Genomic DNA, 288,358 nt, shown 5'->3' with positions numbered 1-288,358 from the left:
TAAATTAAAAAAATCCATGAATCCACATGGTAGGATTTGTAAAGAATTTATTCGTAAATCAGGGTGGAAAATAAGTATTTGGTCAATAACAAAAATACAACTCAATAATTTGTAACATAACCTTTGTTGGCAATAACAGAGGTCAAACGTTTACTATAGGTCTTTACCAGGTTTGCACACACAGTAGCTGGTATTTTGGCCCATTCCTCCATGCAGATCTTCTCGAGAGCAGTGATGTTTTGGGGCTGTCGCCGAGCAACACGGACTTTCAACTCCCGCCACAGATTTTCTATGGGGTTGAGGTCTGGAGACTGGCTAGGCCACTCCAGGACTTTCAAATGCTTCTTACGGAGCCGCTCCTTTGTTGCCCGGGCGGTGTGTTTTGGATCATTGTCATGTTGGAAGACCCAGCCTCGTTTCATCTTCAAAGTTCTCACTGATGGAAGGAGGTTTTGGCTCAAAATCTCACGATACATGGCCCCATTCATTCTGTCCTTAACACGGATCAGTCGTCCTGTCCCCTTGGCAGAAAAACAGCCCCATAGCATGATGTTTCCACCCCCATGCTTCACAGTAGGTATGGTGTTCTTGGGATGCAACTCAGTATTCTTCTTCCTCCAAACACGACGAGTTGAGTTTATACCAAAAAGTTCTACTTTGGTTTCATCTGACCACATGACATTCTCCCAATCCTCTGCTGTATCATCCATGTGCTCTCTGGCAAACTTCAGACGGGCCTGGACATGCACTGGCTTCAGCAGCGGAACACGTCTGGCACTGCGGGATTTGATTCCCTGCCGTTGAAGTGTGTTACTGATGGTGACCTTTGTTACTTTGGTCCCAGCTCTCTGCAGGTCATTCACCAGGTCCCCCCGTGTGGTTCTGGGATCTTTGCTCACCGTTCTCATGATCATTTTGACCCCACGGGATGAGATCTTGCGTGGAGCCCCAGATCGAGGGAGATTATCAGTGGTCTTGTATGTCTTCCATTTTCTGATGATTGCTCCCACAGTTGATTTTTTCACACCAAGCTGCTTGCCTATTGTAGATTCACTCTTGCCAGTCTGGTGCAGGTCTACAATACTTTTCCTGGTGTCCTTCGAAAGCTCTTTGGTCTTGGCCATGGCGGAGTTTGGAGTCTGGCTGTTTGAGGCTGTGGACAGGTGTCTTTTATACAGATGATGAGTTCAAACAGGTGCCATTCATACAGGTAACGAGTGGGGGACAGAAAAGCTTCTTACAGAAGATGTTACAGGTCTGTGAGAGCCAGAGATTTTCCTTGTTTGAGGTGACCAAATACTTATTTTCCACCCTAATTTACGAATAAATTCTTTACAAATCCTACCATGTGGATTCATGGATTTTTTTTTTTTCACATTCTGTCTCTCACAGTTGAAGTGTACCTCTGGTGCAAATTACTGACCTCTGTCATCATTTTAAGTGGGAGAACTTGCACAATCGGTGGCTGACTAAATACTTTTTTGCCCCACTGTATGTGCCGCTCAGGTTTTCAAACCCGGTCCCTGACTAACCTGCCAGGAGAATGAATGCACTGATGAATGTCATCAGTGAGATGGGAGGGAGAGACACTGTGGCCCTTCCATAAATGAAAGAAAACCACTTTTGTGATGTAAAGTGTGAGAATGTGTTTTCGGAAGACATTCAGTGAATCAGCATCCACAAATGGGCTCCTAATGAGAGGCTCCTAAAAGCTGTTAAACTTCATCGCTTATTGTCCAATTACAGTTCATAGATGAAACAGGATTATTTTTGCTGGATTATTGTCTCGTGTATCAGGATTTAGGATTTTAGGACCGGGCTCAGATCAGAGTCTTTGTTAGGGGATTTGTTTTAAGTCTGTCCAGCTTTCTGGTTTTACACTCTGGATTTAGTTTTGGCCGTGTCCAGTCCTCCTCATCCTCCCCCTCGCCCTCCTCCTCCTCACAAGTGCTGTGGTGTTCAGGGTTTAACAACTCGTGCTTCAGGTCAAAGTCTGATCAGAGCCTGCAAATCCGGGAGCTCAGCTTTTCACTCTGTCCTCCTAATAGACACCTCTCCCACTCCCTTATTCTCTGCTCTTCTTCACCTCTGTGTTTATCTGCAGCCTGCAGATTTGTTAGCCCCCTCCGCTCCTCTCCCTCAGGATTTGTCCCTTCCCTCATTTCATCGGAGGAAAACGTCTCTACTCTCTCCATGGTAACGCTGGCTGTTTTCATCAGGTTGAATTTCATTACCTTGTGTGTTTGTGCATCTTAATAAACCAAGTGTGTGTGTGTGAATGTTTGGAGTGTGTGTTGACAACCTATTAGTGTGAGAGCTGCGCTATGCGGCGCTCTGCACATCGATGTGTGTGACTTTACAGCTGTGTGTGCTGCAGAATAAAAAGGTCAGTGTTCTTTTGAAGCCTGAATTCCTCCATCAGCTAAGAAACAGAGCTGGAGGGGTGAGAGGGAGAGGGGAGGAGCGGGGAGGAGAGGGGGGTGCTAAAGGAGAGTTAAAAACAAAATGCTTCTAAAACAAGAAAGAGCAGGTGAGGACAGGAGAGGAGGCAAGAAGAGGAGAAGAGGGGAGTGTTCATCTGAATCATGGATGTCTGAGTCAAATGCAAGTGTTTGATTATAAATGGGCTAAACCAGTAAACTCACATCCATCCATTCATTTATTCATTTATCCATCCATCCATCCATCCATCATCTTCCACTTCTCCAAAGGTGGGTTGCAGTAGCAGCAGGAGAAATGTGGTATTCTACACATTTTGCCTCCTTCCTCGTGGGGGATCTGGAGGCATTCCCAGGCAGGATAAGATATAGGTCTGCCCTGAGGTCTCCTCCCCGTTGGCATACCTGAGAAAACCTTACCTTAAGCACCTCAACTGTCACAAACTCAGCTGAGATCTCTCTGAAAGTATAAACCCAGCTATCCTGTGGAGGAAACTCATTCAAGCCTAATATTCCTGACCTGACTCTTTCAGTCTTATGACCATAAGGCAGAACCTATGACCATAGGTGAGGGTTGGAACAAGTCTCAGTGCTCAGTGCTTCCTTAATTTCTCGAGTCTGTTACTGCTGACTCCTTACCAATCCGCTGGTCCTGGTGACTGTAGCGTCGTTGTCTGGGGCAACTGTGCCACGTAGGGAACGTCTGGTAGCCAGGCCTTAATCTGTGGGGCTTTTTAAAGTGCTGCCTCCCTAAAATAATATGATTCTGCCACATGTGGCCCACTACACACCAGGGCAGGCATAAGGTTCGGGGCGGTTCTCAGGGAGCAGGACCAGTAAACAACTGCCTGCAAAGTTTTACCTATAAAATAATTCAGTTGGTTGATTTATGAATCAGTTTACATTCTGAAAATTTCACTTTCATTAAAGTGATTAACACCCAAAAATGTCTTAAGTAATTTCAACATTACACTGCATTACATTATCACATTATAAAGAAATTCTGCTTTAGTAAAACAAAGAAAGCAGTCAGCATAGCTTAACCATGCTTTCAGAAATAAATCAGTAAAATTACACTGGCAGCTCATTATTTGCTTTTTGTCCCATAATTAAACGAGAAATTTTCTGTTAATCTGCAGAAAATCCTTTTTTACTGTGGACATACTTAAAAACATGAAGTTCTGATATTTGATGGTTCACAGTGAAAGGAACTTTCCTGTTTTCTAGTGGACCCTCAGTTTTAAACGCTGGGGTAGTATTGTACTGTGGGTGAGTCTGTTAGTGACAATGTTGTAAAACTGTGAAAATGATCAGAAAAATGAACATCCACGGGGCTGGTTTGAATCCTGTGTTTGACCTCCCTGAAATAATAATAAGAACATGAGTGTTACAAACTTCGTGCGACTCACTGCCTACCACAGCCTGCTAATAGTTGAACGCTACCATCATGATAATGTCATAACAATAATAATAATAACGTTTCATGCTTTGGAAATGTAATTTTTACAAACTGCCAATCATTTTCTCTAACATGTTAAATTTGCCCTCCACAACAGCAAGGGGTGCTGCTGTGAGCATATAAAATGATTTTTAAGTGTGATTCATGTAAAGCTACTTTTAAAAACTATGACGTCTTTGTTCAGTTGATCTGTGACCTCAATGATCGCTTCTGTTGTGAAGGCTCACCTTTTAGCACACTCACTTCACCATATGCACCTTGTTTCTCTTCCTCACCTTTGATTGGGTGTGGTGCTTGCCTGTCACTCGTTATATAAGGACTGCACTCACCTACACCTCACTCTTTCTTCACACATGGGGCAGCAGCTGAGGTGAGTTTCTATTTGAGTTTCCTGAGTTCATGTATTATTTTGAGTTACTTAAATCATACTTTATTTCCTGTCAGAGATGGCAGTCCATGTGTCTTTCCTTTTGCTCATTATTCAATAAAATGGAAAAACCTGCAAGTGATTGCTGACTGTTCATTCTCATCCTGACCGGATGAGCCTATGATGGTAACAATCTCCAACCTCCTCTGAACCTTCCTCCAAAACCTCTTCACTTCGCTTTTCCAGATGTTTTCACATCTATTAATATTTATGTTCATAGAATGTTCCTAGTTTATAAATGTGCATTATTTGGACAGACACTAGATACCAGAAACCTCACCAATTCCATCTGGCTCAAGTAAGACAACATAAGGCTGGAAACTGGAAACTCGTTGGTGTATGAAGAGAAAGCCAGTGCTCCGATCTCGGAGTTCTGACGTTGGGATTTCTTTGGACTCTGCGCTCTTTGTTGCTATGCATTCAGCAGCTCTTCCTCCTCAGGTGATCTATAAATACTTAAAGTCTGCAGCCAACTCGTTATTTTACCTTCAGCTTCTGAAGCGTCACCTCTTTAACTCACTCCTTCTCTTAAATTTAGATTCCTTCTGTCCTCCCTTTCCTTTCTCTTCCTCCCTCCCACTTCCACTGTTGTTCCAGATCAATATAGCATTAACCTTTACTCTCCCCTCTTTCACCTTTTCTTGGGGGTTGTGCAGGTGTATAATGTGATTACTCCCAGCGGGGCTCTGTGTGCGATGAACATGGATTCTGATCAGACTTATCTTGCTATGGAGCGGGTGGATGTTCATGGTGGAAGTAGACATAAGCATTTTCCCTGCTGCTGTTTAAGTGGATCACACCGATGCCTTTTGAAGTTCAGAGACGAAAACGTAAATTAACAGTGCAGTGAGAGGAAGCACAAATTCCACTGAATTTGAGTCTTCATATTCTCAGGCATTTTCACCATTAAACCTCAAAGAATGAGCACAGGGATCAGGAAACTCCCACTATCAACATGGAGAGCTGAAATTATCCAGTAACACATCAGCATCATCATTTGCACACCTGTGTTGTGCAGTCTAATACCAAACGGCAGCGCCAGCATTCAGGCTGCATGAAAACCCAGTGTCGAGGGGCGATTTACTCTCTCATTTCCTCTTTATCATTGAAGTTTTTGGATATGAACATTTATGTCTGGCTGGTTTCAGTAATATTCTGGGAACTCTTGCATGAGATACCTTTGGTAGATTCACAGCAGATATCATGTTGATACCGACCCTGTCAGAGCTCCAGTTCAGCAGCATCTTACATTCAGCTGTGGCGAATCCCACAGATTCAAAATGTAATCATGTACAAAGGGTAATACATTATATGTATCTATTCAATTTACAGGGGTTGATCATGTTGGAGTGTGAAGGCCATATACTTTATTGTGATTGCTGCATATTCAGCATTAGCTTAGCCAACAACAGTCCAGAGGTTGTTCATGCTACACTGAGAGGAGGGCAAACAGTGGCTGGAGATCAAAGCAGGAGCAACATTATCTGAACTCTTTAAAGCAACTTTGGTACACCAAGAGAGCAGTAAGATGGAGTTTCATGCAATCTATAAAAATGCAAAGATTAACTATATGAGTCACAATCATGGATCAGCTACTAGAAATTCCTCCGCAAACAGGGACATAGTTTCTGCAGGACTGCAATTTTACTACAAAATGACAGACACAACTGTTGTTCAATAAATTTAACCTCATAACAAAACATCAAGCAGTAGAGGAAAACCTTTCAGCCCTCCAGCTGGATGTGGGGATGTGAAGCCAAACACTGAGTTGTACAAGGAAATTATCTCTTTAATTTGCAGCACACTGAAATTTTAAATGGGGTATACGTGCAGGCCTTCCTGCGCTGAAGCACTGGTACAAATGTACTGGAAGTCGGCCAGTAATGACTGGTGTGCCAGATTATTGGCTGATGGATTATTGGTGGAAGTTAGTAATGAGTTTGAAAAATAAATAAGTTGGAGGCCGGATAACTGTAAAGAAACAGATTTGAACATGGGAAATGTGCCACCATTAACTGACTGTGCTTGTGCAATTCCTATTGCTGCCAGAAGGGGGAGACGGACATTTCACACAGCTGCTTTAATCATTTTTAGATTCAAAGAAAAACAGAACTAGATTTAGTAAACATGAGAATTTCTGTTCTTTTAAATTCATTTTGTTTTTTCAAAATAAGAAAGCGTGGTCCCCATTTGGGGACCGATGCCCTACAGTCCACTGTTTACAAATATATAAGAGTGTGTGTGTGCGTGTGTGTGTGTGTGTGTGTGTGTGTGTGTGTGTGTGTGTGTGTGTGTGTGTGTACATAAAGGACTGTGTGTGTATAATCACTGATAGTAAATCCAATGAATTGTGTTTTGTAGAGCATGAGAAAGCTCTGCTGATTTGGCCAATTATACGTGCGCTATCAAAAGGTCACCATTTCATTACACACAACACAGCCGAAGTCCTCCTGTCGCTAAGAAAGGGAAACAAAAAGAAAGAAAAATGTCACCAGAAACAGAACAACAGTGAACATGTTTGTACTGCTGGGTGTCACAAACTCTGTGGAGCAGGTGTTGCATTCAGAGGAAGTGTGTCTGCAGGATCGTCTTTGGAGATGTGATTTTAATCATAGACTCGTCTTAAATTCACTTGGAAAGCAGAAAGAGAAAAAGAGCAAGAAACATCCAATGCAAAAGTATTTACATTATTCACCTAATTTATTTCTGTTAGTTTCAGCTCAGTGTGAGAGTCTTTGCTGCTGCTTACACTGTGGTTGAGCTCCTTTCCTTTCTGTCACGTGAGTTCCCCTCCTCACACAGACAAGTAAAGGGAAAAGTTAAAAACACTAAAAGTTTTCTTACTACAAGTGTTAACCTGAACATGAGGAGAGGATGAGAGAGAGAGAGCCAAGCTGACAGTGAACACATCGTTGTTGTCTGTGGCGTAATTAAAGCTACTACTGTTTGGCTGTCATGATACGTTGTGTGGCAGGCAGGAGAAGGACCCAAGATGCAGATTCACAGACACGGGGATAAACTCAAAAACACAGCTTTATTGCTGGCCACGAGAAGCAATACAAAATAAACTAAAACTGGGAAAACTAAAGCATGAGATGTACAAGGAACCGAACCACGGGGAGAATAACACACAACATGAGGGAGAACGCGACGCCGAACAGAGGGAGACTCAGACAGAAATACACAGAGGGTAAACGAGGAAAGTGGGCACACACGGGGAACACAGGTGATACTGATAATCATAACGAGACAGGGCGGGGTGAACTGAACATGACATGTACAGGCACAGAGGTTCAGACAGGAGGAGAGAGAGCACGGGGAAAACACAGACATAACGGGCTGGGGAAACATGAAACAACCACAAAGGGAGACGAGGGCTCATAAATACATAGAGGGCACACAGGGGGGAGAGAGAGCACGGGGATAACTTAGACATAAAGGGCAGGGGAAACATGGAATAAAAAATAAGGAGAGACGAGGGCTCACAGATACACAGAGGGGCACACAGGGGGTAAAAGCCATGAAGGGAAAACACTTAGGGAACAACACAACAGGGCAACTCAGAAAACATGGCCTAAATAAGGAACGAAATACAAAAATACAAGGAACTAAGAATACTGGGCCCACATGGCCCAGGACCATGACATCACCCCCCCCCTAAAGGGCTGGCACCCGACAGCCCAAACCCGAGAAACAAAACCAAAGAGAAAACAACCCACCCAGGGCGGGAGGCGGGGGACCAGGACGGAGGGACCAGAATGGGAAACAAAACAAACAACAGAAAACACAGGAGCACATGACCGTAGTCCAAATAAGGTTCAGGGGGCCGACCCAGAGCCCACAGGCACAAGAGTTCACGGGTCACACGGTCGGGGGGCCGACCAGGCGGGTGGCACAGGTGGCAGAGCTGGTCCGGAGGCCGGCCGTGCGGAAGGCAATGGCGGCGGCGACGAAGGAGACGACGGAGCAGTTCAGGAGGCCGGCCGCGCGGAAGGCAGCGGCGGCGGCGAGGGAGACGACGGAGCAGTTCAGGAGGCCGGCCGCGCGGAAGGCAGCGGCGGCGGCGAGGGAGACGACGGAGCAGTTCAGGAGGCCGGCCGCGCGGAAGGCAGCGGCGGCTCTCCAGTGTCAGGCGTGCTGGCCATGGCCCGGTGGGCACAGGACCAGACGAAGCACAGGCTGAGGCTGGACCAGACGAAGCACAGGCTGAAGACTCAGAGGCTGGACCAGACGAAGCACAGGCTGAAGACTCAGAGGCTGGACCAGACGAAGCACAGGCTGAAGACTCAGAGGCTGGACCAGACGAAGCACAGGCTGAAGACTCAGAAGCTGGACCAGACGAAGCACAGGCTGAAGACTCTGAGGCTGGACCAGAGGAGGAGCAGAAGCAGAAGGTGGCTGGATGGGCTCCTCGGGCCCTCCAGCTGAGGTGGCATGGTGCTGGACGGGCGGCTCGGGCCCCCCAGCAGACGTGGCATGAGGCTGGTGCGGTTCTCCTGAACCCCCAGCTGACGAGGAAGGTTGCTGAACGGGCCCCTCGGACCCTCCAGCGGAGACAGGAGGCTGAACGGGCCCCTCGGACCCTCCAGCGGAGACAGGAGGCTGAACGGGCCCCTCTGACCCTCCAGCGGAGACAGGAGGCTGAACGGGCCCCTCGGACCCTCCAGCGGAGACAGGAGGCTGAACGGGCCCCTCGGACCCTCCAGCGGAGACAGGAGGCTGAACGGGCCCCTCGGACCCTCCAACGGAGACAGGAGGCTGAACGGGCCCCTCGGACCCTCCAGCTGACGAGGTAGATGGCGGCGTGGGAGCCGCGGAGTCCTGGATGAGCTCATCCGAGCTCCCAGCAGGAGCTGATGCAGAGCCAGAGAGATTTGAGACCCCTGGCTGAATGTTAAGCTGACCAGCGGACCGTACTGCTATCGGGGACTGGGCTACTGGAGACGCGGGGAGCTGAGCTACTGGGGCCTGCGCTACAGGCGGCACTGGAGCTACTGGGGCCTGCAATGCAGGCGGCACTGGAGCTACTGGGGCCTGCGCTGCAGGCGGCACTGGAGCTACTGGGGCCTGCAATGCAGGCGGCACTGGAGCTACTGGGGCCTGCGCTGCAGGCGGCACTGGAGCTACTGGGGCCTGCGCTACAAGCGGCACTGGAGCTACTGGGGCCTGCGCTACAGGCGGCACTGGAGCTACTGGGGCCTGAACTGAAAGGGACACGGGGGACACTGGAAACTGAACTGAGGGGGACACTGGAAACTGGACTGAGGGTGGCTGCGAGGGAGCTAACTGAGCTGTGAAGGGCTGCGAGGGAGCTGACTGAGCTGTGAAGGGCTGCGAGGGAGCTGACTGAGCTGTGAAGGGCTGCGAGGGAGCTGACTGAGCTGTGAAGGGCTGCGAGGGAGCTGACTGAGCTGTGAAGGGCTGCGAGGGAGCTAACTGAGTTGTGAGGGGCTGCGAGGGAGCTGACTGAGCTGGCCTGGGAGGAGAAACACGAGCAGGAAAAGGAGCAGGCTCAGAAAAAACTGTCCGAGAAATGGCAGGCTCAGGGTCGACAAAAATAGCTCTATCAAAAATGAACCCGCCGTCCACTTCATGTTTTGTAGTTTTAGCATTGTCTGGTTTATGGCGGCGGGCGCGCCGCCTCCTTCGAGCAGAGGAAGCTGGCGCGATGGGCGCTGATGGCGCCAACACAGAGGGTGACGTAGTGGTGAGTTCCCCGTCGTCCGCCCCCATCCTTGCCAGAAATGAGACAGGCGAAAAATAGCCTAAGCGGATCGGAGACGGCGAGCGGCTGGTAGGCTGTGCAGCAGGTGAGAGGTCCTCCTCCGGGATGAGCCAGGGTTTCCGCCGGAGCTCGTCCTCCCGATAAGCCCATAACACCTGCTGCCGCTCTTCCTCGCCAAAGTCTATGGCTTCCGTTGTCTCCGTGCGCCACGCCGTGCAGCCAGACCGCGGTGAAGACGCGGAAGCTGGCGGGGTGCGGGCGGAAGGTGTGTCTGTGGCGAGCCTCACCGTTCCAACTCTGACCGCTACTGTCTCATGAGACAGCGGGGAAATGGCGCAACGGCACGGCTCTGGTGAAGGTGCACGCCCACCGGGCCGCTGCTCCTGCGGACGGAGTTGGAGGGTGGAGACGAGAAAGTCGCTGACGAGGGGGTGCAGCGTCTCCCATAACCAGGGGAACACAGATACGCACACCCCTACTTGGCGGGCGAACTCCTCTCGTTCCTCCTCACTGGAACAGTGCAGCCACTTGTCGCATAGAGACTCCACTGTCCGGACGATCCCCCTCCTCTGTGTCGCTGGGTCCGACATGTTCGCGTCGTCCTGGAGGTCCGCGGAGGGGTTGTGAACTGCTGGGTCCATGTTGCGGTCGCGTTCTTCTGTCATGATACGTTGTGTGGCAGGCAGGAGAAGGACCCAAGATGCAGATTCACAGACACGGGGATAAACTCAAAAACACAGCTTTATTGCTGGCCACGAGAAGCAATACAAAATAAACTAAAACTGGGAAAACTAAAGCATGAGATGTACAAGGAACCGAACCACGGGGAGAATAACACACAACATGAGGGAGAACGCGACGCCGAACAGAGGGAGACTCAGACAGAAATACACAGAGGGTAAACGAGGAAAGTGGGCACACACGGGGAACACAGGTGATACTGATAATCATAACGAGACAGGGCGGGGTGAACTGAACATGACATGTACAGGCACAGAGGTTCAGACAGGAGGAGAGAGAGCACGGGGAAAACACAGACATAACGGGCTGGGGAAACATGAAACAACCACAAAGGGAGACGAGGGCTCATAAATACATAGAGGGCACACAGGGGGGAGAGAGAGCACGGGGATAACTTAGACATAAAGGGCAGGGGAAACATGGAATAAAACATAAGGAGAGACGAGGGCTCACAGATACACAGAGGGGCACACAGGGGGTAAAAGCCATGAAGGGAAAACACTTAGGGAACAACACAACAGGGCAACTCAGAAAACATGGCCTAAATAAGGAACGAAATACAAAAATACAAGGAACTAAGAATACTGGGCCCACATGGCCCAGGACCATGACATTGGCGCACTTTTTGCTCATACCTTCCTCCACGCTGTGCTCGGACCGTGCACCGATGCTCTTAGACAGTAGTGTTTCTGAGTGCAGTTCAGTCTGTGAGTCCCTCCTGGTAGTTAGTGCATGACCACAGGTGGCAGAAAAGATCCACGTAGATGCAGGGTCTGAAAAATTAAGCCAGTGTGGATTTGCCTTACACTTAAATATTTTTATAGGCCACCAGGGGGTGATAGCTGTGGTCGCAGACTTCCTGTCCTAAACAAGCCTGTGGGGAAATGGCGCTCTGCAAGAACCTCAGTAAACACTGAGTTTACAGGCTCAGCCAATCTGAAGGTCTTCAGTACCAGACCACACAAACCAGTGGGTGACATCACTGGAGCACCGCCCATTTTTTTATGGGCACTGTCACCTTCAGGCATCATTTCTGACTGATGCCCACTCACACTAATGCCTCCCCGTGAAACCGAGCCACTGCTCTTAATTAGCTCGTAATACATTTGTTTTTAATGGAGACAGTAACCAACCAATGGTGTGATACACTTCCAGACTCACTGACACTGAAAGCGATCCACTGACCTCCATAGCACGTCTGCAAACCGTCATGGCGTCACCATGAACAGCAGCTCGCAGGCTGAATGCAGCAACTATACATCACACCCATCTGACAGCTGACTGCTCGAGCATCTGCTGTTGGAAACATATAAGTGTGTGTCTTGTATAAATAACCTGTGTGTGTGTGTGTGTGTGTGTGTGTGTGTGTGTGTGTGTGTGTGTGTGTGTGTGTGTGTGTGTGTGAGGAAAGTGCCTGTGTGAACAGACTGTGTGTATTAGCCATTCGGGTATTAGTCCACAGAGACTCAGATCAGGTCAGAGGCAACATTCATCTCTCAGCCATTTTTCTGCTGAGCAGGAACATATTACACACACACACACACACACACACACACACACACACACACACACACACACACACACACACACACACACACACACACACACATTACACTCTGAAATCTGGTGTAAAACTGCGAAAGGCTGCATGAATGCTTGGTGTCATCCAAGAGGGAACAAAGAGAGGATCCAAACAAAAAGCGGTACAGCTGACCTTCAGTTCACTTCAGAAAGCCTGAAAAAGCAGACTAATAACAGCTTACACTCTGCTATTTTACTTCATTCAGCTCACAGTTTAGTGCGGAGACTGGAGAAAAGAAAGTGCTATTTCAATTTCTGCTTCCTGCTGTGCACATTAAAAGTTTTCAGTCGTAGTTTCAGGTCAGATCATCACCAAGCAGAACTTCTTTCAAAGTTTCCAGTGAATGAAAATTAAATCAAAGAATTTCAGTTCAGTGTTTGTAAAATTATTCACTCCTAACCTCTCGACTCTCGCCTGGTTCACATCTGTTCCTGTGTGCAGTGCTAACCTAAGCAGGTAGAAAAAGCTGGAAAGTGAGAGTTCAAGTAGGACACCAGGACCAAGCTTCTTTGTTTAGCATGCAGCTACAGTGCAGCCTAACCTTGTTCCTGCCCCTGAGGATGTTAAGAGGTTAAGCTCATGTACTGAGCTCTCTCCTGGGGATGAATTCACTTTCATAATTTATCAGCACCGTTTGGTTGTGCTGTGGTTAAAGTAGAGCCAGAGGTCCATGCCCGCAGGATGCGCCACATGTGAGTCTTTTGTTTCAGTGTTTTTCATTTTGAATGGCACACCTGTAATCATATCTGCACAGCTTCTTTCTTCTGATGAAGGTTGCAGACAATGTCACGCAGCACAGCACTTCACATTAATAATTATTGAGTTTGTTTGGGTTAAAATATATAAAATAAAAATAACTTCCACACAGATCAAAGCGATAAAAGGTGCAGGAAGAAGAAACTCTAATGAACTTGCAAAAAAAGGGGGGTTTACAAAAGCAAAATGCCTCTATTCATACCTGTAAATGTAGCTATGCTCATCAACACACAAGCAAAGCAAAGCCACGAGACCTGCAGTGATGACATCAGGACCTCATAAATGTTTGTAAAGGTGAGTCTTGAGCTTTGAATAAGCTCACAGGTCATAGACTGCAGGGTGTGTGGGGTGGGGTTGCACGGCTGTGAGACCTGTGTCACCTTCAAGGTTCAAGGTTCAAGGTTCAAGGTTCTTTATTTGTCACATGCATAGTTATACAAGTATAACACACAGTGAAATGTAGCCTGACACGCTCCTCGACATGTGCAAAAATTGGGGGGGGGGGGTGTAGAGGAAGAACATTATATATATTAGGGGTGCAACGATATTCGTATCGATATTGAACCGTTCGATACAGTGCTTTCGGTTCGGTACGCATATGTATCGAACAATACAACATTTGTAATTTATTTTATCAATTTTCCTTCTGACGATGCTGTCTGTGTTGAGCGCTCAGTGAATCTGTGTTCGACTACTCCGCCTAGGCTGCACTGTCGAGCGCAGATCCACTGAGCGCTCAACACTGTTCAATGTTCAGAAACAGAAACAATGTTCAATGTTCAATGTTCAGAAACAGCTCCGACGATGACGTCAACGTGTTTACGGAAGCGGTTGTGGGATTCATCGGGAAACTAGCGGATGATACCGTGGAGACAAAGACTATCACAACGTTTCCCAACCAGAAGCCGTGGGTGGATAAAACCATCCGCGACGCTCTGAGATCCCGCACCGCTGCCTACAACACGGGACTCATGACGGGGGACATGGACCCGTACAAAGCCGCGTCATATAACGTGGGGAGGGCGGTGAAAGAGGCGAAGCAGCGCTACGGGAGGAAACTAGAGTCACAACTCCAACAGAGTGACTCTAGGAGCCTGTGGCGGGGACTAAGGACAATAACGAACTATAAAGCACCAAAAACCGGTATGACGAACGCGGCCGTGACTCTGGCAGACGAGCTGAACACTTTCTATGCTCGCTTCGAGGCTGCAGCTAAGGTCTCCAACAATGCTAGTGTTAGCGGCGCTAACGGCTGCAGACAGGAAGATACTGCCAGCACCGGAAACGTGCTCGTCATCTCCGAGCATGAAGTAAGGAGAGCCTTCAAGAGAGTGAACACCAGGAAAGCAGCAGGACCAGACGGCATCCCAGGTCGTATCCTCAGAGACTGCGCATACCAGCTAGCTCCTGTGTTCACTGAGATATTCAACATCTCTTTATCTCAGTCGGTGATCCCCACATGCTTCAAAGAGTCCATCATTGTTCCTGTCCCGAAGAAACCCCACCCTGCTTCTCTCAATGACTATCGCCCTGTAGCCCTCACCTCAGTAGTGATGAAGTGCTTTGAACGCCTGGTCAGAGACTTCATCATTTCTTCACTACCAGACACACTGGACCCACTACAGTTCGCTTACCGTCCAAATCGTTCCACAGACGATGCCATCTCTCATCTCCTCCACACATCACTCACTCACTTGGACACTAGAAGGGGGAATTATGTTAAAATGCTCTTCATAGACTACAGCTCTGCATTTACCATAATTCCCTCCACACTCACCACCAAGCTGGAGCATCTAGGACTCAGCTCATCTATGTGTCTGTGGATCTCCAACTTCCTAACTGGCAGACCACAGGCAGTAAGGATGGGCGGACATGTCTCAGCCTCCACCACTCTCAGCACTGGAGCCCCCCAGGGGTGTGTTCTGAGCCCCCTGCTGTACTCTTTGTACACATATGACTGTGTGGCCACTACCAGCTCCACCACCATCATCAAGTTTGCTGACGACACCGTCGTGGTGGGCCTGATCTCTGATAACAACGAGACGGCCTACCTGAAGGAGATTAGGAATCTGGAGAATTGGTGCCAGAGGAACAACCTCCTTCTAAACGTCAGTAAGACAAAGGAGCTGATAGTGGACTTCAGCACTAAGCAGGAGAGGAACTACCAGACCCCCGTCATCAACGAGTGCCCAGTGGAGAGAGTGGACAGCTTCAAATACCTCGGAGTTCACATCACGCAGGACCTGTCATGGTCCTGTCACATCAACACCGTGGTGAAAAAGGCCCGACAGCGTCTCTACCACCTCAGACGCTTGAGAGACTTCCAACTGCCCTCCAAGGTGCTCAGGAACTTTTACTCGTGCACCATAGAGAGCATCCTGGCGGGAAACATCTTAACCTGGTTCGGGAACAGCACCATGCAGGACAGACGAGCTCTACAGAGGGTTGTGCGGTCAGCTGAGCGCACCATCCGCTCCGAGCTCCCTGACCTGCACTCAATCTACAGCAGGCGGTGCTGGACCAAGGCCAGGAAGATCGTGAAGGACCTCAGCCATCCCAACAACAGACTGTTCTCTCTGTTGAGGTCAGGAAAGCGATTCCGCTCCCTGAAGACCAACACAGAGAGACTGAGGAGGAGCTTCTTCCCGCAGGCGATACGGTCTCTCAATCACACCACCACACAGTACTGACCCACACATATGGTTCTTACACACACACTGGACTTTCTGGACTTTGGTTTTGCACAACACTGGTCACTATATTCTTCATTTCCGGTTAATACTTGTACAGCTGCTGTTATTGTGTATATATTTATTTATATTTAGATTTCTTCATACATTCTTATATAGTTCTATATTGTGTATTGTGTATTTTGTTGTACAGTTATTTTATTTTCAACTTTAATTTATATATTTTATCTTATTCTTCCCAGTTAAATTTACCCTTCATTCTAATTTGTGTTGTACAGTTATTTCATTTTTAACCTTAATTTATATTTTATTCCTTCCTAGTTATATTTACCCTTTTTAATTTTTCATATTTATTTCCTATCTTATTCATAGCCTTTCCTTTTTTTGTTTTCTTTAGGTCACGAGCAGTTGTCCAAGCATTTCACTACATATCGTACTGTGTATGACTGTGTACGTGACAAATAAAATTTGAATTTGAATTTGAATTTGAACACAGACAGCATAGTCAGAAGGAAGAGCACAGGGCAAGCTAGCGAGACAGAAGTTAAGCTCTCCTTGCAACAGGCAAATTGAACCTCATTCAGATCTGGCGTTTGGAATTATTTTGGTTTTCATGTGACGTATGACCCTGAAGGTAAGCGAGTCATGGACTAAAGTAAAACAGTATGTTGGATGTGCCATGCAATGCTCAATTACATTGGTGTGAACTAGTGTGTTAGCGCAGTTAGCTTGTTAACGTGTTGGCCGTCTAGCCCCATGCACGGAGCGATCGGCGGTAGCTCGTTAACGGAGATTTGCCGTGTTGTGGCGTTAAGGTCATTTCAACGAGATTAACCTGAAAGCACTAGTGGGAACACAACGAATATGACTGCACATTTACGCCGACATCATCCTAGTGCAAAGACAAGTGGAAGCAGACAAAAAAAAAGCAAGCATGCTACTAACTTAAGCCGAGTTATTTAGACAGCTGTTAGCACATGATTCTCCTTATGCTGCTGAGAATATAGCCCAGAAGAAGCGGATATTATAGCTTTTATTTTGGAAAGAGCCATTTCTCTGTAATAAACTCTCTTTTCCAAAGATGAGTGATTCCTCAATCAGATACAGGGCTTGCAATATCGCTAGCCCGACGTCCCGGAGCTAGCGATTTTTTCAGTCGGGCTACCAAAATCTATCTCTTCCCTGCCCGTCGGGCTATTGTAGGAAAAATATATGTCAATGCTTTTGCATTCTTTCGGAAATGTAGCTGGGTAATTATGTCATTGGCATCGGTGAGCCACTGTCAATATGTGACATATTGAATTTGCGCTTGTTTTTTTGCTTTCACTTTGCAATCGTGCGAACTGTGTATAGAGAGCGACAGCACTGATCTGTGAGTGATGATAATTTGCGCACCAATTCCTCTGACATCGTCTTATTAATCGTTAGCTTACTATGCAAACATGACAAGTGAAATCTCCCGCAGCTTAAACATGTGAGAGGTTGATCGCGCAGAGAATCGCTGAGCTTATGTGAGTGCGTGTGTAAAAGCATTTCAGTTCTGCTGAGCCAAATAAGACAGGTCAGGGTGAAGAAGTGACAGCCAAAGAAAAGAAAAGCTTACCACAAAACGGAGAAGTTATGACAAATCAGACTATAAGGCAAAAAAGAAAGTGCAGCTTTATGGTTTCATGGACAAAAGAATTTCTGTGGCTGCAATATGATGAGCTAAATAACCAGGGCTGCACATAAGTGGTCCGCAGGTGCGCATTCGCTGTCAAAATAAAAAACACGCACAAGGGTTAGGGTTAAATTTAAAAACTGTACTTTTGAGTTAAAATATATATTTATAATTTTAATAAATGACAAATTAAAAATGCATGAACATTTTTTTGTATCGAAAAAATATCGAACCGTGACACCAAAGTATCGAACCGAACCGAACCGTGAATTTTGTGTATCGTTGCACCCCTAATATATATATATATATATACAGGCGGTAGGAGCCAAAAAGGGTGTAGTTTGTGGGTGTGATCACCCATGTGTACACCTGTGTTTTTAAAAGGTTCATGTAATGATCTGCTAGAGGGTGTGGGGGGGCCACAGCCCCGTCCTCCAGGGCATGAAGCAGGTATGGAGGAGATCAAAACTCCAGACATCCAGAGGCCCCCAGAACACAAGAGACCAAGGAAGACCAACAGAGGGGCAGCCGCGCCACTGTCCCAGAAAGAGCTGAGGAGAGTCCCAGATGAGGGCTCACTCAGCAGCCGCGGAGCAGAAGCCAGGGGGAGTTGCAGTGACGCGCCCGTGAGCTCCGCCGGCAGCCAGCCGTGCCTGAGTGACCGAGCCCCAGGCCGAGAGGCCGGGGGCCCCCACCTCCGAAGTGGCCAGAGCGAGCCCCAGGCTCCAGGCCCCGATAAGCGGCCGCCAAGGAGTGAGCCGGTGTGTACCTGGACGCCCATCCCCAGACACAAAGAACCACCAACGCACCGATGTCTGAGGGAGTCCGCCACTGGCAGGGGAAGTGGTGGTAGGTGGAGATAGGCCTCCAAACCTTGGAGGGCCTGAGATGTCCCCAGAGAGGTGGCGCCTGACACCCAACCTGACATATAGACACAGAAATACAGGCACACACATATACAAACATCCATTCCCACCCTCATGCTCTCATATGCACTTACTCCACACTCAACCAACGTGGAGACAGACATAAAGAGACGCTGTACACACGATCACACTCCCCAAGCGTACTCTACGAACCGGGTCTAGGTACCCTTGCCCCTGGAGGGGGGAACCGCACCCAGACCCAGGTGGTGTTACCCTTTTCCCTGCGGTGGGGGGAGGCAGACCGCCCCGACTCCGCAGCAGCAGGGAGGCCCCACACTCCAGACCGCAGTCGGACGGCCAACTCCTCCTCCTAGCCCCCCCGCTCCTGCAGGCCGCAGAGAATGGGGGTGGGAGAAGACTCCAAACCTCCCTCCACCCACTCATTGTAGTGTTGATGCATGTGTGTTCTAAGGTGCATTTAAAACCCAGGAGGGCATGGAGCTACCTGCCAGAGAGCAGCAGGTAAGCGCATGGTCCCTCCTGCTAGCCCTCAATGTCTACGTGTATTTAAAATTGTGAGGTGGGCAACGACGCCAGGGGTGAGGTGTACACCCTGATGGTACTTTGGATTCCGTGTATCTTGCCCACCCCCAAGATCCTATATGTATGTGTAATGAGAGTGTGAGTAATGTGAATGTCTAAGTTGTGGGATAAAATTGAGGCAGAGGCAGCCAGAAGGGGACAGAGGGGGAGTGCCTACCCTGCACCCTGGTGACATACCTGCACCCCAAACCCTGCGTGTGTGGGTGGGTGTGGGTGTGGGTGCCCCACAGAGCCTGGGACAGTCCACCCAACCCCACCACAGAGAAAACTGCACCCACCCCACCATCCACACATCTTCCAGACTACATAAGACAATAAACACCCAGGCTGAGATCTTCCTCCACCTCTCCTGTATCTCCCCCTCCTGCAGAGAGAGTTCCTGAAGAGAGGAAAGTTCCTGCAAGATGTGACAATCTCCCCCACCAGTTGAAGAGCCCCCCAGGTGGCTCAATGCACCGGCGACACCCTGCTCCAGGGCTGGGCCCCATGCACCCACCCGCCCACAACCCCGGCAACACACCAACCAGGACCCAAGCCCCCGAGGCCTGGCCTGTGCCCCAGCCCAGAGACGGAGCGCCCCCAGAACCCCACGCCCATCCCGGACCCACCCAGGGGCAGCCAGGCTACCAGGTCAGTAACCCACGTCCGTCAGCACAGACCCTCCCCTAGCCCCGCTGCACGCAGCCGCGAGGAAACAGTCACCTGAGAGCCAACAGAGCCCCTAACCGGACATGACCGCTACCCCGGGTTGAGCCCCCCAAGGAAGATGCCTCCGGGGAACCCCCCGTGAAAACCATATGGGCGATATTCTTTTCTGAAGTGACATTATCTAAGCTGCCCAACAAACACACTAAGGGGGAAGTTGGAATGTTACATTTCAGACACTTCGATAAGTCTTCACATATCTCGCGCCAGGTAACTTACTTACTGGCATGGGGGGTCTTGGTTTGCTTGGTTTGTCTTGTTCCTTTTTCTTTGGCTGGTGTCATACCGATGATTAGTTGCAGTTGCAGTCACACATTTTCACCCCTTTAAACTTTGTTTTCATCCTCACTATTAATCACAGTCTTAGGTGTCATGCTGTAGACTTTATATGGTTTAATGAACAGTCTTAGGCCATTAAATGGGACTCAGTATGCACTCACTTACCAATTTCAAGTATTTTACCTGGCCATGAGTCCACCTACCTGTAAGTGGTGTGTGTAGAGTATGATCCATGACGAAGTACAGCAGGCTGAAATAAAGCAGAATTATCCTTTAAATGACACCATTTCTCCTCCAGCTGTTCCATAGCACCAGCTATAGAATGAATAGATTAAAAGTCTCTCAAACATTGTGCCTGATTTGGATGAAAATTTGACCGTAGCAGCTGATGTATTTCCCAGAGTGTTGTAGTTCACGCAATTAAACCTAGTACAGTCTTTTTTACCTAAAAGTGAAAAGGATGTGCTAACTCCAAATCTGACCACTTGATTGCGGCCACTTTAACAAACATCCAGTTTTATCCTGCTAGTGGAAATTCATGGAACTGATAGACTAACTGAGAGACTAACTCACAATAACACACATCTTGGCTTCATGTGATTCTTTGTGTTTAAAATGAGTTGGGGTGGGTGTGACTCAAGCAGAAGGCTGACAGCAGCACAGAGTTTAAAAAGGCACCAGGAAGAATTTCCTTATGTGGGAATGAGATGTCACAGTGGTGCCAGCATGATGGGTCAGGATGGATGGTCATGTCATCATCTGCACAGGGAGCAGTGTCACAGGGTATTTCTACATTATGGAGAAGAAGATGAACAAAATAAAAAGTCATAAAATGATATGTGACCTGGCAAAATGCTGTAATGGAGCCAGTCTATCTGCTTGCATGTTGAAGTCATAAAAATGGGGCTGTTGGTCCAAACCTCATTCGATGGTCATCTAACTTACTTCTGCACCATTTGCATTCAATATGTCGGGCCAGGGAATCTATTTTCTGATAAAGGCATCAGCATTTAGGGCAGTGTGGAGGAAAAGTGTGAGGAAATGGAGACAGACAATTATTTTCATCAGGATCGGAGTTATTTAGCGAATGAAATCATTTCCATAAACACATTAAATCCATCTTTTCATGAGCTTGCTTAGTGGTGTGCTGGCTGATACTGTAGCTAGTACTACGGCTGAAGGTTTGTCTTCCTTCCAGCTGCTCTGTGGTTAGTGCGGTTCTCAGTGCACTTTGGGTCGGTGCTGATTTCTCTGGTTAATTAGGGAGTGATCATAAATGACATAACTGACTGATGTAGATTTTGTTGCTATGCAGATGATACCCCAGTATATTTGTCTAAAAGAAGTAATTCAGATTATCTGGTGAAAGTACAGGCATGTGTCAGAGACATAAATGTCCTGATGGCCTGTGCCTCTGCTTGTAAAACCAGATAAAACTGAAGTCATGATGAAATGAATGTCATGTGGTTGGAGCTTACAGAGATTACGGCCTCAGTCACACTGTCCTCTAATTTACTTGAAAAAATTGAGAATTTTTACCTTCAAACTAAAACTTTGTTGGTTGCAGTAAAAAGGCACAACTTATATTTTGAAGGCAAACTATCTTCATTTCCAGGTTGTATCTTCAGTTACTGCCAATCAGAGAAAAGTTTGCAAGAGTTTAGAAAAGATGGCCTCTTCCATGCAAATTAAAGGTAACTGTTGCAACCTGCTAGCAACCAAAGCAACTGCAAAGTTTCAGTGCAGCACTGTTTACCTCTTTCCAATGAATTCCACGCTAAAGAGTGGCAGCATCCTCATAAACCACTCATCAACTGGTTGTTGAATTCATGCTTTTTACCTAGCAATTAGTGGTTACCCATTGATTACCATGTGGTCTCTAGGCCCGTGTAACTAGCCGGTTCCCATTTGCCATTATAACCTCTTAAAAAGATATGAAATAGCACATTCCTGAAAATTTGCCATATTATCTTTTCCAGATGTGTATTTTTAAACGGAAGTGTCTCTTGTTCAGTGTTGCTTGAGCTCAGTGTCGCTCTTCTGGTACCGGCCTTAGTTACAGTTTCTCTTTTTATGCCATACTGAATACATAACTAGATTTATTTTTTTAAGTCTTAGTGGAGGATTATCTGTAGTATGAAATCATCCACTCATCATCAGTCATAAGTCATTAGCCAATGAGCGTGCAGTTTCAGTCAGACCATCTGTTCCTCATCGCATCCATTTCTTTGTAATCAAGATGGCGACAGCTCATTTCACCAGCAGGTGATGTAGCTACATCCACCTTTTATACTGTCTGTGGTTCCAGCACTTAGATTAGATGTTGGTACTTGCTTACTCCTTGGTTCAAAAGTGGGAGAGTGGGCTGGTTTATTTCTCATTTCCAACATGAAGAGAAAGTCGTGTAGGCTCCAAAACTCGTCAAACATGAGTGAGTTAATCAGCAGTAATTCAGGCCGATATCAGGCACACAGAAAGCACAGTGTCCTGTTTTTCAAATTTAAGGAAAGTGAACTGGATCTTCTCCTCTGCTTCAGACATGCCTGTTTTCCCCTCCATGTGCTGACTGCCAGTGTTTTGGGTTAAATGTAGATTCTGCTGTGATTGGCCCTGTGAAACTCTGCCTCCTGGCTGCACCTGCTGCTCATTCGTTAGGAGCCCAGTGTAGTCCACTTGTTGGTGGATCCACCTGAAAGAGGCCCTGTTTAAGCCCGGCTGAGTGTGAGTAATCCTCAGCTTTGACTGTGTGAAAGTCTAGTTTTAGTTTGTAAATGCAGCAGCGGACGGTTAGGGCACCCAGTGTGCTGAAGCCGCCTGTAAGGCTGAGCTCAGGTAGCAGGCAGGGTTAATCCTGTGCTCGAGGTGCTGGTTCCTGCCTGGGGTTGAGCCTGGTGTACACACACATCCAAATGCACTCGTGCATACACACAAGCTGTTGTGTTGATTCACATCAGCTGTGGGGTGCTGCTGCTGCTCTGGATTTGGCTGATTTCTGTTAGCTCGGCGCTCTCTCAGGTCCTGCTGTCCCTGCGGTTTCTCGCCACGTCTTCGAAGTCATCTCTTGATTCCTTTTCCTGTGTTTGACATTAAACATCCTCACCAATCCCTACAACCTCCACCTTCCCTTCCCTCTACCCTTGCTGAGCTGGGAGCTGACCTCCACCTTTATATCAAGGTTCATGGGACAGATATAATTCCACCTCTAACACAATCTGTAACTGAAGAGTGAACCTTTTTAATATTACAGAAATTGTGAGTGTGTGCAGGTAGACATAAGTGACTGCCTGTGGGTATTTACATTTCTAAAACATGAAGCATATTTCAAAGTGGGCGTGTTTCTGGATAAACTGAACACATACGGGAAAGCTGGTCGTTAGCTGGTCACATGCATGTGATGTACTCTCAGTTTCAGGCCTGACTGTTTATCTATCCACAGTATGGAGCCTTTCCAACACAGCCTGCAGTGATTTGTCTGTGAGAAGTGCAGCTCAGAGAGTAAAAGGATAACCTGAACCAGCCAAAACCTTCCTACCATCTTCCACTTTCACCTAACAACATGGAGTCCTGTCTCTGACTCGCTCCTCATGACGTAAGGATCCTGCAGCAGTTATCACATGAGTGTGTTGTCTTCTTCTGTGTTTTCCACAATGGAAGATGGCAGGAAGCACAGACAAGTCTGTGTACTTGTCTTCCTCTAATTAACAGTGTTTGCTCATTTAATTTCCCAGGGTGCTGCGCTGCAGATGGTCAGCATAAACTGTTCAATAAGCTCAGCTGTTCAGCCATCACGGGCTCAGTGTGTGTGCACACACTCATCCACAGGTCACTATGCTTCTGCCTGGATGCAGAGCACAGTGCTCTCCTCCTGGAAGACTTTTCAGCTTTCACACACACCTGTGAGGCAGTGCAGAGGTTTGTCGGGTGACTTTTTAGCAGCTTGGTGTCATTTGCATGTGATTTAATGAGAGCAAAGTCAGAAAACGGCTGCAACATCACTGCTGGAAGACACAGTGCTGTTAGGAGATGTGGATTTACAGTGTAGTCCTGCCTTTGGACAGCAGACGGATTTCTACACATTCCTGCTGAACTTGCACATACGGCCACCAGAACGTCACCCGGTGATTGATTCGTCCTGCTCTGAAACCTTGAGCAATTTTTTCTGTGAGGAGTGAGCGGTGGACATGCCTGAGACTGAGGGAGGTGCTCATCACTTCAGTCACACTATAGCTCCACCCCAGCTCAACATCCCCATTTCCTGCGACTTTATTACTTTAATAATTAATAACCCCCTGAGCCGGCGACTGTGGCTCAGGGGGTTGGGAAGCGCATCTGTAACCGGAAGGTCGCCGGTTTGATCCCTGGCCTCTCTGTCCTGGTTGTTGTGTCCTTGGGCAAGACACTTTACCCTACCGCCTACTGGTGTTGGCCAGAGGGGCCGATGGTGCGATATGGCAGCCTCGCTTCTGTCAATCTGCCCCAGGGCAGCTGTGGCTACAACCGTAGCTTGCCTCCACCAGTGTGTGAATGTGAGAGTGAATGAATAGTGGCATTGTCATGTGCTTTGGGTGCCTTGAAAAGCGCTATATAAATCCAATCCATTATTAATTTCATGTTTTATACAAGCAGACCAGGAACCAGTGACTGAGACCACAAACTCATCACGAAAGAGTTTTTTGAGCTCAGATCAGTTGAGCGGGAGGCCCATTTTCTATACATTCAGACCTGTTACAACCAGAGGAACCACTCCCTGCTGGACATTAGAGAGAATGCTGTTACCAGTTACCTCAGTTAGTGTTTAAGGATAGCACTGAAGGGAGGGGTTACCTGCCCCTCCCTTCCTTCCCTCCCCATCTCCAGCTGCCTCTCTCTTCCCGCTCCACCACAACCACCCACACATGCAGGGCCTTGGAGTAGGTGTGATCGTGTGTACAGCGTCTCTTTATGTCTGTCTCCACGTTGGTTGAGTGTGGAGTGAGTGCATATGAGAGCATGAGGGTGGGAAGAATCATTGAATCATTCAACTCCCCAAGCGTACTCTACAAACCGGGTCTAGGTACCCTTGCCCCTGGAGGGGGGAACTGCACCCAGACCCAGGTGATGTTACCCTTTTCCCTGCGGTGGGGAGAGGCAGACCACCCCGACTCCGTAGCAGCAGGGAGGCCCCACACTCCAGACCGCAGTCGGACGGCCAACTCCACCTAGCCCTCCCGCTCCAGCAGGCCGCAGAGAATGGGGGTGGGAGAAGACTCCAAACCTCCCTCCACCCGCTCATTGTAGTGTTGATGCATGTGTGTTCTAAGGTGCAATTAAAACCCAGGAGGGCATGGAGCTACCTGCCAAGGAGCAGCAGGTAAGCGCATAGTCCCTCCTGATAGTGAGAGTGTAGAGAGTGTAGGAAAGCTGAGCGCAGATGGAGAAAAACAAACCTCCAGGTTCATTATGACATTTATAAAGAGAAACTTCACAATTATAATTTACAACTGAGGAATGCAAGGAGGTCCTACTTCTCTGACATCATCACTAAAAACAGCCATAATGCTCGGGTCTTATTTTCTACAGTTGACAGGGATGTTTGTGTCTGTGTGTGCCTGTATGTCTGTGTCTATATGTCAGGTTGGGTATCAGACGCCACCTCTCTGGGGACACCTCAGGCCCTCCAAGGTTTGGAGGCCTATCTCCACCTACCACCACTTCCCCTGCCGGTGGCGGACTCCCTCAGGTGTCGGTGCGTTGGTGGTTCCTTGTGTGTGGGGGTGGGTGTCCAGGTACACACCGGCTCACTCCTTGGCGGCCGCTTATCGGGGCCTGGAGCCTGGGGCTCGCTCGGGCCCCTTCGGGGGTGGGGTGCCCCCGGCCTCTCGGCCTGGGGCTCGGTCACTCAGGCACAGCTGGCGGCCGGCGGAGCTCACGGGCGCGTCACTGCAACTCCCCCTGGCTTCTGCTCCGCGGCTGCTGAGTGAACCCTCATCTGGGACTCTCCTCAGCTCTTACTGGAACAGTGGCGCGGCTGCCCCTCTGTTGGTCTTCCATGGTTTCTTGTGTTCTGGGGGCCTCTGGATGTCTGGAGTTTTGATCTCCTCCATACCTGCTTCACACCCTGGAGGACGGGGCTGTGGCCCCCCCACACTCCCTAGCAGATCGTTACATGGAGAAACCTTTGGAATACAAGCGCGCTGATCCACACAGGTATGCACACGGGTGTTCACTGCTCGTAGACCCAAATTACACCTTTCTTGGCTGCTACTTCGAAGCACATCTGTCCTGCATGCTGCACAACAACATTGAATATTTAGTATTTACTGCTGTTTACACTTAGCTAGATTAATGCGATGGTGTTGTGTTTAGTATGTTTCTTTGTTTTGTTGTTTTGTTGTTTTTTTGTCTTTTTTTGCTTGTTTTCTATTCTTCTCTCAACAGGTGATCCAGGAGATTTTTATTTTTTTTCTCCCCCCCTTTCTCACTGTCCCTCTCCCCTTCTGTTTTTCCTTTCCTTCCTCTTTCTTTTTCCCTTTCCTATCTCTCACTCATGTCTGTCCCGTCTGTAACATCTGTAAATAAAATATAATAAATAATAAAAACAAAGATCGACCAAATGGACCAATACGGCAATGCCACGATGATCCATTTGGCAAAGTAAATCCATTGGGTATCCTTGTTGGTCTTCAGACAACAATTCTGATGGCTAAAGAACCAAATGGGACAGGCCAAAAAAAAAAAAAAAAAAAGGATAGCACTGAAACTTCAAAACTCTGCAGTTCCTCTGATGTCCAGCAGAGGCGGCTGTGAGTCAGTCCCCATAGACTCCCATGTTTTTACAGCAGAAAAATGTTTACAGGCTGACACACAAACCGTTTGATGTCTGTGGATAATTTCCTTCTTTATCATCAACACCTGTACAGGAGGATGTTTTTAAAAATCATCTGGATTAATGTTTACATTATTAAGGGCGTGGCCTCTTTGACTGAGAGGTGGATGGTGACCAAGCAGCTGTAGCTGCTAGCTTCACCTGCGCTGGACCTCTGAACTGTGTGTGCTGTTGGAGACTTTTGAAGCATTTTTTAATGACATCATTTGACCAGGAATATGGCTGCTGTGAGGTTACTGTTCTAACAGACTGTCCAATAAGGTGGAGCTCCAGCTTTGCTGAGTGAAATTTGATTATTTTAATTAGATATTGTTGATTAGGAGGTACACAGCAAATTCAAAAGTGTTAAATTTTTTGGTGTTAATAGTCTCCTTGCAAAAGTAGAGTTAATTTTACTCTAAGCAGAGTCACATTCTTTTAATGTAACTCTGAGGTGTAAAATGATAGTAGTTAAAATCGAGTGTTAAAAATGAGTGTTTCTATTTCAAATCTGGAGGTGTTACAATGGAAACATTAACTCTTGACCTCTTAACTCTGAACTCCTAGAGGGGCTATGACACCAACAGAGTAAATTCACAGACTCCGCCCCCAGCACGGCTCCAATCGAAGCTGAAGTGAAGCCATTTCAGAACATTTTGCTCTACATATTTGAGTTGTTTGCCATGCTTGGTAAGTCATTTTTTCAAAGATTGTTTCAATTATTATGAGCTTTTACTTCTGTGGCTCTTTGGAGTTGAGACAAAGCTGTGTGAAAGGCATTAGCCATGTTGCTCGGTGATAGCATAATATTCTGTTTTAGCTAGCTGAAAGGTATTGTTTGCGGGCAAATGCCACAGCCTTGAAAAAAAGCTTGCATGTGAATTTTCAGTCAAACTTTTGGTCAAATACACCTAAAACAATGTCTAGAATGTGAAATGTTGGTATAATGGTGCTACTTGAAGCCTGAAAACGATCGCCCATAAAAAAAAATAAAAAAAACGAGCAAACAGCAGTAGCAGACGTCCTGACTGGATTCTACGTTAGCATTTAGATCCCTCCAGAGTTTTGTGCACACGGTTTAGGTAAAAATGAAAAAAGTTGAGGTTTTACATTTAGTTCAGTATTACCTGTTGCCTGTGTCCTTGTCTTTTGGGAAAATACTTTACACAAGTAATGGCTCAAAGAGGATTCCTTTTTTTTTTTACTGTGCTGCAATTGTTTACTGGATTATTTGTGCCGTTAATTAGTGTCAACTAATTTTTATTCAATCTCCACACAGGATATGCTTGTGAAGATGGAATATGGGGGAGAGCAGAAGTGCGTTGAAGTTCCACAAAGGGATGAATGAAGGACATGCATATTGTATTGAAGAAATAAGTGATGAGAATGCTGTTATTTGCATTTACCATGTCAGACCTTTTGATAAACAAAATTCTAATGAAAGTGAGAACATGTATGCTGTTACATCTTTCAGAAGATGTTTTGAAATTGTGGTGCACAGTTCAGAATAAATGTTTTTCAAAAACCATTGCATCTTTTTAGTAAATGTTTATTTCCAAAAGAAATTTCTAGAAGTTCAGAACAGTAAAATTCCCGCTTTTTAGAATGAATTAGAAGATAACTCTTACGTAGTTAAACTAAAATACTCTTTGAGAGTTAATATATAAACTCTTAACACCAAGTGTTAAATTATCAACTCCAGACAGATTTGGTGTTTAACACTAAATCAGAGTTAACGTACCAACTCTCCAAAAAGAGTTAAATTAACACTCTCTGGTGTGGACCCATATAGACACTTTAATAGTGTTGAAATCAAATCCGACAGTGTTAATTTGGACATGCTGGATTTGCTGTGTACTTGTGTCTGAGTGAGGCTCACATACACACTGTGGATGCAGACTGTAAACTGCTTGGCTGCTGGGATTTACTCTATGTGACTTGTCAGTGTTGTAACTGAGAGGTAACACACTCTTTCCCATAGAGACTGATAATTCATTTTGATTTATTATGGTTGTTACTTGTTTATAATGAATCTCGTGGCGTTTTCAGGGTTGAGTATTTTTGGAGAACGTATGAAGATCATTTATGATTTATACGATTTGATTTGGATTCCATATTAAAGTTTTCTGTTGCTGCTGTGATGCTTGACAGTCAGTCTTAATAAAGTTTTCCTGAGTGAGTCTGATTTTGTATTCAGTGTAACTTTATTGTCAGTGCAAAGTAAGACCCATCCATAACATACAGCCTCCCGAACATGCTCCATCAGGCAGCTTCAGTCTCTTTTTTGAGGATGAAATCACATTTCAGCTGCAGCGCCTGTCAGAGTGTGCGAGGTGCACTCGGTTGAAGATGAGCGTCTGCATTTGCATTAGCATGCCACGTCAACAGCTTCTGAACAAAAATAAAACACCCGAGTGAACAACGTGTCATTTCTGTGATTACTTTAGTCAGAACACTGAGTTACCTGATAAAAAAAAAATGTTATTCAATCCTCTTGGTCTTCTTTCCTCTGCATCAAGCTACTCTCTGCAGGCATCAGACCCCCAGCCCGCTGTGTCCATGTGGAGCCAGGGCTGAAGCCTGTACTTCAACATCACCTCAGCTGCCACGATGATCTCTACAGATCCTGTCAGAGCAGGTGGAGTTAGGCAGGCAAATGTATCAGCAGTTAGAGGTCGATGCAGAGTTTTTTAGCAGATCAGGGAGAAGCATCAGGATTACTGTTCAGCTGTCTCACCACAGAAGTTTAAACTTTAAAAAAGAGCTTCGGTATCCACAGGTAGGAGATATTTAAAGAGCCTGAAGTGATGCTGTGATTACAAACTCATGCTAAAATGCATGCGAATGTTGTTTGGAGAGGTTAGAAAGTGAATAATGCCACCGACACATTATTTTTGCTGGTTTAACAGAATTACAGCAGACAGAGTGTGAATATGAAGCACAGCAGAATCATGGCATCAATATTCAAAAGTACTGAAAGTCTCCAAAGTGAAGATGAAAACAAGCTAAATGTGCTCTTGCTTCTGGTTCCAGTAATGAACTGGAAAAGCCCCAAATTATGATGATATTAACTGATCTTAAATATGATCAACCTGTCTCTAATAATCGTCTCTGGACCCTTCAAGCTGGCATCACAGCACAGAAACAGCTTTAGTGAAGGTTACAAATGATCTTCTTATGGCCTCTGACAGCGGACTCATCTCTGTGCTTGTCCTGCTAGACCTCAGTGCAGTGTTTGATACTGTCGACCATCATATCCTATTAGAGCGAATATTGCTTCATTGGCTTCCTGTTAAATCGACACTTTAAAATCCTGCTCCTTATTAAATAAGTTTAACTGAAGCAACCTGAAATGTTCTGTCACACTGTCTGCACTCAGTCTGAAAAACTGGGTTTTTTACTAGTAAATATCTGACTTTATAATCTTGGTGATTGCAGGCTCTGTTATTTATTTCTTACTCATCGCTGCCCTAATACAGCACTGTTAGTGATCACAGTATAAATCATGCCTACGTTGAACAGAAACTCTTAAATTAAACAGCGTATTTTTAGCTCCTACAGTATCTGAAGACTGAGAGATGACAGCAGGCTGTTGGGGTCCTATAACTGACTAAACCTTGTGCATGTGCAGCAGGAAACACGAGTACGACACTTCCTTCACCGTCGTTTCTAAGTGAAGTTGAAACCGTGCCAGGGAGTTTGTGCCAGAACACGAGCAGCACGCTGAGTTCCTAATGTACCAGCAGCCGTATGCCGAGGCCACATCTGAGTGTAAATACTGTACATCCCCACATGTGATGATGTCCTCGGAGCCTCAGGGAGACGGAGTGTGTGGAAAATGAGTCTGAAGAGCCTGAAGTGAGCATTCATGACATACTGAAGGCTGGTGATTATAAATCTGTCTTCCCTTTGTGAAGTCCTCTCCAAGCATAACAGAAGAGCTGAAGACATTCATCATGTGGCTCACAGTGAAACATCGTCATCATCGGAGGAAAAGGCAGGAATATAGAGCTGGCTTTCCTCCACACAGCAGGATTTCTTAAAGGAAAGGTTCACTCTTCTCTCACGGCCCCTTGCATTCGGTCTTCCTCACGTTCAAACCCTCCAGCACAGGAGGTTCATGGATGCAGTGAAGGAGGACGTGCAGAGGGCTGGCGTGACAGAGGAGGTGGATGCAGATTATTCACTTAAAGCAGGAACATCAAACTCATTTACATCATACAGAGCATTTTTTAATCAGTGTCACAAACTTTAACTACACATTTAATCCCTGAGATATTCGACAGTTCAGCAGCACATCTCAGGTTTTCTACATGATACAGAAATTCGGCTGCATGTCATAAAAAATAAAATACATTTCAAATTACATAAATAATAAAACAATATTTAAAAAGACTGAAAAGCTTCTTCAGTGAATGAAAGAAATCTGTCAGCATGTCTGAGGGTAAGAAATAAATGTGTAAAATCACAAAGAAAGAAATCGTTTTTCTACTCCTGTGTCATCTTTGTGACATCATTTTAACATTTCTTTATCCTCTCATGTTATCTTTTAGATTTTTTTTTCAGTATTTGGTTCAAATTTTCATTCTTTGGATGTTATTATTAAGAAACACAGATTTGTGTAATTTGGACTCAGAGTCAGAGTACTTCCATATAAAACCCTCATAAGGGCTGCAGACTGTGCCCTTCACTGCTTGCACTGGAGCCATTGTGGATCTTGACTGTTAACAGGAGGAGCGGTTGGAGCGAGCGAGTGCCGGCAGGCTGAAAATGGTGTCAGCCCTTCAGTAGATTAAAGTCTCTGCTTCCTGAAGCTTTAAACCTAACATGCAGAACGCTCGCTGTCCTAATTGTTCTCCGAGGACTCTTTAGGTTGTGCAGAAGAAAGAACATGAAGACTCGAGCTGAAACGTGCATTCCTGTTTCCTGTAATGGGGACGTGATCATCCCTCGCCCACCACGTCTTTACTTTGAGTCTATCAGAGGGTATTTTTCAAAGACAAGTTGTACAAAGGCTTTCTCACTTCTATTATAAAAACCACCAGTCAGCCAATTATGCCGCACCTCTGCTCGGCCATCTCCCCAGACTTCCCTCATTTCCTCCTTCAGACAGCGAGCGGCGGGACACAGCGCTGCCTTCCTTCAGGGCCCGCTAGTTTTAGAGCAACCTACTTACCAATGTCAGGCGGTCTCATATTTAGGTGAAGACACGACCAATTTATTTTGTGCACATTACAGTCTGCCTCAGCTCCCTCTTTACCTGCTGTCTGATTTCCTGCTGCTGGTCATTTGTTTTCCTCTCTGAAAGCGACTCTGCTGCTATTTGTGGCACAAACCGGCTCCGCCTCAGATCCGTCAGGAGCTTTTTTTTCAGCCCAGCTGAGCAAATAAAACCAAATTATTTCCATCATCGATTAGGCTTCCAATTATTTCTTTGAACTGTTTTGCGTATGAAACGAAGGTAATCAGTGAGAAATCAAACCGTCTTTGATGAACACTTCAAAACTCCAGGATGCTCAGTCATGAGGAGAGAGCTCTGAAGATGAGAACCCAGGAGGGGCAAAACACTGTGTGATTATGAAAACACAAGCAGATTCATTTTGGGTTTATTAACTGAGTTTTACTTTTTTGTTTTGCTAGTTGTGTGTTCATAACCAAACGTGGCTCGAGTAATTCATACCCCGGGGGAGGAGCCCTGACTATCTCCTGTTTAGCTTTGTTCTTGTACTTGGTGAAGTACAGCACCAGGCTGCTGCTGCTGAGTATTTCCCTGTAACACCGCAGTGATTTTACTTAAAGTGCCTCGAGCTGACGCTGTAGGGTCACATTAAGAGCGTTAATTCAGCAGTTTGTGTTGGAACTAATGACACAGAGTTACTAAGTGGAGCTGTGAGTGTAATCTGCTAACAGCGCACATGAAGAATGAGTGACTGATCAAACAACATCCACATGAAACTCAAGTTTCAGGTGTGTTATCCAAAATCGAGCCAAGGCAAATCAAACCAGTGAGAGGCAGCTGACAGCTGATATGAGGTGAAGTTGATGGGGGCTGTGTGGAGGTCAGGGTGGCCCCTCCCAGGATAACACCGTCATCTCTGAAGCCTTAAATATGAAATTATTGCTAGGAAATTCAAAGATTTTAAAATTTGAGTGTTTATTGAACCTTCTGGAAAATGTAAAAAAGAAAGAGAAATTAAATATCAGGAGTTTTCATTTGTATCATATTTGCTACAGCTGCATTTTTGTGTAATTTATATAATTTATCTTATAAAGGATGTATTGTGTATTTTGTTTAGGTTTTCCAGAGTAAAATAAATCACACAGGTGATGTAGAGGTCTGAGAAACTCATGCATCAAATGTGATCCACTTGACTTTACAGGGTAAATACATGTATTTACAGGTATATATGTATGTATATACAGGTATTAATACATGTGTGCTGCATGCTTGCTCTGGGAAGTTTCTGCATGCTGTGGGAGGCTGCAGGTATTAAAGTCAAAGGAAAGAATCTGACTGACAGCCAAAGTTTCTGCAAAATCCAGAAATACATCAAGTAATTCACTTTCATTTTTCATTTACCAAATCACAAAAGTAATGCATGACAGACAGACACACTGAAAAATCTGATGAAAAAATAGATGAAAACCTAGATTGTGATGTTGCAGAGCCCTTTGTGCACACTGAGTGAAGCCACACAGAGACTTTACACTGTGCCTTGATTTGAGTAACTCTTCCTCTCCTTCCATGAGCACTCCATTTAAAGTCCATGAGATCCCCAAATGAATTAAAGCTCCCTGCAGAAACTAACACAGCCACATCAGGCACCAAACCATGCGAACTTTGTTTGGGTCTAATGGAGGAGGCTGTCGTGTTGGCACAAACCAATGGTGAGAATAAAGAGCCGGAGTTGATGGCAGTCTCTGATCATCGGATGGTTCACACTAATGGAAAGTCTTGAATGGGCTTCATTTAAATGAGGAACTGCACCATTAGGGATGCAGTCCAGTCTCTGACTTCTAATCACGTATCTGCAAACCTGGGACTTTGCTGCTGGATGAGTAAATGTTGGAGAAGCTGTGAACATGGTGAACATTATGAGCTTCAGGAGATTTTCTCAGCTTCTAAGTCTGCGTCAGTTCAATGTGGTGTGGCGTAGCGGTTTGGGGGGGGGGGGGGGGGGGGGGGGGGTCATCCAATAAAATACTTCTGAATGATGGGAATAAATGCGAGCCATTCTTCATTTCATCACTGAAAAACATGAAGTGGCATTAATGATGGGACTCATGTGGCTTCGTGTGAATAATTAAATGTTCAGCTCTTCCTGCATGGCTTCACGTTCAGTGCTCAGTTTCAGGATTTTATTTTTCTTTCTCGTAGAAATGTGCTGTCTCCCAGCTCAGCTCGAGCGGCTGACCTCCCCTCTCCGTGCTCGTCACGCTTCAGTTCAGCTCATTGAGCAGCAGCGCCCGTAAACGAGCTGTTTGCACATATGCGCTGTTGTTCCTGCTCTTTGTTCCACAGACCGAGGCCGCCAGGCAATAAATGAAAGACACTCTGTCCCTCTGACACTCTGAGCATCTTTGTAAATGGAAATGTAGCTGAAATTAAAGAATATGTGCTCAGACCCTCCAAATGAAGCTCGACAGGCAGAAAGGAATGAATCTTTGGACCAATCGTGGTCCACACCTGCACACCTACAGGTTTCTACTGGTCACATTTGGCTCTGACTCAGGTAGTCTGGATGCTGCAGGTACTGACCACATTTCAGGTGTTTTCTGACATTTGTGCCACATCTGGTCCATATGTGCTGTAACTCCTGGCTCACATCTGGCTTGCACAGCTTTAGCCAGTGCAGTGCCTGAGAAATACAGTTCCAGCTGTTACGTAGGTAGATGTCTGTTAGCTGGCTTTTAACCAGATTCCATAAATCTTCAATAGGTTTGAGGTCTGAGCTTTGGGAAGGCTATTCCAGAAGCTCATGTTATCCTGCTTTATCCAAAACCAGTTCTCTGTTTGGGGTCACTGTCCTGTTGGAGAACCTGACTGAGTCCAAGGTTCACCCAGATAGCTCATGATTTCAGGTGAAGTTGAAGGATTTGGAGGTAGTCCTTCTTCTTTATTATCCCGTCTACTTTCTGCAGCTACAGCCCAGGGCATGATGCTACCACCACCGTGCTTGACAGCCTCACCTTTACTCACATAAACATGTCTACGGTCATTCAATTCAGTTTTATTTTAGTTATTATTTTATATATTTTATATATTATTTTTACATGTGAATAACTTGTACTTCAGTACAGTTGTTGAACTGATGACCTTGGAATCTGCCCGTGATCAGCAGGTTTACACTGGAAGCTCTTTAAGTCTTACAGTTAAAATGCTCCTTTATAAAAGTGAGATAGGTGTGTGTGTGTGTGTGTGTGTGTGTGTATGATGTTGTTGTTTTGGAGGCTGTGAAATAAAACTAACATGATTTCAATTTTCTGTGTTCAGCACAATAAACTGAACTTACTCATGACAGAGCGTGAATTTAATCATACGACTCTGTTAGTGTGTGTGTGTGTGTTTACTGTGGAGTGTGTTGTTTAAAACACAGCTCGATGATAATCACTGTGAAATTAAACTCCAAGCTGTGTTAAAGACTTCTGACGTGGTGTCTGTGCTGCTGAGCAGCCTGTGAGGACAGCTGCAGATATCGGTGTGATCTGAGCCGGGTGATGCCGCCGCGGGGCCAGATTACCAGCCCGCTGTGCCCGGTGTCCTATTAAGCGCTCAGTGTGCCTCAAATAAAGCATGTGTCCTGTTGAAGGCTGCTGCTGGGAAATAAAAGTGCAGTAACATGACGCTGCTGCTCCTGAAATAGCCCAGAAACAGAGCTATGATGCGGCGTGCTGCCCGAGGATGGAGAGGGGAGGGAGGAGAAGAGCGTAAAGCCCCACACAGCAGTGGATTTTGGTGCAGACCCCCCTCAGTAAATATAAGTTGTTGTGTTGTACCTCAGAGGCGCTGCGTCAAAGAGTCGTTTGCCAGGAAAGGGGACGTAAGAGGCATTAAAGGTCTGCGGGAAACGTGAGTGCCCCACAGCAGATTTTAATGTTAGCGTTCTGCTCGGCAGAAAACATCCCGCGGCTTCAGTAACAGGAAGTTCAGGCACATACACGTGAGCCCGAACAGGATAAGGCGGGGCCAAGCATCAACCGCGGAGGCTGAGAAATGAAGCCGAAACCAGCAGAGCCTGAAAGATAACAGAGCAGAGATGTAACAACACGTTTTGCAGGCTCTCTGCTGAGGTTAGCATGCCTGTCCACCCTCATTATAACACTTCATCACTGAAGAGGCGACAATAACCACCGTGACCTCCAATCTGCCCTCAGTACACACTTTCTGTTGTGTGGCTTGGATGAAACTAACAGTAGAGAGCCGCTGAGGTTTGCTTTAGCCTAGCCAGACCTCCACTTCCACAGTGTTATCATGCAGTGCAGATGTAGCCAGGATCCACTCTGAATCAATGTCTGATCATCAGTGGAGCAGCTCACACACTAATGACGAGGTCGAAGGTGTGATCATCAGCTCTACGTGTCCAAGGACGCGAAGCCCTGAATTACTGCTATCAGTGTGTGTGGATGGAGGACTGGATCAGAGAGGCAGATCTCTGATAAACAAAGAACCAGAATGACAGAGTTATCATCGGGCTCCACGTGTGTGTCACTTCAGGTTCAGTCTCCACCTCTTCATCTCACTGTGCAAAGACATGCTGATGTGATCTAAGGTGTGTGTTTTCTGTGTATAATTCTGGCTACTGATTGGCCAGTGGATTTATTATAATCCCCGACTGCCAGCAGAGTCGCCCAGGTGGATCTGACCGGTGGGTTTAACAAGCTGACCGTGAACCGTAACCTCAGTCTCCTAAATCCACCAAGGGATTACAGATGCATCTCATTATCTTCACTTCCTGTCTTCTCTCCACTATAAAAGCATCAGTTTCTCAGGATTATTGAACCACCAAGTGCGAATGAGGCAGCAGCTCATCTTCCGGCTGCAGAGGTGAAAAGTTTGTGTGCAGAATGTGGTAGATATCATCATTATTACAAAATAAATGCTTAATTTGGAGCTCGTGTCTGTCCTGCTGCTAATTGTCTGTCAAGACATTAAGAACAGGTGTCATTTTGATGTGAGTTTTATTTCTTAGTCTGACGTGGCCCTGACAAATTCATTATTCTATATTTAATCATGCGTATTCATTCTGTTGGTAATTTTAGTTTATTTAGTAGGAACTGAATATTAGGCTGAGTACTCATATTCAGACATTAGAGCTATAAGGCAGTTTCAGTCTCAGTGTAGTCCACCGTCCATGAGCCTCTGATGTTTTTGCTTTATTAACAAGCAGATCTCATGTTTCTGATTATTTCCAATTAATTTCTAACATGAGGATGTCAATCTGTCTGTCCTTTGAATTTTTGTGGTTTAGTAACAATGCAGATGGATAAATACTCACGAGTAACATGTTCGTAAAGATTCCAGGTTACTCCAGGTACTACAAAGAGTAGCTCAGTCACGAGCCACACAGCGTCATGGGCACAGGCTAAAGAGTTAGAAGTCTCCAGCATCAAACAGGTGGATTTCATTGGCTGACGTGAGAGATCACAGCCCCGGGTGAGTGAGTGAAGCAAAAAAAACTTCCTTATATCCATTATGAACCTGGCTGTCTCTCTGTACACACACACATACACACACACACACACACACACACACACACACACACACACACACACACAACAGTTATAAGTTATAAGGTTAATGGGCATCCAGCCAGCTAGCTAGTTAGTACCTTGGGTTCAATATCGGTACATGTACATAGGACAAAATAACCAGTTTCTCTCATTACATTTCAAACAGGACAGTGGTAACAACAGCAGGCTACGGACAATGTTAAGTTTTAGATTTTAAATAGGCTGTATACATTTAAATGGGAGCAACAGGACAGTCAAATGTCGCTGATTTTACTACAGAGTAGGACGGATTGTAGGGTAGCAAACATAGTCGGGAAACATGTTTTCAACACAGCAGGTTACCTGGTGTAATGTTTTTCAGCTAAAAAGAAACATGGTCTGACTCCTACCTAACTTTATAAAGAGTAACTGAAGGTTAAATGCAGCTAATATGTCCTGTTTTAAGCCTGGCTCTAACACCTCCGCTCCGCTGCATCTCAGCCACCAGCGTTCTGGCAGCAACGGCGCTAGAGCCAGAGCAGGGGAGAGCTGGAACAAACCACTTTGTTTGTCAGTCGGTCGTGTTTTTGTAACGTAAACGCTGGCCCTCCTCTCAGAGCCTACTCTCTATCTGCTATTCCCGAACAGAGATACACAAGTTTCTCCGTGACTGCAGCTGCCAGTCAAAGCTGCTATGATGACGTTTCACCTCAATTTAACATCGCCCCGTTAGGAATTAGAATCAAACTTATGGGGAAGGAGACCCCTTGGACATCAATCAGCGTGATGAGAACTATTGATAATAAAAGAAGGAATCTTTGGAAAAAATGTATCTGAGGAGAATTTATTTACCCCAGTCCCATCTGCTAACATGGAGGAGGCGGGGTTTATGACCTATACTGCAGCCAGACACCAGGGCGGGATAGTGACGTTTTGGCTTCGTTTTTGGGGAGCTGTCGTGTCATCCATGTTTTCTACAGTCATTGGTTACAACATTCATATTTTACTAACATATGGACGGGGTTAGTGCCGGCTCCAATATCCCACACCTCTGTCTTTGAGACAGAAAGCTGTCAACATGGTGGACGAACTGTGGCTAACTCACCTGCAGCAACACAGGTGAGTTAGCCTAACTCACCTGCTGCTCTTAGCAATGTTAACGTTAGCTCTGCGAATGAGACTGAGACACTGGGAGTCACGAGCCACACTCTGAATATGTTAACGTCATGCCCACCGCATGTTTGTGCATCGGTAAATTGCGTTTTTAATCAGAGAACACGAGTCACGCCCTGGCTTTGCCTGTCATATGACTTCCTGTCGCTGCATGAGTCTGAAGCAGATGAACCACTGTTCACACTGCTCACATTCAGCGGCTTCTACTACATCGAGTGTATGTGTCTGTGTGTTGCGTGTGTGTGTGTGTGTGTGTGTGTGCGCGCATGGATGTACCAGATCCCCCTCTATTGATACAGACACACTGGGCTGATCTCCACCTTTATTCATGGGAAACGAGGAAGTTTGGAAGCTGTAGTGGTGTTGGTGGGGGCTGTACTTATTGTTATTAGCCAAGTGGATAAATGTGTGGAACAACCATGCTCTCCTTTCATTTCTATTCTTTGTTCTGCTCCATGTTTTTTCTGCCTGCAGACTTCAAGGCTGGCGTTCTGTAGCGCTGCATTTGCTCGACAGGTAAACATCTCCGCTGTCTTTAAAGGTGACATTTTCTACAAAGGACGAGAAATTAAAAGAAGAAAAAGACCTCCATGGCTTTGTCGACTCTAATTTTGTGGAGGTGTAATCTGTTTCCCCTAGATTTTTTTGTACATTCAAAGCGCTGCCTGCTGCTCTCAGAGCAGCATTATCTCTGTGATAAGGGCCTGTGTTTAAAGGTGCCAGTATCAGCTAAATCTGCAGTCGTGGAAGAAAGAATAAGAGCATCCGTCACCCATGCGATGCATATCTGCTGGATAAGAGCTGAGCAAAGGGAAGCAATCAAGTGGGAGGAGCAGGAGAGTTGGAAGCGCTGCGCTCCAACAAGCCAAGCGCACTAACTGCTCCGTTTGTCCAAATTAAGACCTGATTTGTCCACGACGGCCCGTCCCGCCTCATCCCTGGACCTCCAACCAGATTTTGTTCCACATGTTTATTTTCTCTTTGCGTCACTGAACGTAATGAAAATGCTCAGAGACTGAACTATATTCAGTGAGAGCGGAGGAGCGTTCTTCTTTTTTATGCTGTGTGAAGTGCAGCTGTGAACATGATCAGTGACGACTCCTTTAAACCTATGTCACATTTAAAAACATGAACGCTGTTATTAAAATTCATATTTAGAGCAGCTCTGGTTCCCATTCATATTTAAAAACAGAGAGGCAGAAGTGAGGGGAGCAAAATCAGAGCAACCAAGTACAGATGTTTAGGACAGGATCGTCCTAAACATTGAAGACTGCACACGAGATGAGAGAGTAGAGGCTCCAGGCTCAGCCCCCCCCCCCAAAAAAAAATATATGGAGATGGTCAGCTGTCCATTTGTCTCTGTGCATCTTCAGTTTGGTTTCTTTCTTCTCTCTCGCAGTCTGCAGAAAAAAAGGAAAGCCTCGGGCAACGTAAACCCTGCAGAAATGCACCTGTGGATGTTCAAAAAACATAACTCTGTTATTTTCTGCACCATTTAGCTGCTATGGCCACTTACGTTTAGCAGCTCCTGTAAACTTGCGGTAGACCACACAGCTCGCTACTGTTTTCCTGGGGTTCGATACGAAGACATTTCAGCAGCGCATTAAGGATTAAATATGTTTGCTTGGAGGCGCCGAGTTGCACCACTTATCAGTGTCACCTTCAGGCCCGATCCCTGACACAGGAACAATGAGGCCAGTACGTCCTCCTGTGCCAGAGGATGTTTGTGTCAGAGACGTTGCCCGGCGTGCATGTTCACGCTGCTGCTGATGAGCTCTCTGCCAGTGTTCACGATTTACATAAATGATTATATCAGCGCATGTCCCTGCCTCAGCTCACAGGATGAGTTTGTTTAAATCACATGTCCATGGGGGGTCGTGGACCTGAAGCAACCCTGAAGTTTGACTGAGAGTGCGTCATTGCACACAAACAGTGCACAGCCCCCGGCACACAAATCCGTCCCTAAATCAGTCAGAGGAAAATATGTCTCCATCATTTTTAATGCAGATATAAGGGAAGCTTATAGGGCAGACTCTGCATCAACAGCATGTTAAACATAAACATGTTGGTGATGAAGATACACTGTTTAACATAGGAGTCTATCAGCTTTGCAAAGGAAAGGTTGCTGGTTCAATTCCAACTGGAGATGATCATGTCCTTCATTTGGAAGGATATCCAACAGAAATCTATGCCAAGGTCAAACATGCGGAGCGAGCCGCTGTGGTGCCCCCAAGAGGGAAACTAGCCTTAGCCTCTGCAGCAGTGTTGCCAACTCCTCAGTAAGGAAAATCGCTATTGGTTGTCCTCAAAGTCGCTAGAAGTCGCTAAATGACGTCATCGCCTAATTTGCATAATTGGTCATGCTAATCTAATTGTAACCTATGTTGTTGGAGAGAGAAATAACATCGTGGAAGAGACATAAAGTGAGTAAAAAACATCCTAAATGCATTTAGAGTTTATTTAGAACTACAAATTAAATTTCTTTTAGCAATTATTGTTTTTTTTAATGTCACAATTCCAACCCTGCTCCTTTACCCGGGCTTGGACCGGCAAAAGTGACCCGAAATAGGCACTCTGGTGGAGTTACTTTGTGTGTGTTTATAAGTAGTTTTAAACCTTGTGATCCACAAAACAGCATAAGAGTAAAAGAGTAAAAGAAGAACTGACTGCGTTACAGCACCCGCTGCTTGTTGAGAGTAAAAGCGATATGCGCTTTCATGTCTTTTTTTAGCAAAAAAGTCACTAAGGGGTCTGAAAACCCGTTAAATATAGCGACAAAGTCGCTAAGTTGGCAACACTGCTCTGCAGGGACTGACCAATGACTGTAGAAAACATGGAAGATGCGACAGCTCCCCAAAAATGAAGCTAAAATGTCTCTATTGCCCCCTGGTGTCTGGCTGCAGTATAGGTCATAAACCGCACATCCTCAATGTTAGTTGATGGGACTGGGGTCAGACTAAAATAAATAAATTCTCCCCAGATACATTTTTTCCAAAGATTCTTTCTTTTATTATCAATAGTTCTCATCACGCTGATTTATGTCCGAGGGGTCTCCTCTCCCATAAGTTTGATTCTAATTCCTACCGCGATGATATTAAATTGGGGTGAAACTTGTGTATCTCTGTTCGGGAATAGCAGATAGAGCGTAGGCTCTGAGAGGAGGGCCAGCATTTACGTTACAAAAACACGACCGACTGTTTAAACTAGTGATGTGCGATACCACTGATTTCCTTTCCGATCCGATACCAAGTAAAATTCAGGGTGGTATCGATGATACCGATCCAATACCAATAAAATAAATAAAGTTTTTCTGCAAAGTATCTTTTATTGTATCTCAAATTATAGCATCATAATGATTACAGGACATCTGATTACTTGTTCTTATCACTTAATAATGCAGAATTCATCATATAGAAATAAAAAACCTGAAGTTGTGCGCTATTTGAGCATGTTGCCTGCCTGCAGCACTAAAGGACTCCGTGAGAGACGTTTGTCTTGCCCTAGCAGCACCTGTCCCTGTCCACTCCTCCTCTTCAGTTCACCTCAACATACGCTCATCATTTTTCTGTGATATGATTTACTCTGAGATGTTTGACAAATTTGTGGTGTTGCCACAACACACGCCAAGGGGTTGCGACACATTTATACAGCTGTATTTCGCACATGACTATGAAAGGTGGAAGAGGAAGTAGTTCCTTCCAATGTAGACAATTCGAATGATATAGTTTCTTTCCACTGTGTTCTTGTTAATGATAAACTACAAATTTACCCTAAATTACTAAAATATCGATATTTTAATGTGAGAATCGATTCTAGAACATAAATGACTGGTATCGGAGGAATCGATATTTCAGTATTGATCCGCACATCACTAGTTTTAACCTGACAGCCTGAGGTGTCCTTCAGTAAACTGGACTACCTGACAGAAGACAAGGCAAGTTTATTTATATAGCACAATTCAACAACAAGGTGATTCAAAGTGCTTTACAGAGACATTAAAAAACAAAAACAATAAAAAGCATGATTTAAAATTGATTAAAAAAACAGTAGATAAAATCAGTAGTTAAAATATAAGTTTTGAAATTTAAGCTTAAAAGTGTGGATTTGGTGCTTTATTCAAATGCAGCTGAGAATAGGTGAGTCTTCAACCTGGATTTAAATAAACTGAGTGTTTCAGCTGATCTGAGGCTTTCTGGGAGTTTGTTCCAGATATATGGAGCATAAAAGCTGAATGCAGCTTCTCCGTGTCTGGTTCTGACTGGGAACTGATAAAAAACCGGATCCAGATGACCTGAGGGATCTGGAAGGTTCATACTGGGTCAGGAGGTCACTGATGTATTTTGGTCCTAAACCATTCAGAGCTTTATAGACCAGCATCAGAACTTTAAAGTCTATCCTCAAGGACCCGAGGCCCCGCTGCACTTTTTCGGTAAGTTAAACTTGTTTGTAAGCTAATCCGTAACTACCGTCCTTAGCTAGTTCCTGAGACCTAGCTAGCTAAGATGAGCACTCGGCTGTCGGGGAAACTTGCTTCCATTCGTTCTTTAGCTAATCCTTGCAGGTGAATGAATTTACCCCGACTAAAGAAATCAAGAGAAACGTCCGGGCTGCTCAGTCAATAATTACCGTTACTGTACTTTTATTATAAGTATTATACTGTAAATGCAACAGGCTGCACCCTGCTGCAGCTCCTGTGCAGAGCTGATTATTACATATGTGCAAACAACAGCATGTTTTCAGTCTCCACATGTGTAAAGACAGTAACACCATTTTTTTCAAGCTTGTACTTCAGTAATTCCTCATTAATCAGTAACTGTGGATTAAACTGTAGAACTGAAAAAAAAATGTAAGAGAAGAACTTCAGATCCTGAGCGTGTGGGACAGAGAAGGATCAGCTTTATTTCAGATTTGAGAGATAAACTTTATATTTCAGTTTGTGATGGTTCTGTTCTCTTTGTGATTACAGGAGCTGCCCTCAGATTCAGACCTCAGCACCACCCAGTGACAGCAGACAGATCATCCAACATTTTCACATGTTAACTGCAAGATTAACTGATGAAAACAGTACAAAGGTTAAAGTACCCCATGTGCTGTTAGTGAAAGCTGCTGCTGTTTTATTGATAAAGTTAAAGACAAAAAAAACAAAAGGATTAATCACCCGTGTATCTGTGTCACTATATATCAGCATTAACAGGACCTCAGTTTGGTGTTTCACAGAGCTGCTGATCTCAGACCTGCACAGCTTCCATTTTAAACACTTGATGTACTCAGCTGCATGAAGAGCACATGAGATTTTCTCTGACACAATTAAATAAAACCTGATGAAGGTCAAAGGTCGTCACTTGTATGTTGAACTACAGACTTGTGATCTGGAATTCTTTCACAGTTTTTTGCACTTTATGGTTATTTACCATAAAGTGATTCAGAGTTATTCATACCAGAGTAAACAGAGAGGATCATATATTTTTAAATATATAACTTTCTACAGGACTGAATATATTATCTTTATGTAAAAGTCCAGTGCCTCTGGGGAGTATCCGAGTATTTATAACATTACACAAACCAAAGGTCTCCATCACAGTGTTCATGAAATGCTGGGTTTATCCATCTTCTGAGATGGGCCTACAGAGGAGCTCTGAAGATTTCCCTGTGAGGGAGCTGCTGGTGAAGATCATGAGTCCTCATTGATCAATGCAATAAGCTTTAGTCTTCCTGGTGTTTCTTAAATGAAGCCTCTCTCAGTGGGTCAACGGAACTTCTGGCACAGGACAGCTGTGATGAAAGAAAGGGAAGAAGTGTCTCCAAACCTCTGGACCCAGAAACCCAGCTTGATCCTGATGGTCTCCCTCACTAGTTTCTCCCCAGAGTGAATGTAGACTCTACTATTAAATGAAAAGAACCAATTAGACTACACTGCTGAAACCTTATGCTGCTGTTTTTAAAGTTTCCATGTTACCAGGCTGTAGAGATTTCAACAGTTTTAGATCCATTACACTCACAGTCTTAAATGTTAAAATCTCCAAGGACAGCATTACATTTTGATATTAACAGTAACTCTGGGACTCTGTGGAGTGTGTAGCTGATCTCATCGCTGTCTAAAAATGGATAAAAAAAAACATAAGGAGTGCTGAATCATTCAGTAACACAGACTATTAGAGTAGCAGGTGTGTAGCATTGCTAGCAACAAGCCCCCAACACAGTGCGTATGCTAGCGGCTAATCTAGCAAACGAATTAACAACAGAGTGATTTTAGAACTATAAGATGATAAGCTGTGTGTCTTTTTTTATAACAGTGACATGGTTGTATTTACCTTAATTAAACGAGTCACCAGTCGCGGTAAACCAGCTTAAAACTGGAGCAGCCAGACTACGTAAAAGTGTAAAGGGGTGTGTTTGCAGTCACGTCCAGCGGGTGTGTGGGCGGGAGCATTACACAGTCGCTCCACCTCAAGTCACTACTGCGCAGACTCTGGCTCCAAAAATGCAAGATGGCAGCCTCCACAAGTGGGATATTTTGGCTTCATTTTTGCACAATGGGAGGAGGCGGTGTCGCGTCGTCTATGTTTTCTACAGTCATTGATTGTAACTGGTGTTATCGAAGGCACCAGTGCTGATGTCTCTTCAATAAATGGTAAATGGTAAATGGCCTGTATTTATATAGCGCTTTACTAGTCCCTAAGGACCCCAAAGCGCTTTACATATCCAGTCATCCACCCATTCACACACTGGTGATGGCAAGCTACATTGTAGCCACAGCCACCCTGGGGCGCACTGACAGAGGCGAGGCTGCCGGACACTGGCGCCACCGGGCCCTCTGACCACCACCAGTAGGCAACGGGTGAAGTGTCTTGCCCAAGGACACAACGACCGAGACTGTCCAAGCCGGGGCTCGAACCGGCAACCTTCCGATTGCAAGGCAAACTCCAAACTCTTGAGCCACGATCGCCCAATAAGACACTAAAACGTTGCTCATCAACACCAGAAGTACAATTATTTTCCCCAGGACACACCTGAAACCCACTGCTGCCCCTTGGTAGGCTTCCAGATGAGGGGTATCCATACAGAGACAGAACTGAGGATGAACTGAGGGAGTGCACTGAGGGTGCCCTGGATATTAACAGGTGGATGATTTTCATTCCTCCATTTCTTTCTTAACACAGACAGAAGGAGTTAAAAGCTTTCATTTATGAGCTGCTCCACAAACACTCTTTGAAATCAGTTGCTTTTATGGAGCGCTTGGCTGCTAAAGCTCACAGGAGTGGTGTTTCTGAGCTGGTGGAGACCAAAACCAGAGCTAAAAACATCTTAGACATAAACTCAGTTACTGCAGATCTAAAGCTGTAAAGAATACCCACAGCATGTGCTTTCACCCTGTTTGTGCCGGCACAGGTCTGTGGCTCACAGCGCTGGCTTCAGACAGGGAAGGCAGGTGACCTCCTGAGGCTCGCGGCCTGTCTCATTAACACCTGAGTGATTCCACTGGCCTTGGACTCTGAGAGGCACAGAGACGGAACGCTGAGCAGTGATCACAGCTCCCCTCCAGGCTCTGCATCGTCTCCTGGCTCCTGCTTTTATTACGTTTCAGCACGGAGCATTTTATTTTTAGCTGCTCCTACCATAGACATCTCACGCGCACACACACACACACACACACACACACACACACACACACACACACACACACACACACATATACAAATGTACATATACAAACTTGCACGCACACATATATACACACATGCACGTACACACCCACACACGCACAATCACACACAGACACACATACACACACGCTGCATACATTACAGATGCCGAGTCTGCAGGGCTGTCCAGGGTTTCATGTTGTTCAAAGCTTCCCTGCAGGGTGCTCTGTGTGACATGGGAGGAAGTTTAATTAAAAGCTTTAAGCTTTAAGGATCCTGACAAACTAGTAAAGACAGTTCAGCTGCGTTTACATTTACAGCGATCAGACATGTGGATGGCGAGGTTTCTTAGTTTTTCTTTTTTTCTTCTTCTGCATTTTGAAACCAGCATCCTCTGCGTTTCCTGCTCTATCAGGGACACTCCAGTGATCTGTACAAACTTTGAACTTCATTATGAATATTTTACTACATGCAATTTTTTGTTTAGTGTTACCCAAGTTACTAGGTCGTCAACAAAACACACACAATTTGAACCAATCTGTCTCCACAACCTGGCAAGCCAGACCCCAATTCAGTCTCAGACAGAATGAAAGATGGCGGCCCTGAGCTGAGTGTTTTTCATCATCACCATCTTAGTGTTCTTAAACCTGATGTGAGGAACAACGCTGGATCTGACTGTGAAACACACAGTCATTGGTTAACTCCACAGATCATGATAGATTATGGATTACTTTCTTCAAGATGGCAGGCATAACAGCTTCATGGGTTACAATCTTTCAATCTGAGGTAAATTTTCTGCCACTTTCCTTATTTGCTCTCGGAGGAGGCGGACGCACTTTTTCTCCTCTCCTCTCCCTTATCTTCCCTGCTTAGTTCTTATGTCCTTGTCTAGTCTCGTGTTTTTTGTATTACTTTCCCTAGAACAGTCTCTCACAGCCTGTTTCTAAAACCTAAAGAGAATTATGGATTTGATCAACTGGTCTCTGAATGCTATTGACACCCTTTTCTCAACGAGAAGTCTGGGCTCGGGAGAGCCCGAGTGCCCTGGAGGGACTTTCCCTGCCGGATACACGATGGATGGGTGGCAGGAATGGAGGGTCGTGTGCCTGGCGAGACTGTCAATTGAGGACGCTGAAGATATCTACCTATTCGGAACCATGATAACAGGGTACTTGCTGATTGGAGCTGGCTTCGCCCTGGCTTATCGGAGAATTAATAAAGCGGAACCGGCTGTTCAAACCCCCCAAGGCTGCCCGCTGGGATTGAAACGATGGGACGAGGCGCGACTTCTCAGAATGGGCTCATTGAGAGCAGCATGGTTAAGACCTTGGAGATGCTTACAGCTGCCGTGAATACTCAGAATAATACCTCTAGCGTATATTGGGTTACATCAAGAAGAGGCCTGCTCAGAATAACACCTTTGAGCAAAAGTTGGATTACATTGTGGAACAGCTGACTGCAGTCGTGAGTTCTCAGAATCAGCTCTCTGAGCAAAAGAATGAAAACACCAGCAAGTTTGATACCATCATGGGCAAGCTCGCGGTTCTTCAACGGGAGTTTGAGAGACCAGTGTCGGAGTGTTAAAGAACAGCTTTGAAATTTTCATGAGTTGTTGCAAAAGACAAATTACCATCATTCAGCGCCAGCTGTGGGCTCAAGGCTGGAGCTGAACAAAAACTCCCTGATAACGACTGTGTTTAGTCTGTTCCTTCCCATTCCATGCAAGGCCACCTGGGTTGGCTGGAAGACTTAGCCTGGCAGGGCGAAGGACACTGTCTCAGCTGAACTATGGACACGCACACACATACATATACTGATACTGATAAGCACTCACTGACGCATCACCCTCCCTACCCCAGATCCCACGCCACCTCCAACGCTTACCTCCCCTCTGATGTGGACATCGGGTCAGCTGGAGGCGCAGTCGAAGATTGTAGCGGTCCCAGATCAGATGTACACACTGGAACTCTTTCCCATGTTGCTGTCTGTGTTTATTGTGCTATGGTGTGTTGATATCTGTGCATTCCTGTATTATCCTTTTGTGTTACACATTTCAATGTTTTCCTCGCTACCTAGCCTGACCTGTCTCTCCAATGTGATGTTTGTGTGTTGTATGTACGGTCGGCAAGGTCTGTCATCTCGGTTGTGGGCAAAAGACCTGCAACTGGCAAAAAAAGGCTATCTCATCTCATCTCTCATCTCATTTACAGTTAAAGCAGTTTTTATCTGATAAAATTTCAAGTTAGAACTGGGCACAGTACCATTACTACAGCTGTGATAGTTGGCCCTGGACAGGAAACAGCATTGCACTGCTTTACCTGTGTATTAACATAGGAATTTTATATCGAAATGAATTGAAACAGCTGTCAAAGGCATTTTACTCAGTAGATCATATGTTTAAAAAAAAGTATTTATGCAGATTTTTGTGTTAAATGGTTTTGAAATTATCTGGTAAATCAAAATCAGTGTGTTCATGCAGAGGAATATAAATCTGCAGCGTTTCTATTTTACTTTCTATTTTTCTGAGTGATTTCAGTAAAAATCACTTTATGCTGATGATACTGTCATATACACACATGCTTGAACTTGACACTGCATTTCACTCATTGCTAACTGCTTTCCTGTGTTTAAAGTTTTATTTTTATTATTATTATTGTTGTTGTTGTGGTTATGATGATGATGATGATGATGATGATGATGATGATGATGATGATGATGATGATTATTATTATTGACAGTCACACCTCATTTTTCCATGAGGATCCCCTGGATCATCTTTCTTTGACCAGAACAGGATCCAGGGGTCAGGGGTCAAGGGTCAGGATTTCTTTACTACTCAGACTGTTTTTGCAACCACAGCTGTCGCCCCCTGCTGGTCACTAAACAGACTGCAGGTTTCATGCTGGGGCTTCCCTGTTCCTTGTCGACCTACACACGCCCATGTAAATCATCGAAGCCCCCTACGTGCTGTTGTGTTTTTCAGGATTCTTCCTCTTTGAGCTTTTCGGTGCTTAACTAGACCTGCAGCTTTGAGAGAGCCTGTATCGAGGCATCATTCATCCAGTGTTGTCTCACAGTTGTTATAACTCAGCTCCATAAGTTCAGCTGAAATGTGTTTTGGTTTGGCCTTTTCTGCACCTCCCGGCGCCACTAAAACATATAATAAAGAAGGACGAGTGGAGCTGTAGGTGCACGTTAGAAAATCTGTTTTCTGGACTTTAATTCCCAAAATGAGCTTCATGTTTTATTCAGTGAGACTTGAAACCAGCAACTGAACCATAAACTCATCAGGAAGGTGAGCAGTGGGCTCATTTCTCACACTTGGATCCAATCAGACTTTGAAATGCAGGTTTGTCTCTGTGCTGCTTTCATCTGTTTTATTGGATTGCGCCTCTTTGTAGTCATCTGAGATTCATCTTAATTGTCTTTGAGTCTCTTTTCAGCCTTTGCATCGTTTTCTGTTTATTTTCCTTCTGATTTGTGGGTTTGCATCTCTGTGGTCCTGCAGCTCTTTCTGGCTTCAGTCAATCTACAGGAAGTTTTTGTAGTCGGAGGCTCTGGGCCTCACGTCAGTGTGTGCCGTGTTTTCAGCATCGAGCTTCTTCCTAAATCACCAAACCTCATCACCTCTCTGATCGTCATCGTTCAGTGTGAGAAAGCACTGCCTCAGAGCCTGTTGTGGAGTTTCTCTCCTTTCGGGTCGACGGCTGATAGAAACATGCCTGACAGCAGGCGTGATGTAAATAATTACAGGGTGTCGGAGGGGAGTGGGTATGTATGGGTAGTTAGAGCCATGTTAATGCATTCATGTTTGCTTTCTGTGTTCTCTCGACTCTCAAACTAGTTAATCACCAACCCCAAACTCTAAATCCTTAACGCGGACTTTATTCTGCTCATCTCTATCTGTTTTTAACTCTGGACTCTCCTCACACAGCTTCTTATGATTCACAGCCGAAACACGCAACTTTCTTCTGACTGGCTGCCCTTCCTGATCAAGAGTAGGTGGGGCCAGTGTGTTATATCCCTCTCTGTGATGTCACAATGAGGTAACAGTAGAAAAAACTGTGTGAAGCCAAGTGGAGGATTTTCACGAAGAAACACAAAGTAAGTAAAGGGCTGCATGTGTCTGAATCCAAATTAGTGTTTAGGAGGAAAATGTTACTGAAAAATCATAGAAATGTTCTCAGTGTTTAAATGAACTCACATTTTGCCAGCTGTATGATGTCAAACTATGTTTTTAAACACTTAATATCTGAAATTTTATATTTTTAGACTTTGGTGATGATGTGACAAATGACAACAAGGCTTAAAATCCTCTGCAGATCATCTCTCCCCCGCCTCCCGCTCTAGCACTCATCCTGTCCCAGCGGGGCTTAAATTGTGATGTAAATGAAGCAGGAGCTGAACACGTGGCATCTGATTTATCATATTTAATGTTTCAGAGGTTTCATTTATTACGGTTATTTTTAGGCTTTGCTCCCACATCACATTTCACAGCGCCGAGTTCTTCGCGGGAAACACGACCCTCACACATCTACGTCGGTATTTCTCAGACAAATAACGACAACCTTCCTCCAGCCACACGTCGCCGTCGGAGTGGTGAGCGGCCTGATGACTAGTGTGTGCATCGCAGCGGCCGCGATGATTGTTGCTGACATCTACGAGTTATCTCTCACTCTGAAGCACGATTTCCTTTTTCTGACCCTTGCTCAGGTCATCAATCCCTCTGATGTTTGTGTTCCTGTATGTGTGTCTGTGTGTGTCCCGGTGTGTGTGTGTGTGTGTGTGTGTGTGTGTGTGTGTGTGTGTGTGTGTGTGTGTGTGTGTGTGTTTTGATGTTACTGCTGTATTTAGGAATTCTTCCACCTCCTATTGCTCCTTCCTGTCTAGTTTCTATTTCCAACCGTTTAATCCCCTCTGCCTCCTCTCACTTCCTCCTTTCCAATTTCACTGTGTCAACAGCAGCTTGTGGTTGCCGTGTGTGGTTGCTGTGCACGAGCAGCCACTGGATGCTCTTAAAGGTAAAACATGTGGTGAGTTGTTGTAAATGTTAAGTTTAGAGTTTGTTTGGTGGGTGTGACCTGAAACATCACCTGCTTTGCCACACTGCCAGCGTCAGTCACTGTGGGTCAGCTATGTCCATGTGATGCCCACCAGTGGAATGAAAAGTTTCAAAACAGTAAAGTGAACATAAGCCAACATGTTACTGCTCTGAAGGTCACCTGCTCCAGGTCCACTTCATCTGCATAGTGGAAATCTCACAAAAACATGTCAGACCTGTGAGACTCAGAGGTGTGCGATTTGGAGGTAACGTCTGATAAAGTCTGATGTACAGCTGTACCTGTGAACCACAGCTCCTTCGCCTACCCCTGATTGGATAGCTTCCAAACTCACCCTGCCTTTTTTACACTGCTTTACTGTCCTTGTGCGTTTGTTTTTATTTAGTTAGTTATTTATTTAGGGAACACAGCTGAACTCTGTGATGAAAATGACCCCTGCTGTGCTGGTGACCTGCTGGATGTTCAGTTTAATTTGAACTTTGTTGCTCTTGATTCAGATTTGACTTCTTGTAAGAGCCAGAGATGGAGACAGCTGCAGAGATATTTCTGCTGAAGCTGGAAAGATGTGGATCCAGCTCAGTGGAGACACAGGTCTCCACAGACCTCCGTTAGAGCCCTCTGAGACTTCTGTTTCCATTTCAAGAGGTCTCTGAGTTTCAGTGGAGACCTCAGAGGTTGGTGGAGGACCTCTGTCTCCACTGGAGACCTCTCAGTGGAGACAGAGGTCCTCACTGTGGTTGCCTGTGTTCACATTTGAAGTTTCTCCTAATTGGCAGTCTCATAGCAGAAGAACTCTAAGGTCAAATTAAGCCTCAGAGGTTCTTCTGCAGTTCCGTGATGGTTGAGAGGTCAACCAAAATCTTCTGTAGGTTTAAACAGTCTCTGGCGAGTCCCAGAGCTCAGCTCCATGATCTGTTTCTTATCTTGCTGTGTTAGCAGAGAAGACTTTCTCTAATTTGAGTTGTGCACAAACCTCTCAGAACTCGTTGGTCTGATAGCCAAAGGGATGCTGGATGAAAGAACGAATCTTCTTTTTAAGAGCCTGAAAACGATTCAGCAGACCTGCAGCTCCTATATGTTTATGTCTGTGCCGTCCAATAGGATATCTTCATCTCCTTTCTTCATTTGCATTCAAGTGTTTGATTGGCTGTCTGATTGGCACATCACACCGAGAAGAACAGAAGATGCTGCAGACAGATGGACGAGCTGAACCGCTGGGCTCAGACTTAATGAGGCAGGAGCGAGAAAGCCGGCCCTTTAAATATGCTCACACACGTTGCTATAGTGACAGCAAAAACAGTGTGTTTACTCCCAGATATTTCAGACATACCAAACCTCACACACAGACACACACTTGCACTCGCACACACACTTGCACTCGCACACACACACTCGCACACACACACTCGCACGTGCGCACACACACACACACACACACACACACACACACACCCTTGTACACACACAGGCACACATTACTATACATGCCGTCTGAGTCTCTGGATCTGAAGCAGCTCTGATTTTTATTACAGGTCAGACACTTTCTTTCAGCGTCAGTGACAGATTTCAGTTTTTGTTTCACTGTTTTAACAAAGAAAAAATTAAAATATATAATATGCTATAACTTATCTGGGCTCACAGTCTCTGAGGTGCACACACTTGCATAAAAGATGGATGTCGCCTGCTGGTCAGTCAGGTCTCCAGCTTAGTGTTACACTTTGTGATACAGCCCTTACTGTATGTGCCTGTATTACAGTTTTTTACAGCCGCTCGGACACATTTCACAATACTTAGGTCACTTTTGCAAAACTCTTCACACAATCCTCCTAACTGACCGTCAGCTTGGCAAAGCAGCTCGTTTCACATTCAAAATGCACTACAACTACCAAAACACTTCATTCAGGTCTCAAATAAACTCATTCTTCCAGAACACTAGCAAAAGTTGACAGCGGACAAACACACTTTGTCACCCACAAAACAATGACCTAAAAAACACTAACAACATGTAGCATTACACAGTGTTTTCTTGTGTAAAACAAGGACACATCTCTGTTTATAATTTCAATATATGTTACTGGAATGAATCAGACATCATGCAGAATTCGTTAATATTTGTTTATGTATTTTTAATTTTTTGCACTAAGTAATCCCAAAATACAAGAATTTGTATACACACCATCCACTGATACACATACAATAGTAATGCTAATCTACTCGGCCTTCTCCATTTGGCCACAGGTTCTCATCCACATCACATCTTATGCCATCTAGGGCAACACACCTAGGAAATAATCTTCTGGCTGCCAGAATTGAAGGAGTTGAAAAATTGAAGGAGTAACACCTGTGTAGATGTTCATCTACAATGAGAATCAGCTGTGGCTGGTTAAACTGCATTTTTAGATTTAAAATATGTTTCAATAAAATATTGCTGTTGCATTTTGCTGTCTTTTTAAGTTTTGCATTGTGTTATTGTTTTGGCCACAAGTTTAACAGTTTTGAAAACAGTATGTAAGCACATGCAAAATGTCCTGTACGTACAAAGATTTTTGGCAGTTGTTGTGTCTGAGTGAGAAAATAATTCATGAAATTTGAGAGATGTAGTCATTGAATGCATTTTGTGCCAAAACAATGATAACTGGTCCTCAGTTTAGCCCACATAGACTTCTGTTGTGCTCAACGTGTGAGGAGTTTTGCAAAAGTGACCTAAGTATTGAGAAATGTGTCCTAGCGTCTGTAAAAAACTGTAAAGTGGAATTTAATGTATTTTATTTGAAATTCCAAATAATGATGCTGTAACTGAATGGAAGACATTTGTTAGTAACTTTATGTAGTGCATGAGTAATTTCTGTGTAGTTTCTTGGTAATTTTGTGGAAAAACAAACAATATTTCTTCATCTTACATTTAAATAAGTTGTTCTTTTTGGGGCTGAATTATGGAGTGGCTTCACCTTCAAGCTGTTGGACAGGGATGGAGTCACAATGAAACTGTATAAAAAAACTGGCTCGATTATGAACATAAAACCTCTTGAAATTAGGCAAAGTTCAGACGCTCCATAATACAGCCTGGCTGAGCCCCAGAAAGTACCGCGTTGCTGTAAATGTTCCAGATGTGATGTGAAACCTGGTGGGCACTGCACACTCAGCCACAGTTCCCATATGTTTACCTGGTTCTTTCAGGGAGTCCACCTTTAACAGGAGGTGTAGTGCATTACAGGTCCGAGGTAATGCTGTGGGGGGGGGGGGGTTGCATTACTGTGGCACGTTTCATTACAATATAAAGCATTGGAGGGGACTCTTGTTGTGATATAAAAATAAAACTGTGAGGCAGCCAGTGGTGGGCCAATCACAGTGTCTGATTATGAACAGAGCTGGGTCACATGGATCTGACCTCATTTTTATGTGAACATGGCTCTCGGCTCTGCTTCTGATTTGAACCTGGATCCCTCATCGTTCAGGCCCAGTCTGTTGAGTTCACTGCTATACAAAAGCGCGGTAAGATCCACCACAGGCACCCCACCAGCACCTCAACTTATTAATGAAAGCAGGTCTAATGAACATTGTAATCAGCCCTCATGCATAATTTGTATGCAAATGTAAACCTGAGAACATGGCTTCCTGTCCGTGGTGGAAGCTGCAGCCCCCGACGGCATATCAAAGTTTCACGTTCAGCGTGTAACAATGTGGACAAATATTTGATTATTTCTGATATAATTAGAGGTTTTCTCAGGCTGACTGGGCACCACTTTTCTTCTGTCTTGAAAGTGCACAATAGTATCATAAGGACCTTTGCTCGTTTATGAGCACGAGTCTAATTAAAATTGTAATCAGCCTTCAGAATCACGCATAATTTCCCAGTAAATGTGGGATGTAAACCTGAGAACATGACTTCCTGTCCTCAGTGGCACCTCCTGAATATTAGCATGATATTAAAGTTTCACACTCAGCTTTTTACCTTGTGAAAATTATTTTATTATTAATGTGATTATATATTTTTCTCAGGATATTGTTCTGCTTCCTTTCCTGTTCTTCTGCCTCAGATTGTTTAGTTTTGCTTTGAGCCTTTCAGACTTGGACTCAGCTTTGTCTCAGTTAATGAGGGGAAGAGGGAAGCTGTCCTTCCAGTCTCTTCACTTCACTTCACTCGCAGGACTACAAAGCCATACACAAATCTTTTATCCTGGTTCTTCCTGGAAGATCCTTTTATACTAAATGAGATTTATAGTATCTCCAGAAAGATCTGTTCCTGCGTCAGAATGCCATCCAGGTAGTCATCCATGGAAAGCTACTGAAGGACCCCAGCTCCTGGAGGAGGAACACACCATCTTATTTGTCTGTTTCATAGATGGTGGCGTCCACACAGTTACCATAGAAACAGGAGCACATAAAACCTTCGCATCAGCTTCATAAATCACAGATCCTGAGAGAAGTCCACAAACAAACACACACACATGATTGGATGTGTGAAGGCTGAAGGCGGGTTGTCGGGCTGAGAGGCACACTGTGTGTCTCAGGAAGCTCTTCACTGTTTTCACACTGATTTAAATGTGTTTATTCTGGGTGGAGGTGGGCTGTTTGTGGGTGTGTTGGCTCTCCTTCAACCCGGACTTCTTCTCCCTGAGCTTACCTGACCTTGTCTGGTGGCTGATGATGGCTGCTCCATCAGGAGCTTGGAGCTCAGCTGACATTAATCGTTAGAGTGAATGTCCACACGGTTAAACTCCTACCTCACCCGCCACCAACCTGCCGCAGCAGGGTGGAGCAGCGAGGACGCTGCGCAGCAGCTACAGATGATTGATCTGCAGCTCTTTGGATTCAGGATGAAATATTTCAGTCATTTAGTGTAAAAGACTGAAAAGATCCTGCTGTCCTAGCGTGATGGTTTGAGGCTTTTAATGAAAAGCACAGCCTGACGTAAACCTGGAGGATCTCTGAGTAACTTCGTCTCACCTTGTTGTGTGTAATTGCTTTAATCAGCCAAAACCAGCAACACACACACACACAGACACACACATACACACAGAGCATGTTCTGGTTGTCACGTATGACTTGATGCCCACTGTCACCGGTTTCGATCCCGGCTAGTCCACAGAGTGTTTCACAGCTCCATGCTTAGTTTGACTTTGTTCCTAACTAGATCCACCTGAGACAGACCTGAACACTCTGCAGTGGAAACACAAACTCTGAGTGTCTGCTTCATCTAACAGAGCCAGATATTTTCCTGGTTAGGTATGGCTGAAGGAGGCAGTAAAGCACAGCCAGCGATGAGAGGATAATGAGAGGGAAAGACAAAGTGATGAGGAAAGGGCCGGCAGATGGATCTCAGGAATGAAGACACAAAGGAGGCTGAAGCAGACGTGACAGGCGGATTCGGTGTGGAAATGGAGGGAATGGAGATGGATGGAAGGATGATGATTTCACACAACCGGCTATCAGTGTCGTCTGAATCAAAGTGAGAGAATCAGGATTAGCCGGGAGAGAGGAGGAGATGTGACAGAGCTGAGAGTAAGGCAGAGATAAGAGCAGAGAAGCAAAGACACAAACTCTCACGTGCACATCGTTTCTTTTTATTCTCCCGTCTGCTCACTAATCTGTCTCACGGTGTTTCAATCAGCAGATTCCTCACGCTCAGCTAAAAATACGGAACAGCAAGAGTCAGGTCAAAGTTCACATTTAAAAAGCCTCTTGTGAGTACATCGGGGGAAGGGTGCCTCTCACTCTATTCCTGAGAGCTGAACAACGCAGAGAGGTTCAGCTAAACTGGGAAAGGGTTTCTGATGAGCTGCAGCTCCAAACGAGCGAAACACGTTACATAAAGTCTGCATCACCTCCTCAGACTGTGACCTTCAGACGCATCAGCACAGAAACACTTCATTTACCTCCTGCTAATGCTCAAGTTAAACTGACAGTGTCTAATAAAGAGCGTGGTCAGTAAACACTGTGAGCCTGAAGCTCCAAACACTCCGGCTATCACAGTTTCTTCTGCTTGCACATTTTTATGATGTTAGTGAGGGCGGCTATCCTTATATGACTATGTCAGGGACACAGCATCCCCGTGTGAGCACTGAAACTTTCAAGCCTTGCGTTTATGGGGGACAGCCAATCAGACTAAGGTTGGTTAAAGGGGGAAGAACTAAAACAGCTCATTTCAGGCAGAGGATGAAATAAGGAGCTGCAGGTTCAGGATCACACACCGGGACTAAAAAGTACAGGAAATTAAAAAAACTAAAATAAAATCAAGCTTGATGTCCATCTATAGCTCGTAATCAGGATCATGCAGTAGATGTTAGTGCTAACGTTCGACACTAACATTACAGGTACAAACTGTGAGGCTTTAGTGCAGCTTCACAGCCACAGACACATCAGATCTGCAGAGCTGTGCTCGAGTCAGAGACCTGAAGAGTTTCCAAAGCTTTCAAATGTTGTTAACAGAGCAACAATTTACAAAATGAGCCACCCCATATGGAAAAGATATATATAAATCCTATAAAGTTTGTATCTGTCTTGTGTGAAACTTGTATTTCTTTTTCATATGGGACAGAAAGCCTAAATGTGTAGATTAAAGCCATGTTGACTGTTTCTGAAGAGAGAGTGGTTTTTGAATGAGTCAACAGAAGCCTGAAGAGATGTGTTTGGAGCCAACAGCATGGCTTCACTCTGATTTCAGCCTCCAGCCACCATAGTTCCCTCTCGGCTGCACACATGTAGGTTAGTTTGATGCAGAGGAAAACTTCACCAAACTGTAAGACCACACAGAGGGATTTCATCAGGCTAGGGGCAGCACTTTACTGAACACCTGTGTGACGTGTTTGTGGCCTTAACTCAGCACCCACAAAGACAAATGTAGACTGTGTCAGGTACTCAGGCAGAGGTCATCATTCAGAGAGGCTTCAGGAAGACGAAGAACTTGAAGAAGAAATGTTTGTGGACAGCTGTTGTTACAGATGTTACTTTTATTTCCAGACACATATTTCATTACACTGCTGAGCGCTGTTAAGTTTACAAATAGATCAGCAAATTTACAACCTTCCTCACCGTCACCTTTGTCCTCATTTTACTCTGTCCCAACACACGGTCGTACCAGCACAAAGCCCTGTTCAGTCATCCTCAACACCAATGTAAAATCAGACATCCATCCTGAACAAACAGTTCTTTGTTTTCAAATACAATTAGTAATGAATGAATTGTTATGAATCAAATATCATGGTGTTCCACAGGGATCGATTGTTGGACTTAAATTTAAAAAACTTAAATTTTACACTTGCGTCAGTGATTTGTTTTAATTTTAGTTTTTGCTGACGATACCATCCTATTCCTTGGAGATAACCACATTTATACAGGAAGGAAATTAAGTACAAATGTGAAAGATAAACTTGCCTGCCAACATTAACAGAAGTTACTGTAAATATTGCATTGTGACATTTCTGCCATTCATTTCAAATATTTTTCTCCCAAAATTTGAATTCTTCTACCATTCAACAGATAATTTTGTGATTTGTGTGCTGCTGAAATCGAATGTTTTCATGTTGATGGTGCTTGTAAAACAGGGGAACATCAAGCCTGCCAGAGATCATCTTCTGGGGATCATGAAAAGTTACAGTAAAGTTATGGAAATCGATTTTAATATTTTGTTATTTATAAAGTTCTGCACTATCTCAACACTAGCACTTTAATTCTGAAATAAAACCTGAAGCTTCAGCAGCACTAAGGCAGTGGAGGGATGAACTGCCCCTCTGGGGACCATGGATTATCACACTGCTAATGAAACACTCAGGATCCCGATGTGCAGGGCATCATGAACAGTCAGCGTTACGTTAACACTGAGTTAATGAAAATCACATTTTAATTCACATTTTAAGCGAAAAAAGGTGTCTGGATGATGCCGATGAGAAACTCCAGGGAAAAATGCTCCTGGAATAAAAGTAGATGAAAAAAGCAACATGATTACGGGACAAGAGGAAGGCCGAGGTGATTAGAAATATATGACTTCATCGTCCAATTTCAGACACAAAAACAAATCTGTCCTAATAATGATACTGCTGAAAGCCCAAGGGGAAATATCACAATGTTTACAACAAATTTAATAGCAATCTCACTGATTTGGACAATTGTGTAATGACCCTTCACAGACACGGTAATACGTTTTCCTGACCGCTAGCAGGGATGACAGTAATAATCACACTAAAGTAAGGACGCACCAGCGCCTCTGGAACTGATCTCAGGTCTTCCAGCCCACGGATGGCACAAAGTGACGACTACCTCGAGCTTCAACTGGTGACAACCTTGCAGCACAACAGTTCATTTTCTGCATCCTGGTAGCTTCTATGAAACATAAAAAATACCCCACAGAGTGGCCAGAGGTACTGTACACACTGAGAACCCCACACACACTCACATATTAAACACATTAAGGGAAGCAAACGCAGGAGGAAGTGATCCAAATGTTACAAACAGCTGTTTGCCATCCACCTGTCAGTCAGAAGCCACGCCCCTAATAATGTAAACTTTAATACAATTTAAACAGGTGAATCATAAAGAGTGATTATGAAGGGGAAATTATCTATAGAGACCAAACAGTTTGTGTATCAGGCTGTACATGTGTTTTTTTGGGCTGACTGCAGAAGAACCTGAGCCAGTCTGCTGGAAACAGTGACCCTGCCCTTTAACACGCTAACACTAGTGACAAATCCTTTCCTTGAATTATTGATGTTTTCAGTCACCTAGTTCTCTTGGAACTTTCATTTTCTCAGAAGGGAGTTTTTCTTCCCCACTGTTGCCGAGAGCTTCTGTCTAATTGCAGGGTCTTACAGTATAAACACCCCTGAGGCGACTGCTCTTGGATAGTTGAAGCAGTTTTACATGTTTTTTGTGTTATTAGGCTTAAAAGAGAAAGCCTAAAACCTACAGTGAAATGAAATCAACCAACTTGTAGGGACAATAGAGGAAAAAGCTCCTCGAGGTGAGCTAGTGATAAGTTTAGCTTTTCTCCATTCTAAGTGACTGAAGCCGCTACCAGAGGAAGTGACGACAGCCTGATAGCATCGCCTGCTAACATGGTGCCAAAGAAGTGCACTCGATGTCTGGAAGCTAAACATAGATCCAAAAGAAATGTGGTCTACTTAGAAACACGGTGGCTCTGAAGCAGGTACCACTTCATATGATCGTATTTGAACCGCTGATGATAAGAAGCAGCGTAAGAACACAAACAACTTTTATGCTCTGAACTGAAGAGTCTTTGTCAACAGCCCCAAGAGCTGCCAGGACAGAGGATGGTTTCATACAGGTATGAATATAGTTGAGTCTTTGGTGCATCTTGGAGACGGTACATTTGAAACCAGAAACTCCGCAGACATAAAGCTGCTGTGAATATGTCAGGTGTCAGCTGCCACCCAGCTGCCTGAGACTCTGCAGCTGTAACGGGTGGTGGGAGTCACTTTTTCTGATAGTGCGAGCATAGCTGGTGATCATCCAGAAACTGTGTGAGGAAGCTCAGTAGCTATAAAACAGAGACTCTGGGAGTAAGCAGGGAGTAAACATTTTCCCTGCCCATTCTGCTCTTAATCACCTATTTTAACCGCCCGCTGCGTGTGTGAAGAAGTACAACTCAAATCTCCAAATCTTCTAATGAGCAAGTGAATGTAGGTCCGACTTTCACCACAAAGGACAGACTTTTATTTGTTCCCCTAACCCAAACCAACGGGATCCAAAAACCCATTGGTTTGGGTTCGAAAAAATGCAGTGAAGTGGCGAGCACTGACAAGAAGTCTGGTGGGACACAACCCAACAACTGTGCTTCACCCCAGACTGCAGTCACTCTCACTGTCATTTCTAACCTGAGTCCGTCTGTGCTGAACAGAGTGGCTCGTCTTTGCGTAGCAGACATGACTCGATGGGCAGGTCTCTGGTTCTATCCTTATAGAAAAACCAGTTCTGCAGATTTATCGCTGTTGTGCAGAAATGATGTCACTCTTTATTGAGGAATTTCTGTTTTAGGCCGCTGAGGTTCAGGCTGGACTGTGTGACTGAAGACACCAACATGTTTTTTTGCCGTATTATTAGGAACAGCTTGCATTTAATTGCCAACCTGACCTGTTCAGTCACAGAAGGACAGCAGGCTGTATTGCTGTGTTGGTGCTCCAAAGTTGCTCCAAAGTTGGATCTGATTGTGAGCGGTCACAGCATTGTTCCCCGTCTCAGCGCGCTGATCTCTACAACTTTGGTGGGTCTGTGTCCACCACCACTGTCTGCCCTGCTGTAACTGCAGCACCAGCAGCACCCATTTAAACTGAGACTGTGTTAAACTGACAGGGGCTTGGTGGTCTAATACCATGATAACAGCTGTAGCTTTGTTAGCAATACACCTACAACCAATCAAGACAAGAGGAGGAAAAAACCTAAAACTCCCAAATTTTGTTTGGTTGAGAGTACACACACATCGCTGTGTGTCCTGCAGCTGAGTCCTTCTTCCTTTGTTTGCTTCCACATGTCTGTACATCCACATTCAGCCACCGACACTCATGCACAAACACACACACACACACACTCGCACAATTTTACACTTACATTTGTGAAATATACACTCTTTTTTCATATTCCACATTAAATGAAGTTTTTACAGAATGTTGACAACAAAATGAAGAGAAAGACCTGCGAAAAGCACACTGGTGTACAGCATGAGTGTTTGTGTCCTTGTGGGGACCCTGTTTGCCCGCTAACGAGGTCTAAGGGGAGGGTTACAGCGTGTGCGTTTGAATGTATGCAGTATAGCTTTCTTGCCACCAGAGAGGTCCAGGGAAGTGATAAATTGAGCTGACAAACACAGAGGAATGATCCGTCCCATCTGTCCAGCTCTGTCGTCTCTCTCACCATCGCGCTGCCAACTTTAAGACTTGTTCTCCGTGTTTGTGTGTGTGTTTGTGTGCGTGTGTGTGCAGTTCCAAGCTTGAGCCAAAGTCCCTGTGTTTCTGAGCCCAGCTGTCTCGGATCCCAGAAAGCTGGAGGCAGTGAGTCTGAGTGAGTCTGCACACAAACTCTGCAGACACCGAGCTTTGGAAACGAAGTCAATGTGATCGAAAATCCCAGGAGTCTCTCTGTGTCTGCCTCTCTCATTCTCACCCTCGCTCAAACACACAACACACCCTCTCACGGTGTGTGTGCACTGTGTGTGTGGTGCAGAGAGCTGGCTAATCCGAACGTCCTCCAGAATAACTTCCCTCCTCCTCTGAAAGGCAGTTGTTGATGCTGGACGTCTGCTGGCTGACATTTAGTGTGTGTGTGTGTGTGTGTGTGTGTGTGTATGTGTGTTTGTAAATGTCTGTGTGTGTGTGTGTGTGTGTGTGTGTGTGTGTGTGTGTGTGTGTGTGTGTGTGTGTGTGTGTGTGTGTGTGTAAATCTGTGTGTGGGCATGTATGTGTGTATGCTAGTTCACATTTATGAGACGTGGAACAGGAACGCTGGCAGGATGGACACACACACAGTCACAGGGAGGAGGTGGAGGAGTGGGGCTGATGGCCGGCTGCTGCTTCTTGGCCCTGCAGAGTCCTGAGAGTCTATCGAGCCCTGGGCCAACAGAGCCTGAGCACAGAGGGGGGACAAAGGCACGAGCATTAGTGCACAAGTGTTTGTAATGCCTCATTCTGTGGTGTCCTGAAAATCTTACAAATGATGAAGCTGCTTGTTAGCTGGAAATCAATATACCTGTAAATCTATCCATGAAAATTTGTATAAAGTCCCTCTGACCAGCTCCCGTTCTAATTACAGACAGCCACATTTCATTCTTCAGTACTAATATTATAAATCCAAAATTCGTGTGTCACTGGTGACTGCAGATTTCTGAAACAAAGCTTTTCTATCGAGCGGGTTCAGTTGTGGGCGGTGTTAGAACGCCTCATACCTCATATCTGGCTTCAGATAAAGTTTTCTGCAATTAAATATTAATTCTTCATCAATATATAATTTCCTACTTTTTCAGATGTGTACCGTTTAATCTTGTCCTGCTATAATAATATAATAATAAATCTACGTACGGCTGTGTTAAAGTCTCTCACCACTGACTGCATGTCAAACTCTCAGATATCCAAAATTGAATTTTGCTATCAATAATTGATTTATTTCTTTTGTAACTGTCAGCTGTAGATGGCGGCGTCACTTAACTAGAGCAAGCAACTCGGAGCGTGAACCTCTGAAAATGAAGCTGAAGAGGAAACATAAAGCGTAAAATCTGTGGTATTGCACATTTGTAACACCGCTTCACTTTTATTCTTTATGTTTATTTTGTTGCAGGAGGAGCAGTATCCTACTGTGGTCGCCGCCCTCAGCACAGATGGTGTGTGGAGGCCGAGCAGGAGAGGTGTCTGCAGGAAGGTAAAGTGAGTCACAGAGCTGAGCTTTTATGGGCTGCTAAATATCTGAGTCTAACTCTCTTGCTTGAGTTTCAGCAGGTAATTCATTTTGTGTCTCTCTGTTTTACAGACAGATCTCCACCGAGGCGCAGCCGCTCCTTTTCTTTGCCGCCACACTCTCTGCAGCTTCTTATTCGTGCATATTTCATGTTGGAAGTTCATCTCCAGCTTCAGGTTTGGCAATAATATATCAATAAATTCAAACAAAGTGCTCCCATGTTCTCCATCTGTCACGTGACTCTCCTCTCCAACCTGGGGTGGTAACAGCTGCTGATGAAGATATTAGTGTGGTGATCAAGTGTTAATACAGAGCAGCTTATTGGAGGGAGCCTCACTTTGTTTCCTCACACTACACTTTACAGTTCAGCTGTGGATCTTTAACCCGAAAACAGATGGAGGACACTCAGTGAACCGGCCACAGGGAGGCTTACACAGGAAGTCTAGCAGCGAACTCTTAGAAATGAGAGTGGGCGAAAACACTGCTCGCTTTTTAATGTGCCAGCTGTGAAACTGAGAGCTGAGTACACACAGCATCCCATCATACACCATTTCTAAAAGACTACAGACACTACACTCATACGGTCAGTCACAGGTAGCCCCGCCCTAAACCCTTTTCTGGTCCTTTCTGAGTAACAGGACCTGAAACTCCAAAATGGACATGGTGCTTAAATCAGGCCTGAAAGCAGCGACTGACACCATAAGCTCATTGGGAAAGAGTTTCCTGAGCTCAGAGCCAGAGGCAGTTTCACCCATCCTTTAACAGTCTTTCCTGAAGATCACATCTCACCTCAGAATGATCTCCTCATAATCTCACTCGACCAAAAAGCCCATGCTGTAATAAAACACCACTTAAGTTTACTTTTTTCCATTATGTTGACCAATAATAAAAGCTTTCTCTGTGCCCTCTCAGACACACAATCAGAAGACGTCTAGCAAACAGGTGTCAAACTTCAGTTCTTGGGGGCTGGTGAGGTGGCAATTCAGCCATTTGATTCATGTTACAGCAGCTCATGAGTGAAAGCACAAGGTGCAATAAAAGTACTTTTAGAAGTAAAAATTTCCAAACACTTACATTTACTTACATTTATTTAAAATTACTTGAGAAGGGATAGGGGTTGCCACCTCAGCATGGAGTCAAGTTCTATTGAGTCTCGCTAATGACCTAATTTTATAAAAGGTTGCAGCAGGGACACATTTAAAAGTTTCAGGACACTGGCCATTGAGGACTGGCGTTTGACACCCCTGGTTTAGTATAATCAAGAACTTCCATTGTCTGGACTTGACTTCCTGTTCCATAAGGGGCGCTCTCAGGTCTGTCCAGAATGAACTTGCTCAGATGATTTTAGTGAAAGGGCTCTAAGCTGTCTGTCTCTGATAAAAATCATCTGTTCATTTTTCATCTCATCGTCTGATCTGATGATGCACGTCAGCGTCATATAAACAACCTGAACACCACATCAGCTGGTCCAAGTGATGGGGGAGATGGAGACCCCTCCACCCATTACTTCAACCATCGTTTTTAAAGTTTTGATCAGAGCTGCTCACCTCCTCGCACTCGAAGTCATCAGAGGGGATGCACTTCTGTCCTCCATCCTGTAAAACAAGAGCTCACTGTGAGAAAGTATCAGGCTGAGTATTGAATAAGATCCATCCATCCATCCATTCAGATCAGTAATAAAATGTGTGAGTGAACAAGGTGCTTTCTGATGAGTTTCAATAGAAAAATCAAGCCATGGTGCTGGACTGAGATCTGCAGGAATTTGAAGTGTGATCTCCCTCTGCTGAGAGTCTTCATCTGTAATATTGTGCAGAAGCTTGTCAGCGAAAGCTGAAGGCTTTAGTTGATCTGTAAAAACTCTCAGATTCTCTCATGGTGCATGCAAAGACCTCCACAATATTTTCAATAAATGATGGCGCCATTTTCCACAGAACTGACTGGCCAGTGCATGGGCTTAATCATGCTGTAACCACTGTGAACCCAGAGTTAAACCTCCCTAAATTCCAAACCCTGTATCACAGTACAGACCACAGACTAATAATCATAATGATTTTTGTACTTATACTGAGGTTTTGATGCATATGCTCAATAATCCAGGTAAGTAAATCCCCAAAAGTTGATTCTGTTCATGTGGACGTAGCGCTTTCAGTGGGAGAAACATTTCGTCACTCATCCGAGTGACTTCTTCAGTCTCAGCTGACTACAGGTTTCCCCAATCTTATAATGATTCACTTGCTTAAATCAAAAGGATTTAGTTCCAAAAAATACTCAGAGTCAGGTCCATAAATACCTGGACCCCACAGAGGTTTGAAATGCAGCATGCACACTTCAGCTTTAATTCAGAGGTAAAAATTACAGTCAGTGTTTTCAAAGGCTCTCGGGTTCTCTGCAGATGTCTGTCAAACTGAGTGGAAACAACAGATTCCTCAGAAACAGATCATCAATAATTAAAGCAGATGGTCAAAACCTGAAGTAAAATGTGGTGTTTGGACCACTGCTTCTGTGAGACCGTTAAAGGAAGCAGCTCCTCCACGTTTCAGCCTCCTCGGGTTTTTAAATCGAGCTCCACCTTCATTAAAATGCAGTGCTGATGATGACAAGGATGCACACTTATTTGTCCTCAAACACACACATGCCAGCATTTATCTCCGGCCTCCATCAGCTTCTTTGTCAGTGCTTCATTAGCATATCTCCTCCCGCTGCCTGGGTGGGTGAGTCAATCAGATCTTATCGCTCAGCGAGGAGGAAGAAAATTCTTTTCAGCGTCGGGGAAATCATCGCAAGTGGCCAGATCATTATCATTTCCCTGAAATATACATGCGCAGAGCCACAAATAGGCATCCATGTGCACGCGCACAGGCTTATTTAACCTGATCATTAAAGTGTGCAGATGATTTGCTATCATATGGACATCTTCTGACGCCGGACGCCTCTGCATGTCTGCTTCCTTTAAAAGAGCTGAAAATGATCGCTGTATTCACGAGCTTTGGGGAAAAGACACCATTATACAGTATGCATGAGGTGATATACAGCATCAACAGAGACGCAGCGCACAGCAGTATCACATTCCTGCCGATCCCTTTCTCTCTTTATCTGCCTGTTTTTCAGATGTAACTCCATCTGCACTGCCGGCTGTCCACAGAGCATTCAGACCCACTCCAAACATGCACGCTGACATCGCAGGTCTTTAGAAAGAGGCTTTGAAAGTGCTGACAGGTAGCCGTCTGCAGCTCTCTGCACTTGATGGAGGGCTGCAGGGTGAATTCATACTGTCACACTATGTTAAACGTGCAGTACAGGTGCTGTGAAATTGGATCATCTGACTGAGGGTTGGTCTCCTGTGCATTTACAGGTGCTCAGAATGCTTCTGCAGGCACTCTGGCATAAAAGGGTTGGTTGAAGAATGGAGACAGGAAAATAAACCATCCATCCATCGTTCTTCAGCAGTAGCCTTCAGCAGATCGCTGAACTAGAATTTAGTTACAGGTTACAGGAAGCCAGAGGTCACGTCCCATTTGGACCTCTGTGATTTGAACATTGTTCCACTTTTTTAAAAAACAAAACAAAAACCCTGTTTCCTCTCACTTCTGCTCAGTGGTTCTCCTTACTGTCAGCTAGTGGGTTAGGTTTAGGTGGGACTCTGCACCTCATGAAACTTGATGAAAACTTGGGTCTGAGCAGACCATCACTGTGACCTGATGTAGTGTTTTCCAACTGAGGTCCAGGGGTTGTGGGAAACACTGAACAGAAATTCAGAAAGACAGATTTTTGATCATGATCTTTGTTTGTGTTGTCGTTTTTAAGTTTGGTTTTCTGACTTTTAGAAGAACTCATCCTTCCTGCGATGATCTGCTTTCACCTCGGCTCTTTATCCTTCCAGCCGGTTTCTCAAAGCCACATTTAACACGCCAGAGTTTACTTTCCATCTGTTTGCCTTCTTAACGCTTCCATCTTGGCAGTCTGTGAACTTCAAATGAAAACACTAAGCTCAGAACACACACATCTTCATAAAGATGATCCACTGCAGCACTCTGCACCCACTCAGACATTACAGCTGAAATGCTGGCCACGATGTGCTGTGCTGTATGTGGACTGGATGCAGACTCATATCTGTGCTACAAGGATGTCTGCAGGCTGGACATAAAGGGAAGCACCATTGACCCTGAGGCCCGGTTGAGTTCAGACGACCATCACAGTGATCAACGCTGCAGCTGGACTGAGAGATGGGAAAACAGACACATGAGCTCCAATTCATCCGAACACTGTGCTCTGTGCAGCAAAAGAATTAAACAGAAAGAAATAAAAATGAATAGAAATGGTCCAAAAAGCAGGGACAATCCTCACGAGGAGGAACAAACTGAGTCATCTGCTCTTTATCTTAAGCCGAACAAATCCAACCCGTAAAGGTCCCAGAATCGCAAACCCTGGTCTTCATTCTTGCTGCACTGAAGAATGAGAATTACAGAAACTGTTTCCATTCCAGGAAAAGAGGACCAGAACTTTGTGCACTTCCTGTCACAGGGACCACCCTAGTGGGACCTTTTTTACCTCACTGTCACCATAAAGCTGCTGATCCTAAAGTTGGAACCACAGTCATCAGAGGCCATGTGAGAAGTAACTGCAACAAATGCAATAACTGGCAGATGCAGCCTTCAATTTCTAACACCAAAATTTATAAACAGTATCATAGGTGGGCGGAGCTTCTGGGTCTGAAGACTGCAGCCACAGGGGGTGATATATGTGGCTGCAAAACAAATCTACACCCTCTGCAAACACTTCTCTGATTTTATGCTCAATACATTATTTTAGGTGATACTGAATAAAACAAAAAGTCACTTTTGTAAATTTTGGTCGTTTGATGTTTCAGAACGGTTTATCTGGGATACACGCACTGGTTAACTGTCAGTCCTAAATCATTAGCCAATGAGAGTTCCCTTTCATAGTCTCCCCCACCCCGTTCTCGTCACATGTCGTTTGAAAACACCAACATGTCAACAGTGGAAACTTTCATCTCGAGCCTTCAAACTGGAACCTCACAAACGAGTAGGTCAACTGAGTACATGATAATGATATGTAATCTCAAATCTGCTAAAAGGGCCTCTGGTTAAACGTCACTAAAGCACGCAGTGCACAGGGAAAAAAAGAGGGTACTCCAGGGTCAGAACTTCTAAGAAACTCTATAAAACTGCAAGGCAGGGTTTCTCCTCTCAAACCAATCACCACCAGTTATTTGACAACAATCAGCAACCACCTGGAAACCACAGTTACTGTCACTAACAGGACAAATCATCCTTCAGTTTCAAAGATATGTAATAGAGGTAGTAGTAGAGGTATATACTTGCTTGTAGACACTGTGGATGGGCACATTGGTTGGCATGAAGCCATGCTATTCTGACATGGTAGCTGGTACATTGTAGTCTCGGTGAAGTTTGGTAGAAGCTGGAGGCCACATGTCACTCGAAGGTGAACTCACCTTCCAATGACAAAGCTCCAAGCTCACCCAGCCGTAACCAGAACTTCAAAACTTAGCATGGCTTAACTTGCTTCTGCTTCTGTTGTTGGGATTATGTGTGGAATTTACAGTGTGACTGAAGCTGTTACCAGTTATCAGAGCCTTTGAGTCCAGTGCAGTGGAAACAGGCTGAAGAAGTGTCACCTTTACAGGCCTGATCACTATGCTGTACACCGGCCTTTGGTTAGGGTTAACAGACACTGATTATTACAGTCAGGGATGCATGGCTTTGTAATTGGAAGATGGAACAACACTGCTAATTAAAGGTTCGTGGAGCCACCCGTCAACCTGAACCTCCACCTTAGGTGTTCTTTTTTTTACTAAAATATCAGCTGATTTCCTGTTTTTGTCCCATCATGAGAATTCTGACCACTGGAAAGCTGCTGGTGTTTAAGCACAATTTCCAGAAATGCCTGAGATATCTGCACAAAATAGAGCTATTGCTACTTTCAGCTGCTCCCTCCTTCCCAGCGGGGACCTCCATATGTTTGATTTGGCAGAATTTCATATTGGATGCTCTTCCTTCAACCCCAGAGGGATTAGTGTCTCCTCCGCACAAAATATTAACTGTAAAACTCTTTCTCTACTACAAAGACAAAGAGAATAAAAAAAACCCATATGTTTAGGTGTACGAGTGCACCAAAATAAATGAAAGTCTTCACATATTCAAGGCTTACGATCTAAAACAGAATGCCAAAATCCACAAACTGCTCCACAGCAGACAAATAGGAAGAAGACCCCAGTCTGCAGTTCTGCAGACTGGAGTTTATTACAGACACATCAGCTTCAGCTCCAGTTTCAGTGATACTAACTCAGTATTTTGTGACTCCAAAACTGAAATGTATTAGAGGTGTTCCGGGATGGCATGAATGCTGGCAATGTGCTTAAAAAATAAGAACATTGCAGCTTTGGCTCAACCTTTAATTTTCCACATTGGCACAAGACTGCCAACACAGAGCTCAGACAGACCGAAAGAAAAAAATCTGTTAGACATTTGGCTGCATGTGAGGAAACCATCACATAGAAACAGCTGAAGCCAAAACCCTCCAACAGAGGATGGCTGGACTTCAAGACTCAACATAAACTCTATAAAAAATCCAGCATTTACATTATAATTATAAATAAACTAATAAAGTAGCCTTCATGTCTGTTTCAAACTAAAGAGAGGTATCAGCTTCTGCAGCTAGTTGAAATCATGGCCCTGGAAATGTGTTGAGGACATTCTGCGGTACCAGTCAGTGTATGCTGGGTTCACTGGTCCACTTGTGTCTCCTGCTTTGCCTCTCCAGTCTAACACAGATAGTTTTACACATTACACGTTTCTGTGTGTACGTGTGTATATGGTTTTAAATATGCATTGCATGTTTTTTAGAGTATTTTTGGAATGGTAAAGTATATGATACCATGTCATAATTGAGAACCAACAGCAGGAAGTGACATTTATGGACTGGTCATTTAGTTCAGTCCTGAGGGTGGTGCAGTCTTTGAGCATGCTGATGTTGTTTAGCTGTCCAGGTTTAAATAAGAAGATTCACTGATTCATTGAGGTGTGTAAATTGTTACACATCTCAGAAACTCATTAAACTCATTGGTTTGTTGCAGAATTCTCTCTTTTCTGTATTTGAGCCCACATTAAATGAAGCTACAAACTCAGTACACACTGACTTGGATAACGTGCACACTCATGATCAGCAAAACTAATGTTGGGTATTTTTTGTAGAGTTTTCATTTCTTTCATCATTAAAAGTTATATGTGTATGCAAGTGGGTTAAAAATGTAAAAGTTCAGTAAAATGTCACATCCATCCCATTATATGATGAAGTTTTCTATAATTCATGCTTTAAATCTCTTTCATAATGCATAGCAATTTAGTTTGGCCTATATAACCTCCAGCCTTGCACCTCTTCTCTGTACATAATGGATGGAATTCCACTTTCCCACAATGCAGGCAGGATGACGCTAATGTGTGTGAAGGTGAAGAAGAGCGACGCACATAAAGCTGCAGTGCTCAGACCTCCTCAGTCATACCTGCTGTCTGCATTTCTCTTTCTATAACCACCCGTTTTTATTATACTGCTATAAAAAAATTAGCTTTTTCAGATTTATCCCTTTAGAACCAAATATTCATATTTTATTTTTTGAGGCGATCCACACAGTTTGACTTTAGTCACAGTGCTCCAAAGGTACGCGTTCTCCTGCTTTCGTGGTTTAATCGTGGCTATGAAACATCTTCAAAAGGAGAAACAAAATGAGGGCAAACATATATTTTTATGTGTTTTTTTATTGCTAATAATGAACAGACTAACTTAAAGAAAGAAAATAACACAAGACCTTCCACGATTCTTGCTTCCTACTAATAGCTGGTTTAATTTTCCAAAAACTGAAAGTTATCTCAAAGATAAAAATATGCTACTGTGGATGGATGAGGTCAGTTAATTCATCCAAACTCGTGGGGCTGATATGAATACTTAGCCAGGAATCTTCATTTGCTTCTTTATCAGCTTTCCTCGCTTAACCACCACCTGATTTACAGATTTATAATCCGCGGTGTGCCAGCAAAACACCTGTGACTGAGCTCCAGATCTCCTCTCCACACAGGAATGTAAGATGCACTGTTTGCCTACCTGCTAGAGTTCTGAGACTGAGCTGAAAACACACAGACAGAGCTATCATGTCCTAAGCTTAAACACATTTTTACTGAGCCCCGGCATGGGAAGTATGAGAGGCATGCTCCTGTGGATTATACTGGACTGAATACAACCTAATATTTGTTTTTAAAGAGAAACTAGATAGTTATATGCTCCTTATATTTGATATAGATTTAAAATGAACAGTAGTGAGCTACCTGGCATGGATTTAGACTACCAGCATGGTACAGCCAACAGGTCTGTAAGAATCACACTACTGAGGTGAAGGTCCACTGGGGTTGGATGGATGGGTGTAAATTTCAGTATCAGAAAGTAAGTTTGAAGCAGGAACTATGCATGCATTCTTGGAGTGGACTGAAAAATACCGTAATGAGAACGGTTTGTCTGTGGTGTCTCAGTCAGCTCTGGAAGTGTTTGGTTAGCTGAGGGTAAACTGCACTAAGCTTTCAATTATTGAAAACTCAAACCAAGTTCACCATGTCCTCTCAGCAGAAACACAACCATTAATAGCACAGCTTCTATAATACATTTGACCACCTCAGCCTCTATACCCCTGCATCCTTCTGTAATTAATAATCCAGCTGAAAAAAAAGGTTAGGTCCTTTGGACTTAAATTTTCAAACATCTGGCAAACATGGTGGCATAATCTCTGCCACCTAAAACTGCACATACATTTTTATGCAGATTACACTGTTTTATATGCCACTGGCCGTTCCTCTGATCAGGCCACTGCAAATGTACAGTCTGCTTTTGGTACATTTCAAAATTCTCTGATCACACATAATCTTATTTTAAACTCTGATAAAACAAAATGCATGAGTGCATTTAAGGTCAACTAAAAATATCCAGCATACAGTCCATACTAAAACTCATCATGGTCATTAAAATTGTTCTCTGTTATAAATATTTAGGACTCTGGCTGGAAGTTAGACTCACTTTTAAAAACCACTATTGAGGAAAATTAAAGATGAAGATTAGAGTTTCACATAGAAACAAATCTTGTTTCTCATTCACAAGCACATTGCCAGTCTTGGTAAATGGACTGCTTCTTACAAAGCGCTTTTCTACTGTACCTGAGCACTCAAGGCACTTTATACAACTTGACTCATTCACCCGTTCACACAAGCACTTTTTCTATGTAAGTGCTTTCTATCTGACATTCACACTCCGATGGATGCATCAAACAGCAACTTGGGTTTAGTACTCTCCACGCAGACTGGAGCACCAGGGCTTGAACCACCAACCTTCCAGTTGGCAGATGACCTGCACTACAGCCATGCCAAAAGGTTTGTGCCTTGGATGGTAATGTGATTGATTTGGTAGATTTTCCATTCCTTCCTGCCCTGTGTCTGTAGAGAACCAGTGACCTTTTGCTTGCCATGCAAATGTGTCAACCATCACATTATAAGCAGAACACTAACGATGATATTGTTCATATGCATGCTTCTATATCCACCTCGACGCCTCTTGATTTTGTGTATTCTGTGCACTGAATCATGTGTCTTTCCAGGCTCTGCTGCTTACCTCTGCGCCTTTGCTGAATTTAAACACAGTACTTACAATGTCAGTTTGCAGGACATTTTATCAATAGCTGTGCCTCTTGAAAACTGCATTTAAATACTTCGCTGCCTATAAATGGAATAAGCTAAAAACAAACCCAAGAATGGTGTTGTCTGATTTCACAGGAACATTTTAAAGGGTTGCATTTGTTTATATGCAACTACTTGAGTAGGTTTTTCTTCATCTGTGATCATGTGTAATGGCTTGTTCTATTGTGTAGCCGACTGTCTAAATTTTTGAATTTTTTTTGTACTGACATTTCTCTTGAAAAAAGATCTCGTTCTCACTGAGCTTACCTGTTGTAAAGAATATAATAAATAAGGCAGCAGCCATGTACTGTAGCTCAGACAGAAACCACAAAAAAACTATATCCAGACCAAGCCTCTCATATATTCATCGAGTAATTTAAATAACTCAATGATAAAAAAATCGTCACAGCAAATTTTTTTCTTCAATGCTTCGTTCCATCATTACCATGTAAATACGAGCGACACATAAACAGGCCAGAGATTTATTCAGGAGTAGTGAGTGAATAAACCACATTAAGAACACACAGGCCCCAGTCTTCAACAAAAACACTGGTAACAGAAGAGCAGCAGAGATGAGGTTTGTTTCACACAGAGAAATCTGCAGTGAGTCTCTTGAAGTTTATTAAAATCTGCAGATGAAATGTTAACTTAGTCTGATACATGTTTAAATTATACAGCTCGCTGAAAGCTGACGGCAGCCGTCCTATTTTACATGGAATTGATACCTGCAGCAAGCAGGGGTGAGTCTAAAGAGGGACATTGGGTGTACTAGTATTGTATTAATATTTCAAAATATAAATATTTTAAAAAATGTAAAAATATATAAATGCAAGACCATTAAAAATGTACATGGGCCAATAAAACTGAGGATTGTTAGGTTGGACAGTGAATTATTATTAATATTAATTAAGGTCTACACCATAATAACATCTTGTTTTCAGCAGCACAGAAAGGCACAGCACACACTTCACAATGCTGATACATTTCTCTTCATCGCAGCCACCACATTTTATTTGTAAGCCTTTTCTTTAAAGGCTTACAGATACAATCTCACTCACTCTCGTGCATAGTAAAACATGCAGACACACGCGCACAAAAACTCATAAACATAAACACACAGCAAATCCACCTCATCCAGGAGATAAAATGCCGTCACAACTCTTTCTGCCTCCTGTTTTTATTATTGCTCAACAATAAGACAAAAGTACTTCTTATCCAATTGCTTGATTAATCAATGAAATAATCACTAGAATACTCGATTACTAAGGCCTAATCCAAACTCACCTGCAGGTTCGCACAAGTGGAAAACATACAAGCACTGTCCAGGGGTTTGATTGCATTTCCGTGCAGAGAGGGAGCAGGTTTGGCGATGACTGGAGGCCCGGCAGGGGGCAGGAAAGTGGATGACGGCTCGGTTACGAAAAGAGTCCCTCCCTCCGAGCTGTAACCAAACGACTGGATGGCATTTTCTGTGTGGAGATAGAGACGGGCGGTCAGAGAAAGAGCGAGAACTTTCTACACCTGCTGAGAACCACACTGACCTGACAACCAATTACTGTTTTCTCATCAAGAGGCAGCTGCCACCTGGCCTTCCTCCAGGTAGGTAACAAGAATCTGACGCTGGTCTGTATCCTAAATTTAGATCAGCACACATGGTTCACTGTTGGGTCCTAAATTCCCCCCAAAACAAGCCAAACCCTCCAAGCTCAATCAAACTGGTAATTATTAGCGAGTATGTCTGTGAATGTTCTAAGTCAACCAGGTCATCGTAGTCTAAGGAGCTTGGAGAGAAAAGTGTCTGGACTTCTTTAAGTTGCTTGAAGATGTTTCACCTCTCATCCGAGAAGCTTCTTCAGTTCTAGGGTCACATGGTGGAGAGTCCCAGATTTAAACCCTGTGGGAGTTTCCCCCCAAAGAGGGACAAAAGAACCCCCTGATGATCCTCTACCTAATCACATGAGCCAAGGTGTGAAAACTGGTGTGGGTCACAATCAGCCAGGGTTTTGGGTGAGCTCATTGTGAAACCTGGCCCCACCCTATCATGTGATTTCCTGAGGTCAGATGGCCCAGGATGTGAGTGGGCGTTAAGGCGTCTGGGAAGGGATCTCAAAACTGGATTATAGATGGCAGACAGTTGGTGTCGTAGGCCACCACCTCTGTTCAAAGATGGTCGCTCACAGTGGACATAGATGGCTTCTTTCACTCCTCTTTCAAACCATCTGTCCAAAATGTGAACATTGGCATCCTCGAAAGAGTGACCTTTGTCATTTAGATGCAGATGGACTGCTGAGTCTTGTCCTGTCGGTGGTGGCTCTTCTATGTTGTGCCATGCGCTTGTGAAGTGGCTGTTTGGTCTCTCCAATGTAGCTATAATCTGGTATGTTTACATTCATGTAATTTTTTTTACATTTATGTTCATTAACATGCACTGTCCTAAATAAATAAATAAATTTATGTCCACTGTGAGCGACCATCTTTGAACAGAGGCGGTGGCTTACGACACCAACTGTGACCCACACCAGTTTTCACACCTTGGCTCATGTGATTAGGTAGAGGATCATCAGGGGGTCCTTTTGTCCCTCTTTGGGGGGAAACTCCCACGGGGTTTAAATCTGGGACTCTCCACCATTTGACCCTAGAACTGAAGAAGCTTCTCGGATGAGAGGTGAAACGTCTTCAAGCAACTTAAAGAAGTCCAGACGCTTTTCTTTCCAAGCTTCTTAGACAATTATTACTGAGGCACACCTGTCAGAATCCAGCCCAAGTGTGCCCAAGTCTAGCCTGAAGTGACCTAATTCAGCTGGTCACCTTGGTGTCTGGAAACCTTTGCTATATTATATATAATACTTACCTAAAGTCATATTCATAACCAATGAACCCGTTTCTTCCTGCTATCTAATCTAATGCTCAGTTCGAAGAACTACAAATCTAAATAGCTGAAATAACTTTTTATCAACAGAAACAAAAGTCATTGGATTTGTGTCACACTGGAGGATGTGTAGTGTTTCCAGTGTGTGCCATCTTTGTGCCATTGTTTCATCTGAGCATATTGTGAGAGTCTTTGCAGATTCTGCAATCATTTATGGTCATGCTACACTCTTAGCTTATCACCTCTACTGTCTGCAGACGTCAGGCAAACATAGACACAGGTGTGGTGACTGGGAGAAGATTATGATTATGTTGATTATGTTGCTGCTGCTTTGTGAAAGTCTGCAGAAGATCTTCTTCTTCCAGCTGATTCATTTAAGGGTCGCCACAATGGATCATCTGCCTCCATCTATCCCACCATCCTTCTCTGTTACACCAACCTTCCGAATGTCCTCCTTTACAACATCCATGGGCGTTCTCTGAGGTCTTTTCTCTCTGTTTACCATCGTAGTCCCACATTTAGCATCCCTACTCTCACCTCCTCACTCCCGCCTTTCCTTCTCTCTCACTGCCTTCTAATATGCCTTCCCCCTCTGCTCTATGGCCAACAGGAGCACAGTTTCCACCAGCAACCTGTTAGCTAACAGAGGCCGAGGTGGTCATTGTTAACCTGGTATTTGGTATGGGTACAGTTTAGCCAGATACTGGGGCATACTGGGGGATACTGAGGCGGAGCAGCCTCGAATAAAGTCATCTGTCTACCAGTTAGATGTTGACTCACTCCACCTCTCCTTCATTCACAGCCTCCTCCAAATACCTCAGTATCTCACCATCAATTAGAAGGACAGCCATGGCATTTAATGTAGATACCCATGGTTGATGGAGGATGGGGAATTTTGTTGAGCTAACATTTACAGTTTTGGGTGAACTGTTAACTCTGTGTCCACCCAGGATCCCCTGAGGATGATTTGGGATCACTTGGTTATTATCTGCTGTTTCTTCATTTGAAGGAGTCCAAATACTTTGATGTTTACTGCACTGAATAATGGGATTTTTGAGTACTGAACCTGAAAAACCTTCACAGTAATAAGTGACGCTATGGCTTCAGACCAGATTCAGATTCGATGTAAGACTTTTAAGGGTTAAAAATGCAACTCATGATGAAATTCAAGGCCAGCATGACAACTATAAAACTAAAGAAACAAACAGACACAGGGTTGGAGACACAGGTGTTTTCTTTCACTGCAAAGACTTTTAAAAGATTGATTTAACCCCAGTTATGTCATTTTTGGTTTAATTAATTAAAGACCTTTTATGGATTGCAGGAATCCTGGTTTATACATATGAATAATGCACATTGAAAATCAAATTTTAACCTTCTTTTATGGCTTTGAGTGTTTTTTCTGGTCTTTTTTACATTCTGGGGATCCACTGGCCTTGGAGATGAAAATATAACCTAACAAACTGAAGACGAATGACTATCGACCATTTTCACGAGGGCTGAATACAGAATAAAGAATATACAAGTTAGTATTTACACCACAGAACTGTGTGTGTTTATGGGAATTCATACTGAGACCAGCACAGAGATACACCAACAACTTTTTAAGCCCAACACACTGGTCTGTGGAGTCTGTTGGTAGGATCCATGGTGGTCTGTTTGGAGAATGATTAATGAACACAGTGGTGCAATGCAACCCACTCAACACAAGGCAGAGGTTGCTGCTGCCTCAGTGCAGCAAATCACGTTCAGATAACTGAAGGTTATTCTTGCATCTGAACACAAAACGTGTTTGTCCAGGTCTGACTACACCTCGACTGCAGAGAGCATTCTCCGCCCCTGTTAAACGTTAACGTGCCGCCGCGTCTTCTGACAGACCGGGAGATCATGGAGAGGGTACTCGAGCCCTGACGCTGTGCTCAGGTATCTGCACCAACATGCAGGTGCTTTCAGGCCGTAACCTGGGAGGTGGACCTCCATGGATTGGAATGTGGGTCCGAAGTTCACCTGATCCATGATAACTCCCGCACACTAACAGGAGCCGTGATGAAGAGATAATCAGTGTTATTCCCGTCACCTGACAGAGCTCACAGTTTTGAGCCTGATCAGAGCACAGTCCAGTAATCTGAGTACTTTTGGGTTTGAACATTTGGAGACATGTACATCATAAACAGGCTTCATCCTTCATTAACTGACTGACTTTCACATATACATGAATGCATGAAGTTCAATGTAACGGCATGGTTGTGTTCTTCGCTGCCTGCAGCACATGGATATGTATGTTTGCATCCACAGGAGGAGGAGGAGCGGATGTGTGATGGAGGAGGCGCAGCGGTGATGTTGGAGCTGGGTCAGTGTTATTTAAAGAAGGTATCTGGGGATCTTCAATACATCGGCTCGTACTTCTCTGTTTTTCCTCCTCCACTAACCTTTCCCCTCAATTATCCGCCTCACTCACACCTCTGTTTCTTTAACCATGCCAACGTTTTCAGCATTTCATGTGCTGAGACGACACATTTAACAGTAACATGTATCATGATTTTATTCATTGATTTAACCTCATACTGCAGTTCCACACCTCTGCACAGCTTGGGTTAGAGTTTGATAACATTTCTACATTAAAGTCTGAAAGTCTCATTATTTATGAACTATTTAATGGTTTCCCAAAATGAAGCCTACTTTTAAATGTAATAATTTCTACAATCAATAATTAAGACATTTAAAAATAAGAAATTATTCAGTGTGAATATTTTCTGCTTTTCTATGCTTCATATTTGTAAACTAAATTATAGTGCCCAAATCACTCTCCTTTTATGGAATAATCAATTAACAGTTTTTGGAAAATGCATAACCTAAACAGGCAACATCATTGATAAGCAACATAGAAATGAAAAATTCTGTTCTGAGTTCTGTAATATGATAGAGCTGAAATTTTGAATTTCCATGAATTTCCACCCTTTCAGTGTAAAGGGGTAAGATACATTTCTGTTAGCAGCAGCTTCATAAACTCAGATCCATAAATGACTGAATCCATCAGACAACAAACAGAAAACATGGCATAAAACTACCTGCAGGTATGTTCACATGTTGTTACAGCAGTGTGAAGGCTGATTGGCTTATAACCTGTTTGATTAATAATTTTGTTTTCTGGATTATTTAGGTAAATATTCTCCAGACTAACTGGAGAGGATCAGCACTTTACAGCTCCGACTCTCCTGATCAGGCATGCAGCACTCACTGAGGCAGGTGTTGTGTGTGAAATCGCGGTGGAAAGCTTCACACTCGTGCTCCTGGTGGCCGGTGCCCCTGCAGGTGCACCACAGGCTCATAGTGATGTTGGATGGGCTGCTGTCGCTGTAGTTTGGCGTTACATCCGAGCCTGAGGCAGGGAGGGGGGAGGAGGAGAGGAATAAGAATTAGGGTGGAGATTAGCCGGGAAGAAAGGTAAAGAGGATTTTTGCAAATTGGGAATTGAATCATTGAAAGATTTCCAGAGAAGAAATGAGTCACCAGTAGAATGTTTCTCTGCTCTTAATTCTCAACTGAAAGATTTAAATAACGGTCAAGTGGCTGCTGATCACAGCCAGAAACGAACAGGCTGGCTTCACTAAACAGGTCATGTGGTAAAGTTAGAGGAAGGCACAGTTACCTGAACTCATTAGATCTAAACAACTAACTCTGTGCTGGAGGATCTCTGTACCAAACACCTGTCACAGGTTAGGTCAGGTTCTACTATAAACAGGAAGATATTTTGAGAAAGCAGAATTAATTACTAATCTACGGTGGCCCTGAGAGGCCAAACAGACTGCAACTTAAGAAAACACCAGCAATTAGTAAAACGCACTTCCCTTGTGCTTTTGGAAATCTGTTTTTTCCTATTTCTGTTTTTGTTCTTCCTATTTCTGTTTTGTTTTTTCCTATTTCCGTTGTGTTTTGTGTGCTTTTGCAGCGTTTTTCTTATTGCTGGTGTTTTCTTAAGTTGCAGTCCGTTTGGCCTCTCAGGGCCACCGTACTAATGAAGTCATTCAGATGTCAGTTTTCAGCATGTGTGACCCAAACTGTGATAAAAGGCAAGCAGTATTGTAACGACAGTCTAACCGACTCCATCAAACACTTTAATTCTGTTTCCAGTATTTGGGTTAGGGTTGGGGCCATCACCACTGATGATGTACACATCAGAAGGTTAGCCGAGTTTAGGCTAGACTTACCAATGAGGCCGACATAGGACATGAGGCAGCCGTGGTAGTTATCGTGAGGGCAGGTGGTGACGGTGTGTGGTGTCACCTGGCAGTTCATGTGGAAATCAGCGAGCCGAGACCTGCAACAGGAAGCAACACAACAAAAAACATCAGTAACATGATGTAATTTGGCCAACAGCTACCAGCTGTGTGTGTGTGTGTGTGTGTGTGTGTGTGTGTGTGTGTGTGTGTGTGTGTGTGTGTGTGTGTGTGTGTGTGTCGGGGGGGGGGGTGCTGTCAAGCTTGCCTAGAGTGAATGGGGTTCTTTGCCTCTGGAGAATAAACCTCCCCCAAAGGGCTTGAGACAATCGAAACACTTCTATTTTTAGATGTTCATGAAAGACCTTTCTGTCAGTTTACGGAAACGGCGTCCCCCATCTTGAATTGGGGTGTAAAGCAAGCAGCAGCCCCCTGTTAGCATCACCTTCAACCACCACAATCAGCTGCTGCTTCTACACACATGGTAGCTTCTGCTGGGCTTTAACGACGCTGCTAACATCTGCTAGAGTCATCGCTTCGAAACGGACACCATTGAGGGAGGAAGACCTGCCCTAAATCCTGAACCAGCTAATCAGCACACATTAGCAGAGTGCTAGCATTTTATGGCAATCGCTGTGAGAAAAACTAAAGGACAGAAGAGTAGTTTTCCTTCATGCTGGACTTATGGAAGCAAAAATGAAACAGACTTTTGTGTACAATCAGCTGGAAATAACATTTTGTTCTATTCACTCCATCGAGCGCCTCCTGGTGTGCCCCAGCTGAACAGGCACAAGGGACAGGCAGTGTAATGCTGTGGGTGGTTCAATGAGAGTGTGTTTTTAAATCCTGCATGCTGCTCGTCACGTCTGCAGAATCATTCCCGTGAACATTGAAAGCAAACACGTGTCATTTTGGGGGGTTTTGCAGGAAGGACTGATGGTCACATGACACTGAGTGGTCCTTAGTAATTAAGCCTAACAATGGACTGTAATAAGCAGCAGCTGCACAAACAACCTCTGGGGTTGACTTTTTTTTTTATGGGATTTATCATCGGTTGATGGAGCACAACAGCTGGTGGAGGTGATTTAGCAGGTGTCATTAAACCACAGAAGAAGAAAAGAGTGTGGCGAGGTGACGTCAAAGCCCCAGTCAAAGCGCCAACAATGGAGGCGTGTGGGAAACATGACGTTCAGCTCTGTGTAACAGTTTCGATGCTGAGGACACGCCCTGATTATCGCTGAGCTTCACCCTGCATCTCGCTCAGATCAGCAAACTTTTAAAACAGATGGATTTACAGAGTGACTAACATAAAGAAAGTAAGAAAAGAGCAATTTTATTTAGCTGAAAATGATTCACAGATGGCATCATACGCTGTAACAGCTACAGAAATGGAAATGAATGGGAGCCGACTCTCGCAGATGTGAAGGGGACAGTTTTTCCTCTCTACATTTATCATACAGACCTGTCCCACACTCACAGACGAGTGGAAGTAAATCCAACAGATTATGTTTGAAGTCTTTCACACCAAAATTTCCAAAGACAAAAAGTGGCTGATTTGGACTCTTTGGAAAGAAGACGGGTTGTTTTGGCAGCAGCGTGGATGCTAATGAGACACTGGGGGAAAAATATCCTCCCCTCATGAAAGATGGGCGACGGCAGTGCCACAGTTGGCTGCTTATGAGAGATGAACAAACTGTGTTTAATAAGCTTCATGGGCTTGCCTCTCATTGCCTTGCAGTCTGGACCTCACGCTGAGTCCGGTTCGGCCCTCAAAACAAACTGATGAGTCAGCTTTTGTGCATGTGTAAAAAATTCAGACCTGACTGAAGAAAGAGAGAGAAGGGCCAGACTCTGATGGACTCTTTGCAGTAAGTGATGTCACTGTCCATGCATGCATCCACTTCCTGCTATTTATGAGGGCCAAATTAATGTTAAACCACAGTCCACGGCCTCGCCCACAAACCAACCAGTAATTCTCAGTTAAAGGTGCAGTTTATCAACACATGTTTAGTCAAGAGGAAGGGCGGCACACCAAAGATGCATTAAACATGCATCCCTACATGACACCAAACTCCATAACTGACTGAACACAGGGGAAAACAACCGCGGTGAGAGAGCAGCCATTTAAACTACACAATTTAGGTAACGAGCAGGGAGCAGAGCTACTGTTTCTCCATGTAAAACATTGAATTATCAGAGGTTTGGAGATCAGGGACAGGACCAAAACACTGCTGCTGGGAGCAGGCTTTTTAAAATGGCCGGATGTAGACAGGAACCATTTAGCAGCTGACATGTGGACAGACTAGCCCATGGGTTTAACCAATCAGGTGGAGAACACATTCTATCTGTTTTGTCCTCGGTCTGTTCCAGGATCCCATCCCGCTGTTTGGATAGGTGATGAGCCACCTCGGCTGACTCCTTTCGATGTGGAGGAGCCTGCCTCTCAGGCCGAGCACAGACAGCTTTGAAGGAAGCTTTATTTCTTTTGTTTGGATCATCTGATAATGCCACCATCAGGAAAACTGGACCAGACTGTGAATCGAACAAAGGCAGAGGGTCTCCCCAGACAGATGGGCTTATGGCTGAGACTCTGCCTGAAAGAGCCTGCCCTGCAGTGTTCCCACCACCCGGCTGAGGTGCTATAGGGGTCTGATGATTTGTCACTGGGAAGGTAACCAAAACAGCTTGTAAGGACATAATTTACTTTATTTCGATGACAGATTAATCTGCTGATATGCTTCCAGTATTTTCTGATAACAGGGAGAGGATAGAGTCCTGTTTCAAAGAGTCTGCTCTTCTGGATTTAGTTCTTCTTGAGGTAAAAACACAGACATTTCCCAGTCAACCAGTTCAAATCATTCACGCCATGCCCAGTTTATCCACTGAGCAGAGAGATTTCAACACAACGCCTGTGTTAATGCTGTTTAAGTGCTGTGAATGGAGTATAAAGTGGGTATGTAGCACTCAGACTGCCGTTATTTGCACTGTCGAAGTGTAAAGTCCTTCAGAAATGCAAACATTGTTAAAAACAGATCGAACAGATGCCCAGCAAACTCTCCTGAGAGCTGAAAATCCTTGTGGAAATATCCGCCTGATTCATGCAGTAGTTTGGGAGATTATCTGCTGTTCCTGCGTGCATGTCCTGCAGTATCCACTACATCATGCATATGTTAATGCACAAGAAACTGTCACAGGCAATAAGAGTAAAGCTGCTGAGCTTAATCTACTGCCTGTCCTACTTTTGTGTTTCACATCCCGTCTCTCCTCTTGGTTTCCTTTGTCTCGCTCTCCTCTTAAAGCCTCTCACCTGCTTCGTCTCTTTAACGTCGCTCTTCTTCTTCTCTCTTGAAAATTTTTGACAGACAGGTGAGGTGAAAGGTGGCGTGTGGTGACGGAGACGTGTGATCTTGTCGCTGTTTGAGACAGCGTGATGGGCTTTGTGTTTACGCCGAGCTTTAGCTGGCTGCCATCGCAGGACTGCATCATGTCCTCAGAGAGGACACGAGAGCGTGACACGGAAGACATGACTGTGTGGTGGCTGTAGAGAGTGATCGGGTGTGACAGGCCGACTGCAGAGTGACTTTCAAACAGAGGCCACTGAGTGTGTGTCTGTGTGTGGGTCTGCGTGTCTGTGTGTGCGTGTGTGTTTACACAGGCACATTATGACAAAACTCACTCACTTGAACACATCCTCTAAGCATCTCCAAGGAAGGCTGTCACTGATGAAGGTCAAGTGATCTCAGCTTTCTCAGACCTGCTGCTAAACTTCACAAGTTCCCGGGCCTCAGCAGAACCAGACCCTCCAGAACTTGGTGGAGGCTGGACCAAAAAAATAAAACTCACAGGAATGCAGTGCTTCATCCGTCCATCCACTGCAGGCCTGTCTCTGTGAGTGTGTGATGATGTTGCTGTATTTCTGTATTTTGAGTCCCATGTGCTCGTGTCCCGGCCAGTCCAGCTCATAGAAACTATGCGGGGACGTTATACTCTCCAGGAAACTGCTGACATCTGTGAGTCCTTCTGTTGATGATTATGATTATTTTTCTTTATGCTAAGACGATGACCGTTTCTCTCTAACTGATAGAGTTACAGGAGGAACTGTTGGTGCTGAACAGACCAATGACAGTAGCTGTAGATCTCTAAAAAAGTGAAAGGTCAGATTACACCGCTGGTTATGGCGCAGATTTCCAGCTGAAGCATAAATCCTCAGTAAGCTTGGAGCCTGTATTACAGCTTTATGCTGAAATACAGGCAGAGATCGGTGATGATGGTGCGGACTGGTTAGTGTGTGTCTGTGAGTAACTGCACAAACATGAGACCTTACTGAGACTCAGACTAGTTTATAAGCTTATTTTTGTGTCTTTGTTAAATCTGATCTTTGTGTTTGAATCGCCTGCACATACCAGCACACACACCTGCTCTCACATGAGAAACCAGAGCTGTGTTTATGAGAGGACCATCCTGACCTAAACCAGCCTGCCAGTGACCTGCGGCTAAACTGAGTCTGCACCCTCAAACCTCACCTAACCTTCAAACTGCTCATTCCAGAGACAGAAGTACCATCACTCACACACACACCGTACCATCGCACACACTCACACACACCTGCCCCTTCGCCCTTTGCTGCCTCGTCGTGGCAGATGCCATGTGAGGCATGAGCCAACTGCCGTCGAGCTCTTTGTTAGTTTTAAGGATGCATGAGGAGAGGGTTTACCACACGAGGCTGGTTTTTAAAGGACATCACCACCATCAGCCCATGACCTTCCTGCAGTTTTCCTACTAATAATTACTTCGAGTGACCTGAGGATCAGCTCCATCTGTCTGACTTCAAACCTTCACCTTCACGTGAAAACTTAAAAAGTAGGTCTGCACCTCTATAGTGCCTTTTGCTTTGGGTTTTATGAAGGGCTTTCATTTATGCCTCCTTCTGTCATCACACAGTCACAAACGTGCATGCATGTACGAGGCTTTGGTCGTACATGCACGGGTACAATCGTGTTCTGGAGGCTTAGGAGACCTGGCTGTTGTCAGCTCTGTTACCTGCTCAGTTTTCAGCTCAGTCTTCAGCTCAGGCATCAGCTCTGTTTCCAGTTCACCCATTAGCTCTGTCACCAGCTCAGTCAGTTGCTCAGCCATCTTTTCAGCCACTTCCATCCTCTGCTGGAAGCTCCGGTGAGCTCATTCAGCCAGCAGGGGACTGCATCTCTGGTGTTGGCCAGAGGGGCCGATGGCGCGATATGGCAGCCTTGCTTCTGTCAGTCTGCCCCAGGGCAGCTGTGGCTACAACCGTAGCATGCCTCCACCAGTGTGTGAATGTGAGAGTGAATGAATAGTGGCATTGTAAAGCGCTTTGGGTGCCTTGAAAAGCGCTATATAAATCCAATCCAATAATAATAATAATTATTATTATTATTATTAATAAATCCCGGACAGACTGTTTGCACTGCACTGCCCCAGCCGTTGCATCCTGTGCCGGCTGTGTGCCCCATGCAGCTACAGTTAGCGTCCCTTCTGCTGGAGGTCTCCATACCTGCTGGCCTTGCCTTTGTTCCTGCTGGAGGCCCAGGAGAGCCCCTTTGTTCACCTGGAGTCAGGGTCAGCTCCTGAAATGTTTATTAACTGTTTCCTGGGCTCCTGTGCCTTTCGTGGGCCTTTTGTTTCGGACTGTTTGAGTTCCAGGTTTTCTTGTGAACATTTTTGTTTTATTGATCAGTTTCAGGGTCAGTTTTAGGTTGTTTATTTAGTCTCCTCTTGTTTGCCTTAGTATTTTTCTATCAGTTCATTCGTGTCTGCATTTTGAGTCCACTCCTTACTACATACAGTCTGCCTCAGCCAGACTGTGACAGAATATTTGCTGAAGTTTAGGATGCTCAGTCAAATTAATCAGCTCTTCAAACTTAATACAACACGCATGGAAGCCATGACCCAGAAAAGTGGATTCACATCAAATTTTAAACCTGGCTTTAAACACTGAACATCTTATTAATCTCTTAATTAATATTTTACTCATGAACAGAAAGACTGAGCAGGCACAGGTTTGGTTTTGACTCATCTTTGAGACCGGATGTTTCAGACTCTTTCCTCCACTCTGTGAAACCTGAGAAGACTGATGACAGGAACCTGAGGGCATCAGTAAAGGCATTGACGGGTTCATATCCAGACTCATATCCACCACCACTAAAATAATCAGAGTATTTTACCCTGAAACAAAGCGCTTTACCCGTGCAGGAAGTAGTTAGCATGGTGACAAATGAAGGTCAGAGAGCGATGATGGCAGAGCCAAAGACAGCAGAGGAGTTGGGGCAGATTTAGCTGAGGAGTGCAGTCTGCTGCCTCAGAAACCACTTGATCAAATCCTGCCGAGCACTCATCTCCCTGCAGGGCTCGTTAAAGTTTCATCTCCACTAATCATCAACCGGCAGAGAGATGGAGCAGATGTACTGTACGCTGCCTGACCTAAGATGTTTCCTCTGAATTAGACTCAGACCCTCGTAATACCAGGACTCTGGAACAGCATGCATGAAAAAATATGTTTGAAAAAGTCATGCCTGCAGGTTACCGCGCGGAGGTGTTCGTGTGACAGCGGCAGGAAGTTCCCGAGCGTTCAAGTCTTTCTTTGATTTGATGTGTTTCCATCGTCTCGTGTTCAGACATGTTTGTATGAACTTCTTCTTACGGTCATTACATTTAGCACGCTCTTTGAATTTTGGTTTAAAGGTACCGGCTTTACAGCCACCGCTCAGACGCTCCAGGCAGCAGCCATCATAGAAGTCCTGGACTCAGCCATCTACATCAGATGACAACCGAGGCCTCGGTTTGCTGCTCCACTTCGTGGAGATTTATTCCATTAAGGGACCATTTTCAACTCATTAGCCTCTGTTTAGATAACACTTTTATTTGTAACATTAGCTAAAATATTTTTCCATATTTTCTTTAATAAACGTTAATATTTTTATTAGAATTTTAGACAGCAAGTGTTCATGAGTCACGTCTGCCCTGCAATATCTTTAGCTGCACTTGTAGCTAGCCTTTCATACCATCTGTTCAGATTTGTGTTCGATCATTTTATTGTATTACATTGAATTTTTACAGGCTGTGTCCACAGGCAGGGTTTTCTCTTCAACTTCAACTTCATGAACATGAAGCCAATTTTTTGAGTACAATGCAACTGAAGTATATAAAATCAAAGATTTATTTATTTATTCAAACAATTAATCTTTAATTAAAATGTGCTCAGTGAGAATTGAATGTGTAACAGTTGAGTAAATTTAATTAGAGCAGAACATTTTATATTTTACAAAATTATATGGAAAATTTCAAATTAAAAAGTGAGAATTTCAATGTGAAGTTGAAATTCAGAGTCTTTTCAGCACAGAGTTTTTTCCTTGCTAAGGTCACGACACAAACACAAAATATAACCAATCAGGATCGAGAGTGTGCAGACATGACAACATCAACACTGTAAATACCCACGGAGCACGAATGCATCACTTGTTCCCAACTAATAAATAACACATTCACACAGGACACACTATTACACACACACACACATGCACACAAACTCACACATTAATATTTAGTGTTTCTCCGATAAATCAGATCGTCTGTTTTCCTGCTCTCATTTATCGCTGTGCAGTGTGTTTGTGTCTGTGTGTGCATGTGTGTCTGCGGTGGTGTGTGTGTGCAAGTGAAGGTGAAGAATATTAAAATGAAATTACAGCGAGGCTGAGTGAGTCTAAATGCCCTCATTACTGACTGTCAGGCAGCACGATGTATTCGCAGTGACAGACACACACACTCAAGCCCTGCTGGAACGAATGAATCCAATTAGCTCTGCTGTACATCCTGACAAACACACATTAAAAGTGTATATGGTGATTTATAAGAGCTTCCATCAGCCGTCCATGCAGAATGTATGTTCCCTTATCCTCCCACTCTGACCCTGACTTGTCAGTCATGGTGTAACAGACTCACAGATCCCTCAAGAGTTATTCAATTATCAGGTCTGCATTAACGGGGATAAACAAAGCACAAACACACACACACAGACACACCTATGTGAATACTCAGCGCACATTAATGCTCACTAAACAGAACTGTGTGGCGTGGCAGAAAAACAGGATACCAGTGGAAATAAACTTCCTCAAACCTGGAGAAGCTTTCGTGAGTGGGGGAACAGAATGTGTATTTCAGCTTTAGGGGGCTCACACTCTTCTACAGTGAGGTGGGTCCATCCTTCAAGAACCCAAGAGGAGCAGTGCAGATCATTGAACCAGCTCCTTGCAGCCTCGAGGGCGTGTGAGTTTTTCCAGACAGTCTGCTTGTGTTTTCTGGACCTGGAGAAGAAATCTGACTGCAGCCCCTGTAGACGTGCTTGGTTTGCATCACCATAATGGACAGACGGGTGGGCCTCACAGCCTGTTTGATGTGTTTCTGTGGGTGTTACCAAGCAATGACTCCACTGCGGCACTTTTGCCGGGGTGAAAATCAGCACCTCCAAGTCTGAGGCCAGGGTTCAGAGAAGCAGAGCGCTGGGGTGAAGACTGAGGAGAGTGTGAAGGATGTTCTGCCCTCACCTGCTGTACCGAGGTGTGGGCGGTGACTGAGGTGGAAATGGGCTTCCACTGAAGGAGTGTGAGGGCTGTCCATAGGAGAAGAGCCATTGCTCCTTCACATCAACAGCCGACCACAGCTGGGCTGGTTTGACAGCTGGGCTGCATGGCGCCTGGGTGACCAGCACCGGGACATTACGTCGCTCTGCTGACTTGGGAACGTCTGGAGAAGGAGTACAGTTTATGACCTTCAGATGAAACTGCTAAGCTGCTGCTAACTTTATAACTCAGCTGAACCTGAATCCTCTCGTTCAGGGACGCCTCGATTGGCTGTGCTAATCCTGTTATTGGAGCCTTTCAGTGTTTTTAACTCAGCCATGTCTCAGACTGATTTTGTGTGCAGAACTGTTTGTTATCAGTTAGAGGATAATCAATGTGACATGTCATAAGCAAGCGATCATGAAGTGATCACAAATCCATGGGTGATGAATATGAAATGCAGATTTTGTGATGGGCCATTTAATTATGATTAGTCATCTACGGTGTGTAAATGCTCCACATGTCGTCATGAGTTAGGCACGGAGTTTGAAACCTGCGAGTGAGTTCATTCATTCACTCATGTGTAATAAATGATTTATGATTTGAGTACTTGTTGGTGCACATGCCTCGACAAACTTTTGATCTGATTATGAGATTTATTGTGCATGAAAAATTAAAGTGCAGACACTCCAAGGAAAATAGACAGGTTAACACGGCGGAGTCACACCTGTTTAAAGAACCACCCCATCAACTCATCAGCACAGAGAAAACACAGGAATAAAAGTTCCACACAACAACAAGACGCAGTGAAGCTCATCGCTCCATCAAGAGCACTGCAATCGCATCATCACACCCATCACTGCTGACATTATAACGAGTTCAGCTTTCAGCAGCTCAACATTACACGTGTGAATACTTCAGGGTCCCTGGACCACTGCAGAACCCCCACATGTTCACTGATGAGAGGATATAAAACTTGAATAAAAGTCTGTGGATGCAGAGTAGTGAAGCTCAACATCAGGTTCCATGTTCAGAAGCAATCAGTAGCGCAATTAGTGCTCACATCAGAAATGTCTGACAGCAGGATGGACTGTCCCTTTAATCCTTCCAGCTGCAGCGTGCTCCTAAATCCAGAAATAATCCAGGACCAACAGAGAGCTCTCGTGTGCACGTTTCCTGTCCCTGCCCTTGTAAAGACCTCAGGACACGAATGCGACACCGCCGGGCGCTGCACGTACGTAGATATAATTAGAAAAAGATTTAGTGCATGAGAAAGTGCAGAGAAAAGCCCCGCAGCATGAGGGTAACTGAAATCAGATAACTATAAAACAAGCAGGATGCTCACATCAGTAACACTGAGCTGTAACAGTGGATCATAAATCCATATATATTATATAAATGCTTGAGTATATGAGTATCACTTTGCTTTCTACTCATTTAGATGAATAGAGCACCTGAACAGCAGTGTGGTGCTTTGAGCAGAGTCTATTTCACATGAATCTGAGGACGTATATGAGGTAAAGTGTTGTGGGGTTCCACAGGGATCCATTTTGGGTCCCGTGTTAATCACCATGCTAGCCCTAGGGCTAATCGTGCAGAGCGATGGCCTTGGCTGCCTAGTCTCTGTGTCCTGTTAAAGCCCATCAGCTCTGATGACTCACACACTCGCTCTGCTTCATGGTGCAAAATAATCCCACCCAGCATAAGCACCGCCATTGGACCTTTGACTCAGAGCAGGTCATCCACGCTGTCCTTTGTCCTCCACATCAGTCATCCTCTCACACAGTTGAGCTTCACCTGAAATCTGAAGAGCTCAGACAGACGAACTCTGCAGCCTCTTCCTCTTCCTCTCTTCTTCTCTCCTTAAATTTTTTAAAATAATGAAAGCCTTCTAAAAGTTTGACCTCCTTTTTTTCATGTGTGTGATTGTAAGAATACTTGCTTTCTCTCATTTCCACTGAGTTAATAGTGATAACAACTGAAATAGTCACTTAAGGTAACTAAAGGTAAAGTAATGAAGGTCCCGTCTTTGTAAAGTTCCTGCTGATGATTAACTGTGCAGTTCTCTGCAACTCCAACACTACTCAAATTTCATTAGGAGCCATTACTCTGACATTACCATTTGTAAGGCGAGTAACTACAGACTGGGGCAAGGAGGTTCATAAATGATTGGGAGGGTAAGTTAGCTCATGATGTCAGTGTGTTTCCTTCCTGTCCTCCTCAGTATTTGGAGCTGTTATGGGTCTAAAAGCAGAAGAATTCCTTTTTCTAAATTCTGTGAACTGATCCTTTAATAACTTCTAACTTAACTTGTGATAGACTTGTTGGAGCTTTCCGCCGGGACACATCTGGCAAATGTGAGGATTTATGTGCATCAGATTCCTTGTGACCCCCATCAGACTGAGAATGCTCGCTGTAATGACAGCGGGGCGTATGCAAACACATACACACACTCATTTGCCGAGGTGCATGGCACTAAACTGCTTCCCCAAACCCACCAGCAGCGACGGAGGCGGCGGCTCAGTGCTGCTTTAAGGCGAGCGAGCCAATCTAGCAGCGGCAGCGCTCCATTACACGGTCAGTGAGGTGGGGTGGTGCCGTGATGGAAATAGCTGCCTCTTTTCTGTAGGTCACAGAGGACGCCGGTACACGCACCAGGCCCGTCCGCTCGCGCCGACGTGCTTGTGATTCATCTCATTTCCTCTGCACTCGTCTGAAGCCTGCTTTCCAGGTTGGGGGGGGGGGCAGTAAGACGAGCTCACCCTGTGAAGATGGTGCAGAAAGCAATATAACCATGAGTGTGACCGAGGGCGAGCCATCCTGATGCAGACGCTGGCTCGTCAGCTATGCTAATATGTAAATATGCAAATGAGCATTTCCACTCAGGGACTCTTAATTAAAGAAACAGCGAGAGAAAACAAAGCAGCAAGATCACCAGACACAGACAGGAAATTGTGTGCACCCAGGTTAAACATTCAGGAGGAGCGCCACGGTGATGCCACCAATCAGAGAGCAGCCCCTACCTGCCGCTCGCCCTCATATTCAGAACAAACAGCGCCATGTTTGCTCATCGTAATGAGATCCAAACCAGGATCTAAATCACTCCAGAGTGCTGTTTGCAGTTCAGAGCAGCTTCAGTGCCTTGCTTTGTTCTCAGCCCCAGAACCACAGCCGGAACCACAGGCCCAACTAAATACTCACGCCCGAGCCCTCGGACCAAACCGCCACCATGGCCGCCTCAGAGAGACCACACCTCTGATACCGGACGCAAACACCACCTCTGTGGAAGCACTGAAGAGAGAACATCCACCAGGTCACTGCAGCCACGTGCTAAACAAGTTTCTAAAACCCAGTCACGTCAAGTTATTCATGAGCATGGTGGACCAACGTGCCACACAACTAGCTGGAAAAAAGCAAAGCAAGAAAATACTGAAGACTAGAAGAAAGAAAAGTGTCAGAAACTAAAGATGTAAAGACTTCAAACAAAGATTTTAAAGATGAGTGTTGGAGAGGTCATAATTTGAAGAGCCAGACCACTGAGCTGCTGACCTTAACGAGCTGTTAGCACTGTGCTTAGTTAAAGTTCAGAAAGGTAAGAGTGCTGATCCATGTACTCACTTCAAAACAAACAATAAAATGTTAAAATCAATTCTAAAGCGCACTAAAGTGAAAAAGAGGGAAACACAATCTCGTTTACGAGCGCCTGTCCGGAGAAGAGCTGCAGATGCTGGAATCAATGAGCAGATGAGAGAATGTTTTTAGTCTCTGCAAGTCTAAAAGATGATTCCCTTTCAAGTCAGGTGTTATAAGTACAGTTATGTATACCAGGCATGAACAGGTCCACACCTGTATATGGACAAACCCTCAGCAGCCATGATGGACACAAGGACAGCAAATCATGTAAATTAACAGGTGGTGTATACCAGCGGTCCTCAAACCCCGGGCCTCGGACCGGTACTGGTCCGTGAGTCGTTTGGTACCGGGCCGCGAGAGTTGAGGCTCCGGTGTGAAATGTATGGTTTTCAGGGTTTTTATCGGTTTTCAGCGTTATTTTGTTATCGTTTTTATTGTTAACTCGGTTTTCCTGGGTCTTTTCACGTGTGTTATGAATAAATCTTCTTTTTTTCGGTGCCGGTACTAGTTTTATTTTGTTGTATTTATCCGCGACACATTAAAGGCCGGTCCGTGAAAATATTGTCGGGCATAAACCGGCCCGTGGCGCAAAAAAGGTTGGAGACCGCTGGTGTATACCATGACTCCGTGCAGAGATCTGCAGGTGAAGCCTGAGTGCACACAGGTGAGTGTGTGCACTCAGCGGGAGCTCTGAGAGGTGCCGCCGTCTTTGGCTCAGTGAAAATGAACAGTAGGTCTGACTGTGCTCTTATTTGAAATGCAAATAAAGTCCAAAAACCTTTTAGAGCACCCCGTAGGTTTCTCCTACATTACCTGTGGCAAAGGCCAAATTTAATTACTCCTTCTGTCACTCAGAGTCCCTCTCCCAGCAGTCGTTTCATCCCAGCTGCTTTTCAGCCTCAGTGGGAGGCAAGCCACCCTCCGAGGCCGCCGAGACCCGGAGGACCTGCGGGATTCCCATGATTATGCAGCTCTCCGCTCTCCATCCGGGGTTAATGGAGGCTAAAAGGAAAAGAACGAGCCTGCTCCGGATTCTTTTTACAGGCAATCAAACACGATTCATGCTCCATGTGTGATACCGGCCGTCACCTGCAGTGCACTCTGAGGGGAGGGAGGGGACTCGTTGGGGGGGTCGTGGGGACATTTATTTGGATTTTTGCCTTCTGGCTTTCAGGTTCTTTTGGTGGTCTTACTCCAACTCCCACTCACTGATGTATCTGCTGCTTCTCCATAGGTCACACTTAGACACCGAAACCACAGAAACCTCCTGCTGCTGTCACCGAGAGGAGCTTGTAAAAACCTGGGAGCTGTCTGCAGGGGCAAAGGATCATCTAAATACTCCACCAATAACCACGTCATGACTTTCGGGCCATGCCGCGCCCACCCAACAGCTGACATAACCTCTCCATATGTGGGCAACCCAACATGAGCCACTGCCCGAACTGGACTCCGGACTTCTCTGCCAGGTTTCTCAGTGAGTCCTAAAAGCAGCCCAGGTTAGGTCCCGAGGAGTCATCGAGGAGTTGAGTTGCTGAATCAGCTGATTGAAGAGTGGAGGAGCTTTCCTGCATCATATGTTGGAAATACACATTCTTAAAAACAACCTTTGCACATGTGGGAGCAATAAGAGCATCAATCTATCACCTTCACAGGTTCTTCACAGTGAAGAGATCCAGCCTGCTGTGGAGGAGCATTGCTGCTGCTGAAGCAACAAGCAACTTTTGATGGGAAGAGAGCTCAGCCCAGCAGGCAGGTCAGCTGTTTACATGCTTCTCTCTAAGCATGCTCAACCCGCTGAACTGATACCCACATGGAGGACAGAATATGTGACTGAAAGCTGACAGCAGGACGGATAGAGACGGTAAACCCCGGAAAACTGGCAGAACAACCTCGGGATGAGTTCTCTCCGGCCACCGTGTGAGAATTAAATATGCCACTGGTGCACTAACAAAGGATCTCAGTTCAACCTTCAGGTGTTAGCACCTTTCCTCGAGATTACCAAACCGTCCCACCCGCATCGCTGTTTGTTTCATCCAGATGGTTTGAGGTCTGGATTCTGGGAATACCTTTAGCTTGGAGCCCCTTCTGGGGATTTTAAAGGTTGCCTGACATTTACATGTAAACAGCCAAGTGACTTCAATGTGAGTCACTGTGATTCTTACACCTGCTTCAGAGGTTTTCCTCTGTATTTCTATATTTCCTGTATTTTTCAGACTATAAGGCACTTAAAATTCTTTAATTTTCTCAAAAATCGACAGTGCGCCTTATGTATGAATTCTGGTTGAGCTTACTGACCTCAAACCGATTTTTTGTGGTACACGACACTCAAAAATCTGCTTCAACATAATATTATGGTGTGATTATAAGGACCCCAAAATGGCACCTTTTAAGAGACATGCTTACGGGCCGAAATCGGCCACCTGTCAAACTCAGACACTGAAGATCGAGAATTTGATGGATTTCTGGACGAAGAATGAACTGAAAAAGTGAGTGTTTTGTTCTGTATTTTATGTGTTACAACTGAACAATGTTGAGAGTTATCGTGAATGAGTTGATTAAAGTTTGAATTATGTAACAGTTTTGTTTTGCTTAATGCACCTTATAATCCGGTGCGCCTTCTGTAACAAAATAGACCCGTTCATTGATATTGTGCCTTATAATCCGGTACGCCGTATAGTCCAAAAACTACGGTACATTATCAGTTGTAATCACACATAAATAAATCCAGGACCAGGACAAGAGTGGGAGAAGATCCACACAAGGACCCTCTGGCTGTTTGCTGACCACTGTTTCATTATCAGCTCATTTTAAAAAAAGACCTGATCTCCTCTTTAAAGGCTGAAACTGAAGTCCACATGAAGAGGTGGTTGCATGAATCTTATCTGGACCAAAGCTTCACTTTGTTCACTTTACTGTTTCACCATAGGCACCAAGTGTACTAGGGCTGGCATCTGGAACAATACACAGCTAAAAATGTCATATTAAATTAAAATGTAATATATTTCCAAAGCATAAAGAGTACTTTATGAAATGTACCTGTACATAACGTTAACATTCATGTCACAGAGCTTGAATTTCCACCAAACCGCACCAGCGGAGCTCAGGCTGCACTCCCGGTCATCAGATACATGCACGAAACAAATGTTTGACCTTTGAACTGCACCCCGACACTAACACAGAACCAGTGAAAGGACGCTAGCAGTCACAGTGATTGAATGGTTCTGTCTGCTCGAGCAAGTAAGCAGCCTTGGTATTAGCATTCAGAACTACCTGAAAACAATCCAGGGCAGATTTACTAGTTGAGGAAAACAGCGATCGACAGAAATCCATACAGGACAAGACTGAGTACATCAACTTACACCATCTTACACCCCAAAAATCCCTCCATAAGCTTCAACTGGTTCAAAACTCTGCTGTTCGCATTATTATCAGAATCCCCTCCTACCAGCACATCACCCCTGTTCTTCAGGAACTTCACTGGCTCCCAGTGAAATTCAGGATAATATACAAACTTCTTCTGCTCACCTTCAAGACCCTTCATAACCTTGCTCCTCCTTACCTTTTTGACCTGTTAAGCACTACCTACCCGCTACTACTGCCCACTCACTTTGATCTTCTTCTTCTTCTTCTATCTCGTGCCTTCTTTCCACCTCACCACAGTGGGAAGGAGAGCTTTCAGCTGCTCTACTCCCAGGCTGTGGAGCTCTCTACCCCCAGATTTAAGAAACATTGATTCCCTCCCCCTGTTTAAATCTTTAACTCAAAACCTATCTGTTCAAATCTGAATATTCACTGTGAACCCACTGTTTGTTTTTGTTTTTATTGTCCTTCATTTTGTCATCTCTATTATATGTTTTATTCTATTGTTAAGTGTCCTTGGGTGTCTTGAAAGGCGCTTTTAAAATAATTTAAATAATAATAATAATAATAATAATAATAATAATAATAATAATAATTATTATTATTATTATTATTATTATTATTTTATACTTATTATTTTATACTTATTATTATTAATAATTATTATTATTATCATTATTGTTAATATCTATAGAAACTATATACCCTGGCAGCAGTCAGGGGGCCCGTTAGCATCAATAATAACCCGATCGATATATCAATGACTGATAAACATGTGTCAGAGTTGACTGTATGTCCACTGTGTTCGCTCATTATCTTCGTGCCGCTGTGACGGCTCGCCCTACTCTAACTTCAAGTTCCTCTTCATGTTGTAAGCCTGACTCATGCAGGTAATCAGTCCTTGTTACAGATGTCTGTGTTTATTTGTATGAAACATCTGGAAACACGGCCTCACTGTGTGACTGCACATCTGATATTTCTGTTTCTCTGCTGAAGCAGCTTCATCACTCAAAACCACGAAGAGACAGCATGTGCTCACTTTAATCAGACAAGTCCATCAAGTGCTTAACCTCCACCGTCAAGGCTGAGTGCGCACACACACATACACACTAACACACACATACACACTAACACACACATTCCCCACTCATACATGAATAAGCTTGATGAGATGAGTCTGACCTCAACTCTGTGCTGAATGTATGAAGGTGCTGGAAGGAAACAGTTTGAATCATTAAATGATGGCAGTGAGCTCTGTGAGCTCAGCCTCAACGGCCAGGCTGAACCAATGAAAATGCTGAAAATGTGTAGCAGGAAATAAAAAACCAAACAGGGACTGACGGACTGAAGGTGGCGATAAAACTGACCTACAGGAACAGGAGGCCTGATTCCAGCCTGAGATCTTCTCCCAGAGCTCGACTAACAGGTTCAGGTTCAAATGGTCATCAATCCAAACAAAGCTCTCGGATATTAATAAAATGACTGACCTGTAGTCTATGAAGAACATCCTCACGTAGCTCTTCCTGTTCTCCAGATGGCTCAGCACTCTCTGTGAAGGGCGATGGACCGATTTGCTCTGTAAGCAAACTACTACCCCTCCATGGAGGGAGGGGGGTAAAGAGTCTCTGATGTACAGTTTTCGTCATATTTTCTCACCACTCTGGCTCTTTTCTTCTCACATTTTCATATTTGGAACTTTATTATATTAAGATAAACTTGATTTTTCTAACTGAGGGACAGGAACATATGCACTGTGAGTGCTTTTGAGGTGATGATGAGATTAAGCTTGACTGTCTTCAGATGCAGCTACTTCAATGGAGAAGCATAAATCCAGATGTTTAGAAGACCCGACCTGCACATGTGGAAAAATAGAGATTTCTTCTGTTTCAGAGTGTAAATATTTCCTGCAGCTGTGGGTTTGAAACTGTGCATAGCGTTATTTCTGATGATTCCTCTAAGTGTGTGGCACCTTTGCAGTATCAGTCACATGACCTAGCAGCTCTGTCTCAGGTCAGGTGCTGCCTCCATCAGTGGATTCAGCTCATACTCACGCAGATAAAAAAAAAAAACATCCAATCATGTGTGAGCATTTTCCCGGCAGTGCTTCCTTCTCAAGGACGCCTGGCCTGTAGTCGCTAAAGGGGGCAGGTGTGTGCGTGTGTGTGTGTGTGTGTGTGTGTGTGTGAAATCCTGACTGGCCCACTTTGAGCCTCTCTCACCTTTAAAGCCGGTGCTTACCAATCAAATGTGTAATTTGCACCTGTGCGTCTATGAGATTTCTCCCCATTAAGCTCTTGAGCTGCTGATTTCATTGATTAGCTCCTCCTCTGGCTTGGCGGAAATCATGCTGAGGAGCCCTAACGAGGCCTAACAAGGGTGGCTCACCTGCACAGGGCGTCCGAGCGGCAGGTGCGCCGCAGCTCCAGACAGCTGGCTTTGTGCCTCTCCTGGTGTGAGCAGGACGGGACAATGGTGCGACGGCGACGCTCAGCACACGCCTGGTCCGGGCACGAGCAGAACAGCAGGGGGTAGCTCAGCTCCCATGACACCCGCTCGAAAAACTGTCGCAGGGCCTGAAACACACGACGCGAAGAAAAAGGTAAACAAGACGAGGAATGTGGTACAGGTGATTGAGTGCAGCGAAAAAGCTAAAAGCACTAAACTATTATTCCTTAATATGAGAAAAGAAGCCTGCATTAACAGTATAGCACAGCCTGTTAAATAATAATATCACTTTCCTAAGTGCCGAGGGAGACAACCGCCTGGCCGGGACTGGTGTCTGCATTTATCTGGAATATAAACTAGGAATTCCCAAATTAGGAAAAATATCTGGAAAGAGAAAAGTGGCAAAGTGGTCTGTTTCACTGAGGAGGGATCTGCAGCATCACTGGTCCCTTTGATTTAATACTCACTAGCTTTACAACAAATCAGTGAGACTGGTGTCCACAGGTATCCACATGGTCGGGATGCTGAGTAAAATGTTAAAAAGAAATCTGAATGATTCAAAATGAGCTTAGATTTTTATTAAAACTGAATTTCCTCAGTTTAAACACGTGACAGGTTTTCTGTTTTATACTGAGAATAAATTCTAGATTTCTGAGATCACTGCATTCTCTATTTATTCACGTTTAATTCAGCATGAAAACTTTGTCAGGATTGGGGTTGTACACGGATAAAAGTTGTTCATGTCACACCTGCAGGAGGCCCTCAGCGTGAACCTCCTGGCACACAGCTTCTGTGCTGATGTTAATGCTGAAGGAGATCTGGAGCGCCGCAGTGACCCCAGTACTAACATAGCGTTCCACACATCTCACGGGTCTGAAACATCTGGGCTCAAAGATCAATAGGTCTAAATGTTTTTGTTAGAATCCCGGTGAAGGCCTAAACTTCTTTGGATGCAGCTCATTTGTTTTGCTTGTTAGACTTGTCAGAATTGTTTGCGGCTAGGGATGGGTACCGGTTCTGACATAAACGGTAGTAACCAGACCGAAAAGCAGCGCACATTTCGGTGCTTTTTTTCCCCTGAGATGTCATACACTTCAGATTCTAGCCAATCATTTTACCTTTGCAAGCGTAGTAGGCAGGCCCAGGTACGTACGTTCTTTTAGAGCAGAGCTACAGATTAAAAATGCCCAAGGTAGGGTTTTTTTTTTTTTTTTATACAGCTTGTGAACTCACTGTCTGACCCATACTCCGGAACAGTAGGAGGCGGTAATGCTCCTTTACGTTGGTTGCCAACCGCCGTTAAACACAAAGAAGAAGAAGAAGAAGAAGAAAATGCCCAAGGCGAAGCGGTCAAAAGTCTGGCTGTACTTCACAGCAAAAGATGCAAACTCAGCAGCCTGCAACAAGTGCTTTAAGGTGATACTGTGCAAAGGAGGTAACTCCTCGAATCTGATGAAACACCTGGCGACGTATAGCATTTTGTTAAAAGCAGAGAAATGCACCGTATTTGATAGCTTGCTGCGAGACCTCACATCGAGCACATCTACTGCTCCCTAGCCCTGCACATCTACTGGCCCCTAGCCCTGCCAGTGTAGCAGAAATCATGACGGATGATGATGCAGCAGCAGCTGTTCTTCTCTGCGTGAGTAGCTTAATGTTGTTCGTGTGCAAGCTAACCACGTTATTAAATTAATGCATGTAAGGTGAACTAGCAAACACCGTTGTAGTTCCATGCGGCTGTCTTCTTGTTTGATGGCAGATACTCCCTTCACCCTGGCCAAAAAGGCTAAAATGACCAAAGGAAAAGTGGGAAACAGCTAAACATGAGAGGTTTTTGGACAAAGTTTGTGTTTTTTTTCCATTGTTTAAGCACTGCTTGCAACCAAGAATGATACCCTATAGCTGCAGAAAAGGCTAACATTGTTATCTTTTTACAAAAAAAACTGCTAAACATGAGAGATTTTTGGACAAAGTCTGTGTTCTCCATTCTTTAAGCACCGGTTCGAGCACTGTTTAAGCACCGTCACCGTTTCAAAAGTACCGGTTTGGTACTGGTATCGGATAAAACCTAAACGATACCCATCCTTAATTGCGGCATCATTTGAAGACATAAACTGTAGATAAAAGATGGACTTTGCCTGCAGTCTTTCTCATGTCCATCAGGGGGTGATTCCTCAGGTCTGATTGGATAGAAGTCTGTTCGAGAAGTCTGAGCGTCCTGTTCAACTGGTCTCTGAGCTCAGTTAACTGTTTCCTGTCAGGTGTGACTGAATCAAACAGGATGTTACCTTTTGCATTATTATAATTGCAGGGTCGTGACCTTACAATATAAAACGCCCTGAGGCAATACTGAAGCCGAAACCTGACGAGTCTAGAATTACTTCAGCTGTGATGTTTCCTGACACGCTCAGAGAGGCTGCTCTGGATCCTCACAGTAAAATCTGCTGCACTGAATCTGTGTTTGAGCATCTTCAGTGTCACTGACTCACAGTTGGTAAAAACTCCTCACTACTCTGAGCCGGGAGCAAAACTGGCAGTTTTTCTGCAGGTGTTTGGCTGTGGCCCGGTGATGAGGACACACAGACTTATTGGATTTTCCCAGGAGTCTGTGATCCATGGAGCCCAGGGGTGTTCATCTCAGCCTCGGAGCTGTGGAGCTGAATTTAGATGCTTTCTCAGGTGAAATATAACCGTATTAAAAAAGCATTTTAAATGCTGCACTTTTACTTGACTATTTTTAAAGATTTTATTCCAACAAACAGTTTGTGTAATTCTGCCACTGACGTAAAAGTGAAACCGAGGAGGAGGAACTTGAAACGTTAATAACCTTTTAGCCTTTAGAAAGCTTTTAGCATCACAGCCTGCGCAGCGCTGATACCATAACACCAGCTCTGCAGTCCAGGCGCTGTCACATCATCACCATCATCAGAGAGACCCTCGGACGGTTTAAACATGGAGGCCGTGAGGTTTGAGCCTCAGGTGCCACAAATGCTGTAAATGATGCTCAATCACTCTGAAGGGCGCTGAGACACGGGCAGCTGTCAGTGCTAGCTGTGTGCTTACTGCACACGTGCATATGTTTGTGCTGGTGGAGCATTTTTTTTAATGACATCATCTGACCAATAATATGGCTGCTATGAGGTTACTGTACTAAAAGATCATCTGAGAATAATTACATAATTTACACCTGCAGGTATTATGACCTGGTAAACAGATCAGTCTGTGAGTGAGTGCTGCATGCTCTCAATTTACATGAACTAGTTTCAGTCAGAGGCTCAGAAGGAAAAACGGTTATTTATTTAATTTTTATGTTGGCCTTATTGACAGATACAGTGAAGAACTGGCAGGAAAGCAGAGAGAGAGAGGGGAAAACATGCAGCAAAGGGCCGCGGGTCAGATTTGAACCTGGGCCGGCCGCTCTCAGCCGTACAGCACATGGGTGCCTGCTCAACGCACTGAGCTCAACTGCCACCCTGAGCAGTTATTGACGAATCAGAAAGTTGGAGGTTTGACCCCCTGCTACTGCAGTCTGTATGTTGAAGTACCGTTGGGCAAGATACTAAAGCCTGGTGCATCCATCCGAGTGAGTGTGAGTTAAACCACTTGTTTCAATACAGAAAACTGTGCCTGTGTGACCAGGAGGATGAGGCCTGAAGGACCTTCAGCATAAAACAGGGCTTATACTGTTTTATGCTGCCTATACTGAAAAAGGACAATTTTGACAAGACACAAATGAACAACTACAGGCCGATCTCAAATCTCCCATTTTTAAGTAAGATCATTGAAAAAGCAGTTTCTCAACAGCTCAATTACTTCTTAAAACAGAATAACTGCTATGATGCCTTCCAGTCGGGTTTTAGACAGAACCACAGCACTGAAACCGCTCTGATCAAAGTGTTTAATGACAAATGTCTGAATACAGACAGTGGAAAAATGTCAGTCTTAGTTTTACTGGAGCTCAGTGCAGCATTTGACACAGTTGACCACAACATATTACTCAAACGACTGGAGAACTGGGCAGGTCTTTCAGGAACTGTACTAAACTGGTTCAAAACATACTTAGAAAACAGGAAATACTTTGTATCAATAGGTAACTTCACATCTGAGCAGACAAGTATCACATGTGGAGTTCCCCAAGGTTCCATCTTGGGACCCCTTCTGTTTAACATTTACATGCTCCCACTGGCACAGATTATAAAGAACAACAAAATAAACTACCACAGCTATGCAGATGACACACAATGTCACCAGGAGACCGAGACCCTGTACAGGCTCTTGGTAAATGCATTGAGGAAATTAATGACTGGTTGTGTCACAATTTTCTTCAGCTAAACAAAAACAAAACTGAGGTAATAGTCTTTGGCGCCAAAGAAAAACGATTACAGGTCACCAGAGAACTTCAATCTATACATCTAAAAACCACAAACCAGGCGAGAAATTTGGGTGTAGTGATGGATGCAGACCTAAACTTAGAAAAACACATTAAGACAATAACAAAATCAGCTTACTATCACCTCAAGAATACAGTGGGGCAAAAAAGTATTTAGTCAGCCACCGATTGTGCAAGTTCCCCCACTTAAAATGATGACAGAGGTCAGTAATTTGCACCAGAGGTACACGTCAACTGTGAGAGACAGAATGTGAAAAAAAAAAAATCCATGAATTCACATGGTAGGATTTGTAAAGAATTTATTCGTAAATCAGGGTGGAAAATAAGTATTTGGTCAATAACAAAAATACAACTCAATACTTTGTAACATAACCTTTGTTGGCAATAACAGAGGTCAAACGTTTACTATAGGTCTTTACCAGGTTTGCACACACAGTAGCTGGTATTTTGGCCCATTCCTCCATGCAGATCTTCTCGAGAGCAGTGATGTTTTGGGGCTGTCGCCGAGCAACACGGACTTTCAACTCACTTTCAACAGATTTTCTATGGGGTTGAGGTCTGGAGACTGGCTAGGCCACTCCAGGACTTTCAAATGCTTCTTACGGAGCCACTCCTTTGTTGCCCGGGCGGTGTGTTTTGGATCATTGTCATGTTGGAAGACCCAGCCTCGTTTCATCTTCAAAGTTCTCACTGATGGAAGGAGGTTTTGGCTCAAAATCTCACGATACATGGCCCCATTCATTCTGTCCTTAACACGGATCAGTCGTCCTGTCCCCTTGGCAGAAAAACAGCCCCATAGCATGATGTTTCCACCCCCATGCTTCACAGTAGGTATGGTGTTCTTGGGATGCAACTCAGTATTCGTCTTCCTCCAAACACGACAAGTTGAGTTTATACCAAAAAGTTCTACTTTGGTTTCATCTGACCACATGACATTCTCCCAATCCTCTGCTGTATCATCCATGTGCTCTCTGGCAAACTTCAGACGGGCCTGGACATGCACTGGCTTCAGCAGCGGAACACGTCTGGCACTGCGGGATTTGATTCCCTGCCGTTGTAGTGTGTTACTGATGGTGACCTTTGTTACTTTGGTCCCAGCTCTCTGCAGGTCATTCACCAGGTCCCCCCGTGTGGTTCTGGGATCTTTGCTCACCGTTCTCATGATCATTTTGACCCCACGGGATGAGATCTTGCGTGGAGCCCCAGATCGAGGGAGATTATCAGTGGTCTTGTATGTCTTCCATTTTCTGATGATTGCTCCCACAGTTGATTTTTTCACACCAAGCTGCTTGCCTATTGTAGATTCACTCTTCCCAGTCTGGTGCAGGTCTACAATACTTTTCCTGGTGTCCTTCGAAAGCTCTTTGGTCTTGGCCATGGCGGCGTTTGGAGTCTGACTGTTTGAGGCTGTGGACAGGTGTCTTTTATACAGATGATGAGTTCAAACAGGTGCCATTCATACAGGTAACGAGTGGGGGACAGAAAAGCTTCTTAAAGAGGACGTTACAGGTCTGTGAGAGCCAGAGATTTTCCTTGTTTGAGGTGACCAAATACTTATTTTCCACACTAATTTACGAATAAATTCTTTACAAATCCTACCATGTGAATTCATGGATTTTTTTTTCACATTCTGTCTCTCACAGTTGAAGTGTACCTCTGGTGCAAATTACTGACCTCTGTCATCATTTTAAGTGGGGGAACTTGCACAATCGGTGGCTGACTAAATACTTTTTTGCCCCACTGTATATCAAGGATAAAAGATCTGATGTCTCAACAGGACCTGGAAAAACTAGTCCATGCATTCATCTTTAGTAGGCTTGATTACTGTAACAGCATCTTTACAGGTCTACCTAAAAAATCAGTCAGACAACTACAGCTCATTCAGAACGCTGCTGTTCGAGTCCTCACTAAGACCAAAAAAGTGGACCACATCAGTCCAGCACTGAGGTCTTTACACTGGCTGCCTGTCCATCAGAGGATAGACTTTAAAGTTCTGATGCTGGTCTATGAAGCTCTGAATGGTTTAGGATCAAAATACATCAGTGACCTCCTGACCCAGTATGAACCTTCCAGATCCCTCAGGTCATCTGGATCCGGTCTTTTATCAGTTCCCAGAGTCAGAACCAGACACGGAGAAGCTGCATTCAGCTTTTATGCTCCTTATATCAGGAACAAACTCCCAGAAAGCCTCAGATCAGCTGAAACACTCAATTTATTTAAATCCAGGTTGAAGACTCACCTATTCTCAGCTGCATTTGAATAAAGCACCAAATCCACACTTTTAAGCTTAAATTTCAAAACTAACATTTTAACTACTGATTTTATCTACTGTTCTGATTTTATCTGTTTTGATTTTATATACTGTTTTGTTTGTTTGTTTGTTAATTAGTTAGTTTGTTTGTTTGCTTGTTTTAATCAATTTTAAATCATGCTTTTCATTTGTTTTTGTTTCTAATGTCTCTGTAAAGCACTTTGAATCACCTTGTTGTTGAATTGTGCTATACAAATAAACTTGCCTTGCCTTGCCTTATTAAGCATCCCCTGCCTGTGACCTGCAGCATGTACCTGCAGTCTGGGTCAGAGCTATGTTCCTTGTCTTTAAACCACCTCCCTGCTACATTTCCCACATTCCCTGCCTTTGACGCTGGAGCAGGATGCTGTTGTGGAGAGGTTCGGAGTTTGTTTTTTTTTATCTACGCTTTGTGAAAGTGTGAAATTAAGCTGAGCTTCGTGCAGCTGAGCTGAACGCTGGGCAGTTTTCTCACTGCTTCAGGATTTCCCCTCAAACTTGAGGCGCTGCACCCACCTTCTGACATCGCTTCCTGCTACACGGCTCCTGATAGCCCGCAGAGGGCTGCGGGGGCGTGGTCTTGCTGCAGATGGAGTTATAGGCAGATCGGAGACGTTTACACGTCTCGTTAAGGTTACAAGCCTTCGCCGCATCCAGACAGGGGTTACAGGGTTTCCCTGCCTCGGAGCAGGGGCTCATCTTGGTCAGAGATGAATCTGCAGAGAGAGAAGAGATAAAAGATAAATTAAAGAGACTCACACACGTCTTTGTGCCCCAGCTTGCACTAATTTGTGCACTTAATGAAATAATCTGCTGAAAGATAATTGAACGTTTTCAGAGAGCGACTTGACTTCAGCAAGGCTCCAATCAGCAAGGCTGTAATCACTCCACTCGCGGCACTCTCGCGTCTCCCAAAAGACACTTTTAGACTGAAAGCTTCGATTTCTGTTTTTATGATTAACCGTGTTTTTCTGCTTCTCCACTTACTTTGAAAAGTCCGAAGGCCGGAGGTCAAAGAAAAACAAAAACAAAGAGAAACTCAGAGGAGGAACAGAAAGTCACCTTCGACAAAATAATAAGAACACTACTACAGCATGCACCATTAAACAGGTGAATTTGAATAATAACTACAGAGAAGCTTCGCTTGTTGTAGAAAAGTGAACATTTCGCCTCCTGTCTATTCTGGCCGGGCTTGTCCTCCAGAGAGGAGGTTAGCCTGGGAACGCCTTGATGGTTCTGGATAAGCTGGAGGACGTGGTGAGGAGGAGGTCTGGGCTTCCCTGCTGCTGCCCCCGAGACCCAACTTCAGATCAGCAGAAGAAAATAAATGAATGATTTAATGTGTTATTTTAGATTTGAACTTTTATTGAAGTGGATGAACTAGCTTCAATAATGCACGGCGCATTGCTCAGTCACAGTTTTAATAACACGTGAACTTTTGTACTAACATGTTTTCATACAATATTTAACATTAGTTTATTTAAAGTGTTTTTCTGCCTTGCTGTCTGGAGTATAACATGTAATGTTGATAATGAAGCGGCATGGTTCATTGTTGAAGAATCTTTTTTTAGTAGACGAAGAAATTGGTCGCCAGGAACATCTCTGATTTATCTAACCTGCGATCTTTGTGTAAACCCAGTGACATGTTTGCACTGAATAACATATTAAAATCACACGAACGATGTGTGACTGATTGCTCCGTCAGCCCTCTAGTCTGCACCCGCATGCCCAATAATCACAGGATGAGAGCAGAGTGATCACAGATCACGTCCATCAACGTGATTGGACAGGTTAAAGGTCATCATTGTAACTGTGTTTCTTCCTAAAACAGAAAACTCTAAATACAAAGCTGAGATTTTATAAATGATATTTTTATCAGGATGTCTGAGTTGTTGTGATGAATTCAGATAAACTTAAATGAAGAAGAGCTGTCTTTGGTACGCTGTACGAGCTCATGTGACTAATCCTCTGTAATCCTGCGTAAACCACTTACTGCTTAAGTTTGCTCCATGAGTCAATCAGTCTGCATCCTTCTTCAAATATATAAAACTACTTTTATATATTGGACGTGTTTAATAGAGAGACTCAACATCCACACAGAAACATTTTAACAACTCAGACTGTGAAGAAAGAAAACCACACAAAACAGCAATCAGCGCCGCACACAGACCCACAAACAGACACAGAACATGCCTCCGTCAGTCAGGGCTCCCTGCTCTCAGAGCCAGCTCACTGTGACACAATCCTAAACAGCACAGCTGTCACGGTACTGGGTCATGTGACCCAGTGTTTGAGTTTTTATGTATTTTTTTGTATTTATTTTCAGTCTAGTTAAATTCTAGGTTGCTGTTCAGGCCTTATTTCTTAGTTATTTCTGTCATCTCCGCCTGTACTCAGTCTCCCTGGTTCCTGCGTCTATGTTTCATGTCTATGCGGTTAAGTTCATGTCATGTTTTATCTCCATGTCTATGTCTCCGTGTTTCCTGTTTTATTTTGTAAGAGTCTGGTGTTCTTTGTTCATTGTAGTTAGTGTTTCTCTCCCCTGTATTGTCATTATGTTTCATTCGAGTCAGCTGTGTTCTCATGTGTCTCCACTTCCCCTGATCACCTCATGTGTGTATTTAAGTCCTCAGTCTTCCTTTGTTCGTTGTCGCGTTGTCTGTGTACTTCCCCTCTGGTCAAGTTAAGTGTTTTTCAGGATTCTGTGCAGTTCAGGTTTGCCATTTGGTTTCTGTTGTTTTTCATGCAGCCGCACGATGAGGTTCTGTGCAGGTCATGTCTGTTTCGTCATGCCATTTGGTTCACAGTTTCCATGCATCTGCACAGCATTCTGTTCACAGTGATCATAGTTATTCCTTACAGTCAGGTTAGTATTTTTCCAGTTTAAGTTTTTGGTTAGTTGCAGTCTGTCCCTGTTATGTTTTGTCTACTCCCTCCTGCATCAGCCCAAATAAAGGCTCTCTTTCAGTTTAAGTTCACTCCTGTCTCCTCGCCTGTGTTCGCGCCTGGGTCCACCACACACTCTCCACACGGTCTGCCCCCGCTGGCCGTGACAACAGCATCCACCTGCTCACATCCACCCAACAAACAGCAGCACAGAAGTCTGTTTTTCCTCCATCAACAACTTCAGCTCCATCAGTGCACTCACCATGTGACCTAATTAGGACTGTAACAGGAGGCAGTGTTTGTGGTTCTGTGTCCTGCAGCTGTGTTAGGGTTTAACAGTGAGCACGCTGCAGGAGCAGTGAAAGTGCTGTAGTCGTGTCCATGTCAGGTCTGAGTGCTGCAATCACATGTACCCACATGTGATTACATGTAATCACCTGCATTCACATGTACAGCGGTGCTGATTAGCATCTCCTGCCTGTGAGGCAGACTGCTCTGACCACCTTCGCTGTGCAGGACGTTTCTGATGAGCGCATGATACACAGGGACACGCCCAGACTGGCTGACCCTGGGTCAGCTGCTAACAGGCAAATAGTCTTAAGTGGAGCAGAAGCAGGCCGAAGGACTGGCGGCATGTCTGACAGGTCTCTGCTCACTGGCTACAGAACATTACAGGGAGAGGGGGTCAGCTGACGGCCTGTGAGGTGCTGATTAAACGATATCATCAGCAACGTGGTAAGACACCATCAGCATCAGTGCAGCTTCTTTGTTAACGAGCTGAGTTTCATTGAGTCTGATCTGTTTTACCTGAGTGCTGATTAAATGTGACTGACAGGCTGAGGTTTCTTCTCATGAGCGGCTTCATCCAAATACTGAACATCCTGAGTTTAATGGGTTTAAATGAAGTGCTCCCTGATCATGACCTGCTCCGTTTTTCACTCATGGAATTTATCAGAGTGGCTTTGCATGATTCACAGTTAAGAATCATCCTTCTGTATCATCCTGTTTCCTGATGGCCAACGTCTGGAAGCCTACTGAGGGACAGGACACAGTGTGTGTGTTCATTTCTTTACATTTACTTTATGCCGCCAATGTGTTCTTAGACTTTAATTAAACACTGGCCACTTTATTAGTTACTCCTTGTTAGGATGTGGATGGGCTCTTTTCATTCAGAGCTGCTTTAACTCAACAAGCTGCTGGAAATGTTCCTCAGACTTTGTTCCATGGTATGACATCATCATGACATCATCACACAGTTTCTGCAGGTGTGTTGCTGCCTTTGTGATGAAGGTGAAGGTGCTCTGTTGGACTGAGTGCAGCGAACTTGTCATGTTCAGAAACCAGACTGTGTTGTAAGTCTGAGTTTCTTGTTCTTACTGACAGGAATGACACAATGTGGTCTCCTGCTGCTGCAGCCCATCTGCTTGAAGGTTCTTCTGTAGACGTTGGTTGTAATGAGTACCTTTCTATCAGCAGTCTGCTGTTTCTCTTCTGACCTCTGAGCTCAGCAGGGCGTTTCCTCCCAGAGAGCTGATGTCTGTGATGGTGGTTGGTGGTAAAATCGCAGCAGATTAGCAGATTGTGCAACACTCAGACCAACAACCACGCCGCCCTCAGGCCCTTAAAGCAACTTTCTTATCATTCTGATGCTCAGTTTGAACTCGTGCTGCGCCACTCTGCAGATTGGTGTATATCCAACGCCAGGTAAATACAGGGCCAGTACCACTGATACCGATGCCAATAGTGATATTTTTAACTATTTCTACAGGCAGCTGCTGTTGAGGAGCGCAGTGTGTCCTGATTTATGAGATGAACCATCATCAGGTTGCAAATTCTGAAGGCATTTTAAGTATCACTAAATCACTGTGACTTTTACTTTTAAAATAAGGAGTTAACACAGTAAAACACACCTTCCAGCTTTTATTTTGAAACTGAGGTGAATGTAGAGTTGTCTGGCTCAGCGTCTGTAGTTTAACTGTGCTGCAGGCTGTAAATAAAGCAGACAGTCAGCACAGACATGTTTCATAGCTCATGTTCGGGGTGTAGAATTTTATTTAAAAAATTACTTATTTAACACGCTTCAGTGAGCTGCACATAGAGGATAGAAACAAAGCATCGATCTGATACTATCGATACCTGGACGAGACCACCTCTAGTTTGAATTTCAGCATGTTTGCACACCTAAAGGCTCTGAGCTGCTGCCGTGCGATTGGCTGATTAGACATCAGTGTTAACGAGGGGTTGAACAGGTGTACCTAATAAAATGGGCGGTGATTATGTATTTAATGGTGTGCTCAGAGACTGGGTGGGTGGGTCGTGATGTTTGCGGCTCTACCTGCAGCAGCAGAGCTGAGCACATGTCTGTTGCCCTCCAACATGATCAGGATCTACAGAACAACGACACCTTCTCGTCTCCAGGGCTACGGTGAGATCCAATCAAGCGTGTGAATGTCACACCAGCATGTCGAGTGTGAACACACACGTGTGGACACCATTAAGTCTCAGCCTAACACATCCAATCACACAACTCCAATGGAAAAGACAGCTGTATCTGCGGCTCAGGGACAGATCATGAAGCGTGGCATCATGACATTTCCCTCAGTGTTTTAGCAAATTTACATCAGTGACTGACAACGCCTCCAGTGCTGAGCAGAGAAATCAAAGGCTTCCTGTGAGGCAGAAAACTGGGCACGATCAATGAAACCCCAGAAAAAATAATCTCATGCAGAGAATCCTCGAAGGAGCGGAGCCTCCAAACCTCAGAAATATGACTTAAATTGGCTTTTCCTCGGTGGAGGTATGAGCTCAGTGCGCCAGTTTCTTTGTTTACACAAAAACCATCAAGCTGAACCTCCTCAGGTTGAGAGCAGCACGGGACACCGGATGCAGATTCATCCACTCTGGAAGAGTGGGGGATGATGTCAATACTGCAATCTCAAATACCTAACATGCTGTGCGCTAAACCGAAACCTTTTAAAAGTCACTTCTTTTAAGATGATTCAAATTCATTAGGAAAAGGTGGAGGTGGTGGATTTTTAGGTAACAAATGGTCCCTGCAGGTCTTCAGCCTCAAAGCTGGGAACATTTATCTATATTACACCTTCAGACAACTTCACCTCCAACTCTGTCAGAGGTCCAGTTCCAGAAGGAAGTGACCTTGGATTTTCATATTTATGCCATCTAGCAAAAACCACTGTCAGTATTTTATACAGCAACAACATGCTTCTGCTTATCGCTGATGTCATTTGCTTCCATGAAGACCCTCAACCTGTGATTGCTGCTCAGATCTGCAGCTATGCAGCAGCATCGTTTCACCCTTTGAACTTCTGCACCGCGTCTGTGTCGATACGGCCGGAGTGAGCCGAGGTGATGGAGAGGACACCGCTGTGAGCTGCCATCACCTCTGACTGACACCTCACTAATTAAATATGAATGTGGTCACCATCAATGCACCTCTGCAGGGTCCTATCAGCATCTTCACACTGCATAAAACACACGCACACAGACGCAAACACACATACACAGACATACACACACGAACACACACACATAGTTACACGCACAGACAAACAGACACACTCAGGCTCTCCGTGTGCTACACATGTAGAAGTTTACAGGATGGGATGCTCTCTGGTGGTTTAAAACATTTTATTATCAGTGACAGAGTCGGCCCTCATGGAACATGCTCTTCTTTGAGCTCAAACATCTACTGACAGAGTACAATACACACACACACACACACACACACACACACACACACACACACACACACACACACACACACAGACACACAGACAGACACACACACACTAGCCGTTGTGTGTTTCCAAGAAAGCTCGAGCTGTTGAGGTGTTGCTTTGTGGCTCCATGAAAGCAGAAAGTCGAGCCATCGTGAAGACGTCTTCACCACCCACACGTCTTTCAGGAAACATCACTCATACTTTGAGTTTTTTCTCACACTTGTTAAATCTGATGCAGAAAAATAAAAACCAGAAGAAAGGTTAAGCCCAGATCTGTTCCAGGTGCTTCCCTAACTCTCCTGTCAAGCCCTAAAGACTTGAATCATTCACATGTGAAGGAGTCAGGATGAGTTATTTGGAGCGAGTTGTCGGTTACTTATAAAGACCAATCAAGTTGCATGGGGAAACTGGACATGTTATCCTGCGGGAGTATTGTTTTTTAATTGTTCTCATTGTTCTCTACTCTGCTTCTATTTTGTGCTTTTACTTGCTGGTCAGCTTGTGGTTTTGGTTCTAAGGGTCTTAGCTGAATATTTACCCCGACACCTCCACAGCAGCATGTCAGGCAAACCCAAACCCACAGCAGGCTGTTGCTGGTTTGGGTTTGCAGAGGCTTTAAGGTTTGGGCATTGCCCACCCACAGATGTACTGAAAACTGACTTCTGATGAGGAAAAGAATCAATGATAAGGTCCTTCGACAGAAACTGATAATGTTTGAGAGGGTGAAGAGGCAGAGATGCTGTGACTGAGTGATGCTGCTTCATGCATAAACTGCACAACAGCCAGCGTCCTACATTCCCAGCAGATGTCTCGCTCATGCTAATGATCTGCAGAAAGTTTTTGTTTTAAGCACTTTCCCCAAAAACTTTGTCTGCCCATCATCTGAGTGCAGAGAGTGAGTCGTCTGGAAATGATGGAGCCGTCCACCGTCGAGCACATCCAAACTTTTCACTTTATCTAACTGAGCAGAAAACGTTTGACAGGCAGAGAGAGGAGGTGGAGGTGGAAGAGAAGTACGCTGAATGCAGAGCGATGAGCTGTAACTCTGTTTGTCTCCAACAGCAAACTTTGATCATACTTTTGGGTTGGTAGATCTTTCTACCAGATCAATCATGAATGAGCTGACCGGGCTGGCAGAGCTGATGATGAGGATGTTTCAGAGCCTCCTGAAGGGATCAACGATGTTGGAGAGGGCTGCTGATTCACTCGAAGGCAATTGGGTAGGATGTTGTTGACTGTAGTAGATGATGTTGTGCACGGCCTCAGTGTCTCCAACTCTGTAAATGTCTTACCTCGGAGCAACTCCCTGAGACTCGTTCCTATTCTCATTAAAAATTAACACTTTAATTATCTGGCTGCCCAGTTATTCACACAGCTACATGTCTGACTTATTTTGGAAGGTTGCTGCTTTGCCTGCTGATGGCGCTGAGCTGCAGATGTGACATGAAGTTGCTCTGATGCAAAAATAAACATTTGTATAAATTTGACTTTAATTTTCTCAAAATATTAAACTATACTATATCAATTGCTTTGATTTTGTTATTCATGCAAGTTTTTTGTTTTTTTATTCCATTAGATTCATTTCCTCATGAGGGGGCTTTGTGCTGTTGATAAAATTAGTCTGTCTTTGTCAGACGACATCTGTTCTCTGTTCTCTGTCACTGGTTCTCTTGTGGAAGACATACAGAACTTTTTGCAGTAAAGCAGAAGAAGAGCTGAAAGTTGATTGAAGTTCAGATAAAGGCAGTTAAAGGTACTGGGAGGTGCATGTTATGCAAAAAAACCTCTAAAATAAGTCTTTGTCCTTGAGCTGACAGCCACTTAAGGCCTAAAAGCCACTTCATCAGCGCGACATCAGCACCATTTAATAAGGTGAAAACAGATGACTGAGCCTACAACCAGGTGTTGGTCACACCTACTAGAGATATCCACACCAGTGATGCTGGGCAGCTAATGAGCTGATGAGGTAATCAGGTGCATTAAAGCCAGTATGCAAATATAACTGAGGACAGCGAGGCTGTTTGAACCTTTTTGACTTGCAGCTCATTTTCCAGCTTGAAGTTGCTTCATCACCCTGATCGGCCTGATATCACCTCTGCCTCCACAGCAGCTTTAGCAGCTAAACGCTTGCTGGCCTGGTTGGTTTCATTAAAGTTCAGCAGTTTGGAGTCGTTCTTGCTGAGCTGAATGTGGCGGAAACTCGACATCTTCATCCTTGACAGACAGCACAGATAAAGCCACAATGTGCTTATATTCCTGCAGGACAGCCGGAACATTCTCATTCTCCACATCCAAACAGCGCCGGCTTTGAAGTGGGACAAAACAGCAAGAGAACATGCACGAAGATTTAACAGCTTATGTCCAGAAATCGAAATGAAGGTAGCTCAGCGTCGCTGAGGTTTGTGCTGCGCTCGTTATGCACACTGTTTCACGGCACGTTCAGGGACATACAGAAAACTTGTGCTTCCAGCCCATGAATAATTTCTGAATTTATGCAGCCTTCTCAGTGTTTCCATAGCGCACTTAGTTAAATGGGCGTGTTTGGTCTCTGAGGGGCAGCTAACACCTCCTCACACCCGATTATATTGATTCTGTGAAATGAAGCAGGCTTCCTCCGCTCCACACGCACTCGTCTTAATTTTGTGGCTCTGCACAGCAGAGGCAGCTGCTCCCTCTGTCCAGATTAGAAACAGTCCATCACCTGGTTAGGCTGTCACTGTTAATATGACACTAAATTCTACATCAGCCTGAGGGAATGCATTATTATCAATTTAGAATCAGAATCCTCTTTAATGCTCTATAACTGAAGAAACAGTTTGGAAGCACAGAAAAGCTGCATAAAACCAAAAAAAGGCCACATTTGTTTTCAAAGGATGGCACAAAACAGCATAAAGTTGAGCAGAAGTTTTAATGATTAATGACATCACAAATCACTAATCATTAGTGATCTTAATGGGACATCTACGCAGGTGTACAGGAGGATGTTTCCATTTCTTCTCACAAGAACGTCATTATGAGAAAAAAATCATAAAGATCCTTGTTAATGCCTTCGCTGTACTTTTTATGCACTCCCTCTTCATGCTGCTCATTTGTTAAATAAAAGTTTGAAAGAAACTTTTCTGGGTCCCCTCAAACTTTTGAGGCATAAAAATAAAAGTTATTTAAAATGAGTAGTATGCACTATTAAAATATAAATTATGAGACTACAGCAGGGTGCCAGATTTCCACTGACTGTTGTGTAAAAGTGCTTCACATTGTGCATGTTGCACTTGGATGTGATAAAAATAGCTGCTGGGATATTTTCATTAACTGTGAAATAACAGCTGCACATTTCAACAGAAACTCTGAGAGCTGCTTTTTTATGACTGACAACAGTTTTTGTTTTTAGGGACTTTTTTTTCTTTTCTTTTCTTTTTAACATGGAAGCTGCAGACACCAGTATTCACAGACTGGGGAGAGGACATGAATATGATGAAAAGCTGTGCATGTGATTTATTATGGAGCAATAACAAAGAAGAAAAACAGAAAAGCAGCAGAGGCAGCAGTGAGCCAGCCCCCATAGACTCCCATGTTAAATCTTTACAGTAACAATAAACATGTTTACAGCCTGATACACAAACTTCTTGGTCTCTGTGGATAATTCTAACACCTTCATATCACTTGTACAGTGGGAGGATGTTTTTATAACTCACCTGTTAACTTGCACTGTGGTATAATTGCATGAATTTTGGTAAATTATCCAAATATTTGACATGGTGTCAGTGTCAAATACTGAAGGCATCCTTCAGTGTCACACAGAGAAGCAGAAAAGCTGTGGTTAAATGAGCACTAGACCTGCCATATGTATTAAGAGACTGAAGACTTCAAATAGCAGCATTTTTTGTTTTAGGAAACATGAGTCCACATATAAATGAGGGTTTTCTGGAAGCAGTAACCATCAGAGATCACCGTGAGTCACAAGAAAAGGGAACAGGGCATCACAGAGTGTTTTCTTGGGGCCGTGGCGTTCCACGGGGCTCTATTATTGATCCTCTACTTTTTACACATTTAAATCATGTTCTTGTTTGTCACAGCCCAAAACGTTTCCTCCTTTGTAACAATGTTATGGGGCAGAGTGTTTTTATAACTCACCTGTTTTAAGGCTTAAAGTTTGCATTATTAGGGGCGTGGCCTCTTTAACTAACAGGTGGATGGTGACAAAGGTGGCTGTAGCTGCTAGCTGTCTGCTAGGCTTTACCTAAACTGGACCTCTGGACCGTGTTTGTGCTGCTGGAGCCTTTTGGAGTTTTTTTTTAATGACATCATGTGACCAATAGTATGACTGCTATGAGGTTACTGTGCTAACAGACCATGCAAGAAGAGCTCCAATTTAGGGGGGTGAGGCTTTAATTAGTAGGTATTAGCAGGTGACCACCATGCAAATGTTGAGCATTTAGAACAGATCATCATACACTAGTGTGCAGCAACAGTTCAGTTATGTCTGTCTTTTATATACCATCCATACCATCCACATATACCAGTCAGCAAAGCCTGCCTCCACGTGTCATTCATGAACTGGACTTTCTTGTTAAACTTAACTTTAACATCAGCTTTGAACTAAGAGTAGAGAAAAGCTCCATGAATTAAAGATGTACAGGAAAGCACTTTTCCCACTACTGCAGGCGAAAAGATTTCCAAACCTGACTCAGGTACAACGTTTAAATCCTTCCTCACTTCAAACTGCTTCACACCACAGCGCTGCAGAGCACTGATTGTGTGCTAGCACAAGCTGAATACATAACAGAGCCGCTTCCTCCTCCTTCAGAGTGACTGTTTCATTAGAGTCTGTCTCGCTGTTTAACCCTCTCGACCCACGGTGTCTTCCTCCCTCTACCCGGCTCTCTCTACCTTCCAGCAGAGAAGAAGAAGAAGAAGGAATGATATGAGCGCAATGTTTGAAGAGGAGCAGATATATATAGAGAGAAAGAGAGCGAGTATCCAGGGCAGGAGTGCGGGCCAATTAGAGAGTTGCCCTAGGTTGTCCTGTTATCTTCCTCACACACAGTCTCAACAGGATATACACACAGAGCCCCGCTCAGGGCTATACGCGCGCGCGTGCACGCACGCACGCACACACACACACACACACACACACACACACACATAATGTTTTATTAAAACACTGCTCCAGTGTCCGTTATAGATATATACACACCACGGAGACACGATCTAACGAGGTCAGAAACAGAACTGGAGGGAGGATGTGGGCGTAGGAGAGAGCGAACAAGCGGGGAGATGAAGGGGAAAAGGAAAAGAGGTCGAGCTGTGACAGAGTGAGAAGATGAAGACAAGAAGGGAAGACGTGACTGCAGCAGGATGGAGCACACCCACACCACCTGCAGCTCTGTCAGCTCCACCTTTCACAGGTGACCCCAAACAGCCTGAGGAGCATTTCTGTGGTACACCGGGAGGTTCGCACCTGCATTCAGCTTCATGTGGTGGAAGAATGATCCACCACCCACACAAACAACCTGCAGTCACAGCTACTGAGTCTGACTGGCTTAGCTCTTTGACTTTCTAAACTCGACATGTGACAAGTCTGTACCCCTAATGAAGAGTTCTGACACCTCCACATGTATGAGTGAAGATGTGTTCTGAGCACCATTTGAAGAGTTGCCGGGTTTTTGTGAGTGTAGCTACACTAATTTCTGAACAAACCCAGGCATGTGGTTCTTTAAGCACCCTGAAATACAACAGAAACCTCGCAGCTCAGCAAACAGCTTCAAGGGTTCCTGCTAGCAGGCTCTCAAGACTTAATGAGTTAATCATTTTACATGTGACAGAATATCATACCACAACAAGTTCTCCAAACTTCATACGGACACTACTTACCATGTCCGAGTCTAAATCCTCCTTCACTCCCTAAAAATAACTCCGAGTTAAAAAATAAAATGATGAGTGTCTGTGCTTCCAGCTGTTTCAGTAAAGTTCATTCTGACTGAACTAACAAACAACATACAGCACTGCTGTGCCTAAACTAGATTATATAAGAATGGATTAACTGCTGGCTAGCTACCTGCAAAATGGAGGATGAGGGTTACTCAGTAAAGGGTTAGGGTTCCTGATGGGCAGAGACGAACACCGCCACATGACAGGAAGACAATGCCGAAAACAGAGAAACCAGGTGAGAGAACATACGAGATGATCCATCCACAGCAAAAGGTCTGTCATTAATCTGCTGGATTACTTGCTTTGCAAACGTCCTGATTTTGAGCTGGGCACAGGTGGCAACACGTGGCAGCTGTTAGAGTACAGTCACATGATCATCAGCCAGAGCAGAGTGAAGACACGACAGCAACACACTGGGTCCCCGGTTCAAAGGCAACGGTTGCTATAACTGTGGTCTCCAACCGGTGTTCATATGAGCCTCTCATCTCTCACAGCGAGCATCACTTTGGAGCTGACAGCTCCAAACTGGTTGCCTTGGTGTTCAGTCAGCCTCTCTGAGGCTCTGTGTGACATAACGGGCGACCGTGGCTCAGGGGGTTGGGAAGCGTATCTGTAACCGGAAGGTCGCCGGTTCGATCCCTGGGCTCTCTGTCCTGGTCGTTGTGTCCTTGGGCAAGACACTTTACCCTACTTACCTACTGGTGCTGGCCAGAGGGGCCGATGGCGCGAAATGGCAGCCTCGCTTCTGTCAGTCTGCCCCAGGGCAGCTGTGGCTACAACCGTAGCTTGCCTCCACCAGTGTATGGATGCGAGAGTGAATGAATAGTGGCATTGTAAAGCACTTTGGGTGCCTTGAAAAGCGCTATATAAATCCAATCCATTATTATTATTATAACTATGACCAGCAAACTACGAATCACAGAGAATTTCAACAACCATATTTTCGTTGTAAGCCAATGAGTAAAAATTATGTGTGGTTCATTACATAACACTCAGAAAGTCTGTTTTAATTATGGAAGTGTTGAACTCTTAAATGAAGAACACTTTAATTTTGTCTTGTAAATATTTAAATATCACATGTTGTATTTGGGCTGCTGGTCTCCAAAGAGTAGCTGTGCTGCATCGTGTAGCACCGGGCTAATCCTCATCCTAATCCAAATCCTAATGCCAGTGCTAATCCTAATGTCCCCATTAAAGTCAGAATCAAACGGCTTTCTGTAACTATCGTGCTTTTCACACATTTTTCATTAGTTCATGCTGTTGTTGTGTCGACCTGACGGCGGCATGTCCAGCTGCCTGCTGCTGCTACACAGAACGTTCAGTGAGATTAAACCTAATCTGCTAATTTCATTATGACTGTGAAAGAGCAAAACACAGGAAATATGCTTACTCTGGCAAGTTTTTACTAAAAAAAAAAAAAACGAAGGGGGTTGAAAAATGCACATTAACAGAGTTTTTCTGGTGTGTTGGTTTGACAGATGACTGACAAGGTGTGATGCGTCAAACAGGGACGAGTCAGGCAAATTCAACAAAGGGAAGGAAGCTGAAAGAAGCCATTTCATCTCTTTTCCTTAAAAACAACCTGAAGGGGTTTGAAGTGTCAAATGATGTTGGAAATAAACTGAAATGTAACCTCTGAAAGCAGATAAACAACACAGGAGGATAAAAGTTTAGCTGTTAAAGCACTGTGACAGCCAGAAAACTGCTCTTGAATCGAAATGAACTCTAAAACAAACTGTTAAAGACAAGTTTTCTTTCTTCTTAAAAACAGAGGCCGGGGAGGGTGCGAGCACTTAATCACTTAAAGCAGAGGAACTCACAGATTAAAGGACTTAGTGAAAAAGTTGAAATGAAGGTTCAGTTCAGTTCAGTTCAGTTCATTTTTATTTCAAACATTTCAAACATGTGCCTTCACAATCATTACAAAATATCATTCCATTATTTGTTTGAAAAGGAGTAGGCTGAAGTATTTACTTATTTGTCCCTACCCCCTCAAGTTTTACCTCTCATTCATTAAATTTTTTTTTGTCTTAAATTAAACAAACAACATATGAAACATATGAAACATATGAAGTAAAACAAAACATAACATACATAAATCAAAACAAGAAATTAGCAAGCCCCACCACAGTATAGTTTCTTTCATATGAAAAATACAGAATGTGTATATTTGCAGATACACAAGTTATGGAAAAACAACAACCAAAACAAAACAAAAAAAACAAAAAAGAACCGCAACACCATTTCCAGCAAGGTCAAAACAGGGATTCAGAGATAAGTTTAGGTGGAGCAGAAACTAGAAACTGAAACTTAGGCTGAAGTGGAAGAAGAAATCCAGACGCAGTGGAGCGGGAGTCAGCTCATGTCCCAGAGCTGAGGAAGTGATGGTGAAAGGTACAGGTGCAGGTGAGATGTAGCATGCTGCAGGGACTTCAGCGGATAAGCTGTGTGCTGATGGAGTAAGCAGCTTCCGGTTGCGCCGTAAGATGGCTGCACCGACGAGAGCTCCCAGTCATCTCAGCAAAAATGTTATTATTTATTTTGTACTGCTTTCAATTTCTGTGGGCACAGCGCGATCATACACTCGGTATGACAGACAAACGCTTCTGGAGCTACATTCGTCAGCCAGTTCGGACTTTACAGCAAATCTCCAGTCTCTGGACAAGAAACTTGACGAGCTGCGTGCACGGATTAAACACCAACAAGACATCAGCAACTGCTGCGTTCTGGCCTTCACAGAGACATGGCTGGAGCCCAGCGTCCCCAACTGCGCCATCACGCCGGATGGATTCACTTTTTACCGGGGAGACCGAACGAAGGACTCAGGCAAGAAAAGGGGAGGAGGGGTGTGCTTTATGGTTAACTCCTTGTGGGCTAGAGATGTGTGTATCTTAAAAACTTACTGCTCTCAGAGCCTCGAGCTGCTGACCAAAAAAAAAATTAAAGTCAGGCCTTTTTGCCTCCCAAGGGAGTTCAGCTCAGTTCTCCTCTCAGCTGTTTACATTCCCCCACATGCTGATAAAGCTGCTGCTATGGACGAACTGTATGACATCATTACTGGACTTGAGAACAAAAATCCAGAAGCTGCCTTTATTGTGCTGGGAGACTTCAACAGAGCCAACATGAAGAAGGTTCTCCCCAAATACTATCAGCACATCTCCTTCCCCACAAGAGGTGATCAAAAATTGGACCACTGTTACACTCCATTCAAAGAGTGCTACAAACCCCTCCCCCGCCCAGCTTTTGGTAAGGCAGACCATTGTTCCATACTGCTGCTGCCTGCATACAGACAAAGACTGAAACAGGAAAAACCAGCTTCCAGGGTTATTTACAAATGGGACAGTGAGGCTGAGGAGGTCCTGCAGGACTGCTTTGACACAACTGACTGGCAGATATTTGTGGATGCAGCTGATGGCAACATCAATGAACTCACAGACTCTGTCATTGGATATATTGGAAAATGCATGGATGATACCATCACAAAAACCACTGTCCGCATATATCCAAATCAGAAACCCTGGGTAAATAAAGACGTTCGCGCCAAGCTAAAAGTGCGGACCTCTGCCTTTAACTCCGGGGATGCTGATGCATATAAAGCAGCCAGGTACGACCTCTAAAAGTCCATAAAAAAGGCCAGAAAGGACTACAGGGACAAAATGGAGTCCAGCTACCACAGCTTTGACACCAGGCGACTGTGGAATGGACTGCGCAGCATCACTGACTACAAGAAGGTCAACACAGTCAGTGTTCAGCCCACTGCATCTCTTGCAGACGAGCTTAACAACTTCTATGCTCGTTTTGACACGGACAACAGAGAGCAGATCCTCTACCCTCAGGAGGACAGTGAGGCTGCAACTTTAACTCTGAAAACAGAAGCTGTGAGGTGGACCTTTAAAAAGGTAAATCCTCACAAAGCTCCAGGACCAGACGGCATCCCAGACCGGCTACTCAGAGTGTGTGCAGGCGAGCTGGCAGAGGTGTTCACCAACATCTTCAACCTCTCCCTGAGGCAGTCAGTGGTCCCCACGTCCCTCAAAGCATCCACCCGTTCCCAAAAAATCAGTGGTCTCCTGTCTGAATGACTACCGTCCTGTTGCACTGACATCCGTCATCATGAAGTGCCTGGAGCGCTTGGTCAAAGGTCACATCTGCTCCTCCCTCCCTGACACACTGGACCCTCTTCAGTTTGCCTATCGGACAAACAGAGCCACAGAGGATGCCATCGCCCTGGCAACGCACACCACCCTCACTCACCTGGAGAAAGGGAATACATATGCAAGGATGCTCTTCATCGACTACAGCTCGGCATTTAACACCATCATCCCCCAAAACTTGCCACGAAGCTCGTCGACCTTGGGCTGGGAACACCGATCTGCAGATGGATTCTAAACTTCCTCACAAACAGGCCCCAGGTGGTGAGAGTTGGTAAACACACCTCCTCATTACTCATCCTAAACACAGGTACGCCACAGGGTTGTGTGCTTAGCCCCCTCCTATATTCCCTGTTCACACACGACTGTGTTGCTAAACACGTGTCCAACATTATCATCAAGTTTGCGGATGACACAACCATCGTAGGCCTCATCACAGGCAATGATGAGACGACCTATAGAGAGGAGGTGATGGCGCTAGACGAGTGGTGTCTGGAAAATAACCTGACTCTCAACATCAGCAAAACTAGAGAGATTTTAGTGGACTACCGGAAACGACCAGTCAGGGAACACCAGCCCAGCCACATCAACGGTGTCAAGGTCGAAAGGGTCAGCAGCTTCAAGTTCCTTGGAGTCAACATCACAGAGGACTTCTCCTGGACCCTTCACACAGACACTGCTATCAGGAAAGCTCGCCAGCGACTTTACTTACTGAGGAGGCTGAGGAAGTTTAGCATGAACGCCAACATCACCTACATTTTTACAGGTGTGCAATTGAGAGCTTGCTGACGAGCTGCATCACAGTTTGGTACGGAAGCTGCTCTGCCAGCAGCCGTAAATCACTACAGAGGGTGGTGAAGGCAGCAGAGCACATCACTGGCACGAGGCTTCCTGCCATTCAGGACATTTATCTCCAGCGATGCCTCCGTAAAGCACACAGCAAGGACCACAGCCACCTCAGCTCTTCTCCTTGTTACCATCTGGCAGACGTTACAGGAGCCTGTCTGCTCGGACTACAAGACTCAAAAACAGTTTTTACCACCAAGCCATACGACACCTCAACCACAACACTTAAACACACACAACACAGTCCACAGGACGCACTCAGAAGCTACCCTGCAGCTTCACAAGTACTCTGTTTAATCTGCACTGGTCACTCCACTTCATTGTTATTGATATTTATGTTTAAAAAGTGCAATACTGTAATTTTCTGCTGCTCATTCCTGTGCAATATCCCATCTGCCCCCCGTCATATTTCTTTTCAAGATTTTCTTATTTAATCACTAGTGTACATATATTAATATTTATAGATACATATATATTTAGTCATCTTTTCTCTTTTACCATGTCGCTCTAATATTTTGCTCCTTACTATTTTTCTATTTTCTTTATTATTTTCTTTTATTATATTTTCTCCTACCGTACCATGCTGCTGAGTTACTGCTGCTGTCAAACACATTTCATTGCAATGTTGACCCTGTGCTAACTTGCATATGACAAATAAAACTGAAACTGAACTGAACTGAGATCATGAGTCAGGTGACAGCGATCAGACTCCACTCGAGACTCCACTGGTCTCCATCCAGTGCTGTGGTGCAGACGAGCTCTGTGATCTGGGTCACAGTTGGAGCTTTCAGACGTAGACAGGGGTCAGAGGTGATGCTCTGTGCATCCTATCAGAGTCTGCATAAACGTTTGAGGTCCAACAGCTCGTCTGTTGGATCGGACCACACAGCCAGCCTTCACTCCCTATGTGCATCAGTGAGACGCCCGTGACCCTGGGTCACCGCTGTTCCTTCCTTGAGTCATTCTGATAGATCTCGCCCCTGCAGACCAGGAACGCCAACAGTGCTGCAGGTTTGGAGATGTTCTGACCCAAACTGCACCCAAAATCTTCTTCTAATATCAACTCTGAGGACAACATGTTCACCTGCTCTCTGCTAGATCCCGCCCACTACCAATAGCCATGATGGAGAGCAGTCGCAGCGCTAGGCCTGAGGATCCTGCATGCTGACATCCCTGCAGCACCTTACCTGGCTGTCCTCTGACCTCAGCACCGTTCAGTTATATGTTCGGCTAACAGTGAGTGACCCCCTCTATATTAAACATAATTTCTCACTTTACTGTGATGATGAAGTGAACAGCTGCAGGGAAGTGTCTGAAGTCAGAGTGAATCTCAGAAAAACCCACTTACCTCCTCTGAACGTGGAGGACGCTGGGCGGACGCTGGGCGGACGGTGTCCTGCGCGAGCGCACAGACGACGCTGCGTCAGAGGAAACGTCTTCCTCCCCTGTGGTTAAATTATCTGCCCCGCTCTCCATTCTGCTGCCATCAACTCTCCTCACTTTCTGCTTTTCCAAGCTCTCGTCTCACATTTCTCCTCCTCTCTTATCATCTCCACTCCTCTCGGTTTTCTTTCCTCCCGTTGCTCCCTCCGGACCTCTGGCGTCACTGTTTCCATGTCCTTTCCTCTATCTATCCTTTCATATTCTCTTGTCTCACCTCCTTTGTCTTTCTTTCTGTCCCTCTCATATCTCTTCCAGATATAATTGAGCCCAAGCTGAAGTTGAAGTGAGGACAGCTGCATCTTTGCTGTGTCTTTGTATTGTTGTTTCAGATGTAAACGTGGACTCTGAACAGGCTCAGACCTTGATCAGGTCAGACAGCTGAATAAGGGGAAACATCTGGAGCTGTAGAGTCTCTGAAAACATGCAGAGGGGTGTAATGAATGCAGATTAGGGGCTTTAGAGATGAAGATGAAGAAGATGAAGAGCCCTTTATATGGGTGAGTGGTGATGATGAGCCTGGCCATCAGCTGCAGCGTGATTGTGTCTGATTAAGTGAATCATGCAGTCTCTGAATCATCAGCACAAAGAGGAAACAAACAAGCTGTATTTAAACCACACGACCGTATACGGATGCTTTTCAAAGTAAAACATTACAATAAATCCAACATTAAAGTGACCACACAGAGACTCTAACTGCTGCTTTTTAGATTCCACAGTAAGTGCATCTAAACACCATTAAAAGTTGAATACATGCAACACTTTATTTACAACTACAGTATTTCATTTTAAGCTAATTAAAAGAGTTAACTTGAGCTAAAATGTTATCCATGACGCTGAGCTGCAGATGTTCAGATGTTCACTGGGAGTTCATCAGAGTCCCAGAGGCTGAGATGGTTTGAAGATGTGCAGAGGAGGGAGGGTAGAGGATTAAGGTGGAGCTGCAGGGAGGAGGAAGGAGTGAAGGAGGACATGAAGAGGGCTGGTGAGACAGAGGAGGATGCTGGGATAGCTAAAGTAGAAGAACTGAAATTTTATAACAGGATGTTATAAAGTTATAAATGTTATAATTTTTAACAGAGTGTTATAAGTTAGTGAAATGCACCCTGGGAGTTGTAGTTGTTCACAGGATTTTTAATTAGAGATTTTCTAAAACACTGAGCTTCGTGCTTGTCTGGTGAGGTGATGTAACGTACAAGTTAAAGGAAGTTTCATTGTTTGAGGGTCAAAGCAAGTTTTGGTAAACTTAAATTCTGCCCTGGGTCCCAACCTGATCAGCCTAACACCAAACTCCTCCATCAGAGTGAACCTAACAGAGTTTGACTCAGACAAACTCTCAAGTTGCTTCTGTTGCATTATAATCACAGCTGCTGCTTCTGTGGGCTTTGCTCTGCACATTTCCATCTATGGGAGGATGAACTCTCAGCTCAGTGGCTGCTGTGTAAACTGAGTCTGACAGCAGCCTCTGGGTCTTTCTGCAGGTCTCTGTCCAGCATCAGCTTCACTTACAACACCTGACAGTGTAACACTACCGGCTGCTCACTAAAGTATTCTCTCATATCAGATCACATACCTGTTACAGCGCCGCCTCTCTTGCTGCTTAATGACTGCCTTACTTTGTAAGACACCAGAGCTGCTGTCAGTTTATCACTTTTTGTGTCTGTGAACACAACATTTCATCCAAACTCAAAGTTTACCAACCCATCTATCCACCCACCCACCCGCCCATCCATCTGCACATCCATCTACAAATTAGGGTTGTGCGATATGACCAAAATCTCATATCCCGATATAAGACATTTATTATCCCGACAACAATACATATCACAAAAACTTTACATTTTCTGTAAAGTTTGTGAATCTCGGGTTATTTACCGTAATTGTCGGGCTATAAGCCGCTACTTTTTGCACAAGCTTTGAACCCTGCGGCTTTTAGTCAGGTGCGGCTTTTCTATGGATTGTCCATGATTTTTGTCATATCGTAAGACGATTTGTTTTGTTTGTCCCGCTGTCGTACGGCACTACGTTGCCTGGCGGAAGGGCATGTGATCAGACACACAGCATCGGGGTTCAAGAGTGGTATGTTGGTCACATGTCCATCCGCCAGGCAACATAGTGCCGTACAAAGTAGCGCAAAAAACAAACTTCAAAGTAGCGCTACGCGCTCAGCGGGAGGCGTGGATGATGAGCGGCGATAATCTTGCGAAAAGTACTTATTTAACTCTGTTACTTTTTCTGTCTCAGTAACTTTACCTTACTGGGTTACTTTGTCAGATTCTGTGTTGCTGAGTTTGACCTAAATATTCTGTTATAGGTTGCACATGAATTTTGCAACTTTTAGGAATAAAGTATATCATCACTGCATTGCTAACACACCCCTCCACCCTGACCTCCACTCTGTGCTGATTTTGTGATTCTGGGGAGCTTTGCTGTCCCATGTTTCAAATGTGATGAATGATGACTGACTGAGGGACACCGCCCTATCGTGCCTCTTTGACTCTCCAGATCTTCAAAATAAGCTTCATGCTTTATTCAGTGAGACCTGAAAGCAGTGACTGAGACCATGAACTCATCAGGATGATGTTCACTGAGCTCAGAGATCAGGGGAGTGGGAGGCTCAATCGCTCAAAGACTTCTATACAATCAGACAGCCAGAGGAGTCGCCCCCTGCTGGCCATCAGAGAAATTGCCACTATAAGACAACTGTGCAGTGGATGGCTACCTACATGCATGTTTCATGTGTTCAGGTTATGGCTGCACTGGACTGATGTAGTGCAGACAGAGGAAAAGGTAGCAGGTAAAGTGGGCTTGGCCTTTATTGGAGGTGACCTCAGGTTGGCCCGAGAACTTGATGGATGGACCACATATCTACATTTGCTGTGGACTGCTGCAAGTACATCAGTTGCTCGCAAAGGACAATTTGACTTCATTCATGTTTCTACTGACATGACAGGAGCTGCCCCGTGCTGGGCATCAGGAGGAACGCAGGTTTAAGGCGCTTCAGTCTGCAGACCCACAAGCTTTGCCCATTTTTTCCGCCTCTGGTGGCGGCGCTCCGAGAATGCAAACAGAGAGTTTGTTTAGAGGAGATAACAATATTTAAATTTTATAATCAGGTTTGCAGCTGCTTGTATGAGCTGAATCATTACAGCTCTAATTCGCTGCACACGCTAAAGTATTCTCACTGCGCCTCGAGTCTGCAAACAGTTAACAAGTTCTCGAGTACACACACTCACACACACACCGTATTCACAAAAACTCTGTCACGCTTAGCCTTTCCCTCCAATCAATTTGCGACACTCTTGTCTGAAACGTACTTTAATGTTCCAGGGCTCTTTCTTCTTGCCACTGCTGTTTAACACACTTCTATATGATCCTCTTATCCCCCCACCCCCGTCGTCTTTTATCAGCATGGAGCATTCGAGCTTCTCTCGCTGCACATCTTCACATCATGCAGTCAGACTCCTGATGACAGGTGATTGGACTGCAAGCCGGCCCCTCCCCCCACGCGCCTGTCCTGCACGCGTGCAAAGGAGCGGCCACAGATTAATGTTGTGTTTGGTGACGTCGTGTTAGAGGAAATAAGGGAAACTTTACACAACACCTGCACCAGTGTCCTCTGTGTGTCTGTGTGTGTGCACCGTGTTTACATGACTTTGTGAGGACCAAAAATTGCTACTATAGTTGCAACTTATGGGGACAAAGTGTTCGTCCTCACGAGTCTGAAGACATTTTTGAGACTCAAAATGTGGTTTCAGTGTCAGGGTTACAGGTAGGTTAGGATTATGGTTAGGGTTAGACATTCATTTTTGATGTTTAGGGTAAGCAGCTAAGGAAAGGGTTATGTCATTTAGATGTCCTCACTAAGATATGAAGACAAGTGTGTGTGTGTGTGTGTGTGTGCGTGCGTGCGTGCGTGCGTGTGTGTGTGTGTGTGTGTGTGTGTGTGTGTGTGAAAGAGAGTTTGTGAAAGAGAGTGTGAGTGTGTTAGGAACAGAAAGTGCTTTTGAAGCTGTGTTGGTTGCAGCACTCCTGCGTTGACCGTGTTGTTTGGACTCGTGTTAATCTGAGAGAGCAGAAGCCAATTTACAGAGCCGTGAGTCTATTTCACAGATGTTTGACCACACACACACACTAACATACACACACACACACACAGAAAGAAAGTGTAAATGACGCTGTATCGCTCAGGGCGTCTGACATTTAAACACTCCTCAGAAACGTGTGAGACCGAGACGGAGAGCCATGCACAGCTTTAATGGAGTCCTGCTAACATGCTGACAGAGAGTGAAAAACACATTTTTAATACATCGATTCATTTAAGTGCATCTTTTCATGAAATCCTTCATCGATGGCATCCAAAAACATCCTTTCCATGTTTTATTTTTTGGTGCTGGCTCATTGCATGAGGATAAAGAAGATAACTCTGCAGGGATCCTGTGGTGATGATAACTGAGTCATCAGCAGCCGTGATATCAACAGCGAGGAGGTTCTTTGGAACGTATGAAGGAGAAGACTGAACACACACATCCAACAGTTTCACTCAGTGACTGCAGGGCGTCTGAACCTCACAAGCAGCTTTCAGCACCTTACATGACCCTGGTAGATTTAGTGCCTGAGCCTAACCGCTTCGCTGTTCTCATTTCATCCTTCAAACATTCCTGATGAGCAACTATGCGTTACATATGCCTCAAGAAAAACCAATACTTTACCAAAATCAGTTTATTGAAACTCATTTAAAATTTTTGCCATTTGCACTTCAGGGCATCTGAGAAGCCCAGGTGGTACCAACAGTCATGTGACACATGATACAAAACTAGGATAGGTCCTAAAAACTCCCTGAAAAGCCTTTCAGTTATTCAAAATGCTGCAGCAAGAGCAGATTTCTCCTATATTGGCTTCCCTTCATTGGCTCCCTGTTAAATCCAGAATTCAAAATCCTGCTCCTCACATACAAGGTGCTGAATAATCAGGCTCCGTTTTATTTTAATGACCTTATAGTACCACATAACCCCATTAGAGCGCTTTGCTTTGCTCTCACACTGCAGGCCTACTTGTTGTTCCTAGAATTTTTAAAAGTAGAATGGAACCAGCTTGCAGTTTGGATTCAGGAGACAGACACTATCTCTACTTTTAAGATTAGGCTTCAAACTTTCCTTTTTAATAAAGCATATAGTTAGGACAGGATCAGGTGACCCTGAATCCTCCCTTAGTTATGTTGCAATAGGTGTAGGCTGCTGGGGGATTCCCATGATGCATTGAGTGTTTCTTCTTCACTCAGTATGTGTTTATACATCTCTGCATTTAATCATTAGTTATTATTAATCTCTGGCTCTCTTCCACAGTGTGTCTTTGTCCTGTCTTCCTTCTCTCTCCCCAATCGGTCGCAGCAGATGGCCGCCCCTCCCTGAGCCTGGTACTGCTGAAGGTTTCTTCCTGTTAAATGGAAGTTTTTCCTTCTCAATGTCACCAAAGTGCTTGCTCAGAGTCTGATTGTTGGGTTTTCTCTGTATTATTATAGTGTCTTTATCTCACAACAGAAAGCATCTAGAGGTGACTGCTGTTGTGATTTGGTGCTGTATAAATAAAGTTTAATTATGTTAATAGAGGTGAGGATAAGTGAGATTCATATACCAGGACATGTGAGTGTATTTCATTATCCTGCCATGGTCTCACTCTGGATGTTTTATAGTTAGAAACAACACGTAACTCTGCCACTGATCTCACATAACACTATGATTACACACACACAGCAGCACTCTCCACAAAGAGATGTGCTAATCAGAGCTTTTTATTGGCCACTAAACGAGCCACACCACCCACACCTGTGTGCTTTAATAAACAAAAGACTGCATGACGTTCCAAATCTGTGAATACTTTAAACTTTCCACGGCAGACGTTTCCACAGAGGTGCAGTGAAAAGCAACAGAAACGTAACAGCGGGAAAAAACTTGAAACTCTCCAAAAAATACTTATGAGCAATTTTGCAGCATTTTTTCTGCATTTAATAAACTTAATATTTCATAATTTCATTAAGAGTAATCTGCAGGTTAATCAATAATGAAAATATAATAATTAGCTGCAGCCCTGAGCACATTTCCACCTCCACACTGATCCATGTGGGATGTCAACGATATGTGACAGCCTGTAATGAAAAGGAGCAGAGGTTATCTCTCTGCCCTCTGAATAATGAGCGCAGTATGTAGAGGCACAAACGCATTTTGGACGGAAAATAGGTTTTTATGAAAGAGCTGCTTCAGCTGCACGCTCTCTCACACGTCTGTAATTACAAAGACGCATTCATTCACGCACTCACAGATGGAGCGAGTGGCCTGAGTTTAATCAGCCCCTCCTCCACCCACACCAACCTAGATGAGTGTGTGTCCGTTGCTTCAGTCTGCTCCCACAAACATACACACACACACACACACACACACACACACAAACACACACACACAGTGGCGTTACCTGAGATGATGGAGGCATGTCTGAATTCCTCAGAGAAGTGGATCGGCTCGTATGGAGACGTCTCGTAAAACTCCTCCCCTGAGGAACAGAAAACAGAAACATGTTCAATGTACAGTCCCAACCGTCTGTATCTACTCGCGCACGACCTTCAAAGGTCTCCTGTCTGTGCATGAAAACGTTTCTCAACCTCCAGAGCCAAAAACCCAAACCTGCAGTTCCTCTAACGACCAGCGCAGGCAGCAGTGAGTCCTCATGGACTCCCATGTTAACTCACCTGTTTAAATTGTATTGTGGTAACTTTGGTAAATCATCTGAACATTTGACCTGGTGTCAGTGTCAGACAAAATACTCACGATAGCCTTTAGTTTCACACAGAGAAGCAGAAGTGCTGTGGGGGCAGGGATAGCTCAGTAGGTAAAGTGGTCGCCCCATGATCGGAAGGTCGGCGGTTCGAATCCACTTAACGGCTACCCTGAGGTACCCCTGAGCAAGGTACCGTCCCTACACACTGCTCCCCGGGCGCCTGCTTAGTGGGCTGCCCACTGCTTCACTGAGTGAATGGGTCAAATGCAGAGAAAAAACAAGTAAATTCCCCATGGGGATCAATAAAGTATCCATTATTATTATTATTTAATGATACTGTATATATATTAAAAATACACAATAAACTTAACAGAAATGTTTGTATTAAGAAACATAAGTCCGCATGTATGATGAGCCTCTGAAGGTCTGACCTGAAGTATTTTACATTCAAACCAGAGTTTTACTGGAAGCAGTAACCATCAGAAATCACTGTGAGCAACAAAAACCACCACAGAGTGCCTTCTTACAGCTCATGGTGTTCCACAGGGCTCTGTCATTGATGTCAGTTAAAGGGGCGTAGCCTCTTTGACTGACAGGTGGATGGTGACACAAGCAGCTGTAGCTGCTAGCTGTCTACTAGGACTCACCTGAACTCGACCTCTGGTCTGTGTTTGTGCTTTTGGAGCCTTTTGGAGCCTTTTTAATGACATCATGTGACCAATAATATGGCTGCTGTGAAGTTACTGTACTAACTTCACAGGCAGGGATAGCTCAGTAGGTAGAGTGGTAGCCCCATGATCAGAAGGTCGGGGGTTCGATTCCCCTGAACAGCTACCCTAAGGTACCCCTGAGCAAGGTACCGTACCCTACACACTGCTCCCCGGGCGCCCAATGGCTGCCCACTGCTTCACTGAGTGAATGGGTTAAATGCAGAGAGGAATTTTCCCTACGGGGATCAATAAAGTTCTCCTTCTAACAGAGCATCCACAAAGGCAGAGCTTCAATTTAGATGTTTGTTTTTTTTATACAATTAGGGGATGCAGACTATTAACCACACAAATATAGTCCAAAAAACCCAAAATGGCAACGGCTGAAACACTAAAACCTATGTGCAAAATTGCATGCCTTTTTTTTTAACACTGAGCCTGTTAAACATAAAAAAAGCATGATCATTTGTCTCCTTTTTGAACATTGTGTTGTTTCAAGAATGAAAGAGAAATTTAATGTGAGAATTTGTTGTGGGAACAGTAAAAAAAGCTCCTATATGACAGTTATTTTCTCTTCTCGATCTTATCCCCAGTAATTTTTTCCTTTATGGGACTTCCACGCTGAGCCGAACCCGACTGTCATCCTTTCTCATGTTTCTAATTTTATTGGAGCTTTACCGCCAAAGGTTTCTGTTTGTCAGAGAACGCCGTGTTCACACGTCTAAAATGAAGCGAGGACGACAGACAAAAGAAACAGAGCGCTACAGAGAAGCCAGGCCTGCAGCACTGAGTCACACACTCAAACAGGAAAAGAGCTGGATCCAGATCATTCTGGAAACTTATCATCACTGCAGCTCATTTAAATCAGACAGAAAACAAACATGGCTGATTACAAAGCAATCTACGTATCACGCTTCCGAGAACATTCAGAGCAATTCAGCAGCAGTTTCAGTCCACAGGAGCACAGAAAACAACTGTTGACAGCAGCTTTGGTGTACCTGATCTTCTGGAATATAAACAATTTAAGGCTTAAACAAGCTACTGTGACATCATTCCACTTCTTGTTTCAGCTCTACAGCCGTTCACACAGTCATCGTGCAATGAAGCATGTGTGGAGCGTAGAGAAGCTTACAAGAATAAAAATAAATTATGTAAAAATAAAGTTGTGACTGATGTGACTCACACTGAAGTTTCTGAATTCAAAAATAAAGAATGAAGATGATGGACATCTTTGCTTTTTCTTCAGATGGTTTGAGCCGTCTTTTGGGAATACCCACAGAATTGGTAACCTGACAGCAGATGGACCGCTTGACAGAGGCACATCTGAACTCTTTCTTGGAAACTGACTGAAAACTACTGAGCACTGCGTCACTATGGTCAGCAGGTAATTGGATGAAACATCTGTCTCTCACAAATCAGTCACCTGGAACTGTTGAAAAGTTTTTTCTGGAGAAAACTATTTGCTGCTGTTCTCTACTCTCAGAAATCTGAAGGAACAGATGTAGTCGATACTGTCATGGTCCGCGGCCCGGCGTCCGAGGTGTTGATGGGATGCCCACTCCCGTGGGCGTGGCTGCTAACTCCACACCTGCATCCCATCCCGGGCGATCACCAGGTGGACTATTTAATCCTGCCCAGCCTGCTGCTCCACGCCAGTCCGTAGTCGTCCTTCTGCGGTAACGTACACCTGCGGGAAAGCCCTTATGTAAACCTATCCGTGTGAACTAACACTAACTCTGCCTTGTATACTCAGATCACAGCTCGGCGTGTTTGAGCCACCAGCCTGTCCACCTGCCTGTCCGGAATTTGGATCAAAATCAGCCCCAGCCGCCTCGACCTTTCTGAAGCTTCTCCCCACGGACCCTCACCCCTCCCTCCGGTTCCCTCGGCCCCGCTATCATCGTAAGACGCGTACTCTACTTCCCTTCGTATGCTGCCGTTTTCCCACACCCCAATAATCCTTTTTTCCTTTTTCTGTTTCAGCCTCCCACAGTCCCGCTCTCGGCGTTCCTGCGCGATTCACCTCCCGGTCCCTCGGTTTTTCTGGTTCCGTGCGTTTTTTCCCTTCTACCCTCCCGGGACACCCTCAGTTATAATAAAGTTTATTTTTTGTTCTCTCGTACCGCTGTGTGTGTGTGTTCTGCTCCTGGGTCCAGCTTGTGCCTGGAACTTCGGTTCATGACAGATACATATGCAAGGATGCTCTTCAACGACTACAGCTCGGCATTTAACACCATCATCCCCTCAAAACTTGCCACGAAGCTCGTCGACCTTGGGCTGGGAACACCGATCTGCAGATGGATTCTAAACTTCCTCACAAACAGGCCCCAGGTGGTGAGAGTTGGTAAACACACCTCCTCATCACTCATCCTAAACACAGGTACGCCACAGGGTTGTGTGCTTAGCCCCCTCCTATATTCCCTGTTCACACATGACTGTGTTGCTAAACACGTGTCCAACATCATCATCAAGTTTGCAGATGACACAACCATCGTAGGCCTCATCACAGGCAATGATGAGACGACCTATAGAGAGGAGGTGATGGCGCTGTACGAGTGGTGTCTGGAAAATAACCTGACTCTCAACATCAGCAAAACTAGAGAGATTTTAGTGGACTACCGGAAACGACCAGTCAGGGAACACCAGCCCAGCCACATCAATGGTGTCAAGGTCGAAAGGGTCAGCAGCTTCAAGTTCCTTGGAGTCAACATCACTGAGGACTTCTCCTGGACCCTTCACACAGACACTGCTATCAGGAAAGCTCGCCAGCGGCTTTACTTACTGAGGAGGCTGAGGAAGTTTAGCATGAACGCCAACATCACCTACATTTTTACAGGTGTGCAATTGAGAGCTTGCTGACGAGCTGCATCACAGTTTGGTACGGAAGCTGCTCTGCCAGCAGCCATAAATCACTACAGAGGGTGTTGAAGGCAGCAGAGCACATCACTGGCACGAGGCTTCCTGCCATTCAGGACATTTATCTCCAGCGATGCCTCCGTAAAGCACACAGCAAGGACCACAGCCACCTCAGCTCTTCTCCTTGTTACCATCTGGCAGACGTTACAGGAGCCTGTCTGCTCGGACTACAAGACTCAAAAACAGTTTTTACCACCAAGCCATACGACACCTCAACCACAACACTTAAACACACACAACACAGTCCACAGGACGCACTCAGAAGCTACCCTGCAGCTTCACAAGTACTCTGTTTAATCTGCACTGGTCACTCCACTTCATTGTTATTGATATTTATGTTTAAAAAGTGCAATACTGTAATTTTCTGCTGCTCATTCCTGTGCAATATCCCATCTGCCCCCCGTCATATTTCTTTTCAAGATTTTCTTATTTAATCACTAGTGTACATATATTAATATTTATAGATACATATATATTTAGTCATCTTTTCTCTTTTACCACGTCTCTCTAATATTTTGCTCTTTATTATTTTTCTATTTATTTATTTTTTATTACTTTATTTTATTTTATTTTATTATATTTTATTATATTTTCTTCTACTGTACCATGCTGCTGAGTGACTGCTGCTCGTCAAACACATTTCATTGCAATGTTGACCCTGTGCTAACTTGCATATGACAAATAAAACTGAAAACTGAACAAAAACCTGTAGGTGTTCCTCAAGGGTCCGTTCTCGGGCCTCTTTATCTCCATGCTTGTTGCTTCATAAAGTCTCCTAACATCAGAGCTGAAGATATCACTGATATGGTATATGATATGGTGAAAATCTATATATGTGTTGTATATACATGGACAAACTAAAACACAACAATAAGATTCTGTACTCTCTACATCACAAAACTCTGTTTAACCCTTACATACTGTTCAGGTCAGACACATTTTGACCTTTGACAGCAGTAAAATACCCTAAATTTTATTATTTCAACCTGAAGTTTGATCACCTTTCTCATAGTGATCTAAAGGTCATATACATATATAGAGGTTATATACATTGAGCCTGTTCCGAATTGAAATTGACCAGTGTTTACCGAGACGTATTTTAGATCCACCCGTCTGAGTCAAATCAAGGAAAACAGTGATTTGGAATCTTTAATCTTGAGACCGGCACCAGCTGGACACGACCATGGTTACATTCTGCTGCGATATGAAACCCATTACTTCCTGTGGCTTGTGCTTCATATGAAAGGTTTACAGCTGCAGTGCAGATGGACACTCGTATGCCGTGACCATGGCGTGTTGTGGCAGACATTTTTGAGTGTAAAAGCACGCAGTACCCATAAAGACCACGGCTAAGGAAATGACAGAGCAGAGCGTTACAGGCCGCATTCGTCCCCTGTGCACCTGCAAACACAAGCACCGTGAGGAGTCACCTGAGCTGCCATTTCAGTGAGTGCAGGAAACACCAGTCAATCTCCCATCACTGCTCTGAGTGCTCAGGAAGCAGTTCGCAGCCAGTGTAAGTGAAAAGTGTTGATTAATGTTAAAGGAATATTGGTAATTATAGCTGGTGGTCATTAGGGTGTTTTGATAATGTAACAGTGAGGATATATATCTATTTATATCTACTGCTATGCTATGCTGATGATATTCAAATCTACCTCCACCTGACTGGGGATGTTTCATCTTCACTACATCCTCTGTTTGATTGTCTGAGCGATGTCAAAGACTGGTTATCACGTAACTTTCTTACTTTAAATGAAAAGAAGACAGAAATTATTGTTTTTGATAGAAATATGCCTCTGGGACAACTGACTGGCACATTCGGGCCTGTTGCTAACCACCTCACTGATGCTGCTAGGAATCTTGGAGTTTTCATGGATAGTTCCTTCAAACTAGATAAACAGGTCTCTACTGTGGTAAAAACCAGCTTTCACCAACTACGCCTAATTTCTAAGGCTAAACCTTACATACCACACAAAGATCTGGAGAAACTCATTCATGCTTTCATCACTTCAAGACTGGATTATTGTAATTCTCTCTACTTGGGCCTACAATCTTCTCTTCTTCAGCGTTTGCAGCTGGTTCAAAATGCCGCAGCACGTCTCTTGACCGGCACTAGAAAGTACGATTCTATCACCCCTGTTCTGGCAAATTTACACTGGCTTCCTATTAAATACCGAATTGATTTTAAAATTTTATTGTCTACTTATAAAATTCTAAACAATATGGCACCTGACTACCTAGCTGATCTCCTCTGTCTGTATAGCCCTCAGAGAGCACTAAGATCATTGGGCCAACTGCTCTTAGTGCAACCTAGGTCTCGGCTGAAGACCAGAGGAGACCGTGCCTTTGCCGCTGCTGCACCCAGGTTATGGAATACTCTTCCTCTTCATATTCGCGCATCAGATTCCATTCAGTCTTTTAAATCACGTTTAAAAACGTATTTGTTTAACCTGGCATTCAAGGCGAATTAGGGTAATTTACATCTGGCTTTGCATTTAGATTATGTAATTATTTTATATTTTATTTATATCTGTAATTTATATTTTATATTGTGATTTTTATCTGTATCATGATTTTACTGGAAAGCACTTTGGTGTACTTCGGTCTTTAAAAATGTGCTATATAAAAAAATCTTGATTGATTGATTTTGATATTTTGTAACAATGCTTTTAATGGTTATATAATAAATCCCAGCAGATCCAGGGTGTTGTTGCAACTATCAGTGAAATATGCTGAAGTGATTTTTGCTAACACAGGACCTGATATTGTTATTGAAACATGAATCATCAGTTAAAAAAGCCAGGCCTTCGTCAGGAACTGGAATTATTGTTTTTTTTATCACTAAACAACAAATTAGAATCAAAAGGTCACTCACTCAAAGTCCAATACACAAAAATCTACACATCAGAGCTGCAGGTGAGCCGATTCATTTAACATCTACTTGAAGTGAAACGGTCCTCCTTCCCCCTTTAGAGCAGAGCAGGAGTGACAGGATTCCTGTCTCAGCCACATATGGAAATAATTTGTGGAATCGTTTATTTTCAGCAGGCGAGACGGTTTTAATTGTGTCTTCACAGGTCTGAGGAAAAAATCACTCAGACAGCTGCAGCTCGTCCACACGGCTGCTGCCAAAGTCATCAAACACACCAAGAAATTGGATCTATCCTTAAATAACTGCGTGTCACAGCACACATTCAAAATCCCTTCACCTCTTCATGCAGAGGCCCCCTCCTCTGCATGAAGAAGCAGGTCGCCCAGGAGAGGTCCGCTCAAGGTGAAGTGAATTTTATCTGCTGAAGCTCTCAGCTCCATTAACCTCTTCAGGCCCAGCAATGAAGTGGCCGTCTACGAGCACCGTCTCAGAAAATGATCGAAGATTTTTTTTTTTTAAATAAGTTTGGCAGATTCCTCAATAATATCACTGAGAATATTTTAGGCCTTTTTAGGCTGAAAGGTGCTGTCTGAGTAGGTGCAGGTACAGCTAACAGCTGATCATGGAGTCTGTCGACCAGCAAAAACCAAAGGAGACTTTCTTGTTTCCACTAAAGCTGATAAAGTTTTTATTGTTTTTTATGGAATGAGCTTTCCCCACCTCACTCCTCTCTCAGTAGTGTCTATACAACCTTCTCAAACTGTCATTTAGATTTTTGTGTGACTCATCCTCCTAGGACACTGTGCACCACTGCACAGCCGGATCCTGGAAAGACAGAGTTTCCCACAGAGATCATCGAGTTTTACATCTGTTTTCATTCCTGAGTTTCTGCATTTGTGAGAATGCTCGGTCTCTCCTGACACGTCACTCCCATGTGCCATGTTTCAGCTGCTGTGAGAGCTTTGAGCAAAACCAGTATCTTTTCCTAAAACTAACGGAGCCATTTTTCATGCCTAACCCTTACTTGCAACAGAACATCCAAAACATGAATGGCACAAACAACCATGTGTGAAGGCTAACCCAGCGATGATCTACGTAAAATTATACTCTCACAGTTACTTTGCATAACTTTCAGATAAATTTACTTCCTGCCATAACTCTGCATCTGCCGCATCTTTAATTTGCTGTAATGTTGGATAAAAAAATTGGAATTACAGAAAAAACTTGAGACTTTCTCTGAAGGGACTCCTGTTTCCTTTACAACATCATGACCAGTGCTGTGGTTGTGCTGTGCAGGGTCCATCAGAGATTCCCGTCATACTGTTGGTACAAACGCAGCACGGGAAACACTGAACGTTACGTCACGATGATCTGCAACACCATCAGCATCACTTTCTGCTGCAGAAATGCTCACAGAGCAGAGAACGAAACCCACAGACATTGAGAGTCTGAGAGTCCATACTGTTGGATCAGCAGGGAGGTTTGAGGGCCAGACCAACTCCTACTAAACTTCTTCACCTGAACTTTACACCTGTTAACAACCAGCTGTGACCAGCATCATTGAGACTGAATGACTTAACTCTGAAAACCTGTTCAGCTCCTGTTTCTGCCTCACAAGAACAAACAGCCTGCTACATCCTGGAGGGTTTTGGGGTTACTGAGTTCGGGGCTTTCCAGTTTGATCTTCCATCAGAGTCTGCTGCGCTGCTGCTGTTTCTCCATGGCTATGAAGCCCGCTAACTCAGGTCAGTGTTCTGCTAGCACACATTAACACTGACTCCACATTTTAATCGAATACATAGCTGCAGAGCACATTTTTCAGGTGTCAGGCCGCTGTGGAGGGAAACCTTAAGAAACAGTAACAAACAACTCCATCGACTCTCAGCGTGACTTTGAAACAGCGTGTTTGAATAGGAAGTAGAATCTGTCTGCTGCTTGTTGGAGGGTCTTTAGAGGAGGAAAGCAGAACAGCAGAAGCTCGATTTTCTAATCCTCAAATCAAATCAAATCAAATCACTTTTATTGTCACGTCACATGTGCAGGTACATTGGTACAGCACATGTGAGTGAAATTCTTGTGTGCGAGCTTCACAAGCAACAGATTTGTGCAAAATACAATAATGGCTACATCTGAAACTAATAAATATATGTACAATATATAATAGTATATGCATTTCTGGATGTGTATACTAAATATTTTTCTGTGTGTGTGTGTGTGTGTGTGTGTGTTTGTGTGTGTGTACACATATTTTACAAATTAAATAGAGTAAACAATAAATAAATATATAAAATAAAATATACAGAGTGAGACATGTGCAAAACAGTGGCGTTACTGTCCTGACCCACTTTTAGCTTTTAATGCCTAAACCTAACCAAAGAAGACAAGTAAGGCTTCGCAGGGTCACACAGGCCTACAGGCGACTGAAGACGCCACGCCAACCTCACTTGACTAGGTAAAAGAAGCCTTTTCTAGCCAATGTGCGAGTCCTGCTGGATGTCACTGGGTAAACTGTTTATAAAGAGGACGCTGCATCGGAGGTTCATGGAGCTGGGATGACAGGAAGGACTACAAAGCAGAATGGTGGGTTCCTGGAACGTGTATTCCAGTTTGATCGAATTAAGTGGAACAAATTTCCTCTCAGTGTGAATCTGGTATTCTCATAAAAGATGGAAGAGGATTGCTGACTCCCCGTTTGAAGAATGTGGAGCGTTGCATGCTGCTGCGTGCATTAGCACATCCTATATATTTATACCTGAGCTTTAAGCTGCATGCTCTCTCCCACACAAAACATACAACATGACAGGCAATGAGGCGGGTGGGTTGTAATTATGCAAGCGCCTTTGTTTCCATCTGAACGTGTTGGGCTGTCAGCAAGTCTCCAGCAGCTGTTCCTTCACTGCAGCATAGACATAACACTGTGCACTAACACCTCACAGACCGACCACCGCATGTGTCCTCAGTCAGGACAATCCAAACAGGAAGCTGGATCTCTGCTGCATCACAGCGCTGTTCTCCTCACTGCACACCTGTCTTTGTTAAAGAGACGTGTCCACATCAACCGGTGCTCGAAAGCTGAGCTGATTTCTTTATTAATGAGTTAATGATGGAAACGTAATCGGCAACAGAAGCCGTGGTTTCAGGCCTCTGCTAGCAGCTCTCACAGGTTCTTGTCACAGAAATGCTAACTGAAACCAAGAGGAAACAGCTTAAACACGTGTGTGTGTGTGTGTGTGTGTGTGTGTGTGTGTGTGTGTGTGTGTGTGTGTGTGCGCGATATCAGTGTGCTGCCTTTGACATATTACGTGATGTTTACATCCTGATGTTCCGCTGCTCAGCCTGCAGCAGCTGATATGAGCTCACCGGTGCCTGCAGCACACGGAGGCTAGAAGTCTGAGTGGAACCTGCTGAATTTAGTTATTTCTGTAGCTCAGAGTTGATTCTGAGCTACATAGAGCAGCACCAGCTCCACCTGTGCAGGTTCACACTCTGTTAACCTTAAAGTTGCCCATTCACTTCATACAGGAATCCTTAGGGATGGGAATTAATAACAGTGTAGCAAATCTGATTCTGTTATCAATATCAGTTATCAGTTCAATATCTTATTAAAAATTAATCACATGCCACATGCTCAAATGCACGCATGCTGGAGGTATTTCTCCTCTTTTTTATGATCAGTTTTAGGGTCATTACTCAAAAAAGTAATTATTGCACATATTATACGGAATACTTTTCTTAAAAGTAATGCAGTACATTACTTAATTACACCCAGGATAAAGACATTTGTTACACTACTTGTTACGTTACTTTCATGTTACTCTGTAAAATAATCTGAAACACACTGTCTCATTATCACCAATCAACAATATAAACCTACAGACTACAGCCCCACACACCAACACAAATCCCTGACCTAATGAGGACACACGTGATCTTTCTCTTAGTGTTTAGGTATGAACACAAAGCCGATAACACAAAACAAAGATGAAAAGGCTAAACTCAGCTTCACCATCACTCTGGGTTCTTGGCTAGCTTAGCATTACCATGCTGTCTGTGCAGGTGCTTGCGAAGAGCCGAAGTTGTGCTAACAGTATAATGCAGTCTCCACTTTACAACTGCGCTCTCATTCTTTTGTGCAATAAAAATAAAAGTAATGTTCACTATTTTCCTCACACACGAACTGAAATCAGCTGACCGTAGTGAGAGTGCAAGAACGGATAAGTGGGAAAACTGATGATTGCAAGGAATTGGACTACTGGGAACCGTTCGCTACAAGAACCGGTTCTCGATTCCCATCCCTAGGAATTCTTTTACAGACTTAACTGTTCCAGTTTTCACCATCGTCCTCGTTATCATACAAATCAAACTACTTCTATTTAGACTACTCTAAAACAATAAGCATGTCGCAAACTTTGAACTTTAATTGCATTGTGTGGTGGTCCTGATGAGGGAAACTCTGCTTTTTTAATGATGCATGTGTGTTTGAGCAACATTGTCTCAGGACCAACCCTAATCAGGAACCGGTGCCCAGGGCAGCTCCTGATCTCGCCAGGACCTCATCTGGCAGGTGGGCTTAACGAGACTTCCAGTGAGTGACTCATGTGAGGCTGTGTCAGGTGCATCATCCCCTCTTCTACATACAGCAGGTATGATACTCCTCGCATCATGTCGCTTGGGTCACGTGTGCACGTTCTCAGTCCGCAGCAGGACGGTGCTTCCTGCCCTATGATCATTCCTGAAACACTGACCTAACCGCTGCTCGCCACAAACACTGAGTGTGATGTTGACATGCGAGCTTAGCAACACAGCCGCCGATCAAAGAGCTTTCATCCTGCAGTTGAAGCGGACAGCGGCTGATTCCGTGAAATGTCATATTCAGCCAGCCCTCAGATGCAGGGCTGGGTGAACCAGGACCTCCAAACCACCGGCTCCCGTTCTTCTTCTGCTGCTGTTTTGTTTACAGGTCTGCACTGAGCCCGGAAACCTCAGCGGCTGATTTACTGCCGCATTAATGCTGAATCCCCCCCACAATTGTTTTCCACCCGCGAGCATTCGTCTGGCATTTAGCAGCACCGCGCCCTCCTGCCATGCCGCTGGCACCGCTCCTGCCTGTAGTTACAGAGCTGAGATCATCACATCCCGCCGAGTTTCAACTAATTTACTCTCACAGAGTAAAATGATAGTTTGAGAGAGACAAACCGAGCTGCTGCAACAATAAACAGAGGGAAACACTCCCGCGCCTCACCTGCCCATCTGATCTCGTTTCATGTGCCGAGGCTTTGACACCAGATGCTCGCTGTGTTCATGAGGAAATAAGAGAAATGCTGACTCCCGTACGGGAAGGATTTCTGATCCGGCAGCCTCTGTAAATAAATGCTGCCTATTTCTGTCCACAGATTGGTACTGAGAGCAGATGAAAGGAGAGAGTGCCGCTGTGTGTCTGCAATTACTGCCACGAGCGGCTTTTGCATCCTAAAAATGCATTTTTACAAAGAAACAGCAGAGAAAAGGTCACTGTGACCGGATAACCAACTCTGTTAATGATGTGAGGAAGAGAAGCTGGAAACGTAGGGCAAAACCAAAAAATATTCCCATATTTAAATCAACCACCACAAAACTCCAGTTACTCCACCATTGTGGTGTAGCTCACCTCCATCAGGGTGTTGTCATTCTAGAGTAGCTTTGCATGATTCTGGGAGGGGCTGCAGTTCCTCAGAAGCCTCTGTGACATCACACAGACCCGAGCAGAAAAAAAACTTAATAAACGGAGTGTTTAGAGCATTTACATGGATCACTGCACACACACTGAAAACAATTAACTGAATCAATGAAACAAAAAACTCGTTAAACAGTAAAAATATGAGTCTGAATAATTATATTTGGTTTTATGAGCATATCTAAAGCATCACTGAGTTAGCTGATATAATCTCAGAGTGTGCACGGCTCGGTTTGATGTCTTAATGACTCTTTACCAGGTCATAGCTATTGCTCACCTTTAATAAAAGAGGAAAGGAGTTGAGCTCAGGTTTGGACCTTGTAAACAATTTGTCTGTCCTTGCTCTCACACAGCTTTATATATTCTAATTGTCATTCTTCCCATTTTTCACTGGACCTGCTGCAAACAGAGCAACGTACACTGAAATAAAAAGCGAGCTTCCGAGCAAACAGATGCGCAGCAGCCTTAAAGCAAGCCAACAAATACATGCAGTGACCTTAAGATTAAAAAGGCGGCGTAATGAGCGGTTACAGAGCGCTGACATCATTTTAATGCACGTCCTCATTTAAATTTTCCGCTCAGCCATACGGTTAATGATAACACAGCGACTGTCTCCACCTGAAGGTTAATTATCAGCAACATGTTCCTGAATGATGAGCCACCTCGAAACCAGGAGAGTGTGTCAGGAGCAGAGGAAGTGGAATCATATTCTAATGAAGACAGTGTGTGTGTGTGTGTGTGTGTGTGTGTGTGTGTGTGTGTGTGTGTGTGTGTGTGTGTGTGTGTGTAAACAGAGCAGCCCACAGGCACACACACCTGCAGTGGCATGCACGTGTCCAATGACTGCCTGTACAGATTATGAATACCTGGTGTGAGCTGCAGTACGTCGTACTGACTAATGTAAATACTCTCATAGGATCAACACCTTGTAGTTTCAAGCAGACGAGACTTTTCGTTTGTGTTACGCTCAGCAGAACTTCCACACGTTTCCTGTGAGTCTTTGTTTCTGCTCGGGTTCTACACAATTCAAATGTCTGTTTTCTTCACTTCAACAAACTGTCAGGATTCCTTGGTCATTGACCCAGTATTTTCAGTTCATGTTGGCTGTTTATCTTCTGTATGTTCCACTTCCTGTAGTATTGTGTTAGCCTTACTCTGTGTGCATTATGTTCTAGTTCTCTTCCCATTTATCATTAGTTCATTATGTTCAGCTGTTCACTCACCTGTCTCTAATCACTCATCATTCAGCCTGTGTACTTAAGTCCCTCAGTTTCATCAGTTCAGTGTCGTGTCACTGATGCTGTCACTGCTGTCTATTCCACGTGTTTGCCTTTCAGTTCAGTCATTCAGTCAGTCAGCCAGCCAGCCTGCCTGCCTTCTTCCCCGTTCTGTTCATCCTGACACTCCAATAAACACCTTAATTCTCACCACGAGTCCAGCGTTTGGGTCCCTCTTCTCCACATCCACACAGCAACTCCTGACACAAACTACTGCAAAAATGAAGCACGGATTCCTCAAACTACAGCTGTATAATTAAACTCACTGCATAAAAACAGTACTTTTACAATTAGAACAGATATCGCTTGACTGACTCCGCCCCTAATTCCTTAGAGCAACCTAAGATTGCATCAACTCCCTGTTGCTTTACCATTTAATGCTGGAAGGCAACCCGTCTCCCTTAAAGCAGATGACTTGTAAGCTGGAGAGGAAATGGCAAAAAGTCAGAGCTCTGTTGAGCCAACCATTCCTTTATCGTTAACTAGTAAAGACTTCATGAACTTCTTCACAAGTAAAATTGTAACCATTAGAGAACAAATTACAGATGTAACATTATCTAATGATATTCATTTAGTCTTTTTCTCCAACTGATCTTTCTAAGTTTTTTTCAGTAATTAGTTCCTCAAAACCATCAATGTGTCTTTTAGACTAGGGTTGGGGGATTGGACGAATATATCGACTATCGTTTTTACAAGGGCGATTTATTTATTTATTTGCCCATCAGTAAGTTTGCTAACAATGATGGAGCTAATAGAAGCAGTCAACAGAAAAAAAAAATAGCGCTGTTTTAACAGCACCCTCTTTCATCTGTGAGCAAATGCACCCTCCTCAGAGTGCGCCCAAATGCTTGTTGATGGAGCTGCAGAAGCTAGTGATCGCCGCATACTCAGCCGGATGGTGGACACGTACATGCTCATGCAAATTAGTTGCGTTTGAGTACTTTGCTCGCACTATACGTCTGGACAAGTGACACAACGCTTTGGTTACATCCTTAGGTTTACCTCTTTCATCTGGTTTAGAGCCAAAGAAATCCCAAAATGGTGACTTCATATTGTTTAGTCAGCGTTAACACGCCGTCATCACGACTAGCACGTTTAACAATTAACCCATCTGGAGCGCAGACTGAGTCAAAATCCTTGAAATGTCTCTGTCAACGCATTTCAGGCAGTTTGTCCAAAGTTTGTTCATTCTGCGCTCCAGATGAGATTATTGTACTGACGATTTTCAGTTGGAAAATGTTTACATATCGCCCAACCCTATTTCAGACACCATTCCTACAAGACTGCTCAAAGAAGTCCTACCATTAATTAATGCTTCAATCTTAAATATGATCAATCTATCTCTAATAATCGTACCACAGGCCTTCAAGCTGGCAATAGTACTGGGCGATATGAGGAAAATCTAATATCATGATATGACAGACAAATGTTATTTTCAACCATATAGTGCCTAAAGTTGCACTTATTCAAATTGACCATTCAATGTTTTCGACTTTGTATACTAAAAATCTGAATGAATTGAAATGTTTTATTGAACCATCAGCTGCACACAGAGGTTTTCCACGAATGACAATACTGTGACAGTGAGTCTCTGTCTGTGGTCAACATTAGACCTTCAACAAACACAATATCACAGCGACAAAAAAGGACATTAAGCAAGAATTCACGAGACAAAATAAAACAACTGAAATTGAAAAGGTGCTCTTTGTGCTTATAACATATAAAAATTGTAATATAAAAAATGTGATGACCAAGAACAGTAGAATGGGAGGGAGAGCCTTCAGTTTTCAGGCCCCTCTTCTGTGGAACCAGCTTCCAGTTTGGATTCAGGAGACAGACACTATCTCTACTTTCAAGATTAGGCTTCAAACTTTCCTTTTTAATAAAGCATATAGTTAGGGCTGGATCAGGTGACCGTGAATCCTCCCTTAGTTATGCTGCAATAGGTGTAGGCTGCCGGGGGATACCCATGATGCACTGAGTGTTTCGTTTTCACTCACTATGTGTTTATACATCTCTGCATGTAATTATAAGTTATTATTAATCTCTGGCTCTCTTCCACAGCGTGTCTTTGTCCTGTCTTCTTCCCCCAACTGTCTGCCCCTCCTGAGCCTGGCACTGCTGGAGGTTTCTTGCTGTTAAAAGGGAGTTTTTCCTTCCTACTGTCACCAAAGCGCTTATTCTGTTTGTTGTGGTATCTCTGTATTGGGTATAATGTAAGGGTATTTACCTTACAATATAAAGCATCTTGAGGCAACTGCTGCTGTGATTTGGTGCGATATAAATAAAATTGAATTGAAGTAATGGATGTTTGGATGCAGATGTTTTGAATCACTCTGAGTGCTGAAAGGCTCTAGTGCAGGGGTCACCAACCTTTTTGAAAGTGAGAGCTACTTCTTGGGTACCGATTAATGTGAAGGGCTACCAGTTTGACACACACTTCTCAAATAACAAATTTCCTCAGTTTAACTTAATTATGTGTTATCATTAATAATTAATGATATTCATCTATGTACGGACACTAATTATGTTAATTATTTTTCACCATAATTATAAAGAATGCAATTAGGAAACAAGGTAGGAAACATAAATATCAATATGCAATGCTTTATTTCTATATATCTCTGCAAGTATTTACATTTTGAAGTGATCACTTCTACAACATTTTCACTTACCACTAACAAATTTTAACAAATCATGCACTGTGACATACATTATTTTTGTATGTATGTAACATACAAAAAATCAACTTTCAAATTTTACAGAACTTTTCACCAAATTGGCAGCATTTTAAAGCAAATTGCCACTGAGAACATCTAATATGGCTTTCTTTGTCTGTTAGTGGGAAACCTGGCATTGCATGCTGTTCACCAGTGTGTTGTAATCTGGGGTATAACTTGACACTGCAACTCTGAGTGAGTCTTGCAGATGTGCATCGGAGAGGCGTGTTCTGTGTTTGTTCTTGATGAAGTTCATGTCAGAAAAGGCTGATTCACAAAGATAGGTTGAACCAAACAGGCTGGCAACCTTCATAGCTGCTGTGCAAACACCACTGTACTTTTCTGTGTCAACAAGGCACCAAAAGTTTGGTGCACCCAGATAAGCTTTGAGGTGGACGTCATTTTGCAATGTTACAATTTCGATTTCCACCTGTCCAGCATCCAAGCTGAACATTGAACTTAGTTGCTCAGCAATGCATGTTGTGTCCACATTCATGAAAGGATTGGAAACAAATGAGACACATGGCTCAAGCTGATCAAGGTCACAAAACCTGTTCTCAAACTCTTGACCAAGTCGGTTTATGACTTGAGTGTACTTTTCTGCAACTTTGTCAAAAGTCTCAGATGCAGAAGCATTGTCTTTCAGCACCATCTGCACAGAGGGAAAGTGCAGCACCTTTTTTCTCTGTAAATGCACAGAGAAAATGTTCATCTGGGCTTTAAATCCATTTAAAGCACTTATCATGTCAGCAACAGTCTTACCTTTGCCTTGCAGCTCACAGTTCAAATGGTTCAGTTTCCCAGTAATGTCTGTTAAAAACGCAAGGTCAAGTGTCCACTCAGTGTCCTCCAGCAGAGATGTGTCTTCCCCTTTGGATTGCATGAACTCCTTGATTTCACCCAAAAGTGACAAAAAACGAAGCAAAATCTGTCCCCTGCTGAGCCATCGGATTTCCGTATGTAGTAGCAGGTCACCATATTCAGCTGACAGCTCCTCCAATAGCACCTTGAATGTTCTGTGCTGTTTAGCTCTGGAGCGGATGCTGTTTATGATCTTCACGACGGGAGTCATGACGTGCTCGAAGCCGATCACGTTTGGGCATAACGCCTGCTGGTGAATGATGCAGTGGTAATGCATGAAGTTTGGGAACTCTGTGTCACCTTTACAGTGAGCGATGAATCCCGTATGTCGGCCGATCATAGCAGGAGCCCCGTCGGTAGTCACTGATACCAGCTTTTCCAACGGTACCTTTTTCTTCGCGAAAAACTCCTTCACCGCGTTATAGATGTCAACTCCCTTCGTTGTTGTCTTTAGCGGCAGTAGTGTCAGAAGTTCTTCTTTTGTGGAGAAACCATCAAATACCATCCGGATAAAGACCATCAGCTGTGCTGTACTGCTGCTGTCGACGGACTCGTCACACTGGATGCTAAACCAACTGCACTTTGCCAGATCCTGATCCAACTGATCGGCCAAGTTCCCGGACATAGCCGACACTCTTCTAACAATTGTAGTTGCCCCCAGCTGGACATCAGAGAGAGTGGAGATTACATCGTTTCCATATTTCTCGTCTTTAAGCACAGTTTTTGCAATTATCATCATTGCTTCTTTGAAATACTCCCCGTCTAAAAATGCCTTCTTTTTCTTAATCATGAAATGTGTAGCTCTAAATGAGGCTTCGGTTGCTTTTTGAGAGTTTTTCACCGGTCTCGTGAAAAAAGACTGCTGTTTGCTCAAACCTGCCTTTAATTCGCGGGCCTTTTCCGCTCACAGTGTGCTGCCCTTTGGGTAGTTAGCATGGTAGCTTGTGTGACACGTTCGGAAATGTCTCTCCACGTTGTGCCGCTTTGCCGTTGCCACAGTTGCCCCGCAAATGAGACACACGCATGAATCTTTCACAGTGGTAAAAAAAAACTCTTCCTCCCATTCACTGTGAAAATTATATGTTTTCTTCCTTTTTTCCGCCATGTTTTCCTCATCTCCTCACCTTTGCCTTTGCTGGTCTTCACGGCAACTGTTTCCGTGGAGACCAGCTAGCACTAAATATTAGATCATGATCTAATATTTAATAATAAACTTTTTTTTTAATATATTATCTCTAACAAATTAACGCCAATGCAATTGTGATTAAAAAAAATAGCAAGAAAAAATAAAAATAGATGCAGCTTACTGGTAAGTTGTTATGGTGAGCTATTTTTAGAACAGGCCCGCGGGCGACTCATGTGGTCCTTGCTGGCGACCTGGTGCCCGCGGGCACCGTGTTGGTGACCCCTGCTCTAGTGTGAACTGCACTGCTGTTTTCAGATGCATGCGTGTCTAACCCCGCCCCCATAACTTACTTAGTGACAGCCTGATGATGATGAGGAGTGATGGCGGTACAAGGACTCTGTCAGCAGCTGGTCTGATGAGCTGTGGCTCCTGTGTGAAGCTGCACGCCTGCTTCTTGTCCAGCCTGTGCGTGTGTGTATGTAATACGCTGATTTTGAAGAATCTCAAAGTGCTTAGTTGCACTCCTCCCTGCTACTCCTCTCTCCTTTCACTCCCCCTGTTTAATTATTCTTGACAAGAGGGAGAGCGTGTCCACCCTCTGCAGCTACCATCGCCGCCACACATCTTCTACTTTCTGTCAAACGCTTCATCTATAGTACTCCGGCATCAACTCGCTGCCTCTTCATTGTGGGTCCTGTCATCAGCTGCTGCATGAAAACCCGAATAATTACTATCATTCACAGCTAACGGCCATCTAAACAGCCGCTGGACTCTCAACCCTCAGACTAAACTCTGAGCCTGAAGCTGGAGGGCCCTCACCCTCAGCAGCTGGCGGATGCCCCCTGTCAGTCCGTAAGGTACAGTGGGGCAAAAAAGTATTTAGTCAGCCACTGATTGTGCAAGTTCCCCCACTTAAAATGATGACAGAGGTCAGTAATTTGCACCAGAGGTACACGTCAACTGTGAGAGACAGAATGTGAAAAAAAAGAAATCCATGAATCCACATGGTAGGATTTGTAAAGAATTTATTCGTAAATCAGGGTGGAAAATAAGTATTTGGTCAATAACAAAAATACAACTCAATACTTTGTAACATAACCTTTGTTGGCAATAACAGAGGTCAAACGTTTACTATAGGTCTTTACCAGGTTTGCACACACAGTAGCTGGTATTTTGGCCCATTCCTCCATGCAGATCTTCTCGAGAGCAGTGATGTTTTGGGGCTGTCGCCGAGCAACACGGACTTTCAACTCCCGCCACAGATTTTCTATGGGGTTGAGGTCTGGAGACTGGCTAGGCCACTCCAGGACTTTCAAATGCTTCTTACGGAGCCGCTCCTTTGTTGCCCGGGCGGTGTGTTTTGGATCATTGTCATGTTGGAAGACCCAGCCTCGTTTCATCTTCAAAGTTCTCACTGATGGAAGGAGGTTTCGGCTCAAAATCTCACGATACATGGCCCCATTCATTCTGTCCTTAACACGGATCAGTCGTCCTGTCCCCTTGGCAGAAAAACAGCCCCATAGCATGATGTTTCCACCCCCATGCTTCACAGTAGGTATGGTGTTCTTGGGATGCAACTCAGTATTCGTCTTCCTCCAAACACGACGAGTTGAGTTTATACCAAAAAGTTCTACTTTGGTTTCATCTGACCACATGACATTCTCCCAATCCTCTGCTGTATCATCCATGTGCTCTCTGGCAAACTTCAGACGGGCCTGGACATGCACTGGCTTCAGCAGCGGAACACGTCTGGCACTGCGGGATTTGATTCCCTGCCGTTGTAGTGTGTTACTGATGGTGACCTTTGTTACTTTGGTCCCAGCTCTCTGCAGGTCATTCACCAGGTCCCCCCGTGTGGTTCTGGGATCTTTGCTCACCGTTCTCATGATCATTTTGACCCCACGGGATGAGATCTTGCGTGGAGCCCCAGATCGAGGGAGATTATCAGTGGTCTTGTATGTCTTCCATTTTCTGATGATTGCTCCCACAGTTGATTTTTTCACACCAAGCTGCTTGCCTATTGTAGATTCACTCTTCCCAGTCTGGTGCAGGTCTACAATACTTTTCCTGGTGTCCTTCGAAAGCTCTTTGGTCTTGGCCATGTGAATTCATGGATTTTTTTTTCACATTCTGTCACTCACAGTTGAAGTGTACCTCTGGTGCAAATTACTGACCTCTGTCATCATTTTAAGTGGGGGAACTTGCACAATCGGTGGCTGACTAAATACTTTTTTGCCCCACTGTACAGTACGATGTAAGATGAGCGGTGATATTTTAATTCTGGTTCTCCACCTGAATCTGAGTCATGAGCCTGCATGCACGAGAACCCCAAACTCAAAGGATGCTCACGCTTTAACGTCAGCTTGATGAGCTGATGACCTTTTCCTGTTCCAAAGACATTTGACGTGCATCAGACTTCATCTACGACTTCTCCGCTGAGCTACTATTACCCCAATAATAATATGGCCTCAGGCATTACTACAATAACCTGTGGGAATGTAATATTCCCATTACTACATCGTGACTTTATGTTACTTGCAGCTGTAAAAGGAAACTTTGTGAGCTGTTGGACGAGCCCACAGCCTCGTCCACAACGCAGCTTTTCAAATCTGTCGTACGCACTGTGGTCAGGATCTGTTTTGGGGGTCTGAGGAATCATAATCAGACTGCTTGGAGCAATACAACACTAAGACAGAGAAGGAGAATTCTTCTAATAAAAGAGTATTAGTACCATTCAAAGAGTAAGAGAGGAAGGTCATGATATCACTTCCTGTGCAGGCTCTAATATTTGTCTGCAAGTAGAAACTGAAACCTCTGAGTAGAATAACTAAACACGCATATTCACTCAGATGTCTGCAGGTCCTAACAGTGGTTTGGTTGGTTTGAGAAGTCAGATTAATAATAAATCATTTGTGTGGCTTGTTGGTAAGCCATACCAGCAGGATTCAACTTTGCACCCAACCACAAACAAACTTCAGTAAAATGTAGCTGAGGTCAGCGGCTGAATCCCCACGCAGGAGTTATTCATTCATTTGCTGGAACATTTCCACGTGGCATATGTGGATAGTTTTTAAATGTAACCACAGTTTAAACACACTTATCACACTCATGACCCAGCGCGGAGAAAGGTTTGACGGTTTCTGCTTAAATTATTGAAAAGTCAATGAGGTTTTTAAACGCAGCCTGCATCTCCACAGCACTCCCACCTGTGGGCAAACACAGACACACCTGCTGGTGTGGTGATGAGACTGTGGCAGTACTCTGATTGGACGGTCACAGCTCAGGAGAGCTGCAGGTTGATGACTGCAGGTGTTCCTCCAGAGTCCAGTCTGACTCCGCTGCTTTCCAACAACAAATGTTTCAATCGATTAGTGAGCACCTCAAATGCTGTCGTTACTATTCCTGTCGAGTGTGTGTGTGTGTGTGTGTGTGTGTCTGTAAATGAGTAAACACAGAGCGAGCGAGTGAGCGCTGCCAAATAAGAAAGTGAGAATCATTTCAGGCCTAATCACTGTAATTACTCTGTCTGTGTGTGTGTGTGTGTGTGTGTGTGTGTGTGTGTGTGTGTGTGTGTGTGTGTGTGTGTGTGTGTTCCTCATGTTGTGGGGACATAGCTGTGTTTGCTCAGAGGCAATGCGGGGACTCAGTTAAGTCTGGAGTGAGCTCTGGTTTAGATTAAGATTATCTTGCTTCATTCATAGTGCTGCCTTAAACCCATGAGCAAACAGAGACCTGCACATGGCGAACAGCTGTGATTGGTCTGTTCACGCTGCTCTTAGACAAATTTCACGCAAATCAGAGACTTCAGACCTGAACATGGACAGGAGTGGCTGCAGCCAGAAGGGTTCTGGATTAGTTTGGGATATTTTCTTGAAAACATCAAGATGATGATGTTGGACTCTAACCTGCAGCATGAGTTACCATGGTGATATACCTCAGTGAACTACCTTTAGTGCCCAGAGCCCAGGGTTAACCTGAAGTTACCTGGATAGGGCTAAATCCTGGCTTGCAGTGCAGGGCTCTGGTTTCTCATAGACGTCCATACAGTCAGGCTTCATCCAACACCAGAGGAGCGTGCTCAGATCCAGCTTCAGCTTCACTTTTATTCAGTTCATCTTCAGCAGCTAAACTTTTTTTGCCCAACATTAAAGACAAATTACGCCTTTTTGTCAAAGCTGAGCTAAAGCCGGAAAGTCTTGTTAAAACTGTGAGAACTGTAAAATTTTCTGTGGTTCTTTGTTCACTCTGTGTGTGCTGTGAAGCGTAGTTGCTCGATAGCCCCCCCCCCCAACTAAAACACACACACACGTTAGTTGTCGATTGGGGAAGTTGTGCAGTCAGCAGCATCCCAAGGCAGCCGATAAACGCGGGCGCACTCCTTCTTAACTTTCTGTGCTTTCAGATAATCGATGGTGTGCCGTGTCTGGTACCGCTGTGTGGCATTAGAGCCGGACCATCTACTCATAAATAATTAAGCTTCCAAAGAGCTCTGCTGTTGCTATAAAGCTCCACTAAACTGTCTTCTGTTGTGAAACTGCAGCTTGCAGCTTGCAGCTTCGATCTTTATGCTCATTGACTGAGCAGTGGAGCGTTTGAAGACTGTGGGACTAATCTATACTGATTCCTGTCATGTGCAAAATCCTGTGTGTGTTATACAGCTGTGAGTTTGCATGTTACAGTTCCAGGTAGGTGTGGGTGTGTGAGGCTTTAGAGAACATTTTTAGGCATTTTTATTGTTTAATGTTTAACAGAATGTGTCTATTTGCTGTTCTGGTTCAGACAAAAAACATCACATCAAACAAATAAAAACAAACACATTGTCATGGTCCTGGGTCTTTTGACCCAGCGTTTTAAGTTTGAGTTTATTTTGTTCATTAGGTTATCTAAGTTCATTTGGTTATTAGACTCCTTGTGTTTTCTTCCCCTGTATTTAAGCTTCCCCTCACCCTTCGTGTTTCATGCTGCGTGTCTTATGTTATCAAGTTTGTATTATTATGCCTAAGTGTTTCTAGTTATTATTTTCCCCTCGTGTTTCCAACCATGTTAAATCTCCCCTGCTCTTCATGCGTTTCATGTCTGTGTCTTACGTTGTCAAGTTCGGGTTGTCATGTCTATGTCTCATTATGTTTCCTGTTTTATTGTGAAGAGGTCTGGTGTTCTGTGTTCATCATGTTCAGTTTTACTCTCCCACTGTGACGTCATTATGTTCATGTGTGCCAGCTGTTTCCTCATGTGTCTCCACTTCCCCTAATCACCTCCTGTGTATTTAAGTCCTCTGTTTTCAGTGTGTGATTGTCAGGTCGTCTGTTGTCCACGCCATGTTTCATATGCCATGCTTCCAAGTTTCTTGTCTAGGTTTTTCTTATTGTTTGTTTAGATTTCCCAGTTTAGGTTTGTGTTAATTTTGCTTCAGTTTGCCTTGCCCTTTGTTTGTACCTTTTTTTTCCAGCCATATTAAACGGCTCGCTTTTTGTTAACATTCAAGTTTTGTTCCCTGTTCCTTGGAGTCTGCATTTTGGGTCCTTTTTCAATTCATACAGTCTGCCCTCGCCAGACTATGACACACATTATGTTTCTGTCGTTTCTTATTAACATCAAAAGTTTCTAAGTGGCTGTAATTTTAACTTTAACACTTCAGCACATCATCTCTATTAGTATCTGGATGCCACTCATAATGGTAAAGCACTGAGGGTGGAATAATTCTCACAGTCAGCAGGTTATCACAGGTTACTACATCAATGAGTCCTAATCCAGGAAAGTGAAATGCCCACAGCCTTTCCTAAGAGCTCACACCAGAGTGAAAATACACACTAACCTCCTTGTGAAAAGCAAAAATCAGTTTTTTGCTGTCATAAACCAACTTTGCTGGTTGCCAGCTCTCCCACTGACCAACTGGTTACCCAGACTTCAAGCATGCAACTCCCACAACCTCTGAGGAACCTGGTGGAAGGCAACCCGTGTCTAACGATCACAGTGTGACTTGGACCGACTGTGGCTGCTCTCTGTTTGCTGAAGATTAAATCATTTAAACACACAGAGAATGCCAACACGACAGGACCACACTGAGCTGGTCTGCAGCGATGAGCTCAGTTCATCTGTGTTTGTAGCGCTCAGCTCAGCGTCATATTCTGCTGCCATGCCCATATCGCTGTGTAGACACTGCGTCACCGTGTCTGCACCGTTTGGCTGGACTCTTTCTGTGTATAATCCACGACAGCTGATCAAAGTGTCATTAAAAACAGACTGCATGCAGTTACCAACGTAACCCTGTTCGCAGAATGATGACAGACCGACTCAGCCTTAGACAAACCAGTGTCACCTGTCCCCGCCTTCAAAGTGACCATTTAAAAGCCAATGAGATCGCAGCTCCACTGCACACCGTCGTTCTGCAGCACTTTCTTTGAGTGATGGTGTGAAGTTCAGAGTACGACTCGGAGTTAGTGTTAAATTGAGGAAATGAAGCTAGAAAAAGCTGTTTTGTTTGCGGCGTACTTGCTGAAACTTCTGCTGAGATGTGAAACACAACGTCAGGAGGGTTTATGTTGTTGCACACAAACAGGGACATTTTCTGCTGAGACACTGACCGGGGCCCTCAATCTCCTGCAGACATTACAGATTACTGACAGGCTTTTTGTACTCATGCTGCTCAATCACCAGGATTCAGATTACTGCCATCCCAGCATGTTAGCATTAGCTCTCCATGCACTTTTAACTTCTTGGGCTGGGAGGGTCGCCCTGCATAGGTTCACCTACGAATACCTGGCATGATTTTGTCTTCTCAATACTAAACTCGGCTTTTAGGCAGAGGTGGAAATGCACAGCTATACAGAAAAGAGGTGGACTTCATTTACAGCACAAGAAATCTGTGGAAAATTACCTTGTTAAAATGGATGATTTATCCTCTTTATGGTCTCATAATTGGTGAAAGTTAAAATCAAATTAAATTCCGATTAACTGCCCAGCCCTGGTTTTTTCTCACGGTTCCTGTGAGGAGAAGGAATGGGTGTGGATTTAATCTGAGTAAAAACCTCGTTCTTACGTGTGACTGCAGTCGTTCCCTGCTCACGCTCGCCACACACATACACACTCTGACTCTGTGTGTGTGTGTGTGTGTGTGTGTGTGTGTGTGTGTGTGTGTGTGTGTGTGTGTGTGTGACACGCAGCTGAGAATGAGATGAGTAAACAGCGAACAGTGGTGTCTCTCTGCGGAGCAATACTAATCAGCCTCCAGCTTACTCATTAGCCCGCATGCTAAATACCTCGCTCATTAGCCTGCATGCTAAACACATCAGTCATTAGTCAGACTGGTAAATTAGCCATTTATTGACTACATGCTAAATACCAACGTCAGTGTTAAATGTGTCATTTAGCAGGCTGAACTCCAAGCACCTCTGTGATTAGCTGCTGCTACAAGCCAGTCACTGGACAGAATACTTAAAGCCCGCCACATTAGCATGCATGCTAAATGGCTTCAGTCAATACTAAGTGCCCTGATCTATTAGCTAAAGGATTTGGCAATCTACTCCAAGCAATTACTTAAATACTGTCAGGTCACTGTGTGCCTGAGCCGCAGGAAATCCTGCACTTTCAGCAGCTCGGGCTGCAGCGAGCTGCACGACTCCCAAACACTTTTATTCATATCTACACAAAGGCAGCAGAGGCAGCTCCACAGGAGGTCCCTGCTACAACAAAAAGGATTTTTACTGTGGCCAACAAAACTCTCGTCTTTATGGACAATTCACTCACTCTGAATGCAGACACAAAGACATCAAACCATTAAAATCATTAGAAAAACTGAAACACTGAAGGAGGTTATACAGCGTAAAACATCCCAGTCCAAGCCTGCAGACTGTTTATTCCTCACTGTCGTGTAAAGAAACAACCAGGACAGTAATCCCTGTAACAAAGCTCAGGCTGCTTTCAACAGTGAAGTTATGGCAAGCTCTGGGATTTTTATGATGTCATACAGAGCAAGAGGATGGATTGTGCATTGAATACTTTCTTCGTGTCACCCAGGCCGTCTCCCCCTCTATGCTTCGCCTCCGCCTGTAGAAAGTAAGACGGTTTGCAGATGCAACCTACTTCTGGGACCTGTGTTTGGAATAGTAACTAACTTCTTGTTTCAGTGACTTGAGTTTCACGCTTCCACCCTTTTTCCTCTACCCCTCTTCCCAGGTTCCTGCTCTGGATATTTCCCAGTGTCGGTTCCCAGCCATGTCCACGACAGCCCCAAGGCTCCCTCATGTACTCCCTCACTGACCACTTAATGATTAATGCGAACCATGTATTCACTGTAAATGTGTACATAGAGTGACTCACATAGTGCCTCTTTCGGTAGGGCAGCGTCTATAGTATTCACCTGGAGTGTTTTTGTATTGAGCTTGTGTAACTTTCCTAGATTCCAGGGAATCTTAGTTTAACCTTCATAGTGTGACTAGTGGCATTCTGTTCTCTGCTGCAGGGATTTATTAGCTCGTTGTGATGATAATCAATCAGATGAGCTAGTTGTGTTTTCATCATTTGAAGTCATAGCTAAATCTGAACTTACAGTGACTGGTCTGAATTTAATTATTCCCCAGGGTTTAGTAAATCACACCAGGTGTCGTGTTTATTTGAGTTGTCACCCTGTCGGTTCTGTTATATGTTGTAAATAAAGTTTCGGATATTTGCATTCGCTTCACGTGCCTCTGAGTGGTGTCTGCACTTGAGTCCTTCCGCCTGTGTCAGCCTGCCGGCCGTGACATTGACCCTTGATTAATTTGGCTCAGATACTTAGCCAAATTAATCAAGGATAGAAAGAGAGAGCCTAGTTCTGCCTAGGTTTCGTCCTGTTAAACATTAGTTTTTCCTTCCCACTGTCACCAAGTGCTGCTTTTAGGGGTCATGTGATTATTGGGGTTTCTTTCTAATACTGTAGGGTCGGTAAGAACTTGACTCGATACCTCCTTATTCCAGTGTGCCTGGCTTTAAGTATTTGTAGGTAAATATAATTACACTGTGATTTAAAATAAAACATGCTGACATGACATGTACTTACAGGGGAATTATACCCTTATTAACAGGCTTCAATATAAAGTGTTATTGTGGGCTCTTTACCTTACATTAAATAGCACCGGAGGACACCACCTGTGTCACTGAAGGACATTACTTTAGCGCTTTAGCGGGAAGGTGAACAGCCTGGAGGCCTCAGTGTCATATTTAAATGAACCTTAGTTGAACAAGGACAATGTGTAAACTCCACAGTGAAGGTTCTCTGCCTTGTTCCACAGCACTGTGGGTTACATCAGTCACTCAGACTCAGTCTGCTCCCAAAATGAACTTTACAACTTTATTGTGAAACAATCAGCTTCTTCTGTTTGTGTGAAAAGGTTAAACATGATCCTGATGTTTGGCTTCATTCAGCTTATATAAGGTCACCTACAACTGAGGAACATGAACTGTCCGAAATATGAGATTAAACGTGTCATCACCCTGTGACCTCAGTCTGTGTACATGGCTGACATCGAGTCATTTCAAGTTTCCCTCGTTAGCTCTTCTACTGAAAGCCTCAGCAGTATTGATTTGATTTGATATACCTTTATTAGTCCCACAAGGGGAAATTTCATAAGGCTGCCAACCTATTGCACGCAATGGCGGCGCCATCTTACCCTCCAACCATACGTACATTACACAAAACATCACATGGGGAAGACAGGTCAGAGAGGTATAACAATGGAAAATGCACCACATGAGGAAAAATAAGGAGGAAAAAAAAACTCCCCCCAGACTGAGCTCCAACAGGGAGATCAGTTTGAGAACAGAAAAAACACCTCTGCACATAACACATGAAAAAAACTCTTAATACACCAAAGAAACACATGACAAGCAACAGGGGTGGGTAAAGGGTGCAGCATTGGAAGGGAATAAGCATCGAAGGCGTTTGGAAAGGGAGGGGGGATGAGTGTGTGCATATCAGTCTATATGTATGTGTGTGCGTGTCCAGAGTTCAGCTGAGACAGTGTCCTTCACCCTGCTAGGTAAACAGTCTCCCAGCCAACCCAGGTGGCCTTGCATGGAATGGGAAGGAACAGACTAAACACAGTCGTCATCAGGGTGTTTTTGTCGGCTCCAGCCTTGCGACCTCAGCTGGCACTGAAGGGGTATCCGCATAAGTGATGGTGCTTTTTTACTTTAGTGCAAACAACTCATATGAATTTTAAAGCAGTTCTACAGTCCAGCACTGGTCTCTCAATCTCCCGTTGGAGAGCCGCGAGCTTCGCCATACTTGTGTTCTGTGAAGTTGTCATTTCTTGTGCTCAAGGAGCCGATTTCAGAGAACCCACGGCAGTGTGCCTCCCCGAGATGTCATCCAATTTGCGCCCAGAGACGTTATTCCGGGCTAGCCCTTTCGAGATGTATCCAGTCTGCAGTCAGAGATCTTATTCTAAGTATTCACAGCAGCCGTAGCCTCTCCAAGATCTTATCCGTACTGACTCAATGAGCCCATTTTGAGAAACTCACGCCTCTTGTGTTAGTGTTGTAGTAGTATTGTAGTATTTTGATTCTGTTATGTGCCTTCTGCAGTTGGTTTTTGCTCATTCGCACTCGCCCTGAGGGGCCTGCCTTCGCTCTTTTTGTCCTGCTCAGCAGAACAGCCGTCATGCCCTGCAGACTGGATGGAAGTGATAGCATCTTCCTTTTTGTTACTTTCCCACGTCCCCGGACTTTCAGGAGAACATAAGAGGTTGATAAAACAGACTAACCAGCTCAGGTGTGAGAACGACGTTATATCAATAGTGTTCCAGTGGATGCGTGATTTAGTAAATGAGACTTGTAGCAAGATAGCCCTTTGAGTGCTCACACTGAGTATAGAGGAACTATATAAGTATATAAGTACCAGTTATCATTTATTTATTAAGCAAAAACTATTTCTACCAAACATCTGACTCTAAACAAATTCAGCTTTATTTCAGTTTGTTCTTTACTTTTGAATGCTCTGAATCTTATTTCAGCATTTTGAATATTTAATTGTTTTTTTTTTTGGCAGCCTTTTCAAATGTATATTGTACAGTATGTGTACAATATAACAACACATCCTTTTTATCCTCCATTATTCAGTTGACTGTTCATATTGCATGCCCTGTGTTTAGCTATACGTTACTTTTCATAATGATCTGCTCTTTGAAAGATTTTTATTTTGGGGATTTTCTGGCTGCTTGTTAATGAGTTTTCATGGCCGCTCTCTCTGTGGCAGCACATTGTTTTAAGTTTATTTGGATCCATTATTTTCTTCCTAAACTCAGTATGGACATATTTTTAATATTAAATCATAATTTCCATATTTCCACATTAGCTCCTCGTGCCTGCAGGAAACCGCTGAGCCGTCCTCTGGGATTACAGCTCCGCTGGGTGAGAATCACGGGAAGCTGAGGCACTCACATCCTTTATAGTCGACTTTAAATTGTTTCCAGGACAGAAGAGCTCCGTAAATCTGAATATCATTAATGTTCGCAGGCAGATGGGCACAAAAAAAAGATGAAAACAAATTTGGGTAAAATTCAAAGAATGTTAAAAACAGCATCTCTTTATCTGAAAGTCAAATTTCAAGTGTATGGTTTATGCAGCACTGCCAGGCAGTGAAAGAACCTGCACCATGTGTTCAACTCTAAAAACATCTGGATTTGACGCACATCTGTCACTCTTTATGACTTATGGGTTATTTTCTTGTAATCGTAAGAAAGCAGTGAGACTGAAGCAAACACAAAAGACATAAAACCATTAAAGCTGCACATGCGTTTTACCTTTGTGCACAAAGGTAGAACTCACAGTCAGCTGATACATTTGAGAAAGATGGCTGAGGGGAGAATATCTGTATATCCTCAGTGTTTCTGCCTCCTCTGATCACATTAACATAATGAGAGCGCTGTTTACTCGAGCTCTGCCGTTCCCACATTACTCTCTTAATGACTTTTTAATTGCATTTCCATGTAAACTGTGAAGATCACAGAAAGACAGAACAAAGACAGAGGAAGCAGCGCTCTCAAAGGCTGTTTTGGTCACAGTGTTCAATGATTATAACAGTGGAAATAAGCCTCAGACTGACTTATTTCAAGCAGAGTGCATGCTGAGCCCCGTGTGTAACATTTGTGGTGAGACTACTTCAGACTACTACAGCTGTGACCACACCCACGGGTTCAGTCTTGAAGCCTCAAGCTTCACTGTTAAGAACTGATAGTGATGTCACAAGGAAACATCTGGCCAATACCATTCTTTGATGAGGTGTCAGTCCTTGTTTCTATCTGGCAACCATGGCAATGGTGGCAGTGTGGAGGTGTGGTTCAGGTATGACGCATCCAAACCTGTTCCAATAGAGCACCTGCTACCTCCACAGGTGGCTTCGCCTCACCTACCTCCGCCCCCTCTGCATGTTTCAGCTGCAGGAGATGGAGGTGATCGGTCGCAGTGGGAGCTCGGAGCGGAGCTGAAGGAATCAACTGACAATGCAGAGAGCTGACTAATGCCTCCCATCCTCTATCCAACTCCCTCTGGGGACAGCTTAGACTGGCCAAAACCCTCCACCCTCCACCCTGACTCCACTCCCAGCCACACTCACTCAGATAAAACAATAACTCTGTTCTTTTGGTCCACTCATATCGTCTCATATCCATTTATGTTTCTTTGTGCTAGTCTGTCACAGTGTGACGAGTCCCAATGTACTTCATCTCTCAGGGACTAGAAATGTGTGGAAGAAGACTGGATTCAAAGCTCATCTTCAGCTCTTGGTTCAGTCTGACAAAGTGAGTTATCCTTTCGCTGTACTTTCACCTGGATGTGCTCCTTCGCGAGAAATGCCAGACGTGTTGATTTCACCCCGATCTGCTGCGACTCTGTGAGAACAAAAGGCTGAATCACACCTCTAACAGCTGTTTGTGCTTCTGTCACTGGCTTCATGCTTTTATTTTCTGTAAAGGTGGCCATCTGTTGTTACTACCCACTCAGCTTTGTTGGCATTTATGTCTCTGTATATTTTCAGGCAGAAGAAGGTGATTTGTTCTTTTAATGGCAGCTCAGCATCCAGTGGGTTAGAACTGGACCTGAGACATGTTGCTACCTGAATCCAATCGCATCCATCCACACAGCAGAACACTTTTCATCTTTAACATCTTAGAAGGCAAAACACCAAAGTCACAGAGTGTGGCAGCTGTGGACCAGCAGCTCCTGTGTCAGATAAAAACAATCCCCACAGCTGGGGGTCACCGTGGACCCTTCGAGTCTCACAGTAGTTCTGATTTTGGTCATTAAAGAGAGGAGGATTATTCGAGATCACACCACATCCACTAAATATGAATCAGTGCAGATGAACATAACGCTCTCCTCTGGATAAAGTAGTCCGGAGCTCTACAAATTGAGTTCAGGGCAAGGATTTCTGTCTCTAGATGTGCAAAGCTGGTAGAGTCATACCCTAAAAGACTGGCAGCTGTAATTGCAGCAAAAGGTGGTTCTACAAAGTATTGACTCAGGGGGCTGAATAATTACGCACACCCCACTTTTCAGTCATTTATTTGTAAAAAATGTTTGGAATCATGTATGATTTTCATTCCACTTCTCACGTGTACACCACTTTGTATTGGTCTTTCACGTGGAATTCCAATAAAATTGATTCATGTTTGTGGCTGTAATGTGACAAAATGTGGAAAAGTTCAAGCGGGCCGAATACTTTTGCAAGCCACTGTATCCCTTTAAATGGAGAAGAGTCTGTGCAGGCCACACTCAACATGGATGAGAGGCAGTGAGCTCCTGTTTCAACAGCACTGAAATATTAAACAGAAATGTTAACCTGGCCAGTGAACACGTTAGCTGTTTAACTATTAGAGGTTACCCGATTAGTGTAGCTGCTAGCAGACTGTAGTTAGATAAAGATGACTAATTATAGAGGCTTAATGAGTCATAGATGGAATACTGAACTGTAACAGAGCGGACTGAGGATATATGAAGCAAGCGAGATCCTGCTGTGCAGAGCAGCGGGGATAACACAGCTGAACAGAGCAGAGAGTCTGGAGCAAATAAAGAGTCAAACCTGGACCAAAGCAGCCAGTCAGCAGAGGCTTCTTTATTTTTTGTGATTAGTTCAATCTTTCACAGAACTGTTTTTATATCTGCTTTGTACTTTATCCAAAGGACATTTGAACTTTTCCACAATCATCCTCTTCTACAATAATTAAATGATTTAGATGTGTTAGTATTGTGTTGTTTGTCTTATTTTATCTTCACACTCTGTGATAAAGCAATCCATCAATGACAATCATTTTAAAAAATACATAAAAACTCTAAATTTATTCTTAATGTATACTTATTTTGTTCAATCTCACTAATAACTGGAAAAATTAAGTGAAAACAAGTTCACTTTTTCGAGATATGAGTTTTTCGACAATTACTCCTGTTGTTGTAGGACGGGGTCGAGATCTTCCCCATGATATCAAAACAATAAACTATCAAGTATTATCAGGGTGTCAGTATTGACCTTGTCAATCCTCAGGGCTCAGAGGAATTAGAGGATTTTCAAGCTGATGGAGGGAAACAGAGACTCGCCTAAGCACTCCTCTGGCAGTGAAACGATCCAGAGCAAAAAAGCCAAAAGCACCAAGACTGGACGAAAAGTCGCTCATTCACCATTAGACTAATACAGCAGGTCATCAGTGACCAGTCTTCCATCAGTAAGACTATTTAAGGTCAAATCAGCTTTACTCCCAAGTGGAAGGGCACCAATAAAAATCATCTGTGAGAACAATGGGATCTGTGTATAGAAATGGCTGTGGTTTCTCTGCAGTGATTAATGCAGCATTTTTTATTCTACCCCTCAAACTGCAGCTCAGCCTCTACCCTTTAACCCCACATTCATCACAGAACTGTAACATGAATGCTTGCCATGAAGATAAACAACACGTTCTCACTCCTTAAGCGTAATATTTTACGTTAGGTGACAAATCGTCAACATTTTACGCTTTCGGGTACCCAACACGTTCCTAAATGACGAGATCGGAAAAATGAGAAAACATGAGAACCGTTTGGACTCAATCTACGCATGTTCGTTCACGCCGAAGGTCACCTTTCGCGTTCCTCAGGAACACTGCGGGACATGACAAAACGTCGGTATGCTACGCCCTGGGAGTGAGAACGGGCTGAGATAAAAACACCAAAAAAAAAAACACCCAAGCTGTTTGTCTTCAAGCGTACAGACATTAGTGTACCAAATAATCTTTCTTTATTAGCATTGGATATCCAGGCCCTCTGCGGCTCTTCATCAGCTGCAGATGTTTGTGAATATTTCCATTTTTCTCTGCTTCTGCCTTTAAGTGCTTCTCTTCTCTTTGTTTGTGCTCAAGGACACATAAACGCTGTGATGGTCGTCACTCTCAGTATCGTTTAATGGACCGGCAAGTGGCACAAACACGTGACCGTATGGCGGGCAGGCACCACGCATCGGTGCCACGGTGATGGATCTGCGCAGGCCAATCAGAAATCAAGTCTCCATACATCACCTCAGCAGCTCGACACGCCGTAATCAAACAGCCAGCCACTGATTCATGGAGCGTTTTACAGCTCCTGCCACCAAAAAACAGCAAACCCTCCTCAGAGTGAGCCGTGTAAACAGGAAGACTTAACCTGCACCCAAGCTGCCGGTCCGAATCCTTTAACGACCAGCGGCAGAGAAATAGAGGTTTGTGTCGCCCACCTTCTCGTCTATCTGAACTCCTCCTTCTGATCTCTCCCTGCTCTGCACCATTTCCTCCTCTTTCTGTTCCCTGTCCTCAAATTGCATCTTCGTCTGTCATCTGCTGTCATCACACTTTGATCTGATTCCCGGGGTATCAGTCTTTGATCTGCTGATCCTCTGAGTTACCCTCAGCCCCGCCGTCTTGCTGCTGTTCACACAAACGCTGCAGTTTAATCAGCAGCTTGTTCCTTTCAAACAGCCTGCAGACTCATTCTTTTAACTCCATGACTGCAGACAGCTGTGCACATTAATCTGCTGTCAAACAATATTTGTATGCATTGTGTAAGCAATTAAATAACACTTAATAATGTAGCTGCACAAGATCCACAGTAAGAGTTGGAATTCATCTTCTAATGATCGCAGCTCAAAACCGTGAACTAGCAGCCAATTAAACAGAGAGAAGCATCCAGTGAAAGGAATCGCAAAAATCATAACGTTAAAGAGATCAACAGGAAGTGATACGTGCAATACCCGCTGCAGCTTCATATGCAAAGGATCTGTGCACGCTGCTGAAGAAACATGGGTGGGGGAAATCCATCCAATATTTTGCTTGGTGACATTTTATCAATATCAAGGGCCATCAAAAATGGCAAATGGTCTGATTCTTATATAGCGCTTTATATAACGGATGCAAGAAGAGTGGAAAAACTGGTGAGGAGGGCTGGCTCAGTAATTGGAGCCAGATTGAAAAAAACCAAAACGGGGGGGGCATGATAAAATGATACAGTACAAATAGAAATGTATAAGATATCACTGACTGTCGCTCCTGTAAGAGAAACAAACGTACAGAACTTGGAACACAAAAGTATAAAATACACAGAAACATAATACAGCAATCTCCTTATAGTGTGTGTGTGTGTGTGTGTGTGTGTGTGTGTGTGTGTGTGTGTGTGTGTGTGTGTGTGTGTGTGTGTGAGAAAGAGAGACTATAGCTGTGTCCAAAAACGTAGGCTGCATCCTACGGAGGACCCGGCCTTCGCGGTCTACATGGGCCGGGTCCTTCGAAGACCGAGACAGCCGGAAGTGCGAGGCTGTGAAATGGGACGGTCTAGCCTTCAGAATTGCGTCACCGCTGTCTCGGTGGAGTTTAATAAATTCAGCCGTCTGCTCCTTGCTATCTAAAATATAACAAAACACTGGCATAAATTCTCGACCGTCTCACACTTCTGTTTAATCAGTTTTCTGCTTGACGTTTATTCAGCTGTGTGAAAATCCCGGAGGAACCCACCCGATGGATTAATAAAGTTTTATTTAATCTAATAATCTAATAACATTGATTTCAGCCAAAACAATTTACTCTGGAACAAATAAAACAAAAGCCAAACAATTACATTTTTAAGTTATCCGAGTGATATATCATGTTTAACCTGAGTAGCAAGTCCGCTGCTCTCGCCGGCTCGAGTGGCCATTGAACCCCCCGGCTTCCTATCGAGCGGGTGGGTAACAGACGTCTTAGAAAACGTTGGCGCACTTTTGCAAATATGCGATGTCTTGATAAACCAAGCAGATATTTAAAGTTTACACAGCTACTTTCTCGTTAAATATGTTAAAAGTTCATTTTGTGACCCAGAAAGATTAATAAGAGTAATTTTAAAACTTAGTAGCGGCCGCCATTGTTGGAAACTGAAATTGGCTAGGCCGCGCTATGAATTCTGGGATATGGTGGGCCACGAAGGACACACCCGACCCATCCTTCAAATGAAGGACGCATTTGTCGGCCACATTTGAAGGAGTCGACGAATTGGGACAGCCTTCGTCGCCTGGCTGTGACGTAATCGGCCTTCAAGTGCGGCCTCCGGAGGATGCAGCCGACGTTTTGGGACACACTCTCAGAAAAAATTTTGGTTCTTAAATGGTTCTTCAGATGTCTTCATGGTTCTTTAAAGAACCATGGTTCTTTAAAGAACAAAAGGTTCTTCATCCTTAGCTATCTAAGTTTGATGGTGTAAAATGGCATAAATATTTATTCACTATAATGAATTTTAATAAAGTATTACTAATTTCTGCTTCAAGCCATTACTTTTGAGATTATTATATGTTCTGTTTTCAATATGTTCATATGCTAATGACACAAATAAGTGTAAAGTGTATTTCTATTGTTATACATTGGAAAATTGTGAATCTTTTATTTTGACAACTGGTTAGACAGGAAGGCTTTTATTTTGACATGTGCATAGGCAGGAAGCAGGAAATGCAGAGAACAGTGGGAAAAGCATGTCTACACTTTTGTAATCATTCATGTGGAATCCAAAGCAATCCTTCAAAGGAGTCCTTCAGAAAGCAATAGTCTTTCACTCCAGTTCAATGTTGTCAGTTGAAGATGATTGCTATGTTTGGAGTCATTAAAGGAGCAAGTACATTCACCTTCTTGGCTCTTGAAAAGGAGTTTAACACATAGAGAGAACAGTACAGTGAAAGACTATATTCGTCAGAGGGATTCTCCAGCATAGTTATGGATACCAAAATGGACGACAAAGTGTCATCGCTCTCCAGCTCCAAGCGCACCTCTTCTTCAAAGCATTCAGTAGCCAGCGCCACTGCAAAAGTCAGAGCTATCGCTGAAGCTGCACGCACCAGGGCCACATTTGCACAGAGGGAGCTCGAAATAAAAAAAAAACAAAAGGCCAAGTTGAATTTAGAAAAGGCTACTCTTGAGGCAGATCTAGAAGCATTGGAACTTGAAAAAGCAGCTGTCGTTGCTGTTGCTGAGGCTGAGGTTTTAGAAGCAGTAACAGCCATAGACTGTGATGATATACAGAGCAACAGGAGTGGCATCTCACCTTTGTCCATAAAACAGCAAACCGAGGCATACCTCGAAGATCAAGCTGGAATCAGTTTTAAACCTGCCATAGATTCTCAAGCCACACTGAGTCCCATCTATGTTAAGAAAGCATCGCTGTCAACAAAACAAGAACTCCCAGAATCCAACGTAGAATATCACACTTTATCCACAAACCCTGGTTACTCACAGCTAAGTGAGCATCAGCCAACTACAGGACAACAGCCATTCTCGCCTCAGTCCACTCCATTAAGCCCTCGCTATTTTTGTAAGGCATCTTCAGAACACAGTCCACACATAAGGCATTCAGATACTTCTCAAAGGATCAGGATACAGCAAAACTCTCAGACTCCATCTACAGGCATGTTAGACTTTGCAAAGTATCTGGCACGCAGGGAATTAGTAACCACAGGTCTCACTAAATTTGATGATCAGCCAGAAGGCTACAGAGCTTGGCAGTCATCCTTCCTCAGCATTTGCTTTTTTTGTGGCAAAAAAGGCAAATGGGGTATGCTTTCCCCCATTTGCCTTTTTTGTGGATTTTGTGAACAGTGAAGCCAAGGCTAGGAACGATCCCAGTTTTGTTTTGACAAACAGCAGCCGTTGTTATAATCGAAATGAAAAACCCATGGCAAATCATGATGGTGGGAGAACTGCCATAGTCGTTTGAAAGACAAATGTCTCTACAGTAGTCAAAGGAGCTTGCAAAGAAAAGCGTCTGGACTTCTTTAAGTTGCTTGAAGACGTTTCACCTCTCATCCGAGAAGCTTCTTCAGTTCTAAGGTCAAATGGTGGAGAGTCCCAGATATAAACCTAGTGGGAGAAACCCCCACATAATTTTAATCATAAACTTGTTGAAATATTTTTACTGAACATGCAAACATCTGCTGATGAAAATGTGTTGATTTATTGGTCTGTTTTGAAGGTGTTGCTATTTCTAATGTGTTTTATCACTTTCTGATGTTTTATTAATTAAACAATACATGTATTAATTGTGGTGTTATCTGTAGATATAGTATTTATATATATATTTATTTATAGTATAGCAAATATATTTAATTATTACTGTTTAAATGACTAATATGTGACATGTATTAGTAGTGATGTTGTGCTGAGGGTTAAAATGCCTTTTTGTCTTTTGGTATATTACGAAATGACAATAAACCATTAATATATGTCTATGCTGTGCTCGTATTTATTTTACCCTACTCAAATTCAATTTATGATACATTTTATTTTGAAAGACTTAAAATGGTTCTTTAAAGAACCACTCAAAAAAGGTTCTTTAAAATGCTCTTTTAAAAGAACGATTTGAAGGACCTTTTTAAAAATGGTTCTTTAAAGAACCATTTTAAATCTTTCAAAATAAAATGTATCATAAATTGAATTTGAGTAGGGTAAAATAAATATGAGTACAGTGGTCTGCGCTGACGTGATAAATAACATGACTGCTGCTGCCCTCACCTGCAGGCTGCTGAATAACAACACAAATTAGGATGGATGATGAGCTTTCTGAGCCACCCAAATTGCGAGCGGTATTCAAACACAGCCGTTTTATCAGTGTGAAGTCTAAAGTAGGCCAGCGGAGAGGAGAGCAGAGTGCCTTACGCCTCCTAATTGAGATGTCACAGATTCGGCCTGTTTACCTCAGTGAGCGCGTGCTGCAGAAGGGTGGAAAATCTCTCCGGCACACAGGAGGCCATGAATCCAGAGTTAGGACCAAAATAAAATGTCTGCTGAACAGCAACATGTTTAATAGATCCATCAGACAAACAGCATAGACGTCTGGTCCTGAAGACGGTGTACTGCATGTTTCAGATATTGGCTCTACAGAGCAGCCAGAGCTCAAACTTTAGGTTCTGATCCTGATGACTGTCTCACAGCAGAAAGGTGTGAGAGAGTCTGCACTGTTTTCATCTTCAGACTGCAGTAAATGAAACGCAGCACACTCCGAACTGCAGGTCAGAGGCTGCATTCACACAGACCCTCCAGCCAGGTGTTGTCTATGTTTCAGCCAATGAAAGCTGTAATCCTTGGGGTTCGGGGTTGGTCACAGTCGACCTGTGTTTGTAGAATTTCTGCTTATTTGGAAAAGCCAAATAAAAAAGCTATGGAAGGAAAACTGAGAGGTCAGAATGAATGAAACTTCATTTGACTGGCTCAGGCATCTCCACCAAAGAGGGCTCTTTGGTGTTAAGAAAAAACTTTTAGCCTATGTTAAGAAAAAACAAAAATATTTTATTTAAATAAAAAAACACAATGGTGGTGAAGGAAACAAAGAGAAACTGGCTTCTTTTGTGTTTACAGGCTGTTCTATTGTTTATCTGTCTTACACACTCTGCCAAACAACAAATACAAAATTAAATAAAAACTATGTTAAAAGTCAAAATATCTCTTCCAGTGAACATAAAAAAATATCTGTGATATAAAGTTAAGTCTTTTGTGCAATTTGGCGCATATCAAACAAATAAATTAATAATCCAAAAAGTAGCTATATTAATACTGAAACAAACAAGAAAAGAAGGTAAAATATTCCCTCCAAACAAAACTTATAAATTATTCCATCCTAGGCATCCAGGTAAGCCTGGTGGGTCGCCGGGAGGCTCCAGTTGAGGGGTGGGTACTGTCATGGTCCCCATTGTTAAGTCAAATTGTTGAATGTGTCATTGTGGTTCTTAAATTTGTAAAGTCTTAGTTCAAGCAGTAGGATCAAAGTCATTCCTTTGTCTCTGACCACCTCTCCAGCCACTCTGTGCTGGGGGAGGTTTTATTGCAGATACATCCTATCTGAAAGATCTGATTCTTGTGTGGTAAGCTTCCTGCCCTTCTGTGGCTTCACTGTGTTGTGCATGGTGAAACAATACAGGAACTGATGATGAGATGAGATGATGAGATAGCCTTTATTTGTCAGTTGCAGGTCTTTTGCCCACAACCGAGATGACAGACCTTGCCGACCGTACATACAATACACAAACATCACATTGGGGAGACAGGTCAGGCTAGGTAGCGAGGAAAAAAAAACATTGAAATGTGTAACACAAAAGGATAATACAGGAATGCACAGATATCAACACACCATAGCACAATAAACACAGACAGCAACATGGGAAAGAGTTCCAGTGTGTACATCTGATCTGGGACTGCTGCAATCTTTCGACTGCGCCTCCAACTGACCCGATGTGTCACGGGTTGCTCTGAGGATCCACTCGCAGGACTCCGGAGTGTGTTGTAACAGAGACAGTTTATTCACAAATATCTTCACCAAGTGTATTTACAGGCAGTGCGAGGACAGTGCTATATACAAGATGTGCGAGGACGGGTTCCAGGGCTCCAGGGAAAACAAGGGGATCACACACACGCTCACGCCAACCTCTCTCCGCTAGTGACCAGCCACCTCATACACGCTCCACACGGGGAAACACGGGGACGGGTCCGGGGAATCTAGAACAGAGAGACAAGTGTTACTTTCTGAGGCGGAAGTGTGGGAAACTAGGGCTCGACGTGTACTGACAGGAGTCTTCACAACAATCCAGCGTTGAACAGCTGATCTCCTCCTTCTGATATACCAGCTGGTCTGATGAGGCCCAGGTGTGCATGATCCGGGAGGGCGTGGGCCGAGGGCGTGAACCCGCCATGCAACGGGAGCCTCCCGGCGGCCCCCAGGCTTCCCAGGGTGAGCCGCATGGAACCGCCGAACCATGGCCCGGTCCAGCAGAGCCGCCCGCGGGACCCAGGAACGCTCCTCAATGCCATAGCCCTCCCAGTCCACAAGATACTGCAGGCCACGGCCCCGGCGCCTGACGTCCATAATCCGAGACACGGAGAAGGCCGGACGGCCAGCGACGACCCGGGCGGGCGGAGGGGGTCCGGAAGGAGGGCACAGAGGACTGGAACAGTGAGGTTTGATCTGCGAGATATGAAACACGTTGTGGATACGCATGGTCCTGGGGAGCTTGAGACGCACAGAAACAGGGTTAACAATGGAGTCCACTTCGAACGGGCCAATGAAGGAGGGGGAGAGCTTTTGCGACTCCGTCCTGAGAGGCACATACCGGGTCGAGAGCCAAACCTTCTGTCCAGGTGAGTAGGCCGGGGCCAGGGACCTGCGGCGATCCGCCTGCCGTTTGTTCCGGTCCGCCGTGCGAAGAAGGGCAGCTCTAGTGGCCCGCCACGCGCGCCAACACCGCCGCAGGTGCTGCTGAACAGAGGGCACAAAGTGCTCACCTTCGATGGCAGGGAACAGGGGAGGTTGGTACCCCAGGGAGGCCTCGAACGGGGAGACGCCTGTGGCCGACGAGGTAAGGCTATTGTGAGCGTACTCCACCCACGTCAGTTGCTCACTCCAGGTGGTCTGATTAGTGGACGTCAAGCAACGGAGAGCCGTTTTGAGTTCTTGGTTGGCCCGTTCCGCTTGACCGTTGGTCTGTGGATGAAAACCTGACGAGAGACTAACCTGGGCCCCCAAGGAGGCGCAGAACTCCCTCCAAACACGTGACGTGAACTGTGGGCCTCGGTCCGAGACCACTTCAGCAGGGATCCCGTGGAGGCGAAACACATGAGTTGACAGAAGCCGGGCGGTCTCCAGGGCAGTGGGGAGCTTGGGGAGAGCGACAAAGTGGGCAGCTTTAGAGAAACGGTCGACAACAGTGAGGATGACTGTGTTACCTGATGACGGCGGAAGACCAGTGACAAAGTCAACCGCAATGTGGGACCAGGGGCGGCTTGGCGTAGGCAAGGGATGAAGTAGGCCGGCAGCAGGCTGGTTGACCGGCTTATTCTGGGCACAGGTTGGACAGGCAGCGATGAAGTCTTGGACGTCCTTGGCCAATGTAGGCCACCAGGCGAACCGCTTGATGAAGGTGACGGTGCGATGAACGCCCGGATGACAGGTGAGTTTTCCGCCGTGGGCCCATTGTAGCACTCGTGAGCGAACCAACGTGGGAACAAAGAGCACTCCCGGGGGACCAGTACCTGGATCCGGTTCCGCCCGCTGGGCCTCCCGTATGGCGGACTCGATCTCCCATGACAGGGCCCCGATAACGCACGTGGGAGGGAGAATGGGAGCCTCACGGGTGGGGTCCTCTGAGGTGGTGAATTGGCGGGAAAGGGCATCGGGTTTCATGTTCCGGGAGCCGGGCCTGTAGGTGATGGTGAAGCAGAATCTGGTAAAGAACAGAGCCCACCTGGCTTGTCGAGCATTTAGTCGTTTAGCCGACCGGATGTATTCGAGGTTCCTGTGGTCAGTCCATACCACAAAGGGTTCTGTTGCGCCCTCTAGCCAGTGGCGCCACTCCTCCAGGGCGAGTTTGATTGCCAACAGCTCCCTGTCCCCGATGTCGTAATTCTGCTCTGCAGGAGAGAGACGACGAGAGAAGTAAGCACAAGGGTGGAGCTTACCGTCTAGTTGCTGGGAGAGAACTGCTCCGACCCCTACATCCGAGGCGTCCACCTCCACGATGAACTGCCGCTTGAGATCCGGTTGCCGGAGGATGGGCGCCGACGCGAAACGTTTCTTTAGCCGGGAAAAAGCCTCCTGAGCCTGATCATCCCAGCAGAAAGGCACCTTAGGGGAAGTTAAACGGGTTAGTGGCAAATCTTGCTGTAGTCACGAATGAACCTCCGATAAAAGTTTGCAAAACCGAGGAACCGTTGAAGCTGCTTACGGTTAGGCGGCGTGGGCCAGTCTAAGACTGCTTGTACCTTAGCTGGATCGGTTCTTAAATCACCCCGTTCAATGATGTAGCCCAAAAACGACACAGTACTCACATGAAACTCGCACTTCTCCCCTTTAACAAACAGCCGATTATCCAGGAGGCGTTGCAGGACTTGTCTGACGTGATGTACATGATCCGGGAGAGAGCGGGAGAAGATGAGAATGTCGTCAAGGTACACAAACACAAAACGATCGATGAAATCTCGGAGAACATCATTGACTAGACTCTGAAAGACAGCTGGAGCATTAGTCAGTCCAAACGGCATGACCAAGTATTCAAAATGGCCCAGGTGCGTGTTGAAGGCCGTTTTCCACTCGTCACCCTCTCTCATCCTGACTAAGTGGTAAGCATTCCGCAGATCGAGCTTAGTAAAAATGGTCGCCCCCTGCAGGAGTTCGAAGGCGGAGGATAAAAGCGGCAGAGGGTATTTATTCTTAACAGTAATGGTATTGAGACCCCGGAAATCAATACATGGCCGAAGGCTTTTATCCTTCTTAGTGACGAAAAAGAACCCGGCAGCCACAGGGGATGAAGAGTGGCGAATCAGTCCATCAGCCAAGGATTCATTAATATACTTCTCCATGCGTTCACGTTCAGGTTGAGAGAGACTGTATAAGCGACTACTGGGAAGGGGTGCACCCGGGAGCAAATCAATACTGCAGTCGTACGGGCGATGAGGGGGAAGAGAGCGGGCGCGGTCCTTACAAAACACTTGCTTGAGATCATGATACTCTGACGGGATAGCTGAAAGGTCAGGGGGCTCGTGTGGTAGTGGTTTAGCTGCTTTAACGGGAGTAGCTGCTGTCAAACAGGTCATGTGACACTCCTCCCCCCACCCCAGAACCCTCTCCTCCCTCCAGTCGAGCACGGGGTTATGCTGGCGTAACCATGGAAATCCTAGCACCAGGGGCGTGAGAGGGGCTTCAAAGACATAAAACTGCAGCAGTTCAGTGTGATTCCCAGACAGCGTTAGGGACACGGGTTCTGTAACATGAGTTATGTCGGGAAGACGTTGACCGTTTAAAGCGGTGACCTGCAACAAGTGGGGTAATGCCCGTGCGGAAATCTTAAGTTTGAGAGCCAGGGAAGCATCTATGAAGCTCTGCTCCGCACCAGAGTCAATCAGCGCCTGAAGAGAGTGAGAGGCAGAGTGGACAGTCACTTTAGCGGCTAGCATGAAGCGTGGAGGAGAATGTGAAAAGGAGACCTCGCCCACCCGTATCCTCCTTTCTACCGGCGGGCGGGGTCTTTTGGCCGAGCAGGACAGACCTTGGCGAGATGGCCCTTGCGGCCGCAGTAAAAGCACTCACCGGATCGCCATCTGTGTGCCCTCTCCTCCGGGGAGAGTTGAGAGCGTCCGATCTGCATGGGTTGCTCCTGCTCGTCGCCGCGGTCCACTTCCCGATCGCTACTTCCGCTTCCGCCGGAAGCTGACTCCGCACGCCCCACAGGCCTCTGGGAACCGTAGTTGCTGGCGCGGTGACGCGCCCTCAAATGTTCATCAACCTTAACACATAAGGCGATCACCTCCGATAGAGTCTTGGGCAGCTCCCTCATTAACAGTTCGCCCTTAAGGACATCACAAACATTGTTCAATAAAGTACTTATCAGCGCAGGCTGCCCCCATCCCGTCTCCTCAGCCAGTGTCCAGAACTCCACAGAGAAGTCCGCCATACTCCGTCTTCCTTGTTTTAAGTTCAGCAAACGGTGGCCCGCTGCCTCAGCTCCGGTGCCCCTTTCGAACACACTTTTGAACTTTGAGAGAAAATCAGCATAGGTAATCTCCGGGCTAGTCCGTAACACTGCTTGGGCCCAGTTCAAGGCTTGACCGCGGAGTAACTGAACGAAAAAGGCTATCTTAGCTCCATCACTTTCATACGTTCGCCGCAGCTGCCTAAACTGCAACGTAATCTGCGTTAGGAAACCAGCACACTTGTGGAACTCACCAGCGAATGGCTCCGGTGACGGTAGAGCTCGTTCCAGGGGTTCCGCAGAAGCGGGGGCTGGTGGCGTGGAGTGTTCCGGGGCCGGCGGCTGTGCAGGAGCAGACGGGGGTGGCATAGCGGGACCTGGCAGCGGAACGTGCTGAGCGAGAGCCTGAGTGAGTGCGATCAGCTGTTGGTTAATGTGTTGTAGCATCTGCTCGTGTCGCTCCAACACGGCTTCTGGAGGAGGGGTGGGTTGTAGAGCTGAGTCCGCTGGATCCATAGTATGGCTGGATTGTTACTGTCACGGGTTGCTCTGAGGATCCACTCGCAGGACTCCGGAGTGTGTTGTAACAGAGACAGTTTATTCACAAATATCTTCACCAAGTGGATTTACAGGCAGTGCGAGGACAGTGCTATATACAAGATGTGCGAGGATGGGTTCCAGGGCTCCAGGGAAAACAAGGGGATCACACACACGCTCACGCCAACCTCTCTCCGCTAGTGACCAGCCACCTCATACACGCTCCACACGGGGAAACACGGGGACGGGTCCGGGGAATCTAGAACAGAGAGACAAGTGTTACTTTCTGAGGCGGAAGTGTGGGAAACTAGGGCTCGACGTGTACTGACAGGAGTCTTCACAACAATCCAGCGTTGAACAGCTGATCTCCTCCTTCTGATATACCAGCTGGTCTGATGAGGCCCAGGTGTGCATGATCCGGGAGGGCGTGGGCCGAGGGCGTGAACCCGCCATGAGTTCCGCCCCGGCAAAACAGGGGAGGGGGAGAGAGATTGCTGATCAGTGCCTTGCCGACCCTGCAGGTCGTGACACGATGTCCACATCAGAGGGGAGGTAAGCGTTGGATGTGGCGTTGGATCCGGGGTAGGGAGGGTGATGCGTCAGTGAGTGCTTATCAGTATCAGTATATGTATGTGTGAGCGTGTCCATAGTTCAGCTGAGACAGTGTCCTTCGCCCTGCCAGGCTAAGTAAACAGTCTTCCAGCCAACCCAGGTGGCCTTGCATGGAATGGGAAGGAACAGACTAAACACAGTCATTATCAGGGCGCCAAAGGGGTATCCGCATAAGTGATGGTATTTTTTACTTTAGTGCGAACAACTCATATGAATTTTAAAGCAGTTCTACAGTCCAACACTGGTCTCTCAATCTCCCGTTGGAGAGCCGTGAGCTTCGCCATACTTGCGTTCTGTGATGTTGTCATTTCTTGTGCTGAAGGAGCCAATTTCTGAGAACCCACGGCAGTGTGCCTCCCCGAGATGTCATCCAATTTGCGCCCAGAGACGTTATTCTGGGCTAGCCCTTCCGAGATGTATCCAGTCTGCAGTCAGAGATCTTATTCTGAGTATTCACAGCAGCCGTAGCCTCTCCAAGATCTTATCCGTGCTGACTCAATGAGCCCATTTTGAGAAACTCACGCCTCCCCCATCGTTCCAATCCCAGCAGGCAGCCTTGTGGGGGTTTGAACAGCCGGTTCCACTTTCTTAATTCTTCAATAAGCCAGGGCCAAGCCAGCTCCGATCAGCCAGAACCCTGCTACCATGGTTCCGAATACAGTGGGGCAAAAAAGTATTTAGTCAGCCACCGATTGTGCAAGTTCCCCCACTTAAAATGATGACAGAGGTCAGTAATTTGCACCAGAGGTACACTTCAACTGTGAGAGACAGAATGTGAAAAAAAAATCCATGAATTCACATGGTAGGATTTGTAAAGAATTTATTCGTAAATCAGGGTGGAAAATAAGTATTTGGTCAATAACAAAAATACAACTCAATACTTTGTAACATAACCTTTGTTGGCAATAACAGAGGTCAAACGTTTACTATAGGTCTTTACCAGGTTTGCACACACAGTAGCTGGTATTTTGGCCCATTCCTCCATGCAGATCTTCTCGAGAGCAGTGATGTTTTGGGGCTGTCGCCGAGCAACACGGACTTTCAACTCCCGCCACAGATTTTCTATGGGGTTGAGGTCTGGAGACTGGCTAGGCCACTCCAGGACTTTCAAATGCTTCTTACGGAGCCACTCCTTTGTTGCCCGGGCGGTGTGTTTTGGATCATTGTCATGTTGGAAGACCCAGCCTCGTTTCATCTTCAAAGTTCTCACTGATGGAAGGAGGTTTTGGCTCAAAATCTCACGATACATGGCCCCATTCATTCTGTCCTTAACACGGATCAGTCGGCCTGTCCCCTTGGCAGAAAAACAGCCCCATAGCATGCACTGCAAAAACTCAAAATCTTACCAAGTATATTTGTCTTATTTCTAGTCAAAATTATCTCATTACACTTAAAATAAGACACAATCAGCTACAGGGCAACATTTCAGTAAGCTAAAGGAACTTGTTTCAAGACAGTGAATCTTGAAACTAGAGAAAAACTAGAGATTTTTCACTTGTTCCATTGGCAGATTTTTTCACTTAATACAAGATATTTTAGCTTAAAATAAGTGAAAAAATCTGCCAATGGAACAAGTGAAAAATCTCTAGTTTTTCTCTAGTTTCAAGATTCACTGTCTTGAAACAAGTTCCTTTAGCTTACTGAAATGTTGCCCTGTAGCTGATTGTGTCTTATTTTAAGTGTAATGAGATAATTTTGACTAGAAATAAGACAAATATACTTGGTAAGATTTTGAGTTTTTGCAGTGTGATGTTTCCACCCCCATGCTTCACAGTAGGTATGGTGTTCTTGGGATGCAACTCAGTATTCTTCTTCCTCCAAACACGACGAGTTGAGTTTATACCAAAAAGTTCTACTTTGGTTTCATCTGACCACATGACATTCTCTGCTGTATCATCCATGTGCTCTCTGGCAAACTTCAGACAGGCCTGGACATGCACTGGCTTCAGCAGCGGAACACGTCTGGCACTGCGGGATTTGATTCCCTGCCGTTGTAGTGTGTTACTGATGGTGACCTTTGTTACTTTGGTCCCAGCTCTCTGCAGGTCATTCACCAGGTCCCCCCGTGTGGTTCTGGGATCTTTGCTCACCGTTCTCATGATCATTTTGACCCCACGGGATGAGATCTTGCGTGGAGCCCCACATCGAGGGAGATTATCAGTGGTCTTGTATGTCTTCCATTTTCTGATGATTGCTCCCACAGTTGATTTTTTCACACCAAGCTGCTTGCCTATTGTAGATTCACTCTTCCCAGTCTGCTGCAGGTCTACAATACTTTTCCTGGTATCCTTCGAAAGCTCTTTGGTCTTGGCCATGGCGGAGTTTGGAGTCTGACTGTTTGAGGCTGTGGACAGGTGTCTTTTATACAGATGATGAGTTCAAACAGGTGCCATTCATACAGGTAACGAGTGGGGGACAGAAAAGCTTCTTACAGAAGACGTTACAGGTCTGTGAGAGCCAGAGATTTTCCTTGTTTGAGGTGACCAAATACTTATTTTCCACACTAATTTACGAATAAATTCTTTACAAATTCTACCATGTGAATACATGGATTTTTTTTTCACATTCTGTCTCTCACAGTTGAAGTGTACCTCTGGTGCAAATTACTGACCTCTGTCATCATTTTAAGTGGGGGAACTTGCACAATCGGTGGCTGAATAAATACTTTTTTGCCCCACTATAGGTAGATATCTTCAGCACTCAGGCTCACCCAAGCCCAAACTTCTCGTTGAGAAAGGGGTGTCAATTGCATTTAAGGACCAGATGATCCAATCCATAATTCCTCTTTTAGGTTTTAGAGAACAGACTGTGAGAGAATGTTCCAGGGAAAATACAAAAAAAACCACGAGACTAGACAAGGACATAAGCAGGGACGATAAGGGAGAGGAGGAAAAGTGCGTCCGCCTCCTCCGAGAGCCAAAGAAGAAACTGAACCATATATTGGGTGTGGGGGAGATTACCATTTTATGACTAAGGATGTTGTTAGAAACAGTTGGAAATCACGCACACAGAGAGACACACATTCTCACACACTCACTCAAACACAAACAGACACACATACACACACATTCTCATATGCATACACACACACACACATACACACACATTCTCACATGCACACACACACACACACGTTCTTGCACATGCATATAGATGTTTACACATTCACACACATAGTGCCTTGTCTTAGAACGATTTGGGGTTTTTACGGTGGGAGGTGCTTTTGCTGTGATGTGTATTGTGTGTGAACTGTTTTCCCAATAAAAGGCAGCAAGCGGAGGCCGGATATGGGGTCATTTTGTGCTAGGATTCGAAGTGCGTTCCTGAGATACCAACGAGGCCTCCCTTGCAAGTAAATCGATCGATCGCTGACTGTCTTGTTTTCTTCATGATGAATAAGTCTCTAGAATTAGCGGGACTTGTGGAAACACTGACCCAACATTTATTTGGTCCTTCCGAGCTGGAACCCAACACATCGCATCCACCGAGGAGAGGGAGATGACGCCGCCGTAGTCTGCTAGTAGCCAGCGTCTGGGACGCCTGACGAAAGCCCTGGTGCTTAACTTTGTCACCAGGCCGGACAGTTTGCGTCTGAACTCCCCTCGGGTTGGATGGCGATTGACGGGATCCAGAGAATTTTCCGATGAACGAAAACAACACGAACAGTGAGTAGAAAAGGCCTTATACGTCACTGAGACTGCGCGTGCAGACGCGGGTCCGGGGGAGCGCTGGTTGCGCGGTTTCACGCAAACCTAAAACAATAGAGAGCGCCTACGTGACCGTGTGGTTAAACGCAGGTACATGAGTGCGCAAGCTGTGCGTGTAGACGCAAGCTACCTGGTTTCTCCACCAGTTTTTTTCTGTAATTTTTTTTAAGGAGGTCTGGCTTCTCCGCCAGTTTCAAGGAGGTCTGGCTTCTCGGCCAGTGTTTTTAATTTTTGTAAGGAGATTTAAGATGGTTTCTCCACCAGTTTTAAGGAGGTCTAAGCAGGTTTCTCCACCGAATAGAAGGAGAGTTAAAAACGTTTTTCTCCGCCGCTGAGGGCGTTGAGTGTTGGTTTTCTCCACCGAAAGGAGGTCAGAGCTCTTGTATGTGTCTATTTTGTGTGTGTGCGGGCCAGACGTGGTCTGCGTGAGTGTGGCTGATTGTTGTCTTGTAATGGAGAATAAACTGAGTAAGTCTCCCTTGAAAGAGGATGAAATACACTGTAAAGTATTTATTGGGCAGCACGTGGTGTGTAGACCGTTGAAGAATGAAGTGAAATTGTGTGCAAAACAAAAGTGAGGGTGAATGTGTCTGACGTCACAGTGTGTGTGAAAAGGTATCCAGCTGGGGCAGACGTGATACTGCAGGTCACCTGCCCAGTGGCCAAAGAAATAAAATATTTGTATGGATGAAATATGAATGATAACATGAAGAGTGTTTGGTGTTTCTCAGCCTGAAACAACTGCAATCCCACTTTCTTTTTTTTTAAGAAAGGAGGGTTAAAAAAAAACAGAGAGAGAAATGTGTGTTGTTTTAAGCAGTGATAAGAATAATGAAAACGTGATGAGAGGTACATAAAACACACACAAACAGAAAATGCATTAACCATACTAACCCTACATGCATATACACATACAATGAAACTCATGAAGACCAGACAGCATCTTCAGCATGAGATTCTGTTTGTCATCTTGTCCAAGTCACTAGTAAGATGAAAGTGATACATAGACTAGTGCAGACCTTCCCAAAGTGTGGGGCCCAGAGCCATTGCAGAGGGGGCACGGCATGAAAAGGGAAAAAAAAACAAAAAAAAACAACGCTGCTAGCATGGGGCGCCTACACAGACAGAAAGCAGGAGATGAAGCATTGCTGAATATGTTTTCAAACCAACTTCATTCTATGCCAAAGACTAGAAAATATGGTGAAGCATATCTTCCCTTTGGCTTCACCTGCACAAGTGCCAAGGTAGGTCTCCCCTGCAAAATTGGTTTTCCCTTAGTCGGGAGCAGCGCTGGGCTCTTCAAATCACGGACAAACAGTATCCCACATTCTTGATTTTTAGTTCACAAACACTTGTTGTAATGACTAACTGACTACTCCTGACATTTTGGAGATGTTAGCTCTGTATACAGTAAAGTGCTCTCTCTCTCTCCTTTGCCGCTCTGCCTGGGCGGAGCTCACTGCGGTCTCCCGGTCCTGTCACTGTTATGTTGCCATTATGTCTCTACCATTTAAGGCTGGGACACAGACTTCTCGTCGCTGGATGATTGTGTGAGACACGTTAGTGATCCTCTCTAGCTCTTGTGAACGTTAGCTTGTGTAAGATTCGTGACTTTGTCTAACCTGCCTTTCCTGTGTGATAGTTCTCCCCCCCGGACCCGTGACCTCCCCGCTGTGTGGACGTGTGTGTGTTGGAGTATAGGAGAAGAGAACGAGTGCAAGAGAGTTTTCCCCTGGACCTTTCCCTTGGACCCTCAGAACCCTGGATTTCCCCCACTGTATATATTCTGCACTTGGTGTTTGTAAATAAACTCTGTGTTTGGAACTGACAACCTGCTCTGCGCTCAGCGAGTCCCTGCAACAGTTTGTGACAGAATCATCCAGCCACAAAAATGGACTCAGCAGATTCAGCGACCTCGACCCCCACTCTTGCCACATTGGCAGCGATGCTGGAGCGTCAGGAGCAAATGTTTATCCACATTCGAGGTGAGCTTGCAAACCTCACGCAGGCTGTGGCTCAGCAAACACCTCTGGCGGTGAATCCACCCGCCGCCGCACCCCCCACAGGAGACGCCAGCACCAGTTGTAAGTGCCACACCACCAGCTCCTACACCTGTTCTATTAGACAGATTTCTCCCTACACCTAAAGCTTTTTCTGGAGAACTTGGTAAATGCACTGGTTTGCTCACTCAATGTTTCCTCCAGTTTTGTCAGCAGCCGCAAGTTTTTTCTAGTGATGGTGCTAAAATTGCTTATATTGACCAGTTACTCCAGTATCGCACACTGACCTGGGCGCAAGCAGTGCTTCACGCTACCCCTGAAATGTCCTTTTCTGACTTCCTTGATAAATTTTAAAATGTGTTTGACAAAAAGTCCACTGCAGCCGCCGCTGGCCAACGCTTACTCGCTCTCAAACAAGGTAAGCGGAGCATGGCCAATTTTTCTATGCTCTCTTCCACTTTGGCTGAGCAGATGAAATGGGGGGAAAAGCCACTCAAGAGTGCGTTACTGACTAACATTATTGATGAACTCAAAAATGAACTGATGCTTTGTGAATTGCCTTCCTCCCTAGTTGCTCTCATGACCCTGTGTATTCGAGTGGACAATCGAGTACGCGCGCACTGGAGTTCACACGCACCCTCCCGTTATGAACCTCTGGGGCTTCACAGAGCCTCCACAGCGACTTGTGGGCTGCGTGAATCTGAGGCCAGTGAAGAGGAGTAGGAGCCCATGGAGCTGGGACGCTCACGGCTTTCGCCCGTGAAACGCCATGGAGCGCTACATCATGGAGTCGCTCGTGGCAGGCTTGATTCGCCCTTCCTCTTCACCTGTCACGGCCAAGTTTTTCTTTGTGGCTAAAAAGGATAAGTCTCTGCGGCCATGCATAGATTATCAGGTCCTGAACCAGATCACTGTGAAAAACAAATATCCTTTGCCGTTGCTTTCCTCTGCCTTTGAGCTGCTTCAAGGCATGACTGTTTTTAGCAAGCTGGATTTGCGCAATGCTTACCATCTAAGATAAGATAAGATAAGATAAGATAAGATAAGATAAGATAAGATAAGATAAGATAAGATAAGATAAGATAAGATAAGATAAAACTTTATTAATCCCTCGGGCGGGTTCCTCTGGGAAATTCGGTTTCCAAAAGCACAGCACCGACAGAAGTTACAGAGTTACAGAATATTATATACACACACACACACACACACACACACACACACACACACACACACACACACACACACACATATATAAATACAGAGACATATAAATAAAATATACGAAGGGGATAAATAGAATAAATAGCAATAAAAATAAAAATACAAGTGAATTGCACATTTCAAGTATTGAGGTCTTTTGCACTGTTGACTATTAACAAAAGTATTGCACAAAAGTTATTGCACAGTGAAGTGAAGAGGCACTACAGCTTAGTTGTTCCCCCCTCCTTTGTCCTCCTGTTTCCCCTCCCTCTCCCCTCCAGAGAGAAGTTAAACAGTCTGATGGCGTGTGGGACAAAGGAGTTTTTAAGTCTGTTAGTTCTTGTCTTGGGGAGAAGCAACCTGTCACTGAACAGACTCTTCTGGTTGTTAATGGCCGTGTGCAGAGGATGCCCAGCATTGTTCATAATGTCCAGCAGTTTTTTAGTGTCCTTTTCTCTGCCACTGTCACCAGAGTGTCCAGCTTCATGCCGACCACAGAGCTAGCCTTCCTGATCGGTTTCTCCAGCCTGGATGAGTCCTTCTTTGCTGTGCTGCTCTCCCAGCACACCACAGCATAGAAAAGTACTCCAGCAACCACTGACTGGTAAAACATCCTCAGGAGCTTCCTGCAGACCTCCTGAGGAAGTACAGTCGGCTTTGGGCTTTTTTATACAGGTGCTCTGTGTTGCATGACCAGTCCAGTTTATTGTCCACCCACAGCCCGAGGTACTCCTCCCCCTCTATCTGAACCGGCAGTGGACCTTCTCTGGACCTCCCGAAGTCCACAACCAGTTCCTTAGTCTTTGAGGTGTTGAGTTGCAGGTGGTTTGTGTGACTCCATGCAACAAAGTTCCTCACCAGACTTCTGTACTCCTCTTCCTGATCATCCCAGATACACCCCATGATGGCTGTGTCATCTGCAAACTTCTGAATGTGGCATACTTCAGAGTTGTAGCAGAAGTCAGAGGTGTACAGGTGAAGAGAAGAGGGGACAGCACAGTTCCCTGTGGTGCTCCTGTGCTGCTGACCACAGTGTCAGACGTGATGTCCTTCAGCCTGACGTACTGTGGTCTGTCGGTGAGGTAGTCGGAGATCCAAGCCACCAGGCAGGGGTCCACCTCCATCCTGTTCAGTTTTTCCTGAAGCATACAGGGCCTGATGGTATTAAAGGCACTGGAAAAGTCAAGAAACAGGATCCTGACCGTGCCTTTTCCCCCATCCCGGTGTGAGTGGGCTCTATGTAGGAGGTATCTGGTGCGTATCAGGGAGGGGGATGAGTGGAAAACTGCATTCAACACCCACTTGAGCCACTTTGAATACCTCGTGATGCCTTTTGGTCTAACCAATGCTCCCGCAGTGTTCCAAGCCATGGTTAATGATGTGCTCTGTGACTTTGTCAATCGTTTTTGTGTACCTGGATGACATGCTTTCAAAGGTGCTTGTGGAGCACCAAGTTCACGTGAGGCAGGTCCTCAAATGCCTTCTGGAGAACCGGCTCTTTGTGAAGGGGGAGAAGTGCAAGTTCCACGTGACCTCGGTGGTTTTTCTGGGCTATGTCATCGAGAGGAGGAACTGAAGGACCGACCTTCCAAATCGTCGGCAGCTGCAACGTTTTTTGGGATTTGCAAACTTTTACAGGCAATTCATTCGTGATTTCAGTACAATCACTCTCCCACTCACTAAACTTACTTCTCCCAAAGTTTCTTTCCAGTGGGATTCTGCTGCGCAGCATGCCTTTACCCTGCTCAAGGAGAGGCTTTCTGCAGCGCCCATTCTCCGTCAACCGGACCTCACCCGGCAGTTTATTGTGGAGGTGGATGCATCGGACTCCGGAGTGGGAGCGGTCCTGTCCGAGCAGGAGGATGGCAAGCTCCACCCATGTGCCTTCTACTCTTGCCACCTCTCTCCCGCAGAATGTAATTATGACATCGGAGACTGGGAACTATTGGCCATCAAGCTCGCCCTGGAGGAGTGGAGGCACTGCTTGGAGGGAGCAGCGCAGCCATTCATCATGTGGACGGATCATAAGAACCTGGAGTACCTTCGTTCGGCCAGACGCCTCAACTCCCGGCAGGCCAGGTGGGCTTTGTTTTTTACCCGCTTTTATTTCACTATCACCTACAGGCCGGGGTCACGGAATATGAAGCCAGATGCCCTTTCCCGGCAGTTTGTCAGCACAGAGGAGAAATCGGACCCTGGACCCATCCTCCCGTCCGCCTGTGTTATTGGGGCAGTTTTATGGGAGATCGAGTCGCTCATCCAGGAGGCACAAGAATCTGAGCTGGACCCGGGAACCGGCCCGCCCGGCCGCCTCTTCATTCCTACATCTGTTCACCCTCAAGTTCTCCAGTGGGCTCACACCGCCCATTTCTCGTGCCACCCGGGGGTCCTCCGCACTGTATCCTTCCTCCGAAGCTACTTTTGGTGCCCCTGTATAACAAAGGATACCAGGGAATATGTGTCAGCCTGTTCTACGTGCGCCCAGAATCGTCCTCCCCCGGGCCTTCTTCAGCCTCTCCCCACACCGGCTCGCCCATGGTCACATATCTCCCTGGATTTCATCACTGGATTACCGCCCTCTTCAGGTAACACCGCAATACCATCTGCTCATGTCGACCATTTCTCCAAAGCCACTCATTTCGTCGCCCTTCTGAAACTTCCCACGGCCCTGGAGACAGCTCGGCTCCTCACCGCCCAGGTGTTCCGGCTCCACGGGATCCCCGAGGATGTCGTCTCGGACAGAGGGCCGCAGTTTACGTTCCTAGTGTGGAGGGAGTTCTGCTCCACTCTGGGAGCAAAGGTCAGTCTCTCTTCCGGGTTTCACCTACAGAGTAATGGACAATCTGAGCAGGCTAACCAGGAGCTTGAGGCTGCCCTCCGCTGCGTCGCCTCCCATAACCAATTGACCTGGAGTGAACAGCTTCTGTGGATTGAATACGTGCATAACAGCCACACCTCCACTGCCACGGGCAAGTCTCCTTTTGAAGCATCCCTGGGATACCAACCGCCTTTGCTTCCTGCTATTGAAGGTGAGCACACCGTTCCTTCTGTGCAGGCTCACAGTCCGTAGGTGCCGCCGTGCGACTCGAGCCATCCTACTCCGCACTAAAGAACGGAACAAGGCGCTCGCTGACCACCGTCGGATGCCAGCCCCGGCGTATGCTGTGGGACAACAGGTATGGCTGTCTACTCGCTTTGTGCCACTATGGGTCGAATCTAAAAAACTGTCAACCCAGTTCATTGGCCCTTTTGCCATAGACGCCATTGTTAACCCTGTGTCTGTTCGCCTCAAGTTACCGCACAACATGCGCATTCATAACGTGTTTCATGTGTCCCAGGTCAAGCCGGTGCTCTCCAGCCCGTTGTGTCCCCGCAACCGTTTGTGACATATTTGACAGGAAAACAAGCATGTTTACTTTATCAGGTTTTGGCAGTGTGCGCAGGTGGTTAACAATAGGTGGTGTTGAAAGACCTGTTCTGAAGGTTTGCTTGTGGCTGGTATACGCAGATATTTCCGAACCATGTGTGACATCAATGGGAAATATGGCGGCGCGTGAACAACGCGAGGCTCAGTGTCTCTCCAGAATCTGCTATTTAGCGGTTTTTTATCTACTTTTAACCGGATTATTCGTCCAGAATTGCTGTGCGTTGCTGACCTACAGCAGACAAGAGCTTCTGGACATCTGGACTCACAACTCCAACAGTTTTATCGCCGATCTCCGACTCATCCCAGAGATCTCCAGAACACCGGAGGCTGCCCACTCTCCCCGGCCGGGCGGAAGTGCACGCAGACGGCGCCGAGATCGTAAACAAAGGCGAGGTAGGCGCGGAGGGCTACGGGCTAAGCTAAAGCTAACACCACACCGGCTGCCTTTACCCAGTATTTTCCTCGCCAATGTCCGTTCTCTGGCAAACAAAATGGATGAGATACGGCTCTCCATCACTAACAACAGACGGATTATGGACTCAAATGTCATGTTTTTCACCGAAACATGGTTGAACAACAGCTGCCCGGACAATGCTATCGAGTTAGCAGGACGCCACACACACCGAGCCGACAGGCTAGCAGATGACTCCGGCAAGACCAGAGGTGGAGGTTTGTGCATTTATATTAACAATGCTTGGTGCATGAACTCCACTACTACTGAGAGTCACTGCTCACCTAATGCGGAGTTTTTAATGGTCAAATGCAGACCTTATTATCTCCCCAGAGAACTCACTTCGATCATACTCACTGCCGTGTATATCCCCCCCGACGCTAATGCTAGGTTGGCCATGAAAGAACTTTCTGCAGCCATTAACAAACACCTGAATAAACACCCCGAGGCTGCTTTTATTGTTGCTGGCGACTTCAACCACACCAACTTAAAGTCAGTCCTCCCCAGATTCCACCAACATGTCTCCTGCCACACCAGAGGAGACAAGACTTTAGACCATGTGTATTCCAACCTGGCTGGAGCCTACAAAGCCACACCCCTCCCCCACATTGGACACTGCCTTTAGGTCAGGAGATGCACACGCCTACAGCACAGCCAGGGTTAATCTAAAGAAGGGCATCAAAAAAGCCAAACACCATTACAAAAAGAAGGTAGAAGAACACTTCTCCAACTCCAACCCCCGACGAATGTGGCAAGGACTCCAGACCATTACAGACTACAGGACCACCAAACCCTCCCCCGCATCCTCTGATGTCTCCTTCCTCAACGAGCTCAACAACTTTTATGCTCGTTTTGAGCGAGGGAACCCCACAACCACAACCAAAGCAGACATGACGCCAGACCACCAACCTCTGACTCTCTCCCCCACCGATGTAGGAGCGGTGCTGAGCAGGATCAATGTCCACAAGGCTGCAGGTCCTGATGGCATCCCCGGGTGTGTTCTCAGAGCGTGTTCTGGGGAGCTTGCAGGAGTGCTCACAGACATATTCAATCTGTCCTTGGCCCACGCTGTGGTACCGGCCTGCTTCAAATCCACCTCCATCGTCCCGATACCCAAAAACTCCAACCCATCTTGCCTCAATGACTACCGCCCAGTAGCACTCACCCCCATCATCACTAAGTGCTTAGAGCAGCTGGTCCTAGCACACTTCAAATCCTGTCTCCCCCCCACCCTGGACCCCCACCAATTCGCATACCGCCAGAACAGGAGCACAGAGGATGCAATCTCCATCGCACTGCACTCTGTCCTCTCACACCTGGACAACAACAACACCTACGCCAGAATGCTGTTTATAGACTTCAGTTCAGCATTCAATACAATCCACCCCTCACAACTCATCAGGAAACTGACAGACCTGGGCATCAGTTCCCTCATCTGCAAATGGTTACTGGACTTCCTGACCAACCGCCCCCAACATGTCCGGCTGGATAACCACTGCTCATCTACCATCACAATGAACACCGGTGTACCACAAGGCTGTGTGATGAGCCCTTTCCTCTACTCCCTCTTCACCCACGACTGCAGACCTGCTGATGGTTCCAACACCATCATTAAGTTTGCAGATGACACCACGGTGATTGGCCTCATCAGTGACAACGATGAGGCCGCCTACAGGGAGGAGGTGGATCGTCTGGCTGAGTGGTGCGACACAAACAACCTGCTGCTTAACACCGAGAAGACCAAGGAGCTCATCGTGGACTACAGGAGGAATGCTGACCCACATCCACCCATCCACATTAAGGGGACGGCTGTGGAGCGTGTGAGCAGCTTCAAGTTCCTGGGAGTCCACATCTCCGAGGATCTCACCTGGACGACCAACTGCTCCAAGCTGGTCAAGAAGGCTCACCAGCGCCTCTTCTTCTTGAGGACTCTGAGGAAGAACCACCTGTCCTCAGACATCCTGGTGAACTTCTATCGTTGCACCATCGAGAGCATCCTGACCAACTGTATAACAGTCTGGTACGGGAACTGCTCTGCCTCGGACCGGAAGGCGTTGCAGAGGGTCGTGAAAACTGCCCAGCGCATCGCCGGAGCACCACTTCCTGCCATAAAAGACATCTACAGGAAGCGGTGTCTGAAAAGGGCTGGGAAAATCATCAAAGACCCCAGTCACCCATCACATGGACTCTTCACCCTCCTGCCCTCTGGGAGGCGCCACAGGAGCCTCCGGACTAAGACCACCAGGTACCGGAACAGCTTCTTCCCCACAGCTGTCAGACTCCTGAACTCTGCCTCCTGACAGCTGACCCACGTTAAACTCATGGACTGAACATACACACACCCACAATGGACAACTGTACCCTCAAACACAATAATAACATGGAGTGAACCACCACTCACAACCACTAGCACTTTATATAGCCTCTGTAGAAACTATCTACACCCTCACTTATCTTAACTGCACTACTGTATAGCTCTGTGTAAATAATCATTCTGTACATTCAATAATCTTTAATCCTACAACTGTTTACAACTTGCATAGTTCCCATTTCTGTATAGCTGTATATCTCAGATTTCTGTAAAGTTATTTATTTCATATTCTGTATAGTTTTTCATATTTATATCCTGTTCATAGCTTGTACTCACTACAGCCTGTACATACTTAGTTATAGAATATTCACAACATACTTCATACCGTGTACATTATAACATACCATAATAGACCCATTTCTGTAATATACTTACATATCTATACTATTGCTAATATATATTGTAATATACCTATATCACTAAAGCACTTCTGGATGGATGCAAACTGCATTTCGTTGCCCTGTACCTGTGCATGTGCAATGACAATAAAGTTGAATTCTATTCTATTCTATTCTAAACATTTTTCATGCCTTTTCCACCAAGCCAGTGGATCGTCTTCTCCGTTTACGACCTCCTCGCTGAGATAACGGTTCATTTCTATCTGAGCCTTTTCCTCCAGTGTGCAATTTGGCAATTAGTTTGTCCAAACACAGAAATCAGTCCGTGCATGATTACATTGCTCCTCCCATCAAAAAGTCTGGACATGCGTGAATATATTGCCTATCGTCGGTTATTGGACTGACAATTGTCGCTTGGAAAATTTTTACATGTTGCCCAACCCTAGTGGGACCTGATGTAAACTTTTCGATACTTTAGCCCAGTGGTTCCCAAACATATTTTGTTAGACCCCCTTTGTATTACAAGAAAAATCTTCGCGCCCCCCCACCACCCAACCACACACACCCATATTTTGAGGTGTGAAATAACCTCCATCGTGGTTTATTTCACACCTCAAACATTTAGTAAACAATTAAGCAAATACAAGTAAACTGCAATAAATTACACGTAGAAATGAAATAAACTTCTAATTCTTTTACACTACGTCCACACCTACATGGTATTTTTGAAAATGCAGCTGATTCTATGCGTTTGGGCCTTTCGTCCACACGTAAACGGCGTTTTGAATAAACGAAAACGGCAATGTTTTAAAACTCAGTTTTTGCCATACGTGTGGACGAGGAATACAGAGTTTGTCACGCAACGTCAAAGGTATGTGCCTTTTTTCACGCCACGCTGTGCGCCACGTTATTGTTTGCATGAGATTAATTTCTACAATGACAGATAGAGACAAAATACTGTTACTGTTAATCTTACTATCTTCAGTTTTTACACGCTTACAATTACACACACACAGTTACTGTCCCTCCATTTAGAAAGGCAGAGGCGTCACGGCGTCATTATTTTACGTGTAGTTGTTTTTTCGTTTGTAATAATATTCAACATTGCTATCAATAAATTTTTCAAAAATGCCTCTCTGTGCAAAATGGGTTTAAAAACATAAACAACTGTGGGATACTGTGATTTGGACAGGGAGAACAAATTGTGGCAGGATCAGCCTGATATTATTTGTATCCCACTGTAACTTTACTGTATAAAGAGCTAACATCTCCAAACTGTCAGGAGTAGTTATTTATTACAAGAAGTGTTTGTGAACTCCACGCAACATTGTAGAGGCGTGGAGATCAGGGGCAGTACCCCTGGACTGGCAGACCGGGTTGGTGGTCCCCATCTTTAAGAAGGGGGACCGGAGGGTGTGTTCCAACTACAGGGGGATCACACTCCTCAGCCTCCCTGGGAAAGTCTATGCCAGGGTGCTCGAAAGGAGAGTTCGTCCGCTAGTCGAACCTCGGATACTGGAGGAACACTGCTGTTTTCGTTCTGGTCGCGGAACACTGGACCAGCTCTTTATCCTCTCAAGGATACTTGAGGGTGCATGGGAGTTTACCCAACCAGTCTATATGTGTTTTGTGGACTTGGAGAAGGCATTCGACCGTGTCCCTTGGGGTGTCCTGTGGGAGGTGCTGCGGGAGTATGGGGTGTCTGGCCCATTGCTACGGGCCATTCGATCCCTATACAACTGTTGCAAGAGCTTGGTTCGCATTGCCGACAATAAGTCGGACTCATTCCCGGTGGGTGATGGGCTCGGCCAGGGCTGCCCTTTGTCACCGATTCTGTTCATAATTTTTATGGACAGGATTTCTAGGCACAGCCAAGTGGCGGAGGGCTTTCACTTCGGTGGCCTCAGAATCTCATTTCTGCTTTTCGCAGATGATGTGGTTCTGTTGGCTTCATCAGGTGATGGCCTCCAGCTCGCACTGGAACGGTTCGCACCGAGTGTGAAGCAGCGGGAATGAGGATTAGCACCTCCAAATCTGAGGCCATGGTTCTCAGCCGGAAAACGGTGGAGTGCCCACTCCGGGTCGGGGATGAGTTCCTGCCCCAAGTGGAGGAGTTCAAGTATCTCGGCGTGTTGTTCGCGAGTGATGGGAGAAGGGAGCCAGAGATCAACAGACGGATTGGTGCGGCGGCTGCAGTGATGCGGACGCTGTACCAGTCCGTCGTGGTGAAGAGGGAGCTGAGTGTAAAAGCGAAGCTCTCAATTTACCGGTCGATCTAGGTCCCTACCCTCACCTATGGCCACGAGCTGTAGGTAGTGACCGAAAGAACGAGATCGCGGATACAAGCGGCGAAAATGAGCTTCCTCCGAAGGGTGGCTGGCCTCTCCCTTAGAGATAGGGTGAGAGGTTCGGCCATCCGGGAGGGGCTCAGAGTAGATCCGCTGCTCTTCCACATCGAAAGGAGCCAGCTGAGGTGGTTCGGGCAAGGATGCCTCCTGGGCACCTCCCGGGGTTGGTGTTCCGGGCATGTCCCACCGGGAGTAGGCCCCGGGGCAGACCCAGGACACGCTGGAGAGATTATATCTCTCGGCTGGCCTGGGAACGCCTTGGTGTTCCCCCGGATAAGCTGGAGGAGGTGGCTGGGGAGAGGGAGGTCTGGGCCTCTCTGCTTAGGCTGCTGCCCCCGCGACCCGGCCTCGGATAAAGCGGATGAAGATGAATGGATGGATGGATGGATGGTGTTTGTGAACTAAAAATAAAAAATGTGGGATACTGTTTGTCTGTGATTTGGAGAGCCCAGCGCGTGCTTCCAATGCAGGGAAAACTAATTGTATTGCAGAGACCTAACTTGGCACTTGTGCAGGTGAAGCCAAAGGGAAGATATGCTTCATCATATTTTCTAGTCTTTGGATTGGAAGGAGGTTGGTTTGGAAACATATTTGGCGATGCTTCATCTCCTGCTTTGCGTTTGTGTGGGAGCCTCGTCAAAAATTTGTTCATTATGCTAGCAGTGTCCAAGCATTCTTTTTTTTTTCTCTTTTCATACCGCGCCCCCCCTGCAATAGCTCTGCGCCTCCCCAGGAGGCGGGCCCCACACCTTGGGAACCTCTGCTTTGGCCAATCCGGTTCAAGCTACTACCAATGAGCAGGACATTATTCTGGGTCAAGCAAAGGTCTGCAGGAAAGAAATCTGTGAACGTCTGGTCCAAGGCAAAAGTGCCATGAGACCCATGAGGGAAGCAAACAAAATAAAATGATGGAGCTCAGACGTGTGTTGTTTTGCAAAGAACTAACCTCCCTGTGTTTTACAGAAAAAAGTAGCTAAGGCCATTTTTCTCTCTGTTCTGGATTATGGCGATATGATTTATGGGCATGCCTCTGCAGCTGCTCTTAAGGCCCTCGATGCTGTTTATCATTCTGCCCTCGGGCCCCGGCTTACAGTCATCATCACTGCATCTCAGATGGAAAAGCTGAATGGTGTTTTCTGTTTAAAGACGTGATGATTGTTTACCATTCTATATTACCTTTATGCTAGAACAACTGCGGGTCCACTCACTGGTGCCCACCAAGAGGATGCTCTTGTAGCTCTCAGAGAATTAAATAACATTTCACCTTCTAGTCATACCTGACTACCTGAAATAATCCTACTCAGAAATCTGATACCATCAGGCCTCCATAGACTAATGCTTTACACGTTCACCTGACAAGCAAGAGCTCACAGATGGATTTGTGACCCCACCCCCCAAACCCATTCCTGGTAATGGGATTAGCTTTGCCATGGTTTTGTAATGTGTGCAACTATAGCTATGTCTTGCGAACAGATGTGTGTTGCAAGCCAAGTGATGAAATCCTCAATCATCAGTCCACCTTAAGTCCGTGTAAATAAAATAAAGAAATATATTACCGTATTTTCACGACCATAAGGCGCACTGTGCTAAAAGGCGCAGTCTCAGTTATGTGTGCCCTTACTGTATTTAACACACACATAAGGCGCACTGGACCATAGGGCGCATACAAGTACCGTATGCGTATTTAAAAATAAAGCGGGAGCAAACCTGAATTCGGTACCTTATGCCGGTAATCGTCATCATCAACAACACACAAGCATACAAGTGTGCATATTTAAAAATAAAGCAGGAGCAAAACTGAGTTTGGTACTCACATTTTTATTACCAATAATCGTCATCATCAACAACACACAAGCATACAAGTGTGCGTATTTAAAAATAAAGCAGGAGCAAAACAAAGTTTGGTACTCACATTTTTATCATCAATCAAACCCATCGAAGTCCTCATCCTCTGTGTCTGAATTGAACAGCTGCGCTAAATCTCCATCAAACATGCCAGGTTCACTGTCTTCACCGTCAGAGTCACTTTCCGTGCCGTGCGGCTCCTCGGAAATGATGCCGGCTTTTGCGAAAGCTCGAACAACAGTGCCAGCAGACATGTTAGCCCAAGCATCTACAATCCATTGGCAAATTGTGGCGTAACTCGCCCAGCGCTGCCTTCCACTCTTAGTGAAACTGTGGTCTCCACCGGTCATCCATCGCTCCCAGGCCGCTCGCAGCCTTACTTTGAACGGGCGGTTCACACCGATGTCCAGCGGTTGGAGTTCCTTTGTCAGGCCTCCCGGAATGACAGCAAGCTCACAGTTCATTTGCTTCACAAGTTTTTTCACATCGGCTGTGAGATGGGCACGCATAGAGTCACAGATCAACAGCGATGGTGATGCGTGGAAAAAACCACCTGGTCTCCTTACATACACCTCCCTCAGCCAGTCTTTCATCATTTCCTCATCCATCCAGCCCTTTTCATTTGCCTTAATGATGATTTCTCCTGGAAACTTCTCTTTAGGCAAAGTCTTTCGCTTAAAAATCCCCATAGGCGGCAGTTTCTGTCCATTAGCATGGCAGCCAAGCACAACAGTAAAAGAAGACTTTTCATACCCCGTTGTGCGTATCGCTACCGTGCTGGTCCCCTTCTTCTCCACAGTGTGACTCACCGGGATGTCAAAAGTGAGCGGGACCTCGTCCATGTTTGTGATGTGGCTGGACTGGATGTTTTTGTCGCCGATGTGTTTGCTGCAGTAGGAGCGGAAGATGGCCAGCTTTTCCTTATAATCCGCTGGAAGTTGCTGCGCTACCGTAGTCCTGGTCCGGATGGAAAAATGGCACCATTTCATAAAAAGTGAAAGTGAAACTGCTTTTAGCCGAATGGTGACCGTCGAAACGCTTCTCCCGCTCGCTCTTTGCTCGATGATCCACCGCTCGAGTCTTTCCTCCAACTCGAGCCACCTCGCCTTATGTCCGCGGAAACTCAGCTGCGTCTTCTTGACCTGCCGGACCTTGTTTTCCAGCTTCCTCCATTTGCGAACCATCGATTCGTTAATCTTAAATTCTCTCGCCGCTGCTCGATTTCCATGTTCCTCCGCGTAGCTGATGGCCTTCAGTTTAAACTGTGCTTCGTAAGCGTGTCTCTTTGCCATTTTCAGGGTTGTTAAAACAACGATGTCCTGCATAATGCACATACCTGTTCTTTTATACAGGTATGTGCGATTGTCCCGGTATATACGATCAACGCCCACACTTCACCCTTTAACGTTCTCATGGTGTTCTCTACTACGTCCTCCTTACAACACATAGGGCGCGCCGCACTTTTTGAAGAAAATCTAAGACTTTTAAGTGCGCCTTATGGTCGTGAAAATACGGTAACAAAATGACAGGCAAAATGTTAAATCAACAGATGATGCAGGTCTTTCCACAGGTGAGTCATGGTGACATCACAGTCGTCATCATCATAGCTACTGTGGTAATAGATTTATTCAGCATCTCTAACCATATCCAGGTTTTTATTCTGTGCCTCACTTTCTGATAATTTGTAAGTTTCCTTCTCCTATTAAGGTGCTTCCACTCACCTCCTTCACATTCACAGTGAACATAATAACAGGTGGGAGGAAACCTCTGAGAGTCTCTGTCACCCCACTTTGTTCCTCCTGGGTGAGTGTTTCTTCTGCAGCCCTCAAAGAACGAATAATGAAAAGAATGCCAGAGGAAAAGCTTTCAGGAAAGACTCCAGTCCTCCATCTCTGGACTCGGCACTCTCCACCCACAACCAATTTTCTGTCCCTCAGCTCATTACTCATTTCCACCCTTCCCTTCAACACCTTCCCGGCAGCTCTCGGAGGATCTGCCGGGCAGAGACACTCACTGGAGAGTCTGCAAAGTGAAACCTGGATGCTGCCGTCAATCACAGCTCTCCTAATTAAGCCACAGGCTGCTGATTTACTCAAGTGACTCACAAAGACCATATTTAAGACTAAGTGAAAGACTCTGTATCAGACTATAAAAGCAGCGTCACGCAGGAGTGAACTACGTGTAATTAGCAATTTAAACACATTTCCAGAGCATGCTGGTATTTCAGAGACCATTTCACTTCTGACTCTTTTCTCTTTCTGTGCTCTGAACAAAAGGATCGACAAAATATTTGCAAGAAAAGAAACGATTACTGGCTGTTGCTGGAATGCAGGTGGGCACGTTACAGAAACCAAAACCAGAGTGAGGCAACAAACTAAACCATAAACCCTCAGAAACACAATGACAAGTAAAGATTTCATCACATATTAAAGACTACATTCAGGAGTGAAGACGCACTTCAGAGGATGTGACAGCATTATTTCTGAAAGTTAGCATCACACAGTGACAGAGTCTTCGCCCATCTACATGAACTTTAATAACAATTAAAGTAAATCTTTGACTAAAAACACACAAATAACCTCCGCGGTGGAAGCATTGCAGTCTCGAGAGGAAAACCCTTCACGAAAATATGTAGAAATGTCTGGAAGGTCTCCTGAACACAGCGCTGAGCCCAGCAGTAAGCAGAGATTAGACTGAAATTTACAGAATTAGGCCTAAAGACAAGACTCAGGTCTAAATGTAACACTAAGGACTAGATGATCTATGTGAGGCCCTCAGCGACCCCAACCTCTCATTTCCAAAACAAAAGACATTTCGTTGTGTGTTAGTTTCAAGGTTTATTTTTTATTAGCAGCCAAAAATCCAATAATCTGACAGGACTAATCCTGATTAGGTTGGAATTTACTGATGATTATTTAGGCCAGAATAACACATAAAGACTTGGCTAAAATCTTTAGACTAGATTAAACATGTAAGAATGAAAATCAGACTAAAGACCAAGTTTGAGACCGAGAACTAATTTTAACATGAATCAGATTAAAAACCTAAGAGTAGATTAAAGATCTCAAACTGGATGTCTGCTGCACACTTTAGTTTCACTCCTGTGTTTGTAGATTTTCTGTGTGTGTGTGATGTAACAGTCATTGTAAAATTTGTATTATTATTATTATTACTATCATTATTATCATTATTTCTTAGTGACATTTTTGTTGTTGTTGTTGTTGTTGTTCTTATTATTATTATTATTATCATTATGTAGTTAAAGACTGGCTCCTCTGATGACCACAGCTCTGAGTTTTGAACCTGTCTCCTAAATCAACCTCTCCAGGCACATAAACACAGGCTGAACCTCGTACTGGGAGAAACTTCGGAGTCTTTTCAGTCTCACCTGTTCTTCCTCCTGACTTCTATTATAAGTTTTAAGCTGAAAAGCCAACACATCCCCTCCTGCCCGTCATGCATGAACGAGACAAACAGTGCAAGAGAAAATCTTTTGTTCAGTGTCACATGAAAGAAAAATATAGCTGGAAGCCAGAACTACAGGAGCACAATTTCTATAAACCCATCAGAAGCAGGATGTAATTAAGCGAGCAGCAGATGAACTTTTCTGTGAGAAACCTTTTAAAGCTTCTTTGTAGTCACGCTGACGTTCCTAGCAATCTGCACAGACTGCTGCCATGTTCAAATCATTTTTAAGATTCATGACTCAAGGCTGCGCGCCACATCAAGCCATTTACCTGCACCCTTGAAATCCTGCTCATTAGCTGAAAGTGCACAAACACTGTTTGAGTTTTTAACTTTGAGTTGTCACCTTGTTCAAGGTTTGGAGAGGACTGTAGTCTCTGATGCGACAGCTTTGTAGCACTGATCATCATCCCTCATACCCACTAAAAAAACATAACTATTGATTCAATTCAATTTTATTTTCAATTTTATATATAGCACCAATAAAATAGTCACCTCAAGGTGTTTTAATACTGTAAGGTAAAGACCCTACAGGATTACAGAAAAATCCCAACAATCACATGACCCCATGTGAGGAAGTACTTTGGCAACAACATGAAGGAAAAACTCCCTTTTGACAGGAAGAAACGCGTTAATGCAGCGTTAACATGGTCATCACGATTAAAAATTTTAACGCGCTCAACCCATCTGGAGCGCAGAATGAACAAACTTTTGGACAAACTGCCCGATATGCATTGACAGAGACATTTCAGGGATTTTGACTCAGTAGGGTCGGATTAACAATTAACCCTCCAGATGGGTTAATTGTTAATCGCGTTAGTTAGCACTGACAGCACTAAAAAAATATAAAGTTGCCAATTTGGGATTTCTTTGGCTCTAAACCAGATGAAAGAGGTAAACCTAAGGATGTAACCAAAGTGGTGTGCCACTTGTCCAGACGTATAGTGCGAGCAAAGTACTCAAACGCGACTAATTTGCATGAGCATGTACGTGTCCACCATCCGGCTGAGTATGCGGCGATCACTAGCTTCTGCAGCTCCATCAACAAGCATTTGGGCGCACTCTGAGGAGGGTGCATTTGCTCACAGATGAAAGAGGGTGCTGTTAAAACAGCGCTATTTTTTTTTTTCTGTTGACTGCTTCTATTAGCTCCATCATTATTAGCAAACTTACTGATGGGCAAATAAATCTCCCCTGTAAAAACGATAGTCAATATATTCGTCCAATCGCCCAACCCTAATTCATCCAGGTGTCCATCATCAGGCTAAGTAACCAGGTAATCCTCAAACATCTCACCAAACCTGGACACCCATCTTCAGTACCTCCCCAAGAGGCTTCCAGCTCTTCTGAAAGAGGACGGCAACTTCTGCCAAATACTTTCAAGTCATTCAGATGCACAGTCGCCTCTACTGAGGCTCTGTGTTGGAAGCTTGATGGTTTCTGAACTCTGCAAGCTTTACCTTTAAGTGTGAAGTCATGGCTCCTGTTTCTTTTTCCTCTGCTTTTGTGCAAGCTGGGCCCAGTTGAGGACTGACTTTCAGTTCCACCTCCTCTCAGGGTCCAAACTGGACATATTCTGTGACAGCTAGCATTGTAATTTTCACGCTCAGGTCCTGTCTTTGAATAAACACAGTGTTTCTGGTCATCAGCCTCTAGCAGGGCTGGAGGATTGATCAGATTATAATTTGGCTTTTAGAGATGATGAAAACAAGGCAAGCTCATTTAATTTTGTCCAATAAACCAAACACTCCCGTTGCCCCTCCCTAAAAGTCATTCACTGTTGGTTTAGCTTGAGCTAAAAGTCACTAAAAGAGAGATTTTAGTGAACAAGATCAGTGCAGAGGAAATAATAAAGGTTTGGAAGATCATTAAGAACTGCACATGACTCTGTCTCTGGATCTCAAAGCGTTTCTCACTGGTCCACCTTCAGCTGTGTGCGACCAAGATGTTTGATCGCCAGGTTAAGATGTGATGCTTTAATGCAAAAAGACTCTGAAACACACTGCAGAGCTCAGACACATAAACACAGCACGAAGGAAAGCCGTGTGAGCACGTGCAGTGTTAGTGGGTATAGATATTTGTTCTGCTGCGTGTCAGACAGCATGTTTGTGTTTCTGTACATTACAACTTTGTCAGGCTTAAACACACGGCCTGTGTGTCTCCGCACAGCATTGTGTGTGTGTGTGATGTGGAGACTTTGCTAGCTTTGCTGGCACTACAGAGACATCCTCAATGGAAAGGAGAACAAAGACAAAGGCTCTTAATGAGCTCTGCCACTGCCGAGACCTAAACTAGGCCAGCCAACGGGCTGTGTGCACGTGTGTGTGTGTGGCAGTGGGATGTGAACGAGCCACGGGCGTTATCCAGGTGACTGAGAACGCAGCAGCTCTGCAGCGAGCGAGCGTTTCATGTGAGCGGCTCGTTTGTTGTGCTAAAATTCCCAAAGAAGCATCTCGGAAAGCCGTCAGAGGCTCGTCTGTCGGCGCACCGCTGGAGCGCTCGCGATGGACACTTTAAAAGGATTAAAATCATTTTTAGGTTCCTCTGCAGAAAACCAAACAGCTAAACAAACACGCCGCCCTCCCTTTGTAAAATCACAAAGTCAGAGCTGACAAAGTTTGGAACACAGCCCCGGGTGAACCTCAGCGTTGCTGCAGGTTTATTTGGACTGAGAGTTTTTGGGTTTTGCAGATTTCAGTGAAACATGGCAGAGGAAGGGACGCCTGACACCCACAGCCATCACACTGATGGCTGTGGGGGTCTGTAGGCAGCCTGGGGTACAGTGCTCTGCTGTATGAACTGTGTTTCATATACACCTGACCTGGATGTGATGAAGTCACATGTCGAATACATGCTGTGAAGCTATGCTACAGCTAACTGTCTGTTATTATAGAAACTAAATGGTAGTAAAGCATCTTTACTCTGAGCCTTTACACGAGATTTACCGATAGATAAAATCAACACTCTTTGACTTCATGTATTTACAGCTAACTACCATCTGGATTTTAAAAATCATTAACTGAGTCCAGTCTGGGGGTCCATAAACACCAATCCCACTTTTGTCAACAGCCCAGCTCACACTCCACCCAACCCCAGGCCCTCTGGGGCGGTGGGCTCACTGAGCAGCAGATCCATGTTATTCAGTAGGTGTCCAACCAAGCCTCATGGACCCAAAACCAGGCGCTCGATAGATGGTGGGATGGTTATCAATATCGGCCCTAAAACTCCAGCATCAATAATGAAATAATAGTTTGGTGAAATAAGAGTAATCTTAAAAAAATAGCACAAATATGAGTCGATCTGAACCAGCAGCTGGCCCAGGTTAAAGGTCACCCACTAATCAACATGATTGCAGCAATTTTGTCAAACAATCAGTAATAACTCCCTCAAACCTGACTGCACAGACACGATCCCATTGTCATTAGATTCAGGGTGGCTCGTGCTGCTGAGAATTTCACTACATCTACTGTCCATCACACATAAACAGCCAGAAAAACAACTCTGCCCAGGATGCAGAACCTGCAGAGATTGAGGGATCAGTGATGCTTCCCTGACAATCCAGAGGAGCATGAAGAATCCAGCCAATTCAAATTATACTGATGAAAAACAGCAGGGCTCGCACTGCAGACACAGTGTAACTCATCCATTCCCCATTCCTGTCAAATCTCTTCATACTCTGGTGATGATGTCTGAGCGTCTCCTGAATAAACACACTTCCTGTCACATCAGACTTCAGGCTGCTCCCCTGCACTCTCTCACGTCTTTAGCTGCTGTTTGCAAGTGCTCACTGAGTAAAACTTTCTCTACTTTCTGTCTGCGCTTCAGGCCAACAGACGACCTCAGCGTGTGAAGAGAAGACCTGACATAAAAACACCAGCAAGCTGCTGTGCTCCATCGGCGGCAGCAGGAGGCTTTATTAGCTCTGGACAGGGCCCAGCATGGGAGGCTTACCCTCAGTCAGGCCCATGTGGATGCTCCAGTAGTTCTGCAGGCACTGCAGCTCCTTCTTCATGCCTCTCTTGCAGCGGCAGTCGTAGAGCGGCGAGTCCTGCAGCACCTCCAGCGCCCCCTGGCACTCCTTGGAGGCCAGCATGGCGCTGCGCTCCTTGTCCCCGCCCGACAGGCACTGGCGCATGATCCGGTAACGCGAGCTGCACTGGCTGTTCTGGTTGCACAGCTCGGAGGCTCGGACACAGTCTAGAGGTTCCCTCCAGCCGGGGGTGCCGAGCTCCGAGTCACAAACGCACACATCTGCAGGAAAACAGGGAGAAGGCGGGAGTTAGACACAGAGGTGTTAGCTTCACTCACTTCCTGTTTACTTTTGTGATCATTTTATCTATTTGCAGTCATTTTGTGTCTCATTAGAGTCACCGTGTGTCTCTGCTCTGCTTTTTGTTAAATTTTTGTGTGTGCGTATGGTCTTTTTAAATATTTTTCCAATATTTTTGTCTCTTTGTAGTTTTTGGCACCTGTTTACTGTCACTTATTGCTTCTTTGTGATCTTTTTCCACCTCTTTAACATAGCAAACTAATCAGTTCAAACAGAGCTCGTTTAAAACTAAATGTAAAAATATTAATGGGGCTATTCGTCAGATAAATGTGCGTCTCTGCAGACTCAGGCAGGCTTTTCCTCTGGTGCAGGTGGAGGTGTGTCTGTATGCTATGCCTCAGTTTCTCAGCTGTAACTCAGGATTGCAGATTGAAGGCTCAGTGATGGATCTCGGATCGAGATGAGGTGATCTCCTGATAAGAAGCTGAGGATAAAGCCAGCACGTGTTCATAGAGCATCATATCATATATGTCTTCCTGTTGTAGATTATTGTTGTTCCAGCGGCCGTTAGCTGTGACAGAAACATATGAAACTGAAATAGGAAACATTAGAAGGCATTGCGCGGATGTCCTCAAGAAAATATCCCACACTAATCCGGTTCGACATCTCCTCCAGGGCGCACAGACTCAGCTCCATCTGTGTCGAGCGTGGCCTTTGTCAGGCAGTTCAACAGCTTCCGTCCAGCAGAGACAATAGCATGCGGGTGAATCCAATTAAGCGAGCATCACAGGGACCAGATAAATGAATGTTTACCTGTCGGCAGCCGCAGATAGCAGGTGTGTGCATTTCGTGGGATTTCGAGGGTTTTCAGAAACAGGAAGTGTGTGTGTGAGCTGCTGGAGTCATTATTTTAGAGACATAACATGCTGAACGCCAACAAACAACACGATCTAACGGTTAACCGGCACAAAACCAGGCAGGAGGGTAAAAGTAAACTATTACATTACATGCCGCTGACATTTCACAGTCCCAAAAATTACCTATGATAACCAGAAGCATAATCATATAATAATTCTGTGAATGAATATAAAGGCTGTGTTATAGAGAGGAAACACGATGTGGAACAAACACACATTCAGATCTTTGTCCTTCAGTGCGCAAAGCACCATAGTCCTTCTTCGAAATTAAAAATGTAAAGCGCTGTAGTTCTCCTTCAAAATAAAAGTGCAAAGAGCTGCGGTTCTTCAAAATAAAAGTGCAAAGAGCTGTAGTTCTCCTTCAAAGTAAAAGTGAAAGTGCTGCAGCATGCTCCTCCTTCCATTTTCCTCGTCCCTGGTACAGCTCCTGAAACCTCACATGTGGACCAGAAGCTGGGGATCATGGCTTTCACAGTGAGTAATCCAGACTATGAATGGTTGACCTCATGCTGTGGACAGATCATCTCACCCATTCTCTCGGCTGAAGTTTGATTCGTTTGGCATCTTCTTTGTGCCTTCTGCCCATTGAGGGACCTCAAAGTGAACTTTCATTTAGGAAGATTTTCACCCTTATCCTCCATCTTCTCTGTGTTCATACGAGCCTAACCACAGCTCTGCAGGTAACGACTGATATACCTCAACCTGCCCTCCAAATATTGCTGCTGTTCAGTTTTTTCTTTCTGTCTAAAGTTCTAGCAGGGAAATCCTTCAGTGAGAACATCTGGAGAACATCTTTGGACCATTTCTAACTGTCAGATGTGTTTCAGAGCTTCCTGATTCTGGGATTTGAAGAAGACAATCAGGTGCTTGAGCTGAACTTGTTTTTGTCCTTGCAGATGTTTGAGCTCTCATCTGAAAGGCTTTACAGTTCAGAAAGCTGACGGCCGTCCCAGAGTTTGAGGTGGTGAGATCAGCAATGATGACGTGAAGAGCAGTGCAAACTAAAGCTAAGCCCACCTCTCGAAGAGGCAGCTGTTTCTTACAGGTGAGCTGTCTGTTACAGCCAGGTGGACCGTTAACCCGTTACTCTCAACTAACCATGAACCTAAACTCTTTGTAATCCGTGTGAAAACATTCATGAACGAGGCTGTTACTGTGGGTTCATCCACATCTTTATATGCTTTCTATGGTCTGCAGTGAATACTGATGTCCCACACAGGCTGTGGTCCCTGAAGTCCTCCTTAATCCTCACAATCACTCGAGGAGGCTCTTCCTGTTCACCTGGTCTAAGGAGAGCACTGTGGAACATAGCCACCTCAGAACCGGAGCTAGTGGAGCTGCTGGAGCTGGTGAACAATGCTACACCTTTAAGCTGACTGGACCGGGACTGACGCCTGAGACCTGAGACCTGAGCTGGCCTTCACTGAGTCTCCTATGATGAGTAACTGATGGAAGCTGTGGGACACTCTGCAGGCTCCCCTCATCTCACACTTTATCAGCACCTGACGCGATGCTTGCAGGGGACATCTGCACATTGTATCTGTAAAAAATAACCTGGATGACTCTACAGACTTTCCTGTGGTTAGTGCTAGGTCAGTAGGGCACCAGGCGCCCCCTGCTGGAACAGTGGGACAAAATCCTGTGCTGCTCTCATGAAACGTGCATTTACACTCTGCAGAGACACAAAAAAAAGGTGGCACGAAAAAACACGGCTCCACACTCTGTTTGTTCCACTGCAGACAGAAATGCTCCAGCACCACAAGCTTGTGTCACCCACCCCACAGCTCCACCTCAACAAGCTGCAACACATCAGACCAGTGCTCAGAACCAGGGGCAGAGGAACAGCTCCCACAGGTGAGGGCCACACAAAGAGCTAATTACTGGACCTCAGGGTAACGATGTGACCTTTCAGGGGTACGTGGATGTTTGTGCAGCAGTAAAAAGTTCAGATTAAAATATTCAGGATCAGAACAAATGTTCCCGAGACCTGCTGTCCTCAGTCCTGGTATCAAGCATGGTAACAGCATCTTTTAGTAGAAGCTCACAGTAAGGCAGAGGTGTAGAAGTAGTCAAACCCCTAGGAGTACAAATAACTACACCCTGTCAGGGATAAAATGGCAGTACCTCAGAGAGTACTTCACCTGAATATATTTCATTTACTGAATGTAACAAAGATGCTCTTTATGGCTCTGATGATCAATAGAAATGTAATAGAAATCCAAACAGAATGTACAGCAGAGTACACACAGTACTCTGTACACCAAGTACTCTGTAAACACAGTACTCTGCACACACAGTACTCTGTACTATTCTAACACGTCACGGCTGGTACATGGGTCTGAGGGTAAGGGCGCGCGCTATTTGTCTGCGGAGATTTAAAAGTTAACTTCATGCACTGCAACATTTTCACTTGTAATGGAGTATCTCTGTGAGTATCCGAGTACTCCTGCTGACGGTTACTCGGTGTTTCAGAGCACGAGAGCATCTTTAGACCCAGCTGACTGACAGAGGCGCAAACCGAGCCTCTGCCCTCACCTGTGCGCGTGCACGCGGGCAGCGGAGGTGTACTCACCGAGCACGAGCAGCAGGCAGACGACGCCGATTAGGATCATGTCGCGTGCTGCTGTAATCCCACAGGAAGTCATGGTTCTCTCGCTCTGAGCGTCGGGGTCTCTCACTCTCTCTCTCCGCACATCACGCGGACTGCCACCGACATAGTGGCACTAGCACGAACCCCGGACACGGTGGGATCCCCCCCCTCCCACCCCGCCGTCCTGGGCTCACAGCAGCCCCGGCAGGGACGCAGAAGAAGACGAAGAAGCGTGGGAGTCTGGGCAGGAGCGCATGCTCCGGAGCGGCTCTCCCGGAGATGGAGCTCTGTCCTCGGTGAAGAACATCAGCTGCCCCCGATCACTCCGCAGCTGTACTCCAACTTTCCGGGCTCAATGTGACTCTGTCCGCTACTCTTCCTCCTCTTTGTCACACACACACACAGTCACACACCGGAGCTGCCCGGTGGGTAACGGCACGCGCGTCTCCCGCCGGTTAGAATCTACTCCAGTAGCAGCCTCGTGCGTCTTTCAGCAAGCCCAGCGCGTGCGAGCACTGAGGAAAACCTCGAAACCTCCTTCTCCTCCTCCTCACCCCCTCCTCACCCAAAACTCAGACTCTCTTTCGCTCTGTCTCTCTCTTTCTCCCTTTCTCCGGGTGTCAAACACACGCGCGTTTACTCCTTACGTTGACCCGGAGTGTGACCTCAGAGCAACGTCATCTGACTGAAAGACACGATCTGCTATTACTGTAATGACTGTTTATTTATTTATCTTTTATTATTGAAAATGTCCCAGGTATTTTATATTTTAATCATACATTTTATTTATATTCATTTTTTATTTACATATGAATGTATAGTTTTAGTGTAATTATTTTTGTTATTTTACATTTTAATTATTGTCATTATTAATTATTAATTTATTTTTATTCTTCGTTTTATTATTTACCTTTTTGTGCTGTAGTTATATTTTTCCTTATTTCCCTTTTTTAAACTTATATTAAATTAAATTAAAGTTAGAATCACATAACTATAATTAATTTTTTATTATAATTTCATCTTAACATATTTTTTTTTGATCTACCTTTATTATTTTAGAATATATCACACCCTGAAGGACGGGGCTGTGGCCCCCCCACACTCCCTAGCAGATCGTTACATGGAGAAACCTTTGGAATACAAGCGCGCTGATCCACACAGGTATGCACATGGGTGTTCACTGCTCGTAGACCCAAATTACACCTTTCTTGGCTGCTACTTCGAAGCACATCTGTCCTGCGTGCTGCACAACAACATTGAATATTTAGTATTTACTGCTGTTTACACTTAGCTAGATTAATGCGATGGTGTTGTGTTTAGTATGTTGCTTTGTTGTTGTTGTTTTTTTGGTCTTTTTTTGCTTGTTTTCTATTCTTCTCTCAACAGGTGATCCAGGAGATTTTTATTTTTTTTTCTCCCCCCCCTTTCTCACTGTCCCTCTCCCCTTCTGTTTTTCCTTTCCTTCCTCTTTCTTTCTCCCTTTCCTATCTCTCACTCATGTCTGTCCCGTCTGTAACATCTGAAAATAAAATATAATAAATAATAAAAACAAAGATCGACCAAATGGACCAATACGGCAATGCCACGATGATCCATTTGGCAAAGTAAATCCATTGGGTATCCTTGTTGGTCTTCAGACAACAATTCTGATGGCTAAAGAACCAAATGGGACAGGCGGAAAAAAAACAGAAAAAAAAAAAGAATATATCACATAGATTTATTATGTCTTTTATTTCTAATTCCTCTCCAACTCCATAATGCTGTTGTAATTTTATTTCTTTTTCAGGATTCTTGTTCTGATTATTGCTTTTTTTTAAAAATCTTTTTAATCTGTGTATGTAATTATTTAATATTGTTTTAATATTTGGGTTTTTTAGGGGGAGTAATCAGATATAATAATTTATTTATATATATACATTTATTATTTTCTGAACTTTTGACTTAGAGAGTTATTTTTATGTGGTCTTGAAGCATTTAGTGAAATGTTTTACATAATATTTTTATTTTAATTATAGTTTTTATCCCAACAATCCATTTGCCTTAATTTTGTAAATAATCGTGTGTGTGTGTGTGTGTGTGTGTGTGTGTGAGAGAGAGAGGTGTGTGAGAGAGGTGTGTGTGTGTGCGTGTGTGTGAGAGGTGTGTGCGTGTTTGTGTGTGAGAGAGGTGTGTGTGTGTGTGTGTGTGTGTGTGAGGTGTGTGCGTGTGAGGTGTGTGGGTGAGGTGTGTGTGTGTGTGTGTGTGTGTGTGTGTGAGGTGTGTGCGTGTTTGTGTGTGAGGTGTGTGTGTGTGCGTGTGTGTGTGTGAGGTGTGTGGGTGTGCATGTGTGTGTGTTTGTGTGTGTGAGGTGTGTGCATGTGCGTGTGAGGTGTGTGTGTGTGTGTGAGGTGTGTGCGTGTTTGTATGTGAGGTGTGTGTGTGTGTGAGGTGTGTGGGTGTGCGTGTGTGTGAGGTGTGTGCGTGTGAGGTGTGTGTGTGGGTGAGGTGTGTGTGTGAGAGGTGTGTGTGTGAGGTGTGTGTGTGAGGTGTGTGTGTGAGGTGTGTGCGTGTGAGAGGTGTGTGTGTGAGGTGTGAGGTGTGTGTGTGTGTGTGTGTGTGTGTGTGTGTGTGTGTGTGTGTGTGTGTGTGTGTGTGAGGTGTGTGTGAGAGAGAGAGGTGTGTGTGTGGTTGACTGATAGTTGCAGATTGTGGACTCTGTGTCTCAGCTCACAGACGTCGCTCTGATACTGGTTCAGGATGTGCTTCTGATTGTGGTCGAGCAACAGCACCAGCAGCAGCAGCAGCAGCACTCGTCCTGCTGAGCAGTGAAGATGGATGGACAGTCGGCCTTTATCATCCCTGGCCGACACATTTAAATTCACCGCCTGTAGGTGCTCATGTCTCCCAGGAAGAAAAAAACAGAGAGGCTCAGAGCTCATGAAGAAGACTTATGAATACACAGACTGAGCTCTCAGAGCGTGCACTGTGATCACTCATATCAGCAGGAGCTGAAATACACTCCCAATGAGCAGCATCACAGGGCTCACTCCTAACTCCAGCTCATTGTTGATCTCACATTATTTGGCTGTAGAAGCGTGAGGTCAGCATGACTTCAACAAACAACAAATGATAAAATGTGTTTTTGTGCTTCCAGAGATGAGGAAGTGTAACAAAGAAAACACAGGGCAAACTTAAGAGTTCATTCTTACAAAAAGTCATTTTAATTTTACTTTCTGTAGACAAAATCAATTAAAAAACTATTTTCAGTCTAAACCCTGAGTACAGCCTGGAGGCTTCTGGCATCCAGATGTTATACACAGACAGATGTGGTCTCTGTGACATAAACAACAAAGCTTCCGGACTTGTAGCAACCACTATGTTGTTTTTCATTTGTTTTGTTTTTTTTGGAGCCAGAAGTGACAAATGCTAAAATATCACCTAATGCTGGGTCACTTAGGTCATTTGGTTAGACCAGACCAGGGGTCGGCAACCCTAGGCACGCGTGCCACAGTTGGCACGCGAAGGGTTAACTAATAGCACGACCATAGCTGGATTGGCCATCGGGCATACCGGGCATTTGCTCAGTGGCCCGGTGACTTTTTTCTTCTTTGCAACGGTATAAACAAGGAAAGGTGGTGGATTGGCCAGATCCTGGCCGGTGTGTAAAAATAACTCAGTAGTTTGGTGCTGGCTATGGCGGAGCTTCCACAGATTCAGTAAAATTAACAAGTGGTGGAGGCCAGCAGGTGGATGAGGGAGAGGGGAGGCAGGAGGAGGAGAGACCCGAGGCGGCCGCCGGTCCGAGTGTCAGGTGAACTGAACTTCAGGTAAGAAGTTATGACCTGCAGTCTATCTGGGTCAGATATAAACCAAGTTTAGGTGCAGTTTATTTTTGTTGTGCTGACGTTTTACAGTCAGTTAGAATAACTCGTACTGCGTACTAGCTAGCATGATGGAGTTTCTATACAGCTGGGTCGGTGCTATGATGTAACTGATAATGAACTTTATTTTATTCATAAGGTTAGTTAGTAGAGTTGCCAACCTTCCTGTAAAAAATGGAATCGTCCCGTATTCAGAGAAAATATTACGCATTTTGTGTTGAGCTGAGAAGGGATGCAGTTTGTCCCGGACTTCAGCTAGAATGGAAAAAGACACAAAGCTGGAGTTATTCTGTCGTTACGCTGTCAGCTGCCTCTTCTTCTTCTCTCATTCTCTCCCCTCCCTCTCCTGTTTCTACTTCAATCATTAAACTGATCAGTGATCAGCTGATCGGCTTTTCTCTCGTTTGTTTATCGCCCACTTTGCGCCAGAAAGAGGAAACCGCCAGATGTCGCGCTAAACAACAGCAGCACGTTTAAGCTTGATCAGCTGTTGTTAGAATTTATTTAATATTAATTTCTAGTATCAGCTGATGTTTGCTGGAGCCACAGCTGTAAAGCTGCTGGTCATGATATCGGTTTGTATATCTGGTGAGAGGGAAACATGAAGATGAAACCAGGAGATGTCCTTACTGAATCATCAGAGCTGAACAGGTGATGGAGAAACAGGTTTAGGTGACATGAATGAGTTGAAGGGAAGTTATGAACTGTTTCTGAGAGACAAATAACACCAGGATCCTTTTCTATGTAGCTGACAGCTGGTAACTGTGCAGGGGCGGGTCTAGCAAAGTTTTGCCAGGGGGGCCAGGTAGGGCATTAACAGGGAGAGGGGGCACAGAGAAATACTTTCTTATTCTCATTTAAAATGTCTTGCTGTTATTAAATAATTATCTGAAACTTACAACCAATGTTTTTATCTGACATAAAATGTATAGAAATCATACATATACCAACAAGATTGTACATCACTGTCACAACAGCATTTGTTTTCATTCAAAGGCTTTATGGCTTTAGTACCTGGTGGGCCGGTCTCTAGTCAAAATGCCCGGGGCGATTTTTTGTCTCAGTCCAGCCCTGGGCACGACACGCAGTGAACTAATCTGAGATGGTGCATTAAAAAATAAATGGCTGCGCCAGCGGTGCACATCGCAAATCAGCTCGCATAGACACATTAGTTGTGCCTCTTCTTAATGACGGTATCTTAGCTAACAAACCCAACTACCAGATTCAACTTGTAATTGGCTAAAAATAACTTGGCCTACTGGTGAGAGGGACGTTGTTAACTTTCCACATTCCGACACTTCAAAAGCTTCAGGAGCTTTCTGCTCAGCACAGCATCAGCACCACGGAAACACACGGATACATCCGTAGACTCGAGACACAATGCATTTTTGGGACTTTCAGGTGTATGGACCAATGTTCTATTTTCTGATCAAAGCGGAAATCTTTAATGAGCAGCTAGATTTGTCTCGCATTAACTGGCTGAGTTAATGCCAGTTAATGCAACATCGAAGCAGCCGGAATCCACAGCTTTGCGTGTTCATGGAGCTTGCATTTTCACCTGCTGGACATCACTGCCTGACAAGTTTAACTGTCTTCAGAACATTGCAGAGGCCTTATTGACAGTATTTGGCTCTACATGTCTGTGTGAGCAGATTTTCTCTCACATGAGTCCTCAGGTAGCCGTCTGAATGCTGGACATTTGGAGACCTGTGTCTCTGAGTGGGAGACCAGAGATCACATTAACATGTGTGTCTCTGTATTAACAAACATGCCATATTGACTTAGTTTATTTTTCTTATCATTGTTGTGAGGAGACCATAAATAGGATTTGTATTGTCTGTTGTGCAGTTCATTTGCTTTTATGGAGTTGTTATTATGGATTTGTTTCAAAATAGCTGATATTATTCGCTGATAGCTGTCAACATCTGCAAACAAATATAATTCTTTAAAGTGGTTCTATATATTGTGTAACTGTTCATATAGAGCGTTATTAAATTTATTCCTAATGCAATCATATGGCACACTGACTTTTGAGGAAATTTTAAATGGCACTCGCCATCAGAAAGGTTGCCGACCCCTGGACCAGACTATACGAAAGTATCAAACACGTTTTATTGTGTGAATGCATCATTTATTCTCTTTTTTTGTTGTTGTCATATTTCTATTTGGACTGAGGGTGTTGTTCAGTGAGTCAATACCCTAAAAACTTGTTTTAATCGAGCCCGGATCAAGAATTTTAGGTCACACTGACTGACTGAGTTTTTTATGAGTAACTGAATAAATTTGAGTTTGAGTCATTTTGTGTCTGTTTTCTGTCATTTAGCACCAGGGGTGCCACCAGAGATATGGGACATAAATAATAATATCACTTTTGGGCACCACACACAAACACTGTGCAGACATGAAAAATGGATAAATAGAATTAATGATTTCATGCAAGGTTGATGAGATATATGCTTTTAATTATTTTAATGATAACAATACTATAATTTTATTAATTTTTTTAAATTTTATTTCTGTTGATTGGTACCTTACACAAAATACAAATTAAATATACATAAACCTTTGAACAGAAATAATTTTTCATTCTCATCTATAAAATGGTGTAAAGTATTTTTACTGCTAAAACATTGTATTCATAATATTAAGTATTGGGAAATATAACTTAAATAATCCTTTGGATCTTAGTGTTCAAACAAAGTAAATCCGTGTGCAAAATATGTGCAGAGCAACACACACGTCTCCATAACTGCTCTGTTTATGTGGGTTATAGGGATAATGTATTATTATTATGAAATAAATAGCGTGTAGAATAAAAATACATTTCCCACGGGTCCTCCTGCAGTCAGACACACGTTTTAAGTTAAAAGAGCTTCCCTGTTTCTTCAGGTGTCAGTGGGCTGGTTCAGTGTCAGCAGTGTGGCTGTGGGGAGATGTGAGTGGGACAGCTGAGCCTGAGCTAGAGGTGTGATCTGTGTGGCACCACGTAAGTAACGTAGTGCACACGTGTACAAAGGGTCAGGCTTCACCGAGCACATGCTTCCTGTTAGTGAGGAAGTAAGCTAGCTACCACTGGGACACGAGGCAGTTTCTTTCACTTCACTTCACTCCACCTGTCCCTCTTTCATTTTTTTCAAACCCAGCCTTCACTTTTAATGGAGCCATCCTACTGCAGTCCAGGAGCACGTGCACGTGGAACAAACCAAATCATGAAATAAGAGGGGGGTCAAAAACACATCCAACTAGTGATAGGAAACAAACATCTTTATAAGTACCCGAGAAACAAAAATAATTTTATAGCGATAGGTTCATATTTTTTTTTAAAGATTTTTTAAATGAGATTTAAAAGATTAACTGACTGTTTACTGTTTTCGAATGCCCCTGTCAGTTGCTGTCAATCGTGGGCCTTTAATATGGTCATCGCTTTCTTGTGGGAGAAATACCAAATGACACATGGTGAGCGAACACAGGTGTAAAATTTTGCTTTATCTTTAAAAAGCATGGACAGACTCCCCCAAATTGAGGAAGTCTTTGCAAGCTCCTTTGACGAGGAAGTCTGTCCATCACTTTTCATACACCTAGTGACAGAACATAAGGAATTCCTTCCCTATGTTAAACATAGTGAAACTAGTGGGGCTGAATGCGCAATCAACAGGTGTGTGTGTGTGAGCTATGTTTATCATCAAACAAACTTTCTGAAAATCATTTATTGGATAACTCTTCTGGTTTTTTCCCATCATTTATGCTATAAGACAGGGGTGGGGAACTCCAGGCCTCAAGCGCTAGTGTCCTGCACGTTTTAGATATCACCCTAGGTGATAATGATTACTTCATTATCAGGCCTCTGGAGAACTTCAAGACCATTTGAGGAAGTAATTTAGCCATTTAAATCAGCTGTGTTGGATAAAGGACATATCTAAAACCTGCAGGACACCGACCCTTGAGGCCTGGAGTTCCCCCACCCCTGTTATAAGGGGTTCTGCTCTCTCTGCAACAGCAGGTTGATTCATGCACCACAAGCAGAGGTTCCTCTTCATGTGCTGAGAGTCTCACAGATGGAAACATTTCAGCCTCCAGCTCATTGTCCTCTGTCTGAATGTTGGGTGTTCTCTGTATTATAGTAGGGTCTTTATCTTAAAGTATAATACACTTTGAAGTGACTATTGATTTGATGACTGAAAAGCCAGACAGACATGACCAGGCAAGCGAAGAACTGTAGATGTGGTTAACCTGTAAAGGTGAGGTTGGAAACTCAGAGTTTTGGTCATGAGGGTTAGTCTATCATTTCTAAAAGCCTGTTCAAACATCTTCAGTTTTTTTAGTTCAAACCCCAACAGTCAGACGACTCCCTATGAGCAGCAATTGGTGAAAAAGGCAAGGAAGAACTCTGGGTTCATGGATAACGCTGGGTATCATCTGGTGGGTAATGAAAATTTTTGCAGTGAAAAAAGTATAAGTCTGAGTACACAACCCCAACGAACTCCAGTGTGAAGAAGACTCTTTATATTAACAAAGAATTATACCCTGTTGGATGAAAATGATTCAAACCACTGCAGCACAGTACGCTTAATACATCTAAAAATGAAGAGCATGCAGTAAGCATCAAAAAGCATTCATGAAAAAAAAAAAAAATAAAATAAAATAAACACTCTGAATTGTCAACGAAAGGGTTGATGTGTTACAGTGGCATGTCTCTGGGGTACAAACAGAGTCTACAAGAAGCTGGTGTTCATCCAGGGAAAGCAACGTGTCGGTGCGATCTGTAACATTTATACAGGAGTTTTAGGTTTCAGAGAACTGCAGAACATTCGGGGTATTTTATAAAAAGGTTTGGTTCAGCTAATTACACCTCATGGGCCTTTTTTTGGACCACTGTGGTAACAGACCCCCCTCCATCCACCTCCCCAGCACAGGCTGCAAACATTTACAGGCCTACTGGCTGGCAGCACCCACCCGTCCCTATTTAAAAACCTCCACCTCACAGGTAACTTTAGTTCACCTTCAGACACTGAGTACACAGAAATCAGACAGAAACAGGCGAACATCTGTGGCGATGCTGCAAACCTTTGTTTTCTTTGTTATTTGTGACACGCAGTTTGGGTCATCAGTTATCGAGGGCTTTTCTCAGAAGAATTAAGCAACTGGGAGTGTGTTTTGGATGCTAAACAGTGCATGACCAGGCTGTTGCAAAACATGACAATCAATCCCCTCTTGATGTTTGCTTCAATTTATAGTAGATATGTTAGATACAGCCTGTTCCTTGCTAATCGAAAAAGGGAACTAAGATGATGGTGAAAGAGCCTGACAATCACTTTATTTATCCTGAAAAAGAGCTTTGATAAATTGGAAGATGGCATAATTTGTATTAAACATATTAGATTCAAAATAAAAATCAAAATTTTAAATTAAAAAAAAAAAAAAAAGCATTCATGACAGTCAGCTTATTTCCATAGTGGACACTCTGAGGGACTTAGCCGGAGAATTTCAATTAGATTAAATTCAATTTCACAACAACAGTCGCCTCAAGGCGCTTTATATTGTACAGTAGATCTTACAATAATAGATAAAGAGAAAAACCCAACAATCATATGACCCCCTATGAGCAAGAACTTTGACAACAGTGGGAAGGAAAACCTCCGGCAGAACCAGGCTCAGGGAGGGGCGGCCATCTGCTGCAACCGGTTGGGGTGAGAGAAGGAAGACAGGATAAAAGACATGCTGTGGAAGAGAGACAGAGATTAATACCAGGTACGATTCAAAGCAGAGAGGTCTATTAACACATAGTGAGTGAGAAAGGTGACTGGAAAGGAAAAACTCAATCATACATGTAATCATAGTGTTGTGTGAGATCAGTGGCAGAGTTATGTTTTGTTTCCAACTATAAAACATCCAGAGTGAGACCATGGCAGGATAATGAAATACACTCACATGTCCTGGTATATGAATCTCACTTATCCTCACCTCTATTAACATAATTAAGCTTTATTTATACAGCACCAAATCACAACAGCAGTCACCTCTAGATGCTTTCTGTTGTGAGATAAAGACACTATAATAATACAGAGAAAACCCAACAATCAGACTCTGAGCAAGCACTTTGGTGACATTGAGAAGGAAAAACTCCCTTTTAACAGGAAGAAACCTCCAGCAGAACCAGGCTCAGGGAGGGGCGGGGCCATCTGCTGCGACAGGTTGGGGTGAGAGAAGGAAGACAGGACAAAGACACACTGTGGAAGAGAGCCAGAGATTAATAATAACTAATGATTAAATGCAGAGATGTATAAACACATACTGAGTGAAGAAGAAACACTCAGTCCATGTAGTTATAGCTGGTACAACATACAGTGAAATGTTTTTTCTGGCTAAAAAAGTACTCCCCCCGACTGTGCAAACATGCTAAAAAGGATTTTACATAAGCTAAGAAAAAATCATGGGAATCCCCCGGCAGCCTACGTCTATTGCAGCATAACTAAGGTAGGATTCAGGGTCACCTGGTCCAGCCCTAATTATATGCTTTATTAACCCTTTAAGACCTACCATAGAACCAAGTCCGCCAGAGCTAATATTATATTTTTACATGTTGTAGTGCCCTTTTTGGGAGCATTTCAAGTTGATATACATCAATACAACCATTATAGCCCAAATTTTAATAATATGTATGCATTAAGTGCATAGTAATTACATAAATTCCAAAAAAGTGCAATAGACTACAAAAAAATTTAAAATCGTTTTTGCTTTTTTAACATATATTTCTAGTTAGAGAAATTTAAGAGGCTTATCCCTCAAAACTGTAAATACAAAAAAGTTGCACAAAATAGTTTCCCACCACATGAAATTTATTTTGAGTGTCTTCATAGTTTTATTTTTGAAATACACTTTTATATACTGCTGGAAAAACGAAAATAAATATTATAATGCAAATTTGCAAAAAAAGCAGCATATGCATCAAAATAAACTATTTCCAGCAGTGCAACATGAGTCCTAAGCATCCCAGAAACGACACAGAAAATCATAAAGTCAAACATAACACAAGTATAGGCTCAAAAGGCCCTGATGGTAAAAAAAACTACATTTCCGCAAAATGACGTCACTTCCGGTTTCGGCCAGGACATGGCGGACATGCTATAGTTCGTGCTGATGGACGTAGGAAATGTTACGAACGGCTGATCGGATCGGCAAAGCGTATTTCTGGAATATTATGTTTTTGTTGCTGCAAGTGCTTTTTATGCAGTTTTTGCAAAGCTATATGTGGAAGGAAACTGTGACTTAGGACAAGCTGATGGCGTAAGATGTAAGTACAACTCCTCCAGTTTCATATGCAAAAAAAATTATTGCGCTAGCTTACGTGGTTGCAGAGCTACCAGGATTTAAAAATAGTTACGCAAAACGGAGCATGCCCGCTCCAACTGGCTTTAAAGGGTTAAAAAGGAAAGTTTTAAGCCTAATCTGAAAAGTAGAGATAGTGTCTGTCTCCCGAATCCAAACTGGAAGCTGGTTCCACAGAAGAGGGGCCTGAAAGCTGAAGGCTCTGTCTCCCATTCTACAGGGTGGGCCATTTATACGGATACACCGTAATAAAATGGGAATGGTTGGTGATATTAAAGTCCTGTTTGTGGCACATTAGTATATGTGAGGGGACAAACTCCTCAAGATGGGTGGTGACCATGGTGGCCATTTAGAAGTCGGCCATCTTGGATACAACTTTTGTTTTTTCAATAGGAAGAGGGCCATGTGACACATCAAACTTATTGGTAATGTCACAAGAAAAACAACGGTGTGCTTGGTTTCAACGTAACTTCATTCTTTCATGAGATATTTACAAGTTTCTGACCACTTATAAAATGTGTTCAATTGTTGACCATTGTGTTGGATTGTCAGTGCAACCCCCTTCTCCCACTCTTCACATACTGATAGCAACACCGCAGCAGAAATGCCAGCACAGGCATCCAGTATCCGTAGTTTCAGGTGCTGCACATTTCGTATCTTCACACCATAGCCAATTGCCTTCAGATGACCCCAAAAATAAAAGTCTAAGGGGGTCAGATCGGGAGACCTTGGGGGCCATTCAACTGTCCAACGACGACCAATCCACTTTCCAGGAAACTGTTCATTTAGGAATGCTCGGACCTGGCACCCATAATGTGGTGGTGCACCATCTTGCTGGGAAAACTCAGGAAACGTGCCAGCTTCAGTGCGTAAAGAGGAAAACACATCATCATGTAGCAATTTCAAATATCCAGTGGCCTTGAGGTTTCCATTGATGAAGAATGGACCCACTATCGTTGTACCCCATATACCACACCAAACCATCACTTTTGTTGTTCCAACAGTCTTGGAGGGATCCATCCAGTGTCAGACCAATAGCAGTGGTTTTGTTTGTTAACTTCACCATTCACATAAAAGTTTACCTCTCTGGAAATGAAGCAGTTTCTTCTCTCGTCATATCGACGGAGGTACAAAGAGCTATGAAAATCACAGTGAAAGTTCAAGTCTTTTCAGCAGAATTTTTAGCTTCTTGGCCTGTTTACAGCAGAATTCTCAGTTTCTTCAAGTCTTTTTACCATAAAATTCCACAAGTTCACTTTTTTCAGCAGAATTTTCAGCTTTTTCACCTGTTCTCAGCACAAATCTCAGCCTCTTCTGCTCTTTTCAACAGAATTTTAAGAATCTTCACCTCTTTTAAGGAAAAATTTCAGTTTCATATCGTTTCAGTCGCCTGAGAACCAGTTTGGCTCGGTGAGATAAGCAGCCGCCTTGAGACCAAGTGGCGCAGGTTCAAATCCTACCTGTAGCTGATGCCCTAGGTCTTCTCCTCTTGCACTCACTCTACCCTTTCAAATAAAGCAGTTTTCAACAAAGACAAAAGCTTCCACACAGTGTTTTCAGCAGATAGTTCTTCTTCTGCTTTTTTCAGATTCCACTACAAGGCATTCACACAGTATTTTCGCAGGAAATGCAACTTTTTCTAGTTTTTATTCAACAGCTAAATGTATAAAACATATATATTAAACATATAAGGTAAATATGCAATGTCAGATTACATTAAGATAGCTCAGAATCAGTGGCGGTCCTAGCCTGTTTGGCGCCCTGGGCGAACACTCCCTTCCTCTTCTTTTTTATTTTTTCTAAACTGAGGACCTGATGGCTTTGAACTTTTTTTGTCCATCTTCCATTGGTTTTAATTTTGCACTCCAGTATGAACACAAATCCCCCAACTCGAGGATTGCCACAACATAACCTAATAGACCTACACCTTAGTTCACAGATTTGCTTTGTCTAGGGTTTATTTCTGGGATTTCGCACAACCCAGGATTCAAATCATGAATACATAATGGGCTTGGATTTATAACATTATGAAGGAAATGTGCTCTATTTGGAAGCAGCAGGCCCCCCTCCCCTTTCGACAGGTTGTGTGTGAGACGTTAAATCATCAAACATCAAACCCTGGAGGTTATTAGATGCTGCTCCAGCCAGCCAGAGAATCCCCCGCCGCCCCGCCCTCTCCTCCCTGTGCCGCGAGCAGTAGGCGCACCTCGCAAACGGAGGGCGCCCTTACTCCCAGCAAATGGTTCTCAGTGAGAACACAATTATCTGTAAAAAGGTTTTTTAGCTCCTGTCCATAGTCAGTGGTTTGAGTCAATAGTTCTCGCATTTTTAGTGCATCACTTCAGAATCTAAACAAAGTTCACAAGTCACAGCTCACTTAAAAAAAATAAATAACTGTCAATAATAAAAAGCATCCAGATTTAATTGTAGTGAATCAAAAATCTAGATAAAAAAGATTTATATGATCAAACTCCCTTTTTGCTTGTTTTTCTTCAAAAACATTCATATTAGTTTCCCTGTAATCTCGAGTGAAATTATGCAGGTTTCTTCCTCCAGGATGCTCTCTTCATAGTAAAGTTACAGACTACTGGGTAATTTATGCTTTAGTATGAAGTGCATGTAAACACTGGACCAAGCAGCAGTATGAAGCCTGAGCTAAGAACATGTCCAGCTTCTTCTTCCTTATAATAAACTAAATAATGCATTCAATTTGTGATGTGTTCACCCAACCAGCACACTGCCACAAAGGGCAGCATGCAGCCCCCTCATTATGTCAAATTTGCCAAAACAGATCAAAGGAGCTGCAGAGGGAACACGGAGCTCTGCATCAGCCGGTAAAAATACAACTCATTTAGAAATGATTTGTATTTTTACCGGAAAAGGAGCAAACAACCAGCATCGCTTCCTCAGACTAGCCCTTGGTTGGCCTTTCCTTCAGAGCAGGAGCTGAAGCTGCTGTCCTGGTTTTTGTGAACCTCAGGTGACATGGATCAAAACACAAAGACTCCGCATTTATAATTTTACTCTGAAACCTGCAGGGAGGATTACAGCAATTAGCAGACTTCTGTCACAAAATATGAATCTCATCAGGGAAAGTAATTAGTCACAGAACTGTAAAAACTCTGCCTCCAGTGGCGTTTGCTCAGAGTAAGACAGTCTCATCTGTTGAGGGCAGCAAGTCAAAGATCGGAACCAGAGGGAGTGGAATCTGCTGGATGTGAAGTTTCATGGTTGGTGCTCTGTGGCTTGGGCTTGCTTTCCAGCACACTCCACAGATGCCCAGATGAGATTAAGATTTGAAGAAATTTGAAGGATCTGATTTCTTAAAATGTTGCTAAAAATGTCTAAAACACTCCTGATTATCATGCTGAAAGAGGCCCCTGCAGTCACGTTGACCTGTGACCATCAAATCTAATCTGATCATTTCTAAATCCAAGTACGTTACTCCGTTTTGGAGCCAGCCTCAACAGGTAATTTGACAGAGTGCACTTCCAAGTTGGCTTAATTTTTAACCCTGGAGGTTACTTCTTTTTCTGTCTATCTTTCCATGTGAGCTCTTGCTCCAGGACAATGTGTTGCAGCTTTGAACTTTCTGTTTCTTTGAGGTCTGAGTGTAATCATTCAGATGTCCAGAGGGGAGTTCAGAGCTGAGTCTCTTTATGTTAAAAGGACCCTTCTGAGATGGTTCAGGTCCTCCTGAGTCCCCTTCATTGATGCTTTTCCAGACATCGTCTGGACCCAGAACACAGTGAGGAGATTATCCTTTTTGTTTGTACTTGAAATGTCCTGGGTTTTGTTAGGCAGAGGCATGACTGGAATACCATGACCACAGAGAGGTGGACAGATGCATTTATAAATAGGTGTTTGTGTTGATTAGCAGCCATTAACAGCCTATTATCAGAGATCTCATTGACTTGTTGTGACATTAAAGTAGTGAGCTGGGTTCATTAGAAGTTTTCTGAGCATGCTGTCTGGATGTTCTTGAAATTGCAGCCTGCAGCAGAATGCTGGCCAATGCCAGATTTCACAAACAGTGGAGGAGTTTCTGCAGTGGCACTGGCTTGGCTGCAACACAATCACCCTCACATCACAAGGCACAAGAGGCGTTTGAGATAACAGCTCCTACAAAGAAGCTTTGCATTTTCTTTCTACAACAGACTGAAATAGACTAAGACGAAACCCACAGAATCTATATCATGATGTCTGAACAGGAACTGCTCTGTGCCACAGACTCAAGCAAGAGGCAAATATTGGATGGTAAAAAGAAATATTCCTGTGTGTGAAAATTAAGTGGAGAAAGTGTGACAATTCAAACCAGATGCAGTCTGCTGGGAAATCACTTTTACAACAAGCTCTCAGGATTAGTCTGCCATGATTTCCATTCTCATCACCCTCCCTGTTACATGCCCTCTACTTATCCACGCTTTCATTCCTATTTCTCGTTAAAACTTCATCTCTCTGATTGCTCTTCTCTGCCTCTCTCTCTCTTTTGTTGCTCTTTTTTCCCTCTTGTGCAGCAGCACAAACCCGAACTTGCTGCAACGCTGACCTCTTTTACCTTGGTCTCCTGGCACTAATTCAATTACAACAGCCACTAGAAAAGGCATTTATAATTAACACTGATTAATGAGGTGAAGTCAGAGGATACATCCGAGATAGAGTGATTGGACAACATTAGTGGGGGACAATTACGGAGGCGAGCTATGAAGTGAATCACACCCACAGTCATTAGAGGAGGAATCAGCGCTCACTGTGGGGAAAGCAAGGCCAGAGGTTTACAATGTGATCAACAGCAATCCAAATCTGGCCCAAATCACTCTCCCCTTATCAGAAGCTGTGTGACTCCAGGCCAAAGGTGACTCTGAAAACAGAAAAACTACGTCAACGTTGATAACAGACTGTTGTATTGTATTGTTACCTAATATATGGTGACTATGTCTGCTGAAATACGAATAAAGTCCAAGAAGGCATCCTGCTGCTTCCAGATGCGGAACCACTTTTGATGTGGAGGAGTAGCAGCCGTACTCGATTGCCTTCACCCATCAGAGGAAACTCATTTCTGCCACTTGTGTCTTCAGATACATTCTTTTGGTCATTACCCAGAGCTCCATCAGTGAGGGTAAATCAACAGCTTCACCTTCACGCTCAACTCTCTCTTTATCACGTAACTGTAGATGCCCCACCTGCTTTCTTCCCTCACTTGTGAAGAAGACTCTTAGATTCCAGAGTCATGGATGAGGACCAGACTTGGAGCCTCAACACATCCTCACAGCTTCACTGAGCTGTAAATGTCCCCAGTGTGAGCAGCATATCAACACTGAATGAGCAGTAATGGTCATCCCCTGCTGAAGTTAAAATTTCACTCAGAGTTTCATCAACCCTCTCCTATATTAGCCGTCCAGATAAGAAAAAGGCATCGTGTCTCTTTAACGTCTGCTGTGCAGTGCTTGTGGACCACTGTAGAGCCAAACACCCAGCAGCATCATCGCTCTTGGTCTGGTCTCTGGGAGTTTAAGTGTTAAAAGCTTCATTGAGTCTTACCTTTTTCAGGCTGAAGACATACAGAATGTATTGTAGCTGCACGTTACTCTGTAATTAAACTGTCTGAATGCTTTTGCCTGCACATAGTCATTAGCTTTTTATGAGGAGTCACTTATGGTGCCATACAACAAAATCAGTGAGGAAGTGAAGCAGAAAAGCAGCTAATGGTGTATAAGCTTGTCTTACTGACATGTTGATTCTTAGTGCTGTCAGAACAGGAACAACAGGTTTTCATGCCACTGATAATACAGACATATGATAAGACTCAACGGAGAGGTAGCTTTATCTATTTAAACCCGAAGCATGGCTCTTAGGCTGTTTTCAGATAAATCTGGCTGGGATTACTTACACTAGTTTCTGGAAGATGTAGTGAGAACACACTTTAGATACCATAATTTTCGGTCCACAAAACACACCGAATTATAAGCCGCACTGTCCACGAACAGGTCCGTTTTCATACATAAGGCACACTGGATTATAAAGCGCATTAAGCAAAACAAAATCAGATAAGTCAAACTTTACTCAACTCATTCTGCTTGCTTCCTCCACTTCCGATTCATTAATGTTGAATTCTCTCGCAGCTGCTCTATTCCCATGTTGTTGCAGTATAATAATGACTAACCTCATATTGTTGATGAATTATTTCAGTTTTTCTCCTGACTGAACTTTGGTCCCTTCATAGCATCCTGCCATGCGATTGCATTTGTCCCTAACCATAGGGAACCCTCACATTAACTTTTATGGAGTGGAAAAAAGTTAGTGTTCCTCCTCCAGCTTCACTGTGTTTATGTTATGCTAACATAGCTGTCTTGCTAGTGATCACGTAGCACATTATTATATACCAGCTAGCCCAACTTCAGTAAAAATCAGTTCGAGGGCAGTAAGCATCAGAACTCATACATGAGGCGCACAAGATTATAAGGTGCGAAGGGATAACCAGTGAAGGTGACTAAGGGATGTTGACAATGCCACCTGGGGAGGGAGTTGCACCCCAGGAAATATGTCTGTGAAGGTTCTCAGTCATCCAGGTCATTTTAGTCTAAGGAGCTTGGAAAGAAAAGCGTCTTCAAGCAACTTAAAAAAGTTGCTTGAAGACGTTACACCTCTCATCCAAGAAGCTTCTTCAAATGGTCAAATGGTAGAGAGTCCCAGATTTAAACCCCTGTGGGAGTTTCTCCCCAAAGAGGGACAAAAGGACCCCTGATGATCCTCTACCTAATCACATGAGCCATTGTGTGAAAACGGGAGTAGGTCACAATCAGCCAGGGTTTCGGATGAGCTCATTGTGAAACCTGGACCCACCCTATAATGTGATTTCCTGAGGTCAGATGGCCCAGGGTGTGAGTGGGTGTTAAGGCGTCTGGGAAGGGATCTCAAAACTGGATTATAGATGCATAGTTGATGTCGTAGGCCACCGCCTCTGTTCAAAGATGGTCGCTCACAGTGGACATAAATGACCTCCACTAAAGCAACAAAACAACAAAACATATAAAACATTAAACAAATCAGTAAAAGAGATATAAACGAAACAAATACTCCCTAAGGTACAGTTATGGTTTATAAAAACATGATTAAAATATATCAAACAATTCAGAGTAAAAGACCATAAAACCCGGAGTCAGTTAAGGCCAGTCCATAAACGTTTGCAAAATGACAACATGGCTACAGCAGTGTGGCACAATCCACTCTCTAAAGGGCAATACTGAAATGAGCAGCTTTCCTGGAGAAATCAAACCGCTCTACAATGCTTAACCGCTTAACGCTCTTGGCCACTTTGGATGGGAACGGACTGCCAAATGCCTCCGTGTGGTAGTGAAGCGCAGCCGTTTCTTATAAGGCCTCTAATTATCAGCTGGAAAGGTGCGCTGCATTCAAGGACATCACGTAAAAGTCTACCCCAAAATCTACTTAACTACATTACTTTCAGCTGGGTTTAATTTTTCTGCCATCATCCATGTGTATAAATAGCCCTGTCTTCCTTGTTGTCTCTATTGCATCCTCCTATCTTCTTTTAAGTTTCCTGTGCCTAGTTATTTACTTATCGTTACACTCAATGTAAGAATGAGTGTTGGGGAGTAACGTAATACATGTACCAGCATTACGTATTTAAAATACAAAATATGAGTAACTGTATTCTTACAGTTACCGTTTTAAAAGGTGATATTCAGAATAGTGTTACTTTGTTGAAATAAAGGGATTACACAGCGGTCTTTTCCTGTTTCATATGTTAGGCTATGCACTCTCTATTTTTCGTAATTGACTATGTGCACGTTAGCATATGCTACTTCCGGGGGGGGAACTCCTGTGGGGAGCTTTGTTTCCGGTGTCCTATTCGTCCCTGTTTACGGTCCAAAACAAGTTAAGCAAATGAATGAATCAAGCGGCGATCTACATTTCTATAGATGTCTTGGGCATTTACCCAATATATCTGTAAATGATGTTCATCGACTTGTCGATATTTTGACTTCAGAGTCACACTGCTAGCGATCGATGCAGCGATTCTGTACTGTACAGGAGAGATGTCATGGAGGAGATCATCTGCAGTGATCAGGACGCAGGACACAATGTGACTTAAAAAATAAGCATGCAAACTTGCAATAAAAAATCTGCGAAACAGCGAGGTGAAAGGTGAACCGCGTTATAGCGAGGGACCACTGTAATTTTGAAGGTAAGTCACAACATACCCTTCGTAAATACTAATGTATAGAAACCCTTACCAGCAATCATTCATTTTTTTGTGTGGCTTTTTTCACGGTTTGTTAACATGCTGTGTAGATGTGTACTTGACTAGCTGATCTCGACATAAAGGGGGAAACCTCTGGTTTGACTATTCTTCACCTGTAGTTTGAATGCTGAACATTTGCCTGTTTAAATCATAAGACCAGTTATGGGCTCAAAATGTGGTCATAAATATTTTGTACTTGTAAATCAGGATTTGTATGTTTAAAAAAAATTTGTGTGTGCGTAAAAAAGATTTGTATGTGTAAAAAAATTTGTCTGTCATGGGCCGTGGTGCGCGGGCACGAAAGGATCCAGGCGCAGACTCCGAGCTAACAGAAAGACACTTTATTGAAACAACGAAAGGCGACCCGGGGAAATTAGAGAGCAAAACAGAAACTAAAAACCCGGGGAAACAATGACACGAGGAAGCTGGGATCGGGACGGCGGGGGGCTGCAATAGAAAGGGGAGATGATTACTAGGGAGCCAGGAAGCGGGGAAAACATATCAGGACTGAGTTAGAGTAGGGGCTTACGATAGAACGGGACCGTGGGAGCTCGGGAGGGAAGTGTGGCAGTCCGTGGGGGCAGGAAGTCCGTGGGAATGGCGAGTGGGCCGGGTGAGCACCGCGAGATCCAGTCGGAGGACAGGCAGGTAGCAGACGCCGAGTAGAAACCTGGACAGAAGTAGGCAGGTTAAACAAAGTTCCAAGCAGAAGAGAACGCACACTTTTCGTGGAAGTCTGGTTACCACTGTGGGGATGACTAACGGACTGGCGTGGAGCATCCGTCAGCGCCGGATTAAGTGGATCTCCGTGTAATCACCGTGATGGAGAGCAGGTGTGCTGGTGATGGCCCAGCCCGGGGGTGTGGCTACCCGAGCATCACGCATTCCACAGACACAGGACCACGGACCATGACATTGTGTGTGTGTAAAAAAGATTTGTATGTGTAAAAAAATTTGTGTGTGCGTAAAAAAGATTTGTATGTGTAAAAAAAATTTGTGTGTGCGTAAAAAAGATTTGTATGTGTAAAAAAAATTTGTGTGTGCGTAAAAGAGATTTGTATGTGTAAAAAAAAAAAGATGGGTTTGGCTGTCAGAGGGGCGCTTTTTTGAACTGCAGGTCCTTGAAGGGTAGCAGCTAGGTCGACTAATTTTCAGCAGTTGTTGAAAGGGTAAAGTTGTGGTATATCAGTGGTTAGAAATACCATTATTACTTTAGGATTAGTTTAACACAAAGTCAGGGCTGACCCGGGACCATTGCTGTGAGTCACAGTGCGCAGCATAAAAGTCCTTTCACATGGGACGCAGGATGTGCTGCTAATGCTAACTAAAAGCAAAGGATCCAGAATTTGTTGCACTGGCTGCTGGGCTCTGTGGGTTTTTGCAGCAGCTCTACCTGTACTAGATGCACCTGCTCCTTGTCTTTTCTATCTCTGACTTGATGTCCTCTACAAGAGTTTGGGTTTTTTTGCTGGTTCTTCAAATGTTCAATAAAAACATGTATGCTAATTCATAACGAAGAAAGCGGGGGCGGGCAGTGTTTTGTAATGAAGACTGTCATTTCCAAAACACTGCCCACCCCCACCCCACGGTCCGCAGCGCTGTTGAAAAGGCTGTGGAAGTCCCTGTATTAAACACGTAGACCTGTGACACAAAAATCACCAAACTCGGACGACCACAGACTGTTTTCCTTCGTGGTGATGAAGGAAAACGCTGGGTTGGCATGTAAAAGGGCATTTATTCCCTTCAAAGACCTGCAGTTCAAAAAAAGCGCCCCTCCGACAGCCAAACCCATCTGTTCTCTGATTGGATTGTTACATTTGTGATGTAACAATCCATTGACCAATCAGATGAAAGGAAGAAAACTAGGGTCAAAATTCGTACTTGTAACTTGCAGGGGTTTTTTTTTGGCTAAGTCCACACACAAATTTTTTTACACATACAAAACCGATTTACAAGTACAAAATATTTATGACCACATTTTGGGCCCATAACCAGTCACTATACAGAGATGTGCTACTGAATGTGGACGATGTGTCTTCTGATTTTGTAATGCAGTTCTGCTTGTGTTGAGTGATGTAAACAACTGATCGATCTAAACTCTTTAAACGTCAAAATTGATCATTAGATTTTTTATGACACAACAGTGGTGAGCGTTTCCACCTTCTGCTCTTTGTAACTTAACGCGATCTTTCCGTTTTCGAGTTTTGGACATGATTTTGGAGTATATCTTCGCAGTAGACTCTCCAGTGAGAGTCCAAGAATGGCCCTGTAGTTGCTTCGAATGAGCTCATATTTTTATTTAAATGGTACATTTTCTCAGTTAAAACATTTGAAATGACTCTTTAAATCCAGAAAACAGTCCAAATATGAACCTTTTACATTTCTAGGTCTTGTAAGGCTATCCTGAGGTCCAGTAACGAGCCTCAGTGGTCAGTTTGTGCAGATTATATGTGTGGAGGACAGAAATGGATCTTTACTGAACTCTGACCATGAAGATCAGACTTAACCCTCGTGCCGTCACCCGAGTCAGGTCTTCTGAGAGGCCTCCCAGGCTGCTTTGCTGTAATCGTCTTCATTACTTTATGGTGACCTGCGTCTGATTCGTCACATCTGAATCCTCGCCACCCCTCCACTCTCACCTTTTCCTTGCTTTTACAGTACCTCACACTCAGCTTTGTTCATTTAATTAAGGTGTAATTATATCTGAAGCTGCAGACATCCAGCGTCAACTTCTCTGCAGGTTTAATATCCACCTTGCACGCTAAATCAATTCTCCTCCAAACTGAATCTGAAATTAAATCTCAGATCATGTTAAATCACATTTGAATCAGAAAATTATGCTACTTTAGCATAAGGACATCACATGGAGCTCAGAAGGATGACTGAAAGAGTAATAATATGTTAATAATTATCATCATCTTCATCATTATGAATCTAAAACACTTCCCTCTGGTTAAGTGTCCTTTGCGGGGAATGTTAAATGTGCTTAGTATCACAAACTGAAACTCGATCAGATTCAGACCACCAAAGGTGCTAGCTTACATAAAGACTGTTGACCTTCTTGTTTTAGTTCCTTTAGGCTGACAAACTCTGAGGCCAAAGAGGAGATTTTTCCTCTCTGCTTTGACTGATCTAAATTTGCTGAGAATATGAGCTGAAGAAGAGGTGGACTCCTTTTGTGAAGAGTCCCGTTGATGCAGTGTTGTGTGTTCTGTGTTTGTGATAATGACGGATCTGATTGGGTGAGTGGACAGTGTCTCGTTCAGAGAAAGGCCTTTGCTTTTATTTTCAGGCGATGTGCTTCTGCTGGCTTAGTCAGAATCCACCTCAGTTTGCACCAAGCGTGAAGTGATGTGGATAAAGCTGTGGTTCGCTGGAACACGGTGGAATAAGAGTCGTTGCCCCCAAAGGGAGCAGTTTATGAATTTTGGGATCTGGACAGTGGATCTGCAGGGTCAGTGGTAATGTGAGCGCTGTGCTGGACTAAAGTGAAGCTTAAATGTTACCTCAATTGTCATCCTGAGCTCTCAATAATGACCAAAGTGAACAGATTCAGATACAAGGATTAGGATAAGGATTCAATTTTATTGTCATTACACATGTATAAATACAGGGTAACAAAATACAGTTTGCATCTAATCATAAGTGCAAAAGCAGTAAGTGCAATAAGAGCAGATTATATACAGATAATATACAGATAAGACACAAGTTTCCTGTGAGCCCTACAGACAGGCCGAGGAAATCCTGTAACAGTAAAGTTACTGCCCTTTAATAAACAAAGCATACCTAACCGTCTCCCTCCCACTCTACAGACGCTGCTCATGTTCAGTATGATGAGGACGCGTTTCCCTACAGTCTATCACGGCTCAACACTCAGACAAACAAACCTTTAATGACTCTCTCTATTGTGTGACTTTCTTCTCTCTGCGTCAGAATCTGGCGGGCATGCAAAGCTCAGAGGTAGACTAAGAAACTGCTGGATCTGGTCTGGGAACACCTCAGAATCCCAGGCAAGGGAGTGGAAAACATTCCTGGGGAAAATGATACAAGGAATACACTGCTTAATCACGACCAAATTTCACATAGGTAGAGTAGATGGAGCTCGCCTCTACAGAGACCTTTTTACACCTGTAAGTAGGGATGGGTATCGTTTAGGTTTTATCCGATACCGGTGCTTAAAGAATGGAGAACACAAAATTGGTCCTAAAACCTCTCATGTTCAGCTGTTTTTTTGTAAAAAGATAACAATGTTAGCCTTTTCTGCAGCTATAGGGCATATATGGTATCACTCTTGGCTGGAAGCAGTGCTTAAACAATGGAAAAAACACAAACTTTGTCCTAAACCTCTCATGTTTAACTGTTTCCCACTTTTTCTTTGGTCATTTTAGCCTTTTTGGCCAGGGTGAAGGGAGTATCTGCCATCAAACAAGAAGACAGCCGAATGTAGCTATGATGATGTTTGCTAGTTCACCTTACATGCATTAATTTAATAACGTGGTTAGCCTACTCAACGTAAATTACATACGAATAGGGTTGCCAACTCCCTGAAAAATAAATAAGGGACACCTCGTGGCCAGGGCCGGGCAACCCAGTTGTCTTCACCCTTCCCAGTGTGGTAGCTCTTTTTTTTTGTGTGTGAAATTATTTTTTAACTATTTGACTTGAATTTGATTTAAGCAGATGCATTTTCTTTGTGATATGACCATATGTGAAACAAATGATCATTTAGCCATTTATTTTTAGCTCAAAATGACAACATTAACACAGTAAAACAGGTCTCTTTCTTAAACAGAAGCCTGTCATGCTTAACTTTTGAGAATATAAGTAAATCTTTCTTTAAAAGAACTCTGTCCTGCTTAACTTAAAATTATATAAATTAATAGAAAGCAATAGAACAAAAATATTCTTGTAACAGTGCACATATAGTGCATTTAGTACAATTGGCTTCAGTTGAGGTATTATTTCAGCTTTTCTAATGCTAATCAGCTGCTCCTGTTTGTAAACCCACTTGTTCCCATGATTACGCATCTTAACTCATCATCATTATTCATCTATGTATTACTTTTATGTATTAGTCATCTATTTGTTGTAATCATCTATCCTTGCAGTTGTTTATTACACAAAATAAATTATATTATCACACTTCTGGCCACATAGCGCTGATATTCACTGCAGATGCCCATATTAACCTTAACCAGAGGGTTTAAAAAAACAAACCAGTGTTTACATACCATATCTGCTTCTGCCGTGGCCTGGTGGACAAAAAATTGGTTAAGGGTTCCCCAAGCTTTCACGCCCCTCATGTTCTTCATGTGCCCACCATTAGAAGCATGCCTATGGAAAAAGTGCGCCGGCACACTGTGCAGTGCGTTTTATAGGTGTTATCGTGCATTTTTCCAGCCAGGTGTTTCCCCTTTCTCATTCCTCCCTGTACTTTTGCAGCCTATTTTTTCTTTCTCTGAGGGGAACAAACATTGCTGCTCTAATGCTGGGCTTACACTGTGCGATTTCTGGCCCATTTTGAGCCGATTTTTGAGTCGTGCGACCGATTTGGTGATCGGCCCAATTTTGGCCTTCATCGTGCATTGTGTAGTATACGTGGGGTAACGAGAAGCGATTAACACCTCGAGCAGCTCCCGATCATCAATCACTCGTGAGCCGCTCACACTGCTCACGCGCAAACAGGTAAACGTCAGTGAAAAAGACGGTGCAGCACGGCTGTGCAGCGTGTGATCTGGACACAAGCGATGGAGGCACAACTTGTAGAACTTTGGAAATGGTAAATGGACTAGTTCTTATATAGCGCTTTTCCACTCTTCTGAGCACTCAAAGCGCTTTACACAACTTGTGCATTCACCCATTCGCACAAGCACAACTGACATTCACACACATTCATACTCCGATGAATGCATCGGAGAGCAATTTCGGGTTAGTATCTTGCCCAAGGATATTTGGCATGCAGACTAGGGGAAGCCGGGAATCGAACCACCAACCTTCCGATCAGTAGATGACCTGCTCTACCACCTGAGCTACAGCATCCGAGCCTTTTCGATGTGGCATGACAAAATTATCACGACCACAACAACCGTGAAAATAGTTGGATCTACATTGCTGCTCAATCACAGCTGCCTGATCAATGTTTTTCATTAGCAATTTAGCAAAGTTGATGGTGGTGGTGTGTCTGTGTGAGTGAAAGACAGAGAGAGAGAGAGAGCGACAGATTTTCTGTTATAACCTTCATTTTATGGAGGCACAGTGTGAGCACTCAGGTCGCATCAGAGCATCGGGTGAGACCCTGCATCGTGACCTACCAACTTCTAACCCCTGCGAGTCAATCGTGCAGTTTGAAAATCGCACAGTGTCTGCCCAGCTTTAGGTTTACTGTCGTCCGAGACTTGCACCGCAGTGTTGGCGTTTGTTTCCCTGTTGGCCATGCTTCTTGTTGTGGTCATCTGTTGTCTTCCAGTATTTTCTCCGTAAGCGACCTTTCCTCGACCAATGAGATAAGCGGTAATCTGACTTGTCATACTCGAATTGTCATAAGTGTGCTGTCAGCTCATTGGTCACAAAGCAGGAGAGGGGCTGGGAATTATGTTTTCAAACAAAGCGTTAATTCCATTAAAAGTTATAGACTACTTTTGATTACCACATTGCTGCTCTAATGCTGGGCTGTAATCAATTTTAAATCATGCTTTTTATTTGTTCTTGTTTCTAATGTCTCTGTAAAGCACTTGTTGTTGAATTGTGCTATACAAATAAACTTGCCTTGCCTTGCCTTGCCTATTACGGGACAAACTGCGTCCCTTATTAGCTCAATACGGGACTTGTACTTTTGTTTCGAAATATGGGACGATTCCGTTTTTTAAGGGACGGTTGGCAACCCTACACACGAACAACATTAAGCTACTCACACAGAGAAGAACGGCTGCTGCTGCCATCATCATCTGTCATCATTTCTGCTACACTGGCAGGGCTAGGGGCCAGGACTCTAATCTTCGGGTTTTTGGGGGATGTTGCTAACAGAGGTGGGACCAAGTCATTGTTTTGCAAGTCTCAAGTAAGTCTCAAGTCTTTATCCTCAAGTCTCAAGTCAAGTCTCAAGTAATGTCAGGCAAGTCAGAGTCGAGTCTCAAGTCACTGGTGTAAAAGTCCGAGTCAAGTCACAAGTCTGAAACTTTGAATTTCAAGTCCTTTCGAGTCTTTAAAAAAAAAAAACAACGAAAAAATAATGTTGCAGTTAAGCTAAATGTAAATATTAGACCATGTAATTTTAAAATCTGTGTTTTTCTCAACACATGACAAAATAGTGAACTTAGAAAATATACACAAATTGTGAAATTGCACCTCTTTAAAATGCAGCTCAATTAAACCTAGCTCCAAGAATAGTTTTCACCTACAGTTCTGAGATAAGCTGCATGTTATTCTTGGATGCGGTTGTAGGACCGGCTTTAAAATCGCATGACAAAAATATCATACACATTAAAAAAACTGCATCACCAACGTAGCCTGGACAACATTTGCTAGTTAGATGAAGTCAGCTATCTCATCGTAGCATATTTATATGCATATTTATAATTATACGGTTCTTGGAGCGAGTGCATACACTCATGAAGTTTAGTAACTTCAGGTCACTGCAACAAGCCCAGGTACAGTTTACCGACGGATGGGTGCAGGACCTTGAAATGCACCGTGTAGAAAGTAAAGACCATCGTACGTATCATAAGTTTACCAGTCTCACAAATCGTCGTCATAAATACACATTCCTTAACCGTTTATTAATAGGACCTTTGAGCTCAACGGTAATTAATTAGTAGTGGAAATAATTTCTGGTAGCATCACAGAAATGTAGCAGTGACAATAATACTGTATGCTGTAATCGTACTGGACAATTAGTGATACAAAAAACCTGTTTTATCCTGTGAATAAAAGTATATGTTTTTGTCAATGTACCATAATAACAGAAGCGAAACACAATATTGTGTCAGGACAATTCACTATTTATGCACAATAAACAAAGGAGCATAGCGCGACAATTTCTGTTCAGCGCCAGACTTGCTTGTAACCTATATCACCAGTTATGTTATGAAAGTGACGTATTAACTACAACAGCAGACTGACCTTTGTGTAAATGCTTGGAGCAGACTAACCTGTGAGCTGGAGTGTACTGGGACGTTATATTTGACCTTTGAATGGCTGCAATCCAGTCTCTTTGTTGCTTCGGAAACATGGCTCGAACAATTTCTCTTCAACAACATAATCCGATAACAACCGATCTCTTTACCCGTCGGCTTCCCGTGGCTGTCATGCGACCGGCTATTGCAGTTAATAATACAACGGCTTCTTGTGTTTCTTTTTATCGCTGTATAACTGATTTTAATTGAAAGCCTGCGTGCGCTAGTACCGCTTGCCACGAGTTCCCAGAATCCTTTGCGGTTCTACCCGTGAATGACGTCACATTTTCAATCTCTATATAATATGCATGTTAAATTTTGTATTTGGGGTAAAATATCAAGTCTTTTCAAGTAAATCGGTTCAAGTCCAATTCAAGTCCCAAGTCATTGGTGTAAAAGTCCAAGTCAAGTCACAAGTCTTAGAACATTTTTTCAAGTCAAGTCTAAAGTCATAAAATTAATGACTCGAGTCTGACTCGAGTCCAAGTCATGTGACTCGAGTCCACACCTCTGGTTGCTAACATCCAATAACAGGCACCACACCCGCAATAGATGTGCTCGGTGTGAGGTCTCGCAGCAAGCTATCAAATATGGCACATTTCTCTGCTTTTAACCCTTTAAAGCCAGTCGGAGCGGGCATGCTCCATTTTGCGTAACTATTTTTAAATCCCGGTAGCATTGCAACCACGTAAGCTAGCGCAATAATTTTCTTTTGCATATGAAACCGGAGTTGTACTTACATCTTATGCCATCAGCTTGTCCTTGGTCACAGTTTCCTTCCACATATAGCTTTGCAAAAACTGCATAAAAAGCACTTGCAGCAACAAAAACATAATATTCCAGAAACACGCTTTGCCAATCCGATCAGCTGTTTGTAACACTTCCTACGTCCATCGGCATGAACTATCACATGACCGCATGACCTGCCCGAAACCGGAAGTGACGTCATTTTGTGGAAATGTAGTTTTTTACCATCGTGGCCTTATGAGCCTATACTTGTGTTTTTCAAAGTTATGTTTGACTTTATGACTTTCTGTGTCATTTCTGGGATGCTGAGGACTCCTATTGCACTGCTGGAAATAGTTCACTGTGATGCATATGCTGTTATTTTGCAAATTTGCACTATAATATATTTTTTCGTTTTTCCTGCAGTATATGAAAATTGGTGTATCTCAAAAATAAAACTATGAAGACACTTAAAATAAATTTCCTTTGATGGGAAACTAGTTTGTGCAACTTTTTTGTATTTACAGTTTTGAGGGATAAGCCTCTTAAATTTCTCTAACTAGAAATATGTTAAAAAATCAAAAACGATTTTAAATTTTTTTGTAGTTTATTGCACTTTTTTGCAATTTAGGTAATTTCTATGCACTTAATGCAGACATATTATTAAAATTTGGGCTATAATGGTTGTATTGATGTATAGCAACTTGAAATGCTCCAAAAAATGGCTCCACAGCATGTAAAAATATACTATAAGCTCTGGCGGACTTGGTTCTATGGTAGGTCTTAAAGGGTTAAAAAAAAACGCTATGCGTTGCCAGGTGTTTCATCGGAATCGAGGTGTTACCTCCTTTGCACAGTATCACAGTATCAGCTTAAAGCACTTGTTGCAGGCTGCTGAGTTGGCATCTTTTGCTGTGAAGTACAGCCAGAATTCGACCGCTTCGCCTTGGGCGTTTTTAAATCTGTAGCTCTGCTCTAAAAGAATGTACGTACCTGGGCTCGCCTACTATCCTCGGAAACATAAAATGATTGGCTAGAATCTAAAGTGTATCACAGCTCAGGAAAAAAAAGCACCGAAATAAAGCACCAAAATGTGCGCTGCTTTTTGGTCTGGTTACTACCGTTTATGTCAGATACCGGTACCCATCCCTACCTGTAAGTTTTACTGAAATTTACGGGAGACACCAGGCTGAAAAAAACCCCCACAAGCTCATGTCCATGACCTTCTTTATCCTTTGGATTAGCTCAGGCTGTAAGTAGGCAGCAATTTTCCAGGATTTTGCCAAATTTGCAGATAAATAGAGTACGTTGTGTCTTATCCATCAACCTGCTGACATTTCTTCTGTTATTACCTGAACAGCTGATGTTCCAGCTGCACGAGCTCACTGCTCTTCTAAAAGAGAAAAAACGCCTTCTGCACCTTTTCTCAGCAAACTCTTGTTCCTGCTGCTGCTTCGGCATTCTGTTTTATGTTTGTCTTCACACACATGCACACACACACACACACACACACACACACACACACACACACACACACACACACACACACACACACACGAAGAAGCACACCTGAGAGGCGGTATCAGTGTGAGACATGTTGGTTAGGTAACAAAGCTCTGAGCTGTAATTGGAGACTTTCTCGCTGCCTCCTCTGAGCTGACATTGATTTAATTTAATTTAATTTCGACTCCCTCCGTGGGGACGCTCAGATAACATTAATTAGGTTTTCTCTTTTAACTTTTTTAATACTACCCTTGTGTCCCTACAGAGTTTATGCAAAGCCAACCTACCTTTCTATCTCGCTGTCTATCTGCCGCTCGTCTTTCTGTCTGTCTTCTAGACTCCCTCCATCCCTGTCTCTACATGCACTTTATTTTTCACCTTTATCTCAACCCACAGCTCTAATAGGAGCTATTTCACCCGCACACATAAATATTTCCTCTGACACACACATAGTCTAGGTGGTAGTTATGGATACAGTCCAGTTTTTAAATGTGTTTCTGAGCGCTCAGGACTGATGCTGTGACTGCTATATAATTACAGTTGACAGGCAGGAGGCAGACAATAAAAGCAATACATCCACTGTGGCTTTTATCTTTGAATACTTAAAATACATGCACTGCATCAGCAGAGACTTCCAGGGTCTGACAAAACTACAGAACTGAGCTGCCACACTTTTATTTAGTTTTTTTGTTTTTGCACCTCCTGGGGACAGACTGTACTTAAACAATGTACATGGCTACCATGATGTAACCCACTGATTGTGGATTTATCATTTGGATTATTTATCGGAATTTCAGGAGCGGGACCACAGCTCCAAATACGCTCCTTCCGGTTCTCATCTATATAGGTTCCCCCAGTTCTGCAAGCTGTTCATTCTCACTTACGTGCCCCACCCTCCCTCTCTCCCCTTTTCAATTCTTTAACTTCTTTACTCCTATTTAGTACATGGGGATCTGCCAGGCCCGGGAGCCATCGCCAGTCTCCTTCGAGGCCTTCCCCAAACCGCAGCTCAATTCATGTCCAAGCATTCACATTTACCTACTGAAACGCTGTCAAACCTAAAATGAGGACGTGGGCCCAGCCAGTGAAATTAGAGTTTTGGTTACCACTATCTTGAATTTTGGGAGTCAGAAATGTGCCATAATGTACCAAATTGTCAGCTGGAATTAACTCCGGCTAATCAACACTCAGTAACATCCAGTTTCTGCTGGACGCTCTGTTAGTACAATGGCCATATACTGTATTGGTATATTGGTCACATGATGTAATCATAAATGCTCCAACAGCACAAACACGGTCCAGAGGTTTATTGTGTTAACTGGCTGCTGATAATAAGATCTTTATTTTATAAATCATAATAATTAATTATTGTCTTCATAATAATCTACATAATCAGTGCACAGTCTTTGGATATTCATGAAATTGACAGAAACAGACTTCAGCAGCTATAAAGCAGAGTTAACTTCGGCACAACAACAAACTGCTGATTCTGTTCAGAGTTTCTCTCTTGGTAAAGATTCCACACTTTACTTTTTCTAATTCAATGAAAAAAAATAAGATTTCTTCCTTTGTTTCTATTCAGGATTTTCAGCTACAAAACGTAAACTTTCCCTTTATGTGAAGATGAATGTATTATTGAATCATCCAAGGCCAGCAGACACTGTGGGAACATTTCACACTGGAGCACTAGTACATGGTGTTTCCAAATGATTGTAAAGACCATAAAAGCAGAGACAAATAGAGTGAGATTCTTTTTTTTTTTTCGGATTCTCAGAACTACAAAGTAAGAAAACTGAGAATCCAGTGTTTTTCATCAGCAGCAGAATGACTTTAAATGGTTGTTCTCTACACCTACACTGCATCAACACCAAAGCTGGCAGCCTGTATTGTTCTACTCGCAACAAAAAATTATACAGAAGCAATCAAAGCGATTTCCTTTCATCACCAGGACAGCTACAGCGTGTTTGCATACAGATATGAAAGACAAAATGTGGATGGAGAGCAGTCAGAAAGCATGTGAGTCTGCAGCTGCAGATTTAGCCCTCCCACCTCCACCTCCACCACCAACACCCCCACCTCGTTTTCATCCCCTTATCTTCATTTAGCTCCCAGAGGCTTTGGTGCTGCAAACACTGCCGCATGCACTCGCATTCACACACACCTGCTGCAGTGTGTATAACGCGCACACGCCATTATAACAGCAGCGTGCAACCTGATGATGATCTTCCTCCACTGTTTAACAAACTGGACCAGATTAAAACACCTTTTCATGGTTTTATGCTGCCGATCTTTTATTCTTTCATGCTATTCTTGTATGCTGACAGACTTGTATGTCTTGCTGCGCTTTGCGTGGACATCCTCACCTTTCTGTGAGTAATTATGCGTTTCTTTCATAAAATTAGTGAAAGTGTTAAATGGAATAATATTACTTCTGCAGGTGTTTAAGCTTCTAACTACTCTGTGGTCAGTGGTTAGCATCGGTTTCTCATCAAAGAACAGACATTTATTCATAAAACATACATGTAAACTAGCCACTGTTAACTGGACACACACGTGCTATCAAAACGACAGATGCTTAACATGGAGCCCTGCTTCCAGAGACAATTTCCAACTGCCGTCACAAGATGGCAGTAATTTAAAGGATGTTAGTTTCCAGTTCATGCTAGCAGGTCAGTCAACATTAGCCAGAAGAAAGTGGATCAGATTCAAATGTCCTGCTGATATCACCCATAGTTTTAACCCAATTATCAACGCCCTGTTTGGTCAGACAGGCTTTATTAGATAAAACTAGACTTCTTCTGGCTAATGTTAGCTGACATTAGCTGCTTCACTAATGATACAGGCTTGAGCTAAGTATTGGCTCTGATGTTAAATGACTGTGTCTGGCTGTTTTCAGTGTTTAGTTACAGGGAACACTAATAACAGGAGAGTCTGTTTGTTTGTTTTTTAAATTTGGGCTTTAATGCATATAAATGAAGTGAAATGAAAATATTCTTTTATAATGGAATTGCATTTCTTATTATTATTTTACTTGAAGTAATAGCTACTGTTTCCCCTGAAGCGAGAGCCAAGGCGGAGGAATGCGGAACACCAGCACAAATTTGATGAAGCTCAGCTTAGAGGTGGAACACAGGTGAAGGGGGACGCTTTTAGCGGTTGGTGCAGATTCACAGCGCTTTCTTTAAAACTGGCTTATGGTGTTTTTGAGTTTCTGTGATCTATTAAATATTACCTCATCAATCAGCAATCATGTAGTATCAATGTGGTGAAATTCCGACTTGCATCACTTGGTTCTCCTCCACCTGTGTCAATGTCATGACACATACAGGTGCGCACGCATCCTGACAAACACTGCAGGCCTTTCTGCCTCCTGCTGTGACTGCAACACATCAAACACTCTTTCTCTCACATACACACACACACATATGCACACGCACAGACACACACTTCATGTATTGCATCATGTGTAAATGTGCATAAACACTCTCTCTGTCAGCGTGTTTGTGCGTTCAGGCGGTGTGAGCGAGCTAAAGCGACAGCCCGCTGACCGAACTCCTGCCGCTGTCGCCATCGCCACCACTGAATACCAAAGAGCAGCTCCCACTGAGCGTAAACACAGGGCGCAGCAGGGCCGTGACAGATGACGGCAACGCTGCTGCTCCTGAGCACCTCCGGCATCAGACGCTGAACGTCAGTGGAGGGAAGATAATCACAGGCCGACGGCAAGAAAGGAGACAATATGCAGGCAGGAGAAGCAGGGTGAAGCGCTCTAACAGCCTCACCACAGGATGCTGGCCTCGGAGGCGGAGTCAGCCCGACATGCAGAGTTGACTCGCGTGAGTCTGCTGTGGAAGGTGGAGGCAGTCAACTCCTCTCACCTCTTCTTACTGTGGTTTCTAGCTGCTAGGTCGGGTTCCTTCAAGTTTTTTTGGCCAGCAGGGGGCAGAGGCCTTCGGCGGATTTTACACCTCAGGCGCAGCAGCTCCACCACAGAGCTCCTCCATCACTTAGTTTTCACATATGAAGGTATAGATTTGTTCGACTGATAACCTCCTCCAAGAAAAGCTGTTTTTATAAAGAAGCAATGCCTGAGAATGTATCACAAGGTTTTACACCCTAAACACATGTTTAGGGTGTAAAACGCTGTGTAACGTGTAGCGGTGTAACGTGTAGCGGTGTAACGCTCCAATGTTCCAAAGCAGCCAATAACACATCAAGATGCGCTCACATCCACAGGGATACTGGCAAGTTCTGTTAACTAAACGTGCGCCGAAATCAGTGCCTTTGTTACACCTGATAATTTTTTGCACTACACTGTCATGCCGTTCGGGTTAAGAAATGCCCCAGTCACATTCCAGCGACTGATGAAAACTGTGTTACGTGGAGTCCGGAATTTTGAAGTGTATTCGGATGATATAGTGGCCTATTCATCCACCTGGACTGAACACCTCAAAACCCTTAACGAAATATTTGACCACCTGTGTGATCCCTCTCTGACACTAAACTTGGCTAAATGTCAGTTTGGAAAGGCTGTTGTAACCTACCTAGGCAAGCAAGTAGGACAGTGTCGAGTCCAAAATATGACTATCCAGATGTGACGGAGTTACATCGCCCAGCCGCAGACAGCTGATCGGGGCGCATATACGCACCGCCACCATTAGTTCTAACAGACACCAATAAACAAAAAGGGGTGAAGGGGGGGGGGGATTTGGAGCAGCATAGAGGGTGGCCAACTTATTTCCCCTCACCTTGTTAATAAAGTCGGTCGAGGAGACGCGCTGTGATCTCCAATGATGCGGGATGATGCAAGCCGATGGTATGGTGTTCCGGGGTTTAAATAATGGGTTCACGTGGGCTTGGACGATCACGTGAACTGCATCCTTTGTTTGGATTGTTTTAATGTTTTGTGAAACATTGTAGGCTGATTGGAAGTTGCCTAAGAGTCTGTATATACATGTGTGTTGTGAGACTACAGTGGGAAAGAAGCTGAGGGGGGACAGTGAGGATTAAAGTAATAATAAAGAAATGATTGTTACGTCTAGGGGGAGGGGCTACGGGATATAAGAGACAGGTCATACGGGGTGGGAGAGAGAGTCCAGTGAGCTGTTACAAGGAGGGTAACATGCAGGCTGGGTCGGGTATACAGACGTTTTGTTGACACTGACCCAAGTTAATTCTATTTGCTGTAAATAATTTTCTGTGAACTGGGGAGGCCGGCTAAATAAATTATCCACACTAAAAGACCTTACCGACTGCACCTGTGTTTGTTGTCCGGGAGAGGATTAAAAGAGGACCCCGCGACATATGGTGTCAGGAGTGGGATGGCTAGTCGGAAGAGGAAAACGCGCCTCCCAGCGAAGCGCACAGGGCTGCGGTCCCAGCAGCATGAGCTTCCGGGGGAGAAGACAGCAGAGGAGCTGGCGTGGGACACAGTGCCGGCGTCGTCTTCTTCAGCAGAGGAGGAGGAGATTTCCGGCAGGATTGGTCCAGAGTTGCCTACAACCTCGACCGCAGCACGTGATGGAGAACTGATTGCGATGATGAGGGACTTCCTGGCGGGACAGCAAAGGAGAGAGACGGTGTTATTGGCAGAACTCAGGGGACTGAGGACCGTTTCCCCTCCTAATGCGCCGCTGCCCGCAGATGTGGCTGGTCAGCAAAGCCCAGGTCCCGCACTAGCTGGAGCTAGCACCACGGCAGCAACGGCTACGCCAAGCACGGCAACAGCAAGCAGCCCCCGAATGGTACTGCCTACACCGGCGCGGCAGAGGGAATACGGGGAGTCGCCAGCGGAGGTTCCCTCTCGTCAGTCCCAAGGAGGGATTAGCAGTATCGACCCGTCAGGGGGAGAGTGGAGGCGATCGGCGGGGCCGAAGATCCCGCCTTATCAGATGGGGGAAGATATTGAGAACTATTTGTTGCGTTTTGAGCGGGTGGCCAGAACATGGAGATGGCCAGAGAGCGAATGGGCCTGTCGGCTAGTTCCACTGCTAGCGGGGAAGGCGTTGGAGGCCTATACTGCAATGGGTGAAGAAAGAGCCCATCGGTATGAAGATCTCAAAACTGCCTTGTTAATTAAATTTGACATTTCACTGGAAACGTATCGGCAGCGGTTTCGCTCTAATATAATTCCACCTGGTGAGAGCCCCACCGAGACCTATTATCGCCTGAAAGGACTTTATCGACGCTGGCTCCGACCAGAGCAGCACACGAAGGACGAGATGGGAGAAGCGATCATCTTGGAGCAGTTAATTCGAGTACTGCCAGGGGAGGTGAGGACCTGGGTGAGGGAGCATGAGCCAGCAGATGGACTGGCCGCTGCTAAGCTGGTGTCACAGTACATCAACGCGCGTAAAGGAGCACCACCTGCACGCTCGTCTGGGACGCCACAGCGACCACCACTGCCATCGTCGGGGTTTTTGAAGAGGGAGAGCAACCCCGAGCCACCCGGGATCCCCAAGGTATCTAATCTACGAGGAGCGGGTAAGGACTTTCTTTGTTATTATTGCCAGCAGCCAGGCCATAAAGCCTCGGTGTGACCTATTCGGAAGGCCAAAGTCACGGGGGCCTGCTATGCACCCCGACTGGAGGCGGAGCCTACAAGGGTCCAGCCAGTGGATGTGCAACGCTATAAAAAAGTGATAGTAAATGGTCAGCAGGTTACTGCTTTGCTGGACACTGGTAGTTTCATGTCATTAATTAAGCAAAGCTTGGTACCAGTGAACTGTGTGGATTACAGCAGACAAGAAGAAGTGTTATGTGTGCATGGTGATAAACACCCATACCCAAAGGTGGAAGTAACAGTGACTATTAATGAACAGCCATACCTATTGTCAGTTGGGGTGGTACAGAATTTGCCGGTAGAGGTTATTCTGGGGATGGACTTGCCTGTGCTTATGGATTTGTTGCAAGAAAAAGAAGAACGGGCCACAGAGACTGAGAGGGGGGAAGCGGGGAAGGTTAAAGTGAATGTGTTAGGCCCGGTGGTCACTAGGGCCCGGGCGAAGGCTGAATGCCAACCCCTGCCAGACTTTGACAGTAGTCTGTGCGATGGTGGCACGAAAGGGCCAGGAAAATCTCGCCGCCAACGCCGCTTTGAGAAGCAGCTATGGTCAAAAGAGCCGGACACTAAGAACATGAAATGGGATGTGCCCGAAAATATCTCTGTGTTGCAAAGGGAGGATGAAACGTTAAATGTGTTGTTCGCTAATGTGATTGAAGGGGGAACGGGGAAATGGGGAGGGAAAGAGAAGTTTATTCTTGATAAAAATGTGTTGTATGCAGTTGACGGGGACCACCAACGGCTTGTGATTCCTGCTAGTTGTAAATCCCTCATTTTGCACTTAGCACACACCCTCCCCTGGGCAGGTCATTTGGGTCGCCAAAAAACTTATCTGCGAGTTAGCTCTCGTTTCTTTTGGCCGTCGATGTACACTGATGTCCAAAATTATTGCCGTACATGCCCTGTATGTCAGAAAACATGTCCAGCCCGCAAATCGGACCGGGCCTTGCTACAGCCCCTTCCAATCATCTCCACACCCTTCCGTAGGATAGCTATGGATATTGTGGGTCCGCTGGTAAAAAGTAGCCGGGGTCATCAGTACATTTTGGTGGTGTGTGATTATGCGACCCGTTTTCCAGAAGCGGTCCCGTTGCGTGCGCTCACGGCACCTAATGTTCTGCGTGCACTGGTACAGTTGTTTTCCCGGGTGGGGATACCAGATGAGATTTTGACTGACCAAGGGACTAACTTTACCTCTAAGTTGATGCAGCTCTTCCACAAGCAGCTAGGCATTTCTGCCATCAGGACGTCACCTTACCATCCACAGACAGATGGGTTGGTGGAGAGGTTCAACCAAACTTTGAAGAGGATGTTGCAGAAGTTTGTGTCAGACACTGGGAAAGACTGGGACCAGTGGCTACCTTTCCTGCTGTTCGCGTACAGAGAAGTTCCCCAGGCTTCCACTGGTTTCTCACCATTCGAGCTACTCTATGGTTGGGACGTGCAGGGGCCCTTGGATCTCCTCCGGAAGTGTTGGGAGACTCCTGCTTCGGCTCAAAATGAGAAAGGAGTGGTGCAGTTTGTGCTGGAGATGAGAGATCGGTTGGGGAGATACCAGGCAGAGGCCGAAGTCAACCTGCGAGATGCTCAACGAAGCCAGAAGATCTGGTATGACCAACAGGCCCGGCAACGTGAATTCCAGCCCGGTCAAAAAGTGTTGTTACTTCTCCCCTCATCCAACAGTAAACTGCTGGCGAAATGGCAAGGCCCCTACACCATTCTGCGCAGAATGGGACCCGTGACTTATGAGGTTCATCATCCGGAGAGAAGGAAACAGAAGCAAACGTACCATGTGAACCTCCTGAAGGAATGGGCGGAGCGGCCCCATCAGGCCCCAATGGAGGCACTGATGGCCAGGGGAGTGCCCAGAGAAGGACAGCGCGAACCTGAGCAGGGAGTCGATCCAATGTCTCCGGTACTGGCTCATCTGACCTTACAGCAGGCTGCTGAGCTACTGGAAATCTTCCGGGAGACTCCATCGCTGTGTTCAGCTAACCCTGGCAGGACTACCTTGGTGGAACATGTGATACGGCTAAAGGAGAGACATCCCATCCGCCAACGGCCATACCGGGTTCCACAACACTTAGTGGGTAAGCTGCGACAGGAGGTGGAGCAGATGCTGGAGCTGGGAGTGATCGAGCCGTCCTGCTCTGAATGGTGTAGCCCGGTGGTCATTATCTTGAAGAAAGATGGCTCCCTACGTACTGTATCTGCATTGACTTCCGGAAGCTTAATGCCATTTCTGAGTTTGATGCTTACCCCATGCCCCGAATCGAGGGGAGGTCCGGTCTTTCCTGGGGCTGGTTGGTTGGTACCGAAGGTTTGTGCCCCAGTTTGCAACCATTGCGGCCCCTCTTACTGCGTTGACCGGTAAGATCCAACGGAATCCGGTCATATGGACCGCAGAATGTGAACAAGCTTTCCAGGGGCTGAAAACCTGCCTGTGTACGACCCCAGTTCTCTGGAGCCCGGACTTCAAAAAGAGGTTTTTGGTCCAGGTGGATGCCTCCAAAAGTGGCCTGGGAGCAGTGCTGGCTCAAGGGGACCCTGGAGAGGAACATCCAGTCCTATACTTAAGCCGCAAGCTGCTGCCACGGGAGACCAACTACTCGACGGTGGAAAAAGAGGCCTTAGCTATTAAGTGGGCGTTGGACAAGCTCAGGTATTATTTACTTGGAAGAGAGTTTGAGCTGGAAACCGATCACCGAGCGCTCACTTGGATCCAGTCCATGAAGGATCATAACAGTCGACTCACCCGCTGGTACCTGTCACTGCAGCCTTTCAGATTCACCATCCGTCATAGACCAGGCAAGCTCAATGTGGTGGCAGATTATCTTTCCAGGTTGCCGCACATCGGCCACCTCCGGGTGGAAGGGGATGATGTGACGGAGTTACATCGCCCAGCCGCAGACAGCTGATCGGGGCGCATATACGCACCGCCACCATTAGTTCTAACAGACACCAATAAACAAAAAGGGGTGAAGGGGGGGGGGGGGGGGGGATTTGGAGCAGCATAGAGGGTGGCCAACTTATTTCCCCTCACCTTGTTAATAAAGTCGGTCGAGGAGACGCGCTGTGATCTCCAATGATGCGGGATGATGCAAGCCGATGGTATTGTGTTCCGGGGTTTAAATAATGGGTTCACGTGGGCTTGGACGGTCACGTGAACTGCATCCTTTGTTTGGATTGTTTTAATGTTTTGTGAAACATTGTAGGCTGATTGGAAGTTGCCTAAGAGTCTGTATATACATGTGTGTTGTGAGACTACAGTGGGAAAGAAGCTGAGGGGGGACAGTGAGGATTAAAGTAATAATAAAGAAATGATTGTTACGTCTAGGGGGAGGGGCTACGGGATATAAGAGACAGGTCATACGGGGTGGGAGAGAGAGTCCAGTGAGCTGTTACAAGGAGGGTAACATGCAGGCTGGGTCGGGTATACAGACGTTTTGTTGACACTGACCCAAGTTAATTCTATTTGCTGTAAATAATTTTCTGTGCACTGGGGAGGCCGGCTAAATAAATTATCCACACTAAAAGACTTTACCGACTACGCCTGTGTTTGTTGTCCGGGAGAGGATTAAAAGAGGACCCCGCGACACAGAGTTGGGACCAGGAAGCAGAGTTGCAGTCTTTCTGCAGCTTCTCTCCTCCTGCTACACCCCCCCCCCCCAAAAAAAAACCCCATCTCCATAGAGACTGTCAAAAAAGGACAAAAAACAAACTAAAAACCAGCAACAAACAACTTAAAAATAAACAATTACAAAGAAAGAACAATACAGTATCCACATCTGAACCAAAGAGTAAAACAGTGAAATGTGGATTATTAAATATTAGGTCTCTCTCCTCCAAGTCTCTGTTAGTACATGACTTAATAATTGATCAACAAATTGATTTACTCTGCCTTACAGGAACCTGGTTGCAGCAGGATGATTATGTTAGTTTAAATGAATCAACACCCCCGAGTCATTCTAACTAGCACAGGCCGAGGGGGCGGTGTGGCAGCAATTTTTCACACCAGCCTATTAATTAATGAAAGACCAAGACAGACTTTTAATTCATTTGAAAGCCTGATGCTTAACATTGTCCACCCCAGCTGTGAAACTCAGAAACCAGTCTTACTTGTTATCATCTATCGTCCACCTGGGCCTTACACAAAGTTTCTGTCTGATTTCTCAGACTTTATATCTAATTTAGTTCTGAGCTCAGATAAAATAATTATTGTGGGTAATTTTAACATCCATGTAGACGCTAAAAATGACAGCCTCAACATGGCATTTAATCTGTTATTAGACTCAATTGGTTTCTCTCAAAATGTAAAAGAACCCACCCACCACTTTAATCACACTCTAGATCTTGTTTTAACATATGGCATAGAAACTGAACATTTAACAGTGTTTCCTGCAAACCCTCTCCTGTCTGATCATTTCCTGATAACATTTACATTTACAATAATGGATTACACAGAATTGGAGAGTAGACTTCATCACAGTAGATGTCTTTCTGAAAGCGCTGTAACTAAGTTTAAGAATATAATCCGCCCACTGTTATCATCTTCAATGCCCTGTTCCAACACAGAGCAGAGCAGCTATCTGAACGCTACTCCAACAGAGGTCGATTATCTTGTTAATAATTTCACCTCCTCACTACGTACGACTCTGGATACTGTAGCTCCAGTGAAAACTAAGGTCTCTAATCAGAAGTACCTGACTCCGTGGTATAATTCTCAAACACGTAGCCTAAAGCAGTTGACTCGTAATCTGGAGAGGAAATGGCGTGTCACAAATTTAGAGGATCATCATTTAGTTAACTAGTAATGACTTCATGAACTTCTTCACAAATAAAATTTTTATCATTAGAGAAAAAATTACCAATAATCATCCCACAGATGTAATATTATCTACAGCTACTCTTAGTACCATTGATGTTAAGTTAGACTTTTTTTCAAATTCAAATTCAAATTTCAAATTCAAATTCAAATTCAAATTTTATTTGTCACGTACACAGTCATACACAGTACGATATGTAGTGAAATTCTTGGACAACTGCTCGTGACCTAAAGAGAACAAAAAAGGAAAAGGCTATGAATAAGATAGGAAATAAATATGAAAAATTAAAAAGGGTAAATTTAACTAGGAAGGAATAAAATATAAATTAAGGTTAAAAATGAAATAACTGTACAACACAAATTAGAATGAAGGGTAAATTTAACTGGGAAGAATAAGATAAAGATAAATATATAAATTAAAGTTGAAAATAAAATAACTGTACAACAAAATACACAATACACAATATAGAACTATATAAGAATGTATGAAGAAATCTAAATATAAATAAATATATACACAATAACAGCAGCTGTACAAGTACAAGTATTCTCCAATTGATCTTTCTGAGTAACTTCAATAATTACTTCCTCCAAACCATCAACGTGTCTTTTAGACCCCATTCCTACAAAACTGCTCAAAGAAGTCCTGCCATTAATTAATTCTTCGATCATGATCAACCTATCTCTAATAATTGGCTATGTACCACAGGCCTTCAAGCTGGCTGTAGTTAAACCTTTACTCAAAAAGCCACCTCTAGACCCAGCAGTCTTAGCTAATTATAGGCCAATCTCCAACCTTCCTTTCATATCAAAAATCCTTGAAAGAGTAGTTGTCAAACAGCTAACAGATCATCTGCAGAGGAATGGCTTATTTGAAGAGTTTCAGTCAGGTTTCAGAGCTCATCACAGCACAGAAACAGCTTTAGTGAAGGTTACAAATGATCTTGTAATCGGAAGGTTGCCGGTTCGAGCCCCGGCTCGGACAGTCTCGGTCGTTGTGTCCTTGGGCAAGACACTTCACCCGTTACCTACTGGTGGTGGTCAGAGGGCTCGGTGGCGCCAGTGTCCGGCAGCCTCGCCTCTGTCAGTGCGCCCCAGGGCAGCTGTGGCTACAATGTAGCTTGCCATCACCAGTGTGTGAATGTGTGTGTGAATGGGTGGATGACTGGATATGTAAAGCGCTTTGGGGTCCTTAGGGACTAGTAAAAGCGCTATATAAATACAGGCCATTTACCATCTTCTTATGGCCTCAGATAGTGGACTCATCTCTGTGCTTGTCCTGCTAGACCTTAGTGCAGTGTTCGATACTGTCGATCATAATATCCTATTAGAGCGATTAGAACATGCTGTAGGTATTACAGGTACTGCACTGCAGTGGTTTGTATCATATCTATCTAACAGACTCCAATTTGTGCATGTAAATGGAGAGTCCTCTTCACACACTGAGGTTAATTATTGAGTTCCACAGGGTTCAGTGCTAGGACCAATTCTGTTTACATTATACATGGCAGCATCATTAGAAGACATAGTATACATTTTCACTGCTATGCAGATGACACCCAGCTCTATCTGTCCATGAAGCCAGACAACACAGGCCAATTTGTTAAACTGCAGAAATGTCTTAAAGACATAAAGACCTGGATGGCCGCTAACTTTCTGCTTCTTACTTCAGATAAAACTGAGATTATTGTACTCGGCCCTGAAAAGCTTAGAAATATGGTATCTAACCAGATTCTTACTCTGGATGGCATTACCTTGGCCTCCAGTAATGCTGTGAGGAACCTTGGAGTCATTTTTGACCAGGATATGTCCTTCAACGCACATATTAAACAAATATGTAAGACTGCGTTCTTCCATTTGCGCAACATCTCTAAAGTTAGAAATATCCTGTCTCTTAGTGACGCTGAAAAACTAGATCATGCATTTATTATTTCCAGGCTGGACTACTGTAATTCATTATTATCAGGATGTCCTAAAAACTCGCTGAAAAGCCTTCAGTTAATCCAAAATGCTGCAGCAAGAGTCCTGACAGGGACTAGAAAGAGAGAGCATATTTCTCCTGTTTTGGCTTCCCTTCATTGGCTTCCTGTTAAATCCAGAATTGAATTCAAAATCCTGCTCCTCACATACAAGATCTTAAATAATCAGGCCCCATCTTATCTTAATGACCTTGTAGTACCATATCACCCTATTAGAGCACTTCGCTCTCGCACTGCAGGCCTACTTGTTGTTCCTAGAGTATTTAAAAGTAGAATGGGAGGGAGAGCCTTCAGTTTTCAGGCCCCTCTTCTGTGGAACCAGCTTCCAGTTTGGATTCGGGAGACAGACACTATCTCTACTTTCAAGATTAGGCTTCAAACTTTCCTTTTTGCTAAAGCATATAGTTAGGGCTGGACCAGGTGATCCTGAATCCTCCCTTAGTTATGCTGCAATAGACGTAGGCTGCCGGGGGATTCCCACGATGCATTGAGTTTTTCCTTTCCAGTCACCTTTCTCACTCACTATGTATTAATAGACCTCTCTGCATTGAATCATATCTGTTATCAACCTCTGTCTCTCTTCCACAGCATGTCTTTTATCCTGTCTTCCTTCTCTCACCCCAACCGGTCACAGCAGATGGCCGCCTCTCCCTGAGCCTGGTTCTGCCGGAGGTTTCTTCCTGTTAAAAGGGAGTTTTTCCTTCCCACTGTCGCCAAAGTGCTTGCTTATAGGGGGTCATATGATTGTTGGGTTTTTCTCTGTATCTATGAAGCGCCTTGAGGCGCCTTTTGTTGTGATTTGGCGCTATATAAATAAATTTGAATTGAATTGAACTGAATTGAGTCCTCCCTTTTGCCGCGAAAGTGCGGGCAATATTAGACTTCCCAGCTCCTCAAATGCATTGAGAGCTGCATTGTTTTTTAGGCATGGCCGGTTACTACCGTAGTTTCTGCAAAAACTTCTCTGAGGTAGTAACCCCGTTTACCAGCCTTGCCAGTCCTAAGTCACTGTTCGTGTGGTCAGAGACATGTCAGTTTCCTCGGGTTTGATCCTGTACTTACTGACCCTGACTCTACATGTTCATTCAAGCTCGAGGTGGACGCCAGCGCTTTGGGGGCTGGCGCCATGCTCCTGTAGGAGCATGAACATGGCGTTGATCATCCTGTCTGTTTTTTTTTTTTTTTTTTTAATTCATAAAACACCAGCTACATTATAGCATGATTGAAAAGGAGGCTTAGAGCTTTGCTGCTCGCCTTGCAGCATTTCGAAGTGTACCTTGGGTCCAATCTAGGGCTGGGTATCGTCACTGATTTCTAGAATCGATTCAATTCCGATTCACAAGGTCCCGAATCGATTCGATCCACGATTCGATTTAATTCGATTCGATTCGATTTAAATCTGGGAAATTTTGACAGTCAGAGATATAATTCAGATCAGGACATTTACATATTTTTGTATCTATAAAAAGGAAGCTGACACTCTCAAGACTTTATCCAAGGTGTGAGCATCACAGCAGATGCCTTTGTGTCAAAGTAGCTGAAGATAAAACACAGAAAAACATGTAGGTGATTTTCCTGGCCTGGGATTTTATAAAAATATTCTGCAGTACATCAAAAACGAAAGAAAACCATTAATTAATCAACATTACCTCTGACGTTACAGCGGTTTTATTAGAGACATGGCTAAGCATTTTGCATTTTGAATAATTTTAAAAAGTTTCAATTTGTTCAGTATTGAACAGCAGAAATGAGGTTTTCTTTTTGGAAGAATGTAAAAGGGGAAAAAACAGCGGCCGACAGCCTGTAAGCAACAGTAGACTTGTGTAACAAGCAAGCGAATAATGAAGAAAGCGAAACTGTTCGAGAGAGGGGGGGGGGGAGAGAGGGGGAGGGAGAGAGGGAGAGAGAGAGAGCTGCGCATCGCAATGGAAGCAAAACAGTAAAAGAGTGAATTCATGACGATGTTTATGTGAAGCGTTTGGATCTTCTTTTGCTGCTGGTTCGGTCAATATTGTTTGGAGAGAGATCAAACTAACAGCTTTAGAATCAGCGCATAAAGGGCGTGAACACAAAGCGCGGACCCGGATCAGCGAGCTGTCGGCTTTCAGCCCCGACTGTGAGAAAGGCGACATCTAACTGATTCTGATCCGCGGGTCGCGCTGTGTGTTTAAGTCTATGTGCAGAATCCCTGTACCTGCTCTCATTTACTGTTTGGTGGTTCTTGAAATTTTGTGAGATGTCACCAGAGATTTTGGCATTTCGGACAAAATAAATTTATATTAAAAAATCGATTCAGGATTTTAATGAATCGATTTTACGTTATCCAAGCCAGAATCGATTTTAATCGATGAATCGATTATAAAAACCCACCCCTAGTCCAATCCTCTACTAACCATTGTATTTTCCAACCATAACCCCCTCGTGTTCTTATCTCAGATGCAGAACAGCAACCAATGGCTCATGCTCTGGTCTTTACTCCTCCAAGACTTTAACATTGAAATCTGTTAAAAGAAGGGCTTAGATAATGTCATGGCTGATGCGCTGTCTAGATCATGAATCAAACTTCCCGTTGAGGACGAAAAGTTTGATATTGAATAGGGGGGTATATTATGATTCAGTGTTATGGATGTTTTGCACTTTGTCGGCCACACCAGAGGGCGGCATAGTTTGTGTCCTGTGTCATTGATGTTATGTGGGTTTTGGGTGTAGGCTGACCATTGATGGAGGACTGGGAGAGGCCGGCTATAAATGAGGACCCTTCTGAACCGGGACACGCCTCACAACTACTTCCTGTTCCCAACGAACTGTGCATGTGGCTGCATATGAATCTGTATTCTGGAATGAGAAGCTTTTGCTGTGTTGTAAATAGTTTTGTTGTAAATAGTTGTAAATACTTTTACTCAGTAGATTTAGAGGTGAGAAGCCATTTTCTTTTGGAACCTTTTCTCCTGTTTTTGGTTAGGGAGGCAGGTGGGGGTTTTTCCGTGTAAGTAAGCCAGTTGCACTTCATTTCTAGAGAGTTTTGTTTGTTGTTTTGGCCATGCTCACCCTGACGCCCGCTACCTTTTGGGACTTAATAAACTGACTGGTTGTTGTAAATCTGTGGCAGTTTTTGGTTCGTCTTCCTTGAGAGCAGGGAGTGTGGGGGCACTTTCCTTTCTTTTCTTTTTTTTAATTTTCCTTGTGTTGCACACCGGTTTCCCCTGGGCTGGGGTGTAAGTTTAGCCTCCACACTCTAAGAAATAAAACGTTGGATTTAATTGACAAAGTTAAGGCAATCTTTTCCACAAAACCTGGTCAATTAAACATAAATCAATATGGTTGTTATCTGCAATTTCAATGGTGATGTATATCAGAAGTGAAATTGTTGTATAAAAGCAACAGCTTTCCTTTCATTGTTACTATTTAACACCATTAATTAGGATTTAAACACTTTGTTCATTTTATTAACTGTATTGCTTTAGGTTCAATTGACAATATTAATTTGAATTTAATGGCACCATTTAGATTGCGTTTTGGACCTAATTAATTTGATTAATTATGATTTAATTAATAGTTTCATCTATATGTTAAATGTTTAGGTATCAACAAAACAAGTCTAGAAAGGTTCCTGAGTTGTCATCTATACATTGTAATTAGGTGTTTGGACCTTTCAGAGGTCTTCAGCAAAGGTCTGACACTTAACTACAGAGTACAGGTGACAACTCAAGAACCTTTTTACACTTGCTCACACGTTACCATTTATAACATTCAAGATCCTTGCACTTCAATAGAAAACTCTTACGCCAAAGCTTACATAAAGTGTAAATGCAATAAAAGGGTGCTGCATCAACAACTTTATTTACTGTGAGCCTTGACAAGGCAAAGCTTCTACAGGGAACAACACCGCATAAGGCAATATTAAATGCTTAAAGTTCATGAACAAAATTTAAACATTGGAAATAACTTTATGTATGTAATGCAATTACAGAAAATATTTAAGTGACACAAAAAGGTAAAAACGATTTAGTCCCCAGTTACAAAAATCTGATTCAGAATTTTAAGTTTTCTATTATATAATAAATTTTACAATAAAAAATGCGTATAGCAAATCTCAAAATATTCTTAATTAAATGCTAAGACCAAAAATCCAGTACTTAACTTGAGTACAGGTGACAACCTTAGAACCTTTTCACATTTGTTTGCACATACACTTTAACATTTATAACACTCAAGATCTTTGACCTGCAATGGAAACCTGGTACACGAGAACTAATATGAAGTGTAAATACAAAATAAATTGTGTTGCTTTAACAACTTGAACAAAAGCCTTCAATGAGGCAAAGCTTAAACAGGGAAACAACACTGCATAATGCAACATTAAATGGTGTGTAAAATAAAATGTAAACATCTGAAACAACTTTCCAGTTTCAACTAAGTGACAGTGCAGTGTAGTACAGTTGTAGGTCTGCAATGGCTACAGTCTGCAGAATTACCACAGCAACTCAAACTAAAGAAAATGTTGTGAAACAATCCATCTGGGTAATTTTGTCCCCAGTTCAAAAAACTCAGTTTCTGAATTATGTTTTCTTTTCCACAATCAAAAAAAAGAAAAAAAAAGAAAAAAAAGCATTCAGTAAATCTCTTAAATATTAAAAGCTATGACAAAATATTTACAAACAAGGATCAACATATATACAATTTATAAACTTTTAAACAGTGAAACAGAGCACTTATTTTGGGGGACATTTTGATCTAGAAGAGTCATTGCGTCTCCTTTTGGCAGAGTTTGTTCTTCAGCACTTGTATTTTGTTAGACAGTTTTTTGTCTTCCAGTCCCATGAGCACCTTCTGGAAGAACTCAAATGTGTAGCGAAGTGGCTTTGGGTAACTCAGATTGAGGCAGTAAATTAGCCCAAACAAAAGTGCACACCCGCTCGCCACATCGTGAAGATCCTGCAAGACGGTGCATCTCTCGATAATGATGCCAACATCTTCAAGGGAGTCATCAGGCTGTGCTCCTTCATGGATTATTTTATAAACACCCAAATCCATCCTCTCGAGCTCTTCAGCTTCCATCACGTTGAAAGCCTGAAAAGGACAGAAATATTTTAAATCCGTTGTATTTTGGTCATCGCATCATCTATCTATTCACTCCATTTTAGTTCAAATGGTCCACACTACCCTAATTACACATATCCCTGAATGAGACTGAGGAGAACAGACCAAAGAAAAATGTGGATTTAAGACTATCAAATAAAGACCAAGAAGAAGATACATGAAACATGGACAGAGGGCAGAAGGAGTATGCATTAATAATATTATCAATATTCTGCTGACCAGGGTCATTTTCTTTAGTTTCGCATAAAACAATGTAAGTGAATGGAAACAAAATCCTAGTATTTCCCATGCACTTTATTGTTGTAAGCTAATTTAAAGAAAACTGATTGCTGCCAGATCAGGAGAATGCCTGGGGCCTGTTTAGAAAATACATTTTTCAACTTACAAAACTCTGGGAATTATGACAGTCAAAATTTTACTGAGGGGTGGAATATCCCTTTAAAAATAAACTTACCATGTACTCTTTGATGAGATTTTCAGGGTTCTCATTCAGGTATATAATCACAGCTTTAAGGATGCATTCACGCTTCACTTCGATAAACAAAACAACACATGCAGCGCAATTACTTTTTTGAAGTTTTTAGAGACCCCCACAGAACTTAAGTCAATTTTTATTGTTGTTTAACCAATTCATAATTGTTTCTAAGTAAATTTTAAACATGCTTTTTGCAAGCAAGCAGTATTTTGTGTTAGAGAATGAGAAGCTTACCAATTCATACCCATAAAGATTATGAGTTATGAGTCCAATTACACTGATTGCGATACATTGGGTCGTGGAAAATGCAGCTTTAGCGTGGTGTACCACCCGAAAGAAGGAAGAAAAGTGTTGTTGCATAGGAGTGCTGTTCAAAGGAATCAAAAACATTTTGATAGAGATTTCCAAAAATTAATGACAAAAACTACACACTGTCACGTTAATATGAGGTATGCCGGCTACCACCACATTTGCAGTATTTATACCAAGAGTGAAAAAAAAAAATCTATTGTGTCACTGAGTTGTGGCGAAATGTGAAATGTTGTCTGCCTTTGTCTTTTCTCAGTGTAGCTAATTATTCCTTTGGACAATTAATGAGTAACAAAAAAAAGAAAAGAAAAAAGCTACAATGCCAGCAGCGGCACTTATGGCCTCTAGGGGCATGAGTTACTTAGTTCTGCTTTGTGTCAGGACCAAATCCAGAATATAAGCCAAAAGCGAGATGAGAAGTATAACGCAGGAGAGAACAAGCATGAAATGACCCAAGAAAGTTAAAAATACAGTTTAATAACCTGACCTGAGATCAACCTGCAACTAATCTATTAGTTACAGAACATTTTAACAAGACAGAATACCTGTGAAATTGCAGATAACGCTGCTGTGATCCGCCGCGCTGTTTCCCCTCCTTTTTTTTCGTAGAATCTTCATCAACTGGTCAGAGTACTGGTCAAGACTGCTCATGAATGTGGACAGCAGTGGAACTGTGGTGATTCGGGTGAACTCCGCATTGATCTACAAAGTTCAAAAATACATTTTTTAAATAGTTCAGCTCAAAACGGGACTAAATCCAGACCAAACCTGATCTAATCCCAGACAAAAAGTTCTGGTGCTGTCCAGGTTTGATTTAAAGAAAGAAAAAAAAGGGGGGGGGGGGGGGGGGGATTGGTTAATCAGATGGGAATGTGCAAAATCAATTACGATTACAAAAAAGGAAAAAAAAAGATTTTTAAATCGACATAAGTTATTCCAACATCCCACCCAAAACATTTATAGATGGACCGGCAGAATCAGGTGGCTGCAAAAGAGTGCCTCACCCATGCAGTACAAAAAAAAAAAAAAAAAAAAAAAAATCACTAAATGCACAAATTTTGCACTTTAGTTGTAAAAGGAAACTGACGTGTATCATGTTAGCAACGTCCTGTTTTCCCAAAATTTTTCATTCTATTGGAGCTGCCCTTCTCACAACACAATTTAGCTGCACTAAGCTGAAAAGACATCAGCTCGGTGACATCAGCTTTGTAGCAGTACTTTTCTGTTCACGGCCAGTTTTTAACCAAGACTCAAACTCATACCTCAGGTACTTTGAAGAGGGCCGGCCATCTGCTTTTGAACTCTGCGATGAATGGCATCTCTTCAATCACCTCTCTTCTTCTGTGTGCAAATGTCTTATCCATCTTTGTTTTGATTATTTGATCGTTGTTTGTTTAAAGAGCAAAGCTTACAACACCACATTCATAACCTAAAAGACCAAATAAGAGAGTTCAAAATCTAAAATTGCGTATTAAGGAAAAAGTAAATAATATGAAAGCATTAGGTACCTTCAACATGCACTTTTGGAGCACAGCTCAAATCTCTGCAGCTCCAAATTCCACAACCAGCAACCTGAGAGAAAAAGAAAACCAGAAAAAATGAATCGTGTACAGTGAGACACATGCAAAGGGGTAGCACAGAGGTGGTCTAAACTTAAGAACACTCCTGTTTCTTTTAAAATGTATTAAAATGTATTAATAATACAAGTTAAATTTCAAATTTCAAACGTTTGAAAATGTCATCGTTGTCCAAACAGGAACTTTAGAGTCTTGAGGTTTGTTGATAAAAAGATTTTAAAATGGCAGAGCTGATCCAAAAGTGTTTGTGTGGGAAGCTAACATGAAGGTGTTTAAAAGAAAACACACACACAAAAAAATTAAGAACACAAAAAAAATAAGAACGCACACAAACACAAGGAGCACACAAACACAAAGAACACAGAAACACCAATGTCCCAGGCAGGATGTAGACCCAAACGCAGGACTCGAACTGAAAGAGGCTACTTTATTGCAGTAGAAAGAATTCCACAAAAACATAAAGTTGCAAAAAACAAAACCACATTAGAAACTAAAAACTATTAATAAAAACTCTGGGAAACCTGGAAACTCAAGGAGCACGGAAGCCAGCACAGCATGGTGAGGGAACAACACAACAGAGAGCAGAGGAGAACACAGGGCTTATATACACAGGGGAGTAATCAGGGAATGGGAAACAGGAGACACAACTGTGAGAAATTAGACTAACGAGACAGGGGAGACGTAAAACTGAACACACTGACATCAGACTGGGATTATCAAAATAAAACAAAACACAAAACAAAGCACAAAGATGTAGACTTGACACTGAGAGGCAGGCTGAAAGAATATAACACATGGAACGCAGAGATGACAGAGACTTAAAGAAGAATTAACATCAAATTAAACTCATGACCAGAGCAAAACTGAAACATCGATTTATAGTACTCGTCAAAACAGGATAGCTAAAGAATCAGAAATAAATCATAATTGAGAAAAACACAAAAATATAAGAAACAGAAAATGATGGGTCAAAATGACCCAGAACCATGACAAACAAGATCACAAAAAACATCAAGAACACAAAAACACCAAGAACACAAAAAACATCAAGAACACACAAGCACCAAGAACACACAAACACCAAGAACACATAAACACCAAGAACACAAAAAACACCAAGAAATCACAAACATCAAGAACACAAAAACATCAAGAAGACACGAACACCAAAAACACAAAAAACATCAAGAACACAAAAACACCAAGAACACCAAAAACATCAGGAACACAAAACACCAAGAACACACAAACACCAAGAACACAAAAACATCAAGAACACACAAAAACCAAGAACACACAAACACTAAGAGCACAAAAAACATCGAGACCATGAAGACCTTCAGTAATAGTAATAAATCACATAGCAATAGTACAATAGTACACCCAAGTAGTTGTAAAAAGCATGATAATATATTAAGCAATCCAAAGTATTAAGAATACGTTACTCTCATTCAGTAACGTAACGGAATACGTTACAAAAAAAAATTTTGGGGCATGCATTCTGTAATCTGAAGAAAAAACACCAAGAACACAAAAAACATCAAGAACACAAAAACACCAAGAACACAAAAAACATCAAGAACACACAAGCACCAAGAACACACAAACACCAAGAACACATAAACACCAAGAACACAAAAAACATCAAGAACACAAACACACCAAGAACACACAAACACCAAGAACACACAAACATCAAGAACACAAAAACATCAAGAACACACAAGCATCAAGAACACAAACACACCAAGAACACAAACATCAAGAACACAAACACACCAAGAACACAAAAAACATCAAGAAAACACAAACATCAAGAACACAAAAACATAAAGAACACAAAAACACCAAGAACACAAAAAACACCAAGAACACAAAAAACATCAAGAACACACAAACACACCATGAACACACGAACATCAAAAACACACAAACATCAAGAACACAAAAACACCAAGAACACAAAAAAACATCAAGAACACAAACACCCAGACCACAAAAAATAAAGAACACAAAAACACGAAGAACAAAAAAAACATCAAGAACACACAAACATCAACAGCATAAAAAAAAGAACACAAAGACATCAAGAACACAAAAACATCAAGAACACACAAACACCAAGAACACAAAACACCAAGAACACAAAAACACCAAGAACACAAAAAACATCAAGAACACACAAACACCAAGAACACAAAAAACATCAAGAACACACAAACATCTTACTTACTTACTACTTAGACTTAGTTCCTCCTACGCCGGGCGGCGCATCGGGCAGCTAGTGATCTCCATCGATGTCGGTCAGCAGCGACTGTTTCAGCTTCGTCACAGGCAATGTCGACAGTTCTCAGATCGTCCATAAATGTTCGACGCCATTGCCGGTCCCAAGCCCGGATGAGAAAGGAGGAGGGAGTGGAGAAAAGCCCTCGGGTCGTCCACTGCCCGATGCGTCGACCAATTTTCGACCCAAAAGAAACAACACACAAACATCAAGAACACAAAAACATCAAGAACAGAAAAACATCAAGAAAACAAAAGCATAAAGAACACAAAAACACCAAGAACAGAAAAAACATCAAAAACACAAAAGCACCAAGAATATAAAAAAACATCAAGAAAACACAAACATCAAGAACACAAAAACATAAAGAACACAAAAACACCAAGAACACAAAAAACACCAAGAACACAAAAAACATCAAGAACACACAAACACACCAAGAACACAAAAAAACACCAAGAACACAAAAACACCAAGAACATAAAAAAAATCAAGAACACATAAGCATCAAGAACACAAAACACCAAGGGCACAAAAAAAATCAAGATCACAAAAACACCAAGAACACAAAAACACCAAGACCACAAAAAACATTTACAACACACAAAATCACCAAAGAACATAAAAACACCAAGAACACACAAACACCAAGAACACACAAAAACCAAGAACACACAAACACTAAGAACACAAAAACCAAGAACACACAAACACCAAGAACACATGAAAACCAAGAACACACAAACACCAAGAACACAAAAACACCAAGAACACAAAAACATCAAGAACGCACAAACACCAAGAACACAAAAACACAAAGAACACACAAACACCAAGAACACATGAAAACCAAGAACACACAAACACCAAGAACAAAAAAAACATCAAGAACACACAAACATCAAGAACACACAAACACCAAGAACAAAAAAACATCAAGAACACACAAACATCAAGAACACACAAACACCAAGAACACAAAAAACATCAAGTACACAAAAACATCAAGAAAACACAAACACCAAGATCACAAAAACATGAAGAACACACAAACATGAAGAACAAACAAACACCAACAACACACGAACACCAAGAACACAAAAAACATCAAGAACACAAAAACACCAAGAACACACAAACACCAAGAACACAAAAACATCAAGACCATGAAGACCTTCAGTAATAGTAATAAATCACACAGCAATAGTACTATAGTACACCCAAGTATTCAGACTACGTTACTCTCATTCAGTAACGTAACGGAATACGTTACAAAATACATTTTGGGGCATGCATTCTGTAATCTGAAGAACACACATATACCAAGAACACAAAAACACCAAGAACACACAAATATCAAGAACACAAAACACACCATGAACACACAAAAACCAAGAACACATGAACACCAAAAACACAAAAACATCAAAGAACACACAAACATCAAGAACATCAAGAACACAACACACCAAGAACCCACAAACATCAAGAACACAAAAACATCAAGAACACAAAAAAACATCAAAAACAAACACACAGACCACAAAAAAATCAAGAACACACAAACACCAAGAACCCACAAACATCAAGAACACAAAAACACCAAGAACACAAACACACCATGAACACAAAAACATCAAGAACACACGAACATCACAAACACAAAAACACACCATGAACACAAAACGAAGAACACAAAGAACATCAAGAACACAAACACAGAACACAAAATCACCAAGAACACAAAAACATAAAGAACACACAAACACCAACAACACACAAACACCAACAACACAAAAAACAACAAGAAAACACCAACACCAAGAACACATAAACACCAAGAACACACAAACACCAAGAACACACAAACATCAAGAACACAAAAACACCAAGAACACACAAACACCAAGAACACAATTACAAAAAAGGAAAAAAAAAGATTTTTAAATCGACATAAGTTATTCCAACATGCCACCCAAAACATTTATAGATGGACCGGCAGAATCAGGTGGCTGCAAAAGAGTGCCTCACCCATGCAGTACAAAAAGAAAAAAAAAAAAAAAAAAAATCACTAAATGCACAAATTTTGCACTTTAGTTGTAAAAGGAAACTGACGTGTATCATGTTAGCAACGTCCTGTTTTCCCAAAATTTTTCATTCTATTGGAGCTGCCCTTCTCACAACACAATTTAGCTGCACTAAGCTGAAAAGACATCAGCTCGGTGACATCAGCTTTGTAGCAGTACTTTTCTGTTCACGGCCAGTTTTTAACCAAGACTCAAACTCATACCTCAGGTACTTTGAAGAGGGCCGGCCATCTGCTTTTGAACTCTGCGATGAATGGCATCTCTTCAATCACCTCTCTTCTTCTGTGTGCAAATGTCTTATCCATCTTTGTTTTGATTATTTGATCGTTGTTTGTTTAAAGAGCAAAGCTTACAACACCACATTCATAACCTAAAAGACCAAATAAGAGAGTTCAAAATCTAAAATTGCGTATTAAGGAAAAAGTAAATAATATGAAAGCATTAGGTACCTTCAACATGCACTTTTGGAGCACAGCTCAAATCTCTGCAGCTCCAAATTCCACAACCAGCAACCTGAGAGAAAAAGAAAACCAGAAAAAATGAATCGTGTACAGTGAGACACATGCAAAGGGGTAGCACAGAGGTGGTCTAAACTTAAGAACACTCCTGTTTCTTTTAAAATGTATTAAAATGTATTAATAATACAAGTTAAATTTCAAATTTCAAACGTTTGAAAATGTCATCGTTGTCCAAACAGGAACTTTAGAGTCTTGAGGTTTGTTGATAAAAAGATTTTAAAATGGCAGAGCTGATCCAAAAGTGTTTGTGTGGGAAGCTAACATGAAGGTGTTTAAAAGAAAACACACACACAAAAAAAATTAAGAACACAAAAAAAATAAGAACGCACACAAACACAAGGAGCACACAAACACAAAGAACACAGAAACACCAATGTCCCAGGCAGGATGTAGACCCAAACGCAGGACTCGAACTGAAAGAGGCTACTTTATTGCAGTAGAAAGAATTCCACAAAAACATAAAGTTGCAAAAAACAAAACCACATTAGAAACTAAAAACTATTAATAAAAACTCTGGGAAACCTGGAAACTCAAGGAGCACGGAAGCCAGCACAGCATGGTGAGGGAACAACACAACAGAGAGCAGAGGAGAACACAGGGCTTATATACACAGGGGAGTAATCAGGGAATGGGAAACAGGAGACACAACTGTGAGAAATTAGACTAACGAGACAGGGGAGACGTAAAACTGAACACACTGACATCAGACTGGGATTATCAAAATAAAACAAAACACAAAACAAAGCACAAAGATGTAGACTTGACACTGAGAGGCAGGCTGAAAGAATATAACACATGGAACGCAGAGATGACAGAGACTTAAAGAAGAATTAACATCAAATTAAACTCATGACCAGAGCAAAACTGAAACATCGATTTATAGTACTCGTCAAAACAGGATAGCTAAAGAATCAGACATAAATCATAATTGAGAAAAACACAAAAATATAAGAAACAGAAAATGATGGGTCAAAATGACCCAGAACCATGACAAACAAGATCACAAAAAACATCAAGAACACAAAAACACCAAGAACACAAAAAACATCAAGAACACACAAGCACCAAGAACACACAAACACCAAGAACACATAAACACCAAGAACACAAAAAACACCAAGAAAACACAAACATCAGGAACACAAAAACACCAAGAACACACAAACACCAAGAACACAAAAAACATCAAGAACACAAAAACACCAAGAACACCAAAAACATCAGGAACACAAAAACACCAAGAACACACAAACACCAAGAACACAAAAACATCAAGAACACAAAAACACCAAGAACACACAAACACTAAGAGCACAAAAAACATCGAGACCATGAAGACCTTCAGTAATAGTAATAAATCACATAGCAATAGTACAATAGTACACCCAAGTAGTTGTAAAAAGCATGATAATATATTAAGCAATCCAAAGTATTAACAATACGTTACTCTCATTCAGTAACGTAACGGAATACGTTACAAAATACATTTTGGGGCATGCATTCTGTAATCTGAAGAAAAAACACCAAGAACACAAAAAACATCAAGAACACAAAAACACCAAGAACACAAAAAACATCAAGAACACACAAGCACCAAGAACACACAAACACCAAGAACACATAAACACCAAGAACACAAAAAACATCAAGAACACAAACACACCAAGAACACACAAACACCAAGAACACACAAACATCAAGAACACAAAAACATCAAGAACACACAAGCATCAAGAACACAAACACACCAAGAACACAAACATCAAGAACACAAACACACCAAGAACACAAAAAACATCAAGAAAACACAAACATCAAGAACACAAAAACATAAAGAACACAAAAACACCAAGAACACAAAAAACACCAAGAACACAAAAAACATCAAGAACACACAAACACACCATGAACACACGAACATCAAAAACACACAAACATCAAGAACACAAAAACACCAAGAACACAAAAAAACATCAAGAACACAAACACCCAGACCACAAAAAATAAAGAACACAAAAACACGAAGAACAAAAAAAACATCAAGAACACACAAACATCAACAGCATAAAAAAAGAACACAAAGACATCAAGAACACAAAAACATCAAGAACACACAAACACCAAGAACACAAAACACCAAGAACACAAAAACACCAAGAACACAAAAAACATCAAGAACACACAAACACCAAGAACACAAAAAACATCAAGAACACACAAACATCTTACTTACTTACTACTTAGACTTAGTTCCTCCTACGCCGGGCGGCGCATCGGGCAGCTAGTGATCTCCATCGATGTCGGTCAGCAGCGACTGTTTCAGCTTCGTCACAGGCAATGTCGACAGTTCTCAGATCGTCCATAAATGTTCGACGCCATTGCCGGTCCCAAGCCCGGATGAGAAAGGAGGAGGGAGTGGAGAAAAGCCCTCGGGTCGTCCACTGCCCGATGCGTCGACCAATTTTCGACCCAAAAGAAACAACACACAAACATCAAGAACACAAAAACATCAAGAACAGAAAAACATCAAGAAAACAAAAGCATAAAGAACACAAAAACACCAAGAACAGAAAAAACATCAAAAACACAAAAGCACCAAGAATATAAAAAAACATCAAGAAAACACAAACATCAAGAACACAAAAACATAAAGAACACAAAAACACCAAGAACACAAAAAACACCAAGAACACAAAAAACATCAAGAACACAAACATCAAGAACACAAAAACATAAAGAACACAAAAACACCAAGAACACAAAAACACCAAGAACATAAAAAAAATCAAGAACACATAAGCATCAAGAACACAAAAACACCAAGGGCACAAAAAAAATCAAGATCACAAAAACACCAAAAACACACAAACATCAAGACCACAAAAAACATTTACAACACACAAAATCACCAAGAACATAAAAACACCAAGAACACATAAACACCAAGAACACACAAAAACCAAGAACACAAAAACACCAAGAACACAAAAACCAAGAACACACAAACACCAAGAACACATGAAAACCAAGAACACACAAACACCAAGAACAAAAAAAACATCAAGAACACAAAAACATCAAGAACGCACAAACACCAAGAACACAAAAACACAAAGAACACACAAACACCAAGAACACATGAAAACCAAGAACACACAAACACCAAGAACAAAAAAAACATCAAGAACACACAAACATCAAGAACACACAAACACCAAGAACAAAAAAACATCAAGAACACACAAACATCAAGAACACACAAACACCAAGAACACAAAAAACATCAAGTACACAAAAACATCAAGAAAACACAAACACCAAGATCACAAAAACATGAAGAACACACAAACATGAAGAACAAACAAACACCAACAACACACGAACACCAAGAACACAAAAAACATCAAGAACACAAAAACACCAAGAACACACAAACACCAAGAACACAAAAAACATCAAGACCATGAAGACCTTCAGTAATAGTAATAAATCACACAGCAATAGTACTATAGTACACCCAAGTATTCAGACTACGTTACTCTCATTCAGTAACGTAACGGAATACGTTACAAAATACATTTTGGGGCATGCATTCTGTAATCTGAAGAACACACATATACCAAGAACACAAAAACACCAAGAACACACAAATATCAAGAACACAAACACACCATGAACACACAAAAACCAAGAACACATGAACACCAAAAACACAAAAACATCAAGAACACACAAACATCAAGAACATCAAGAACACAACACACCAAGAACACACAAACACCAAGAACACAAAAACACCAAGAACACAAAAAAACATCAAAAACAAACACACAGACCACAAAAAAATCAAGAACACAAAAACACCAAGAACACAAAAACACCAAGAACACACAAACATCAAGAACACAAACACACCATGAACACAAAAACATCAAGAACACACGAACATCACAAACACAAAAACACACCATGAACACAAAAACGAAGAACACAAAGAACATCAAGAACACAAACACACCAAGAACACAAAATCACCAAGAACACAAAAACATAAAGAACACACAAACACCAACAACACACAAACACCAACAACACAAAAAACATCAAGAAAACACCAACACCAAGAACACATAAACACCAAGAACACACAAACACCAAGAACACACAAACATCAAGAACACAAAAACACCAAGAACACACAAACACCAAGAACACAAAAACATCAAGAACATACAAACACCAAGAACACACAAACATCAAGAACACAAAAAACCTCAAGACCATGAAGACCTTCAGTAATAGTGATAAATCACACAGCAATACTACAATAGTACACCCATGTAGTTGTAAAAAGCATGATAATATCTTAAGTAATCCAAAGTATTCAGAATACGTTACTCTCATTCAGTAACGTAACGGAATACGTTACAAAATACATTTTGGGGCATGCATTTTGTAATCTGAAGAACACACAAACACCAAGAACTCAAAAACACCAATAACACAAACACACCAAGGACACACAAACATCAAGAACACAAACACACCAAGAACACACAAACACCAAGAACACAAAAAACATCAAGAACACAAAAACACCAAGAACACAAAAAACACCAAGAACACACAAATACCAAGAACAAAAAAACCCACCGAGAACACAAAAACATCAAGAAAACACAAACACCAAGATCACAAAAACACCAAGAACACACAAACATGAAGAACAAACAAACACCAACAACACACGAACACCAAGAACACAAAAAACATCAAGAACACAAAAACACCAAGAACACAAAAACACCAAGAACACAAAAACATCAAGAACACAAAAACATCAAGAACACAAAAAACATCAAGAACACAAAAAACATCAAGACCATGAAGACCTTCAGTAATAGTAATAAATCACACAGCAATAGTACAATAGTACACCCATGTAGTTGTAAAAAGCATGATAATATCTTAAGCAATCCAAAGTATTCAGACTACGTTACTCTCATTCAGTAACGTAACGGAATACGTTACAAAATACATTTTGGGGCATGCATTCTGTAATCTGAAGAACACACATACACCAAGAACACAAAAACACCAAGAACACAAAAACACCAAGAACACACAAACATCAAGAACACAAACACACCATGAACACACAAAAACCAAGAACACATGAACACCAAAAACACAAAAACATCTAGAACACACAAACATCAAGAACATCAAGAACACAAACACACCAAGAACACACAAACACCAAGAACCCACAAACATCAAGAACACACAAACACCAAGAACACAAAAACATCATGAACACAAAAACACCAAGAACACACGAACATCAAGAACACAAACACACCATGAACACAAAAAAACATCAAAAACAAACACCCAGACCACAAAAAATCAAGAACACAAAAACACCAAGAACACAAACACACCAAGAACACACAAACATCAAGAACACAAACACACCATGAACACAGAAACATCAAGAACACACGAACATCACAAACACAAAAACATCAAGAACACAAAAACGAAGAACACAAAAAACATCAAGAACACAAACACACCAAGAACACACAAACATCAAGAACACAAAAACACTAAGAACAAAAAAAACATCAAGAACACACGAAAAGCAAGAACACATGAACACCAAGAACACAAAAACACCAAGACCAAAAAAAACACCAAGAACACAAAAACATAAAGAACACACAAACACCAACAACACACAAACACTAAGAACACAAAAAACATCAAAAACACACAAACACCAAGAACACACAAACATCAAGAACACACAAACACCAAGAACACACAAACACCAAGAACAAAAAAAAAACATCAAGAACACAAAAACACCAAGAACACACAAACATCAAGAACACACAAACACCAAGAACACACAAACACCAAGAACACAAAAACACCAAGAACACACAAACACCAAGAACACACAAACATCAAGAACACAAATACATCAAGACCATGAAGACCTTCAGTAATAGTAATAAATCACACAGCAATCGTACAATAGTACACCACACAACACACAAACACTAGTGATGGGATTTTCGGCTCTTTTTAGAGAACCAGCTCTTTCGGCTCGGCTCACTAAAAAGAGCCGGCTCTTTCAGCTCCAAACCGGCTCTTCGGGTTGATTTTTTTTTTTTTGCTTTAATTTATTATTAACAATAATATAAAATTATGCACAAAAGGAATTATTAATTGTAAAAAAAAAGTGGTTTTATTTATCAATGTTTATATATAAATATATGCGGTGGCCCCTAGAGACAAATTACGTACAATTTCAAAGCATGTACAAACTCCAAAACACATTTCTAGCGGTAACTGAACTTCCAAAACAGAGCTACCTAGATCACTTAAATTACACAATTGAAAGCATATGTGCATATTGCTTGTGTATTTATACACAAGCACTCATATATATTCAAATAATTAAAAAAAAAAAGTTCATTTACCTGTTACTACCACACACAAAATCTGGTCGTTGGTACTTGCTGGCTTGTGTAGCCACTAGGTAACAAAAGCTCAACACTCCGCCTAGCAACCTGGAGGAATGCTGACCCACATCCACCCATCCACATTAAGGGGACGGCTGTGGAGCGTGTGAGCAGCTTCAAGTTCCTGGGAGTCCACATCTCCGAGGATCTCACCTAGACGACCAACTGCTCCAAGCTGGTCAAGAAGGCTCACCAGCGCCTCTTCTTCTTGAGGACTCTGAGGAAGAACCACCTGTCCTCAGACATCCTGGTGAACTTCTATCGTTGCACCATCGAGAGCATCCTGACCAACTGTATAACAGTCTGGTACGGGAACTGCTTTGCCTCGGACCGGAAGGCGTTGCAGAGGGTCGTGAAAACTGCCCAGCGCATCGCCGGAGCACCACTTCCTGCCATAAAAGACATCTACAGGAAGCGGTGTCTGAAAAGGGCTGGGAAAATCATCAAAGACCCCAGTCACCCATCACATGGACTCTTTACCCTCCTTCCCTCTGGGAGGCGCCACAGGAGCCTCCGGACTAAGACCACCAGCTTCTTCCCCACAGCTGTCAGACTCCTGAACTCTGCCTCCTGACATCTGACCCACGTTAAACTCATGGACTGAACATACACACACCCACAATGGACAACTGTACCCTCAAACACACAATAATAACATGGACTGAACCACCACTCACAACCACTAGCACTTTATATAGCCTCTGTAGAAACTATCTACACCCTCACTTATCTTAACTGCACTACTGTATAGCTCTGTGTAAATAATCATTCTGTACATTCGATAATCTTTAATCCTACAACTGTTTACAACTTGCATAGTTCCCATTTCTGTATAGCTGTATATCTCAGATTCTGTAAAGTTATTTATTTCATATTCTGTATAGTTTTTCATATTTATATCCTGTTCATAGCCTGTACATAGCTTGTACTCACTACAGCCTGTACATACTTATAGTTATAGAATATTCACAACATACTTCATACCGTGTACATTATAACATACCATAATAGACCCATTTCTGTAATATACTTACATATCTATACCATTGCTAATATATATTGTAATATATCTATATCACTAAAGCACTTCTGGATGGATGCAAACTGCATTTCATTGCCCTGTACCTGTGCATGTGCAATGACAATAAAGTTGAATTCTATTCTATTCTATTCTATTCTCTTCTATTCTAAACAGTGACATCACCACAATCCTGGCAATTTTATTTATAAAGCACATTAACTCAATGTGCTTAAGACATAAAACCATTAAAAACAGGCTTATACTTGAACAGTCATTCAGTGTAAGCCTGCGGGACCACTGAGCTGAAAGCGCACTCTGATCTGATTCTACATCATTTCAAAGAGGTCTAATGGGGTTAAAGATGCCCAGTTAGACCAAACAGTCGACGGCCTTCAGCTTCCCATTGCTGTTTTATTTGCAAAACTGAGTTATATGTTTTAACCAACAGGGTCTACTTCAAACTAATTAACCCACAGGCTTCTGTCCAAGATTCAACAAGTTTATTGTCATATACACTGCGTGTGTGCAATCACATTTCCTTGAGCAGTCTCCCCCTGCTGGCCATTACAGAGAATATAGATTTAATATAAATTTAATACATAGAGACTTAAATAATTAGATCTTTCAGAGGCAGTCCTGGAATGTCGTCCTGTACTGGTGCAGCTCCTTTAACTTGATGGTCGTCTCCAGGTGTTGGAAGAAGCTGCAGGCAGGTAAACCTGGTGCATCGTTCAGGTGAAAGCTTTCAGGTTTGCGTGGGCAAGAAACAAACCTCTGTTTTCAGTCTGAGGCTGGCAGAGTTCATTCTGTTTCCTTTGAGTGTTTTCCCTCAGATGCCCTAGGATGTTACAGTAGAAGAATGCACTGACAGTCTCACCCTGGGAGACAAATAAACACTGCACAACACAATGAATGTAAAGAAAAAGAATAATAGAAGACGAGCACTGCAGTCTCAGTCCTCACCTCACCTGCTGCCTTCAGGTTTGGAAGCACTGAAAACTATTAGGTCCCAGCTGGAGATCAGCAGCAGCCACCAGCCAGCATCTCGCCCTCGTAGGTGGGTCCAACTCCAACTGAAAACAGTGTGCTAATACATGAAACTGATTGTGTTCATAGTCAACGCATACTTCACTGAAAGGGTCACTGGAACTATTTTATCTGCTTTATGTTTCAGACTGAAGCTCTGAGAGTGACACTCTCTGTATGTGACCCACATGTTACCTTCAGCTTGTCTCTTTCTTTCTGACTTGTTTGGCAGGCCTGACGTGGTAACAAACACCCAGAGCCAAAAACACAAAACAGAGTGACACCCCAATACTTCAGCGAGATATGAATCAATATGGATGGAGACAGCCCAAATCTGGCTCCAGCCCTTCCCCGGGCTTAAAGGCACCGATACAAGAACACAAAATCAATACTCACTCTGAAGCTCTTTCAGAGGAATCTCATCTGCCAGTAACAAGCCTCCAGTCTACTGCTCGACACTCAGTTATCCTTGTTTAAATCAAGTTTAATGCATAATAAGGGTCTTTGTAGCAGCTGTAACAAGCTCGTATAATCAGCGAACAAAGACTGGAAATACTGTTAAAGGAAAATGTGAAGACAGAAACTCGAATTTGCCCTCAGCTAAACGGAATATCCTGAAACAAAGAATAGTTTTACACTCTGAGAAAAACAACACCGATATACATCAGCTACAGATACATCAGAGCCAGCAGCAAGTCCCAGAGTTACCCACAGAAACAAGCTGGCCAACCCTGCAGTTTCTCTACCGTCCAGCAGAGGCAGCAGTGAGTCAGTTCCCATAGACTCCCATGTTAAAACTTTCCAGCAGAAATAAACGTGTTTACAGCCAATTAGCTCAGTTGTACAGCGGTCCTTCTTCAAACTGAGGCTTTTATCTAAGGTGAGATCATTTTTATCTTTTAAAAACTTCGAACGGGCGATTCATGCTTTTATTATATCCCAGCTGGACTATTCTAACTCCTTATATGCTGGAGTTAGCCAGACCTTCCTGGCAAGGCTGCAGTTGGTCCAGAATGCTGCAGCTTGTCTTCTGACACGTACTAAAGGATGTGAACACATTTCCCCGGTGCTCGCCTCTCTTCATTGGCTCCCTGTCCACTTCAGAATTAACTTTAAAATTATATTGTTGACCTACAAAGCCCTGAATGGACAGGCTCCCGGGTATTTGTTTGACCTCTTGCAGACTTATACCCCCTTTAGATCTCTTAGATCAAGTGATCTTTTGCTTTCAGCTGTACCAAGGTCGAGGCTGGTTCATAGAGGCGATCGAGCATTTGCAGTCGTAGCGCCTAAGCTGTGGAATAATTTACCCCTATACATCAGACAGGCTCCCACTGTCAATCTTTTTAAATCTTATCTTAAAACGCATTTTTATTTACTGTCTTTTAATACAGCATGAGAGTTATTTATTATTTTATTAGGTATGTTGTATTCTTGTACAGTTTTTTTATTATGTATGTTGTATTCTTGTACAGCACTTTGGTCAACGCTCCTGTTGTAATTAAATGTGCTATATAAATAATTAAACCATTAAACCATTACAGCCTGATACACAAACTGTTTGGTCTCTGTGGACAATTTGCTTGTTTATAACAACATGTGTTTATAACTCACCTGTTTAAACTATATTAAGCTATTCTCTGCTAGTCTTCACCCCAGCTAACTGGAGTCCCTGAACTGGACCTCTGGACCATATTTGTGCTGTTGGAGCTTTTTTGAGCATTTTTAATGATATCATCTGACCAATAATATGGCTGCTGTGAGGTTGATGTACTAACAGACGTCCAAGAAGGCTGAGCTTCAGTTTTGGTGTTAGAAATTCTCTGTGATCATGACAGTCATGAAGCTACAATCTAGGCGTCAGTGGGTAATGGTCTAGCGACTATGCCAGTCTTGATCTGAAGTTTACAGCTAGGTTTTTTTGTCTTTTAAAGCAAATGTTAATTCAAAAGTCAATGAATGGCGAGTCCACATCCAGAAGCAAAAGAAAGCCTGCATGTGCAAAAGGAATATTCCAATATTCCAAACCGGCTCTGAATCCAACCAATCTGCTGAGTGACATTTCACATTGTATTTGGGACTTTGATGTGGACGGTTTACGTCAGATGGTTGTTGTAGGTCAGACTCCTGCCGACCCAACTGGTTTGATCCCTGCATTCTTCTGCTGGAGTAAATAAGACGTTCAGTAAAATCCTTCAGTGCCGATGATTAGCCTGTTAGCACCATCTGAAACATCTCTTTGTGATAAATGTGACAAAATGTCAGATGCTTTCTGCCCGTAAAGGTCAGAGTCAAGCTGTTTGAACTGGTTCTTGACAGGTTTAGGACGGTTTAGTTTAGGCCAGGTCTAACACACTTTAGAAGCTTGTCAAAACCAGCTGTTGACCTATACACACACACACACACACACACACACACACACACACACACACACACACACGTGTATATGTACAGGGTGGGCCATTTATATGGATACACCGTAATAACATGGGAATGGTTGGTGATATTAAAGTCCTGTTTGTGGCACATTAGTATATGTGAGGGGACAAACTCCTCAAGATGGGTGGTGACCATGGTGGCCATTTAGAAGTCGGCCATCTTGGATACAACTTTTGTTTTTTCAATAGGAAGAGGGCCATGTGACACATCAAACTTATTGGTAATGTCACAAGAAAAACAATGGTGTGCTTGGTTTCAACGTAACTTCATTCTTTCATGAGTTATTTACAGGTTTCTCCTTGTTCACATGTCGAAGAGGTTAACACGTGAGGAACGGATCGAAATTGTGTTGATATCTCGTGAACGCAGTAAACAGGTCATTGCAGCAGATTTCAATGCAAGACACCCTACGAGACCACCCATCTCCGATGCTACAGTTAGCAAACTGTGTCGTGAAACTGGTTCAGTGTTGGATTTGCCAAAATGTGGACACAAGAAAACTGTCACTAATGAAGAAACATCAGTGGCTGTTCTAGCTTCATTCAGCAAGAGCCCACAGTGTAGCACTCGCCGCATGTCACTGGAGAGTGGCATTAGTCGAACATCCCTTCGGCGGATATTAGCTACTCACAAATGGCACCCTTACAAACTCCAGCTGCTGCAGCATCTCAACGAGGATGACCCAGATCGGCGCACAGAATTTGCAGAATGGGCAAAACAAAAATTGGAACAGGACCCTCAGTTCACGCAGAAGATTTTGTTCAGTGATGAGGCAAACTTTTATGTGAATGGTGAAGTTAACAAACAAAACCACTGCTATTGGTCTGACACTAACCCACATTGGATGGAATTCTCCAAGACTGTTGGAACAACAAAAGTGATGGTTTGGTGTGGTATATGGGGTACAACGATAGTGGGTCCATTCTTCATCAATGGAAACCTCAAGGCCACTGGATATTTGAAATTGCTACATGATGATGTGTTTCCCTCTTTATGCACTGAAGCTGGCACGTTCCCTGAGTTTTTCCAGCAAGATGGTGCACCACCACATTATGGGTGCCAGGTCCGAGCATTCCTAGATGAACAGTTTTCTGGAAAGGTCGTCGTGGGCCAGTTGAATGGCCCCCAAGGTCTCCCGATCTGACCCCCTTAGACTTTTATTTTTGGGGTCATCTGAAGGCAATTGTCTATGGTGTGAAGATACAAGATGTGCAGCACCTGAAACTACGGATACTGGATGCCTGTGCTGGCATTTCTCCTGCGGTGTTGCTATCAGTGTGTGAAGAGTGGGAGAAGATGGTTGCATTGACAATCCAACACAATGGGCAGCACATTGAACACATTTTATAAGTGGTCAGAAACTTGTAAATATCTCATGAAAGAATGAAGTTACGTTGAAACCAAGCACACCATTGTTTTTCTTGTGACATTACCAATAAGTTTGATGTGTCACATGGCCCTCTTCCTATTGAAAAAACAAAAGTTGTATCCAAGATGGCCGACTTCTAAATGGCCACCATGGTCACCACCCATCTTGAGGAGTTTGTCCCCTCACATATACTAATGTGCCACAAACAGGACTTTAATATCACCAACCATTCCCGTGTTATTACAGTGTATCCATATAAATGGCCCACCCTCTATATCTATCTCTATATATATGCAATTCACACAAAATGACCTGATTGTATTAAAGACAAACAGAAAGAGAGGTTCCACCTCGACAAATGCCGTGTGAAGATTCATATGACGAAGAAGTATTTGATGATATTTCGAGGAAATCAGAGTCCTCAGGTAACAAGAAGAAGCATCCACTGAGTGCATTTCAACTGTTTTGCAGCCATTTCTCTCTGGAAGTGTTACCTGTATTTCTTTCCTGTTTTGTATTAAGATGAGCAGATTTGCGTGAAAACTTTACCAGTGGTGTTGAATGGCCTAACTGATTAATTTTGGGAGGTTTTTTCCATCAAAGGTGTGGTTGGTCGGGGTCAGAGTCATTGTCATCTTTGTTCCACCAACCATTCATGTTCTGTGAAGGCTTCTTATTTCTCTGAGGAGGTCCCATCTTTTAATAGCAGCGGTTTCTCAGACGAGCGTGCAATCGATGGCATGATCTGACTCCGTCTCAGGATCAGTAATTGTGTTCAAATATTTTGCACTTGTCTTTGTCTTTGCTCTCTCTGCAGCTGAAGTGTCCATGTGTAATTTGTCTGTGAATGTCAGCTGCTGTCTGCACTCGTCTCTGAGCAATCTGGCATCTTAAAAAGCTTGGCCTGACAAGTAAATAGCTGAAAATTGCCTCAGACAAGATTTGTTTTGGCTTTTTGTTTTGATTTTTGCAGAAATTACATTCCTTTTAGGAAATGGCAAGAAGATAGCTGCGGGTGAAGTCGGCGGCATGCAAGGCCATCCTCATTTAAACTTTGGACATTTCAGCAGTGCGTCTTTGTCTTTGGCATAATGTCAGCTGTGCAGGATGCACAGACAGAGGTCCGATGATGACGATAACACCTGAGAATATTAACAACATCCCACGGTCCTGCGGACAGTTTATCCTCTGAACTCGGGAGGTTGAGAGGCTGTCAATTCGGAAAAACATTGCTTTCACAATCCATCGGCGAAATGTTAGAGGCATTTATTCTGGACGTGGACCCAAACCTGCTCTATGTTAACACATTTATGTGGAGTTTACCTGCAAAGAGGAACTGTTCTGTTTATTATGATTGTTTTATGTTGTGAATTCAACTGAGTAGATCTGCATGAGTCATACTCAGGTTTTAATTCATGCTTCCTCTTATGCATCGGCCTCAAACGGTCTTTTTCTTTTGCATTTCTAAATATTTGTGGCCAGTGTCTTTCCTGCCACCAGCATGAATCAGTAAGCATGTCACTTGTCCATTTGTGTTTTATTCAGTTTAGGAGACTCAGAAAGGTCAGCTGAGTTTTGTACAAAAAAGAAATTAGAGCTAGATTAGGTCAGATTACTGCAGTTCTTCATTCAGCTGATCCAAACTGCCGCAGCCAGACTTCTTCCTGAAACCTGAAAAAGGAAACAATTAATTTAAGATTTCAATGTTGACTTTTAATCTCCTTTAAGTGCCACTCTGAGCACAGCCCCTGGCTGTAACCACAGGTTCTCAGCTGAGGCTCTGCTGGTCATCCAACAATCTTGGCTGAGAACTAGAGCAGAGCACTCCAGTATCAATAGTATCGATACCAATTGTATGATACTGTAGCAAATGTACGATGATTCAGCTCATAAATCATGAATCATAAATCATACCTAACAAAAGTTAGGTATCAATCTCTTTAATGATCCCACCGAGGAGATTTGAGCTATTTCTATGATGCCCTTCATTTGTTTAATCACACTCTCCTTTAATGTATCTTAATTGTTTTATGTTTGCTTTTAATTAATCTGTCTAGGTTTAATTTTATTTATTGATCACTTGGAATCTCTTTGAATCCTGTACCTACAGCTGATCACCTGAATCTCCTCTATAAAGTTTGATTTGCAGTTTGTTTGCTTCTTATTCCTGAAGCACTTTGAAAGGTGACATGAAAGTAAAGTTTGTTATTATTTATTAGGACCTGCAGCGCTTTTTTTAAACTCTGCATTCTGAATTTAGAATTAGAATTTAACTTTATTGTCATTGCACAGGTACAGGGCAACGAAATGCAGTTGCCCTGCATTTAGTGGTGAGACAAACTAAATTCTGTTGTGGATACAAATTTTGGTGGTATATAGCAACTTCTGCTGAATGTGACAAACAAACACAAACGAAGAGCATAACATCGCATTCGCGGCATGATGATGAATCCAAACATCCAAAGAACTGGAGTTTATAGTAAATGTTTTTTAAACTTGCAGATGTTAATAATCGCTGCAGGAGTGACGGTGTTTGTGCAGTTCAGCCAAGCCTCTGAGGAGATAGGGTACATACAACTTGCAAAAACAAAATGTGTTCAGCATCATCACCGAGCACTCAGATCATAATTCTGATTGCAAAAGCTGCCAGACAGGACAAGATTTTTTTTTTTTTTTTTTAAACGAACAAACAGAGCTCTTTGGGTCACAAAACTGAAGTGAACAATACGGAAATTTCAAAAAACAAAACACCAATAAACTGAGCTGTCCTACATGGCAATAAAACCTCCTGCTTAAACGTTTTGTGGTCTATACCTCCAGCACCTTACTCGTCTGTTCATGATAACTTTATTGGTCTTTTAAATGAAATGTTTAAATTAAACTTATATCAGAGAGAAAAAAATGATTTGAATGCAATAAAGAATGCGGTTTCCTTTTTTGGAAACATATTTTTAAGCGATATAGTTGATTTTTACCTGAAAAGAAAGAAGAAATAAGGAACTCAGGGATCACTGATGACTCAGTTCAGCAACAGATATTATTTTCACTATGATGGAAAAATGGAGCTACAGCATTCAATCAGCACTGCAGTAGCACAAACACAGAGGGCAAGCACAGCAAAAAGTACTCCGAAATGCAATTTATCCACATTCTGGAATCTACCACCAAATGCAACAGTCATGTGCTCAGAGAATAAGCTCTCTATCCTTAAAATACTATGATTTTATAAGCCAGCATTAATAACTGTCTCTACATAAGATGCAATTTGACATTTCGTTCTCCTTCAGTAATACTGATTATAAGAGAATGACACACACATTTTACAGTATGATCGCATATTTTATAACGTTTGCTAACATATAAATTGTGTTTTTCTTCTTTTTTCAGCTGCTCCCTTTAGGGGTCGTCACACCAGCTTATCTGCCTTCATTTCTATCCCAGCATCCTCCTCTAATCACAAACCCTCTGCAAGTCCTCCTTCACTGAATCCATGAATTTTCTCTGAGGTCTTTTCTCTCTCTTTACCAATCATAGTCCCGATATTTAAAGTCTATACTCTTACTTTAAAACTCTTGCCTTTCCTTCTCTCTCACTGCCTTGTAACATGCTTCCCCCCTCTCCTCTTCCTTTGTCTTTGGCCAGCAGTAGTACAGTTTCCACCTGTTACGGCTGTGGCCATAAGAACACTGTGTGGGCTGTTTGTTCTGTCTCTTTACTGTGTTTAAGAGCTCTTTACAGGTCCCTCCCCTAATGAAGAGTAGTGAGCAGCTGATTGGACCATGGAACAGGTGACCACATTCAAAAAGCCGCTCTGACAGCTCCAGAGAGAGAGAGAGAGAGTGTGGAACGAGCGAGTAGCCTGACAGCCGTCGCAGTCCTGACCCTGGTTTTCCCAGCCTGTGTTTATCTTGTGTATTTGTGGGAGTGTGAATTGTAAAAGCCGCTCCTAGTGCATTAGCTGAGAGCTTAGGCACTCGTGGGCTGAAGCGGAAGGGGTGAGCTGCCTTTTCTTTTGGAATCGTTTTCTCCTGTTTTCTTGGTCAGGGAGCGAGGGATAGCTCTGTCATTTGTTTGTTCTTTTTTCTTTCTTAGGGTTTAGTTAGTCTTTTCTGGTGGGACTTAGTTGGTTTTGTTTATTATTTTGGCCTGGGCTCACCCTGGAGCTATGCTTCTTGTCCTTAAATAAAATCACTTTTTTTACTTACAACTGGTTTGGATGTTTGGCTTGGGAACCAGGGCGGGGATTTGTCTCTCTCTCCTCCAACCTTATGTGCGTCCCTACCCGCCTAGACTAGGGGCGTAACATAAATGGGGGCTCGTCCCTTTTCGTTCGTGTGATTGGTTCGTTTCCTTTTTGCGTTTGTGGTGGGGGGGAGACGTCGTGCGCGAGTTTTGCGGCTCTGGAGTGCGCGGATGCGGTTGGGTGTCTGCGGAGTTGTGTTTTCCTTTTTCGCTTTGCTCGTGATGTCGTTTGACATGGATGATTTTGCGCAACGTCCCTCCATTGAAAAGTTGGAGCGGTGCACAAAAGCAGATTTGTTGGTAGTGGCTAACTTATTCAGGGTGGATGTTCCGTTGAATGCTAAGAAGGCGGAAATTAAACACTGTTTGGTGGAGAGACTGGTGGACAGGGGAGTGTTTGGGGGGCAGAAAACCTCGCCGAGTGGGTCTGGGAGTTTGGAGACGGCAGTGGGGGCGGAAGCTGCTGGGGCCGTCCCGAAGCCTTCCAAGGGGCGGATGCCGTCGGGGGCGGAAGCTCCTGTCGCCATTCAGTCTCCTGTATTTGACCCGGCTGGCCAGGTTGGGGCGGGTTTGGTGACGGAGGATCTCAGGCTTGCCCTTCGCTTGAAGGAGGTGGAGTTGGCGGCTAAGGCTAAGGAAGTCGAGCTCATGCATCTCCGCATTCGAGCTATGGAGCTTGATCGTTCTCGAGCGAGTGACGCTGCTCCCGTTCCTGTAAGTACACTCCCCGACACTCCCACCATAGACCAGTTTAACGCTAGCAAACAGATTGTTTTGGTACCTCCTTTTAGGGAAGGAGAGGTTGACTCATATTTCACTGCTTTTGAGCGCATCGCAACCACTTTAAAATGGCCAAAGGACGTCTGGAGTCTGTTGCTGCAATGCAAATTAATAGGAAGAGCGCAGGAGGTCTGTGCGAGTCTTTCTATTGCAGACAGCTTGGATTATGAGGTTGTCAAATCCACTATTTTGCGGGCTTATGAACTTGTCCCAGAGGCGTATCGACAGAAGTTTCGTGCCTGTCGCAAGTTTGATAGTCAAACGTTTGTGGAATTTGCACGTGAGAAAACTGTCTTATTTGACAAGTGGGTGGCTGCCAGTCACGCGGAGGACTTTACTCAGCTAAAGGAGTTGATCCTGCTGGAAGAGTTCAAGACATGTCTCCCTGAAAACATTGTCGTGTATCTTAATGAGCAGAAGGTTGGGTTACTGTCTAAAGCCGCGGTCCTTGCCGACGAGTTTGTGTTAACTCATCGTGCTGCACTTTCGACAGAGCGCCGTGAGTACACTTCCTCACCTCGTCCTGTCAGAAGTTATAGGGTTTCCCCTAAGCGCCAGACACGTTCTGCTGCTATTCCTATGTCAGATCGCAAATGTTTTTATTGTCATGAAATCGGGCACCTCGTTGCTGCTTGCCCATCACTACAGCGCAGGGAGCAGGCCAACACGGTGAGGAAGCCGAAAAGTGTGGGTTTCGTTCGTTCTATGTCAGCTTCCACTTCACCTAGCAATGGAGTGGGAAGTGAAGGCTTTGATGAGAGCTACCGCCCTTTTGTGTCGGAGGGGTTTGTTTCGTTGAATGAAAAAGAGGAGGATCGGGTGCCGATCATGATTCTGCGTGACACTGGGGCCGCGCAAACTCTTATTTTGAAGGGTATTCTACCTTTTTCTGATGACTCTTTTTGTGGTTCGGATGCTCTTGTCTGGGGTGTAAAAATGGATGTACTGCGTGTGCCACTGCACAATGTGTTTCTTCAATCGCCGCTCGTTTCGGGTTCGGTACCGGTTGGCGTGCGCGACCAGTTGCCAGTGCCCGGAGTTGCGATGATTCTGGGGAATGATTTGGCTAACGGAAAAGTGTTTTCTACCCCGAGAGTGGTTGAGATACCGGTGCCTGATATTTCATTACCTAACCCTGTCGCTGAGGAGCATTCCTCCTCTGTTTTTCCTGCTTGCGCGGTAACTCGTGCGCATAGGCGCAAGTACGGTGACGTGGATTTATCTGATTCTTTTCTCTGTGCTGGTGGTGGTCCGGAGTCTGAATCTGAAACCCGTGTTCCACTGACGGGCGACTCTGAGGCGATGCTGCCTATTAGCCCATCAGTGACACCTCAACTGTCTTTGGAAATCAACAAAAAGGAGTTGGTTTCGGCACAGCAGAGTGACCCAACTCTTGTGAGTTGTTTTTCCGCTGCCAACTCTAGCGACCAGTACCCTCGTGTTTATAGTGTCGAGGATGACGTGTTGATGCGTACTTGGTATCCGCCTACAGCTGGTGATTTGGGTTGGAATGTGTTTAAACAGGTTCTGGTGCCTCAACAGTACCGACCCAAAGTTCTTGGTCTTGCCCATGACAGTTTTTCTGGACATTTAGGTATTAGGAAAACCTATCACCGCATTCTGCGTCATTTCTTTTGGCCAGGATTGAAGAATGACGTTGCTCAGTATTGTCGTTCTTGTCACACCTGTCAGATTAGTGGTAAGCCTAACCAAGTCATTCCACCCGCTCCATTACACCCTATTCCAGTTTTAGGGGAACCTTTTGAACACATCCTCATCGACTGCGTTGGTCCGCTCCCTAAAACAAAATCGGGTCACCCTTAAGGTTAAACCAGTTGTTAAGGCATTGGTGAACTTTTTCTCTATTTTTGGTTTACCAAAAGCTGTTCAAACTGACCAAGGCTCTAATTTCATGTCTAGGATTTTTGCTCAGGTTTTGCAGTCACTTGGCATTAAACATCGGAAATCTAGTGCCTATCATCCGGAGTCGCAAGGTGCGCTCGAGCGGTTTCATCAGACATTGAAATCGATGATGCGGAAATTTTGCCTTGAGTCTCAAAAGGAGTGGGATGAGGGGTTGCCGCTGCTTCTTTTAGCAGTGAGAGAAAGTGTGCAGGAGTCGTTAGGATTTAGCCCTGCTGAGCTGGTGTTCGGTCACACAGTGCGTGGCCCCTTGCGATTGCTTAAGGAGAACTTCCTGTCCGACACTGTTGCCCCTAAGGAAAATGTGTTAGACTATGTGAGCTCTTTCAGAGAGCGTTTGCATAAAGCGTGCGCAATTGCACGGGATGCTCTCAGTGCAACACAAGGTAGGATGAAGAGGAAGTTTGATGTGAAGGCTGTGCAGCGAAAATTTGAGGTTGGTGATAAAGTTTTAACACTTTTACCGGTCCCTGGATCTTCCCTCCAGGCCAAGTTCAGTGGTCCGTATACAGTGCAGGCGAAATTGAGTGACACGGATTATGTCATCGACACCCCAGAGCGAAGGAAAAAGTGCCGTGTGTGTCATATTAATATGATGAAGCCCTACTTTGCTGGTGGTGTGTCAACAGTTGCGACTGTGGGGGTGCCGGTTTCCGAAACTCGGTATGACCCAGTAGGTGACGATTTGGTTTTCGGTTGTGCTGTGGGCTGCGCACGACTTAGGAATTCTGAAATCCTACGTGATTTAAGGTCACATTTAACTGGGGTAGACGATGATGTCCGAAATGACGTGTGTCGGTTGATTGAAAATCATCCTAATCTTTTCTCGGACACTCCATCCTGTACCACCGTGTTGGAGCATGATATCGATGTGGGGGACCATCCTCCAATCAAACAGCATGCCTACCGGGTGAATCCCACTAAGCGTGCTCTTTTCCAGACAGAAGTCTCTTATCTGTTGGAGAATTGTCTTGCTGTCCCTAGCTCTAGTGCGTGGAGTTCCCCATGTCTCCTAGTGCCTAAAGCGGATAAGACCCCACGGTTTTGTACAGATTTTCGGAAGGTGAACAGTGTGACCAAGCCTGTTGACCAACACCCCAAAATCCAGGCCATACTGGATTTTCCTGCCCCTCAGACTAGGCGTGAGCTTCGCCGTTTCCTCGGCATGGTGGGCTACTACCGGAGTTTCTGTCAGAACTTCGCGGACGTGGTCGCACCTCTCACTAGCCTCACTAGTGTGTTGAGACCTTTTGTGTGGACCTCTGCGTGTCAGAGTGCGTTCCGGGCTGTTAAGACTCTCCTGTGCAGTGCGCCAGTGCTGGCCGCCCCTGATTTTGCACACCCTTTTAAGTTGGAAGTGGACGCCAGTGCAAACGGGGCAGGTGCCGTATTGCTGCAGGAAGACCATCATGGAGGATGCTGGGATAGAAATGAAGGCAACTGTCCAAAACATCTACAAAGGAGATGTCTTTGATTTTGGGAAGGGGGGTGTTACGGCTGTGGCCATAAGAACACTGTGTGGGCTGTTTGTTCTGTCTCTTTACTGTGTTTAAGAGCTCTTTACAGGTCCCTCCCCTAATGAAGAGTAGTGAGCAGCTGATTGGACCATGGAACAGGTGACCACATTCAAAAAGCCGCTCTGACAGCTCCAGAGAGAGAGAGAGAGAGTGTGGAACGAGCGAGTAGCCTGACAGCCGTCGCAGTCCTGACCCTGGTTTTCCCAGCCTGTGTTTATCTTGTGTATTTGTGGGAGTGTGAATTGTAAAAGCCGCTCCTAGTGCATTAGCTGAGAGCTTAGGCACTCGTGGGCTGAAGCGGAAGGGGTGAGCTGCCTTTTCTTTTGGAATCGTTTTCTCCTGTTTTCTTGGTCAGGGAGCGAGGGATAGCTCTGTCATTTGTTTGTTCTTTTTTCTTTCTTAGGGTTTAGTTAGTCTTTTCTGGTGGGACTTAGTTGGTTTTGTTTATTATTTTGGCCTGGGCTCACCCTGGAGCTATGCTTCTTGTCCTTAAATAAAATCACTTTTTTTACTCACAACTGGTTTGGATGTTTGGCTTGGGAACCAGGGCGGGGATTTGTCTCTCTCTCCTCCAACCTTATGTGCGTCCCTACCCGCCTAGACTAGGGGCGTAACACCACCCTGTTGACCAATACTGAAGGTGGTTACTGAAATCCAGTATTGAAATCTCATTCTTTACTATCCACATGTTTGACTTGGCCAAAAATTTAAGTGGATTGTCCTTCCAGACTGTCAGCCGGTGATCGGCTGTGATCAGCTGATCACGGGGCCGGGGTTAAAAGAGAGACGCCACCCACCTGTTCGCCGCTCAGACATCAGTATCTTCATGTCAGGAGCTCCGAAACTCTGCCGACGTCAGTCTCCCCCTGATTCAGCAACCGTGAGTTACAATCCCTTTCAACCCTTTTTCTCTTCCCGGCTCCGCTCGCTCTCTGTCTGTAACGACCGTTCCGAAGCCACGCTTCGTGCTCTGGTCATTACTAGAATAACTGCGTGTCTGCTCCAAACCCACTGCTAGCCTTGCCGCGCTTGGGTCTAGCCAGCACGCCACACGGGCACGCCGAATTACTGTGTGTGATCCGCCCGGCCGTGACACAGACGTGACCTTCTCCATGGCTGGGTTAGAGGTATACTCATCTTCTGTTAGGAAGCTTTGCTCGCTAAACATAATTTAAAATGCCACTGCACCAACTAAGTGGGCTATAAAACGCTCACCAAAAACAACTTGTTGCATAGTTGACGTCAACAACCAAGCAAGGTCAGAAAGTACAGATAATATATTTCCCGGCATGCCTCTCTGCAATCACAGCATTTGAGAAAAATGCCTAAATAACTAAAAAATTACAGCTTAATTCATAAAGAAAATTCAGTTTATGCAGTTTTGCTAGTTTATTGTCTCCTGTACCTGTGTAAACAAAGTCTGTTTAACTGATTGTGGTCTCAGTCTGGTGTCTACACTTGGGTCCATCTCTTGTACTTTCCTCCAGGCCTTGTGACATCTTTTTTAGCTGTTTATCCAGTATGTTAAATATTTTCTTGTTTTTATTTATATACTGTTAGCGAACAAGCTAGTACTGCCACTTAAACCTACTGGTTAAACAATTAGAGTTGTTAGCTACCAATTCAATACATTTTGTTAATACAGCAGCATTTAGTCAGGATAAGCAAGGAAAGCAGTGCTTGCCCAAAGAAGTCTAAGTTACAGTGATTTCTCTACTGTCCCATTTCTCTCATCATTTGTGTGCATTCATTCTTTAAATTATACAATCTTGTGGAAGTAGTACCAGCATTAACTCAGGGTGCACTTGTAGAGTATCTCAAATTCCTCTAGAAGAACATCCTGGAGGACTTGCATCCTTGGTTGGAATCAAAAACTTTAAATAGAGGTTTGGATGAAATGCACTAAAGCTTTTGCTACAGAAACCACAGTCCTGAGACTCGACTCTGATCTGTATCTGCTCTCCACACACCTCATAATTCCCTCTAAAATGTCTTTTTTATTCAATTATCCATGCAAAGATTTTCAATTTGGATCAGAATAAATTCCTCCGCTATGTTCGAAGCCATATTGGCCAATTTAACCCATTTGTTTGGTTCAGAACAGCTTTGATCACTTTCCTGTTTCCGTGCCGCGAGTGTTCGGCCCTCTGCTGCCAAACGCTAACTAAAAAAAACAGAAAAAGTAGCTGCAGAAACAAAAATCGACTTGAACTCTCTGATCCTTTTAACCGCACTTTGTGTTTTGTCAAACGGAGATCTCAGTGTGAGGAGGAAACTGGAAACAGCACTGTGCTTTCATCTTTTCCAGCTCCCCACTGACTCAAATTAGGAACATACTGACTCACTGTTACCTACACAAAAACTAGCCATTTCTCCTCTGCATCACATCTTTCCTCGAGCAGATCCCAGTTTGATCATCCAGGTCTGGATTCACACACTGTGCTGTGTGGCTTTAAACGCCATCAATCACACCAAACATGCAAATCAGAGTGTGATTATTGGTGTTTGCGTGGAGAAAAATGAAAGAATTCACGCTTGTTAAGGGATGTGTTCGTGTTTATACTGAATGTGTGTTTCTGTTCAAAGCCTTCCTGCCTCAGCCGCCTGTTAAAGGACGAGGCAGGGGGATTTGGAGGCGGGCGTCTCCTCAGCTCATGAAAGCATAACTTGAGGCGACACAGACCAAACAATGAAGAATACCTCCCCTGTGTGAGAGCCACACTCAGCACAAATCAAAGCAGAAAACAAAGGAGCTGACAACCTGGTGAATTTTAATAGGATTTGAGTCAGCAGCTTTACGCAAATTCTTTTCTTTCTCAATGTCATTGACGCAGATGTGGCAAAGGGGGGAGGTCGTCCTGCATTAACCTGCATGGAAGCACCTGCATGGAGTAAATTTAACCATTTTCAGCTTCAGAGGGAAAGATTACTGCGTTACCTTATCTGACAACTGAAGTTAGTATTCAGGCCTCTCAGTAAGACTTCACAGAAAAACAAAACAATGATAGCGCATTAATCAGCCAGAAAATTTTAATGATTGACAGGTGAGAACATTGATTACTTTATTATAATGGCACCTGTATGCGGGGAAAACGAGGATCTGCAGTTATTTTTCTCTTCTAACCTTCTAAATGAATAAAATCCATCCACTTAATGATTAAAAGGAAACGTCCTGTTGCTGTGCTGCAAATGAGTTTATTAAACAGAATGTTTTCATGGTTAGAGAAGTCTCGGTGAGAGCTTTCAAAAAAATGACCTTCTAGGTTTTTCCGAACACCGCTGGCTAATTAACTTCGAGAAGACCAACGGTTAGCTCCTTGTGATGCCGACACGAGAGGAGCAAACTGGGAGTGTGTTGTTAAATATATTATTGACTTTGAAACTTAAAAAGAGGTGGATTATGAATAATGGATTTATTCTCTCCCGTTTCAGTGCTGTGGAAAGCTTAGGGACAAAATGAGAATGACTAGCATGAATTATTTCAGTTACAGCTTTTACAACTGGAAATCTGAAAGCTTCAGCTCAGATTTTCATACAGAGCAGAGCACTAATGTACAGATTCATGTTTGGGTGATGTTTATTCAAATCTTCATAAAAACTACAAACTATACCATATAATTACTACAGAACAACACTGAGAGTAGGTAACAGACAACAAGAGCACGGATCATGTTTGAAGCCTGTTCAGCTGTTTATTTCTGCTGAACAGAAAAATGAGTTTACAGCCAAGAGAACTACAACCAGACATTTGGAGGGTTGGTGAAGTCTGCGTGGTTGATGGAAACACATGATGATGGAGGATAAGGGTTCACGTTGATGCCATAAACAGACCATGTGTCATGGTCCTGGGCAATGTTGGCCCAGTATTCTTAGTTTTTGTGTGTTTTGTATTTTGTTCTTTAGTTATGCCTTGGTTCCTAGGTTGTTTAGTTAAGATGTTCCTTATTTGGTTACCCCCTGTGTGCCCCTCTGTGAACCTTTGTTTTCCCCTCCTTGTGTTTTATTCCATGTTTTCCCCAGCCCGTTATATCCGTGCTCTCTCTCCTCCTGTCTGAACCGCTGTGTACTTCCTGTTTTACTTTGACAGTCTCCCGTCAGTTTTGCATTTACTCCTGCTGTGTCTTGTTATGATTATCAGTGTCAGCTGTGTTCCCCGTGTGCTCCCACTTCCCTCATTAACCCTCTGTGTATTTATGTCTGCGTCTCCCTCAGTTCTGTGTCGCGTTCTCCCACATGACTGTGTGCCCCTCCGTGTCTTTCCTCGTGAGTCAGTTCCTTAGTACTTCCCAGTTTAGTTTCATGTTATTTTGTATCGCCTTTATCCTCTGTCAGCAATAAAGCTGTATTTTGAATTCAGTCCTGTTTTCCCGTGAGTTTGCGTTTGGGTCCTCTCCTGCCTGCACACAGCCTGATCATGACACCATGAGATGATCCGTCCACAGTACGATCTTAGTCATTAATCCACTGCTGCGTGTTTTGGTTTACTCTGCAAAAACTCCTGATCCGCAGCTTCATGTCCACACTGAGAGGGATTTTTCTCTTCAAATAGTCACTGTGGGACACCTGATCCCAGAGGCTGCAGTCCAACCATTACTTCTTTACCCTGGATGGCTTTACCCTGACCTCCAGTAACACTGTGAGGAATCTTGGTGTCATGTTTGCTGTGTGGCAGGAAGGATGTAGGACCCAAACGCAGGACTCATACGCAGAGAATAAACTCAAAACGGCGCCTTTATTGCTGGAAAAACTCTAACATCAAATACAAAACTAAACTGGAAACAAGAAACTCAAACTAGAAAACGAACCAAAAAAGGTTGTGACGATGTGTGAGGCTGATGTTTCTGGCTGAGGAGTGAAAGCAGCGATGACACTCGTTATCAGAGGCTAACGTACAGAGCAGAGTTCACTTCTAGTCTCAGTTCTTGTTCTGCTCTGTGGAAAAGTCAGAGGTGAGAGCAGGTGTGGGTGTTGTCTCCATGAGACAAGGCTGTTGTTCTGTTTCCTCCTGTAATTATATTTTTTTTTCACTCTTTACGCTGTTTTATTTCAGGCCTCTTATTAATCACAGCTGATCGGCGATCCACTAAGAACCGTTTGTATCTATGTAGATGCAGCATACCTGCGCTTCCGGATAATAACTGTAATTAATGGGATGGCATCACGGCTGACATTGCTATCCACTGTAATTACTCACAGGCGTTTAAAGTGCAGATCTATACATGTAAAGATTATTTAAATGGATTCACACAGTCATGGAAACAGCTTAAAGTTAATCTGCACTGAAGGGCAAAACAAATGGAAACTCAGACAGAAACAAACATCTGCCAAGGAGGCGAAATCCTCCCAGAAACACGCTGAAAATAGGACAGTGTGTGAAAGGAGGCGTGCAGTGCAGCACCTTCACTCAAGAAGTTCAGGCTTAAAGTACGTGAACTTTTCTCGAGTGTCCTCACAGATTTTATGGCACCTCAGATAAAATTATTAGTCACAGGTGACTCTGCTGTGAAGGTGCACTCGGCTGAAGTGGGAAGTTTAAGAACCCTCGATTTATTTTTTAAGTATTTCTGCGTGAATATCCTAAAACACATCTTCACATGTACTACAAGTACTTAATGAGATCTCAGGATAAAAATGAGACAAAGCCTTCATTTATTGAGGAAAATTATCTAAATTAGCATCAGTGAAGGGTGGACCTTTGCTTCTGGTGTCCTGTGTGACCCCCCGTGTGCAGAAATAACTGCATGATAATAATAATTTGGGGGATTTTTAGCCACTCCTCTACATGTGGGTGGGATTTACTTCATAGATGTTTATAAGAAACAAGGTGAACCCGATGCTGAAGAGTTTTAAACTGCCTTCTTTCCTCAAACCAGGAGAACTCCTCTAAAATATGATTGGATGGAAATCTGTCAGGAAATGAGCCCACCTGATCTCTGACCACAGTAAAGCCATTTCTGAGGCGTTCATGGATTTGGAGTATCATTTCCACCCATCTGTCCATTAAAACAAGGTGCAGATTTTAACATTTACAAACATATAATGAGCCTCTTTTAACAACATATGTTTCTGGGAAATGTCCAGAAGTTATTATGAGATCTATGCCTCTATCTGTCAAATCTATACCAGCCTCTCGAATTATATGATCCAGCATACTTTGAGTTTTTGCTGAAGTTCTATTCTGAACAGTATTTATGAGAGTCTGGGTCTGAGTTTCAGATGGCATGAAACGAAGCTCATTTAAGGAGAAAACAATGATCCTGCAGCTAAATATATCTGAAAAGCCACAGAAATGCTTGCATGCTCATCAGCTAAATAACATAAAAGCATGCTGTTATCATGTATCATCACATTTATTTCATAGCGTGACCTTTTTGAGAACAGGAAGATTCCTGCAGGCGCACAAATATTATTTTGTGAAGCGAATATCATCATGCAAAGACTAATTAAATTTGAGCAAAGGGAAAACTCACACTCAGTTCTCATTCTATCCACATGCACAATAATAATCTGCGCGGTTTGCCTGCACACTCAATCACAGAGTCATATCCTCGCAGCGTGGCGGGTGGTGCTGGAGGCTCGTTCTAATGTTTCTGGGAATTACAGAGACACAGAAACACCCAGAACTGCACAATCATGCAGAGGAGGTCCTGCTCGCAGGCCGG

At 44.0% G+C, this 288,358-nt stretch overlaps 1 protein-coding gene and 2 long non-coding RNA genes across 3 annotated transcripts; all 3 read right to left on the bottom strand.

Annotated features, from left to right (window-relative positions):
• Positions 1-62,728: 62,728 nt before the first annotated feature.
• Positions 62,729-205,840, bottom strand: gfra2b (GDNF family receptor alpha 2b). The gene is made up of 10 exons (XM_026174688.1): positions 205,258-205,840; positions 201,450-201,749; positions 130,761-130,838; positions 105,818-106,017; positions 98,562-98,749; positions 80,584-80,693; positions 79,614-79,754; positions 74,791-74,975; positions 65,305-65,352; positions 62,729-62,932 (listed from the first exon to the last, which is right to left on the bottom strand). Exons 1-10 carry the CDS (start codon positions 205,328-205,330, stop codon positions 62,789-62,791), a joined length of 1,467 nt encoding a protein of 488 aa, XP_026030473.1. The 5' UTR covers positions 205,331-205,840; the 3' UTR covers positions 62,729-62,788.
• Positions 205,841-253,107: 47,267 nt separating this feature from the next.
• LOC113027398 (uncharacterized) lies at positions 253,108-256,518 on the bottom strand. Its single transcript, XR_003273044.1, has 6 exons — positions 256,476-256,518; positions 255,886-255,949; positions 255,640-255,806; positions 254,923-255,079; positions 254,048-254,435; positions 253,108-253,563 (listed from the first exon to the last, which is right to left on the bottom strand). It is a non-coding gene; the product is annotated as an uncharacterized LOC113027398 (long non-coding RNA).
• Positions 256,519-260,335: 3,817 nt separating this feature from the next.
• Positions 260,336-261,408, bottom strand: LOC113027494 (uncharacterized). The gene is made up of 3 exons (XR_003273065.1): positions 261,366-261,408; positions 260,775-260,838; positions 260,336-260,695 (listed from the first exon to the last, which is right to left on the bottom strand). It is a non-coding gene; the product is annotated as an uncharacterized LOC113027494 (long non-coding RNA).
• Between the last annotated feature and the right edge of the window lie 26,950 nt (positions 261,409-288,358).

This window comes from Astatotilapia calliptera, chromosome 7, assembly GCF_900246225.1.
Source record: "Astatotilapia calliptera chromosome 7, fAstCal1.2, whole genome shotgun sequence".
In the NCBI taxonomy this organism is placed as follows: domain Eukaryota; kingdom Metazoa; phylum Chordata; class Actinopteri; order Cichliformes; family Cichlidae; genus Astatotilapia; species Astatotilapia calliptera.
Note: the sequence above shows the minus strand (reverse complement) of the source record. Positions and strands in the feature narration are given on the sequence as shown.

Coding starts and splice junctions, on each gene's coding strand:
- gfra2b (XM_026174688.1), bottom strand. CDS start 205,330: ATGACTTCCTGTGGGATTACAGCAGCACGCGACATGATCCTAATCGGC. Junction 98,750..105,817: donor GCAGGAAGCGATGTCAGAAG/GTGGGTGCAGCG, acceptor CGTGTGTTTCAG/GCCCTGCGACAGTTTTTCGA. Junction 80,694..98,561: donor CGCTCGGACGCCCTGTGCAG/GTGAGCCACCCT, acceptor TTCCTGTTGCAG/GTCTCGGCTCGCTGATTTCC.